The following is a 288358-nucleotide window of genomic DNA, read 5'->3' as shown; positions in this document are numbered from 1 at the left end:
TTCTGCCCAGCAGTGTTCCTGGTGGCATCACCGGCTCTGATGGGCAGGCTTTATTGCTGCCCTAGCTGTTTTATTTCCTGCAGCTGCCACGAGGGGGAGGTCACTATATAAAGATTTTTACATCTCCTATTGAGTGCTAGTCTAGTTGTATACATTCACATGTACTGAGTTCCCCCTAGTGGTGGGTGCAGGAGGACAGAGTTTTATCATTTACAGTGGGACATGGAGCTCTCTGGGGGAGATTTATCAGTGTATTTATGGCAGTTTGTAGCATACATCCATTAAAAACATTTGGGATGAACATCACCCTTTTTCTGACATGCAACTGTGTCGCACAGTGTTAATAGTATCTGTCTCTATAACAGTGATTTAACACATAACTGACAGCAAATCACATAGGCAGGGACACAGCAGTGATGGGGCACATACAGTGAGGGAGGGGCTGGGGCAGTGAGATAAGAGGCAGGCTGGAAGCCTTTGTATGTATACAGTTGTCAGAAAACAGCTATCTTTAGCAATGTTCATTTAGAGTGTTGATAAGGAGACTCCACATCCTTTATAGCAGTCAATACTAATAATAAGACCTCCGATATAGATAGGTAATCCATTTCCAGTTGCTATCTAAAGAGTAATCATGGAGATATAATAGTAGGTGTGCACTTGGCATAACAGTACGACAGCTCTATGGCACTCTTGATAAGCATAGATAAAGATGGCCACAGAAGAGCATTGCATTGATTAGTGTAATGTGTGATGCTTTAATTGGGTCACTCATCCCCCTTCCCTTCGACTGGACCGATCTTCACCAAATTTGGCACACAGGTACGTCATGTGTCCGGGAAAGTTTTAGACCGGGTCTCAGCTCTGTAGTTCTTAGTTCCTGAGATATTCCCAAAAATGACCTGCATTAGCCCAATACAAGCCTGCAAGTCTTTCTCTTTAAATCCCAACTGCCAAACACACGGTCACATGTCCCTTATCAGCCAATAGAAGCTCGCAGACTCCTAGCCTCCACATACACACACTTTTACTCCATAACAATTTTTCTTCACTGCTGTAAGTCAGCTTTAGGCTAGGGCTACAGGACGACAGTAAGTCGCACGACACATACGGCACAACTACGCTGCTACATGCATCCATCTTGGATGGATTTTTTGCGACTGTCATGTCGCAGTCGCAGCATGTCTCATATCGCAGTGCGACACCATAGCCTATCATTATAAAAATTGTTGAGGCAAAATGTTGCACGACACATATCGTCATGTAGCCCTAGCATTAAAGGAGCAGGGTGCTGTGGAGGTCACTGATAAAGAGGCGGGCACTGTGGAGGTCACTGTCAAAGGGGTGGGCACTGTAGAGGTCACTGTTAAAGGGGCAGGAACTGTGGAGGTCACGGTTAAAGGGGTGGGCGCTGTGGAGGTCACTGTTAAAGGGTCGAGCACTGTGGAGGTCACTGTTAAAGGGATGGGCGCTGTGGAGGTCACTGTTAGTTTCAAAGTGTTTTATTTATTTATAATGATAGAGATCATATACATGGTACAAAAGTATTATGCTTCATACAAATCAGTTCGTACATGTAGGATGAGTATCATTATATGCATAAGAAATACAATAGAACATAAATAACGAATAAAGCAAAAAATAAAGTAAAATAAAATAAAATTAACATGCGGAGATCTTGTCAAAAAGTAAAGGTTAGTAAGTTTAGTACCTACGTGGAGGTCACTGTTAAAGGGGCAGGCACTGTGGAGGTCACTGTTAAGGGGCAGGGGCCACTATTAAAGGGGCAGCTGCTGTGGCGGTCACTTAAGTCAGCAGGGTACTGTGAGGTCACTGTTAAGGGAACGGGGTACTGTGGAGGACACTGTTAAGGGAACAGGGTACTGTTGCAGTCACTGTTAAAGGGACGGGTGCTGTGGAGGTCTCTGTTAAGGTGGCAGGGAACAGTGGAGGACACAGATAAGGGGACGGTCCCCTATGGAGGTCAGTGTTAAGGGGTGGGGTGCTGTATCGGTCACTGTTAAGGGGACAGGGGCCACTATTAAAGGGGCAACTGCTGTGGTAGTCACTGTTAAGGCAGCAGCATACTGTGAGGTCACTGTTAAGGGAGCGGGGTATTGTGGAGGGCACTGTTAAGAGAACGGGGTACTGTGGAGGGCACCGTTAAGAGAACGGGGTACTTTGGCGGTCACTGTTAAAGGGACGGATGTTGTGGAGGTCTCTGTTAAGGGGGCAGGGAACAGTGGAGGTCACAGATAAGGGGACGGTCCCCTATGGAGGTCAGTGTTAAGGGGCGGGGTGCTGTAGAGGTCACTGTTAAGCAATTTGCGGATCCGCAATACACCACGGACGTGTGAAAGGAGCCTATGGGTACTTTCACACTAGCATTTTTCTTTTCAGGTATTGAGTTATGTCACAGGGGCTCAATACTGGAAAAAAATCCTCTGCCGCAAGTGTGAAAGTACCCTAAGAATATCTGGTTATACAGGTCTTCTCAAACACTGCAGTAGGATAATACTTCCCTCTAGTGGGTACTAAAGGAAGTGCTATGTCCATATTCAAATAGCTATCTGAACCTAAGGCCTCTTGCAGACAAACGTAAGGGCTCCATGCCCGTGCTGCGGTCCGCAATGCACAGGCACAGACCCTGGGCCAGCCGCATGCGGATCGCGACCCCATTCACTTCAATGGGGTCCGCGATCCGTTGTTCCGCAAAAAGATAGGACAAGTTCTATCTTTTTGCGGAACGGAAGCACGGAATGGTACACCACAGAAGCACTTCGTAGTGCTTCTGAGGGGTTTCGTTCCTTTCTTCCGTTCCTCATCTCCGGGATTGCGGACTCATTCAAGTCAATGGGTCCACATCCGTGATGTGGAATACACACGGAACGGTGCCCGTGTATTGCGGATCTGCATATGCGGTCCGCAATACGGCAACGGAGCCCCTACGTTTGTCTGCAAGAGGCCTAAGGGTGTCTTCACGTGCTACAGATTTTGTTGCAGAATTTTTAACAGCGTAAAATCAGTTTCATTCATTTGAATGGGGCAGCAAGCACATGGATTTCTGCAAGCCGCATTTAAGTGACTGGAACTGATTCCACTGTCGTGGAAAATTCTGCAACAAAATCCGCAGCGTGTGAAGGCGTCCTAAGAGTATGTTTATTTATTATACTCGCTTATATAGCAGCACTTTACAGACATTAGCATCACTCGCTTTTCCCCCCAATCTAAGTTCCCTATCAGTATGTCTGATGTGGGTGGAAACCGTAGGCGTAACTAGAGTTCTATGGGCCCCAGGGCAAACTTTGGATCGGGGCTCCCCCTCCCCATAATATGTTTGAATACGTTGTAGTACACGGTCTATTGTAAACGCTGCCGCTGATCACTACACTAACCCGCAGCATCTACACCATGGGTGGACTCCCCCACCCCTACTGTAATAATGCCTATCTTTGTCCGCAAACTAGAAAAAAATAGGACATGCACTATTTTTTTTGCAGGGCAATGGAACGGACATACTGATGCGGACAGCACAGTAGGGGTGCTGTCCACGTTTTTTTGCGGACCCATTGAAATAAATGGGTCCGCATCGCATCCTACAACGTCCGTGAGCATGTAGCTTAAGGGAGATGTGTCATCAGAAAATGATCTATTCTTTAAATCATGTTTGTATCATTAACATATTTTAAAGAATTATTGATGGTGTTATTTTTAATTTTCCATGTCACCGTCTATAGTTGAACAAAAAACATAAAATCCTGCCACTAAGCGTATGTATTCTTTCCTTGTACAATGACCTCTGCACAGGGCACAGAGCATGCCTAGAAAACTCTCCCATAGACGTCAATGAGGTCCCCTCCTGACCATTGTGTCTATGGCCGATGTGGCTGCCGTGAAGCAATTGTCTTAATTTAAATAGGACCTTTCACTAGAATAAAAAATGTAAACTAAGCATACAGACATGGAGAGCGGCGCCCAGGGATCTCCCTGCACTTACTATTATCCCTGGGCGCCGCTCCGTTCTCCCGGTATAGGCTCCGGAATCTTCAAATGTTCGGCTCCACCCAGTGGAACCTGCCGGCGTCTCCTTCTCCCATGCTGTAGCGCTGGCCAATCGCAGCGCTCAGCTCATATCCTGAGAGAAAAAAAAACCTCTCGGGCTATGAGCTGAGCGCTGTGATTGGCCAGCGCTACAGCCTGGGAGAAGGAGACGCCTGGAGGTTCCCCTGGGTGGAGCCGAACATATGAAGATACCGGAGCCTATACCGGGAGAACGGAGCGGAGCCCAGGGATAATAGTAAGTGCAGGGAGATCCCCGGGCGCCGCTCTCCATGTCTGTATGCTTAGTTTACATTTTTTATGGTGCCATATTCAACAATAACCTTTTAAATAATGAATAATACAACACAAACTTTAAATGGATGAAAAGGCTGCGGTCTTTATTAAATTCTTGGGGGTTACATAACTCAACCACTTTAAACCAATATAAAACCATATTTAATAATATTAAAGTCCATTTACTGAAATAATTTATGTCCACCCAGAATTCTGAGTGACTAACCCCCCCTAAAATGAAACAAAGACCGTGACAATATTCAGGGAGGGCAGGCGGGACAAGCCTCTTCTCTGTTCTTGACACGGCGACTGATCTCCACAGGTACGATGCCTTCTTAACCACCTCCGGACCGCTGTACGCACAGACGCGTCCTGGAGGTGGTTGTTTCATTCCGAGTGGACGCGCCGGCGCGTCCTCTCGCGAGACGCGAGATTTCGGTCTCAGCCGGCCCGCGCATGCGCATCGCGGGCCGGCAAAAGTTCGAGGAGAATTGCATCAGCAACCTGCCAGCCAATGATCGTCGCTGGCAGGTTGCTGATTTTTAAAAAATCGAATCACAAGCCAGATAACAGATCATATTAGTAAATATGATCTGTTATATGGCTTCTCTGCTCCTGTGCTGGTCCTTTTCGTCGGTTGGATCCAGCACAGGAGCAGACTGAACTGTGAGTACACCAAACACTACACCTTAGCCCCAGATCACCCCCCTGCTCCCCAATTAACCCTTTGATCACCCCTTTGATCGCCTCTGTCAATCACTAGTGAAAGGAAAAAAAGTGATCAGTGTAAACTGTCACTTTTTTTTTTTCACTGGTATTGACTGATAGGTTTTAGGGATAGTTTAGGCCCCTTGGTTAGGTAGTTAGCGTCAGTTAGCGCCCACCCCACCGCACCGCAGTCACTTTTATTCGCTGATTAGCGTATCGCTAATCAGCATTTGTACTTTTATAGTATCTGTAAGTGATCAAAACTGATCACGGTCAGATCTATAATAGTATTAGTGTCACTTTAGTTCGCCCTCCACCCAAAACGCAGTGTTTGCCCGATCAGGCCTGATCGGTCGCCCACACGTGCGTTCACCCACACCCGCCCCACCGCAGTGACAAAAAATTATTATTTTTTGATCACTGCACATTCACTTTACACGCACTGCGGCGATAAAAAAATCAGTTTTGATATTTTTTATCAACCGCAGCGGCCTCCGGTACTTCGCTAGCCTCCCCTTTGTAAGACAGGTTTGCTTTTTTTCTTGGGTAGTCTCAGGGAATACCCCTAAATTTAGTAGTCCAAAATGTCAAACAGGGGGTATTCTTCTGAAGAGGCCTACAGGATTCTGACCCAGTCGGATGAGGAGTGGGAACCCTCATCTGACGAATCTAGCGGGTCAGAATATGAACCTGTGGAAAGCAGTGGCTCTCTGACCCAAAGTTCGGACGAGGAGGTGGAGGTCCCTGGCAGCACCAGGCGTACCCGGCCCCGTGTCGCTAGACCACAGGTTACGCAGGATCCGCTTCAAGAGCAGCAGAGTGGGGCTGTCGCTGCCGGATCACGTGGTGAGGCATACACCAGCAGCGCAGCCCTTCCTGGACCTAGTACCAGCACTGCCGTACAACATGGTGAAGTAGCGAGCACCAGAAGGGCAGTTGAAGCTGGTACGGTGGCACGTGCAGTAGTTACCCCGTCGCAGCCACCGCGCAGACAGGCCCGTAGACCCCCTAGAGTCCCTGAGGTGCTGGCAAACCCTGATTGGCAGTCACCAACTTCAGCCGCACCTGTAGTTCCCCCTTTCACCGCCCAGTCTGGAGTTCGGGTTGAGACGGCTCAAATCGGTCCGGCCCTGGGATTTTTTGAGCTGTTCTTGACTGCGGAGCTCTTGGACTTAGTCGTGGCAGAGACCAACCAGTATGCCACACAATTTATAACCGCAAACCCGGAAAGCTATTATGCCCAGCCTTTCCGGTGGAAACCAGTCCAAGTTTCCGAACTTAAAATTTTTCTGGGCCTTCTCCTCAACATGGGCCTGACAAAAAAACATGAATTGCGGTCATATTGGTCCACGAACCCAATTCATCACATGCCCATGTTCTCTGCTGCTATGTCCAGGACACGATTTGAGACCATCCTGCGTTTTCTGCATTTTAGCGACAACACCACCTCCCGTCCCAGAGGCCACCCAGCTTTTGACCGGCTCCACAAAATTCGGCCCCTCATAGACCATTTCAACCAGAAATTTGCAGATTTGTATACCCCTGAACAAAACATCTGCGTAGACGAGTCCCTAATACATTTTACCGGGCGCCTTGGCTTCAAACAATACATCCCAAGCAAGCGTGCCCGGTATGGGGTCAAATTGTATAAGCTCTGTGAAAGGGCCACAGGCTATACCCACAAATTTCGGATCTATGAGGGAAAAGATCAGACCCTGGAGCCGGTCGGTTGCCCTGACTACCTGGGGAGCAGTGGGACTTGGTGTCACCCTTATTCGGCAAGGGGTACCATCTTTATGTGGACAATTTTTACACAAGTGTGGCCCTCTTTAGGCATTTGTTTCTAGAACGGATTTGCGCCTGTGGCACCGCGCGAACTAGTCGCGTGGGCTTCCCCCAACGGCTTGTAACCACCCGTCTTGCAAGGGGGGAGAGGGCTGCCTTGTGTAACGAAGAACTGCTCGCGGTGAAATGGAGAGACAAGCGTGACGTTTACATGCTCTCCTCCATTCACGCAGACACGACAATCCAAATTGAAAGGGCAACCCGTGTCATTGAAAAGCCCCTCTCAGTCCACGACTATAATGCGCTCATGGGAGGGGTGGACTTCAATGACCAGATGTTGGCTCCCTATTTAGTTTCCCGCAGAACCAGACGCTGGTATAAGAAGGTGTCTGTATATTTAATTCAATTGGCGCTGTACAATAGTTTTGTTCTCTACAGTAAGGCTGGGAGAACAGGATCCTTCCTCAAATTCCAGGAAGAGATCATCGCGAACCTCCTTTACCCAGGAGGTTCCGTGGCCCCATCCACCAGTGTAGTTAGCCGTCTACACGAGCGACATTTCCCCAGTGTCGTTGCTGGTACCTCAACCCAACCGCCACCCCGAAAAAAATGTTGTGTCTGTAGCAGGAGTGGAATAAGGCGTGACACCCGCTATTTCTGTCCTGACTGCCCTGACCACCCTGCCCTATGCTTAGGTGAGTGTTTCCAGAAGTACCACACACAGGTACACCTAGCATAGGGATTGCATCTCACAGGACAGGCACACAGGGCTATTAGGGCCCTTTTACTCACAGCTGCTGCAAACCTCTCCTTTCACCTGGGATAAAGTGCATAACGTACTTCGCCACATCTTTGGGCGATTTGCGCTTTGCACATTGTCCCATGGGGAAGGAGAGGTTTGTTCTATAAAGGTAAAAAAAACTAAACAAAAAAAAAATTACCGGTAAGTAAAAAAGTTTAAAAAGTTTAAAAAAAGTTAATATGTTCTGTTCTAAAGTTAATAAAGTTATTGCTTTGCGGCCTGGTTTTTTCTTTTTTGTTTTTTTTACCTTCCAGGTGGACCAACCGATCGACTAGCTGCAGCACTGATGTGCATTCGGACAGAAGCATTGCGCTGCTGTCAGATTACACGCAAGTCGGTGTATGCGGCGCTGCAAGACGAGATTTCTCCTCTGCAGTAAAAGATATGTTTGCCGAGGCATATGAGCTGAGGAGGTGGCGGTGTTCATATACTTTGGCAAACACTTTGTATATATAAAAAAAAAAATCCCGGCAATGATTTATTCATCCACATCGATTGATGTGAATGGAGAAATCGGGTTTGCCAGGGCATACGAGCTGAAGTGGGTATGGATGTTGGGCGGAGCTCCTATGTCCTGGCAGACGCCTTTCCCCTCCTTTTTCTTTTTTTGGCAGAGATTTTTTCATCCACATTGATCGATGCGAATGAAGAAATCTGTGCCGTTCATTTTTTTCTTTCAGCCCAGAGGCTGAACGGAAAAAAAAAATCTCATTACCTGTATGCTCAATATAAGGAGAATAGCAGAAACTCCTAATGCTGGGCATACATGTAATGATTGCGGAGACCCTCAAATGCCAGGGCAGTACAAACACCCCACAAATGACCCCATTTTGGAAAGAAGACACCCCAAGGTATTCGCTGAGGGGCATATTGAGTCCATGAAAGATTGAAATTTTTGTCCCAAGTTAGCGGAAAGGGAGACTTTGTGAGAACAAAATCAAAAAAATCAATTTCCGCTAACTTGTGCCAAAATTTTTTTTTTTATATGAACTCGCCATGCCCCTCATTGAATACCTTGGGGTGTCTTCTTGCCAAAATGGGGTCACATGTGGGGTATTTATACTGCCCTGGCATTTTAGGGGCCCCAAAGTGTGAGAAGAAGTCTGGTATCCAAATGTCTAAAAATGCCCTCCTAAAAGGAATTTGGGCACCTTTGCCCACCTAGGCTGCAAAAAAGTGTCACACATCTGGTATCTCTGTATTCAGGAGAAGTTGAGGAATGTGTTTTGGGGTGTATTTTTACATATACCCATGCTGGGTGAGATAAATATCTTGGTCAAATGCCAACTTTGTATAAAAAAATGGGAAAAGTTGTCTTTTGCCAAGATATTTCTCTCACCCAGCATGGGTATATGTAAAATGACACCACAAAACACATTTCTAACCTTCTCCCGAGTACGGAGATACCAGATGTGTGACACTTTTTTGCAGCCTAGGTGGGCAAAGGGGCCCACATTCCAAAGAGCACCTTTCGGATTTCACAGGTCATTTACCTACTTACCACACATTAGGGCCCCTGGAAAATGCCAGGGCAGTATAACTACCCCACAAGTGACCCCATTTTGGAAAGAAGACACCCCAAGGTATTCCGTGAGGGGCATGGCAAGTTCCTAGAATTTTTTATTTTTTGTCACAAGTTAGTGGAAAATGATGATTTTTTATTTTTTTATTTTTTTCATACAAAGTCTCATATTCCACTAACTTGTGACAAAAAATAAAAACTTCCATGAACTCACTATGCCCATCAGCGAATACCTTGGGGTCTCTTCTTTCCAAAATGGGGTCACTTGTGGGGTAGTTATACTGCCCTGGCATTCTAGGGGCCCAAATGTGTGGTAAGGAGTTTGAAATCAAATTCTGTAAAAAATGACCTGTGAAATCCGAAAGGTGCTCTTTGGAATATGGGCCCCTTTGCCCACCTAGGCTGCAAAAAAGTGTCACACATCTGGTATCTCCGTACTCAGGAGAAGGTGGGGAATGTGTTTTGGGGTGTCATTTTACATATACCCATGCTGGGTGAGAGAAATATCTTGGCAAAAGACAACTTTTCCCAATTTTTTATACAAAGTTGGCATTTGACCAAGATATTTATCTCACCCAGCATGGGTATATGTAAAAAGACACCCCAAAACACATTCCTCAACTTCTCCTGAATACAGAGATACCAGATGTGTGACACTTTTTTGCAGCCTAGGTGGGCAAAGGGGCCCATATTCCAAAGAGCACCTTTCGGATTTCACAGGTCATTTTTTACAGAATTTGATTTCAAACTCCTTACCACACATTTGGGCCCCTAGAATGCCAGGGCAGTATAACTACCCCACAAGTGACCCCATTTTGGAAAGAAGAGACCCCAAGGTATTCGCTGATGGGCATAGTGAGTTCATGGAAGTTTTTATTTTTTGTCACAAGTTAGTGGAATATGAGACTTTGTAAGAAAAAAAAAAAAATCATCATTTTCCGCTAACTTGTGACAAAAAATAAAAAGTTCTATGAACTCACTATGCCCATCAGCGAATACCTTAGGGTGTGTACTTTCCGAAATGGGGTCATTTGTGGGGTGTTTGTACTGTCTGGGCATTGTAGAACCTCAGGAAACATGACAGGTGCTCAGAAAGTCAGAGCTGCTTCAAAAAGCGGAAATTCACATTTTTGTACCATAGTTTGTAAACGCTATAACTTTTACCCAAACCATTTTTTTTTTACCCAAACATTTTTTTTTTATCAAAGACATGTAGAACAATAAATTTAGAGCAAAATTTATATATGGATGTCGTTTTTTTTTGCAAAATTTTACAACTGAAAGTGAAAAATGTCATTTTTTTGCAAAAAAATCGTTAAATTTCGATTAATAACAAAAAAAGTTAAAATGTCAGCAGCAATGAAATACCACCAAATGAAAGCTCTATTAGTGAGAAGAAAAGGAGGTAAAATTCATTTGGGTGGTAAGTTGCATGACCGAGCAATAAACGGTGAAAGTAGTGTAGGTCAGAAGTGTAAAAAGTGGCCTGGTCTTTCAGGGTGTTTAAGCACTGGGGGCTGAGGTGGTTAAATAGGTAGCTTTCCCGCCGCACCGCACCGCTAACCAATCCAGGTCCTAGATAAAAATAGAACAAGGCCCAGCAACCGGACAGCAACAGATTTAACCAATAATAATCACTGACCCTTCAGCCAAACTGACCAATCCTGAAGCTGCCCGGTATCCAACTGGCTTACTTCACCTGAGGAGAAATAATCAGAAACACAAAGGGAAGAGAGAAATGGGAGGGGGGGGGGGGGGAGAAAACCCAAAACCAATAGTACCATATGTCTCAATGGCACCATGAGGTGCAAAGCCTATTCAGGCCATGCCCCTATCATGGTGCCATATTCAACAATAACCTTTTAAATAATTAATAATACAACACAAACTTCAAATGGATGAAAAGGCCGCAGTCTTTATTAAATTCTTGGGGGTTACATAACTCAACCACTTTAAACCAATATAAAACCATATTTAATAATATTAAAGTCCATTTACTGAAATAATTTAAGTCCACCCAGAATTCTGAGCGACTAACCCCAACAGGCAAGTGAGGATTCATCCGAACTTGCCCCCCCCCCAACAAAACCGCAGCCCTTTCAATCATTACTTGTAAACCATTAATAAAAATATCGAGCCCGATATCCGAGAGATGAACCAAATCCTCTCTATATAACCCCCGAATTGACCCCTCCAACTCTAAATGACGATGAGACCAGCCATTTACAACTGGCATAAATTTCTCCAAGCCCCGATTTATCCTCCTACGAATCTTATCCAAAAATCTTAACTGAGGATTATTCCACAAAAAACGAGGGATAATTTCTGAAAAAATCAATACCACCCCCGGGATGAGCTCACTAATATAAACAAAATCTTTTTTTATTTCTGCTAATAAATCTAACGTTTTACTTCTACCTAAATCATTCCCACCTACATGGAAAATAATCACCTGCGGAGGAAGATGTGAATGTAACTCCCCTTTTAAAATAGGAACTACCTGCCTCCATTTCATTCCTCTAAAACCAAACCAATATAAATAAACAGACGGGATATTAAAAAAGACTTGTTGGCAATAATTACGAACCGAGGATCTCCTTTCAGCCCAGAAAATGAACGAATGTCCCATAATCCATACTCTAATCTCCTCAGAATCTGAAAAAGAATTATAATCATCACACTAAATTAGGTCTAACATATAATCTATAACAATCCGAATCCCACCTACCAATTCTTTTTATCAGAGCTTTATCCAAACCCATTCGAGAAGCTTCCGTAGCTGCTCCAATACGAAAAGAATGGGATGAATAGCGCTCTGAACCTAAACCCAGCAGACATAAACATTTCTTAAAAACTGCATTAAACAGAAATTTGGATAAAGAAGAACCATCCTCATGAACCAAAAAAGAATTACTGCCTACTGGGCGAACCATTAAAAATTCTTTAACCGCCTGGACGGGACAAACTTCCGGATTCCCCAACCTATTCAAAGAAATAACCGAACCCTTCCCCAACTGATCCGTTTTGGACTTAAAAACTGAAATTAAAACTGAATCAACACCTAGCTTAACGTCAGACAAACGCAACTGAGAAACTGACCGCGTATTTGCTGCTACTAACTCACTCAACCTGAAAGCACCAAAGAATGCTAAAACAAATGCCAATTTAAACAGCCGAAACTCAAAAAACGAAGACGCTACCTGATTTAACACCGACACCAACCTCCCTAACAGCTCAAAAGTAACAGGCCTACGCGTATCAGCTACAAACGTATCCTTCCTCACACCCTTCAACAACTGCTTCACAATAAATTAATTATTAATCGGAGCAAGACCTGCCAACTTAAAAAAGAAAGATATACCAGCCAATGTCTTCTGAATAGCGGAATACCCCAAACCCATCCTAACTAAACTACAGCTAAAATCTAACACTGATCCTATATCTCCCTCAAAAACCCTTAAATTCCTATCAATACAAAAAACCAACCATTTATTCCAAGCTAAATCATACCCACTCCACGTATTGGGTGCCAACGAATTCCGAATGAGTTCACTCATCAATGCCAAATTATTTCCCACAAGTAGGCCGGACAAGGGATGCCTTCTTTCTTCGCGTCTGGAACCAGCACTTGAAACTCCTTCCACTGTGCACGAGAAAGAGAATCAGCTATAACATTTTCTTTACTTGGTATATACTTAGCCTTCAACCAAATATTTCTAGCAAGGCAACATCTAACCAAAACCTGTAATAACTTAACTACTAATTTATTATTAGATGACAAGCAATTTACCGCAAACAACACACCTTTATTATCAGTATGTAATAAAACCCTCTTGTTAGCCAGCCCGCAACCCCAAATTACTAAAGACACTACAACTGGAAATAACTCCAATAAAACCAAATTTTTTGTGAGCCCAGCTGTTCTCCAGGACTCTGGCCACGACCCCGCTGACCACTGTCCGTTCAGAAACGCCCCATATCCCCATGAACCTGATGCGTCCGTAAACAGACCCAACTCCGCTGCCACCACAAAATCACCCTGCCAAATACTAGCTCCATTAAAATTAACCAAAAATTCCTCCCAAACTCTAAGGTCATCTTTTAGTTCTTTATTCAAACGAACATGAGCTCCCGGAAACTTCAAACCACTCGTAGCCATATATAACCTCCTAGAAAAAATCCTACCCACAGGAATTACTCTAGACGCAAAAGCAAACAACCCCAGCAAACTTTGTAATTCCCTTAACGTCATCTTTTTAGCAATCAACATCCTTTTTTATTAATGACAGTAACCTATCAATTTTCTCCCCTGGCAACCTAAACTCCATTTCAACAGTGTCAATAGTTATGCCTAAAAACTCTATAGAACAACAGGGTAAAACAGTCTTCTCCTCAGCCAACGGAACACCGAAACACTTACAAACTTCATAAAAACGACTTAACAAACTAGAACAAACCTCAGAACCTGCTGGACCGATAAACAAAAAAATCATCTAAATAGTGCAGCAAACCACCAACTTTAACATCATACATGCACACCCAATGAATAAATGAAGAAAATGATTCAAAATAAGAACATGACAACGAGAAACCCATGGGCAAACACATATCATAGTAAAATCTCTCCTCAAACTTAAAACCTAAAGAATTAAAACCCTCAGGACATACTGGTAATAAACGAAAAGCAGATTTAATATCTGCTTTCGACACTAAACAATTTCTACCAAACAAATTCAATAATTTTATAGCATCGTCAAAAGAACTGTAAGAAACTGAACATAGCTGATCATCAATTTCATCATTCAATGATAATTTCTCCGGAAAAGATAAATGATGAATGATCCTAAACTCGTTACTAGCTTTCTTAGGCACTAAACCTAGCGGGGAAACACGAAAATCTTCAAAAGGAGGATCAATAAAGGGGCCTGCCACTCTACCTGCTAGCACTTCTTTATCAATTTTCTCTCTAACAATCCCCATATTCACTGAAACTGAATTTAAATTTTCGCTCAAAAGACAACCTGGCCCTTTAAATTTCGGAACGAAAAAACCAACAGAAAAACCTTTAATTAACAGCTCGGCTTACTCCCTGTTTGGGTACATTTGTAGCCATGGCCGCATGTTTTGCAAGATCTCCGGAGTCCGTGCCCTTTGAATACTCCCGGTTAATGCCAACCTGCTGAGATCCAAAGGGCCTTTTAAAACATCTAAACATTGGATGCCGGCCCGCACAAATGGAACATTCATGCCTATACCTGCACGAACTTAACCACTTGCACGCTGACTCGTTAAAAGAAAAACACAAGCCCTTCTTAATTAAATTCTCTGTACCCACAACCTGCTGCCTATTAATTGCAACCGTCCTTTGAGGTAGCATCAAGCTTAACCATAACCCCACGTCCTTGTTGCCCTATTTCAAACCAGGATGGACCGCTAGCTTTTGCCTAAAAGTTTCATCATACTGAAACCATGAAAGCCCACCGAAATTACGATAGGCTTCCAAAATGGTATCAATATGCTGAAATAGACCCACTCCCAGCTGCGGATATTTAGTAACTAAAATAGAAGCATAAATTGAAAAAGCCTGCAACCAATTGTTAAAGGATTTAACAATACCTCTTCGCCTTTCCTCATCTGACTTTTCATCCTTCTTTTTATCTACTTTAAAAACCTCTTTGGCCGACGGTAGTAAGGACAGAATATCCACATACTCACGTCGCCAAATTTTTTCCTTTACTACATTAGACAGATGAAAACCCAGAGGGGAAGCCTCACACGACAGTGCTTCTTTTAAGCAAACTTCGTTAACCCCCACTGCGTTTTCAAAAACCGGACCCCCTCCACCAGTAGCCAAACTAGCCACTGGCAAAGGGGGATCTGTCCACGCCACAGATGGCGACTCCACTGACTGCTCAGCTCTCACTCTACTTCCTTTAGCTAATTCAGTAAACAACACTGCTAAATCCTGTAAAAAAGAAATGTTAGGGTTAACAGACAGCAAATATTGCCTGTCTGAATTCTCACCCCTGGGAGGCTGGATAGGGTCTTCTGGCGGCAACACAGCTATCCCCTCTAAACCAGGCTGCGCGACCGCCGGCCTGGGAGGAGACTGCCGGTGCCTGCCCAGATTAGAGCTCCTCTGCGGTGAATAAGCACTCCTGGGTCTTTTCTTCCTGCTTGACATCCTTGTCGTGGTGGCCGCCGGCAGCGCTCCAGCAGAAATCTCGACTTCCTGGTTCGCCACTGGTGATGACGAACTTCCGGCCGCTGCGTCATGATGAAAACTTAGTCCCGCCTCTTCTGGCACATGCGCCGTCCCGATTTCTTCTTCCCGTGGCGCACCGGAACCCTGAGACATCAGCACCTCCCGGGCCAGCAACCTGCCCAGCCACTCGTCGCCGCCACAGGTAAAATTATTGCGAATGTGGCTGAGGAAAGCCTCAGTGCTGCTAGGGTCCATCTTCAGCCGCCGATCTTTTCTTCAGCCGCTGGTCTTCTTTACTTCAGACGCCGCTGCCACAAATTCTCCAACTCCGAACCACTGCTCCGCTTCAGGCGTCTCTTCAAACACCGCCGCTTCCTTTTCCAGATGCCGACCCCTCCGGAGCTCCTTGTTCACCGCCGACGCCGAACACTGCTGCCGCCAGACCTCTCTTCAACCGTCGTGGACAAGCCTCTTCTCTGTTCTTGACACAGTGACTGATCTCCACAGGTACGATGCCTTCTTAAATAGGGAGCTTTCCCGCCGCACCGCACCGCTAACCAATCCAGGTCCTAGATAAAAATAGAACAAGGCCCAGCAACCGGACAGCAACAGATTTAACCAATAATAATCACTGACCCTTCAGCCAAACTGACCAATCCTGAAGCTGCCCGGTATCCAACTGGCTTACTTCACCTGAGGAGAAATAATCAGAAACACAAAGGGAAGAGAGAAAGGGGAGGGGGGATGGGGGCAGAAAACCCAAAACCAATAGTACCATACGTCTCAATGGAACCATGAGGTGCAAAGCCTATTCAGGCCATGCCCCTATCATTCTAGTGAAAGGTCCTCTTTAATCTTTGTAAATGCTGTTAAGAACAGCTCAGGTAAGATGGCCGCCCCCATAATAATGTTCTGGAAATAGAGAATAAATATTCTGCAATCAGAAAATAAAAACAGCTTAGGCTACTTTCACATCTGCGCTTTCCCTTTCCGCTATGGAGTTCCGTCATAGGATCTCAATAGTGGGGGAAAACGCTTCCGTTTTGTCCCCATTCATTGTCAATGGGGACAAAACTGGACTGAACGCGGACAGAATAATGCTGCAAGCAGCGATTGTGAGTCATGACGGATCCTTTTTCTCTGACACAATAGAAAATGGATCCGTCCCCCATTGACTTTCAATGGAGTTCATGACGGATCCGTCTTGGCAATGTTAAAGATAATACAACCGGATCCGTTCATAACAGATGCAGGCGGTTGTATTATCAGTAACGGAAGAGTTTTTGCTGATCTTTGACGGATCCAGCAAAAACGCTGGTGTGAAAGTAGTCTTAGAAAAAAAGAGATTTGTTGTCATCTCATTTTAACTGTCAGAAAACCTTTTTGGTGACACATTTCCTTTAACTGCCTTTTTGGGAGAGAGCAATATGCAGCAGGCATGACCTCCTAGTGCGTACACAAACCTGAGGTAACAAGATACTTTCAATAATTAACGAATGCCTAAAGGACAATCCCACAGTGCAAATATTTACAGCGTACTGGCTTGTGAATGCCACCGGTGAATGGCTGGTGACCTGGTGGAGAGGGCGGCCTCCGTACAATGTGAGTATAATCCACAGCATTGCATCGCCAGGGTTTTCTGAAGCCTTTGTGTGCAGCGTGTTTGGTGCAGCAACTGTTGCTACAACACTGAAGCTGCTGCAGACGGTGAGGACTGAGTCCAGTATGAGAACAGGCGGCCAGCAAGATGGTGAGTGATCAGGGCTGGGGGCTTGTCACCAGAAACCTCAGGTTACTATTAGGAATTTGGTGGTGCGTCCATAGTAGTGATGGATCACAGTGCTTCCCAGCTGATAGGTAAAGTTATTTTCTAGATTAAGGTAACTGTAGCACGCAGTACAGATAGTGGCGTCTGTTAGAAATCTACTGTGACATGTTGCAGACTTTCAGTGTCCAAGAGTAGGGCAAAACAGGTCAGCACTGGCACATGGACGATGCAGTGCGCCACAGGGGTTTTCAAACAAAATGTTACGGGCATCTGTCAGCAGATTTGTACCTATGACACTGGCTGACCTGTTACATGTGCGTTTAGCAGCTGAAGGCATCTGTGTTGGTCCCATATTCATATGTGCCTGCATTGTTGACAAAAATGAAGTTTTAATATATGCAAATGAGCCTCTAGGAGCAATGGGGGAGTTGCCGTTACACCTAGAAGCTCTGCTTTCTCTGCAGCTGTCACACCCTCTGCGCTTTGATTAACAGGTCCAGGCAGTGTAAACGTCATCATGCCTGGCCCTGTCAAAGTGCAGAGGGAGCAGCAGTCACAGAGAGAGCAGAGCCTCTAGGTGTAATGGCAACACCCCCATTGCTCCTCAAGGCTCATTTGCATATATTAAAATACAATTTTTCTCAGTAATGCGGGCACATATGAACATGGGACCAACACAGATGCCTTCAGCTGCCAAGTGCACATACAACAGGTCAGCCAGTTTCATAGGTACAAAGCTGCTGACAGATGCCCTTTAACCACTTCAGCCCCCTTAGCTTAAACCCCCTTAATGACCAGACCACTTTTTACAATTCTGCACTACACTATTTTCACGGTTTATTGCTCGGTCACACAACTTACCACCCAAATGAATTTTACCTCCTTTTCTTCTCACAAATACAGCTTTCTTTTGGTGGTATTTGATTGCTGCTAAGATTTTTAGTTTTTCCGATATTAATCAAAATAGGCCGCAATTTTCAAAAAAAAAGTGTATTTTTAACTATCTCTGGTTAAATTGTTCAAATATAATTACATTTCTATACAAGTTTGTGTCAGAATTTATTGTGCTGCATATCTTTGATAAAAAAATCCAATAAGTGTATATTTATTGGTTTGCGCAAAAGTTATAGCATTTACAAACTATGGTGCAAAAATGTGAATTTCCGCATTTTGAAGCAGCTCTGACTTTCTGAGCACCTGTCATGTTTCTTGAGGTGCTAGAATGCCAGGATAGTATAAATACCCCCCCAAATTACCCCATTTTAGAAAGAAGACACCCCAAAGTATTCGCGGAGGGGCATGGTGAGTTCATGTATGATTTAATTTTTTTTCACAAGTTAGTGGAAAATGACACTTTCTGAGAAAAAAATAAAAAATAAATAAAGTTTCCATTTCTGCTAACTTCTGGCAAAAAAATCTCCCACGGACTCACTATGCCCCTCAGTGAATATCTTGGGGTGTCTACTTTCCGAAATGGGGTCATTTGTGGGGTGTGTTTACTGTTCTGGCATTTTGGGCGGGGCTAAATTGTGAGCAACCCTGTAAAGCATAAAGATACTCGTTGGACTTTCGGCCCCTTTACGCACCTAGGCTGCAAAAAAGTGTCACACATGTGGTATTGCCGTACTCAGGAGAAGTAGGGCAATGTGTTTTAGGGTGTATTTTTACATATACCCATGCTGGATGAGAGAAATATCTCTGTAAATTGACAACTTTGTATAATTTTTTTTAAAAAGTTGTCATTTACAGAGATATTTCTCACACACAGTATGGGTATGTGACAAACTCCCCTCTTTTGAGGTTGCCACAAGTGCTTGGAGAGGACTACTTGCCAGCCTCTTACCCTGTGATTATGGTCCCATGTTGAATGCACCGGTTTTGTGCAGAAAAGCCATGAGTACAGCCAGGCCAAAGAGACTTGTACTAACTTTTGAATTCCTGGTCTAATTTGTGCCATTTTGGGATGTGTTAAATGTCTATGTGTATTGTAAAGGGTGGGACATTGTATGTTTGAGTAAGTGATGTCTGTTCCATTGTCTCTCTGTGTGTATTGGCGATTGTCCTCTGTCCTGGAGACAACCGAGTTGTAATTCGATTGTCTCTCAGGACAGAGGGCAATGTGTATTCTCCTGCCTGTGTTGATTATGTTAACCATGGTGTATCATGATTATATCACAGGCAGAGGGGAGGAGTCTATGTGGGTTGTAACCTTTGTGTTATGGGTTAATGTATGTTTGTTGTGGGTGTCTCCCTTGCATGGGAGCAGGGGAAAAAAGCATTTGTATTTTTTCAATGTGAGGCCTTCTAGTAAAATATTTCCAGCATTCAGCTTGGGCTAATGTATAGTCTTATTTGGCGATACCGGCGATACCAGCGATTTATTGCTCTGTGGATTATTTGGCTGTGCTATTTCAAGGGGAGAAGGGAATACTAGACGGTGACACGGATGATACCGTCACAACTGGTGGCAAGCAGCGGGATTTTCCCTTCTTTTTCCCTGCACAGAGGATTCAAGGAAGGCACTAGTGTATGGTGCATGGAAGGCAACGCTGGCACTCGTGCAGCGACCCTGGCTTTGAAGGAGCTCAAGGGACAGAGCTAGCTACCGGGCAGCGTTCCTATCCACAGCAACATGGAAGAGGAGTTTCACTGGAGGTTGCAGCAGTACTTGGCCCAACAGGATGGGCCTTTATCAGAGGAGGGCATACTGGAATACAGAGATGCCACTCGAAAGGGGCTGTGGTATGACGCCTTAGAGGAGGTACAGCGGCAGCGGAGAGAGAGCCTTCCAGGTGAGGAACAGAGGTTCCAGGTACTCGTAGCCCTGCGGTCACCCTTCCTAGGAGAGCAACCTTTGGCTGAGTGGGTGACAGAACTGTTGACCCTGCTTTGGAGGGAGTTGTGGCTGGACAAAGCGTATCGGGCACTAAAGTGGTATGCCACCCAGCGCAACCCATAGATGACTAACCACTATCTGCCAGAGGGAGAGGATTATAATGGTCCGGGCTTACTGTGGGAAGCCTTTGATGAGGGCGATGACTTTGGATGCCCCACAGAATGTCGGTTCTGGGACATCCACGACATCAGGGAAACCGAGCTGGACCTTCCCTGAGCGGACGACCTTGGGACAGACCTGATGCATCTAGTCACCATGGAGTGGGAGCTGGAGCAGAGCTACCGTCAACTGTTCAACCTAGCTCAACCACCATCCCTCAGCCCAGAGGATTGGCTGGAAATTATACCCTCTTTTGCCCAACCAACCTCAGAGGTGAGCAACCTCATAGACTTGTCCTGGGAGGACCCACAGATGGCAGGTGGAGATGGGACCGAGGTCTCTCTACCAGCCCTACAGGGATGCTGGGCCACCTGCCCAGATCTCCAGCGGCATTGCATATCACAGGGAGAGGAGACAACCGGTCTTTCTCCCCAGCGGCAACCTGAGTTCCAGGGGGAGGAGATGCTGGGTCCCTCTGCCCTACAGCAACCAGAGTCCTGGGGAGGAGAGGCAACACTGCCTGACCTTCCACCAGCAGCCGGAGATACCGGGAAAAGGGGAACACAAACCCCTCTACACCGGCGCAGATGAGACCGCGGGCTCTGTGCCAGTCCTACAGGGATGCTGGACGGTCGGTCCAGATCCCCAGCCATCTCCGCAGGGATACCAGGAGGAGGAGGTAAGTGAGCCCTCCCCTTCCCAGCTACTTCCCAACCGAGTTCTGGGGGCAGGGGATGAGCCTGCGATACCCACTGATCCCTCCAACCGAGTTCTGGGTGCGGGGGATGAGCCTGCGATACCCACTGATCCCTTCCCAGCAGAAGAGCTGGCATCCGGGCAGAGCGCCGCTAGCCTCTGCTCCACCGACCCCCTTGTTACAGGGCTGGCTTGCACCCCCCTCACCCCAGCAGAAGAGCTGGCAGCAGGGCAGAGCGCCGCTAGCCTCTGCTCCACCGACCCCCTTGTTACAGGGCTGGCTTGCACCCCCCTCACCCCAGCAGAAGAGCTGGCATCCGGGCAGAGCGCCGCTAGCCTCTGCTCCACCGACCCCCTTGTTACAGGACTGGCTTGCACCCCCCTCGCCCCAGCAGAAGTGCTGGCACAAGTGACCCCATTTTGGAAAGAAGACACCCCAAGGTATTCCGTGAGGGGCATGGCGAGTTCCTAGAATATTTTTTTTGGCACAAGTTAGCGGAAAATGATATATATATATTTTTTTCTCTTACAAAGTCTCATATTCCACTAACTTGTGACAAAAAATAAAATTTTACATAAACTCGCCATGCCCCTCACGAAATACCTTGGGGTGTCTTCTTTCCAAAATGGGGTCACTTGTGGGGTATTTATACTGCCCTGGAATTTTAGGGGCCCTAAAGCGTGAGAAGTAGTTTGGAATCCAAATGCGTAAAAAATGCCCTGTGAAATCCTTAAAGTACTCATTGGAATTTGGGCCCCTTTGCGCACCTAGGCTGCAAAAAAGTGTCACACATGTGGTATCGCCGTACTCAGAAGAAGTAGGGCAATGTGCTTTGGGGTGTATTTTTACATATACCCATGCTGGGTGAGAGAAATATCTCTGTAAATGACAACTTTTCCCATTTTTTTATACAAAGTTGTCAATTTACAGAGATATTTCTCTCACCCAGCATGGGTATATGTAAAAAGACACCCCAAAACACATTTCCCTACTTCTCCTGAGTACGGCGATACCACATGTGTGACACTTTGTTGCAGTAAAGATGCGCAAAGGGGCTGAAAGTCCAACGAGTATCTTTTAGCAGGGCATTTCTAGGCATTTGGATTCCAGACTTCTTCTCACGCTTTAGGGCCCCTAAAATGCCAGGGCAGTAGAAATACCCCACAAGTGACCCCATTTTGGAAAAAAGACACCCCAAGGTATTCCGTGAGGGGCATGGCGAGTTCCTAGAAAAAAAAATTTTTGGCACAAGTTAGCGGAAATTGATTTTTTATTTTTTTTCTCACAAAGTCTCCCTTTCCGCTAACTTGTGACAAAAAGTTCAATCTTTCATGGACTCAATATGCCCCTCAGCGAATACCTTGGGGTGTCTTCTTTCCAAAATGGGGTCATTTGAGGGGTGTTTGTACTGCCTTGGTATTTTAGGGTCTCCGCAATAATTACATGTATGGCCAGCATTAGGAGTTTCTGCTATTTTCCTTAGGCCTCATGCACACGACCGTTGTTTGGGTCCGCATCCGAGCCGCCGTTTTGGCCCCGCTAAAAAAATCTAACATGTCCTATTCTTGTCCGCGCTTTGCAGACAAGAATAGGCATTTATATTGCCGGCGCCCATTCCGTTCCGCAAATTGCGGAAGTCAACACGGGCGCCTTCCGTTTTTTGCGCATCCGCGGTTTGTGGACCACAAAAAACGGCACGGTCGTGTGCATGAGGCCTTATATTGAGCATACGGGTAATGAGATTTTTTTTTTTTTCGTTCAGCCTCTGGGCTGAAAGAAAAAATGAACGGCACAGATTTCTTCATTCGCATCGATCAATGTGGATGAAAAAATCTCAGCAAAAAAATGTGCAAAAAAAAAATAAAGCTGCGATCGCTAATAAAGATCCAAAAAGCTCAAAAGTGATCTTTATAGCGCCGTAGCGATTTTACTGTGTTTTTGCAGTGATCCCAAAAAAAAACCCATTTCTGTTACTGCGGTGGGGACTGAACGCAAGTGTGCGCACAAGATCAGGCCTGATCGGGCAAACACTGCGTTTTTTGTAGAGCCTAAGGTGACCCTAATGTACTGATATAGATCTGATTGCGATCAGTCTTGATCACTTACAGATACTATATAGTACTAGTGCTGATTAGCGACAGCGATGACGCTAATCAGCGACTAATCAGTGACTGCTTTGCGGTGGGCGTTAACTACCTAACAAGTGGCTAACTAACTGGAGGTGATAAGGGACCCTTAGGCCCCATTCACACGTCCGCACTTCTGTTCTGCATTTTGCGGAACGGAATTGCGGACCCATTCATTTCTATGGGGACAGACTTTGTCCCGCTCGGATCCGGAATTGCGGATCTGCACTTCCGGGTCCACACTTCCGTTCCGCAAAAATATAGAACATGTCCTATTCTTGTCCGCAATTGCGGACAAGAAAAGGCATTTTCTATATAGTTCTGGCAATGTGCGGATCCGCAAAATGCGGAAAGCACATTGCCGGTGTCCGTGTTTTGCGGATCCGTGGATCCGCAAAACACATACGGACGTCTGAATGGAGCCTTACAGGGGGGGTGATCAATGACAGGGGGGTGACCAGGGAGTCTATATGGGGTAATCAGGGGTTAATAAGTGACAGGGGGGGGGTGTAGTGTAGTGTGGTGCTACTGCTTGGTGCTACTTACAGAGCTGCCTGTGTCCTCTGGTGGTCGATCCAAGCAAAAGGGACCACCAGAGGACCAGGTAGCAGGTATATCAGACGCTGTTAACAAAACAGCATCTAATATACCTTTCTAATGTTAAAAAAATCGCATCTACAGCCTGCCAGTGAATGATCGCCGCTGGCAGGCTGTAGATCAACTTGTTTACCTCGCGATCCTGTGAACGCGCGTTCACAGGAAATCTCGGCTCACGCGAGATGACGCGTATATGCGTCTAGGAGGAATAACCCGGCCGCCCGCAGGACGCATCCCTGCGTTAGGCGGTCGGGAGGTGGTTAAAGGGGTTGTCTCACTTCAGTAAGTTGCATTTATCATGTAGAGAAATTTAATACAAGCCACTTACTAATACATTGTAATTATCCATGTTGCTTTCTTTGCTGGCTGGATTCATTTTTCCATCACATTATGCACTGCTTGTTTCCACGGTTATGACCACCCTGAAATCCATCAACTGTGGCCGTGCTTGCACAGTATAGGAAAAACTGCCGCCTTCTCTCTGGTAGCCAGCATCCTGGGAACACACATAGGCTGGTGCTTTTTTCTATAGTGTGAAAGCACAGCGACCGCTGCTGGATTTCAGGGTGGTCATAACCATGGAAACGAGCAGTGTATAATGTGATGGAAAAATTTATCCAGCCAGCAAAGGAGACAATATGGACAATCACAATACATTAGTAAGTGCCTTGTATTAACTTTCTCTACATAATAAATGCCATTTGCTGAAGTGACACAACCCCTTTAAGTGGATGCTTCAGTATATCAGGGAACAGTTGTTTCACCCGCTAAACTGTGCGACCGATTTTAATGGTGGGTCCCCACCAGTCAATGTTTACCTGTCCTGCAGTGATGATATCATGTACATCCATGTGACCACCACAGCCAATCACTGGCCTCAGTAGTCTTGTGCCGTACAGCAAGCATCACCACTGAGGCCAGTAATTGGCACTTTATTTCTGCAGCAAAGAAAACAGACAGGCAGAGACCACCAGATCATCATGTCGGAATGCTAGGGGATTCAACAGGTAAGCAATGGTATTTTTTGTTTTCACATTTTATCATTGCTGTTAGCCTGGGTTATAGACTGTGAACGACCACTTTAATGAGGAAGCATTTTGAACATAGATGACATTTAGGGTATACGCACAGGGGGGGGGGGGGTTGGAGTAAAAATTTGGTCAGAAATTCAGAGTAGATTAATTTTGTGAAACATTTATAAAGTGAGACTTTTGAAAAAGTCACAACTCCACAGCAGGAATCCACCAGGCATATTATTACTGAAATATGCGCAACCGTATTGCACTTGGACCAAATTTATTATTGTGCTCAATTCTCATAAATTTGGCGCAGGTGTGTATAGTAACTACAGTCTAAAAACAAACCTCAAATACACCTACAATGATAAATTCCCCCCACAATGCGTATTACGCACGGATTTCTGTACTGAAAATGCACAGCATAATAAAGTACCAGCTACGTAGATAATTGCTCTGAAATTGACCTGCGGTGCAAATTTTGAAATCTGCAGCACGTCAATTGTTTGTGTGGATTTTTAGTGCAGAGTTCACCCTTTGCAAAGGATGGGATATGGGGCAAATTCTTGTAAAAATCTGCAAGTAACGTGGATTTTGGTGCAAAAATGCACCGTAAACTGTACAAAAATCTGCATGAAAAGTACTCAAACTACTCTGCTGTGTGCATGTACCCTTATGGCAGGTTCACATCTCCACTAAGGAAATCTGGTCGTCTGTTTGGGAAATATGATTTTGCCAGTATAAAATGTATATAGTTTATTTTTTTTTGACTTAAGGACCAGCGCCGTAAATGTACGGTGGGCTGTTAAGGCTGGTGCAGGAGCTGCGCCCGCCCGATCAGCAGCACGGACCCGGCAGTCACTGACAGCCGGCCCCTGCTGCATACGCCGGCACCCCTTGTATGCTGCGGTCAAAGCTGACCGCGGCATGCAGAGGGTTTGCGGAGGGTACGGGTGCCTCCCGTATTTCCATCGAGTCCCTGCGTTGCAGTGGCGGGGACCCGATGGCAGAGAAGGCTGTGAGATCTAGCCCTTAGGCTGGGTCTCACAGGCAGGCTGTCAGCATACAAGCTGACATGCAATGTATTACAAACCGGATTCCAAAAAAGTTGGGACACTAAACAAATTGTGAATAAAAACTGAATGCAATGATGTGGAGATGGCAAATGTCAATATTTTATTTGTAATAGAACGTAGATGACAGATCAAACGTTTAATCCGAGTAAATGTATCATTTTAAAGGAAAAATACGTTGATTCAAAATTTCACGGTGTCAACAAATCCCCAAAAAGTTGGGAAAAGTAGCAATAAGAGGCTGGAAAAAGTAAATGTGAGCATAACGAAGAGCTGGAAGACCAATTAACACTAATTAGGTCAATTGGCAACATGATTGGGTATAAAAAGAGCTTCTCAGAGTGGCAGTGTCTCTCAGAAGCCAAGATGGGTAGAGGATCACCAATTCCCAAAATGTTGCGCAGAAAGATAGTGGAGCAATATCAGAAAGGCGTTACCCAGCGAAAAATTGCAAAGACTTTGCATCTATGATCATCAACTGTGCATAACATCATCTGAAGATGAACAATCTCTGTGCGTAAGGGTCAAGGCCGTAAAACCATACTGGATGGCCGTGATCTCCGGGCCCTTAAACGACACTGCACCACAAACAGGAATGCTACTGTAAAGGAAATCACAGAATGGGCTCAGGAATACTTCCAGAAACCATTGTCAGTGAACACAATCCACCGTGCCATCCGCCGTTGCCAGCTGAAACTCTACAGTGCAAAGAAGAAGCCATTTCTAAGCAAGATCCACAAGCTCAGACGTTTTCACTGGGCCAGGGATCATTTAAAATGGAGTTTGGCAAAATGGAAGACTGTTCTGTGGTCAGACGAGTCACGATTCGAAGTTCTTTTTGGAAATCTGGGACGCCATGTCATCCGGACCAAAGAGGACAAGGACAACCCAAGTTGTTATCAACGCTCAGTTCAGAAGCCTGCATCTCTGATGGTATGGGGTTGCATGAGTGCGTGTGGCATGGGCAGCTTGCATGTCTGGAAAGGCACCATCAATGCAGAAAAATATATTCAGGTTCTAGAACAACATATGCTCTCATCCAGACATCATCTCTTTCAGGGAAGACCCTGCATTTTTCAACAAGATAATGCCAGACCACATTCTGCATCAATCACATCATGGCTGCGTAGGAGAAGAATCTGGGTACTGAAATGGCCAGTCTGCAGTCCAGATCTTTCACCTATAGAGAACATTTGGCGCATCATAAAGAGGAAGGTGCAACAAAGAAGGCCCAAGACGATTGAACAGTTAGAGGCCTGTATTAGACAAGAATGGGAGAGCATTCCTATTTCTAAACTTGAGAAACTGGTCTCCTCGGTCCCCAGACGTCTGTTGAGTGTTGTAAGAAGAAGGGGAGATGCCACACAGTGGTGAAAATGGCCTTGTCCCAACTTTTTGGGGATTTGTTGACACCATGAAATTCTGATTCAACATATTTTTCCCTTAAAATGGTACATTTATGTTCTATTCTGAATAAAATATTAGAAGTTGGCACCTCCACATCATTGCATTCAGTTTTTATTCACGATTTGTATAGTGTCCCAACTTTTTGGGAATCCGGTTTGTACAATACAGGATGTATTGTAATACATTGCAGAGGGGATCAGACCCGAAAAGTTTAAGTCCCAGAGTGGGACAAAAATAAAAAGTAAAAGAATAAAATAAAATGTTTTTCATAATAATAAAAAAAAGTTTCAAGTAAAAATAAATAAATTACATTAATCAAGACATATTGGGTATTTCCATGTCGGTAACGACCGGCTCTATAAAAATATCACATGATCCACCCCCTCACCTGAACTCCATAGAAAAAATTAAATAAAAACTGTGCTAAAATGATTATTTTTTGTCACCTTACATCACAAAAAGTGCAACACCAAGCGATCAAAAAGGCTTATGTCCCCCAAAATAGTACTAATCAAATAAAAAAAAAACTATGGCTCTCAGAATATGGAGACAATAAAACATGATTTATTTTGTTTCAAAATGCTATCATTGTGTTAAAAGTGATTTTTTTTTTTTAAAAGTAGACATATTCGGTATCGCTGTGTCCGTAACAACCAGGTCTATTAAAATATCACAAAAGTCTCCCTCAAACCCCTGGAACTTTTATATATTTTAATGCTGAAACTGCGTTATAATTCTATATGCTGAACAATTGTTCGTTGCCAGACAGTGAGCGAATTTGGGTGAGGTGTATATAAGTTACCCAATAGCGAATTTTAAACATGGTGGGTTATGGCTGGTTTGAACTGCTCAGATCTGAGAGCGCCACACTGATAATAGCAATACCAGAACCAGACAACTAAGAGTGTGACAATCTGTGGGATACTGGGCGGACAACTCAGCTATAATAAACCACAGATTGTTAAATGTTTTTAAGGTCATCTTTGAAGGTCACCTTAAATCACAAAAAGTGTAATACCAAGCAATCAAAAAGTCATATGCACCCTAAAATAGTACCAATCAAACCGTCCTCTCATACCGAAAAAAAATTAGCCCCTACATAAGACAGTCGCCCCAAAAAAAAAAAATGGCTTTCAGAATATGGAGACACTAAAAAATATTTTTTTTCAAAAATGCTTTATGTAAAACTGAAACAAACAACTAAAAAAAGTAGTCATATTTGGTATTGTCGTGTCCGTAACAACCTGCTCTATAAAAATATCACATGATCTATCCTGTCAGATGAACACTGTAAAAAATTTAAACGGTGCCAAAGCATCCATTCTTTGGTTACCTTGCCTCACAGAAAAGTGTAATATAGAGCAACCAAAAATCATATGTACCCTAAAATAGTAGCAACAAGACTGCCACCTTATCCTATAGTTTCCAAAATGGGGTCACTTTTTTGGAGTCTCTACTCCAGATCAGGGGATTTTCAAATGTGACATAGAAACTTAAAATTATCCCAGTGCAATCTTCCCTCCAAAAACCACATGGCGCTCCTTTCCTTCTGCGCCCTGCTGTGTGCCCGTACAGCAGTTTACGATCACAAATGGGGTGTTTCTGTAAACTACAGAATCAGGGTAATAAATATTGAGTTTTGTTTGGCTGTTAACTCTTGCTTTGTTAGCGGTAAAGAAATGGATTAAAATGGAAAATCTGCCAAAAAAGTGAAATTCAGAAATTTTATCTACATTTTCCTTTAATTCTTGTGGAACACCTAAAGGGTTAACAAAGTTTGTAAAATCTGTTTTGAATACCCTGAGGGGTGTAGTTTCTAAAACAGGGCACTTTATGGGTGGTTTCTATTATGTAAGCCTCACAAAGTGACTCCAGACCTGAACTGGTCATTAAAAGTTGGGTTTTGGAAATTTTCTTAGAAATTTTAAGATTTGCTTCTAAACTTCTAAGCCTTCTGAAGTCCCAAAAAAAGAAAATGTCATTTACAAAATGATCCAAACATGAAGTAGACATATGGGAAATGTAAAGTAATAACTATTTTAGGAGGTACTGTATCACTGTATGTTTTAAAAGCAGAGAAATTGAAATTTTCTAATTTTTGGGTAAATTTAGTATTTTTTTATAAATAAAAATGAAATATTTTGACTCAAATTTAATACTGTCATGAAGTATAATATGTGACGAGAAAACAATCTCAGAATGACTTGGATAAGTAAAAGTGTTTTAAAGTTATCACCACATAAAGTGACATATCAGATTTGAAAAAAATGGCCTGGTCCTTAAAGGGGTTGTCTCATCATGGACAATGGGGGCATATCGCTAGGATATGCCCCCATTGTCTTATAGGTGCGGGTCCCACCGCTGGGACCTGCACGAATATTGTGAACGGAGCCCCGCAATGTGGTGGCTGGAGGACTCCACCAAGCCAGCTCCCCATAGAATTGTATGGGAGCATACCGCGCATGCGCGACCCCTGGTCCCTTATATTTCTATGTGGCCGACAGAAATAGCCGAGCCAGCTCTCTCTCCGATTTTCGCTGGCCCCATAGAAAATTAATGGAGGGCAACTGCGCATGCGCAGGGGCGCCCTCCTTCACTTGCGGGACTCTGTTTTTATATAGGTGTGGGTCCCAGCGGTGGGACCCACACCTATAAGTCAATGGGGGCATATCCTTGCGATATGCCCCCATTGTCCATGATGAGACAACCCCTTTAAGGTAAAAAATAGCAGGGTCCTGAAGGGGTTAAAAGATCCATAAAAAAAATTATGTCACTGGGAATGTATAAGGGCTTGGTAGGATGCACTGTAGTTTTCATTCGTGTCATTTTAGGGTATATACGGCTTTTTGATCACTTTTTATTGTATGTGATCATTATATTGTATCAGTTATTACGGCAATACCAATGTTATATAGTGTTATTTTTTGGGGGTTCTTTTAGCGCTGAGGAAAGTGATTGGCTGCAGTGGGTCAGGTGCCACATCTCTGCACGTCACGTGATTTTTTTGATCATCTCAGATAACCCTTTTAACATATCATGATGTTTGAGGAAGGATGTGAAAAAATGCATTTGCTGTTGGTTCAGATGCAACAATAGCAGAAGCATCATGGCTGCTGCCCACGGATTCAGACCAAACAACCAAATGTTTTTCTATAAACGTTTAACAGCATCTGTCACCATGATCAACCCTATTAAACCAGACATACTGCCTGGTAGGGTTGTTCATGGTTAGCGCAACTCTACTTTAGTAATTATGCTATTTAGGTGCTTGAGCAGGCTTTGCACCTTGTACTTGACTTCATCTACTCAACCCGCCCGGCACTGATTGACAAGGCCCGGCATCCTCACTGTTCTGATGCTTGGCCCTAAAATATCAAGCATGCACTGTAAAGACTACAATTGTTTGCGATTGTAATCTCACCAGCACAAGATTTTAGGTCCTGGTCCTGTCAATCAGTTCAGGAGGGAGAGTGGTGACGGAGGGAAGGAGGTGGTGAAGTGGTCCTTCGAGGGATAGGCCTGCCCCTTGGTGCTCTGAGCACCCGAGTCGCATATTAATAAAAATTTATTATTTCTCTGCAACAGAATGTCAGATTCCAAAAAGGTAGCACTGAGCTCATCATGATCAACCCTACCAATAAATCTTTTTTTTTTTTGTTTAATAGGGTTGATCATGGTGACAGATGCTGTTTGAGATGCATATTAATGCCTTATTTATGAACATATAGTAAAGGGGCCTTTACACGGGCCGAGAATCCCACAGATAATCGCTAACAAGCGTTCATAGGAATGCTTGTTAGCGATCTGGCGGTGCAAATGTGCCGCTGATTACTCGAACGAGCGATAATCACTTAATTCAAGCGGTCACAAATATCATCGCTTTCCGGCAGCAGATCGCGCTATGTAAACAGCATCTGCTGCCAGCAAACGAGTCAGTATGGGGAAGAGCAATGGCATTAGTGATCACTCCTCCCATACTTTGGAGGACATCGCTGTATGTAAATGCAGAGATCTCCTCCACCAGCGATCAGCAGATTGTCAGGAAGGAACACCTAATTCCTGACAATCTAATGCTGTGCCGTCCTTTATAAATGGACCTTAAAAGTTGCTCAAATCACTGAACTAATAGTTGTCAGCTCTCTGACTCAAGTTCCCCTCAGTAAAAAATTTAAAATCACTTGTCTTCCAGTTTCTTTGCAGCTCTTATATGAAATTATCTGCCCCTTCCATGAAACCTAAAATTACTATCAACTATTAGCAGCCAGTCACTCATACTCTGGAGAAGTGTTCGACTGAAACACAAATTACAGTGAAACCCATCCCCCATGACTACAATCTTCAAAAATCCCACATCCAGCCAGGCATCACCTCTAGCCCTTTTATCTGGTGGATTAGACAAAATGTAATTATACTTTGTAAAAACTCATTAAAGAAAAAATAATAATTTCAAGAAAAAAAATAACCCTCCTCCGACGCAGCTCAAATTTTCTACTTTCTATCTTCAACCTCCCCAGGGGGCAGGGGTGCTTAACCACTTACAGTCTTGGCCATTTGCCCCCTTCCTGACCAGGTGTCACTTTATGTGGTAATAACTTTGGAATGCTTTTACTTATCCAAGCCATTCTGAGATTGTTTTCTTGTGACACATTGTACATCATGTTAATGGTAAATTTGAGTCAATATATTTCACCTTTATTTATACAAAAAATCCAAAATTTAACGAAAATTTAAAAATAATCACTGTTTTCTAAATTTGAATCCCTCTTCTTTAAGACAGATAGTGTCTTATAATACATACATATATATATATATATATATATATATACACACACACACATACATACACACACACAGTGGATATAAAAAGTCTACACACCCCCGTTATGGGGAATTTTAATTAATGAGTTTTTTATGAGGATATATATATATATATATATATATATATACACTCACCTAAAGAATTATTAGGAACACCTGTTCTATTTCTCATTAATGCAATTATCTAGTCAACCAATCACATGGCAGTTGCTTCAATGCATTTAGGGGTGTGGTCCTGGTCAAGACAATCTCCTAAACTCCAAACTGAATGTCAGAATGGGAAAGAAAGGTGATTTAAGCAATTTTGAGCGTGGCATGGTTGTTGGTGCCAGACGGGCCGGTCTGAGTATTTCACAATCTGCTCAGTTAATGGGATTTTCACGCACAACCATTTCTAGGGTTTACAAAGAATGGTGTGAGAAGGGAAAAACATCCAGTATGCCGCAGGCCTGTGGGCAAAAATGCCTTGTGGATGCTAGAGGTCAGAGGAGAATGGGCCGACTGATTCAAGCTGATAGAAGAGCAACGTTGACTGAAATAACCACTCGTTACAACCGAGGTATGCAGCAAAGAATTTGTGAAACCACAACACGCACAACCTTGAGGCGGATGGGCTACAACAGCAGAAGACCCCACTGGGTACCACTCATCTCCACTACAAATAGGAAAAAGAGGCTACAATTTGCACGAGCTCACCAAAATTGGACTGTTGAAGACTGGAAAAATGTTGCCTGGTCTCATGAGTCTCGATTTCTGTTGAGACATTCAAATGGTAGAGTCTGAATTTGGCGTAAACAGAATGAGAACATGTATCCATCCTCTGATGGCTACTTCCAGCAGGATAATGCACCAATTCACAAAGCTCGAATCATTTCAAATTGGTTTCTTGAACATGACAATGAGTTCACTGTACTAAAATGGCCCCCACAGTCACCAGATCTCAACCCAATAGAGCATCTTTGGGATGTGGTGGAACGGGAGCTTTGTGCCCTGGATGTGCATCCCTCAAATCTCCATCAACTGCAAGATGCTATCCTATCAATATGGGCCAACATTTCTAAAGAATGCTATCAGCACCTTGTTGAATCAATGCCACGTAGAATTAAAGCAGTTCTGAAGGTAAAAAGGGGTCCAACACCGTATTAGTATGGTGTTCCTAATAATTCTTTAGGTGAGTGTATATATATATATATATATATATATATATATACACTGCTCAAAAAAATAAAGGGAACACAAAAATAACACATCCTAGATCTGACTTAATTAAATATTCTTCTGAAATACTTTGTTCTTTACATAGTTGAATGTGCTGACAACAAAATCACCCAAAAATAAAAAAATGGAAATCAAATTTTTCCCATTGAGGTCTGGATTTGGAGTCACACTCAAAATAAAAGTGGAAAAACACACTACAGGCTGATCTAACTTTGATGTAATGTCCTTAAAACAAGTCAAAATGAGGCTCAGTAGTGTGTGTGGCCTCCACGTTGTCACGTGCCTGTATGACCTTCCTACAACGCCTGTGCATGCTCCTGATGAGGTAGCGGACGGTCTCCTGAGGGATCTCCTCCCAGACCTGGACTAAAGCATCTGCCAACTCCTGGACAGTCTGTGTTGCAACGTGACATTGGTGGATAGAGCGAGACATGATGTCCCAGATGTGCTCAATTGGATTCGGGTCTGGGCAACAGGCGGACCAGTCTATAGCATCAATGCCTTTGTCTTGCAGGAACTGCTGACACACTCCAGCCACATGAGGTCTAGCATTGTCTTGCATTAGGAGGAACCCAGGGCCAACCACACCAGCATATGGTCTCACAAGGGGTCTGAGGATCTCATCTCGGTACCTAATGGCAGTCAGGCTACCTCTGGCGAGCACATGGAGGGCTGTGCGGCCCTCCAAAGAAATGCCACCCCACACCATTACTGACCCAATGCCAAACCGGTCATGCTGGAGGATGTTGCAGGCAGCAGAACGTTCTCCACTGCGTCTCCAGACTCTGTCACGTCTGTCACATGTGCTCAGTGTGAACCTGCTTTCATCTGTGAAGAGCACAGGGCGCAAGTGGCGAATTTGCCAATCTTGGTGTTCATTGGCAAATGCCAAACGTCCTGCACGGTGTTGGGCTGTAAGCACAACCCCCACCTGTGGACGTCGGGCCCTCATATCACCCTCATGGAGTCTGTTTTTGACCATTTGAGCAGACACATGCACATTTGTGGCCTGCTGGAGGTCATTTTGCAGGGCTCTGGCAGTGCTCCTCCTGTTCCTCCTTGCACAAAGGCGAAGGTAGCGGTCCTGCTGCTGGGTTGTTGCCCTCCTACGGCCTCCTCCACGTCTCCTGATGTACTGGCCTGTCTCCTGGTAGCGCCTCCATGCTCTGGACACTACGCTGACAGACACAGCAAACCTTCTTGCCACAGCTCGCATTGATGTGCCATCCTGGATAAGCTGCACTACCTGAGCCACTTGTGTGGGTTGTAGACTCCGTCTCATGCTACCACTAGAGTGAAAGCACCGCCAGCATTCAAAAGTGACCAAAACATCAGCCAGGAAGCATAGGAACTGACAAGTGGTCTGTGGTTACCACCTGCAGAACCACTCCTTTATTGGGGGTGTCTTGCTAATTGCCTATAATTTCCACCTGTTGTCTATCCCATTTGCACAACAGCATGTGAAATTGATTGTCGCTCAGTGTTGCTTCCTAAGTGGACAGTTTGATTTCACAGAAGTGTGATTGACTTGGAGTTACATTGTGTTGTTTAAGTGTTCCCTTTATTTTTTTGAGCTGTGTAAATATATATATATATATATATATATATATATATATATATACACACACACACACAGTGGATATAAAAAGTCTACACACCCCTGTTAAAATGTCAGGTTTCTGTGATGTAAAAAAATGAGGCAAAGATAAATCATTTCAGAACTTTTTCCACCTTTAATGTGACCTATAAACTGTACAACTCAATTGAAAAACAAACTGAAATCTTTTAGGTAGAGGGAAGAAAAAATATAAAAATAAAATAATATGGTTGCATAAGTGTGCACACCCTTAAACTAATACTGTATTTTTCGCCCCATAAGACGCACTCCCCCCCCCCAAAAGTGGGGGGAAAGTGCCCCTGAGTTTTATGGGGCGAATGCTGGCAATTTACATCGCAGTCTGCGATGTATTAGTGAGGAGGGACAGTAGTAGGCGGGGAGAGTGGCGGGGCCGTGCAGGCGCTGTACTCTGGCCCCGCAGCTCAGTATGTACTGTATCATACGTAGTGTTAATCATCAGATCTAAACTAAATAATAATGATGCGCTCCCGTGCGCTTACCGGTACACACATGTCATGCTCCTGTAGTAAGCACTAGCAGCTAGCAGGCAGGTCGGGCGCCGTAACTCACGGATGTCACGTGCCTGCTCCGCCTACTTTATGAATGAAGTAGGCGGAGCAGGCACTTGACCACCATGAGTTACGGCCACCTGTAGCCCTGCCTGCTAGCTGCTAGTGCTTACTACAGGAGCGTGACATGTGTGTATCGGTAAGCACATGGGGAGCAGGGGGAGCGCATCATTATTATTTAGTTTAGATCTGATGATTACCGGTAACACTACGTATAATACAGTACATACTGAGCTGCGAGGCCAGAGTACAGCGCCTGCACTGCCCCGCCGCTCTCCCCGCCTGCTACAGTCCCTCCCTAGGAATCTGTGAATGGGAGGATCTGTGGATGGGACTGTTATGGGGGGGATCTGTGGATGACACATATAGCAGTGTCATCCACAGATCCACCACCCCATAACAGTGCCATCCACAGATCCCCCCCATCATAATGCCATCCACAGATCCCCCCCACCATCATGCCATCCACAGACCCCCATCATAATGCCATCCACAGCTCCCCCCATAACAGTGCCATCCACAAATCCCCCACCCCATAACCGTGCATCATCCACAGATCCCCCATATTAGTGTCCTGCACAGACCGCCATTAGTTCAAACCCACCAAAAGCACACCTTTTGGTTAAAAATATTTTTTTTCTTATTTTCCTAGGTGCGTCTTATGGGCCGGTGCGTCTTATAGGGCGAAAAATACGGTACTTTGTTGAAGCACCTTTTGATTTTATTACAGCACTCACTCTTTTTGGGTATGAGTCTATCAGCATGGCACATTTTGACTTGGCAAAATTTTCCCACTCTTCTTTGCAAAAACACTCCAAATCTGTCAGATTTTGAGGGCATCTCCTGTGCACAGCCCTCTTCAGATCACCCCACAGATTTTCAATCGGATTCAGGTCTGGGCTCTGGCTGTGCCATTCCAAAGCTTTAATCTTCTTCTGGTGAAGCCATTCCTTTGTTGATTTGGATGTATGCTTTGGGTCGTTGTCATGCTGAAAGATCAAGTTCCTTTTCATGTTCAGCTTTCTAGCAAAAGCCTGAAGGTTTTGTGCCAATATTGACTGGTATTTGGAGCTGTTCATAATTCCCTCTAGCTTAACTAAGGCCCCAGTTCCAGCTGAAGAAAAACAGCCCTAAAGCATGATGCTGCCACCACCATGCTTCACTGTGGGTGTGGTGTTGTTTTTGCACCAAACATATATTTTGGAATTATGGCCAAAAAGTTCAACCTTGGTTTCATCAGACCATAACACCTTTTCCCACATGCCTTTGGGAGACTTCAGATGTTTTTTTTTTCAAAATGTAGCCTGGCTTGGATGTTTTTCTTCGTAAGAAAAGGCTTTCGTCTTGCCACTCTTTTTTTTTTTTTTTTTTGAACAATAATTTTTATTAAGATTTTCATAAAAATAGGTTACATTTGCTTGAATACAATCACATGTATAAAATTGTAACAGAGATAATTTTAGGCACTTGTGAAACTTCTTTAGAGAAAGGAAATTACACTTCATAAAACAGATAAACTAATACCAGTAATAAGAAATGACATTACAGGTACTTCACATAGCAAAATATTAGTGTACAGGTAACGAGGTAGAGAGCTATAGTATTATAATCTAATAGAAGCATTAGGAGGGATTTTGCAATTATTGTCGTTCAACCACATATCCCAGTTTTTTAGGAAGGTAATTTTCGAGTTCCTAGCCGAGGCCCAAAGTCCCTCATATAAACAACAATTATCTAGCGTTCTAAGAATTCTTTTGATGTTAGGAAGATCACCGGATTTCCAACAGGCAGCAATTTTCAGACGGGTAGCAAATATTAAATGACTGACAATGGATCTATAATGTTGAGGAAGTTCAATAAGGCCTACAGATAAAAGAGCCAACTTAGGTGAGGGGTTGATATGAGAGCCTGCCAAGTGAGATATAAACTCAAAAATTGAGTTCCATAAACATTTAACTGATAGGCAGTCCCACCACATGTGCATATATGTACCAGAGGCATTACCACATCTCCAACATGCTGGAGATATTTCAGGAAATATTTTGTTCAAATACATAGGGGTTCTATACCATCTATATAGTATTTTTCTTGCTCCTTCTAAATGGTTTTGGAAAGTTTAGATACAGAGGTGAAAACTTCCGCCCATTCCGTTTCTGTGAGATCAGAGCCCAACTCAGAGTTCCACATGTCCATGATATGTTGTAGAGGATTTGTGATAGATTCTTTTAGTAGTTGATAACCTTTAGTGATACCTTTATCTAGTCTATGTGTCATATGGATCCAATCCAATAGCGAATGTTTTTGTGAGATGAAGTGAAAATTCCTTGGGGATTGAAGTAAGTGTCTTATTCTTAGGTATTTATAGAAGTCTGAGTTGGGGATGTTGAATTCTTTATGTAGGTAAGCAAACTCGACAAAAACGTCATTAATTCTCAATTGACCAATATCTGTAATACCCGAGGAAATCCAGTTGCTAATCTGTAGGTCTGGTATGGCTAATTCGCATATTTCTAGAGGTAGGGAGGAGATTGAGGTGGTAACTAATTTATCTGTTCTAGCAATGACATACCAGATGCTATATGTTTAATACCAAAGACCGCTGTGGCAGAGAGCCGTAAGTTTAAATCATGGGCTCCCATTATATTTTTCTCCAATACAACCCATTTTTTAGAAGTATCATTTTTAATCAAGTATCTCATTTGATCCAGTATAGAAGAGGCATAGTAGTGCTTAATAGAAGGGATATTGAGTCCGCCTGTTTTAAGTGATTTTTGAAGAATGAGACCTTTCACTCTGGGTTTAAATTTCCCCCAGATGTGTCGGTTGATTAAGGTTTGTAGTTTTGATATATATCCTTTGGGAATGGCAATTGGAATATTACGGAACATATAAATGATTTTGGGTAATATCATCATTTTAATTGCTGCTATTCTCCCTAACCATGAAAGTGAGTCCATTCTTAGGTTGTTTAAGGAATCATTAATTTTGTTATATAGTGGCCAAAAATTAACTTTGAATAATTTGCTAGTAGGAAATGCAAGCTGGATGCCTAAATATGTCAATGACTCTTCAGCCCAGGGGTATTTGTACGAGTTGGAGATTAAGTGTTTGGTAGTTCTGGATAATCCCAGGTCAAGAATTTGAGACTTGTTGATATTAACTTTATAAAAGGAGGCTTTGCCAAATTTAGAAATTATATTGTTAATAGCATTTAATGCAGTAGCAGGGTTTGATGTTAAAATTAGCACATCATCTGCAAAAAGACCTATGCGGTGATCTGTGTTTCCCACCGTTATCCCTTTAATGAGAGGGGAGGTTCTGATATGCTCCGCAAAGGGTTCCATTGCCAGGGCAAATATTAAAGGGGACATGGGGCATCCTTGTCTGGTTCCATTCTTAATATTGAATGGAGCAGACAAAAAACTAGATGAGTAAATAGAGGCGCTGGGGTTGGAATATAAAGACATTACCGCAGATAGGAAAAAATCACCAAATCCAAATTTTTTCAAGGTTGCATGAATGTATTTCCAATGTATCCTATCAAACGCCTTCTCCGCATCCAAAGAGAGGAGCAGAGAAGGCGTTCGGGTGGAATATGCTACATCTAAAAGGTCTATGAATCTCCTAGTACCATCTGATGATTGCCTGTTGGGGACAAAACCAATTTGATCATTAGCTATTAATGTGGGAAGAATGCCAGATAATCTCTTTGACAAAATTTTCGCAAATATCTTTATATCTGAGTTTAGTAGTGATATAGGCCTGAAGTTAGCCGGTTTGTCTGCAGATTTACCAGGTTTTGGGAGCGTAATTATCAGTGCGTTTAACATATCTTTGGGGATCGACTCTTGTTCTGCTATTAAATTGAAGGATCTATTCAAAAAAGGGTTTAAAATGTGCGAGAAATTTTTATAATATTCATTTGTAAGCCCGTCTGGACCAGGAGATTTATTGTTTTTGAGGGAATGTATTGCTTCAGATATTTCCTGATGTGTGATTTTAGAGTTAAGGGTTTGACTTTGGGCTGGTGTTATGGAAGGAAGGGATATACCATTAAGGAAGTCATTGATATATTCAGTAGTTGGTTGGACAATGTCAGATGCTTTTTCCAGATTATATAAATTTTCATAATATTTGGCAAATTCCTCTGCTATATGCTTGGGATTATATAATTTTTGGTCCTGATTGTCGTATAAGAAAGGGATTCTTGATTTGATTTCTCTTTTTTTAATTCTATTAGCTAAAATTTTTGATGCTTTATTACCTTGGGAGTAGTGGTCTGATTTGACTTTACGCAGGTGGAATTCATGTTTTTCGTGTAGATGGAGGTATAAATGGTGTCTGGCTGTTTTTAATTTGCAGAGAATTTTTGGATCTAAAGAAATCTTAGAAGAATCCTCCAGGTTTTTGATATCAGCTAATAATTTATCTAGAGTTTTCCTTCTATTTTTCTTTTGGATAGCTGCATGTTTTAACAGAACACCCCTTATAAATGCCTTGTGCGCACTCCATAGTGTAATATCTGAAACCAACTTATTGTCATTGGATTTAAAATATTCTTTTAGTGAATTTTCTACTTCTGTACGTATAGAGGAATTTTGGAGTAAGGAGTTATTGAGTCTCCATGGGGAATATATTCTATTACTATACATGTCATCCAGAGTAAGAGTGATAAACGCATGGTCAGACCACGTTATATTAGAAATTGATACTTCTAACACTTTTTGAAGGAGCCATTTATCTGATACAAAGAGGTCAATTCTAGAGTAAGTATTGTGTGGGTGTGAAAAGAAAGTAAAATCTTTTTCATTGGCATGGTGAACCCTCCATATATCTAGAAGACCCTCTTGAAATAAGAAATCTCTGAGGTGTGAGTTTTTTTGAGAGGGAAGAGGAGAGGGCAGCCTATCAATTGAGGAGTCAGGACACATATTGAAGTCGCCACAAATCAATAGAGAACCTTGTTTAGAATCCTGAGCTAATTTGACTGTACGTTTGATAAAATTGATCTGATCAGCATTAGGGGCATATAGATTAACTATTGTGTATCTAGAGTTATTTATGTCGCATATAATAATAATATATCTACCCTCTTCATCAATTATTGTATTATGACACTGGAAAGCAACAGAATTTTTGAAACCTATAATCACACCTTTTCTTTTATTTGAAGCCGGTGAGAAAAAAGTGTGTGGAAAGGAGGGATGAGAAAATCTGTAGGAGTCTTCCTTATTAAGGTGGGACTCTTGAATACAGATGATATCAGCTCCTTGTTTCCTCACCTCATTCCAACATGCTGAGCGCTTAAATGGGCTATTAAGACCTTTTACATTTGCAGAGAAGACTTTTATACCTTTACTAGCCATACTGAGTTCTAATACAATATGCTAAGGTTTCTAATCTGAGTTGATTAACTAGTAGTGTGTGAATGAAATAGTGAAGTACACATATGTTACCGTATAGTAATTTTGGGGAACGTAGATTTGAATCTTTGGTTTCAGTTGTTTGAGGTAGACCTTTTTTGTGTAACCTTGCAAAACAATAAGATAAAACATAGGAAAAAAAAAGATTAATAAATAACAGAAACATAACAATGGTCTAACAGTGACCACAAGTAGTGATGTATCTCACTTAGTATGGAAGGCGTTAGGGAAACAGTGGATTAGGGAATGTGAACACAGAGATGTAATATGTGTTCTGAGAGGTAGAGCATCAGGGTGTGGAATCCCATAAGAATAGGATAATAGTAATATAACTATATAAGTATAACATGGAAGAATACTTATAGTAACAAAGAGACTGTCCAGAATAAATTTCACGGAGGATTTCTTCCCACTTTGGTCCATTCTGGAGTTAGGTTAAGGTGGCTTCTGTCAGAGGAAGGTCTATTAGAAGGAGAGTTCATTGCTTTGTCTCTTTCTTTGTCTTTGGCGCCCTCCGGTGGCACAGAGATGTTCCATTTGGCAAAAGCTACTGACGCTTCCTGTGGAGAAACTAGAACATTTGATGAATTTTGGTATCTCACAATCAGCTTAACAGGGAAGCCCCATTTGTAAGGAATATTGTTATCCCTTAATGCTTTGGTGTATATTTGGAACTCGCGCCTCCTGCTCAGTGTCGCTGGCGATAAGTCGGTGAATAGGAGGACATTACAAAATCTTTCAGGGATATCCGTCCTCTTTTTTTGAGCTTCTCTCATTAGGGAGTCTTTTAGGTGATAAAAGTGTATTCTGGCAAGAACATCTCTGGGAATAGAGGCTGGAAGAGCTTTGGGTTTGGGAACCCGGTCTATGATCAACTCTGACCCTGGGGTATCTGGCAAATATGACACTATAAGGTCCGCAATAAAGTCCTGCAGCTGAGAGTCCAGAACACTTTCAGGAATGTTTCTGAATCTAATGTTATTTCTTCTGGAGCGATCCTCCAGATCAGCGATTTTAAGTTTCATGGTGGCTATGTCATCTTCAACCGCATTATGATTATCAACTAGTGAGTTATGCGCTGTGACAAATTCCTCCATTTTTTCTTCCAAATGTGCGGTTCTTTCTCCTATAGCGACTATGTCTGCATGAATAACAGAGATTGTCTCTTTAAAGTCGCCATGAATAGATCTTTTTAGATCTGCCAGCATGTCCTGCATTGTGGTAACTGTTAATCCAGGATCTATACCTGGTGAAGCAGGGTAAGTATCAAGGGGAGGACTGTATGGCTGTTGTTCACTCACCCTCTTTTGTTTTTTAGGTTCCTGTGAAGAAGGAGAATCGGATCCTGCTGAAGAGGGAGACCCAGGTGATCGCTGGATGGGTGCCGCTGCAGAGGACGGACAGGGCACTCCCTCTGTGTGGCGGGAACCGGCGCCATCTTGTGAAGACCCAGGAGCTGGATGGAAGAATGCCGTCATTTTCTGAGGCTGCGATCCCTTCTTCCTTCCTCTGGTCATCATCGGTAGGAGTACTGAAGCAAGGTCCGTTCTGGGGTAGGTAAGTATCTCCAATATCTCTGTAATATATTCGCTTTGTGCCGCTGTCGGAGTTCCACAGCCGGAGCTCTGGCACAATGCGACCTCTCCTCCCGGCATCCGGCCACGCCCCCTTGCCACTCTTACCCCATAGCCCAGACATATGAAGAATGTGGGAGATTGTTGTCACATGTACCACACAGTCAGTACTTGCCAGATATTCCTGCAGCTCCTTTAATGTTGCTGTAGGCCACTTGGTAGCCTCTCAGACCAGTTTTCTTCTTGTCTTTTCATAAATTTTGGAGGGACGTCCAGTTCTTGGTAATGTCACTGTTGTGCCATATTTTCTCAACTTCATGACTGTCTTCACTGTGTTCCATGGTATATCTAATGCCTTGGAAATTCTTTTGTACGCTTCTCCTAACTGATACCTTTTAACAATGAGATCCCTCTGATACTTTGGAAGCTCTCTGTTGACCATGGTTTTTGCTGTGGGATGAGACTAAGAAAATTTCAGGAAAGACCAACTAGAGCAGCTGAACTTTATTTGGGGTTAATCAGAGGCACTTTAAATGATGGCAGGTGTATGCTGACTCCTATTTAACATGATTTTGAATGTGATTGCTTAATTCTGAACACAGCTTCATCCCCAGTTATAAGAGGGTGTGCACACTTATGCAACCACATTATTTTATTTTTTGTTTTCTTCCCTCCACCTAAAAGATTTCAGTTTGTTTTTCAATTAAGTGGTACAGTTTATAGGTCACATTAAGGCCTCATGCACACGACCGTTGTTTTATTCCGTGTCCGTTGTTCAGTTTTTCATGATTTTCTGCGGACCCATTGACTTTCAATGGGTCCGTTAAAAACTCGGCTAATGCACAGTTTGTCATCCGTGTCCGTGTTCCAGTCCGTCCAAAAAATATAACCTGTCCTATTTTTTTCACGGAAAACGGTTTGCAGACCAATTCAAGTCAATGGGACCGTGAAAAAACGCTGAGGCACACAAGATTGTCATCCGCGTCCATTTTTTTCCTATCATTTGCATGGCAAACTTGACTTAGACTTTATTTTACTTTCCTTCATGTCTGGTGATCCTCCAAAAATAAAGGAAGACACACGGAAACAAAAACGGAAACGGAACCCCATTTTGCGGAACGGAACACAACAACGGTCGTGTGCATGAGGCCTAAAGGTGGAAAAAGTTCTGAAATGATTTATCTTTGTCTCATTTTTTTACAGCACAGAAACCTGACATTTTAACAGGGGTGTGTAGACTTTTTATATCCACTGTATATATATTTATTACCTCATAAAAAACTCATTAATTACAATTCCCCATATGTCAACTTTATGTTGGCATCATTTAAGTAATGTAATTTTATTGGAGAGTTAAAAGGTTTAGAATTTTAGAAGCAATTTTTGAAATTGGAATTTCCAAAATCTATTTTTTTAAGGACCAGTTTAGTTCTGAAGTAATTTTGAGAAGCTCACATAATAGAAACCACCCATAAATACCCCATTTTAGAAACTATACCCCTCATAAAACTGGTTTTAAAAATGTTGTTAACCCTTTAAGTATTCCACAGGAATTAAAGCAAAGAGGTGAAATTTTAAAATTTAACTTTTTTGGAGATTTTCCATTTTAATAAATTTTTTCCTGTAACACATCAAGGTTTAACAAAAAAACAAACCTCAATATTTATTACCCCATATATGGTCGTATACCGCTGTATAGACACACGGCAGGGCTCAGAAGGCAAGGAGCGCCATATGGTTTTTAGAGGGCAGATTTTGCTGGAATGGTCCTAGGGCGCTATGTTGCATTTGAAGAGACCCTGAGGTTCCCTCACAGTGAAAACCACCAAAAAGTGACCACATTTTCTAAACTTACACCACCCAAGGAATTTTTAAGAGGCACTTTGACCCAACAGGCGTTTCCTAGAATTTATAACCCTTTGGGCTCATGTACACAAACGTATTTTCTTTCTGCTTCCATTCCGTTTTTTTGTGGACCGTATGCGGAACCATTCATTTCAATGGGACCGCAAAAACAATGGAAGGTACTCCGTGTGCATTAATTTTCCGTATTTCCGTTCCGCAAAAAAGTAGTGCGTGTCCTATTACTGTCTGCAAATCACGGTCCGCGGCCCCATTCAAGTCATTGGGTCTGCAAAAAATACGGAACGCACACGAAACTCATCTGTATGTCATCCGTATTTTGTGGATCCATAGTGTAGAAATGCTATACCCAGCCTATATTGCTCATGTGTTTGGTGATGAATAAGTTACTGTTTCAGTTTCCAATCCACAAAAAAATGGATAGAATACGGAAACTATATGGATATGTTTTGTGGAATAACGGAATGGAAGAGGACTTAAATCAGAGAAAAAAAAACTCAGATACGGAACAACGGATCCATGAAAAACGGACCGCAAAACAACAACGGTCGTGTGCATGAGCCTTTTGGCTGTGAAAATGAAGAATTACTTTATTTATTTTTTTCTACAAGAAAATGGTGCTTTAGGCCCAAACTTTCATTTTCACAAAAGATAACCGGACAATATCCCCCCACAATTTGCTACCCATTTTCCCCTGAATACAGTAACACACCACTTGTGGTCGTAAACTGTTATTTGGGGATATGCCAGGGCTCAGAAGGGAAGGAGCAGCATCTGGATTTTCACACATGGAATTTTCTGTCATGGTTAAGCTATAATTTTTTTTTAGCTTTTTGTTGACTGAGCTGCGTTGAGGGCTTATTTTTTGCGGGACAAGCTGTAGTTTTGTATTGGCACCATTTTGGGGTACATTTGGCAGCTTTTTATCTAATTTTTTTTGGAGATCAGGTGATATTTTTGTAGATCCGATCATTACAGACGCAACAATACCAATTATGTCTTTTTTTTTTCCCTTTTTTACATTTTACACAGAACATTTTTAGAAACAAAAATCATGTTTTTGTGTTGCCATTTTCTTAGAGCCATATTTCTTTTAAAATTTTCAGACTATAGTCTTGTGTAAGGGGTTGCTTTTTGCAGGAAGAGTTGATGTTTTTATTGCTACCATTTTGGGCTACATACGACTTTTTGTTTGACCGATATGTTTTTTGGTAGGTGCGGTGACAAAAAAAAAAAAAAAAAAAAGCTGTTCTGGCGTAATTATTATATATTTTTTTTTACACCGTTCACTTGATGGGGTAGATCATGTGATATTTTTCTAGAGCCTGACGTCATGGATGTGGCAATACCAAATATATATTTTTATTTTATTTTTTACACTTTGTGTCCCCCATAAGGTCATACAAGACCTCTAGGGGACATTTAACTTCCCTTTTTTTCCCCACTATTGATTTCTCCTGTAACTGGGGGTGACATAGCCCCATTTACAGGGGAACTGCACCCCCAGAGAGGCTGATCGTGGTCTATGGAAGACCCGGCAGCTCTTGCACTCCCCCGACCGTCACATGACCACCGGGCCAGGACAGGAAGCGGCACATTGCTTCCTGATCTGTATATACAGCGCTTATTCACTGCTGTGTATACAGCGATCTAAAAGGCAGGGACACCCAGGTACGGTCCCTGCCTTCTCTCTGGGGTGTCCTGCTGTCACTGACAGCGGGCCCCCCGCTCAGCAGCTGCACGATTAGTGTGCATCTGCCATCTCTGAAAGGATGTTCCAGAACGTCCAATCAGGACGTTTATAGTCGATGGACGGTCAGGAAGTACTCCCACAAAACATTTTATTCCCTGACCTGTTATAAAAGGTACATAATGTAATCTGTAGTGAATGTAATCTTGTGCTGTTTTTGTGATCTATCCCCTCCCTTCAGATTTTTAGCTGTCATGTGACCAACTCTCTGCTCTCCAATTAAGACAGGACAGGAAGTCAGTTACTTCTCTATTCATTCCTATGAGACCGATTGAGGCTTCCAGAGGAATACATAGAGAAACTGACTTCCTGTCCACACACAAGATGCTGTGTCATTTGGAAAGTCTTATTGCTGCTCACATGACACAGATGAGAAGCATTAGGGAGGTATAACTCACAAATACAGCCACTGGTAAGAAGATTACCTTCACTACAGATTACATCAAGCACCTTTCTAACAGGTCAGAGAATATTTTTTTTTGCAGTTCTTCTTTAATTACACAACCTTCAAATGAATATGCTGATGTGCCCATTTCAACCATATACTCCCTACGATTTACTTTTTATACGCCTCCCCAGGTTACTAAACTTAACCCGAAGCGATGTGTAAACATGGCGCCCGCTCAGACGTGCAGCGGGCACCATGGCAGGCAGATCTTTGCCGTTTCAAACAGCAGAGACCTGCGGCTAATTACCGTGACCAGCAATAATGCCGATCGAGGTAATTAAATGCTTTAGATCCCGTGACCAAGTGAATACACAACCTTGTTAGCACCCTAAACATTCCCAGTTTATTTGCATGGCTGCTAGAACACAAATTGCGGCAAGTTGGAAAACCCAACATTTATCCTTCCAAGTAGTGAACAACAGAATCAATATGATTGTTAAAAATATAGAACCATATATCGAATATAGACCAGAATGCATGTGGTCCGAACAGGACATTCCTCTCTTATGTATAGATTACATACCTGGACTTTTTCTTTGGTAATAGTCTATATATGGATGTACGGCATGTGTATGGTCAACCATTACCTTAACTATTTTCTACTACCTTGGAAAACCCAACATTTAGGGTATGGCTACACAGCGACACTGAGGTCATTAGATGGAGAGAAGACTGCGGCACTCAACGTCTTCACAATATGCAGAGTTTTATTCACCAACCGTGCGGCAATTAAACTTCAAAGAGTCTTTCTCAAGCTTGAGAAAGACTCTTTGGAGTCGAAACGTCACATGGTTGGTGAATAAAACTCTGCATATTGTGAAGACATTGAGTGCCGCGGTCTTCTCTCCATCTTATGATTTCTTGGAACTCGATGGGCTAGGGTTCAACACTGCGGGCACCGCCACAGATTGGATCTAGTAAAGGTGAATTTGTAAGTGGTGCTGTCTCTCCCTCAAACTACACAGCGACACTGCTCACGGCCAGGATTGCAGAGAAGCAGTGATCCCATAGAAATGAATGAACCGCAAAAAATCCAGCAGTGTTCCCATTCATTAGTATGGGATTACCACTAGTCTTCCATCCTGGCCGCAATCAGTGTAGCCATGCCGTTATTCTTCCAAGTAGTGAAGGACAGAATCAGTATGATGATGATTTATAACTCAGCAACCAAGTACAATATAGACCACAATATTCTGCTTTCTTTTATGTATACCAGTCTTTCTTTGATAATGGTCTATATATATGGATGTATGTATGGCATGCGGATGATTACCATTGCCTTAATTTATTATGGTGAATTATTTTATACTACTTTGGTCCTCAAGGCTTGAGGACATAACTAATGTCACCACTGCACTCCTCCAGTCCAGTGTTATTGACATAGTGGATTATGCCCCCTTATTGGTGTTCCAAAAGTTCTAATAATGTTCTAATGAAAAAAAATAAATAAATAAAAGCTGGCCATGCACATCTGGTATTTAAATGCTGATCCCGCTGAGATTTACCAGCAATCTGATGTCTGTAAGGACATCTTGAGTGGGCTATGACACGATATACAGCATCCGAGAAAAAAAAAAAGGAGTTGATTTATTTATATTTTTCTTTTGTTTTAAAAACAATAATTAACACTGCACCGGAGTCTAATACAGCAAGCGATGAAAGAAATTGACGTCTTCCAGTATCTGTCATTTTTAAAAGCATTTAATGACATAAGCATATATTTAACAGATAGGGCAAAATCCTAGAGCAAGGGATCAGCAACCCTCAGCAATCCGACTGTCGTTCAACTGCACCTCCAAACGTCACAGGCAGGCGGAGTGCATAATGGAGGTTGGAGTTAAGCAATGGTCAAAAAGTGCACCGGGGGGGATACCCGGACTCTAACAGTACAGTTCCATTCAACTGAAAGCCAGTTCCAGGAATACAGGCCCCAGTCATTGAGGGAGAAAAGGGGGAATCATTCCTAATAAACGTCATTCTGATTGTGCAGTAAAATGTAAATTTTCATTACAATAGTTACAGTGACAGAGAAATGCACACTATGTATCAAATAGCAAAATAATGTAGCAAAATTATAACACAGTGCTGTAGCTGACAAGCAAGTAATTGAGTAACATTACTTTTTTGTTCCAGTAAATGCTTCATTTCACTTGTACATTTAACATCAATGGTTCCTTTAAAGGGTTTATTATACATCTAGTTATAGGTTGTACTAGAATTAAATCAGAAACATACAATATAGTGTATTTCAGCAAAAAAAGAAGAAGGGGAAATATATAAACAAAAACGGAAAAAGTTGTAAAATGACAGGAGTATTTAAAACTGCTAATCCTCTCCTTAAACACCAACATTCGGAGAATACACACGTGACGCTTGAAAGCCGTGCCGTGTTAATAAGTAGGTTCCCAATCAATCTACTGGCAAAAAAAATACAAAACAAAAAAAAAGTGTCTGCACTCTGCTACCACATCGAAGGATCTCAAAAACTCCATGCTAGCTCTCTCTCGTGGGAATGGTAGTGAACGATGGGTCTGAGCTTTATACATCTGTCGGTGATGTGAACAATCACACTTTTAATCAAGAATTAAAGCACCGCTGCCTTGCATATCTTATCAATATTCGTAAGGTCGGGTCGTTGTCAAGACAGCCTCACAAAATTGAGGGCGTGTTTAAATATTTAGGGTTATTCTACAATGCCTTGGGGGGGGGGGGGGGGAATAAAATGAAAAAATGGTCCTCTCTCTCATCCAGATGCCCAATGTCCCTCAAACTTGTGTGTGTGTCTCCATAACCACTTTAGCATACTATAAATATTCTTTTTTTATTTTTTTTATTTATTTATTAATCATGTCGGGGGAACATTAGGCACGGAGTAATGTATTGGTTCTGAGCTTTGCATGCTGACATTTCACTGAAAGAAAATAATAATGTAATAGAAGTGCAGTGGTTTAGGATTTTTGTTTATTTTAGGCTGTGGTTCACTTCTTTTTCCCAAAGAGACTAAATCTCTTCTCCTTGTCCTTCTCTTTGTCCTTCTCCCTCTTGCCAGGGCTGGACTCTGTGGTGACCGTTACGCTGGCTGGCAGAGTTTGGGCTCGGCTGGACGCTGGCGTGCTCTGCGTGCTCAGAGACACCTCTGTTTTATCTACTGTGATTGCGTTTGTGATCGCCTGGATCCATGTGTTCATTTCCTCCTGCAAAAGAAATGACAGGTCACACGTCACTAATCAATTTCATCCAAGCATAGTCATTGCGGGTAATACACTCCGTGTGACAGCAATATTTCCCAGACAGAACCGAACTCACAGTGTTATACTGATTTATAATGCTGCGTGTTCCTGCACGACCTTGGCTGTACTGAATTCTAAAGCTATGCTCTACGCTATTACAAATGGCCGAGGTCTATATAAGATATTAGCTGGAAGATGAAGCCAATTTTGTTGAGTTTCTGGAGCGTACAGATATTGTGTAACAGACAGCTCACCTGCCAAAATGAAGTTAGTCTACGTGAATGTACAAGGGTCAGTGACGTAATGGAAGCCAGATATAAATTTAAGTTTGCATTTACGTTCATGCCCACACACATTTGAAGTTTTTTTTAAATCTGTTCAGGGGGAAGGTATTGATGAAAAATTGCTAAGCAGCCTCAGGCATCGTGTCCGTAATATCATATGATCTCAGATCATTTTCAGGGGCTAAAAGCCTCTTTACATGAACTGTCTTGTCTGCAAGTGCCGCCAATCATCAGCTGGCATCTAAAATCATTATTTCTGTGCAGCAAATTGGCCTGTGCAAACAGGGATCTGCTGCCCAGAAACTATGAATGTGTATGGGGACAAGCAACCACTCAAGTGATGGCCTGTCTCCATACAGAGGAGGTGACTGCTGTAGATAAAGCTTTCATCTCCAGTTCCTTTCCAATAACTGCCTGCTCTTATAGTTGCAATGGAAGCAAGCTTTTTAGGGATAAATATCTCCGTATAACGCTTGTTGAAGCATGTTACAATTGTTTTCCCCACAAATTCCCTATAAATCAGTGACAAAAAGCTCTAGGTGAATACTGAGGCATATGGAGGTAAAGCATGGGCCTACAGATATCTATGCGTTCTACATTATAGATCCACTTACAATACGGTTTGGGTGCATTAACTGCTCATTAATAAGCGAATATAACTTACATCATCTTTGGCTTGGAAGAGGTATTCATTACCATCATTCAGTCTGTAGGAAAAAAACAGAAGATGAATAAATGATGCACATTCAATTTTAAATTCACAAATCAATAGGTAAGCTGCCGAGAGGCCACACCGCTTACCAGAGCTCCAGTGAGCTTCGTGCCCTGAAACAGTTGATCCCGTTTATCATTTCACGGATAACCCCTTTAAAGGGATTCTGTCATCAAGTTTTGGGCTACAGAGCTGCGGACATGCACGGCTAGATCGCCGCTAGCATGTCCGCAATATATCTGTCCTATAGGGATGTGTGCTTTTAATTTCTTTAAAAAAGGATTTTATTGATATGTAAATGAGTCTTGTATGTGTCCAAGGGGCTGTACTAACCTTATTGGAGCCCAGCCGTGCCCGCCTGTGAAGGAGCCCAGCACCGCCTATGTCCTCCGAATCTCCTCCTTTCATCAACTATAGAATGGCGTAATCTCGCGATGCGCGGGCTCGCGCAGTGCCGGTATAGTGTTCTTTCCCTGTGCTGGCATCAGCCTCAGGGAAAGAACTGCGCATGCGCGAGCTCGCGCATCGCGAGATTACGGCAATCTATCGTTGATGAAAGGAGGAGATTCGGAGGACATAGGCGGTGCTGGGCTCCTTCACAGGCGGGCACGGCTGGGCTCCAGGAAGGTTAGTACAGCCCCTTGGACACATACAAGACTCATTTACATATCTATAAAATCCTTTTTTAAAGAAATTAAAAGCACACAGCCCTATAGGACAGATATATTGCGGACATGCTAGCGGCGATCTAGCCGTGCATGTCCGCAGCTCTATAGCCCAAAACCTGGTGACAGAATCCCTTTAAGGACTCCAATTTAAATCTCAATACAATACTGTGACATGCTAGAAAAACCCCTCACAAGCTGCAATTTGCAACACAACCACTGGATGGGATAGACCACATATGGGATAGACATCTCATGACACAGTATTGTAAAATAACAAAAAAAAAAGTAAAACAGCTGGTCATCCAACGTCGCACATCTTCGGATACTGTGATCCAGGAGAGATAGGACCCATCTGTATGTCGCAGCATAACTTGGAAGAATGGAACCCACAATCTAATTGGAGGAACCCGTCCTTATCGGTTCTCTTTAAGATAAAATAAGAACGTTCCCTACAAGGAGGGAAGGCCACAATCAACTTACTTCAGTTTGAACACATGTTTTTTCTTCTTGTAGTCGGTGGCTACTTCACAGGCGGCTTCCTTCAGATTCACCGGGATCTCGTTGTGATAGGTAATTCCGGATGCAGCGGTTTTGGAGTCTTTATAAAATCCAATTTCTTGGTTACTTATCACACAATATACATTGTGCCAAGACCTGAAAAAATAAAAAAAATAAAATCTTGGTCATCAGGTGTTGCAAAGCTTTGTGACCATGTCATAGATTAGTAAATAAAGCTGACCATACACCTTCAACAGCTATCATCTAAATGCTGGTACAGCTGACAGCTACTCCTAAAAATTGACTCATCATACAAATGCATGTTCAGTTTGGCCGGGTGTGCATGTGGTTATAAGTGCAACATGTCCGTAAGTGTTTTGCGATCTGCAAATTGCACGGCCGCGTGTGTTCTGCATTTCGTAGACCCCACATGGCTGGCCTGATGATAGAAATGCCTATTCTTGTAGGACATGCTCTATCTTTTTTTTTTGCGGGGTCCCGGAATAGACCTATGCATGCGGACAGCACACTGTGTGCTCCATGCATCGTTAGCGCTCCCATCGAAATGAATTGGTCCGCACCCGTTCCACAATTTTGCGGAACGGCTGTGGACCAAGAAATACGGTCGTGTGAATGGACCCTTAGATCGCTGGTGGGTTTGGATGACATTCTGCAGTTGTAAGCTGCACGATTCACAAGCTCCTCTGATTATTTTGTTGTTGCCTTTTTCTTAAGAAAGTGAAGCCACAAGCACACACAACTGTCTACAGAATGCAACAGCAGATTGTAGTCCTGTGAGTGGACAGAAGCTACACTCACTATTCACAGAAAGCATCTCTATTCATCTCTCTATTCACAGAAAGCAAGCTCCATCAACAACATCAGTATTCTGCTGGGAGAGCAGCTGTAGAGAAGTACTGGCTGAGGGCTTGTATCAAAACCACCTTCAAGTAAATCTCTACCTTTTATCAACAAGTCATTTGAGGTCCAGAATTCTTTAGACATAGATTAAAAGAAGGCGTTCTGTCACCACTAGAGGGAGCTTACTGCATACTGTGTTATTTCAGTGTAGTACAGTATGCAGTAGGTTTTCCCTAGTGGCGCGCTGCAGACAGCCAGAATGGTATGTATTAAAAAGAACAGGATGAATCCTATTAAGCCAGACATACTGCCTGGTAGAGTTGATCCTGCTGAATAAACTGATGCCTGTCTTGTGAAAATCGTATGCATCGTTCCCACAAAAAAAAAAAAAAAAAAAAAATGATTCTATATGTAAATGAGGGCTTCAGTGCTCCAAGGGGTATGGCCAGCGCTGGAAAGCAGAGGAGCACCAAGAGCTTAGGCCCTGCCCCTTGGTGCACTAAAGATCTAATTTTTATAAAGAATATCAGTCTTTTTCCAATTTTCACAAGACAGGTGTCATTTTAATCAGAAGGAACAACCCTACTAAGTAGTATGTCTGGTTTAATAGGCTTGATCCAGCTGACAGATGCTCTTTAAGTCTAGGTCTATGCAGAGGATCTGGATCTCTGTCAGAAAAAGAAAAAGTCAACCACTTTTGTCCATGCCATTATATGTATAATACTGCAATTTTCACACAGGCCACGCAGTCTAATAGGTCCTAACTTCCTCTTCTCTACAGGTGACTTTTCAGTAGCCATTATTGTTATTACTAGAGGCAGAATTACAATAAGTAACACCTCCATATAGATAACATAGGGTCCACTATTCACATTAGGTAGTATCATAGCTCATCAGCTCCCTCCTGACCTCTGCACAGGGCACAGAGCATGCCTAGAAAACTCTCCTATAGCAGTTAATAAGGTCCCCTCCAGTCCATTGTGTCATTGGCCCAAGTTTCTGCTCTCAAAAGACAGGAAGTTTTAACATATTTTAGGCCTAGTGGCCAGTGTGAAATTGCAGAATTATATACGATTTTTTTTTTTAGATAGCGACATAAAAAAAAAAAAATTCTAACAAAAAATATGTTGAACATAAAAAACACGTTATTTAAACATTAGGTCATTTTATGATTACACATTCCCTTTGAATGATTTAAACAGGATTAAGTTGCAGTTAGACGGCCTGAGAATTAGGCAGATTATTGGGAACGTTCCTGCAAACAGTCGTTCCCGACAATCTGGCCATGTAAACGTGCCGTCGATCACCTGATGAACGAGCGAAACGCTTGTTCATCGTGTCATCCTGTCGTTCATGCAGGCACCACCGATCATAGTTTCTGGGCAGCAGATCATGTGGTCTAAACAGTGATCTGCTGCTCAGAAGCCATGATTCTGTACGAGGACGAAGGATCGCATACAGATCCTCATACTGTGAAGGAGATGACTACATGAAAATAAATGTGTGGTCTCCTTCACTGAACGAACAGCCGACTGTCGGGAAGGAATACTTCCTTCCCAACAATCGGCGGCAGAATCGTCCTGTCTGTCATCAGTGGGGGAAGAGACTGGAGCAGTTGCCATTTCCTGCCCTAGAGGCTACAACATTATTGTATAGGAGTCAATTTAGAGTGTCAATTTTTTTAAAATTATTTTTCTTCCCGAGAAGGCCACATTGTAACATACCTGCTGGAGGCCTTCTTATTATGGGCCTCCCATTCATGTTTGCGATGCAAGAGACCTTCAAACTGAGCAGAAGGAATGTCCTGCGTCTTGGCTGGTAGAGTGGAGGCGGTCTGCGGCTGCATGCCCGATTTCAATTTGCGGTCAGCAGTTGGTGAAGGGATTGGACTGGATTCTTTTGAACTTGACCTCTGCTCTGTGGATCCATTAACCATTTCATTGGTTTCAGCATTTTCTGCCATCTGAAAACATAAAGGAACCGTAAACACAGGAACGTTAAAACATCTATAACCGCACAATGGTTCCCTATAGACTATCCAACACTGCAGCGCAGAAACCATTTATAGTGTCTGCTTGCAGTTCACCTACATAAAGGACTGAAGTACAGCAAATCTGCTCTGACCCCAGTATAAATAAGCAGGAGATCAATTAGATGTATCAATATGATTAGTAATCATTTATAGACGTGGAAAAACAGGGAGTGCGGACTGTGCATAACTGTACCTCAGTCCTTTTCCCAGAATATAGAGTAAAGCCACCAACAAGAATGACAGAACAGGGTGCCGTACGACAGCCCCTGTCCGTCCTGTCACCACACGATAGAATTCAGAACAGGTCGGTTCTCATAAGCATTGTCAGAAACGTACTCGTCAATGGCCATGGTTTCTGAAAATGCTCCTATTTTACCGGAGGTAAAACGATCAGAGGACATGCAAAGATTAAAATAAAATAACACCATGCACATCTACTTCCGTCATCCTGGTTAGGTTGGATTTTTCAGGAGAACAGATGGGAAATTAGGAGGAGGTGTGAGATACCAGTGGTTTGGCAACCAGAGTTATTGTATTGCTCATCATTAAAGTACATTGGATTGGAGTTAAGAGGGAACGAGAGAAACCACCACAGTCACTCAACACCACACGGCTATTTACCCACAAAACAAAGACAGAACCAAGGCCTTGCCATCGCTTGCTTTGCTGTTCAGTTGTTCGCGGCCCGCTGTGACCGGGATGGCTTCGAGAGCCAAGTTATCCAGCTGAAGTCGTCTCCAGGAGCCGTTCAATTATAATGGATTCCTAGTATCTTTTATCTAAGGATAGGACTTCACACCCTGACATCCATTCCTGCTATTATGTTGCTATTTAGTATCACTGAAGCAGCTTGAAGGGTGAGATTAGCAAGTTACGGAAGCTCGGTGCTACTTACTATTTAGTACACACAACGCCAGTTCCTTTTTTTTTTTTTGCCAAGGATAAAATAAAGCAAGGTGCCACGGGTTTATTGTGAGTAATGGCAGGGGCTCCATGTGGAGGGTTGTCTTTAATAAAGTGTTTGCCAGTATTTCATACCAAATACACTTGTCTATGTTCACGAGAGTTTGGGATTTAGAAAATTCCACATGGAAAGGGTTGATTGAGTGTCTGTAGCTTCCTACACCTGATCTGCCGACATAAAGCTTAATAACAAATCATTAAAATGTTTCTAAAGGGGTCGGCTCATCAGAAATAATCCCTTTAAGGGCTCATTCAGACGGCCGTATGCTGTCCGCAAAAATACTGAATGCTGTCCGTTTTTTTGCGGATCCGCAAAAAAACGGATAGCATTCAGTATTTTTGCGGACCCATAGACTTCAATGGGGCCATGTCCTGATTTTCACAGACAAGTATAGGACATGTTTCATTTTTTTTGCGGATCCGCAAAAAAACAGATAGCATTCAGTATTTTTGCGGACAGCATACGGCCGTCTGAATGAGCCCTAAATCAGACGTGGGCATCTGCCGATTTTGTCCAGGAAAGTTATGGCCAGTCAAGCACTGGAAGAGTAGGGACAAGGGGCAGCCATTCAGATGATTGGGCATCCATGTAATACATGGATGGCTTCATCTGCCAGAGCTCCTACATTCTAGATCTTTTCAGAGTTAGATTTTAGGACTATGTTAGATGGTCACCAGAAATCTGCCTCCATAGCACACATTAACATCTACTGTATTAAAGTAAAATAATTGGTGAAAATTGGGGCATTTTTTACCCATCCAACTAGGACTGCTTTTATAACACTTCTTCCTTGATCAAATATTTTTCCATTTACAAAAATATTTCTGACATAGTTTCCACTCAATGTATAAATACATTACGCAATGAGAAAACAGGTTTGAATTTTTGTCAAATATGAGATTCAAATTATTTAGTTAAAGGGAACCTGTCACCTAAAAAACGCCTCCCAAACCGCCAGCATTACCTTAAAGTAGCCAGCAGTATGTTCCTAAAGATCCTTTTCTTCCTCCAGGCAGATGCACCAAAATCTTGAAAAACAAACTTTAATCCCCTGCACGCGCTATGTAACAGCAGAGTTTGAAGTCAAGGGGGCAGCGGCCTCCTCGCTTCGTCAAGATAACCACGCCCCTTTCCCTGCCCCGTCGCTTTTGATCGACAGCCGATAGCTTTCGGCTGTTCAGCAAAGCTGGGCGAGTGTGCGTCGAACGCTCACGTGCGCGGCTGTCAGAGGAAAAGGGGGCGTGGTTATCCTGACGAAGCGAGGAGGTCGCTGCCCCCTAGACTTCAAACTCTGCTGTTACATAGCGCGTGCAGGGGATTAAAGTTCGTTTTTCAAGATTTTGGTGCATCTGGGCGGCGAAAGAAAAGGATCTTTAGGAACATACTGCTGGCTACTTTAAGGTAATGCTGGCGGTTTGGGAGGCATTTTTTAGGTGACAAATTCCCTTTAAAAGAAAAAAATCGTGTATTCTGAGCAACACCTGTAAATTACTTCTAATGATGCGATCATCATGGGGCTCCCTCTGTAGGGACATTGAAGAATTGCAGGTGCCCCCAGAAATCATTGTATATTCTGTGTATTGCACAGATGCATCAAGTCCTCCAGCCCAGAACAAGAGCTGCTCCTTGTAGTGGCGCTCTGCTCTGGATAATAGTGGGAACCTCCATGGGTTCTAATAGGACATATGCAAGTCGTTGCCTAAAGAAGACAACCCTTAGCCAGTAATATATGGAACATTCAGATTACATGAGGCTATTGTGGGTCAACTTAAAAGAAAAAAAAATCACCTATCATAAGAGACAGGCTTCTCTCACTATAGGAATCTACATACTAAATTTGGCACTGCTTTGGAGAAATACTCTCTATGCAAAAAGCTAATCTGATGCACTAAAAGTGAAAACTAATACACACAGAAGCTAGAAATGATATTTAAAGGGAATTTGCACTGATGTATGCGCTCCCCATCGTAGGCAGCTTTGCAGCTTCTCAACTTCCTGGAACGGGGCGTTTTAGTAATTGCAGCGATAGGCTGAAGCACAAATACTATGATGCCACAAGCTCATCAGCTAAGATTAATAGCCCAGCGTACGGCACCTGACTGATCACATGCCACAGACTGGGGGAGTTAGAGTGTATTTCCTGGGATGCCAAGAGTAGTCAAAATATTGCACCATTAAAGAGGTGGGGGGGGGGGGGGGATTTGTTTTATAGTATAACATTTGTACTCATTTTTTCTTTTTCTCAGTAACCATATAATCCCTTTAACACTGGGAGACTGGTGGCTAATTCCCCCCCCCCCCCCCCCCAAAAAAAGCATGATAAATGCTAAAAATGCTAGACAGTTTTAGCACTAACAGTAATGAGGCAGCTGAACAGGTGACTACCAACTGGACGCTACACATAGTCGGCTAGACCTCCAAAAAACTAAAGAGCTGAGACTCATGTTATTGGTGGTTTCATATTGGATTACACAATATGATTTGCTGCCCCCCCCCCCCCCAACAATGCCACTCTTAAGGCCCTATTACACAGGACAATATTTGGGAACAAGCCTCGACAGGAAAGCTGCTTCCCAATTGCTGCAGAGCTGAAGACTAATGAGTGAATGTTTAAATGTCGGCTGACTGCTACATACATGTATCATAGAAAACGCTCAGTTATCGGCAGCACATCTCCTTGTGTAATCAGTGATGTGCTGCCGATTATCAACAGAACTGGACGGAAGCAATCATTCCTTCCCTGTATACTTTACATCGGCCAGTGTAATAGGCTGATGCTAATGAAGGCCGAATGATGCCGTTGATCGGCACTTATCCAGCCTGGTCACTGGGCAGTGTAAGGCCCCTTTCAGACAGCATTATGTCAGTGTTACACAATACATTTCAGAACTGTAAGGACTACATAGCATCATAAATCAATATAATGCTATGCGACCCCGGCAGTGCTGGGAGGTCAGGACGGGAGCTGCCGCATACTCAAGTCCAATGCATGAAACTCGATTGTCTGAAAGGGGCCTAATAGTACCCTTATACACGGTCTACACTACGTATTGCAGTACAGCCCTGCAACCAAGTAAATTGAGCTGAGATGCAATACCAGACAACGCCCATATACAAGGGAGGCAGCATTTTTTGGAGGTAGGCCTTCTTTTCTAATCTAATACATCTACATGTAGATGGATGGAGACGTTTCTTCATTACGACAGTTTTAAAGGGCCCGTGGCAGTATAGATATCCTCTCCCCTGAGGCCGACACTAAAAGCACACAGTAACAGCAGACAGCGCGTTCTCGTATCAGTGTTCTCGTCAGGAATGAAATAACTGCAAGGACTGGCGGACAAGGCGGCATTAAACTCGTGTTGCGACGTGTATGTGAGCTGCAGTAATAATTCACAAGCTATGAAAGCCGGCACGCTCACAACATTACTCCTATGCACTTAACATATACATAAAGAGCGTATGTAAAAATGTAGCAGAAATTAACACACAAACGTGCTGGACGTGTAGAAATGAACAAGCAAATAAACTTTAATGGACACATGCTATATGCATGCAGACAAGCCACAAAACATAGCGGTTATGATGACATTCGTGTGACGTGGTTGTTAGTCATGTGATCTGGTCAGTGATGGATGAAAATCATTAGGGACGGGCATGGCATGGGTTCACTGTATCCAGATGCACAAAGCTATGCTCCATTTGATTGACAAGTTGGAGTCTCTGCACCATTTTATTGACTTTCTGGTAAAATATAGCTCAAAAATATAGTTAAATGTACTTAAATAATCATATATATATATTCAGATAAGAAAAGACACGTATATAAGCTTAGCATTAGCATCGCGAATTCTGAACTGCTGCCTACAGCACACCGGGGCGGCCATATGTGAATTCAGAACCATCGTCAATGAGGAAAGAGCATATGAGTATATACAAGACGACTTGGAAGAACACTGAGCTTTGGTCGTGTCAGTAGGTCTGACGAGTAAACAACATGGCTGCCTCCAATGTGTGCAGGTAACAGTGCAACTTAAAGGGGGTGTCTAGGATTAGAAATGGGGTATGCTCCCCCTTCCACCAAACAGTGTCACTCTTGTCCATAGGCTGTGTTTGGTACTGCATCTCAGCCTCATTCAAGTGAACATTGTTGAGCTGCAATACCAGGTGCAACCCATGGACAAGAGGGCTGCAGGGTCTTGGGGAAATGTAGACCCATTTCTCTAAACCTAGACAACCCCTTTAACATACATTCATATAGTTATTTAAAAAGGATTCATCTCATATTAAGATATTCAATCAGCAATAATTAATGAAAATATCTGATTTTCACAAAAGGTAGGGAGACTGTTCTTCTAGGAGGAATAATGTAGAGAATGACATAACAAAATAAAGAAGCGATGTGTTGTTTTCCTGACAAAAGCAATAATAATAATAATAATAATAATAATAATAAAAAAAAGACATGCATGGCGAGAAAAAGAAATGATGGATGAAATGCATTGGTTATGTTATTGTCATCCTGATGTTGCTGATTAGAAACCGCAAGAAGAGGAGAATTAGCAGCTGCATTTTGCATCTGAAGAGTAAACCGTTCTTGCAAACATGGAGGCTGCAGATCACACGTCAACATGAGTAACGGGTTTGCTCCCTTGATCGTAACAGATTTAATACATCTCAATTGCAGTTTTGGTGCACTACAGTGAACTGGAATAAAATGCATACTGCAGATAAGGGTCCATTCACACATCCGCAAAACACGGATACCGGCCGTGTGCGTTCCGCATTTTGCGGACCGCACAAGGCCAGCCCTACGGATTGCGGACAAGAATGGGATATGCTCCTTTTTTGCGGGCAGTAGAATGGAAATACAGATGTGGACAGCACACGGTGTGCTGTCCGCATCTTCTGTGGGCCCATTGAAATGAATGGGTCCGCACCCGTTCCGCAAAATTGCAGAACGGATGCGGACCCAAAACTACGAACGTGTGAATGGACCCTAATGAATATATCTAGCACGGCTTCTTATGATAACATGGTTGGAAATGGTATGCACTAAAGTGCAATGATTACCGCTCTTTATTCAGTAGTACGTACACACATAACAGTACAAAGGAACACAGAGTCCCTGCCGCTCGGTACTGTGGAGCCACACATACTACATGTACCGTCACATGGTGCCTCTGTACAGCATTGCATTTGGCTATGTTCACATGGCAGATTTTTGCCACAGATGTCAGTCCGGAAAACCGTGCTGGATCTGCATCCTACTGTTTTCAATGGTGGTCCGCGCCGTTGTTCATGCACCTGGGGATTATTTCTATGTGGTTTTCCAGACTGCACAAAGAATGGATATGTTCGTTCTTGGAACAGATTCCACGTGGACAACACAGGAAACCACGGTGGGAGTGTGGTCACAGTTTAGCACCATTCAATTGGGCCAAACCACAAGCAGGTTCACAGCACGGAAACTGAAAAACTCAGGCAGAACCCTTGGCAGTTTCTGCTGCGGAATATGAGGCAGATTCGGACTTTGTCAGGATCCACCGTGTGAACATGGCTTTAAAGGATTATTCTCATCTCAGACAATGAGGGAATACCGCAAGAATATGCCCCCATTGTCTGATGGGTGCAGGTCCCACTGCTGGCACCTGTACCTATATTGAGCCCCGAAAGTGGTGGAGGGCACACTGCACATTTTCTATGGGGCTGCCAAAAATAGCCAAGCACTGGCTTAGCTATTTTCATCGGGCCCATAGAAGTGAATGGGAGCGGTGGCCGGTCATGCGCGGTGCGCTGCCATTAACTTCTATGGGGAGCGTGCTTGGTGGTGGCCGGACCGGAGTCATCCAGCCACCACTTTGTGGGACTCCGTTCCCGATATAGGTTCGGGTCTCAGCAGTGGAACTCACACCTATAAGACAATGGGGGCATATCCTAGCAATATGCCCCCACTGTCTGAGATGACAACCCCTTTAAGGAAATACTCTCCCCTAGAAGCACTAATGCAGCATTCAATGGAGCATCATTTTTTTCCTAACAAAAAACAAAAAACAAACCTTATCGTTCAATATGACACACAGTACTGTATTATGCCTCTTTACAAAGCTGTACAGAGTCGTCATACAGACATGTGCATAACGCCTGCATGGGAATCTTGTCTCTACCGCCATCTACTGAACACCAGCAACATTACACCTCCTGCTGCAGCACTTTCTACATCAGTGAGGACTGTATGTGAATAGTCAATGAAAGCTATAAATATTAAATTCTAAATGTGATCTTTCTAGTTTTACATAAATATTAATATAGTAACATAAGGCATTTTAAGTGCAAATACATAGAAATACTATAAGGCCTGTAACAAGTCAAAGTTTAAAGACCACTCTTGGAGCTACTCTCATTAATGTATTACACCACAGTTAAATATCAATGAAATATTAGCGGAGGTGGTGGTGAAACATTCCTAATCTGATCACAGGCACTTCTACGTGGTTACATCCAACCTCTGACTGAACCTCTACCTCCCTATATTCAAGGGACTATCTGGTCAGTTGGAAGAAGAGTGAAACTGAGAGGTAGTCACCCCACAATCAGGTGAACAGTTGAGGATCTCTCTAGCTTCTCCAACACAAAGATACCAACAATGACCGATATGGATGTTTGTTGAGAGGTTTACAAAGTAAGAGGTGAAATCTGCTGCACTAAATTCTGCTCAAGCGCGTTTATCTCACAATATAGAATCTAGCAAAAAAACCAAGCAAACAGTACAGTACCAGATGTCACCGAAGAAAATAAGCATCAATAGATACCGCCATATACAGACATGGTATACAATCCCTCTATAATTCCCTATGCATAGATTGAGAGACATCTCTCTCAGTGTGAGAAAATCCCAAAGCCCAAGCCTAAAAGGAGTGATGAGACGACTAGATCATCTTCTGCAGCTTCCCTGTCTAGTCAATAGGAATACGAGACAAATACATACAAAATAGATATTTCTCCTAGGACCTGCTATTAGTCAAATAAACAAGAACACTATGTTAAATGTATTAGCAGTACATGTCGATGGATTTGGGGTGAAAAATACCAGCGTTACTAGAGACTTTTTTTTTGGGACGGAGGATTTACAGTCCAGACCACTGCCTGTCATTGGCTGTTCTTCGGCTAATCAAGTTTTTGTAGTTTTGGTAGTTTTGGGAGCGGTAACTAACCCGTGGTGAATCTTGGTCAGATGGCAATCCATTTTGGGAAATTTGTTCTCCTTCTTTTGTTCCATCCCTGCAAACAAACAGATGGTGGTCAGAGGACAGCAGAGGGACAAGAACAAGACATTTTTACAGTGATCTGGGAAGGGGGTAGAAAGTGTACCAGACAATTACCATTGTTGTGGTGAATCCCCTTCATCTGAAACCTTAGGACTCAGCTCAGGAGTTGGAGGCTTCCTCTTCCTCTCCTCTTCTTCCTGCATTCGACGTACTTCCAACAATTCCAACTAAAAGATAATCGGGGGAGAATTAGAACTAACTTACACAGTGCCTTTATCCCTGCTCGTAACCAAGAGTCAACAGGTGTGATGAACCAAGGATTAGCAAATAGGCCGCCATTTTTATGCCGTATTTTACATTAACGAACAGTCAGTCACATATACACTGCTCAAAAAAATAAAGGGAACACAAAAATAACATCCTAGATCTGAATTAATTAAATATTCTTCTGAAATACTTTGTTCTTTACATAGTTGAATGTGCTGACAACAAAATCACACAAAAATTAAAATCAAATTTTTCAACCCATGGAGGTCTGGATTTGGAGTCACACTCAAAATTAAAGTGGAAAAACACACTACAGGCTGATCCAACTTTGATGTAATGTCCTTAAAACAAGTCAAAATGAGGCTCAGTAGTGTGTGTGGCCTCCATGTGCCTGTATGACCTCCCTACAATGCCTGTGCATGCTCCTGATGAGGTGGCGGACGGTCTCCTGAGGGATCTCCTCCCAGAACTGGACTAAAGCATCTGCCAACTCCTGGACAGTCTGTGGTGCAACATGACGTTGGTGGATAGAGCGAGACATGATGTCCCAGATGTGCTCAACTGGATTCAGGTCTGGGGAACGGGCGGGCCAGTCCATAGCATCAATGCCTTAGTCTTGCAGGAACTGCTGACACACTTCAGCCACATGAGGTCTAGCATTGTCTTGCATTAGGAGGAACCCAGGGCCAACCGCACCAGCATATGGTCTCACAGGGGGTCTGAGGATGTCATCTCGGTACCTAATGGCAGTCAGGCTACCTCTGGCGAGCACATGGAGGGCTGTGCGGCCCTCCAAAAAAATGCCACCCCACACCATTACTGACCCAATGCCAAACCGGTCATGCTGGAGGATGTTGTAGGCAGCAGAAGGTTCTCCACGGCGTCTCCAGACTCTGTCACGTCTGTCACATGTGCTCAGTGTGAACCTGCTTTCATCTGTGAAGAGCACAGGGCGCCAGTGGCAAATTTGCCAATCTTGGTGTTCTCTGGCAAATGCCAAACGTCCTTCACGGTGTTGGGCTGTAAGCACAACCCCCACCTGTGGACGTCGGGCCATCATATCACCCTCATGGAGTCTGTTTCTGACCGTTTGAGCAGACACATGCACATTTGTTGCCTGCTGGAGGTCATTTTGCAGGGCTCTGGCAGTGCTCCTCCTGTTCCTCCTTGCACAAATGCGGAGGTAGCGGTCCTGCTGCTGGGTTGTTGCCCTCCTACGGCCTCCTCCACGTCTCCTGATGTACTGGCCTGTCTCCTGGTAGCGCCTCCATGCTCTGGACACTACACTGACAGACACAGCAAACCTTCTTGCCACAGCTCGCATTGATGTGCCATCCTGGATAAGCTGCACTACCTGAGCCACTTGTGTGGGTTGTAGACTCAGTCTCATGCTACCACTAGAGTGAAAGCACCGCCAGCATTCAAAAGTGACCAAAACATCAGCCAGGAAGCATAGGAACTGAGAAGTGGTCTGTGTTCACCCCCTGCAGAACCACTCCTTTATTGGGGGTGTCTTGCTAATTGCCTATAATTTCCACCTGTTGTCTATCCCATTTGCACAACAGCATGTGAAATTGATTGTCACTCAGTGTTGCTTCCTAAGTGGACAGTTTGATTTCACAGATGTGTGATTGACTCGGAGTTACATTGTGTTGTTTTAAGTGTTCCCTTTATTTTTTTGAGCAGTGTACTTATGCGGCAGTAAGAGATAGAGAAAGATGCCGGTTTACCAAACCTCCTCATCCTCTCTCTTCCTTTAATATAGTGACAATTCTGCCTTGAGCTGCAAGCTGGAGCAATGTCTGGCAGACTGGTAGCTGGAGATGTGCTGTCTGACAGTCCCATAGAAAGGACTGGTTGTTAAGCAGAAAGTAGCTTGGTGGTCAACAAAGTCCAGACTCCATATAAGGTTTTTTTTAAATAATATTTAAAATTTCTCTTTAAGAACTATTTTCTATGTCCGAATATAGATTTATAATCATATCCTGGACTATGTGCCCTCAGAAAACAAGAGATGTCTATTAATTTCTGTGACTTTTTTGTAAAAAGTTACTTGAATCTATAAATGAGACTGAAGAGGTGCCAAATTTCATTTTAATTAGGAAGGGACTAATTTTTTTTGCTTTCAGGACAGTTTCACAAGAGCGAGCGAGCCCGGGAAATACGTGCAGGCTGCACTTCTCAGACTGATCTGAACTCACTGCACCATAGTGATGATGCATTGAGTACGGGACAGTAGACTCATGGTCGGCCTGGTACTCATGATACAGAGAGTTTGGTTCAGCCACGGTCAGTCTGGGAAATGTGTCCTTCACATAGACTGTATTTCGCGGAGCGAAACTGGTTAAACTGGTCTAAGTTCAGTGTTAATTTAGCCCTGAGCTGAAGTTTTCTATCATCTGATGGACCATAAAACTTGATCAATAACCAGCTCACCTATTAGACTAGAATAAGGTGGCATTAAACCATAAAATATAAAAAAATAAAAATAAAAATGTAAAACTATAAAATCCAAGATGCATCAAAATGAACAAACAAAAAGGTGCATACCGTAGTAAGTCTTTCCAAGGCTGAAAACCTCTCGTCCCAAGTGGCTGCAGATTTCTCGAATGCTTCATGCCTTTTGATAAGTTTTTCCACTTCATCTACGCTCTGGCCTATTTCACGACTTGACAGATATGGCTCCTGTCCCAATAACCAGGCCTCTGCAACACTGGCATCTCGGGAAAACTGGTGTACCTCCAGAACTAAGAGTGAATTATAGGAGACAGACACGATGAACATCTAACATGCTAAATAAAAGTTCAAAAAAACAAAATTAAAGGGATTTCTTCTAAATGAAAAACATGTGGAAGAAGTAGAAACTTCCAGTGAACTTTTAATGAGCAACTGCCAAAAGGATTAAACGTGGACTTACTCAGTCTTAGCCATTCCCACCGGTCCTCCCACTTGTCAATCATCTCTTTCCTCTTCTCAGTCAGTTGCAGTAACTTTTCTTTTATCTGGAGTTAAAATGAAATTTTACGTAACAAATCATTCAAATTATAGGAACCACATCCAAGTAACCACGGATGATCAGTGTGACTGTACAGAGGGGGCACACAGAAATACACGGCATGGAATTGCATACCAATCTACAAATACAAAGCCTCGGATCAATTTATTTTCTTTTAAATCAGATCCAATTAGCATGCTCTGTTAAAGCAGATTTGTCATCGGACTATGCTGCTCCTTGTATGTGCAGCATAAAGCCTCATCCAGACGTCCGTGGAACACGGTCCGCGAGATACCGGACTGGCATCCTGCTTAGTGCAGGAGCGCTCGGTGTCATTGGTTGCTATGACGCTGTGCGCTTTGTGCACATAGCAACCAATGTGCACATAGCAACCAATGACGCCGTACGCTCCTGCACTAAGCAGGATGCCAGTCCGGTATCTCACGGACCGTGTACCACGGACGTCTGCATGAGGCTTAATATGGGGACAGGAACATTCTCCTATTAGCCAAAATGGCAAGAAAACAGTGGACATAGTTTATGAGTCTGGTGAACTTTTAATTGCATTGGTTGTATTATTGGACATAGAACATATCTGCAACTGGTTTTCATTAAACACTAGCAGATTGGTTAAAAGATAACCAGAATGTCCCCCTTAACAGTGACCTCCACATCACCCTATCCCCTTAAGTGACCTCCACATGACCCCACCCCACTCCCTTAGCAGTGTCTTCCATAGCAGCGCGCCCCGTTAATAGTGACCGCCACAGCGCCCCGCTCCCTTAAAATATGACTTTCACAGCACCATGCCCGCACCCTTAACACTGACCTCCACAGTGGCTTGCCCTCTTAACAGTAAACTACACAGTGCCTCGTTCCCTTAAAATGTGACCTTCACAGCAGCCCTCTCCCTTAACAGTGACCCTGCACAGTGCTCCACCCCCTTAACAGTGACTCCTAGGGTTGAGCAAATAGAGGTTCTGATCACAAATCCGAAGTCGATTAGGTAAAAAAAAAACTGTTTGTAATGCTGCTTCCGTACAGCATTTGCAATGTATTTGCCCTGTGTAGGAAAACTTTGTCTCGTTCGAAGTTGCACGAGACTTTGATAAATTACTTCTGTATTCCTATCTGAAGATTTGAAAACATTTTAAAATAGGAATCTGAATTCGGCTTCGGTACCGAGGTACCCGCCAGTACGGAAGCCGGCTTCAGATTCCTATATTAAAATATGTTTTCAAATCAGCAGACAGGAATACTGGAGTCATTTACCGAAGTCTCGTGCAACTTCGTAATTGGTCCAGTTTTTTGGCCGTTCGTAAAGAATAGACACACAACAGAAATTCATTTTTAGATATACGATATATTGCTCTGCTTATCTTCTGCAGTCTCCATGTATTCTTATACACTGCAGGCTGCTCAATCCCATTCTCTATTCTCCTAAATGCAAATCTAAACTGACACCATTGCAATCACATAAACTACACTAATACCAAAAAGGCTGTCAATTGTACGAGCATTCAGGAAAGCACAAGAGAGGAGCTGCATACTAAGCCATCAGGGTGCCTTTCTGATGGATTTCACATTGAGCGGGACTGAGCAGACTTCAATGCACGAGAATATATGCAGAAGACAAAATGTTTGATAAAAAACAATTGCAAATAATTTTTTTCCTATAATACAACCAATGCAATAAAAACATTTTTACCCTAAAGGGTCTATACCTTGGAGATCATTCTCATGGAAGATATTGAAGGAAGGGGTCTTTGGACAGTAAAGATATTCTATTTACATACGTACTGTATGTATATATGTACACAGGTATGTGTGTATTATATCTTATGTTAAATTCTGCCCCTTTTTCCTTCCATGACTACTTATCTGCTTTGCCCTGGAACACAACACAGCGTCATAGCTTAAACGACACAGAGTTAGCAGTTTTATCACTCGGAAGTCACATTACACTTGGAAGTGCTTAGCACAGAGACAACCGCAGCCAAGACCTTGCTCTTGTAGGAGAGTGTGTCTTTGCTGCAACCAAGTACATGCAGGTCTGCAATGCAGCTGAGCTATAAATTGTCCTGGCGCCTTACCTCTTCTGATGCATAGTGCTTTCTTGCCAAAAGGGACTTGCCAAGCTCAATACATGTCGTAAAGCTGTCGTTTCTGGCATCAATCTCTGCTTTAATGCCTTGGTGATTATTCATTAGTAATTCTACTGAAGAAACATCCCTGTAATGATAGTCAGACAACACCATTAATCATTCTGCCGCAGAATAGTGGATGCTGGATCTGAATGCGCAACTTAAATGGTGATACAGACAAAGAGCCTAGCTTTCAAAGGGAACCACTCATTATGAAAATCCAGTACAACCTGCAGTCAGCATGCTATAGAGCAGGAGGAGCTGAGCAGATTGATTTATAGTTTTATGGGAAAAGATTTAGCAAAACCTGTATTTTATCCATTTAAATGTCTGGTCTTTCTGAGTTCAGGAGTCATTTGGGCAGGATTAGGACCATCCACATGACCCTTAAGTTCAAAATTAGCAAAAATGTGAAAAAATAATTTTCCCCTATTTATATATATATATACATATATATAGAGAAGAAAAAGTCCAGTGGGAGCACCAGCCAGCATGTGGGTGCAAGGTCCAACGTAGGGTAACGGCAATCCCCAATGGTATAGAGAACAAAGAAGTAGGACTGCACTCCAAGATAGTGATAAAATCAGCAAGTGGTTTATTCACCCATAATATGGCAAGTCTTGCGACGTTTCGGCTCACAAGAGCCTTCCTCAAGCATGGTAACAGTGAAAGTGAGAGCATTATAAAGGCATTTACAAAGTGTCCAACCCATAAGGGTGTGGTTACAATCAATTACAATTGCAAACATACGATGCATAGCAATACAAATAAAGTGCATGTGCATAAAGTGAGCAGTGGTATACAATTCATGACTAAGGGATGCCATCCCTACAAAGTGTATTAAAATGTATGTGATACTTCATCTAAGCTAAAATCACAATTATATAGGTGATAATATGATGAAGGTGGATCACAGAAGTCAAACCGTAGGAAGCAATGGGGCCCGCACATACCATGGCGTTCTTTGTGCGTCTCCAGGTCCTCATTGCGCATGACCACACTGACATCATCCGATGCATCACAGTGTAAAGGTCAAGCGCTCGCGCTCTGCCTGGGTCGACATGAGAGCGCGAGCGCTTGACCTTTACACTGTGATGCATCGGATGATGTCAGTGTGGTCATGCGCAATGAGGACCTGGAGACGCACAAAGAACGCCATGGTATGTGCGGGCCCCATTGCTTCCTACGGTTTGACTTCTGTGATCCACCTTCATCATATTATCACCTATATAATTGTGATTTTAGCTTAGATGAAGTATCACATACATTTTAATACACTTTGTAGGGATGGCATCCCTTAGTCATGAATTGTATACCACTGCTCACTTTATGCACATGCACTTTATTTGTATTGCTATGCATCGTATGTTTGCAATTGTAATTGATTGTAACCACACCCTTATGGGTTGGACACTTTGTAAATGCCTTTATAATGCTCTCACTTTCACTGTTACCATGCTTGAGGAAGGCTCTTGTGAGCCGAAACGTCGCAAGACTTGCCATATTATGGGTGAATAAACCACTTGCTGATTTTATCACTATCTTGGAGTGCAGTCCTACTTCTTTGTTCTCTACATATATATATATATATATATATATATATATATATATATATATATATATATATCTCCATAAGAAAACTGTGGCAGCACTCCCTTGGAAGCTGTATAAGATGTAGGGTGCTGCGAACTTTCTTTGTTTATATATATATACACACACACACACACACACACACACACAAACTATATATATATATATATATATATATACACATACATATACACACACACACATACATACACACACACACACACACACACACACATACAGTGGATATAAAAAGTCTACACACCCCTGTTAAAATGTCAGGTTTCTGTGATGAGATAAAGATAAATCATTTCAGAACTTTTTCCACCTTTAATGTGACCTATAAACTGTACAACTCAATTGAAAAACAAACTAAAATCTTTTAGGTGGGGGGAAGAAAAAAGATAAAAATAAAATAATATGGTTGCATATATTTAACCACTAATGGTAGAACAATAGTACCTTGGCTTCTCTTGAGCTTCAATCTGGCGAATGACATCTTCCATCCAGAGCATGAGGTCACGAACCATGCTAAAGAACCGGAATTTATCTCCTGTGTCCACCAGCCTGAGCCGCCGTCCCTCACATGCATCCAGCAATGCCTTCCAGGCCTCCAGAACTTCACTCTCCCTTTTCTGGATATCATCAGCTTTATCTCCTGCATAAGCGGCCTGCAGTCGTGTTGCATCTTCTTGCAGTTGTCTCACCTGAAAGTCAAAGGAACAACCTTAATATGGGCTGGAGTTAAGAAATGTACTGTCTCTATGAAAGCAAATATTGTAATAGCATATGGACTTCTGTTTTAAAGGGGTTTTTGGTAGTTAAAGGGGCTGTCCAGGTTCAGAGCTAAACCTGGACATATCCCCATTTTCATCCAGGCAGCCCCAATGATATGAGTATCGGAGTATTTCAAGCTCCAATGCTCTCATTTGCCCTGAATCGCGCAGGGAAAAGACTTTTTCTGGAGATCCGGTGACATACCGGGCTCTCCATGGGTAAGCTAGGCGGAGGCTTTCTGTAAAACGGCTAGGGAAGTGCTAAAGCCCGCCCATCAGTGCTGGTGACGTCACCGGCAACAATGCTAGGCGGAAGCTTCCACCTAGCAGTATAAAAATATAAACAAATAAGCCCTTGGCCTGAGTGCAGAGCAAAGGAGAGCATCGGAGCATGAAATGCTCCGATGCTCAAATCAGGGTGGCTTTAAATCAGGGTGGCTTTAAATACTGATCATTTATCCTCAGAATAGGTCTTCAATGTCTGATGGGTAAGATTCCAACCTCCACCAATCAGATGTTGGAACGGGCAGAGGCGCTTGGTAGGGTGTTGCAGCTTCTTGCTCGGCATGTGACATCATGTCCATCGGTCACACAATCTTTTTGCAACTCTGTTTCATTCAGGTGAGTGGCACTGATCTGTGATACTAATCACAGTCACTATACAATGTACATCTCACTGCTTGACTATCTAAGAAGAGGCTGCAGCTCTACTCCAAGTACTGCAGCATCTTAAAATAGTTTACCGGCAGCAATGACGGCAGTCGAAACCCGACAGATCATCAATATTTCATTTCCAGAAAACCATTTCCAGTAACGTACATCCTGTAGTCCATTAGTTTTGGAAGTGTACTGAGAAGATGGATCCCACTAATACAATCTTTTATTTTTGCCTGGATTTGCTTCTGCTCAGGACCTTCATTTATTCGCCACAGCTGGGAGCGACTAAAACAGCGGTTCTGTGTACTCAGCCAGTCTACTACAACCCCCAGCGTGCAATACTATACTAGAATAATGAATGACCAGTCACAGCTTCAGAAGCAAAACCAGTGGTGATCTTCGGATTGCTAGGCAGAGTTTTGGAAAATCCACAGGCTCGGACCTTAAAATGCTATGAAATCAACAAAAAATTCTCAGTACCAACGTCAGACATGTGATCTAACATGTGAGTGCCACAATGCACTGCACTCAGTAACAGGAAGTCTTCTGAGGTCTGGATTTAGCTTTAGACATGAATGGAGAAGAAATAATCATGATGGGTTATTATTATTAAATATACACATATAAAGTCTAAGTAATCATAATATGTCTGAGCTGACTATTCAAATCGCAGCCAATTGAAATCACGCAAAAATATCGGAGAATGGTGCTCCAGGTCATACCTGTGTGCCCAAGGCCTGGATGTCATGTTCGAAGGTTGTGTGCATCCTCTGTAGTGTTTCTACTGTGTTCTGATCCCTCCCGAGCTCCTCCGGAAGCTTCTTATGCTTATCCTGTATTCGACCGAAGATCTCTTTAGCATCGTGATAGAATTTATGCAGTTCATATGAGGCAGCCAGTATCTGTGTTCTGGTATCAATGAGTTCAAGCAGGTCTGCCCAGGCCTCATTGAGACCATCCTTCCATTCTGCTATAGTGGCAGCATCGGAATGTCCTGAATTTATAAGGTCGTCGGCCATGTGATTGACAGTATCCACCCTTTCCTGCCCAATGTGGCCAGTATCACGTGCAAACTCCCTGAACCTTTCCTGTAACATCTGCAAAAAACAAAAACAAAATAAAGTTCACTTGTTATAGTTCGAGATGAGCAAATTTCATATTCTGAAACTCGTTTACGCTTCGTTTGGTGGTAAAAGCAGAATTGTGTTATGGATTCCGTTACCACGGACCATAACCAATTCTATGAAGGCCCTTAGAGGCGTTCCATTATTCATTAAGTCATAATAGAAGTCTACGTGCTGCAAAACAGATCCGTTCCATTTCCGTTATGCAGGACATAAACTTCAATTATGACGCATTCCATTATGCATTCAGTCATAGAATTGTGTTATGGTCCACGGTAATGGAATCCATAACGCAAGAGAATGGACCTCTTTTATCAAAACGGTCTAATCGTAAGACTGTCTGTTGCCCACTGCAACCAATCAGCTCTCAACTTTCATTTCTTAAACAGCTCTGGAAAAATGAAAGCTAAGATCTGACTGGTTCCTGAGGGCAACAAAGCTCATATTTGCTGCTGTATTAGCACTAATATGAAAAATAACAAAATGGTCTGTTCAGTTTATACATTTAAAGGATGTGGTCACCTTTAGTTCAAATGATTATTGTGACAGGTTCTTAGTAAAAACTTCTGACAGTCTGTATTCTGCAGCCTGCATCTATCCCAATAATTAGCAAGCTGCAGAAGGCTGTTCTGTCAGACTGCCTCAGTCTCCAGCCCCTCTCTCTGCTCTCCTGAACAATCTTCTAAACTAATGGATGACCACATCGTGGCCACAAATCAGCCAAGTTGCATTTCTGGAAGAAGTCAGCCATGTTTTTGCAGCTCTAGGCAACCCCTTTAATCCACAACAATCTATTCTGTTTTGTGTAAAAACGTAATGTTCGCGAAACTTCTAATATAAGATAAGACCTCATCAAGGTGCCAAAGGTTACATAAAGGAAGGTTATATGAATTTATGCAGATTACTTACTGTAACATGTTCGTAGTCTTGACCCAATTCATGGGAACCTGCAACAACTTCCCTCTCCGCAATCCATTGCTCCAGATCATCCACCTCGCGGTTGAGCTGGAACAGCCTGTGTCGCTCATCCAGTTTTCCTCTCCTCTCTTCAGACAAGTCTTTCAGACCTGCATAAAGTTTATCCACTTGCGACTGACGCATGCTGATGCGCTCACTGCACCCCAAATATATTGGGTGGGAAGATATGGACAGAAGATAAGGTTAACCACGGTGAAGTAATTGATCCTGCAGTCACATATACAACACCACCCAGACAAGAATGACCGCTAACCTTTCCGGATGTCCATCTGCCACCAAAGCCCTGCTCGTTTTGGAAAGCTGGTGCACGGTCTCTGCATAATCCTCCACCGCCTGCTCCAGTATTTGGTGCTTCTTCAGCATCGACACAGCACTCTGTTCATCCTGCAAGTAAATACCTGGGGTCAGCAGGAACTTGATATGTGTGGGGATGGAAAGTTCGTTTTTGAACAACCTTCAGCTCTGAAGTGAAGATCATAAACATAGCAGAGCCTTCATTTTTGGAATTGATGCCCACTGCATGTCTCTGAGATGTATAATTTTTTTTCCTTCTAAAATGCATGTTGCATATAAGAGAACAGCAAGTATAGAGAGAAACAGATGTTTTCTTAAAGAGAGTCTGTAACAAACCTTTAAACTACCAGCAATGGCTATCAGCATGTGATAAAAGAAATCTAAACATACCTGTATGACATTTTGGTGGTCACTGAAAGCCCAGGAAAATTATTTTCAAACCCACTATGCAAATCAGCTCCCAAGTGCCCAGCTAAACAGACTTTTTTTTCTTAAAGTGCCCACGCCTGTCGTCATTCTCCAATATCTGCTCCTCCTCTAATATCCCAAGGTTTCCTCCGCTGATGTATCTCCAAATCTCTTCTGGCACCACCACACTGCATTTTCTTTTGTGGGCTACTGCCTCAGGGATATGTTCTGCACAGCCGGTGAGGCAATAGCTCACAAAAAGGAATGTAGTGAGCAGGCGCTGGAGGCGCAGCAGAGGGCGCCTGCATGAGATTTGGAGCAGCATCTCTGATGTCAGGAGAGGAAGCCTTGGGAGGTTAGGGGAGGAGCAGGTATCTGAGAAAGGCAGAGGCTTGTAAATTTTGAAAAGAAAAGCCTGCACATCTGGGCACTTGGGAGCTGATTTGCACAGGAATAACAGCTTCCCGTTCACTGCAAAGACCATAGACCGCAGCAGCGGACAGGAAGAGATTAAAAAAAATTTTTTACCAATATTTCCCTCTTTCACCCTAAAAATTAAGCCATAATCTTAGTCACCTTTGCTTTCTCTTCAGACATCATATAAAGCTCTTGCTCGCTCATCCAGGCCTCTGCCTCAGCAGCATCGAAGTAGTATTGCTGAGCCCTGTGCGACTCTTCCAGCCGCCTATGTCTCTTCTCGGTTTCTTCAATCAGCTGGTTCCATAGAGCCTGAAGATCCGCAAGCCGCTGCTGGATTGGCTCTGCATTAAGGGTATAGTCTTCCAAGATATTCTCGCTCCTTTCAAAGATATCTTCATAGCGATGCTGGTGCCCTTGGATCTCCTTCTGAAGAGTCTGTTTAAAACACACATTCCCAATAGGTTAAACCCCACTATAAAATCCCCAAATAAGCGCATCACTAATTCTACTACAGGCTTATAGCATGACACAAAATGAGCAATTAATAGGTCCCTGCTAAGAGGTCCCTACTAGAGATACGAAAGGTAATATTCTTTCAAATGTTTGCTATTGCTCAGAAAATATAATAATGCATAATAGACCAATCTATGATTTTTTAGGGCCATTAACAGAAGAGGCACAATAAGACTATGCTCACATGGAGGTTCCATTCTGTCCTGTCCATTTCAGTGTATTATTTCCTGCCTCTTATATAGTGTCAGCATAGTCCACAGCACTATACAAAGACTGTCACCATTTCCCACAGTCCGTGTCCCCAGTAGGGCTTACAATTTCAGACACACTGTTAGAAATATGGTGGAGAATTTATGCGATTTGCACCTCAAATAAATCTGGATCTGTTACAAAACAAGTACGTCATATCAGTCACCATAAATATAAAAAAAGGTAAGCGTGCATAGGGCCTGAGATCAGGCAAAATTGTGTTTTCACCATATTTAATTCATTATTAAAAGTGTTGTCTGGGCTACAGATATTGACTTATGTACAAAAACTGCACAGTGTATAGAGTGGAAGCAGAAGGCTCTGTCCACTGTGTAGTTTCCGTGGCCAGCGTACTGCAACTAGGGAGCTGAGCTGAGCTTCAGGGCCTACGACACTGTATAGGGAGCTTTCCGCTTCCAGCTCTGTACACTGTATAGTTTCAGAGCCTGCCTGAATCAGCTGACTGGTGGAGGAGCTACAGTAGGTATCGGACTCTTCACCAATCTGATAATGATTACCTATACTGAGGTTAGGTTATCAATATCTAAAGTCCTGGTATATCCCTTTAATCTGACCCCTAAAAGAAGAAAATCTACTTTGGATTCTGTCTGTTCATAACAACTAGCAGATCTATATGAAAGGAAACGGGACTAGGAAGCAGCAAGATACTGAGAACAGCTCCTCATCTAGGACCCTCTTACTGCTGTTTACATCAGAGTGTAGTCACTATTTTAGTGAGGAAGGAAATGACGCAAATCACATTCCACAGCAGGAACGCTGCAAGAAGAGGAGATGCATTTTTCGTGGATTGTGATTTATCCATTTCAATGGGCTAGGCTGCATCAAGAGAGGAGGAAGAAATGTACTCTAGACAATTTTACTAGCTTCCGCTATCCTGGAGCTGTGTGATATTACAGAGTTAGTATAGTTGGAAAAAAGACATAAATCCATTCGACTGAACTGGGGAGAGGATGTGGATGAAAGGAAGAGGAAGGGGTACATTTCAGAATTGTTTCCCCCTATTGATCCAGAGTAAAGAAAGATATCCATAAGGCATAAGACCAATCATGCTTTTTAGTTAAACATTCTTAAAGCTTTAAAAAAAAAAAAAAAAGTCCAGCAAGATCTTCACTCCAAGGGATTATTCTCTTTCCTACTATTATACATTTCTGCCTATCTGATGCCACACAAGTAGAGAGAGCTTTTCAGAGCTGACCATACAAACCTGATTCTTCTTCATTAGCAGCTGCACAGTCTGGAGGTTGTGTCCGTGGTCAGTGGATGTTGCAATAGGCATTCTCTCCTCAACCCATAGCTGAAAATAGACAAAACCACATTATTTCTCTAAAGAAAGGAACAGATACTCCATGACAGAAAACAGAGCACCAGAAGTGTAGCTGTCATTTACGAAGACGTAGAAGCCTTCAGCTGAGCTCTGTGAACCTTCAGTTTTTATCAAGCTCTACACCCTCGGAGAGCTGGTGCACGGACGTAAAGTATTTCCATGACCCCAACTTGCTCTGGCCTCTGAAGAAAGTTGACCAGAGGAAGTTGGGCTTCACTTTTGCAATTAGCCGGAGTCTCAGAAACTGGGGCCTCCCAATGAAAACTTTAAAAGTTTTCCAAAACGATAAGTACCGAGAACACAAATTATCTACACGTCCTTGAGTGAGACTTGAGGAAAGCAGCATCAGCAAAGGTTTCCATTCACTTACAATTTCATCCTCCACATCTCGATTAAACTGATGGATCTCTTTAGAAGCCAAGAGGTACTTTTTCCTTTCATTTAAGGGTGCAAGCAGCTCTACAAATCTATGCTCCACTACCACACGCTGGCCGTCCACTTCATCAGGGCTTTTTCCCTCCTGGCTGAGGGCTTGCGCTTGGCTCCGAAGTTCTTCTACCTCCTTCTTACGGACATCCATCTGATTTTCTAGCATCTACAAAAACAAAATGTATAAAAATCATTTAGTCATTACACTGTCTCATTGCACTTGTAATATTCCTATTTCTCGGTTTTTAAATTTGTACCACTCTTTAACTTGGGACCACCCACTGACAGCAAGAAATCTCTGCTTCAGACACCATGCTTGCCTAGAGCTTAAAGGTCTTGATTATATTCTTATCCACTTAGTGCTAAATTATCAAACATGGCGCTGTTGAATTTAAATTATTCATATTTCCATAAATAGACTAAAGTTCAAACCGTTTCCCCTCTGCAAAGAAAGAGGGTCTCCCCATCATACACAATTCGCAACAATGGCCATCTTAGGCTGAGTTCACACGGGCGAGTATTCCACGCGGATGCCATGCGTGAGTTGAACGCATTGCACCCGCACTGAATACCGACCCATTCATTTCTATGGGGCTGTTCACATGAGCGGTGATTTTCACGCATCACTTGTGCGTTGCGTGAAAAATCGCAGCATGCTCTATATTCTGCGTTTTTCACGCAACGCAGGCCCCATAGAAGTGAATGGGGTTGCGCGAAAATCGCAAGCATCCGCAAGCAAGTGCGGATGCGGTGCGATTTTCACGCACTGTTGCTAGGAGACGATCGGGATGGAGACCCGATCATTATTATTTTCCCTTATAGCATGGTTATAAGGGAAAATAATAGCATTCTGAATACAGAATGCATAGTAAAATAGCGCTGGAGGGGTTAAAAAAAAGAAAAAAATTATTTAACTCACCTTAATCCACTTGATCGCGGAGTCGCCATCTCCTTCTGTCTTCATCTTAGCTGTGTGGAGCAACAGGATCTGTGGTGACTTTACTCCGGTCATCACATGATCTTTTACCATGGTGATGGATCGTGTGACCAGAGTGACGTCACCACAGGTCCTGTTGCTCCACACAGCTAAGATGAAGACAGAAGGAGATGCCGGCTCCGCGATCAAGTGGATTAAGGTGAGTTAAATTTGTTTTTTTTTAACCCCTCCAGCGCTATTTTACTATGCATTCTGTATTCAGAATGCTATTATTTTCCCTTATAACCATGTTATAAGGGAAAATAATACAATCTACAGAACACCGATCCCAAGCCCGGACTTCTGTGAAGAAGTTCGGGTTTGGGTACCAAACATGCGCGATTTTTCTCACGCGAGTGCAAAACGCATTACAATGTTTTGCACTCGTGCGGAAAAATCGTGCGTGTTCCCGCAACGCACCCGCACATTTTCCCGCAACGCCCGTGGGAACTCAGCCTTAAAAGGGGTTGCTGAACAATTGATATCATTTATCTTATGTGCCTGATCGCTAGCAGCCACTTTACAGAGACCCTGATCAATCACTGTAGAAGGGGTACCCTAGGGTGTTTCATTTTGTAATGAAAAAAAAAATAAAAAAAATTTAAATTTTTGCAGACTTTGCTTACGCCCCGAGTCTCAGTGATGTCAAAGATATATATGGAAATTTTTTGAGAAGATTGGATAATATTTAGAGGTTGCACACTTTGATCAGTTTTGTAAAAGTAGGCAAAAAATATGATTTTTCAATGTTAATTACTTTTATTGGGAAAACTACAAATCACAAACTTAAAATAATATTAAAACTAGACACTAAGATTAATAGGTAGTATGATAGGCAAAACGTGTTATATTATTCAACTTTGAACGATGCAATCCCTTCTTTTGTTAGCTTGGTGACGACTTTTCTGTGACGCTCGACTACCCTCAACAAGAATTGTTTTTGTTGTTCGTCCCTGACCGATTCGTTAAACTTTTTATCAGAGCAATTCCTCTTTCTGCGGTAACATTGACCACCTTACACTGACCATCTTAAGAGGCCACATGGCTTCTTAGAGAATCACTGCAGTATTCTGTCACGTCGTGGATCCCAAACAATTCAAAGAACGTCTTTGTTTTATTAGTAATGAAATGGCTCAGGTCTTTTCATTCAAAAACTAGGTTTTTACCCTCTAAGTATTTCATTTCCTTTTTCTTTGCAGGTTTGGTTTCTAAATTTTTAGTCATATTTTCCTTAACAGCCTGAGTAATACGGTCGTCCAAAAAAAGTCAATCCTACGTTTGTTTCTGACAGATACCAAAAGTGTCTCTTAGCAACTGTGAGAGCACTTATTTTACGTCTGCATCTGGGTAAGTGCTCAGAAGCTGTAGCATATCCAAATCATTCTTTGGAGCCCATCGACTATTGCCTCGTGCCAAAAGCGAACATATATGAGTCTGACAAAATGTGCAACCCGTTTCATTCCTTTCAATTCTCGTTGAGGAATATTCAACTGTTTAGTGAAGAGGACAATTTTAAGTGCATATATTGCCTCTGCCATCCACCTTGCTTGATGCAGAGCCCCAGGGATCCTGAAACTGAAGTTGTTTTTAGACCAACCTCCTAGGTACATGAGTGAGAGTAGTAATAAAAGTGATCAATGTGAGCAACCCCTAAATATTATCCAATCTTCTTGAAATTTGGCATATATATCTTTTACATCACTGAGTCTCGCGGCGTAAGCAAAGTCATATGAAAATCACATCTTTGGAAAAAGAAACACCCTAGGGTACCCCTTCCTCCTTACTGCACAACCACAATGAGAAGTTTGAATGAAATAGCGGTGTGTTTTAAAAAGGGTCGGGCACAGGAAGAAGCGTTTGTGTATAGGGAGAAACCTGTCAATCAAGCTGAGCTGGGCAGGGAGAAACTGGAGGGGAGCCACCGAATGGACACTTCTCCCCATGCCTGTCCTTTTAATCTGCTTTCTATGCCACAGTGTTATGGAATAATCATACTTCATTATAAGTATTTTATGGTAAAATTATTAGGACTGCATACATCTACTGATAGGTTCCCTTTAAAGCTGGCAGTTCAGGGATGTCTCCTTTCTCAGAGGAGCGTGTCCATTCTGCTGCAGCTCTCTTCCGGTAACTGTCACAGCCTCTAACAGTAGATATGGATGGTGGCAGTTGAAGGATGGAACTGAGCATGTGCGACCACCTCAGTAGATGGACATGGACGTCACTATACAGACTGAACACCAGGGGGTGCCATTATAATGAAGTAAAGAGAAGATCTCACAACTGGAGCAGTTTTTCGCGCTAATTTGTATTAAAATAGCATTTACGGTAATGTTGGCACAACCCCTTTAATACACATTTTTGTTTGGAGCTACTATGAAATGACCTACCATTTATTTCTGATTATACTGCGATATATAACAGTCCATGAGAATTATAAGGGCAGAGTACTTTTACCTGAGCACATACAAAATCAAAAAGCTTCCTGTGAATATAGTTTTATTTCATGAAAGGTATATAAAGAATGCATCAGTGAATATAGATACACATTGGATATCTGTATGTACTGTATTCAGTAAACCAGCCTAATGCCTTGTACACACAATTTCAATGTAACATTGAGCCTTTGTCCCAGAGGGGCTGAAGCCTTTATGGGTCGGATCCATGCAGGACGGATCTGTCTCCAGCTAAATATAACACTGTGCCCAGGGAAACAGAGCCATAAAGAGCGAGAGGGGAAAATCAAATCTGTTAATTCCTTATTTCCAGCATACAGTAGTCGCTCAGTGTCTCAAATCCTTTTAATATCTGACATTTCAAAGATCACATTCCGCCATAACAATAAATGTGCACACAGAAGCGGCTGCGAGTCTGCGGCCGGCAGGGGCTGTGTAGGAGCTCCGAGCTGTTGACACATTCCCTCCTTTGTTCTGGGCTTTCTGGCTCTTATAAATGGCTTATAAACTAATGGATAAAGTCACTTTACTCACTCTTGGGGCTTTGTACAGAGTTACCATTGAGCCTCAAAAAAGGATTTCGAAAAGCGTGTAAAAAATAAAAGCTAGCATGGTATCTGAGCAGTGTGTTACAGCCGGCACCAGCGGCCTGCAGGACGTGTCATATTAGGGTGTTCAGAAGGATTTCGGCATTGCAAATTATAAGCAATGGAATCACCTCCCAAAAAAAAAAAGACTATAAACAATATAGTGCCACCGATCAGCCGCCAGGGCCAGAAACTAGAAAGTGGATGGAAACGGATGCAGAAAGCTCCGTCCAGTATGTAGTGGCCGTTCCAGTGTACTTCAGCTCAGCTCTGGAAACTACATGGTGGACTGAGCTTTCTGCTTCCAGCTCTATTCACTCTATAGTTCCTGGCACCAGTGACTGCCAGTTGGGGCCTAGGGTGTTGGTCTACTACAGATCTGACATTGTAACTTAACCGTAGGGCAAGTCATCAATATCCAAATCTTGGAAAACCCCTTTAAAACCCAACTAGTTTATCCACAAGAGAAAGCCGAGGCTGCATGTACTCTTGCCTTTTTGTTGTGGATGTGCCACTGTGCATGCAGCAGATCCACGGTCACTCAATAGGGCTAAACCTATAGATTTCCCATCTGAAATAGGCGACAAGCAACTTATTTCTACAGCTGATATTTTTCTGCCGCAAAGCAGGAAGTAGTTATGGAGATTTTCTGGAAATCCACATTCACGGGTTGCAGATTTCACTAAGATTTAGGAGCGGAATCGGTGCTGAAATTTGACACGTGAACATACTCAAAGTGAGTATTCAGTTATCCCCTATCCTGTGGGTTCCTACCGCTGGGACCCCCACCGATCACAAGAACGCGGGCCCCATACCCCTGTAATGAACGGAGCGGCTGGTCGCACATGCTATGGGAGTTCTGGCTGAGGACAGCGCTCCTCTATCTCAATTCAGTGGGGCTGCAGGGGGTACGAGCCCCTGTTCTTGTGAGGGTCCCAGTGTTAGGACCCCAACTGATCTAATAGTTATCGCTCCTATCCTGTAGATAGGGGATAACGTCTAACAACCGGAGTACCCCTTTAAGCATTGTTCACACTAGCTTTATGGCTTCTATTCAGAGCAGAAACAAAAATGCGGTGATGGATATGTTCTCATACAGATCCAAAGAGACTCTGGTCGACCCCATGGACTTTAAATGCGGATGTCAAGGCTTCCATATTTGCTGAGGTCATTAAACACCAGTGTGAACAAAGCCTTGCAGACAAAAAACTGACCCAAAAAAAAAAAAAAAAAAAGGGAGAAAACAAACCCCCTCCCATCTTCCTTCCATTAAAAGAGCACAGAGGATGTTCTGTGCTAGATGAAGAAAAGGTCACCCAACCAGACACAATAACTGCATTCAATTACAGCCCCGACTCCTGCATGGTTCGGTAATGTGAACTGGTCTCCTCAGGCTGGAAATGGATTAAATATATTGCACACCCCAGTTACTTACCTTGCTCATTATTTTGTGCTGCATTTCACTAAAGCCCCCTGCTGCCAAAATGAGTGCTCTGCTAATCCAAGCCCATACACTTTCTTGTTCAGATTCCATACAAGCGCCTACAGCCATCCTGATATTCTAAGGCATTCTAATATTCTTTCTTAAGGTTATTTTGAATACATAATGCTTCACGATATATAATTACTGAAGGTATGAAACGTTTAGCATGAACAGATTTCTCACGACACAGCGGTCTCCTATTGGAGCTAACAAAGATCCAACAATAAATAAGGGGCTGACACGTTGCGGCCTCCATGAATATCGCAGCCACCTCATGCTTTATCTGGGCTGGCAGCAATAAACATGGGGTTCCTTCCTTCAGATAACGGGGTCAGATCTCTCTGATATCAGTCCTTAAGACTTGGTTTATTGCCCAATAATTCATTTTCTCATTTTTTCCATAATAATAAAGAATTTTCTCCATAATCATTTTTTACTCTTGGGATTATTTTACCAATGAAGCTGGCTTTTCATATTTATGGGCACACCACTCGAGTTATAGATTGGTAAGATATATTTCTCATGGTTTGTTTTTGCATGAATTTACACCTGACTTACGGTGTAAATATCTCCTGGGTCTAACTGAGGTATACAGGACCCCTTTTCTGGCTCCTGGTACTCTGGTGTGTGTTTTCAAATGTTTTTTTAAACTTAACCCTGTGTTTTTATGATTTTTTTGTCTAATAAAGTTTGAGTATTTTTGATACATTTTGGCTGTGCACAATTTATTTTATTTCTTCGTAACAGTATACTATGTATGGTATATTAAACTTGATGGCATGCCAACCCCATTTACCGATGCCAATCTCCTTTCTCTTTGTCCATATGCCCCTCTGCATAAGAAGTCTAGCAGCGAAAAAAATACGATGCTGAAGCATACCCGCACCTTGCATATGCCAAAAGGACACTCTTCAGGTATATGCTGAATGTCTGCCAAAAAGGTTGACAAATCAAGATCTCTAAAAACAAGGTAGGTTTTTCCCAATGTCTTATTGAGCTTTTTGGTCCAGGTCATTAAAAATCACCATCAATCAGGCCCTCACTCACCTGCTGTTTCTTCAACAGGATATTGACGCTGGTAAGATCCTTTCCATAATCATCAGAATGAATCTGACTCTCCAAGCCGTGGAGCCACTTGTCCAAATCTGCACAGCTCTGGGTAAAAAGTTCAGCTTTGTTGGCATCAAAAAGTGTCTGGGCCTTTGTCTGGGTGGTGGACTCCAGTTCTTGCCACATTGTTTTTAGGGTTGTCATCTTCTCCCTCACTATGGCTTCAGTTTCTGGCTTCTCTGAAATAAGCTGATTTCCGTCCTAAGAAACAGCAAGAAATTCACAGAAAAGCGTTCAGTGGAATTCTCTGATATTTAAAAAGAGCATAGATATGGTGGTCATCCACATCTACAAAAACCTACCATGAACATAGACAAGCCTGTAACAATGATGTATCAGAAGTAAATTCTGCCTGTGCATATATTACTCTGATCATGACACTGGGAGCGCTGGGACGCTGAGAGAGTAGTGGATGCATGGAAAAGCCTTCCTGCAGAAGTGGTAGCTGCAAATACAGTGAAGGGGTTTAAGCATGCATGGGATAGGCATAAGGCCATCCTTCATATAAGATAGGGCCAGGGGCTATCCATAGTATTTAGTATATTGGCCAGACTAGATGGGCCAAATGGTTCTTATCTGCCGACACATTCTATGTTTCTATGGTCCCAGTAGCCTCCCCAGCAAGATAACGGTCACTACTGGGCTTGAAAAACATAGCGTAAAAATATACAATTTTTTTTGTTTTGTTTTGTTTGGCCTCATGATGACATTTCCTTAGTTGTGCCCACACATGCTTGTATGTGCCTTATAATAGAAACCTATATAGCACAAATGCTAACATAATTTTAGACTATTACAGTCAATTCACACTGTGAAGATGAGAGTTTTAAAATCTCATCCACTTTGCTAGTACCATAAATTATTTTCCACACATAATTACGCTGTTGAGAATCCGCAATATTCACACCATGTGAGGTCGTACACTAAGGCATCAAGAGAGACACAAAACTGTCTGTTAAATGCAAAAGATTACAGATGTATTGAAAATGTATGGAGGAGGAGGTTTGGTGGCTGTGACGTCACAGCAGGGAGCCATCTGATCTCTGCTGATAAGATCTTCTGAAGATCAATGTGAAGTAATGTACAGAGTTCTCTTACAGATGGAAGCGTATGTGAAAGACAGCTAATACACAGACCAGATGCCCCTGGTTTAGGCCTCTTTCACACGGCCGTTTTTTTTTCCCGTTTACTGGCCGTTTTTTGCGGTCCGTATACGGTCCGTATACGGAACCATTGATTTCAATGGGTCCGCAAAAAAAACGGAATGTACTCCGTATGCATTCCGTTTCCGTTTTTCCGTTCCGTTTTAACATAGAACATGTCCTATATTTGGCCGCAAATCACGTTCCGTGGCTCCATTAAAGTCTATGGGTCCGCAAAAAACGGAATGCATACGGAAGTGCATCCGTATGTCTTCCGTATCCGTTCCGTTTTTTGCGGATCCATCTATTGAAAATGTTATGCCCAGCCCATTTTTTTCTATGAAATTACTGTATACTGTATTTGCCATACGGAAAAACGGAACGGAAAAACGGAACGGAAACGGAAACACAACGGAAACAAAAAACGGAACAACGGATCCGTTTAAAACGGACCGCAAAACACTGAAAAAGACATACGGTCGTGTGCAATAGGCCTTAAACTGAACTTGTTTAAACCAGCATTTGAAGTGCGTTACCTTTTCTATTTTGTCAAGCCATTCTTTGTTGGAAGCCAGTTCTGCCATAAAAGCTTGATGCTTCAGCCATTTACTATGCAAGTTTCTGGCCTCGTCGTAAGACATATCTCGAGCAGTGAGCATTTTCTCATTAATCCATAGGGACAGCTGAAAGACAGGGAAAACGTAATTTTTCATAAAGTACACGCAATGCTAGTAAGTAAATAAAGACCCTGGTCTACTGCCTCCACATCTGGAACACATCAAAATGGCAAGTAAATGAAAACATATGGAACACTTGATATGTGCAAAGACTAATCTTGGATCCAATAGATGACACATCCAGCTCTTTCTGGAGAAACGCCCGTTTCTTTTAGGAGCTGCTGATTATCATTCTTATGCTACATTATAACTCTAGGTTAACAATATAAAAAGTAATACAAAAAGTTATTAAAAAGAGCCCATAACTAAATGCAAGGAGTTGGCTCCTAGTTATCTGCACCTCCATGAGTTAGAGGCGCTTGATCTCCCCCTCCTCCCCAATTCTACAGCAGAGCTCATAAATAAATAGAAAGCTTCTCGTAGCCTCCATACATCATTGATGCACAGATATCACGGGATACCCGAGAAGGAAAACACGCAGACAGAGGCAGCCACTCATGGAAGGAGCTGAACGTCAGCCAAGCAGAAGGAAACACACTAAGCTATCACACTGGAACTGGACAAAATCAGCTTGAGTAGGTTTTCTGAAAATTCAATGCTGGTGGCCTATCTTTAAGAGAGTTCTTCAACATCACAACAGTGGGGGTCTGACTTCCAGCACTCTGTCCGATGAAGGACCCGGGGAGCGTGGATGATTGCTGTGGCCTCTTTATAGAAAACCAAGCACCGCACTGTATGTTGTATAGTGGCTGTGCTTGGTACTGCAACTCAATCCCATTCACTTGAATAGGACTGACTTGCAGAAAGACCATGTGACGTCACAGGCCAAGAAACAGGACGCAGCGCTCCCCTGAGCCCCACAGGACCCTGCAAACAGCTGCTAGGAGTGTCTGATACTGCTGACTTAGGCTGTGTTCACTCCACTGTTTTGTTTTCCATTCTTCTGATCTGTCAGAACAGAAAATAAAGTTTGATGGGAGAAAAGTCCTGCAAGGGGGACGACTTCTCTTCTTAAAAATAACTAACTGCTCTCTGACAGAACTGACACAAACGGATGCTCAAAACAACATATTTTTTGTTCTTCTGACAGATCAGAAGAACGGAAAAAATGGTGATGTGAACGCAGCATTATCCTGAAAATAGGTCATTAATATATAAAGGGGTTATCCAAAAATTATATAAACAGGAATGCTTACATCCAGAAAAAGTGCCACATCTGTCCACAGGTGCAGCTCAGCCACATTCAGATCAATGGAATGGGGCTGCAGTACCAGATACAACCCTTGGACAGGTGCGGAGCTGGTTCTGGAAGAAAATATCCATGTTTTCCTTATCTTGGACAACCCATTATGTCGCCAAAAGATCCTGCATATTCAGTATCAACATGCAAGGAGCCGTGCTCTTTGGTATGGTCACCAGTGACGTAAATTCTTCCTTGGTATGGTCACCATTGAAGAATTAAGCTAACTTTCCAGTGACATGGACCTAATAATTAATCATAAATGCTTTCCATAAGCTAACAACAGCACCACTGGCAAATGTGGACCAGTGCAGTACCTCCACTGACCAGCTGTTCCCTGCAGCCTCTGGCGCTGGACCTAGCACTTTGAATGGAGCTGGAAGCACAGGTCCATTCAAAGTGCAGGGGCTGTGCCTGTTTACTGCACCTCAGTCCCATTCTAGTGACTGGAATCAGATATCAATGACCTACAGTATCCTGAGGATCATCAAAATCGGGAGTCTGGAAAACTACTTTAAGTAAAGGATGTGTACGAGATACCTCTTGGCAATCCTGCAAAAACTTCTGCATGTCCAGGTTGTCCTTCAGACGTGTCAACAGGTCGTTTGCTGCTTCTCGATTTCTCTTATGCCTTGAAAACCCCAAAACATACATTAAAACACAACAGGGCAGGACTGCTACAGACTTCTATATGTTCAATGACAGATAGCTAAATCCTCAGTATAATATTCTGCAACATATTTGCATAACTCCTAAATGACCAGACACTTTTAGTGATGTTGTACACATGGTTTAATGGCCAGAACTTTTATTTTCTGGACTAGCATTATCATTTTTGTGATATACGGCTACTTTAATATCTTTTTACAGAAATGCTTTTTCCCATTGTATTAGGGATAATATGCACAAGAATTTACAGTTTTGTTCTTTATATGTGTAAATTCACACTAAAATAAATTATTAGCATGGGTTCCCTATTTAGTTGTGGCCATTTTGAGACAAGTGAATAAAACGGCTATGATGGCAGCTTGTTTTGGCATGGGCAGTGTTTTTTTTTTCTTTATTAAATATAATTTTCACTTATGTATTTTTACATAAGCCTCTATGAGCTCATTAGAACCCCAGTAACAGGGCAAAACACCCCTTGTAGTTATATTAATCACTGACGGAGCGATCGCTGGATTCAATAGAAGCGGCAGCATAGCCACTACGTCTATTCACCACATAGTGCTCATTGAACTCTATGTAGGCTGCAAATGCGAAGACAGAAGGAGTTATAAAACGCTTCTATGGTCTCGTTACAGTCCACGGCTGTCTCTGACAGCTGAGCACCCAATGTGCTCCTGCTGGACTGTAGAAGCAGGAGCTTTAATCCCACATCGAACATTTATGGCGCATGGTATAATGCATGTTTGCATCGGTGACTACTGATTTTATTGAAAATACTAGTTCTTAGCCCTTTAACAGGGCTATGCACAGGCTAGCAATCATGAACCACATGACAAAAGTATTTTGTGAAGACTTCTATCTTCCATAAAGGACACCAGCTAAAATGCCAGGAATGCCGATTAGAGCCACCGTCTGGGATTTTAAGAACGTAACAGAGCAGCAGGCATTATCATTGAGGCACCAAAGGAAATACACACCTGCTGTCAATTGAATCGACCTTTTCTTCAATCTTATCAGAATTTATGTTTTCATCGTTGACCAGTCTCCTTCCAGTCTCTACAACGGCATTGATTTTCTCCTCGCTGACATCCATGGTGGTCATAAAGTCTTCCTGTTTCTTGATGGCAGCTTCAGCAGCTTCCAAGTTATTTGGCATCTCGGTGTGGGCCAAGACATATTCCTTGGGTAAAAATAACACATAAAATGAACATAGGTGGCCTTATAGGGAGACATCCTACACTTTGATATGCCCTTGCTCCATTGATGAGAAGAGCCCTGGTATAAAGTTAAGTGTGCCGATGCTGCTTGGATTCCAACTAATCAACTAAGTAGGAAGACCTAGCCCTGCATAACAGAAATGACCTTGCCTGGTCATAAAAATACATGCAGAAATCAGCTATGGGGCAGATGTATCCGATAAATACGCCACTTTTGTGGTGTGAAAAAGTTGCAAACTGCACATTAGCAACTTTTTAAATGCCACTTGTGCAAAAATGTGGACCTGCCTGGTTATCATAGACCAGCGTACACTGCCAGTTTATGATAAATATGGCTCAATTTTTAAAAGGTTTCAAAATTGCTTGTCTGGGAGTAGAAATTCTATTCTGGTAACTACACCCTTCCATGCTGTGTCTGGTATTTCATTCACTTGAATGTGGTTGAGATGAAATAATGCGGTACAAGCTTCCAAAAAGTAAAGAAGTCATTTTTGTCTAATCTCAAACAACTCCTTAAAATGGCATGTTAAATGAAAAAATGCAAAGGACTAGAAAAGTCAACCTAAGGACCAGCAAATTAAATTATAACTAGCTATATCCCACCATGACATATGGGCATAGACACCAAGGTCCTAAAGCTTGCAAAAGAGCTACTTTATGACAGGCTATTTCTATACATCTAAGGCCCTATTCACATTTAAGTCAGAGCCTCTATTTGTAACCTCTGTTGTCTATTTTTCTGTAAAAAGTGAAGCCTCGTGTAACCCAACAGTCCTTATTATAAGTCATTGGGTGCCACTGGTGTCCATCCGGCACAGCATTGTGGTATCTGTAATAAATGGAAGCTACCAAGCTGATTGGAAGAGAGTCCTATGGATTAAGTTCTTATAGTGCCTGTACCCCGGGGGTGAAATATCATGGTTTTTTTTTTTCCCGTGTGTTTTATTTTTTTTTCGAGGTATGTGTTCACTTGTCAGAGCCACACAGTCAAAAAAACATTGAATTTATAGTAAAGAAAACTGCTGTTAGGTGTAGAAGAAACCTTAAAGGCATCATTAAAACTGAAAGAGAATATCCCTTTACAATAAACCAGTCAATACAAAAAACGCATACATATACAAAGTCTTAACACACCTGGTTATTAAGGAAAGCTTCTGCCTGCTTGGTATCTCGTAAGAAGAGTTGGTAGGCATGGGACTGGCTTAAGAGGTTTTGTCTGTTCTCCCACATTTTGTGAAGCTCATTCCATCCAGTATCAAGAGCCTGGAGACGCTGGCGCAAGAACATGTACTGTGCATCTGTCTGTCCTTGTGTCACCATTTCGCCCATGTCTCTCATCTTCTGGTAGTCCTCCTCATAGTTGTCAATTTCATTCTTGATGTTTTCATGCTGTGTGAGTAACTTTTCAGCCTCGGCTAAAGTGTTTGGCATATCTTCTGAGGCAATAGCTGTCTGGGTCCTTGATAACCATGACTGGAAGTCATCTAAGTCACGCAGGAATTGTTGGAGCTTGCTGGCTTCACCAAGGGACTCTTCTCTGTTTTTCAAGGTGGTTTTCATTTCTTCCCAAACTTCATTGATCTCTGCAAGTCTATTCATAATGGCATGAGCTTGATCTGGGTGCTCAGCCTCCAGTTTCTCTGCTTCCTTCTGGAGATCAGTCAATTTGGCCTCAATAGCAGCTAAGTCACGTTCCATGCCTGTTAATTTCCTCTGAAGAGCCATAACTCCAGCCAGGTCATTACCCAGCTCTTGAGTGGACTCAATGACTTTGGTCTTTTCCCTAATCCAGGACTTTGTCTCATTGCACTCAAGGTGGTAATTTTGAATACTAAGGGCTGAACTGAGGGCATCTTTTGTTCGATCCACCAGTTCTCTGAACTGACTCCATCTAATAAAAAAAAAATTAAGAAAACGTGAACACACCATAAAAGAACACTAAAAATGCAGGTATTTGTAGCCTGTTCACATACTCACCTGGTGTTCAACTTGTCTTGCTGGGCTTTGATTTCTCTCTCACTTGGATGGCCACTGTGAATCAACTGACGGGCAATCTGGTTGACAACAGCTACCCGTGAAGCCTGATTGTTCATTTCTGGTTCCAAGCTCTCAAATCTAAAATGACAACCAACTGCTATTAGATATCAGACACCTTAAAATCTCATGCAGAATATATATACTGAAAGCAAGGAGATTATAGCTACCTGTGCTGAATGACCTCCAGATCTTCCAGCTTCTCTGGTATTTGCATATTGTTCAGCCACTGCTCCTTTTCAACAATCCAAAGCTCACAAGCATCAGCTTCACTAAACATCTTATACAGAGTAAGGGCATCCTGAAGAGCCTGTTTTCGAAGTTTTGTCAGCTCAGCCAGTTCCTTGTATCTCTCTTCTATTCCAGACAACCTGCTCTGAACTTCTGCAGACTCAAACTGCTCCTCGGGTAGGGCAGCCGCTTGCTCATGAAGAGCATCAATAGTTGATCTGTAACTTCCAATTTCCTCTGCTACATCTTTGTGTTTCTTTACTAGAGACTGTGTAGAGTATTCATCGTGTCCAACATCACTACTAGAAACGATCTTTAAGATGTCCAGCATCCATGCATCAATGTCATCTGCATCTGCTTGGAACTGATGGAAACTTGATGTTTCTTCTAGACGTTTCTTCCTAATAGCAGACAACTGCTCAAGGTTAGCCCACTGCTCCTGAATATCCTTTATTCTCTCTCTTATCTTCTCAGATCCAAAGTGCTCCTCAGCAATCATCTCCTCACCTTCCTTGATTGTCTGCAGCAAGTGACCACTTCGTCCACTCATTTCATCTTCAAATGCTTTATGCTTGCAAAGCAAACGAATAACACTGGTCAAATCCTTTCCATAGTCATCAGAAGATATGATCTGCTCCTTTTCTCTTATCCATCCCTCCTCCTCTGCCATTTCCCAGAAAAACTTCCAAAGACGCCTTGATTCTTCCAAACGTGCTCGTCTTTCAGCTGCCAGTTGACACAGTTCTTGGTAGCAAAACCCCATGTGAGCTACACGATCCCGGATGACTTGTGGGTCACAGGGCTTATAGCCTACAAAAGAAGATCAAACCTCATATTACTACATTTTCTACAAGGATAGCTTACAAATATGAACCTGACTGGATCTGTAGTCTCATACACTCTCTCATAATGATCTCTCATCCAGCAGCTAGTTATATGCCAATGAATTCATGGACCGTGCCACTCAACTCAATAATAGGCTTATTGAAATTATCTAAATAAAGGCCATTCAGATGGCAACAATTTAAATTAAAAAGGGTGTCATGAATACAATTTTAGCTTTAATAAATTTACAGGGGCTGTCCCTTAATGACAACTTGAAATAAGTGTCTGATCGGTGGGGGTTCAACCACAGAGGCCCCCGCGATCACAAGACTGGGGTCTAATGTTTCCCATTTGAATGGAGCAGTGCCGCTCAATTCTATGTCTATGGGACTGCCAAAAAGCTAAGTACAGTGCCCTATCTCCAGCAGTACAATACATCAGCGGCTGATTGTGAAACAGCAGAGGATTTGGTGCTTGTGCTCAGTCAGCCACTGATGCTATAGCAGCGGTCTGGCCTCCAAATGGCTGAGCAGAACGCCCATGCTCTGATTTGGACCCAGTCAGTCTGAATAGAAACTTCAATTCCCTCCCACAGGTCTCATCCTGTCCCAGTATATATAAGCAAAGCTGACTGCATGATTGCTTTAGATAAAGGCCAGTGTAAAAACAGCACTTTCATATTATTTTTTTTATGTGGATAGACACCTAAGGCTACTTTCACACTGGCGTTTCTGGGTCCGCTTGTGAGATCCGTTTGAGGGCTCTCACAAGCGGCCCAAAACAGATCAGTTCAGCCCCAATGCATTCTGAATGGATAAGGATCCGTTCAGAATGCATCAATTTGGCTGCCTTTGGTCTCCATTGCGTTTTTTAGACGGTCACTAAAATGCAGCTTGCAGCGTTTTGGTGTCTGTCTGACGATGCGGAGCCAAACAGATCCGTCCTGACTTACAATGTAAGTCAATGGGGACGGATCAGTTTTTCACTGACACAATATGGTGCAATTGAAAACGGATCTGTCCCCCATTGACTTTCAATGTAAGTCAAGACGGATCCGTTTTGACTTGGACTTTTTTTTGGAATAATTAATGCAAATGGATCCGTTATGAACGGATACAAGCGTTTGCATTATCTGTGCGGATCCGTCTGTGTAGATACAAGACGGATCTGCAACAAACGCGAGTGTGAAAGTAGCCTAAGAGAAAGTAAATAAAAATACCAAAAAATGCAGGTGCATAATAAAAACCTGATTTAAATTTATTGCCGTTTAAATAAGTTGCTTCAAAGAATATCCACAGCTACACCAGACAACTGAAACAGCTTTAATGGGATTGTGCAGCCAGTACATATTGATGACCTACCCTCAGGATAAGTCATTCATTTCTGATCTGTGGAGGGGTCTGACTCCTGGCACCCTCACCAATAAGCAGTTTGAAGGCTTCCTCTTCAAGATTACACTGCTTGTCATCTTGGAAGTCTCGGCGGCACAGTGTAATTACAAGTGCTTGAGCTTTTCACTTGTACTTGCACTGTGCTGCCGCTGCAAGCAAGACAATGCACAGTGTAATCTTGATGAGGAAGCCGCTTCCTCTTCAAACAGATGATCGGTGGGGGTGTCAGAAGTTGTACCCCACCCCCACGATCAGATATTGATGACCTATTCTCAGTTATTGGCTGCACAACCCCCGTAAATTTTATGGGGTTGCTAAGACTTTGTTTCTTACCGTCTCCTTCAGTTGCAAATCTTTGGGCAGAGGCATTAACACCTCGCACTCTTTCTGCTTGAATGGCAATGTCCGCTTCTACCAAAGCATGTTTCTGTAACAGGTCCTCAACCCCCAACAAATGCTTTCCATAATCCTGAGACAATAGTAACACCTGCAAGAGAGCACATTTTCATAACGAACTGAACCAGTTTAGAGATTTTTTTTATTTGAGTATATCCAGCATTAAGAAAGCGCCGTGGCGCAAAGGAGAACATTTTTATGAAATGAAAGCGGCGCCTTGTCCTTTACACAAATGGTTACAATAAGAAATGCACAGTTTTTCATACTTGCTAAAAAAAATTATCAAATGGGAGCGGCTCATTAATATTTGATGGAGAAGCCCCAATGTTATTATTGACTTGTGCCATGTTTTAGAGGAATATAAGTACTTTATGTTTTAAATTATAGAATCCAGATATTTACTGCTACTATCTGATAAAATATCTAATAAATATCTAATAACGTTGCTAAGAAAGCAAATTTAGTCTAACAAAGTGCATATTATATACTAAGTGCTGAAGAAACACAGCCAACCTTCATCTCGTCCATCCAGTCCATGATGTAGAGCATCTCTTGGAAAACCTTCTGCAACCCAAGGTTCATTTCCAGGCGCTGTCTTCTTGCACGCAGTAGCTCCAAGAGATACTCCCAAAGTCGGATGACATTATCTTTACGAGCAGTGATGCGTTTTATGTCGTGGTAGTTTTCGGCTTCCAGTTCTCGCGCCACTGCCACCACAGCCTGCACACGCTCTTCATAGGCTGCAATGTCAGTCTCAATGGCTTCATGTTTCTTGGTGGCGGCTTCCACAGCAGGGAGATCAAAACCAAAGTTATCCTGTTAACATTTGGAAATACAATAGAGATTATTATTAATACATTTATTATTAATGTAAGGAAGCAAACTGTGAAATAAGAATATTTCCTGCAGCTTCTATTTAAAGAAAAATAAAAAATAACAGTTGTATCTGTCATTAAGAAGATGACACAAAAGTACAAATTTCTTCAGATTAGGAACAATTGGACAGAAAAATAAAAGTATCAGGAGTCTAAAGAAAAAAGGCTAACCACTTATTTATAACGAAGTACTTTGCATCAATGAAACTGGAGGACAGTTGGTGAGAATCCCTCTTGTAAATTAACCATGGGAATGGTCTTGAATTTCTTTTCACATCAACGAGCAACCTCATACTTGGAGTGTATACAAAATGAAGGGGCACTCACATATGGGAAACACTGGACGATTAAATAAATGTAATTTAATATTCTAAAAACAAACCCCTAAAATATACTAAAAACATATAATGTAACAACCTATAAATTACATATATGTGAATCCTAATAGCACTTTGGTAAGCGTGCTGGCGTAAAATGCTGTTAATGCGTGGTATCACATACAGTCCATGTAGACAATCTCTTAATGTAGATATAAACTCGCCAGTCTATAAATTCATAGATACACAGGCATATAATTGTGGGTATAGTGAAACAATGTCTCAATTGGTATAGAAAAATGACCGCACAATGTGTTCCAGTGGTAACAGTGGTGTGAAATATCCGGAATATCACACCAGTGATTTATAACACTATGTCCAATTGCGATAGAACATGGGAGTCCAATATTCAGTTAAGCACGTTGGGATGAACTTCCCAGTTACTTACAGTGTCCAGCCGCTTATGGTAACCCGGTCTCTCCCCTCCTCACTGCTAGACCGCAGTGTATAGTTACCCAGGTGGCCGTGCCTGGCCGGCCGTGGCGTCCCACGTGACCTGGTGATCTGGGGTTCCGGGCGGACGCTTTAGTGACGTCACTGCTGTGCGGCGGCAATTTCAAATTCAGAAGTCAATCTTTAGCGATTACAGCTAGATATCCAATTTCTTTGGTCTTTTGCTTGAATCCACGCTCACTCTGTAATGCCAGACGCGTTTCAGGGTCTTACACCCCTTCCTCAGTGGCCACCGAGGGAGTGGATTCTCACTCCTTATAAATGATACTGACCCACCCACAATTGTGCTTTTTTTCAGCTTATTGCAATACATGGAATGGATTTGGTTGTTCTTATTTTGCTGTTACAATTTATACATAAATGTGATTAAAAACATAAATATTACTCCCCATATAATGGCTACAATGTTAAAATGTTAAGATAATAGTCCTAGGGAAGAATTGCAAGGTCGGTGATACATTTTGAAATAAAAACGCATCAAAACCGCAGCCATGTGAACTGCGTTTTGTATGCGATTTCTATAATTTAATGTTCTGAAGGGCAAGATGATCCCTACCAAGGGACTTGGACCTAAACCGCATCAATATATTTGAATCTTGTCTGCGGTTATGTGGTTTGTTGATTTGTTCCTCAGATTTCATATATTGCTGGGATAATTGATATGCTGCTCCCCACATATATTACTATCAATTATCCCAGCAATATATGAAATCTGAGGAACAAATCAACAAACCACATAACCGCAGACAAGATTCAAATATATTGATGCGGTTTAGGTCCAAGTCCCTTGGTAGGGATCATCTTGCCCTTCAGAACATTAAATTATAGAAATCGCATACAAAACGCAGTTCACATGGCTGCGGTTTTGATGCGTTTTTATTTCAAAATGTATCACCGACCTTGCAATTCTTCCCTAGGACTATTATCTTAACATTTTAACATTGTAGCCATTATATGGGGAGTAATATTTATGTTTTTAATCACATTTATGTATAAATTGTAACAGCAAAATAAGAACAACCAAATCCATTCCATGTATTGCAATAAGCTGAAAAAAAGCACAATTGTGGGTGGGTCAGTATCATTTATAAGGAGTGAGAATCCACTCACTCGGTGGCCACTGAGGAAGGGGTGTAAGACCCTGAAACGCGTCTGGCATTACAGAGTGAGCGTGGATTCAAGCAAAAGACCAAAGAAATTGGATATCTAGCTGTAATCGCTAAAGATTGACTTCTGAATTTGAAATTGCCGCCGCACAGCAGTGACGTCACTAAAGCGTCCGCCCGGAACCCCAGGTCACGTGGGACGCCACGGCCGGCCAGGCACGGCCACCTGGGTAACTATACACTGCGGTCTAGCAGTGAGGAGGGGAGAGACCGGGTTACCATAAGCGGCTGGACACTGTAAGTAACTGGGAAGTTCATCCCAACGTGCTTAACTGAATATTGGACTCCCATGTTCTATCGCAATTGGACATAGTGTTATAAATCACTGGTGTGATATTCCGGATATTTCACACCACTGTTACCACTGGAACACATTGTGCGGTCATTTTTCTATACCAATTGAGACATTGTTTCACTATACCCACAATTATATGCCTGTGTATCTATGAATTTATAGACTGGCGAGTTTATATCTACATTAAGAGATTGTCTACATGGACTGTATGTGATACCACGCATTAACAGCATTTTACGCCAGCACGCTTACCAAAGTGCTATTAGGATTCACATATATGTAATTTATAGGTTGTTACATTATATGTTTTTAGTATATTTTAGGGGTTTGTTTTTAGAATATTAAATTACATTTATTTAATCGTCCAGTGTTTCCCATATGTGAGTGCCCCTTCATTTTGTATACACTCCATTTTTCCTTCTAGGTCCTGAGGGTAGGACCGGAGGGTGAGCACCTATCCATACGTGATAGGGGTGAGCCGCTGTATTTTATATACAACCTCATACTTGTGCCACTAATTCCTTTGCCTTGGATACAGGAGTCAAAGTATATAGTTTGACCATGCTCCCTTTTCAAGACTGCTATCTTTTCGGAGTAAGCAAACATCAAAAATTCTGCAGCAATACTGACTGACCTGCTCTATACAGGTGAGGTGGGTAAGAGTCTTAAGATGGCCTTACACATTAGTCTAAAGTTGATCAAAATGGACGATATCAACCAAAACAATTGGCTGTCATGTGAAATTTAACAACGTTCGTTATAGAGACCGATGAGAGAGCATCATCATCTGAAAAGAAGTCTGTGACATTTAATATTTTAGTCCAAGGGCTGTTCCCTTTAGAGACAACACCTTAGAAAATGATGATTACTTACCGGTAATTTGATTTTCTAGAGCCCATGACAGCACCACGAGAGAGAGGATCCGCCCCCACAGACAGGAAACTTGTAGAATAAAAGGCTGGACACTCTCCTCCCAATTAAGTGTGATATCCAAGCATCGGAGGAAGTACGCCAACATAAACGAAAATTATGGATTATATAATGTTAACAAGTTTTTTTTCTACACCCGCGTGAATATAAGAGAACCAGAAAAAAAATCCAGCAGGGTGCTGTCATGGGCTCTGGAAAAATCAAAGTACCGGTAAGTAATCATCATTTTTCCCTTCATCCATGACAGCACCACAAGAGATTTACCAGAGGAAATTTCAGGATGGGAGAGTAGAAAGAAGCACCTTTTCCCCAAAGGAAGACCTTAAAGGGGAGGAGTTCAAATCAAGCAGATAGTGCTTAAAAAAGATTGAAGGAGAAGACCAGGTAGCTGCTCTGCAAATATCCTCTATAGGAACAGAGGATCTTTCCGCCCAGGAGGTAGCAACTGCCCTGGTAGAATGTTCCTTAAGACCCACCAGAGGAGATAACCCGGATGCAAGATAAGATAAGAATATAGCCGAAACAATCCACCTAGCAATAGAACTAATGGAGGCCGCATTACCCTTATTCACTCCTTATAAGAGAATAAAGAGTGAAGAAGATTTGCACCAATCTTTAGTGCGAGATAGATAATCAAAGCCCTTCTGACATCTAGGCAGTGAAGGGATCTTTCTTAGTCTGACCCAGGGTTTTTAAATAGGGTAGGAAGAACAATTTCTTGGGACCTATGAAATTTGGAAACTACTTTTGGAAGAAAAGCTGGGTCTGGACGTATCAGAACTTTATCTTTTAAAATTGTGGTATAAGGAGGATTGATGGAAATGGACTGAATCTCATTAATCCTGCGAGCAGATGTTAAAGCTATTAGAAGACATAACTTCAAGGCGAGACATTTAATGGAGCTGGTCTCCAGAGGCTCAAATGGAGGTTAGGGCCTTTAAAACTAGGCTTAAATCCCAAGGAGGTCTAGCTGAAGTTGCCGGAGTATATCTGGCTACTGCTCTAAAGAACCTCGATACCCATGTGCAACCTGCAATTTCTTGATTAAATAGGGCCGACAGGGCCGAGACGTGTACTTTTAAGGTACTACCCGCTAGTCCCTTCTGAAGAAACTAATATTAGATGAATGGAAGCAGAAAAGGGAAAGTCATTAATTTGGATACGAGCAAAATCCAAACATCTCTGCCATACCCTAGCATAGATGGCTACTGTTACCTTTTTCCTACTCTTAAAAAGAGTAGCGATCAAGGCATCAGAGAATCCTTTCCTCCCTAGCAAGTACCTTTTAAGTTCCAGGCAGTTAGGTGGAGATTCTTTATGCCTGGATGAAAAACTGGACCCTGGCTCAACAGACTCCGGATCTCTGGAAGAACCCATGGATCAGAGATCAACATGATCCAGAGCCACGTGAACCAAGACTATCTCGGCCAAAATGGAGCAATGAGGATAACCCTCGCCCCATCTTCCCTGATATTCCGTAGTACACGAGGAATCAAGGGAAGAGGAGGAAAGGCGTAGGCCAGGGGAAATTTCCAATTCTATAGGAAGGCATCTATTCCATAAGGGGATTCTGTTGGATCCAGGGAGAAGAATTTCTGAACTTTCTTGTTTTGGTAGGTAGCAAATAGGTCTATATCTGGCTGTCCCCAGAGGGCCGTTATTTTCTTGAAAATGGATTGGTCTAGAGTCCATTCGACCTGAGAGAGAAGATGATGGCTGAGGAAGTCTACCTGTCTGTTTTCCACGCCCCTGATATGTACTGCCGATATCGATGCACACTCTTTCTACTAGTAAGAGGATTTTCTGGGCTTCCTGCATTAGAATTTTGCACCTTGTGCACCCCTGTTTGTTCAGGTACGAGACTACTGTTTTGTTGTCCGTCATAATTCTGAGATTTTTTCCTCTTATTCTTGGAAGAACAGAACTCATTGCTAGACGTACAGCAGCTAGCTCTTTTAGGCTGGAGGCCCCCTTTTTTGCATATCCCCCCAACGATCCTGAAAGGAGGTCTCCTGAACGTGAGCACCCCCTCCCCCCCAGGGACTTGTGTCCGTAGTTAGACAAATCAAGTCTTCCAGCTTCCATGGGACTCCCTGAATCAGATTTTCTCTCTCCAACCACCACGTCAAGTTCTAGAGAGAGTCTGGTCCGATATTCTTATTTTCGCATCTAGGGAGTTCTTTTACTCCCAGCAAGACAGGACCTCCCACTGGAGAGCCCTTGAGTGGAGTTGCGCCCATTGTACTGCTGGAATACATGATGTGAGGGACCCCAGGATAGACATTGCTTTTCTCATTGTGATCACCAGGTTTCTGATCAGATGTCTGAACATTTCCTGGATAAGAAACACTTTTTTCTGTGGTAAAAAACAACTCTGGCAAGATAAATCTAATATCAATCCCAAAAAGGACTGTCTTCTGGTGGGATGTGGTCTTGATTTTTCCAGATTTAATCTCTTCAAGTTTATTATTGTCCTGAAAGAACCATCAGGTTTTTTTTCACTAGAAACAGGGGAGAGTAAAACCCCTAGCCTTCTTCCACCTTTGCTACTGGGACTAAAACAAATTTTTCGACTAGTTTTAGTACCTCGCTTTCCATGGAAGAATTTCCTAGAGCCTGATCTTTTGTAGTTAACAATCTTACTGGAGGGGCCAGACGAATTCTAATTTTAACCCGTTGAGAATGGTGTCTAGTATCCATGAACTTGAAGAAATCTGGGACCAGGCCGGGAAATTATTATTTTTATAATCTGCCCCCCCACCTGACTTCGGGCGTCATTGCTGATCCTGTTTCTTTTGGTCTCCAAAGGACTGACTGAAAAAGTTATTTCTACCTCTCCTTTGGTTCAGAAACCTATCTTCTCTGGATTTCTTGATTACTTCTAAAGGGGCGAAAGGAACTGTTAAACCTATTTTTAGAGGAGAATGAACTCTGAAACCCCGGAAAGTTTCTCTTTTTATCCGCAGCCTTATCTAACAAGTCATCCAATGTTGGCCCAAAAAGGTACTCTCCTCACCGCATAGTTTGTTTTTTGACGGGAAATCTCCAACCCAATTCTTTAGCCACAGGGCTCTCCGTGCAGAATTTGAAAAAGCGACGGATCTGGCCGCCAGTCTGACAGAATCAGCTGAGGCATCCGTCAGGAAGTCAGCTGCTTTATTTATCGTTGGCAAGGATGCTCAAATCTCTTCCCTTGGAGAGCCAGACTATAAGAGATCGGGCCGTACATGTAGAAGCTATACATGGTCTGAAGGAAGAAGTAGATGCCTCCTATGCTCCCTTTAAAAAAGTATCGGCTTTTTTATCTAATGGGTCTTTCAATATACCCATATCGTCAAAGGGAAGAGCCATCTTTCTGGATACTTTAGAGATGGCTACATCTATCCTGGGTGCTTTATCCCATGTAGCACAATCTTCCTCTTTAAAGGGATATTTACGTTTGAGATATTTTGAGATGTAAACCTTCCTGTTAGTTTTTTTCCATACCCCTTTAATTAAGGCTGAAACATTTTTATGGACCAGGAAGGTGCTGTGGTGTCTGGATTCTAGCCCCCCAAACATAATATCCTCTATAGACCGGGGCTCTTCTGTCTCCTCAATGCCCATTGTTAAACGTACGACTTTCAGGAGTTTTTCTGTGTCTTCTATGGGGAAACATGGTCTACCACTAATTTCACCTTCTTCAGAGGAAGATATGGATGAATCGTCAGAATGCCCATATAATGAGGGGTGTATCTCCTCTTCATCAGAATCAGATGAAAAATGTTCCTGTGGAGTCTCATGGCGCCTTACTTTAGGATCTTTTTCACCCAAGACTTTTTTAGACGATAGGGTAGAATTAACTTCCGATCTGACTAGTGCCTGAAGACATTTATAAAATTATGGCGATCCCTCAGCCACCGTTTTATCAATACAGGACTGACACATTTTATTTTCCCATTCAGAAGACAACCCAGCTTTACAAAGAGCACATTCCTTATTCTTTCTCTTAGTCACCACCTTCTTAGGTTTTGTCTGTAACACATTAGTATAAGTGCATCAGCAGAGAGAAGCATAACATCACCCAGAACACTCACCCCCTTAGAGGTAACAAGGTTGGAGGGACTGCAGACTCCTCAGTGTGTTTGTCCTCTTCCATGCTTCTGTTGCTGGCCACCAGAGCGCTGCTTAGGTCACAGACATGCAGCCCATTGCGCACCCTACTCATAGGTGCTCTGTGATGACATCATGCCTGATGCTGCGCGCCAAACCACGTGACTCCTCATGCTTTCCCGGCCTCACTCTCTGCCGGAAGCTCCTCCTCCCCCTGGGGTCCGGACGACCGTGCCTCTAGAGCATCAGCGATGCCGCCAGGCACTCCATGCTCCAGCACACAAAGCACTCTCTCAGGAGTTTTGCTGTGCCTCTGCCCATCCCTACTAGCGCACCAACTGATGCCGCATTACATTCCCAGGGACAGCAGGTATGTCTGAGGACAAGATCGAGCGCACCATTGGATCGACATAGGAGCACCACCAGAGGGAAGGTATCTGAAAGAAAAACTGCAGGCTTCCCCAGAGACAGGAAACCACACTGAATTGGGAGGAGAGTGTCCGCCCTTTTATTCTGCAGGTTTCCTGTCTGTGGGGATGGATTCTCTCTCTCGTGGTGCCGTCATGGGTGAAGGGAAAAATGCAGGTGCTGCACTGATCAGCACAGGTCCTACTCACAGCTGCTCTATGTCCGTGGAAGCTGCAGCCAGACAGGAACTTCTGCTGAAGGAGGAATGCAGCATTACCTGGCAGCCATTCAGATGAACGACTGTCCATATAACACAAGGGCGGCTTGTCCACCAAAATGGATTGTGGATCACAAAAGGGGACTCCAAGTGAGAGACCCTCCTTTATGACATTCATGTGCCGTAAGAGAGAATATGTACAAGCAAACACAATGCTACAGCACTCTGCAAACATGGAATATATGAACTAATGCTATAGTCCCTAAAGAAAAAGAATGAGATGTACTTAAATAGATTGTCAGCAAAATTATTTGTGCCCATCCACCACAACAAGGTGACCTCTTTCCAGATGGGAAACTGCTCTATATGATACCTCTCTCTGTGCTTACTGGCCTCTAATTCAGGGAGAGCAGGCTACACATGTATACGGTGTCTGCTCTAAGAGAGCATACGGACAGAAAAAGCTTTCATGAAACAACCACTTTAAGCCACCCCTTCCCTATTGTTACCTAATTGTAAACTACAGTTATGCATTTATTTTATGTTTAAAGGGACACTTGCAAATATGCCCTATTAAAGGGGTTTTCCAGCCCCATGAAATGTTTTACAGCTGGTAACGGTATAACATAACACAAGGAGTAATGCTCACATTACCAATGTCCTGTTGCTCCTGTGTCATTGCTTCCCTTGTCCCCCATCAGTCTGTTTACCTGGCTCCGGTGATGTCTAGTTGTCGTGATATGGCTCTGCAGTGATATCGGTGGTGTTGACATGTCTGCAGCATTCTCATGTTGACATGCCACATCATTGCTAGCTGGCTAGAGACCACGGAAGCATTGACATCTCTTTTTTTTATTTTATTTTATTTTATACCATTATCAATTGGGTGTAAAAAAAAATCCTGGTGCTTCATAAGCCCTTTAAGTTATATTAAAGAAAGAGGAGGTAAATCACGTTCTAAAAGACTTGGCTGGCTGAATGGATTGGGAATTTTGGCAGGGCAGAAAAGGACATGGCAGCAGATCCTCAACGAGCTGATCAATGGGAACTTGTACTTTAATTACTAAGTAGCTCAAAAAAGTTCAATTCTGCCCGTTACATTTCTAATGATAACATATATTTCTGTTTTAGTAGTAGAAGACAGGTTTTATATCCCACCATGAGATCATACCTGAGACACTAAGCGTTGGTTTTCACTCAGCCAGGTCTCCCTCATAGCTGCCTTGCGATCAAATCTTCGTGCAAGTTGTTCCAGTTTCTCCTGTCGGATCAGCTCATTTCGCAGTGCCAGTTCTCTCTCGTGTTCAGCTTTTTCCAGTCTTTCCCAGGCCTGGACAAATTAAATGAAAAAAACTTTTTACTGAGAGCTTAGGAAACGTAATGTAGTAAGTGCCAATTCTGAAAGACAGAGGGCCATTCTCTCAAACTCGGCACATAATTTGACAAGACCAGGAATGAGGGATGTGTCATTTATATATATATAAAGCAATAGGGCAGCACAGGACTCAGTAGCAAGCAGTGTCAATCTGATATATGTAAAAAAAACAAATATGCTCTCAGAGGCCTAATCCCGGACAAGAAGTTCTTATTCTTCTCCACCCAAACCCCAAAGTGTAAGATGGTCCTCAAGTTTAACATGAAAAAATATTAAATGTAAAAGCACTTGAAGCAGCAAGAGCTGGTAGAGGGGCATGAAGTTATCATTTTAAACAGCTGATCGGCGGGGAAGGGGTGGGGGTCGGACCCTCAACGATCAGCTATTGATGAGCTATCCTGAGGATAGGTCATTAATATATAAATCCTCAAAAATGTTCTTATTTTTTCCACTTATTTACACTGCTCACTTGTCTGTCTTTTGGGTATTAAACGGACTGGATAGGGTGACAGGACAGCATTGCAACTATGCCCCCTTTTACTTTTGTTTGGAAATAGAAGTTTTAAGAGGTTATCCCATGAAAATTATTGATCCCTTATCTACAGGATAGGTGATAACTATTGGGTCACAGGGGTCCAATCGGAGGGATGCCCTACATTCCCAAGATCAAAAGATCTCCAAGACCCTTTTCTGAATGGAGCTCAAGTGTGCACGCCGGTCCACCGCTCCATTGACCTCTATAGTGCTAACATGCACAATGCTCCGTCAGTCCCATAGTGAATCGGGTGGAAGACAAACATGCACACTGCTGCTCCACTCACAGGTGGGACTGAAAAACCTGATGATAGGTTTCCTTTAAAGGGAACCTGTAACCGGGATTTTGGGTATAGAGCTGAGGACATGGGTTGCTAGATGGCCGCTAGCACATCCGTAATACCCAGTCCCCATAGCTCTGTGTGCTTTTATTGTGTAAAAAAACAGATTTGATACATATGCAAATTAAGCTGAGAAGAGTCAGAGCTTGAAAATATGACTATTTTCTGGTCACACAAGTAAGATATGACTCTTATGTTAATTTGCATATGTATCAAATGGGTTTTTTTACACAATAAAAGCACACAGAGCTATGGGGACTGGGTATTGCGGATGTGCTAGCGGCCACCTAGCAACCCATGTCCTCAGCTCTATACATAAAATCCCGGTGACAGGTTCCTTTTAATGATTCTTGTGAAAGATGAAAGACAGTTCCACAAATGTCTGGAGTACAACGCTGATTACTACATTGCTACAGTGCTCACCTTGTTAATATCGGAGATGAGCTTGCCCTCTCTTGGCATGTACACTTTCTGGTTGTTGGCCCTCATCTTACTCTGAATGGTAAAGAGCAGCACTTCCAGGTTGCCTTTCTCTGTAAATCTATACACACACGGGAGAAAGAAAAAAATATATATGTTAGAAAAGATAAAACTGATTTACAAAGTCTGTTCCTTAAAGTGAATCTCCACCTTTTATCAACTGTTATGGTTAAAGGGGTTGTTTCGAAGTTATCCCCTGTCTACAGCCACCACCGATCCAGAGAAGAGGGATCTGGTTGTCCCGATCTGATCAAGTGGAAATTCGGGCAGGCACCCTGCCTCTCCTTTCATTCTCATGGGACTGGCAGAGATAGCTTAGTACAGCGCGCGTCTATTTCCGGGGGTCCCAAACAGAATGAATAGAGCAGTAGGGCGCATGCACAACTTGCTGCTCCATCAGATCAGGTGAATTTTACCCCTCTTCTCAGGATTGGTGGGGGTTCCAGTGGTTGGACCTTCACCCATCAGTTTGTTATCCCCTATTCTGTGAAGCAATGGTATTATCTTATCCATATGCCACTACTTTATTAGATGCAAATAGATTGGGGCTGCATTTCAGCAAGTGGAGTGGGGGATTTAGTCAAGATGAATGGTGTCCTCAATGCTGAGAAATACAGGCACTTATCCATAATGCAATGTTATCAGGGAGGCGTCTGATTGGCTCCAAATGTATTCTGCATTAGGGAAAGGACCCTGAACATATGGAAAATGTCATTAAGAAGTATCTTCAGTGTAAAGAAGAACAAGGAGTCCTGAAATTGATGATGATTTGGCCCTCACAGAGCCCAGACTTGAACATGTATGTGTCTTCTGATTTATATCTAACATGTAAGTCTCTTCTGGTTTATACCCAACATGTCTTTTTATTCTCATTTATACATAAAATGTATGCTTTTTCTGACCTTCTTATAATTTATACATAACATTTACATTTCTTCTGATTTAGGCTGAAATTTTTTAGCAACGGAAAAGTTGACAATTCTCTGCTCTCAAACAATTGTTTTTGATGAAATGCAGAGTAAATGTCAGGACAGGCAATTATTACCTTCTCCGATAATGGTTACATTTGCTTGCCTTACAAACAGACACAGTATGTACAAGACTGCCTTCTTACTTTGGCGGTTTTTCCACTGTACGGTAGGTGTTGAATGCTTGAAGCTGCTGTTGCACACCAACCAGTGAGTTAGCAAATTTCCGGTTGTTGAGGATGATTATGGTTTGCTCAATCCATTCAAGGAGGTCTGAGGCCAGGGACTCATATTTTTCGATCATCTTCTCGGTCTCAATTGCATTATCAAGCACCTGAAAACACATAGAACATTGTTACTCAGAACAATCACACATTGAAAGCTACTCTTAAATCCATAGTGGACATAAGAATGCCTTCCATCAAATTCTGCTTACATGTAATGCTAGGTCAAACCGTTCAAGGCTAAAAGCCTGACGTATGCTGAAGACATAAATGTAAAAGCATAACGTATAAGCATAACATTAAAACTCATCTACCCTGCAACTATTATTGCTAGGGACCTCTACTGGAGTGATAAGGGCACTTATAATAAACTTACTACAGTGACAACCACTTTATAGGGAACCTGTCACATTGAGTATGGTGTCTGAGCTGCAGGCAGCAGGTTATAGAGCAGGAGGAGCTGAGCAGATTAATATATAGATTTATGGGAAACATGCAGTATAGCTTGCAATTTAGATCTTGGCTCTTTCTACACTTTGGAGTCCAGTGGTCGGTCCTATCAGTGCCCAACAGCCTTTCCAGTGTGTGCATACAGAGATAGCTGTCAATCACTGAGTAGGACCGCCCACTGGCACAGGGATTTAACTACAGAAACTAGTTTTACTGAATCATTTCCCACAAAACTATATATTAATCTGAACTTGCTTGCATTCAAAACCATGCCACCGACAGACAAAACTGCATGTACAATGTGACAGGATCCCTTTAAAGGGGTAGCCATGATTTATTTCACCCAGTAAGCGGGACCTGCGAAGAAAACTAAAGTAACCTACTGCTCAGTTTTGGCTTCCTGGGACCTGAGTTGTCCTCACTGCAGTTTCAGGCCCTACATGGACAGGGTCACATGCGCCACTGCAACCAATGACTGGCCTCAGCGGTGACGTGTCCCCAAGCAACACATCACTGGTGGGTCAAATCCTGCTTGGGGAAAAGTCACCACTGAGGCCAGTCATCGGGTGTAGCGGTGCATGTGACCCTGTCCATACAGGAAGTTTACATATAGGGACCGGAAGAGCAGTGAAGTCAAGGTAAGTATAGTTTCATTCACAGGTCATGCTGTGTATAGAATAAATGAACTGTGGCTGTTGCCACTACGTCCAGGAGAAGTGCTAGATTCTTCCCCAGAGGAACCCCAAAGAAATCAAAGTGATTAAGAGAAACTATTCTTCTGACATAAAAATATCAGAAAGGAAAACGAAACTGGAATTTCCAGTTTGGCCAACGGAGCACAAAAATCAACAATATGGAGCTGGCAGCTATAACAACAAACACCAAAGGTTAGAATAACAGGAAGAAGTCCGTGACAAACACTTTGGCCATAAACTACAATGTGTGTCTTTTAAAGATTTGTCATATCTCCTGCCACGGCCAATTTAGTAAATAATTGTATTCCCCATAATTTACGTCTGGGGCATCTTCTCTTAAGGCTTTATTAGGGTCCATTCACACGTCCGTAGTGCATTGCGGATCCGCAATACACCCAGCCGGCACCCCCATAGAAATGCCTATTCTTGTCCGTAATTGCGGACAAGAATAGGACATGCTGTATTTTTTTCCGGAGCTGCGGACCGGAAGATCAGGGCCGCGCCCCGGAAATTCATAGAGAATGAATGGGTCCGCACAATTGCGGAACGGGTGCGGACAACACTTGCGGACGTGTGAATGGAGCCTTATACTGTAACAGCAGTGGTCTAATTGACTAACTAGCAAAAGATTGCCGTGAGGAAACTGTTCCCTCCCAACAATTGCTTGCTCAGCCGGCCTTTAGATATATACGTGTTGTGCCGTTTTATTGTTAATCCTCCTGGAAATCTATTTATTAATAGACAACTGCTACTTCCTCTTGTCAAACGAGTGCGTCTCTACACAAACGGACACGACCAGCACTGATCGGATAATCTCAGAATGTAAATGGCCACACTCCCCAAATGGTAACAACCATTTGTCAAATCAACCACAAATTTCTCGTATGAATAACAGAGGAACAGCACAACACAAAGATCATCAAGCATTGTTATATTATAGGAAAGGTAAGTATATACTAAAAACAGACACATCGGAGAGGTGACAGGTCCCAGGTTCAAGAAAGGGGCTTCATGCAAACTGCGGATCCATAAAAACACGGATATCGGTGATGAGCGTCCCACACACTTTTTTTGTTCCACACTATTGTAAAAATGCCAATTCTTGCCCGCAAAACAACAATGGCAGAACGGACACAGGAATGGTCAGAACATGGTGTGCTGTGTAAATTTTTTTTGTGGTGCCACTGAAATGAAAGGGTCTGCGGATCGGATGCGGACCAAAAATAGGGTTGTGTGCATGAGGCCTAACTAATACATACAACAGATCTGATTGATTAAAGTCTCCCCAAAAAGAAACAGTGGCGATTAGAAATGTATTTACTGCTCATGTCCTCATGATGGGGGATATGTTAACCCAATAATAATTCAAATTGGAAAATTAAAAACGAATGAGTGACATTATCCCAGGGGTTATGCAGGCCACATAAGCAATGCAGGAGTGGCATCTTCCTCGTAGGACTCGTGTATTTGGGGAACGATACCACTGCACTAAAAATTAAACTTACTTTTCCAATACGCTTTCCTTCCACAGCCAGAGCCTTCATTTTTGAGAAGTAATGATAGTATGTGACAACATAAGTGATGATTGACTTTTCATCAGGATGATCAACGCTAATATCTGGAAATATAAAAAAAAACAAAAAAAAACACAACATAAAACAATTTTAAACGGCCTCAGCTAACGCAATTATCTCATTTTGATTACCATTGATAACGGGTTTTGCATTAGAAGGAATGGGATTTGTATAAAGTCTGCGTCATCTCATCCTATGTAACACGCATAGGCTTCTCTTACTGAGGATCAAGTCTGAGGGAGAGTAAGGCTACTGTAGTATACGGTGGTTCTTCCGCACAAAACAGAGTGTAATCCGAAACATGTTTTACGACTATGGCTCCTATGCAGACCAATCAGTCTCCAGGGTTACAGACTACCCCGTTTTTATTTTCTGGCGGCATAATTTTTTTAAAGCTATTTTCTATGCAAGATTGCGGGGGCAGCCATCTTGTCAGAGCTGTTCTTTACTGCATTTAGAGATATGCTTTACAGCAGCCACATGGGCAATAGATACAACAGTCTGGAGGGGACTCAATGACCTGTAGGGGTGAGTGTTGTAGACATGCTCTAACACCTGTGCAGAGGTCATTGGACAGGGAGGGAGTAGATTAGCTGAGACTATTATCTATAGTAGATGGTGGACTCTGTAATATCCATCCATCTGTTACCTGTCATTGCAATCCTGCCTGTGATGATGAAATGACTGCTAAAAAGTAATCTCTACAGGACAGGACATATTATTAGGCTTAATGGCCAATGCAAAAAACTGCAGTATTGGAAAATACTCAAAATTCTAAAATATGTTTAACATTAAAACTTGTTTTAAAGGGACACTGACAGGCCCTATAAACATTTAGTTATTCCTATGCAGTCATAGATCTATTAAAGATTATTCCAATGATATAAGAGTACCCCCTGTCCGCATTGTAAACCATGTAAAAACAACTTTATATTGATCTGTCAATCACATTTCTTTATGCCCAAGGGGCGTTTTTTCTCCTACCTTCGTGCCCAGCCGCGCCTCAACTGTCACTTCCTAGCACCGCCCAGCTCATTATTATTCACTGCGCTGGGCGGCTCTTACATTCCCCGATCCGGTCACTTGCCGCGCATACCCGATAGATACTTATGGGCATCGGCCTCAATCGCACCATCTGCGCATGCGCCGACACCCTCCCAAGCCTCTAATTGAATCCAGCGCCGGAGAGAAGAGCGCTGGATTTAATTACAGGCTTGGGAGGGTGCCAGCGCATGCGCAGATGGTCCGATTGAGGCCGATGCCCATAAGTATCTATCGGGCATGCGCGGCAACTGACAGGGGAATGTAAGAGCCGCCCAGCGCAGTGAATAATAATGAGCTGGGCGGCGTTAGGAAGCGACAGTTGAGGCGCGGCTGGGCATAAAGAAATGTGATTGACAGATCAATATAAAGTTGTTTTTACATGGTTTACAATGCGGACAGGGGGTACTCTTATATCATTGGAATACACTGCATAGGAATAACTAAATATGTTTATAGGGCCTGTCAGTGTCCCTTTAAGCAATAGGTCATTTGCTGATGGCATAGTCCCAGCTTGTATTCATCACTGTGCTCACCTTCTGGGTCCAGAAGCTTTGTGAGCCCAAGGTGCTGCTCGGCAAGATTGAAGGCATTCTGGAGATTGTAGTGTGCGTTTGACTTCTTCAACTTGTCAAAATCAATCAGATCCGGCCTGTGTGGAGAACAGGTTATCACATAAGTGAAGGCAAATCACAACTAAATATACTGAAAGAAAACAAAAAGCACCATGACACCTTTCACATGGTCAAGCCTGGCTGCTCAGATCTGACCCAGACACCATCAATCTGTATATTATCTTCTTCCAAAGCCATCATGGTGGGCTTACTAGGAAAGTGCACTTTCTTATTAAGGAAATGAAACAACCAAGCTAGAGCAGAATGCAAAAAATACACAAAATGCATGTACAATAAAAAATAAAAAAAATACAAGAAAAATAAGGCAAAAGCCACATTTTCCAGAGTATAAAATTCATTACAAGCTGATTTCCTGAAAATCAGCTTCTCCTCGAGACTGTTTTCCTAGGACCCTCAACAAGTGGTTTAAATTATAAAGACCATGGTGGTAAAATGACGTCCTACTGGAGATAAATAACAAGAATGAATAGCATACAGAATAGTGGGATAACGGATATTTCCTGGCACATAATGAATGTCTGTCTCTAAAGGCCTTTAACCCTGACAAAAAGCTCAATTGCCTACAGATATACTGACTGGAGGAACCAATTAGGAAAATTCCTCTTTGGTTTCAGTGTAAAGACCAGAACTCCCAGCGTACCGCACTTATGAACTTAGCACTTCCCTGATCCATTTAAAATTACTGCTAACTATTCCACAAATGTGAATCATTTATTTTGGCATAATTTCCATAATTTCTCCAGAAACTTTTTTTTATTTTTTATTTTTTTTTAAATACGGGGCACACCTCGCCAGTATATGCATTCCTGCATGTGATTTAGCACTGTTTAGCTCTCCGATGCTGCATTTTTCCATGTAATTAGAATAATACTTCATCTAATTTTACGTAAATGATAGTCCTGTCTGGACAACCTCTTTTCAGATTTTGCTGCCGAGGCAGAACTTTATTTTATCGTAGTGGCATTTTCAATGCTCAACAGTGGCCCTTTAGGGTCTAGTTTCTCGGCCTTGGCTATAGGGGCATCGGGGTGGCACAGTGAATAAAACTGCTGCCTTGCTTGTTAAGGAGCTTTACAGAATAACTAATTTTTTATTATATAAAAGCGGACTATAACGAAAATTTTAGTAAAGGGCATCAACAACCCATGTAAGCATACGTGCAAGACTATATCATCTATGGTAAAAGTTGAAGATCACTCCACAAACAGTCAGACATGACTGTCACACACAGGTCTGGCGTCTAGACCACAGTAGGTTCCATAAATAGGTGTAGATGTGGCAGACCAAGACCACGGTGTATAATTTATATCTTGTCTAGATTTCCGTGAGGGAATCTTGATAGACCGTAAAGCTAAGTGCAACCATATAGAAAGACATTTGGATACCGGGCAGATTTTTGTCACTACGATACAAGATAATGGTATGGTCTAGTAGAACAACACGTGGATATAACCACAAAGAAGAATATAAACTAATAAGATATATATATATAAAAAATAAAAAAAAGAAGGCTCCACAACAACAGTGAAGAAAATATTCTTGGAATTGGGTGCATGTTGTGTAGATTAAGGTTTAAAGAGGTTGGCCCATCTGGGACATTCATGGCATATTGATGCAATATGCCATCAATATCAAATAGGTGCAGATCCAAATTCTGGACTCGATCCTATTGTCAGAACAGGGCCCCAAAGCGGCTGTTTTCGAAAGTCTCATGGCAGTGAATGGCGAGCGCACAGGTGCTCAGCTATTTTCGGAACTCCTACACAGTGGTGAATGGAGGGTGGCCAGACGTGTTGTCTGTTCACTTTGGGGGCCCCATTGTGGAGATAGGAGCAGGTCCCAGAGATGGCATGTCCTAGCGATATGCCTTTAATGTCCCAGATAGGCCAACTCTTTTAGCTAAAACTTATGTGCATAACTTAACAGGGGTCAGAAGAATGAGCCGTTTCCTTCTCTTTAGAACTGTCAAATACCTTTGGTGCTCTTACCTGTGTTTATGAATGAGTGCATTGAACGCCATCCCATCTCTCCAGCTGGTTGTAAAGTTATGTATGTTCACATTCGGATATCTGAAACACAAGCATATCGATAGGATTAAGATTCCAAATATAATGATATCATATAATCTACAGTAAAGATAGTGTCACTGCTCCATTCACGAGGTGCTAAAAAAGGGGCCGTCTAGAGATTTCCCCTATCCATTGGTCAGACCAGAAGGGATAACACCACTGGGACCCTCACTAGAATAGGGGTCCCGAGTCGCCTGTAGTCGCAGATCAGCAGTCGAGCATGTGCACTGCTGCTCCATTTATCTCCAAGGACCTGTTCCAAAGACGTCAAGTACAGCACTCTGCAATGTACAACCCCCTCGATCAGACATTTATCTTCTGTGCTGCGGACGGGGTACGTTTAATACCTGGCACAAACCCTTTTAGACACTGGGGTCTTCTGTATGTGTAGCGCTCCATATGCATGTTTGGCCAACAGCTATTCTACCTATCTCCCCCATACACACGTTTTTAAAGGGGTTATCCCATGACTAATGTAAAAAATTTATATCAACCTTCATATAGTACGTGACAATCTCTTTCTAACAAAGCCAGAACCAGCCCTGTACCTCACATGGATCCAGAGATCTCCCCATTCATTGATCTGCTAGAATTATATGAAACTAAAAGGTTAAGGGGAGTGTCTTTTCTGCTGCAGCTAAGGGGGCGTGTCCATGCTCACCCTATCACAGCTCAGGAGGCAGTTTAAGGATGAAACTGAGCACGTGCGGCCATCTCAATGAGCCGGACAAAGAAATAAGAGGAAAATAAAAAACTACAGGTGGCGTTATACACATACATTTTATTGAATAACTCAGTGGCTATGCAAAAATTTTAATTACATGCAATTAAGTATTTAGATGCAGGTGCTGGGTTGAAAACTGTAGAATATTTTTAAGATGGAGAGAAAAGTAAGGCCGCATTCACTTCTCCATTTAGAAGATCCAGCTGCCTTATTCAGCACAAATTACGGCTGTCGGACAGACAAAATTTATGCCGGAAATTGGCAGGATCACTGCCGGACCTCATTGCAGTCAATGGGGATCCGGCAACGCCTAAATGGAGATGTGAACGTGACCTAAGCTGCCACAAGATACCTCTCCATCCAAGATGCCATATCCTTCCTTCCCCTGACATCTGCCGGGGGACAGCCTGTCCTGCAGATATTCTGCATATTAGAGTATAGGCATCCCTGTCATCACTGCTTGTACAGGGGGCGATGCCAGGGCATAACTGATATGTAAACCAACTGCAGTGTCAATCAAATATAGGGTCTCAGAATACAACATTTTCTTATTTAATGATGGTAGCAGACAAAGAGATTGTCTCGACTATGTGAACAGACATTGCAAAATGTTCTGCTAAGGCCCAGCAATAGGAATTTCTATAGAAATCAATGAAAAACAGTCCAAAAAGAGATTAGTCAATTTCTAGGCCAGGTTACCTGGCCTGCTACCAAGGCAATGCAGTGCTACTCCTCATATGCCATATGAATATCTAAATCTCTCCGTAAGACAGGATGCATGTGAAAGCGATAGGCCTAACGCGTCCTCGCACACTGGATTAGTAAGTAAACCCGTTTAATGTATGCATATTTCCTCACACATCCCCGCAATCCCGATCCTTCTGACACAGAATACCGTCATTTATGTGCACGGCGGTAATCCAGTTAGACAGGACATGTTTCTAGCCAGCGCAATTGTTTTTGTGAAAACGTTAAACTGTAAGAAGATCTTTTGAGGTAATCTTTTAATCTCCACTCACCCAGCTGTCTTCATCTGGCACCATAAAAGCAGCGCATCCTTAGCAGATTTCTTCTCCTTATTGTCCTCTGTTTCTACACTGATATCTTGGATCTAGCAGAGACAAAGGGCATTCAGTAAGAAGAGGTGGGTACATGGCCGTCAGGTGGCACGCTTCTAACCAGATGTGTGATCTAGAAATTCCAGGCTGGCAAATAACACACAATTCACCACGGTAACATCTGGCCCAGGGGTAATAAGTACAGATATCACATAGTATAATATTAACGGATCACCAGTAATTAGCAGATACTTATTTAAAGGCTTATTCCCATTTTATAAAGTGATAGGACATTGCTAGGACACTCCATCACTTTAACCACCTCAGCCCCCAGTGCTTAAACACCCTGAAAGACCAGGCCACTTTTTACACTTCTGACCTACACTACTTTCACCATTTATTGCTCGGTCATGCAACTTACCACCCAAATGAATTTTACCTCCTTTTCTTCTCACTGATAGAGCTTTCATTTGGTGGTATTTCATTGCTGCTGACATTTTTACTTTTTTTGTTATTAATCGAAATTTAACGATTTTTTTGCAAAAAAATGACATTTTTCACTTTCAGTTGTAAAATTTTGCAAAAAAAAACGACATCCATATAGAAATTTTGCTCTAAATTTATAGTTCTACATGTCTTTGATAAAAAAAAAATGTTTGGGTAAAAAAAAAATGGTTTGGGTAAAAGTTATAGCGTTTACAAACTATGGTACAAAAATGTGAATTTCCGCTTTTTGAAGCAGCTCTGACTTTCTGAGCACCTGTCATGTTTCCTGAGGTTCTACAATGCCCAGACAGTACAAACACCCCACAAATGACCCCATTTCTGAAAGTACACACCCTAAGGTATTCGCTGATGGGCATAGTGAGTTCATAGAACTTTTTATTTTTTGTCACAAGTTAGCGGAAAATGATGATTTTTTTTTTTTTTTTTTTTTTTCTTACAAAGTCTCATATTCCACTAACTTGTGACAAAAAATAAAAAGTTCTATGAACTCACTATGCCCATCAGCGAATACCTTGGGGTCTCTTCTTTCCAAAATGGGGTCACTTGTGGGGTAGTTATACTGCCCTGGCATTCTAGGGGCCCAAATGTGTGGTAAAGAGTTTGAAATCAAATTCAGTAAAAAATGACGAGTGAAATCCGAAAGGTGCTCTTTGGAATATGGGCCCCTTTGCCCACCTAGGCTGCAAAAAAGTGTCACACATCTGGTATCCCCGTACTCAGGAGAAGTTGAGGAATGTGTTTTGGGGTGTCTTTTTACATATACCCATGCTGGGTGAGATAAATATCTTGGTCAAATGACAACTTTGTATAAAAAAATGGGAAAAGTTGTCTTTTGCCAAGATATTTCTCTCACCCAGCATGGGTATATATAAAATGACACCCCAAAACACATTCCCCACCTTCTCCTGAGTACGGAGATACCAGATGTGTGACACTTTTTTGCAGCCTAGGTGGGCAAAGGGGCCCATATTCCAAAGAGCACCTTTCGGATTTCACTCATCATTTTTTACAGAATTTGATTTCTAACTCCTTACCACACATTTGGGCCCCTAGAATGCCAGGGCAGTATAACTACCCCACAAGTGACCCCATTTTGGAAAGAAGACACCCCAAGCTATTCCGTGAGGGGCATGGCGAGTTCCTAGAATTTTTTATTTTTTGTCACAAGTTAGTGGAAAATGATGATTTTTTTTTTTTTTTTTTTTTTCATACAAAGTCTCATATTCCACTAACTTGTGACAAAAAATAAAAACTTCCATGAACTCACTATGCCCATCAGCGAATACCTTGGGGTCTCTTCTTTCCAAAATGGGGTCACTTGTGGGGTAGTTATACTGCCCTGGCATTCTAGGGGCCCAAATGTGTGGTAAGGAGTTTGAAATCAAATTCTGTAAAAAATGACGAGTGAAATCCGAAAGGTGCTCTTTGGAATATGGGCCCCTTTGCCCACCTAGGCTGCAAAAAAGTGTCACACATCTGGTATCCCCGTACTCAGGAGAAGTTGAGGAATGTGTTTTGGGGTGTCTTTTTACATATACCCATGCTGGGTGAGATAAATATCTTGGTCAAATGACAACTTTGTATAAAAAAATGGGAAAAGTTGTCTTTTGCCAAGATATTTCTCTCACCCAGCATGGGTATATGTAAAATGACACCCCAAAACACATTCCCCACCTTCTCCTGAGTACGGAGATACCAGATGTGTGACACTTTTTTGCAGCCTAGGTGGGCAAAGGGGCCCATATTCCAAAGAGCACCTTTCGGATTTCACTCGTCATTTTTAACAGAATTTGATTTCAAACTCCTTACCACACATTTGGGCCCCTAGAATGCCAGGGCAGTATAACTACCCCACAAGTGACCCCATTTTGGAAAGAAGAGACCCCAAGGTATTCGCTGATGGGCATAGTGAGTTCATGGAAATTTTTTTTTTTTGTCACAAGTTAGTGGAATAGGAGACTTTGTATGAAAAAAAAAAAAAAAAAAAAAAAAAATCATCATTTTCCACTAACTTGTGACAAAAAATAAAAAATTCTAGGAACTTGCCATGCCCCTCACGGAATACCTTGGGGTGTCTTCTTTCCAAAATGGGGTCACTTGTGGGGCAGTTATACTGCCCTGGCATTTTCCAGGGGCCCTAATGTCTGGTAAGTAGGTAAATGACCTGTGAAATCTGAAAGGTGCTCTTTGGAATGTGGGCCCCTTTGCCCAGCTAGGCTGCAAAAAAGTGTCACACATCTGGTATCTCCGTACTCAGGAGAAGGTAAGGAATGTGTTTTGGGGTGTCATTTTACATATACCCATGCTGGGTGAGAGAAATATCTTGGCAAAAGACAACTTTTCCCATTTTTTTTATACAAAGTTGGCATTTGACCAAGATATTTATCTCACCCAGCATGGGTATATGTAAAATGACACCCCAAAACATATTCCCCAACTTCTGCTGAATACGGAGATACCACATGTGTGACACTTTTTTGCAGCCTAGGTGGGCAAAGGGGCCCAAATTCCTTTTAGGAGGGCATTTTTAGACATTTGGATACCAGACTTCTTCTCACGCTTTGGGGCCCCTAAAATGCCAGGGCAGTATAAATACCCCACATGTGACCCCATTTTGGAAAGAAGACACCCCAAGGTATTCAATGAGGGGCATGGCGAGTTCATTGAAAAAAAAAAATTTTGGCACAAGTTAGCGGAAATTGATTTTTTGGATTTTGTTCTCACAAAGTCTCCCTTTCCGCTAACTTGGGACAAAAATTTCAATCTTTCATGGACTCAATATGCCCCTCAGCAAATACCTTGGGGTGTCTTCTTTCCAAAATGGTGTTATTTGTGGGGTGTTTGTACTGCCCTGGCATTTGAGGGTCTCCGCAATCATTACATGTATGCCCAGCATTAGGAGTTTCTGCTATTCTCCTTATATTGAGCATACGGGTAATGAGATTTTTTTTTTCCGTTCAGCCTCTGGGCTGAAAGAAAAAAATGAACGGCACAGATTTCTTCATTCGCATCGATCAATGTGGATGAAAAAATCTCTGCCAAAAAAAGAAAAAGGAGGGGAAAGGCGTCTGCCAGGACATAGGAGCTCCGCCCAACATCCATACCCACTTCAGCTCGTATGCCCTGGCAAACCAGATTTCTCCATTCACATCAATCGATGTGGATGAATAAATCATTGCCGGGATTTTTTTTTTTATATATACAAAGTGTTTGCCAAAGTATATGAACACCGCCACCTCCTCAGCTCATATGCCTCGGCAAACATATCTTTTACTGCAGAGGAGAAATCTCGTCTTGCAGCGCCGCATACACCGACTTGCGTGTAATCTGACAGCAGCACAATGCTTCTGTCCGAATGCACATCAGTGCTGCAGCTGGTCGATCGGTTGGTCCACCTGGAAGGTAAAAAAAACAAAACAAAAAAGAAAAAACCAGGCCGCAAAGCAATAACTTTATTAACTTTAGAACAGAACATATTAACTTTTTTAAACTTTTTTAACTTTTTTACTTACCGGTAATTTTTTTTTTGTTTAGTTTTTTTTACCTTTATAGAACAAACCTCTCCTTCCCCATGGGACAATGTGCAAAGCGCAAATCGCCCAAAGATGTGGCGAAGTACGTTATGCACTTTATCCCAGGTGAAAGGAGAGGTTTGCAGCAGCTGAGAGTAAAAGGGCCCTAATAGCCCTGTGTGCCTGTCCTGTGAGATGCAATCCCTATGCTAGGTGTACCTGTGTGTGGTACTTCCGGAAACACTCTCCATAGCATAGGGCAGGGTGGTCAGCACAGTCAGGACAGAAATAGCGGGTGTCACGCCTTATTCCACTCCTGCTACAGACACGACATCTTTTTCGGGGTGACGGTTGGGTTGAGGTACCAGGAACGACACTGGGGAAATGTCGCTCGTGTAGACGGCTAACTACACTGGGGGATGGGGCCACGGAACCTCCTGGGTAAAGGAGGTTCTCGATGATCTCTTCCTGGAATTTGAGGAAAGATCGTGTTCTCCCAGCCTTACTGTAGAGAACAAAACTATTGTACAGCGCCAATTGAATTAAATATACAGACACCTTCTTATACCAGCGTCTGGTTCTGCGGGAAACTAAATACGGAGACAACATCTGGTCATTGAAGTCCACCCCTCCCATGAGCGCATTATAGTCGTGGACACAGAGGGGCTTTTCAATGACACGGGTTGCTCGCTCAATTTGGATTGTCGTGTCTGCGTGAATGGAGGAGAGCATGTAAACGTCACGCTTGTCTCTCCATTTCACCGCGAGCAGTTCTTCGTTACACAAGGCAGCCCTCTGCCCCCTTGCAAGACGGGTGGTTACAAGCCGTTGGGGGAAGCCCACGCGACTAGTTCGCGCGGTGCCACAGGCGCAAATCCGTTCTAGAAACAAATGCCTAAAGAGGGCCACACTTGTGTAGAAATTGTCCACATAAAGATGGTACCCCTTGCCGAATAAGGGTGACACCAAGTCCCAGACTGTCTTCCCACTGCTCCCCAGGTAGTCAGGGCAACCGACCGGCTCCAGGGTCTGATCTTTTCCCTCATAGACACGAAATTTGTGGGTATAGCCTGTGGCCCTTTCACAGAGCTTATACAATTTGACCCCATACCGGGCACGCTTGCTTGGGATGTACTGTTTGAAGCCAAGGCGCCCGGTAAAATGTATTAGGGACTCGTCTACGCAGATGTTTTGCTCGGGGGTATACAAATCTGCAAATTTCTGGTTGAAATGGTCTATGAGGGGCCGAATTTTGTGGAGCCGGTCAAAAGCTGGGTGGCCTCTGGGACGGGAGGTGGTGTTGTCGCTAAAATGCAGGAAACGGAGGATGGCCTCAAATCGTGCCCTGGACATAGCAGCAGAGAACATGGGCATGTGATGAATCGGGTGCGTTGACCAATATGACCGCAATTCATGCTTTTTTGTCAGGCCCATGTTTAGGCTGGGCATAAAAGCTTCCCGGGTTGGCGGATATAAATTGTGTGGCATACTGGTTGGTCTCTGCCACGACTAAGTCCAAGAGCTCCGCAGTCAAGAACAGCTCAAAAAATCCCAGGGCCGAACCGATTTGAGCCGTCTCAACCCGAACTCCAGACTGGGCGGTGAAAGGGGGAACTACAGGTGCGGCTGAAGTTGGTGACTGCCAATCAGGGTTTGCCAGCACCTCAGGGATTCTAGGGGCTCTACGGGCCTGTCTTTGCGGTGGCTGCGACGGGGTAACTAGTGCACGTGCCACCGTACCAGCTTCAACTGCCCTTCTGGTGCTCGCCACGTCACCATGTTGTACGGCAGTGCTGGTACTAGGTCCAGGGAGGGCTGCGCTGCTGGTGTATGCCTCACCACGTGATCCGGCAGCGACAGCCCCACTCTGCTGCTCTTGAAGCGGATCCTGCATAACCTGTGGTCTAGCGACATGGGGCCGGGTACGCCTGGTGCTGCCAGGGACCTCCACCTCCTCGTCCGAACTTTGGGTCAGAGAGCCACTGCTTTCCACAGGTTCATATTCTGACCCGCTAGATTCATCAGATGAGGGTTCCCACTCCTCATCCGACTGGGTCAGAATCCTGTAGGCCTCTTCAGAAGAATACCCCCTGTTTGACATTTTGGACTACTAAATTTAGGGGTATTCCCTGAGACTACCCAAGAAAAAAAGCAAACCTGTCTTACAAAGGGGAGGCTAGCGAAGTACCGGAGGCCGCTGCGGTTGATAAAAAATATCAAAACTGATTTTTTTATCGCCGCAGTGCGTGTAAAATGAATGTGCAGTGATCAAAAAATATATATTTTTTGTCACTGCGGTGGGGCGGGCGTGGGTGAACGCACGTGTGGGCGACCGATCAGGCCTGATCGGGCAAACACTGCGTTTTGGGTGGAGGGCGAACTAAAGTGACACTAATACTATTATAGATCTGACCGTGATCAGTTTTGATCACTTACAGATACTATAAAAGTACAAATGCTGATTAGCGATACGCTATTCAGCGAATAAAAGTGACTGCGGTGCGGTGGGGTGGGCGCTAACTGACGCTAACTACCTAACCAAGGGGCCTAAACTATCCCTAAAACCTAACAGCCAATACTAGTGAAAAAAAAAAAGTGACAGTTTACACTGATCACTTTTTTTCCTTTCACTGGTGATTGACAGGGGCGATCAAAGGGGTGATCAAAGGGTTAATTGGGGTGCAGGGGGGTGATCAGGGGCTACAGTGAAGTGTTGGTGCTACTCACAGTTCAGTCTGCTCCTGTGCTGGATCCAACCGACGAAAAGGACCAGCACAGGAGCAGAGAAGCCATATAACAGATCATATTTACTAATATGATCTGTTATATGGCTTGTGATTGGATTTTTTAAAAATCGCCAGCCTGCCAGCCAATGATCGTTGCTGGCAGGCTGGTGACTAACTTGTTCTTTAACTTTTGCCGGCCCGCGATGCGCATGCGCGGGCCGGCTTGGAGCGAAATCTCGCGTCTCGCGAGATGACGCGTATATGCGTGACTGTGCGCAGCGCTGCCACCTCCGGAACGCGAATCTGCGTTAGGCGGTCCGGAGGTGGTTAATATCTGTGTGGGACCACACCAGGGTTGCCAACCAGATTATTTTCTTTCTTTATTTTGAAAAGTTATCCAAAAATCACGGACAGCCAACACATTTTACAGATAAAGTGGAGAACCATAATGAATGATAAAGACCAAGGGTTTGTCCAAGACTGCAAGAACATGGCAACATGCTTTTAAAAACGGCGCCACGCCTGTCCACAGACTGTTTGTGGTATTACAGCTGAGCCCCCCAATTAAATGGAGCTGAGCTGCAATACCAGACAACCCATGGACAGGTATGGTGCTGTTTTTGGAAGAAAGCTTCCATGTTTTTTTCTAATCCTGGACAACCCCTTTATAATAGAGGCCTATCGCTCAATATAGTAAAAACTCATTACCAGGATTTTACTGGGAACTGCAAACATAGATTTCCACCAAAATAGTTTGCTCAGGTGCTAGTGGCTTAAAAAATAATAATAGACAAAATAGTTTCTTATTTTTACAGTTTTCAAGAATTTTGGCCCAACCTCTGGGACCCCACTAACACAGAGAATGAAGAGGACAGTGAATAGGATCAAGGACACAAGTGGATGGGATCGGCTGCTGATTCTTCCACAGCCAGGTGGCCGGGAGCCTCACTCTGCAGATAAAAAGGCTATACTAGCTTTGCATATCCTTCATTCATAGGATTGGTTGGGGTTCTAGAGGCTGGACTTCCATTGATCATAAAGTGATGGCATGGCATATCCTACTGGTATGTTATCACTTTAAAAGAACGGGGAAATGCTTCTGATTCGGTCCTGGTCATCACTATTAAGCAATATATAACCTAACAGTATTATAGTATGTGTATGAAGATGATGTACCATGGTCTACTGCTCTGACTAAGGGTGGTTGTCCACCAGAAAAACGTAAACAAAATTGTTTCACATTTTTTCTATAAGTTTTAATACTAAATATAGTAAGATGGATTTTATCTGAGTGCTGAGAAAACTTATATTTTCCATGGTCTACTGTACCTGGAATCTGAGGATGATGGTCCATATGAGGCCAAGGGTCAGTCTGTGGTTTCCATCGACAATATCATGAGATCCCATGTTCTCTAGATGGACCCTTTGTTCTTTCAAGAACTGCAGAGCTTTATCAACATTCTCCAGACAATGGATGCGCATTCTTCCCTTGGTGGGCTTGGGCTGTGAAAAAAAATGCCAGGGACATTGCAATATAAGAAGTGGGCATGAGATCAACAAATTTCCATAAGGAAAAATACAAAACGATGAATCAGTCAAGTGTAAAAGCTATAGGATACGTGTAGCTGTGTTATGAAACTGATCTGTAAGCCACCTTGGAAACCTTCCAGTTATGAGTGGATTTTCAGGTGTACGATAATTATCCCCCAGCCAAGACTAATACCAGGAGATGAGCAGACCTGGCTTTCCCACTTATTGCAGGTCACGGCACAACACTGATAATTGCACAAAATAGAAAAAAAAAGAAAGATTTTTTTTTGTTAAACACTAGTCACAAACTATAGGACTTATTAAAAAGTGACTCTAGGAAGAGCGGAAGCCAACTGTGCATTCTTGGACAACCATTCTTTGCCAGCCACAGCTTAAGCTGGCCATAAATGACAATTGATAAAGGGGGAAAAAAAGCTGAAGGCCCCTGAGACCCCTGCAATAAGCAGTACAAAAGACATGCCATTGTATTTGGGTGAACACCAGAAAGCACAGTGGTCCCTTTATTAAAGAGGACCTTTCACCACTTCTGACATGCCTTTTTTATTAGCTTCATTCTGGAGCATCTATTCTTATGGCTCTATGTTATACCATTCCTTTATTATTTCTACTAGAAGTCATGAATTAATTTTTTTTTTTTGCAGGGCTACGGAACGGGCATACTGATGCAGACAGCACACAGTGAAATGAATGGGTCCGCATCCTATACGCAAAAAAATAAAAAAAATAATAATAATAAAATGGAACGGACACTGAAACAAACAACGTTTGTGTGCATGTAGCCTAAGACTCTATGTTGTGCCCTTCCTTATTTCTACTAGAAGTTATGAATGAATTGCTAGCAGTCTGCAGTAAGGGTACAGAGGGGAGGTATCCAGTTTGGGGAGGGGGGGGGGTGTACCTGCACAGTCTGAATATGGCAGCACTGATTGGATAGAGTGAGTCTGTGCAAGTACACCCCCCAACTGGTTACCACCCATCTGTACCCTTACTGCAGACTGCTAGCAATTCATTCATAACTTCTAGTAGAAATAATAAAGGAAGGGCACAACATAGAGTCTTAGGCTACATGCACACGAACGTTGTTTGTTTCCGTGTCCGTTCTGTTTTTTTGCGGATAGGATGCGGACCCATTCATTTCACTGTGTGCTGTCTGCATCAGTATGCCCGTTCCGTAGCCCCGCAAAAAAAAAAATAGAACATGTCCTATTCTTGTCTGTTTTAGGCATTGTTATCATGGATGGCATGGATCCGCAAAAAAAAACCACGCAAAACACATACGGTCATGTGCATGTAGCCTTAAGAATAGATGCTCCAGAATTGTTATAACATGGGGAATGTTAAAACATACATGTCAGGAGTAGTGAAAGGTCCTCTTTAAGCTGAACGGCGGGGATCTCAAAGATCCCAAATCCCGAACAGCTATCATTCTACGATCTGTGAAGGTTCAAAGTGTTTGACCCCCCCCCCCCCCCCCATGAATTTGAATGAAGATGCTGCAGTGCTGATTCAGCACTATGGCCCCCATACTGTTTTTCAACTCAGAATAGAGCTCCCGGGTCACTTGAATAGCCCAGCTGCAGTTCCCTGCACAGCGAGTGGACCATCATGGTGGCCACTTCATTTTGATATCCAAGTCAAATTCCCTCACTTCACAAGATGAGAATACCCCTTTAAAAACTAGTAAAACAGATTTCTCTGATAATATGGCTTTAGAATCAATGTTTGTGCCGCACTCCCCCTTTCCTGGAATGTTTAATAAAAAGCGCTCCTTCTAATTTTTTAGCATCCACTGACCATTTAGCCAATTTTTTTTTCTAGAGTTAGTCAGAAACCTCTTGCAGTAACGGCTTCCATAGTGCGCTTTACAAACATGTTGAGATGATGAATAGTGTAGGCATTGTGTAGACATGTTCCATATCCACTGATAATAGGGCTATCTTTCACAATGCTTTCATGTTGCACAGTGATTCAGACAAATCTCACAAAATTACTGGGTGTAGGAGCTAACCCTATCTTTTAGGAGGACATGAACCTTTTCTACTGCTGAGCTAATGAGCAATGTCTTAGTGAGTAAATTTGTAGAAACTGAGGTTCTGTGTAAAGATGATCATGTGTCTCTAGAGCTGCACATTATCTAGAAATACCAGGGCCATAATGGTTGTTTGTTAGTACAGTGGACAATGCTGCTTTTATCCAAGGCTCGTAATGACCATTCAAACCATATATTACAGAATGAGGCTTATTTTAGATCTGCAGACCTCAATTATGCCAGACTACTGAAATATTGCTGTAACATGAATAAACTGAAATGAATGGTAAGGATCTACTATGGTGATGATACTTGGTAATGAGTAGTAAGGATCTACTATGGTGATAATACTTGGTAATGAGTAGTAAGGATCTACTATGGTGAGGATACTTGGTAATTAATGGTAAGGATCTACAATGGTGATAATACTTGGAAATGAATGGTAGGGATCTACTATGGCGAGAATACTTGGTAATGAATGGTAAGGATCTACAGTCGTGGCCAAAAGTTTTGAGAATGACAAAAATATTAGTTTGCTACTAAACTGCTTTTAGATCTTTGTTTCAGTTGTTTCTGTGATGTAGTGAAATATAATTACACGCACTTCATACGTTTCAAAGGCTTTTATCGACAATTACATGACATTTATGCAGAGAGTCAGTATTTGCAGTGTTGGCCCTTCTTTTTCAGGACCTCTGCAATTCGACTGGGCATGCTCTCAATCAACTTCTGGGCCAATTCCTGACTGATAGCAACCCATTCTTTCATAATCCATTCTTGGAGTTTGTCAGAATTAGTGGGTTTTTGTTTGTCCACTCGCCTCTTGAGGATTGTCCACAAGTTCTCAATGGGATTAAGATCTGGGGAGTTTCCAGGCCATGGACCCAAAATGTCAATGTTTTGGTCCCCGAGCCACTTAGTTATCACTTTTGCCTTATGGCACGGTGCTCCATCGTGCTGGAAAATGCATTGTTCTTCACCAAACTGTTGTTGGAAGAAGTTGCTGTTGGAGGGTGTTTTGGTACCATTCTTTATTCATGGCTGTGTTTTGGGGCAAAATTGTGAGTGAGCCCACTCCCTTGGATGAGAAGCAACCCCACACATGAATGGTCTCAGGATGCTTTACTGTTGGCATGACACAGGACTGATGGTAGCGCTCACCTTTTCTTCTCCAGACAAGCCTTTTTCCAGATGCCCCAAACAATCGGAAAGAGGCTTCATCGGAGAATATGACTTTGCCCCAGTCCTCAGCAGTCCATTCACCATACTTTCTGCAGAAGATCAATCTGTCCCTGATGGGGTTTTTTTGAGAGAAGTGGCTTCTTTGCTGCCCTTTTTGACACCAGGCCATCTTCCAAAAGTCTGCCTCACTGTGCGTGCAGATGCGCTCACACCTGCCTGCTGCCATTCCTGAGCAAGCTCTGCACTGGTGGCACTCCGATCCCGCAGCTGAATCCTCTTTAGGAGACGATCATGGCGCTTGCTGGACTTTCTTGGACGCCCTGAAGCCTTCTTAACAAGAATTGAACCTCTTTCCTTGAAGTTCTTGAGGATCCTATAAATTGTTGATTGAGGTGCAATCTTAGTAGCCACAATATCCTTGCCTGTGAAGCCATTTTTATGCAACGCAATGATGGCTGCACGCGTTTCTTTGCAGGTCACCATGGTTAACAATGGAAGAACAATGATTTCAAGCATCACCCTCCTTTTAACATGTCAAGTCTGCCATTTTAACCCAATCAGCCTGACATAATGATCTCCAGCCTTGTGCTCGTCAACATTCTCACCTGAGTTAACAAGACGATTACTGAAATGATCTCAGCAGGTCCTTTAATGACAGCAATGAAATGCAGTGGAAAGTTTTTTTGGGGATTAGGTAAATTTTCATGGCAAAGAAGGACTATGCAATTCATCTGATCACTCTTCATAACATTCTGGGGTATATGCAAATTGCTATTATAAAAACTTAAGCAGCAACTTTTCCAATTTCCAATATTTATGTAATTCTCAAAACTTTTGGCCACGACTGTACTATGGTGATAATACTTGGTAATGAATGATAAGGACCTACAATGGTGATAATACTTGGTAATGAATGGTGGGGATCTACTATGGTGATGATACTTGGTAATGAATGGTAAGGATCTACAATGGTGATACTTGGTAATGAATGGTAGGGATTTACTATGGTGATGATACTTGGTAATGAATGGTAAGGATCTACTATGGTGATGATACTTGGTAAGGGATTTTTGACATGGCCCAATGATTGTCCAGTGAAAATATGGTATTGATCAGCCGACAAATGAGCAAACCTTAAAAATGCTGGCTTGCTGGCCACATTTAAACATGGGGTGTGCAGCCAACATAATGTATAGAGGATGAACAAGCACATAAACTAATCATTCATCCCCCAATAGTTCCTATCGGCCTGTACAAAAGCGGTTTAAATGACTGTTTTGTTCAAGGGGGGCCTGGATGTATCTCTGGAGTGTAATAGAAGGGGTGATAACAGACCCCGAAACACGTTTGGTGCTAGGATCCCCCCTGATGGACATTGATTTTCCGTGCTAAAGTATCACAGATACCCGGATTAACTGTCTCACTGCAGACCTTATGCGCACTCCAAAAGGACTTTTCTGAGGAGTATCATACCCTCATCCACAAATCAAATCCAGCGCAGAAAAAGGAGCCTGCAATATCCATCGAGCGCCGGCTCTTCTACTGATAGAGCGGCGCCTACGAGACAGAGAGGGGAACGAAACTCATATGTGATATCCCTGAACTCAAAGTACCGGCAAAGCAGCGGAATAAAGCATTTCAACTGAACAGTGAGTAATAGCGGGACGCCGCACAACTAAATCACTGTATTGAAAAACTGAGATTTCATTTCATTTGTGGAGGATAAGTTATATTTGGGCTATCAATACCCTAAAGAATATTTCTACAGTATATCCAAACTCAAAGTTGGAGGAACATTTATTTACAAAGACTTTTTATCCCCGAACAATCAGAGGCGATCTTATTCCTATATATATTTTTAGACTATTAGGAATCTAGTTTTATATCCATATTTTAGTATATTTATATGGATTTTATGTTATGGTGTTTTAATGGTATTAAATGAACTGTCTATATGTTTATATGTCTTATTGATAATAAATTGTGAGGTTCCTTGTATTCTAGAGAGTGCCCAGTATCTTTTTTCATTTTAATATTATTACAGGTTATAGTTTTTAGATATCTGGAGAAGTCGTTGATCCAGGGAGTTATTGTGATTGGGAGTTGGGACAATTGGCTTCCACCTCATGTTTTTTTTTTGCCTTCCTCTAGATAAACTTGCAGGATAACAGGCTGAACTGGATGGACAAATGTCTTTTTTCAGCCCTACAAACTATTATGTTATATTGTTGCTTGGTGCTCATTACAGCTTCAAATCTGGCTGTGTAAATGGACCCCATGATTTAAACTGAAAATAATAGGGTATCGGAGATTCCAGGAATTCAGATTATCTGCAAATGTCCTTCTGGAACTGCAGCAGAATACAGGGGTTCACTTAAATCTTCCCCCTCTTCCCCCAGCAAATCCTAAAAATTGTTCTAGGAGAAAGTTGGCAAATAGAAAATATTAGTAACTTTGGCTGTGTCAACCTTCTCGCTGCCAGTTTCTCCCAAAGATTACAGATGACTACTGTGGTCCCAGCAGCAGAACATTGTATTTTATTTGCTGTGCAATGATGTCATCCACAACGACACATGACCCCAGAAGACAGAGATATTAGGGCAGTATGGACATTATTGTCATGTCACTGGTTGGGGGATAGACATAGTAGTGGTGGCTGAGGGACTAGAGCAGAGAATACGAGAAACTGGAATTACTTCTATTACAAAGTTTGTGATGTGTCACTGAAAAATAGTTTGTCAGAGTGACGCATATCCTTTTTTTTACCAATCAGTTTTTTTTCTAATTGTAGATTATTTTTTGATATTCTACTTCCTGAACATGATCATGGGGGCAGTCATCTTTCTGTTCTCTCTAAATGTAGTTATGCTTTCCAGCAGCCAAATGAACCACAGACACAATGGTCGGGAGGGGACCTCAGTGACTTCTATGGGAGAGTTTTCTGGGCATGATCTGTGACCTGTTCAGAGGGAAGAATAGAGAAGCTGTGACAATCAACTATTGTGAATGGTGGATCCTGTGTTATCTATATATAGGTGATATCAGTCATTCTACTCCTACCTGTAAGAATAAGTGGATAACTACAGAAAAGTAATCTGAACAGACTAAGCGGTGCCTATTATTAGGCTTAGTGGTCAGTGCAAATACTGCAGAATAATGTGTTTAACGTGATTTAAACCATAGGTCATTTCTGATCACATGTCCCCTTTATTATTTTAGCCCCTTTGCTTGAAAACCCTTTTATCCCGCTGCATAGGAACACAGTATTACGTGAATAGAGCGATTTTTAGTCCAGTAGAAGAACATTTGCTTTTACATGTTACATGGCAAGTTTCTAGATGACAGATTGTAAATTGTGGCCTACTCATGTTTTACACATGGAGGGAAGACAGGAGGGCAGATATTTTAAGAACTGCCTCTAGTAGAAAACATGTAGTAAAATGGGTAGTGAGAAACCTCCACACCTCAGATTCTTGAGTGCTAAGTAAGGGAAGGAAATGCATCTACAGATAGCCTCATGTGAACAGTGAAATACTGTGTAGAAACCTGCCATCTACAGTCATCTCTGGGTGAGGAGACCACTTACAAGTCTTTCTCCGGAGAGAACCTCCAGTAGTTTGATAAGCATCCGCCCATCTCGAAGGTCTGCGTACAGATCAGTAATTCTGCAGGAAACACGGGCCAGGTGGGAATTAACCCATTTTGTGAAGGTCTTCTTCTGGACAGCCTCACGTTCATCTAAAATACAGAAAATACAAAATGGAGGTCAATGGCTATTAAGGCTGAGCAAAGCTATATTCCTTGCAACTTCCAGACATCAATAACCCCATATGTGCAATATACATAAAGGTGTCCATTGGGTTCAGCCGAGCGTGTATGCTCATCTCCCGGGAGAACAAAAGCATCAGGCAAAAATATTCACTTTGCCTGATCCTTCTCTCATCTTTTGTCGGGGGAGAGCTGGGAACTCCCCAAAGACAATAGATTGTGGGTCGAACCCACTGTTCTCGTGTATGGGGGCCTTAAATTACATATATAATGAAAATAATGCATTTTTGACAAACAATTGAATTAACAACACATTTGAATCTAATTTTAACTTTAGAACTGCCTTAGATTGACCTTGGCTCTCTAATCAGTAAATTAAGATTTATGCATATTTGTGACATCCTCATTACCCTTTTTGTGTTTTTTTTTATTTAGCTTAAGCTCTTTGCAAAAAAACTAACAAACATTAAACTGGAAACCATTAAAGTGCTGTTGACAGATCTCAATATGTGCACAATCATCTGCTCTCATACTGTGGCAAAAATAGGTGAACATAAAGCAGCCTGGGAAGGTTGGGTGAAGACCTCACCCTGGCAGCCATGTTTGTGGTCACTGAAAGACTTGTTATAGGATAGGTTTAATAAGCTTACAGCTGTAGCAACAAGTAAGGCAAAGTATATGTGAAGCTGAACCCACGGTGCTAAATTTTAGCAAACTAAAATTTCTTCAGTAAGGGATATACATTATTGCACCTTTAGAAAAAAAAACTGTATAAACTTGATTGGAATCCAATGTACCTCATATACAGGCACATCTTAAACACACACAGTTCTTAAATATCTCAGATCTGCTGCTCATCAAGAAAAGTTGATGCTCGGTTGCCTTCAAGTAATGTGTTGGCATTAAGAAACAGAAATCTACCCAATGAACTATAGTACAGTAACTCCATTGTGTTGACCGAGCAAGAAAACAAATGCCATAGCAAAGGAAATTCCTTCACTTCCTCCTCTGCTCAGAGTCCAAGGGGGAAGAGCACACGCTCCTTCCATGGGTGAGGTATTTGATGTGGAGGAAGGCAGAATGTCAACCATTCTCCAATAAATATCACAGCAATAACTCCAGATTCCTGCCCAGTTATAGGATTTCCATCTCCAGGCATCTCGGCTTTATGAAATGACTAATAAAAATTTGAATAATCATGACTGGGATCAGGAGATGGCCTTGTCTCATCTCACAGCCAACATAGGCACTACTATAAACATCTTAACTATAAAGCTGGCCAGACAAAAGGAGAAAACTGTGGGCAGAAGAAGCTGGTCTGGCCAACTGCTATGTCTCCTGATGCCCCCATACACATGCATGTTCAACAGAGCATGCATGGTTAGAAAACCATTGCCAGACACTTCTGACAAGCAGCTCATCATCCCAAGGACAAAAAGATTGGGCACATTGAAATCCAACATGTACGACCGTTCTTTCCTCTCCCGACATCTACTGTTGGAAGGCCCCCATACACATTAGATGCTAGCCTGGGCCCATCCCACCAAAATCAGTGGGCTTTAATGACATGCGTCTAATGTGCATAGTCAGATACTGTCTTTGAATGGTCCTCTACTCTAACATTTTTAATTAGTTCTACCTTTATCTTGAAGGCTTGGCGACTCTGTCCCGAAGTCCTCCTTACCCTAGGATAGCGCTGGCGGCTGTTAGCAACCCTGGTGGTAGTCACAACAGCGCATTACAGACTACCGTTTTCTTCTACGGGCAATATGGGTGGAAGTAGTAATTTAAGAGATGACATAAATCTTGGATAGCTGTTGGCGCAACTATCCCCCCCCCCCCCCCCCCCCCCCGACTCCCCCAACACATAGCTTGGCAAGGCATGGAGTTGGTTTCAAGGTGGAGAGAGGAAAATGGTCACATCTCCCATGGCAACAAATGATAAGCCGCACTGAAATCCAACAGGTCCAATCCAGCAAATTTTGGGGGACCTCACAACATATTAGTCAGCCAGTCCTGGAAAAAGTAGTGAGTACAACCAACTTGCTATAATTGTAATTTGTATGAGCACCTATAGGGGTCCTCCAATATCAGATTGGGCTGGATTTGACCTCAGCGAACTGTTTGGAAGTAGCTCCAGCACTAGAACTACACAGCTCTGTCCACTGTTTATTGCTTTATAGCAATAGGTCGTCAATTGTTAAGTCATGGAGAACCACCCTTTAAAAAAACAATAGGCATCACCACAGTCAAACTATAAGAAGACATTCACTAATGTTTGAAACATGTTTTCCCCTAAAGGTAAAAATGGAAATGAACATGCAAAGTAGAGCAGGAAACCGAAGAACATGTAACGGTTGGACTGAAACTGCAGCATATGACGGTTATCTTGCAGTAACATGAGGAAGGAAGCTGCCTGTAAGGAAGGCAATAAGGTCACACAACAACTCCGCCAAGGTCTGATTCCCCATTACTGATTTTGAAAATGCACAAGACCTACAAGAACAGCCAAGATCTAGACATCGTATAACTAGACTACTAATGAGTAACCGCGGAGCATGCTCCTCAGCTTAGAGCAGAGAAATGTTACCCGTGTCAAAGGTCCTCACATCTGATTCTATACAATCCTGCACCGATGACTGCGAAAAACTCTGAAAAGTCTTATGTTTTATCTGAAACATAAAAGCGTCTAATTTTACACTGCATTTGTACAGTATGTGAGCAGTCCTGGATACATGGTTCAACCACTGTAATTCTATTACAACACATGAGAATATGTTTTTTTTCACCTTTTGCATCGCAGAAGGCAAATTCTGCATAAAAATCCACAGCAGTATATTTGTGAACTTGTGAGTCTTTCAAATCTCCAGGAGGGAGATCTGGCAGGTTATTCTGGCACAGAGCAGCCTACTGGATCTCACAGGATCTGGCGTTGCCAGATTTTCTCTACTACATCATCGGATCCACACCAACTATAATGAGGTCTGGATGTGATCCGACCGCTTGCCGGGTTTCGGCCGGACAAAAACCATTGCATGAAAGAGCTGGCATTTGCTCCGGATAATGCTGCTGGATGTCCTTAGTGGAGATGCGAAGCCTTAGAACAGCAATCCCTCCTTTGGTCTCGTTCATGTCGTCGTTAAGGAGATCCAGCTGCCTGATCCAGCGTAAAATGCTGGCTGTTGGCCGGACAAAACAACTTTATGTCGGAAAGTGGCCGGATTACCACTGGACCTTATTACAGTCAATGGGGATCCAGCAACGGTGAATCCTGCGAGAGATCCTTGACAGAGATGTGAACGAAGCCTTAAGCCTGTATTACACTGGCAGATTTTCAGCCAGGTGATCGCCATCCTCTGGCAGTCTAATACTGCCGCCAATTACCTGATGAACGAGCATCAGGCAATCGTGATCTTTCAGCATGTTGAAAGATCAGGATTTTCTAGTGGCAGATCCTGCTGTCTAGTCATGATCTGCTTTCGGCAAATAACTAGTCAGTATGGGGACGAGCGATGGTATAGCAATCGCTCCTCTACATGCTGTGGAGGAGATCGCTGCATGTAATAGCAGCAGTCTCCTCCGCTAGCGAGGAAAGCTTCCTTCCCGACAATCGCCTGAAGAATCGGCTGGTGTAATACAGCCTTAAGAGACATATGGCATACCCACAGGATAGAAGTGAATGGAGAGAGTTGTGGACATGGGCAGCCATCTCTCAATTCACTCTCCGCCTGAATGCACCAACGACTGGCTGCCTCACAGGGTGGGATGATGGTCAGGTGACCCATGTTTTGGAGATAGGAGTGGGACTCATATCTATCAGATGGAAAATAACAAAAAAATAAGACCCTTCTGCCAAACACCTGCCCCCTCTCCCCCTCCCACAGCTAGCATCTACAATCGGATGCCTGTCTACATGCACTGCCAGCTCTTCTGCAGAGCACGGAGATCAAACAGTGTCACCCGCTGCGTGCGGAGTCCATCGCCTAGCAACAGCACGATCAGTCTGATGTTTCTTTTATTTCTCGGTGCAAAGACAATTCTTACAGGAACCTGATGGACTCCATCATTAAAAAAAAAGTTACCATGTTTCTAGATGACAGTTGCAAAGCAGATCTGTCCATTGAGAATACGTGCACAAATATTCAGAAATTTTACATATGTGACCACACGACATAGGAAATATACGGCATTTCTGAGGGATTATAACACTTGACAGGACCCTCATGTTAGAGGAACATCATCCCCAACATGTTGTGCGCATTCCTAGGATTATGTACAAGCTGCGTATCTTGACCTCCGGGTCTGCTCAGAATGAAGTCACTTTTTTTTGGTCAGAAACCAGAAATTTACTGGTTACCGTGGAAACTATGTGAAACGGCAAAACAAGAAAAGCACATGGGTGATATCTGCTGTCAGGAAGTCTATAACATGTGCTGCATCTCCATTCACATGGGGTCAGGAAATGTTCGGCATGTCACCCGAATGTCAGAATACTTTCACAGAGGAGTAGCCACGTATGACGGTTAGTGTTACTACCACTTATACCAGTCACATGCAATTTCCTGTGCCAGAAACTATCTAGATAAAATGATGAAACCCAGGCCCGTTGACATTGAAGTATCGTACAGATATCCATTTGCATCTGATAACCAGCCAGTAGAAGTCTGGACCTAATAAATAGCCTATAAGACGGGTGGTCTCGTTACTTTTGGTCACAGAAACATAGGCCCTGATTTATCATACCTTCACTCCAGAATTCTGGAATCAAAAAGTCGCAAAATACGGCTTTTGCAACTTTTTTTTGCGCTCGCTTTTGCAAAATGTATGCGATTGCGCAAAATTTTAAGACTCTTTGCATGTGTACACCACTCACACCAGTTTTGTAATATGGGTGGAAAAGTGGGTGCAGTTAGCTGTGTTAATGAGTTTCACTCCATATTTATCATTGAGACGCTTTTAAAAAGACGCAATCTCACTCCAGGAGGAGGGTGGAGTAGGAAAACTGGAGGAGCTTCTCTAGACAGATAAATTTGGCTTGTCCTTAAACCTATCAAACATGCAACATTTGATAAATGTGGCACAAAGTACTCCAACACAGACTGAAGAAAACTGACTTCAAATATTCTCCTAAGGGTCCATTCACATGTCTGTGGTGTGTTGCGGACCCACAAATTGCGGACCCGCAACACACCCGGCCAGCACCCGCTATAGAAATGCCTATTCTTGTCCACAGCTATTCTATCTTTTGCGGAGCTGCGGACTGGAAGTTCGAGGCCGAAACCCGGAAGTTCGGGGCCGCGCTCCGCAAATGTGGAAGCAGAGAGCACATAGTGTGCTCTCCGCTTCACGTCCGGGCCCATAGAGAATCAATGGGCCCGCACCTGTTCCGCAAAATTGCGGAACAGGTGCGGACCCTTTTGCGGACGTGTGAATGGACCCTAAAGATACATTCCCCTCCATAGGGCTGAAAAAGGTCCATATGGACCGAAACGTGGCTACTACTGTAGAAATTCCATGTCTTGCCTGGAACTCGCTTGGATATTTGTTGAATGCGAGTAAAGATTCAATATCATTGAAACTCTAAAACTGTGTGCCATGGAACTTTCCTCTGTGGTCCTCCAGATAGCACCTCCAGTCCAGGCGCATAGGGGACATTTCTACATAACCTCTCCTGATATGTTTGTTGTGGTAACTAATTCCATTCCCCATGTAATAATAATTATTAAAGGGGTTGTCCGGATTCAGAGCTGAACCCAGACATATCCCGATTTTCACCCTGGCAGCCCCCCTTAGCATTGGAGCATTTCATGTATCGCACAGGGGGGCCATAAGGCCCACACTGGTTCTTGTAATATTTAGGGTACATGCACACGTTCAGGATTCATGAGCGGAGCATCCGCACTTAAATCCGCATTTTTTCGCAGGCAAATCTGTGCAATCAATCCACATCAATTAGTGCAGATTTGCATGCGGATTTGGTGCGGATTTTACTAAGTGAATGAAGAAAATCCGGTCAGGTCAAAATGGAAAAAAAATCTGCATTGTGTGCACTGAGAATTTCAAATTCTCGTAGAATAAAATGTACATGACCTACAGTGCGGATTTTCCGCACGCAATCCTGATCGTGTGCATTTAGCCTTAAAGTACAACTGAAGGTTATAAAAATCAATTATGCACAGCACAAACTACCATCTAATCCAATAAAAGAAGGCATGGTGAGGTCTTCGAAAACAGTCATCTCTTCTAGAAGAAGAAATCAAATAAATATCCCAATATCATAAATCCAGGGAACAACGTGCCGAGGAAGTGAACGTGTGGTGAAAGGCAGCAGCTGCGGGGAGCGTTTCCTGTGAGTCTTGGCAGCCGCGGACAAACCAGAAATTGGAAGTTTATTTTTAAATTAACACAGAAATGAATCATAATCCAAAAATGGCTGGCTACGAGAAAGTGTGACAGAGGCCGGGCAGCAAGGAGTAAAACTCTCCCCACAAAATTTGCACAACTGCCCATGTCTGGGGCTGGGCACCCGAGTCTCTTCTCCTGTAAGGCTACTTTCACACCTGCGTTAGGTGCGGATCAGTCTTGTATCTGCACAGACGGATCCGCACCGATAATGCAAACGCTTGTATCTGTTCAGAACGGATCTGTTTGCATTACCATGAACAAAAAAAACTTTTTTTTCTTTTGTTCATGATAATGCAAACGGATCCGTTTTGACTTACACTGAAAGTCAATGGGGGACGGATCCGTTTTCAATTGCACCATATTGTGTCAGTGAAAACGGATCCGTCCCCAGCGTTTTGGTGTCCACCTCCAGCGCGGAATGGAGGCGGAACGGAGCCAAACTGATGCATTCTGAACGGATCCTTATCCATTCAGAATGCATTGGGGCTGAACTGATCCGTTTTGGGCCGCTTCTGAGAGCCCTGAACGGATCTCACAAGCGGACCCAGAAACGCCAGTGTGAAAGTAGCCCAACATATAACCAAAAACTCTTTTGGGGCGACTGAGTAAATTTCTACCTTTACCTCCCCATTCCAGAAAATTCTCCATATTAGGCCTCATGCACACGACCGTGTTTTGTTTCTGTGTCCGATCCGTTTTTTTTTGCGGATAGGATGCGGACCCATTCATTTCAATGGGTCCGCAAAAAACGCGGACAGCACACCATGTGCTGTCCGCATCAGTATGTCCGTTCCGTTGCTCCGCAAAAAAAAAAAATAGTGCATGTCCTATTTTTTTCTAGTTTGCGGACAAGGATAGGCATTATTACAATGGATCCGCAAAAAAAAAAAAAACGGATGCCATACGGAATGTCATCCGTTTTTTTTGCGGACTGCAAAACACATACGGTCGTGTGCATGTAGCCTAATTACGAGGGAGAAGGAAAATGACGTGTGCAATGTAGCACACCCACGTACAAGCTACTGCTGATAACCCAGCCATACAGAGCGCGTGTGCGCCAGAGAACATCACTTCCACAGAAGATCTGCCTCTACTACATGTCAATGATACACTGATAAAGGAGGTAACTGATTCACCTGCTGGATAGATAGCGGCATATCACACAAGGATCCTTCCAGCTCATTCACATCTGTGTATTGCAATGTACTGACACAAGTGTGCTCATGTGTCGCGTGTCAGTATTGTGATGTTTCAGTCTTTTTTATATTATTATTATTATATTATTTTTTCACTTGCATCAGTAGGGGCGGATTGGCAATGTATCTCACCGGGATAATTCCCAGTGGGCCAATTGCATTTTATATGCAGTGAGCCGCCAGTGATGTGTTACACTCGCACTTTAACACACATCGCAGGGCTCCACACAATAAATTTAAGGGCTACAATATTAAATCATTGCAGTCTATAGGAGAAGCGATCAAATGATCGCAGATTAAAGTCCCCTAGGGGGACTTAAAAATAATAATAATAAGAAAAAATAAGTTTGTAAAGCAATAAAAAAAAAAAAATACTAAAAATTCACAACAGCCGCTTTTCCCACTTTAAAAATAAAAGTAAAGATCATTATTGTTGTGCGCAAAAAATAAATAAATAATATATATATAATATATATATATATATATATATATATATATATATATATATATATATATATTCCAAAATGGTATTGATAAAAAAACAAAAAAAAAAAAAAACACTTCTACCAGTTTTGCTTTGGCTTCAACATGGGGCCACTTCTAGTTCCCCTGTGTATCAGTATTTTCTCGCATACTGCAGACCTAAATACTGATCCATTTTTAAAAGATCCAAGCGGAAAGGGAACAATACACCAGACATATAGCATGCTACATAGTGAAAAATAGGATATACCTGTAGAGCTATGGCTGTATAGAAATATGCATGGATGATGTTGAATCTGTATTCAGAATGTAATCTATACAGAAATAAAATGGATCCCAAAAATGCAAATAGGCAGCTAATTTCATCTGCGGCTCATATATTATAGTGGATGACAGAGGAATGACATAAGGATTCTTCCCTCTGGCTATTAAGACAGCAAATATATTGAAAGAGATCTGCAACAACTCCAGATGAGGAGCGGCCTCCAGCTGGGCGGCGGGGCATGCAGACCGGGAAGTCCAATTAAAATGGGGTGTTTTATAGCTTAGTACATGCTGTTATAAACAAACTGCTGACTGAATGATCGGACAGATGCTAATCCGCACTGACTGCTGAGCAACGCTCCTACTCTGTGTGGACTCTTCGTCCTTCAATGCTAGATAGATGTAATAGATGCCAATTAGGAAACCATACAGTATGAGGTCGGTGTAAACCAGGTGTCATTACAAGTTGTACCCTTCCTTACTGCAATCCCCTGGTGACCAACGGCTCACAAGTGGGGAAAACCCTGTTGCAGAACAAGTACGTCCCCCCTTCCAGCTCAGGATGCCCTGACACAGCATAGGCGAAGGGGCAGGCTAAAGTTACAATGTGCTAGTGATTTAGGATCCTCCATGATGATACATTGACGATGACCATGATGAGTCATGTACATATCTGGTAAATTCAGAGCAGCCTGCAGAACGGGCTTGGACATATCCCAGGAGGCAAGGTGTATAGAAAATTGCTTTTTGGGCTGTTCTTTATTAACATCTAAGGGTACTTTCACACTAGCGTTTTTCTTTTCCGGCACAGAGTTCCGTCACAGGGGCTCAATACCAGAAAAAAACTGATCAGTTTTATCCCCATGCATTCTGAATGGAGAGCATTCCGTTCAGGATGCATCAGGATGTCTTCAGTTCAGTCATTGAACGGCATTTTGGACGGAGAAAATACCGCAGCATGCTGCGGTATTATCTCCAATCAAAATTCCGGATCAGTTGCCAGAATGCCGAATCCGGCCTTAATCTACATTGAAATGTATTCGTGCCGGATCTGGCATTAAAAATACTGCTATGTGAAAAAAATATATAAACAGATCCGTTTCTCAGGACGGCATCCAGAGAGACAAATCCGCTCTTGCAATGCATTTGTAAGATGGATCCGCATCCGGATCAGTCTACAAATGCTGTCCGTTTGCATGCAGATTGCGGGATCCGGCAGTCGGTTCCGGCGACGGAACTGCTTGCCGGATCACTCTGCTGCAAGTGTAAAAGTAGCCTTTTATAGTAGTATTAGTATTTTATAGCTTGGCTAAACTTCAAAATCTAAAACCTGTTCCTGGAGTGATCCACTGTATTTCCTAACAGCTGTACAACAATGTATCCACCCCTGAGGTGAAAAAGCAAAGGAAGAATACAGCCCAAGAGGTGCCATATACAGCTGTAAATGGACTGGAGTCCAGGGGCTAAAGGGGATTGGTGCTCCGTACCAAACAAATTGAGCAATGGGCCAAAATGGACTACAACAAGAATCAATTTACTAGGAGACACTTAACTGTTATGAACAACCTTTGGGGGTAATTTTTTTGTATGATTGCTTTTTATTATATGCTTTTTTTGGGCTAAAAATAATTTTTTTGAATTGGTCTTTATTGAAAGTTTTCAGCAGTTTTTGTCCCACAGGGTGAGGTTTCAGCCTAGCTGCAGAGTTTCTTGGTTTCAGGTTACTATGTTGCTGTCCTGATGGAGAAGTATAAGGCTCCATTCACACGTCCGCAATGTGTTTTGCGGATACACGGAGACACGGATCCGCAAAACACGGAAAGCGGCAATGTGCATTCCGCATTTTGCGGACCGCACATTGCCGACATAATAGAATATGCCTGTTCTTGTCCGCAATTGCGGACAAGAATAGGACATGTTCTATTTTTTGCGGAAACGGAAGCACGGATGCGGAAGTGCGGATCCGCAAATGTGGATGCGGACAGCACATTCCGTCTCCATAGAGAATGAATGGGTCCGCACCCTTTCCGCAAAATTGCGGAAAGGATGCGGACACATTTTGCGGACGTGTGAATGGAGCCTAACCCTTACTTCTGAACTCCTGACAACTCAAACACTCAGTTAAGCCATATTGTTATCAGTTTGATAAGAGTTTAGCTGTAATGAGTGTTTATGAGCTGTCAGGAATTCAGAGATAAGGGCTACAGAGCTGTCAGAACATCAACATAAGATGCTCTTCAGCTAGGCTGATATGTAACCCTGTAAGATGAAAGCTGCTGAAATTTTTTAATAAAGACCAATTGAAAAAAATTATTTTTAGACCAAAATTTATATACGGTAACTCAATTAAGAAAAATTGCCCCCGAAGGAGTTTATAGCCTTTATTATTATTAAAGCTTGTGTCCACCACATGTAACCAGGACTAGCCACACCTCACACTAAACATCACAGATTTCCTGGCCTGACTCCACAGCAAGCACTGACTCTTGATAGTAAATGTAATGAGTCACAGTCTTGGACTGCCGAGCAGACTTTTCTAATCTTAGGGCAGTTCTTATTTAACAACTCTATTATAGCCGCCACATGCGAAGAAACGGATCTGCTTGCCAAACTACTTACAGTACCAATGTCCACCCATATACGACTACACCCTGAGCTTTGGGCGCACGCATAAAAATGGTGCTCTTGGCAACAAATCATACCCCTCTCCATTCTACTTTACAAAACTGAGAGGTGTAATCTGATTGGTTGATATAGGCAAAAATGATGCTACGCGAGGGCCTAGGACAACCTTTCCGCTCCTAACAAAACTAAATTCACTATAAAGCTATCTGGGGTTTTAATGGCTACATAGAGTGTGTACATGTAATATATACTCCGAATGTCCATTCATAAATGCGTGATTATTATTTTTTTTGAAATAGTGCCCCCGAGACTTAGAAGTTGCCTCTTTTTGTGCTTTTTTTCTTGTGGTAGAAAATAGATTACTGTACAATAAACACAATCTTCAATGTGACAGAGACCCAGCCCAGCTCACTGCAAAGTCTGACGAGCAAAGGTCAGTGGAGGAAAGTTAATGCAGTTTGCTTTCTGTGTTTGCTCACAATGTGGCTCACACCGACCATGATCAGCTCCATGTAACCTTACAGCCCCCAGCAATGCAGCTGATGGGGCTGTTCTATGAAGTTCACGGCTTGCTTCCACCTATGCCCATGTTCTCTCTCTTCACTGCTTTGGTGCTATGCTTGTTCTGATGAGTCAGACATTTAAGTTGACGTCTAGACATGTACCCAGTAAAAGGACAGGAGCCTCTTGAGTGGCGTCCGCTGGTACAATACTGGCAGTGCCATACAAGAGTATCGGACCACCTATCACTGTGTAGTGTACTGGCGTACCTCATACATCTCTAGGAAGTTATCCACTGATAACGTCTAATTTAGTGCTGGGCAGAATTCCAGAAAGGTCAATGTAAAAAAAAAATTATAATTATAAAAACACAGAAAATTGTTGGCCCAGTTTCCAGTTCATGGCTCCGTCAAACAAGTATCTCACCTCAATGTTCCTGTAAAAACAGGTTATACATCAAAAAGTCCCCGTCTATTTAGCCAAGAAGGAGGTGAAGCCACTGTTTAGCTGAATGTCTATATAACAGGGGTCCCCATTAGGCCTCTTTTACATGAGCGATACGGATCTGTTTAGAGAAAAACTGATAGTTTTGCGCACAAGTGCAATCAGTTTGGTCTACGATTGTGTTCAGGGTTTCTATTTTTTTCTAACCAGATTGCATCCGTTTTTCAAGTGTGTGAAGAAAAACTGAAAAATAAAGCTCAAAATTTCCTAGCAACCATCAGTGAAAAAATGCATCGCATCTGGATGCCTTCCGTTTTCACACAGGCCCATACATTTCTATGGGGCCAGGGTTGTGTGAAAAACGGACAATACAGAACACGCTGTGATTTTTCCTGAAGATGAGTGAATAATGATGCTCATGTGGACAGACCCAATGAAAACAAATGGGTCAGGATTCTGTCTGGATGCTGTCTGTTCACAAAACGGATCACATCCAGACGGAGAAAAAACTCACTTTTACAGAAAACCAACTAACATGTCAAAGTCAACAGGAGTTAAAGGGAATCAGGAAGCGACATTGCTTTGTAGGGTTAACTCCGCTAAATGCTTTGACATCACCTAGCATTCAGGTGTCAAACAGGGTCAGGCGAGATGACAGAAGCACCACTGCCTTCTCAAACAGCTGATTGGCTGGGGGGGGGGGGGGGTCCGACCACCACCGATCAGATACTGATGTCAGGTCCTCAGTATAAAACTCCCGGAAATCCCCTTTAAAGCACTCCAAAAGCAATACCATGAAATCTCTTACACAAGTGCTTACAGACCGTCTACACCAGGGGTGCACAATGTTTTCTGGGAGGGGGCCACATTGTCAGACTGAAGGAATAACAAGGGCCGAAAATAAAAGTTAAAGGGGTATTAACAAGTGAAATACTGTATTTATTGCATATTGTACACACAGTTATATATCATAAATGTCTAGTTATACCTCCAGGACTCCCATCTAATGGGAGAATACATGGAAAATGCATGTGAGCAGCCACAAGACATAGGCATACGTGTCTGTTACCAGATGGTTGGGGGCCGCACAGAATGGTATCAAGGGCCGCATGTGGCCCCCGGGCCGCAGGTTGTGCACCCCTGGTCTACACAAAGAACTGCTGCTGCCGCCAAAACCGTCCAGTAGTCCACATCTCTATCTGGTCCTTGAGAAGTGGAAACACGATATTGTAATACTGAGATACCTTTTCTAGAGTACTGCACCTGTACTAAAGGTACTGCGCTGAGGGTACAAATGCTGCCCCCTTTTACTTCTACCAAAATTGCAAAAGGAGGGACAGGCATAAACAAAAGTTTTCTACCTTTTCCAATTGGATGCGTTCCCAGTTTTGGAGAAAAAATAAAATAAAAATAAGACGTGGGCGGCAATCACTACGTGGGAATCAGGCCCAGGGGCTTGTTTACTCTGCTGTAACTGAGCTCCGTAAGCCCCATTGGATTTACTTTTATACCAAAACTCAAAGCAGGTACTGGGAGCGAGAAAGAAGGAGAACCGATTAAAAAGAAGACACTTCCCTCTATTTGTAGGCAGCATTCTTCTGCAATGGTGGATAATGTGTCTACCAAAAAGGTGATCGTCGATATTGCATTGTCAGGTAGTCACCAGATCAAACCCACTGACCTCAATGCTGGTCCCCATCTTCTTCTGCCTGCCCTGTGTGTCAGACGTTATAGACAGTATAAATTGCAACATCTATCAAAGATGGTTGAACTGTTAAAGGGGTATTCCGGTTAGGGAAAGTTAGGGTGCATTGACATCATGTTTTGCCTTTTGTTGAACATTTAACATTGTTAAAAAATACACATACATACATACATACATATACACACACACACTTTTTTTTACAATGGAACTCTATGGTGACCAGATGCCACTGTATGGCTTTCATCTGAAGCATCCGTTAAAGGAAAAAGAGAGTCAGCCTCCCTGGTGGCCGGGACCATGGGAGCGCTTACAGACTAGTGCTTTTTCCTACAGTGTGCAAGCTTGACCACCACTGATGGATTGCAGGGTGGTCTGTAACCATGGAGATGAACAGTGTATATTGTGATAGAAAAATGAATCCAGCCAGCAAAGGAAACAATATGGATAACAACAATATATTAGGAAGTGGCTTGTATTAACTTTCTCTACATGATAAATGCCACTTACTGAAGTGAGACAACCCCTTTAATGTATAGGTTAAACAATTACCAAAAAGTGATGTGAACCCTCCCTTATTCCCAGGGTAGGAGATAAATACTAGATACACTGGGACCCCCAACAATTTACGAGAACCACCCCGATGAAATTAATGGAGTGGCTGCTCGGGCATGTGTGCAGTCGCTCCATTTATTTTTTATGGGAGTTCCAGAGAAAATGTATGGTTGTAGTCAGCTACATTGGCCATGTGCATGCCTGACCAGCCACTCCATTCATTTAGTGGGGGGGATGGGGTGCCTCCACAGGGTATGGGGTCCACGTTCTCGTGACCAGAGGGGGTGCCAGCAGTAAGACCCCCATTGATCTAATACCCCTTTAAAGGTAACCTGTCAACGGGATTTTGGATATAGAGCTGAGGACATGGGTTGCTAGATGGCCACTAGCACATCCACAATACCCAGTCCCCATAGCTCTGTGTGCTTTTATTGTGGGGAAAAAAAGATTTGATACATATGCAAATTAACCTGAGATGAGTCAGAGCTTGAAAATATGACTTCTCTGGTCACACAAGATATGACTCTTTGATGTCAATTTGCATATGTATCAAATATGTTTTTTTTTACACAATAAAAGCACACAAAGCTATGGGGACTGGGTATTGCGGATGTGCTAGCGGCCATCTAGCAGCCCATGTCCTCAGCTCTATACCCAAAATCCTGTGACAGCTTCCCTTTAAGGCCACGTTAAAGCATTAAAGGGGTTATCCAGCCATTAATATTGATGACCTATCTTCAAGATAGGTCATCAATATCAGATCGACGGGGATCCAACACCCAGCACCCCCGCCAATCAGCTATTTAAAGAGGAGGACGCGCTCCATGCGAGTGCCGCTTCCTCTTCATTACATTGCACTTAGTCTTGGTAGTGCAGTGTTATACAAGTATTAGCTCCATCTAAGTGAATGGAGCGAGTACTTGTAATTACACTACACCATCATCACTCCACAGGAGATGAGGCATAGGGTAAAGACCAGGAAGCAGTACTCGCATGGAGCCAGACTCCCGCCGATCTGATATTGATGACTTATCCCGGCGATAGGTCTTCAATATTAATGGCTGGACATAATAACAGAGAAGCTCCTGACGTACACACCCCATGCATGTTCATAGGGTTCCATTAACCTAATGGAGGCTAAAACCATGCCTTTTTGATCTTCGGCGGGTCTGTATATGGCAAAATAAAAAGGTATGGAATTGCAAAGAAGAATATAAATGTGGGGCAGCTATCTAAAAGTAGAGAGTAGGATCCACTTTTAAGTATTCGATGCACGCAATGGGACCCTATGCCAGGTAGGAAGTCACATTAAGATGAAAACTAGTACAAAGATCCACTCAACTAAAAATTATCCATAAGAAATGTGATTCAGTACTGTTGCCTACAAGGCACCATGACTGAACATGTGCTTGTCTAGTGATCTGCAGGAATGTATGAAAGTGGATTTCCAGGGAACTTTGAAGCCTGTACAAGAAATTTAAACTGCAATGTTCTACTTTCACTGTAATTTTTCATCATTACGAGAACAGAGAGGCATTGAGAGGAACTGTGAGAACAACGATGTGAATTACAGAGGACCAAGCAGACAACAGCCTCTGTGTGCCACCAGACTCAAATAGAAACACGGCCAAGAATGGAATGAGGTGCCCAAGACATTGTGATCATCACAACTCCACTGTCCTGCTGGGCTTTCTTCATCAGGTTGTCACAAAAAAAATATATAACCAAACTCATCAGCTTGTACATACTATTAACGACATCACAATAAAGCACAATCCCATCATACAAGACAGACAACATAGAATATAAATTGAGGCATAAACCATCCAGGACCCTTCATAACTGGGTCATCTTCTGCCACATCAACACTCTAAACCACGGAAAACCCAACCAAGAGTGAAGAACTGCTAAAGCGAACACATAATACCAACCAATGAGCCGTACAGTGTGTCTGAGCAGAGGAACATGGCGTCTCCATTGCCAAGTATAAGCCATAGGCAGTTGATAGCAGCCATATGGTATTTCCGTACTCAAATTGTAGGGGGAGAATACCTCCATATCTGAGGGAGCATTTTAATTTTTTTATCTTGCAGAATAATACACACTTCAATATGCCAATATATGAAATTGGACGCACTATGTAGGAACACAGGGTGACATGGGGATCTTGGTACACCTCTGCAATATGAGTATATGTACAGACACATGGATGGTCATGGTGATATGTAACATCCAGCACTGATGACTCACACCATGCTAGGTATAGAAGAAGAAAAAAACTATTTAAAAAAGTTTTGTCCCCCTAGATTTAAACATCTATGAACGAAGAAGCTGAAGAGTTTAAAACACTGCTCGTGAACATTCTCCATCCGGAAGTTACACATGCTATTTCACACAGCCAAGATGAAACTGATAAAACCCACATTCATGGTCACAGAGTAAAAAAAAAAAAAAAAAAAAAAAGAATCTACAGATATGTTAAGCTGCTGATACACAATGAAATTTTTAAGCCCTGCACGCCAGAATTCTGGCTTCAAAAGATCTCAAGTACGGTTTTTTGTGGGCTAATTTTGCAACTTTTTGAACACAACGCCTTCCAGCACCACCTACACATTTGGAGTGAAAATCTGACTCTTCCCTGACAACAGGTATCAGGGGAAGAAAGAATGGGGCTGTTGGATTTAAACCCTTTTGTTGTAAGGGGAGAGAAACCACCACCAGAGCCCAATCCTTCCATTTCCCAACATCTACCACTGGGAGAAGATCCGGACCTGGCTATACAAATTAATTGGCCGCCACCTTTACTGTACAATACATACTGATGATGACCGATGTTATATATTAGAGATGCAAGTTACCAGAACGGATATTCGCAGCAGCGTTGACTAATTCAAGGCATCCCTGTCTGAACTTTTTGCCTTACCGGGAAAGACAACACACCCCGCCGCTACATGGCGTGTACATTTGTCTTCTGGAAACCTACTGACCTTGCATTTTTGGAGCATAATGCAATCTAGTTACTTAACTTGCAGATGCCCTGTGTTAGACGTATCTACAGAAGCCTCTGGAGATCATGTAAAACAGTCCATTCTTCTATGCCACAGCTGTTTTACACTGTACAGGTAAAAGCACCCGAGGAGGACGAATATTCTTGTTCTGACATCCTAACCAGCCTTCTGCCCAGATTACATGCCGGGTCTCATAACGTTCCCCAGATGTCAGTCAGGAGGAAAGGTGAAGTAGGTTACAAGGAGAATTCCTTTTATTGGAGAAACTCATTCCAAATGTCTGGCAGCTACCTAGACGAGGAGAGTCGACTCAACTTTTATGTTCTTGATCACCATATATATATATATTGTAGGATACTAATATGAAGCTAATGTAGGCTTCTATTCACACACGACGCCAATTAGAAAGAGAAGGCATCAACTACTCATAATTCAAGAGCAGAATAAGATCCATAAAATGGTTTCGATTTTATAACACATACTAAGGGGCCTGTATTTAATAAAAGTCTTTCGGCAGTTTTTATTGAAGCTGGTCATGATGGTTGGTGAGATAATGGTCAGTCCCTCAAAACACCCTCTTTTACAGCATTATTAAAGGAACATTACTAGTGCAGGGTCTGCATTGTGTGATGCACCGACCCTGAGCCCCCGGACTGGGTATAAAATAGTATTCGTTTTTTCTGGAGTGTTACATAAAGTAGCTGTCCAGGTATGCTCTTCCACCATTGGGTGTGGAGAAACACAACTGTTTGCTGGGCTGTCAGGTTTACTAAGGCATAATAACCTGCATAGGGCCCGTGTACTATACTCGCTGGATGTCAGGCAGTTGCACTTGCATCCTGACCACCCAATATGCAGTTAGTTCCCTCCAGGCTTAATGTCAGATCTGGCAGAAGGGTATACCCTTAAAAAAAAAAAAAAAAAAAAAATTGACCTCTAGACGTACACAATACCTGCCCACCCCCCATAATTATTAGAGAAATTTGTAAAGAAAGAAAAAACTGAGTATGGCGCTAAAGACGTTGTTAGAGTTTAAAAAAAATAAAATAATGAGCACCACCTGTAAATGTGGCAAAATAACAAAAAAAAGATACTCATCCTTTTTCTTGCCTGTAGCTTCCAAAGTCGGTCTCTGCTCCTCCCCGTCACTGTATGTGCTCTCGGCTGTAGCAGTGACATCCTGTGCACAAAGGTCAGCCTTGCAGGCAATCACTAGCCTCAGTAATGATGTCCAGTGTACTGCTGAGGCTAGTGACTGGCTGCACAGTGACCTACATGCACGGAATATCACCGCTACAGCCAGGAAGAAGATGATAGTGGCAAGGAAGAGCGGAGCACAGCGATGGAAGCGACAGTGGAGAAGAGAGGTAAGTATTGCTACTTTTTTTAAATTTATTTTAGCGCATTTACAAGGGAGCTTTTATTAAACTTAAACAACCCCATAAATAAAGTAAAAAGTTACCAGCTCTCTGGACACCACTCCCCAAAACTATATTGAATTCTTCGATTTTCCCAAGAAAGTTATTTTTTTCCAGGTTCTAAACATATCCAGAGGCCTATATGATCAGTGGGTCTGATCAGACTCTTGACGCTCCCATCAATCAGCTATATTTGAACAGAACAAGCACTGTGGCCTCTTCATACTAAACCAAGCACAGCGTCGTACATGGCACTTGAATGGGACTGAGATGCATAAAGGCTATGTGAAGGACGGATGTGACAACCCAGATTTAGGAAGAGGCTGATTGGCAGGGGCGCTTAGAACTACATCCCCGAAAGTCCTCAGAAGCCCTTTAAATTCCAGAAAACACAGGAAGATCGTTATTGTCCAGAATACCAACTTGAATTTTTGTTAAGATCTGTGTTTCGGGGTTGGTAACTTTTTACTGTTTTGAGTTTGGTTCTTTTGGCGTTCTTTAGGAAATAAGACACATACCAGAGCCCTCAACACCGATAACCTCTTGGTGAGCTGCCCATCAATGGCCATCTTTACGCTTCTAAATTGCCAAACACAGGAAATAAACCTGGGGAACAGGTGAAGACGTATTTCGTGAGATATTGAGACTTGCTCTAACTGCCCCACCTATCTTCTTCAGGGAGGAAAGATAAGAAGGAACCCTGCGCTGACAGGCTTGGGGCCACCCACTCCTGTACATCTGATTTAGTGCCTTGAATACTATCAGTCATAGTCTGGCATGGTTTCAAAGCCGTCCAACAGGGAATATATTGTTTTCTTTGCTGTAGAATGACCCATATTTGTAGCCGTCCAGACGAAAGTTGTTGATACATAATTCCCGTATGACCGCGCACACAGTCAGGCAGAGTTCATTTATGGTGGACATGTCATCCCTGTGGAGACACTCGATCAGAAGGTGAGGAAATATTTGCACAGACATAATGATGGCTTCCCATTTAAAAGATATTGCTATCGCATCAATCTAGAATTTCATACAACACCTAAAAAATGATGCTCAGGACCCCAAGAAGGGCCATTTGCATTTCTAAAGATGGGGCCTAACTGGCTAGAAATATTTTTGGCAAGTAAGATATTTGTAGGAGATCTTAAGAGCCTGTATCTGCAATTGCGTGTGCAATCGACTGTAGGCGTAATTGACTCTCAATCTTCGGTGTCCTGCCAGGCCCCATATGCAGCTCTTGACACAGGTCCCCAGTGGGTTTCTATAATTTGTTGGGGGTGAAAAAAAAAAGGGTAAATGGTCGCCTCAGGCATTGATACTGTGCATTCATAACCGGGGCAGAGTCTAGCGTCTGATCTTTTGTCTGGTGCTTGCTAGATGCACACAGAATCTGAAAGCATCAATTTGGCTATTGAATGTTTGAGCTCAAAATTATAGCGCAAATTATAGCAAAGAAGAAACGTAATATCCGATACATAAAGGTTACAAAACTGTCAATTTGTGGAGGAAGTAGATGGGAATGCACTAAATGATAATTCTGGGATCTATAGGACACACCCCAGAGGCTAATGCTTTTAAATTGGTAGGTCTATTACGTTCTTAAAGATGAAAGACTGCAAAGCAATATATGAAAGTGTTAATTATGGCCGCTGTTGCTAAAACAAAAATCGAAATGGGTCTCATGTAGTGCAGACAAAACCTGTGGAGAATCCAAATCAGACTTTAGCCTTAATATTTCCTTCACAAAGCATTGATCTGATAGGTTGCCATGGGCAACTGCAGCAAAGCATTGATCTGATAGGTTGCCATGGGCAACTGCAGCAAAGCATTGATCTGATAGGTTGCCATGGGCAACTGCAGCAAAGCATTGATCTGATAGGTTGCTACGGGTGACTGCATCAAAGCAATAGCTATAAAAGAAACATTACACACCCCTCACTCACCATCATTTGGCTCATAGATGAACACTGGGCCTCACGTACTGCGTATGTCCCATCTCTCCCCCAATAGCAGATGTCGGGGGGAAAAAAATTTGGGCATGTTGGACATCAAGCGCTAGCGCGGGGGGGGGGGGTAGCTGGTGGGACATGTGGTACATAACGGACCCTGGCCATAGGATAAAGACACGAGGCAAATAATGACGACTATAGTTGTATTCAATGCATTTCTCCTACGTGATGCTATGAAATACCATCTAGTGTAGAACTGCAATACATCCTGGCAGCTGCTACTATAAATATGGGCTGGTACAGATCTTTTGGAAATCTGGGGTAATTATTTTGAGGCTGTACTGTACAGCCGGCCACTCGGTGAGCGCTAGGACAGGCTGGGCAAGGATGCGGCTGCCATTGGCCCAGGTGAAAGAAGAGCAGGCTAGGAAGCAATTTGCTCAACCGAAGGCCTATGACAGAAATGCCTATTATTGTCCGCAAGAATCTTTTTTTTGCAGGGCCACGGAACAGTGTAACTAAAGGATGCGGACAGCACACGGAGCGCTGTCTGCATCTTTTGCAGCCCCACTGGTTCGACTCTGAGGCGGACCCAGACAACGGTCGGGTGCATGAACCCCTAGCCTGTGAATACTTTGGGCATAGTGATATTTCTTTAACCGTCTGCCCGCCTCACACTACAAAAGGGCATTACTTCACGAGAGGTTAGGGATGAGTTCCCCACCTCTGACGGCTGACATGTAGCATAGCAGGACTGTGACATCGGCACAGTGAAGTGGAAACGTGATGCCGTCCATATGCAGGGAATGAATTCCACTACACCCTGGGTGCATTACTAGACGCACCATCCTTCCGACTGATGTCAGACAAGAGGCCTTGGGCTTCCTCTGGTAATTTAAAGGATTTCCTGTATGCAGACCCCACCCTTGACAAGATCAGTTGCTCCCATTCCCTCCCCCCCCCCCCCCCCCCATAGTGCTGAGAATAAGCAGCCTTTTGTTAAGGAGACCCATCTCTTATAATCCCCCTCCTGCATTTTATTAGGCTCTCTTCTGAGCCCATTGCTGGAACGAGCGCAGGACACACGGATGATTTATCTCACAGGCTTTGGAGCAGATTGGTCATAAAATGCTCAGCAGCGGATTTATATTGAATTCTGACAAGACGCTCGCATGCCCTGTCCCACCTGCTCAGTGTACAATGCCATGCCCAGCGAGGCGGGCAAAACGTGATCAGCAGCTCAGGCCAATCCAATCCACTTCCTGCCAGTCCCTGGCATACACGGCAGCACCACCCGAACAGTGCAGAAGCTTGTCACCACCAACCCCAGGGCTGAGCTGTCACCAACACATAGTAATCAGTGCAAATCAATCAAATAAACTATAGACGCCAACCCTCAAAAGCCGGCAGCGTCAGGCACGTGTATGCATGGACCTTTACTCTGCTCTATAGTCAGAAGCCACTCAGTCGAAAATGGCTGATAACAGAGGACAACAGATTGCTTTCAAATACAAAGGAGGTGTCATTTCAGTGTAGCGTCTCTTTAGGGAGGGCCTGACCCGTATTCTGGTAAATACGAATATTCCCCATATTTTCAGAACTGTGTTGTGCTGTTCCTCTGCTATTCCTCTTAGAAATGTGTGATGTGTCCCTACAGGGATTGACAGCATGTGTGGGGACACACGCCCATCTGGTATCACCCAGTTGTCAATATATTTCTAGGAGGAGTAACAGGAGAATGGCACAACATAACAGATATCCAAGACAAGATGCTTCAGGATTGTTATTTTGTGACGAATGCAAGTATTTATTAAAATGTGCCAGGAGAATTGATGGGTCCTCTGTCGGTAGGGTCTCATACAACACATACCGTCTCACAATCTAAGCGTTAAAGGGGCTTTCCGGTATTTTTATATTGATGGCTTGTCCTCAGGATAGGTCATCGATATGAGATCTGCGGGGGTCCTACACCCGGGACAGCACGCTCGTCCAGCGGTTTGATGAAGCGACAGTGCCCGCCGGACCTCCAGTTAGCACCATGGCCTCCTCGCAGCTTACCAAGCACAGCACACTGAAACATGATTGGTGCTAGGAAAGGACTACATCAGCAGTGCTGGGGTTGTCCTCTTCTGTCAGACTGGTATTCTGTTCACCCAATTCTTCTGGAACAAGGAAGGTTGGGTAGTCCGGGTACGGCGGAATGTTTTCGTGGGTTACCGCTTGACCATTAACAATGAGCACTGAATAGACAATTTGGTTCTAATCAGTTATTATGATCGTGCTTGCGGCTTGCGCAGACGTACAGTATTCACCCCTACGTCTGCGTGTCCTTACATAGTGGTGCGCCACAGAACTCTCATCCACGCGCTACGTAATAAAATCTGCAGCCGCGGTGCGGATTTGTAATCTGCAGAATGTCAATTTATGCTGTTTTCTGCAAATCTCCATCACGGGTTTTACCCTCTACAATGACTAAGGTGAAATCTACAGCCACATCCTCGACAAAAAAAAACCGGAGGCAATCCACGTGAGGGTCCTGCCTCTATAGTTTCTGATGCGGATCTGGGGCAAAATTTGTAGCAGACTTCTGTATTTTGTTTCTGATGTGGACACACCCCAATAGCGGACATACTGGTTGATTTTTATGTAGCTTTAGGCTACTTTCACACTAGCGTTCGGGGCTCCGCTTGTGAGCTCCGTTTGAAGGCTCTCACAAGCGGCCCCGAACGGATCCGTCCAGCCCTAATGCATTCTGAGTGGAGGCGGATCCGCTCAGAACGCATCAGTCTGGCACCGTTTGTCCTCCGCTCCGCTCAGCAAGCGGACACCTGAACGCTGCTTGCAGCGTTCGGGTGTCCGCCTGGCAGTGCGGAGGCAAACGGATCCATCCAGACTTACAATGTAAGTCAAAGGGGACGGATCCGTTTGAAGTTGACACAATATGGCTCAATTTTCAAATGGATCCGTCCCCCATTGACTTTCAATGTAAAGTCAAAACGGATGCGTTTGCATTATCATGAACAAAAAAAAAACAAAACAAAAAAAATGTTTTTGTCTTTTGTTCATGGTAATGCGAACGGATCTAAGTGTTTTCATTATAGGAGCGGATCCGTCTGTGCAGATACCAGACGGACCCGCTCTGAACGCAAGTGTGAAAGTAGCCTTATCTGTATTTATTAAATCAAATGAACTGACATTAGCGCAGGATGACTGCAGGGAGTACCAACGTGTAGGGTAGAGAGGAGCAAACTTCCGCTTATGAAATTCGTTCACACTTTCTTTGGTGGTAAAAGCAGAATTGCGTTATGGATTCAGTTACCACAGACCATAACGCAATTCTATGATGGAATGCATAACGGAACGCCTTTAGAGGCATTCAGTTATTCATTCCGGCATAATAGAAGTCTATGGGAAGCAAAACTGATCAGTCCCGTTTCCGTTATGCAGGGGAAGACTCACAGCACTCCCTGCATAACGGAAACGGGACGGATCCTTTTTTGCCGCCCATAGACTTCTATTATGACGTTATGCATTCCGTTATGGTCCGTGGTAACGGAGTCCATAAGGCAATTCACCTTTTACCACCAAATGTAGTGTGAACGAATTTCATAAGCGGAAATTCGCTCATCTCTAGTGTAGGGCACTGTTTAATGTACTCAATGTCAGTCGCCTGAGACTGGAAAGGAGGGAATTTTAATAAATACATAGTTCTTTTACTCCCATTTTGTGCTGGCTTTGCTGGCGGGAGATGTGCAGTCGTGCATCTGACTGGCTGCAGTTGTTTTATTTTGCCAAATGTACGACGGTTTGTAAATTTATCTGGGCCGAAGTCCCGGCTTCCAGCACACCCTAAACACTACTATGTGTGGAACGAGATGCCGAAACACCCGTGCGACAAAATATTGTCACACAGGAGTTCAAGAAGTTGCAAAAAGGGAGTCGTGTGCCATTTTTAAGAAAAAAAAACTGCCATAAAAAAAATGTTCGGAAATGGCCCCCATACTCTATGCACAAAAATTTTCACAAGTGTCACAGCTCAAACTTTTCACACTGATATCCAGAGCAGAGAGGGGCCTGGAACGTGCGTTCCCATAGGTAAATACTACCACCGACTACTGGGTGTGTGCGCGACACAAAAAGCTGGATGGGGGAATCAGCCGAGAGCTGGGGGGGTTCAGTTATTAATGGTGGATCTATAATCACAGACAACCAGCACTGACATTCTCCGTCATGACCACATACATACACAGCCCAGAGCATGCTGTACTGACAGCTGTCAGCGCTGGCTGTTGGCACGGTTCCTCTAATGTTCCTCCATGCAATTTCATTTATTCACATGAAAAGTGAATGAAATTAGATTGAAAACAGCAAGAAGCAATCATGAGCGGTAACTTATGTCCACCTAAAGTTCAGAGAGGAGCCATATGTGATGTCCTCTCGGACTCGACCAGAGAAGACACAGATGGTAGAAACTGTCAAAGTGTAAAATAAGTTTGGCCGGTGATCGATGGCGGCCAGCAAGCTGCCCAGACATGGGCGCCTGGGTAGCCACCATCAGGTGCCAAATTCCACACAAAAGACCACTCTTTCTCCCCCATTGTTCCCTGATGTCCAGCCATTACACAACATGGGGTGTGAAGCCCTGTCACCGGCCATAGTACAGTGGACGACGGGACTAATCCTGATTTCTCCTGCACAGGCGTGTGCGTGTGGTTACTATTACAGCTCACCTGCATTATTTACACTGTAGACCGGCATCAGCTTTCCAGCCAGATCTCATAGCAACCCTGCTAACAAGAAGCCATGACAAGCCCTGAGCTTACCTTGTAACTGTTTGAATCTCCCCTCTAGCTGGTTGTAGTTGAAGGGCACCTGCCCTGTATATCCAGGGGACAGGGGACCCGATAGGCTAGAGGTCCTTTGCAGTTCCATTTGGAAAGAAAACGCCGTGCTATTAGATGCATAAACCGCAGTGTGCTGCCACCATAGATCCAAAGAGCTCCAACCTGCCAAAGCGCTGGGTCTGAGTCAGTACAAAATCCACGTAAGTGTCAGACGGTGTGCACTAGGGGGTTCAGTGCTGATGGAAGGTAGCCCCCAGCATGCTGGAGAGCTCAGCCTCACAGGCAGCACACCTCCTCACTGCTCGCTGGCATGTCATTTAAGCAGTAGCCACACTGTGTATTTAGTGGTGATGTCACTTGATTAGCATAAGACATTGTAAAGGAAGCGGAGGCCGTACCACAGCTCAGGAGAGGGCAGGAGCAGCAAACAGGAGGACGTGTCTGTGGAATGAAGCTCCCAGCACTCAGCCTGCAGCCCGGGAGGCTCGGCCGCATTGTCTGGCGTGGCGGCACAGGGCGGCAGACAATGGAACGCCCCTGAACAAAGCTGCAGGAATGACAAGCTTTTGTTTAAGAGCCTCATGTAACGGAAAAGTCTCTGATGACCATCAGATGGCAGGGAGCGCAGACTCCTCCTCGCCCCTTCACCCCAAATAATAGCGGTCACATATCTATGCGGAGCAATGTATTAATGTCTGACTGCAGCCTCAATAAAGAGGGCGGCCATTGTAGTCCGGGGATTCTCTCAGATTAGCAGGGGGCGTACACAGGAATCTCCAAATGTATTCACTGAGATACAGAACAGAGACTTTACCTCAGAGAACATCTGAGACTGCTCTAACTGCTAGTAAACCAGTCACTACAAGGGGTTCACAGCTCAACAACGTATTTTCTTTCTGTTCCGTGTAAGTTCCGTTTTTTTATTGCAGACCGTATACAGAACCATTAATTTCAATGGGTCCGCAAAAAAAAAAAAAAAAAAAGAATTTACTCTGTGTGCATTCCGTTTCCGTATGTCCGTATTTCCGTTCCGAAAAAAAAATAGAACATGTCCTATTATTGTCCGCATGACGGACAAGCATAGTACTGTTCTATTAGGGGCAGGCTGTTCCGTTCCGCAAAATCCGTAATGCACACGGACGTCATCTGTATTTTTTGCGGATCCATTTTTTGCGAACTGCAAAATACACACGGTCGTGTGCATGAGGCCTAAGGCTACTTTCACACCAGCGTTTCTTGCGGATCCATCATGGATCAGCAAAAACGCTTCCGTTACAATCATACAACCGCATGCATCCGTCATGAACGGAGCCGGCTGCATTATGTCTTATATAGCCATGACGGATCAGTCTTGAACACCATTGAAAGTCAATGGGGGACGGATTTGTTTTCTATTGTGGCAGAGAAAACGTTTGGCTCCGCTTCGTCAGGCGGACAGCAAAACGCTGCAGGCAGCCTCCAGAGCGGAATGGAGACTGAACGGAGGCAAACTGATGCATTCTGAGCGGATCCTTTTCCATTCAGAATGCATTAGGGGCAAAACTGATCCGTTTTGGACCGCTTGTGAGAGCCCAAGACAGATCTCACAAACTGAAAGCCAAAACGAGACAGTAAAAGTAGTCTAAGGCCTGTTGCACACGAACGTTGTGCACCTGTTCCGTGCCTTGGCGGACCATTCAACTTGAATTGGTCCGTGATCCGTCCGCACAGCAAAAAAATTGAACAAGTTCTATTTTTTTGCGGTGCAGAGGCAGGGACAGAAACACTGTGGAAGAACTCTGTAGTGCTTCCATGGTGTTCCGATCCGTGCTTCCGTTCCGCATCTCCGTGAAAGGGTCCGCATCCTTAATGCGAAGTGCACATGGGCCGGTGCCCATGTATTGCGGACCCGCCGTATACGGGCTGCAATACGGCCACGGGCACAAAACATTCGTGTGCAAGAAGCCTAACGTATATGTTAAACGGATGCCATACAGTTCTATTGAAAAAAAAATATTTGAAATTTATATATATTATACATACACACACTTTTTTAACCGGAATGTGCAGGATACGCGGTATGCTGCGTTTTTGTATCCTTTTTCTTCTAACGTATACGTCAAACGGAGCCATAAAATGTCACGTGAACCCACCCTAAGGGGTCATGTACACGAACATGTGCCAGCCCATCCCGCAAATTGCGGTCCGCAATGCACGGGCACCGACCGTGTGCAGACGTGGACCCATCTGTATCAGACAGTCCCAACGCAAAAAAGTAGTAGTACTTTTTTGTGGTGTGGAGGCACGGACAGAAAATCCACAACTTTTTTGTGATGCAGACCGGCACGGATCATATACACCGGTTTCAGAACAATGACAAGTCTATAGGCCTCACTGCCTAACAGTAAAACTGTCTTAGTTGCCCTTGGCAACCAACCAGAGTTTGGCTTTTATTTTTTCAGAGCCCTTCCGGAAATGAAAGCCGAGCTCTGATTGGTTGCTGTGGGCAACCAAAACAGTGTTACTGTTAGGCCCCTTTCACACGGGCGTTGCGGATTGGGGCCGGATGCGTTCAGTGAAACTCGCACCACTTTGCAAGTAAGTTTTGTCTGCGATTACATAAAGTTGTTCAGTTTTTTCCGCGCGGGTGCAATGCGTTTTGATGCGTTTTTCAGGCGCGTGATAAAAAACGGAAGGTTTACAAACAACATCTCTTAGCAACCATCAGTGAAAAACGCATCACACCCGCACTTGCTTGCGGATGCAATGAGTTTTTCACTGAAGCCTCATTCACTTCTATGGGGCCAGGGCTGCGTGAAAAACGCAGAATATAGAACATGTTGCGTTTTTCACGCAACACAGAACTGATGCGTGAAAAAAAAAAAACGCTCATGTACACAGACTCATTGAAATGAATAGGTCAGGATTCAGTGCAGGTGCTATGCGTTCACGTCACGCATTGCACCCGCGCGGAAATCCTGCCCGTGTGAAAGGGGCCTTAGAGAGAATTGATAAATGAGGCCCTATGGGTGTATTCACACATACATTTTAACATAGTACTAACTGTTAAAATATAGAATGTGTCTTATTTTGTCCATTTTCACGGCCCACCGGCCCTCGTTCAAGTCAAGGGGCCATTTTTAATGGCCGCTTTCAACAAAGGCATCTGTGAAAAAAATGACAAGGGGGAAATAGGACCGATTAACCATTTTGTTGACCATTTTTCTTCACATGTGAATAAGGCCTAAGGCTCTCTCTCTCTACACACAAATTTTACTTGGTGCATTTTTAAAAACATATAACTGCATGCAGCTTTTTTTGGGCCTACTGTGATTTTTGCTTCATTTTTGAGCATTTATCGGATGTGGACAAAAAACACGGTCATGTGCATGAGCCCTCATGCATGTGGCAATTCTGTATACTAGGGGATTGCTCACGATGCAATAAAATAAATTAAAGCCGTTTTCCAGGGGGCATAAAAAAATAAATTACTCAACTTACTGTCCCCCCCCCCCCCCAACCCCCCCCCCCCGCATTCTGATGCTGCTCCAATCCTCTCTGCTCTCCACTTCCTATCTCCTGCTTGATTCCAGCCAGTTCCTTGTCAAGTTGGAACCAGGAAATGGAGGGTGACAGGGACCAAAGTTGAGTTGGAAAAGTAGCGGTGGAGGAACCGGGGAGGATTTTCAGGTACTTCGATATGGATGGCCTACCCTCATGATAGGTCATCAATATCAGATCAGTGTGGTGCACCTATACATTGGATAGAGCCAGAAGCAGAAGGTTCCGTCCACTGTGTACTGTGCCAAGATACTGCAGCTCAGCTCCTGTTCAAAAACTGAGCTGCAGTATAGTTTCCGGCACCAGCAGCTAACTACAACAGTTGATCGGTGGAGGTGCCACGTGTCAAGACACCTACCTTTCTCATGTGGATGACATCCTGAGGATACGTCATTAATATCCAAGTACTGGAAAACCCCTTTCATGTCATCTTACGCTTTAGTTTGTTTGCATTAGGGTACTTTCACACTTGCGTTAAAGTTTTCCGGTATTGAGTTCCGTCCTCGGAGCTCAATACCAGAAAAAAACTGATCAGATTTATCCTAATGCATTAGGAATTGAGAACATTCCGTTCAGGATGCATCAGTTCAGTTCCTCTTACGTTTTTTGGCTGGAGAAAATACAGCAGCATGGTGCAGTTTTCTCTCCGGCCAAAAATCCTGAACACTTGTCGGAATGCGGGGTTCGGCATTATTTTCAATTGAAATGCATTAATGCTGGATCCAGTCCCAAGTGTTCCAGCAAAACGGATGCGCAGATCTTTAAAAAAAATAAAAATACCGGATAAGTTTTTGTCCAGATGACAACCGGAAAGACGGATCCGATGTTGCAATGCATTTGTGAGACGGATCCGCATTCTCAACTGATTCATCCCAAGATCATCTTGAGGTTGAAGTCACACAAAGCAGATTTGCTGTGGAAATATCCGTGGCTCTAAATCAGTTCCATTCATCTGAAAGGCATGTCCACAGATTCTGCAAACCCCTTTCAGACGAATGGGACAGTCAGAGAAATTTCTGCAAGAAATCTGCTGTATGTGAATATACACCCTAAAACATACACCCATTATATCTGCATTTTTCCAACCTTTAAGCAAACTTACAGGTGGTTTGATTCTCCGACATGAACACATCGCTCCACCCTCTGCAAACAGCAGTTTCTATAGCACCATCAAATTACTCGAGACCAGTTCTAGATAAGGAAGACAAAGCTTGAGGGAGACATTTTTGGTCTGAATGCAGCCATGGGCTTGGCATTAAGGAGTTGCAGGTTATTGGAATTGACAGGCAAACAAGGCAATGATATGACTGATGCATTATCCTTGTAGTGATATTTGCCCTTTAAATGTACCCACAACTAACAGATGGGATCACTACGATAAGGAGAAGCATTTACCAATAATAGGCACACGCCAGTCTTTGTAAAAGAGTAAGATGTGACCAATTAGGAGACCAGGCTCTGCGATGTCCGTGCGCCACAAACTGAAGTCTATGCCAGCAAGGAGCTGGCATAGATTTTTAATTATAATTTATATTAGTTTTCTGTCTGGTTTTATAGTAAATGTGTCAACCGTGGTGGCCCCACACCATTCTGCTAGGCACATTCTTTATAAAAAAAAATAAAAAAATAAAAAAAAGTGGTGAAAAGCAGCGGAGAAAGACAAAAAGTTGAACACTTTTGCATAAAATTTGATGCCAGAAAATGTAAATGACTCCTATTATATATGCTAATAATACAGCCAGCTTTTAAAGGGCACAGCTATGGAACTGTGCACAACAGGCTATCCTAGGAGGACGAAGTAATAACTGGCACCAGAGTAAAATGTATCTGGCACTTGCTGCCCATCATTGCATGACCTGTAACCACTCTTAACATGTCCGTTTTACTAAGTACTTGCATTACCTGCTAGAAATTGTGAATTGAGGGTACAGCTACACGGCGAAGGGAGAGGCGATCCCATTAATTATAATGGGATAACCATTACTCGGTGAACTTGGCTGTGACGCCTGCCGGTGACCAGCGTCACCATACACTAATTACTAGCAGTTTACAATGAAAGTCTGAAGGTCTGACAACGGCAGCACTGATTAGATAGCGTCAGACTGTGCAGGATCACACCCCCAACTGGTAACACCCCTCTGGACCTCCACTGCAAACTGCTAGCAATTAATTTATAACTTCTAGCAGGAATAATAAAGGAATGGTACAAAGCAGAGTCATAACAAAAAATAAAAATAAAATGATACTCCAGATTTGTTATTCCAAAAGAGGTGCAGGTAGTTTATAAAACTGAAATGTATGAGGTGACAGGTCCTCTTTAAGGAAAAACCAGGTATGAGAAAGAACAGATGTAAAAGTTAAATGGACCTCAGCACATAGGCAGTGCAACATAATGGTCTATAGAAAAGGAGGTCAGAGCGCTCATTCCACAATCCGTTCATCTAACACACATACAGAGGCAGGGCCGTAATGATCACTGATCGACAAAAAAACTAGTCAACAGGAGCTAGTTTTAAAAAAAAAAAAAATGTAACATTTTTATTTATACATTTTCAAATACATCAGAAAAACAGGAAAAACAACATGACACTATATCCCCATTTTTTCCCCAAAAAAACAACTTTACAATTAATCCCATTTTTCCTTAAACTTATATTTTGATAAGCCAGTGGTTCCATATTTGACCGAAATGGTCCTTCATCCCTCTATTGTCATATATTATCCTTTCCATTTTTATCATGTTATTCACAGATTTCTTCCATTCATTCACAGAAGGCTGGTCTTTTTCCATCCATTTTCTCAAAATAAGCAATCTTGCCTGAAACCGCTGCTTACAGAGTACTTGTTTCACGACCTTCCGCAAGCCCAAATGTATTGTACCCCCCCCCCCCCCCAGTATACAGGCCACAGGGTCAGCATGTATTTGTACTCCTAAAGCTTTATCAACAGCAGCAGCAATTTCAGACCAATATCTAAAAAACTTGGGACATCTCCAAATTAGATGGACCAGACCTGCCTGTTCTTCACCACATCTTGGACACTCATCTGTGGCTCTTAAGCCCATTGTTTTTAATAGTGTAGGTGGGCGATGTAACCCATGTATAAGAAAGAACTGAGAAACCCAGTGTGAGGCTCTTAATGACACCAAAGGCCTATTACCTAATACATCTTTCCATTTATCATCTTTTTTCCATTTTTCTTTGGCTACTATTTTTATATTTGTTTGTAATTCCCTCATTAGTATTTTATATCTCCTTGAAATACTACCTTTAACCTTTCTATTCCCAAGCAGGGCCGTCTTTAATATTGATTGGACCCTGGGCAAGAATTTACTTGGGTCCCCTGGATCCCGCCTTCCCACACCCTAGCATGCAATCACGCCCTCCACCGTGAATTACTGTAAATACTTAGGCCTCTTTCACACGGGCGTCGCAGGTGAGGGCTGGATGCGATGCGGGTGCATTGAGGGAAACCCGCGCGAGTGCGCACGCAATTTTTAGTCAGTTTTGTCTGCGATTGTGTTGTTCATTGGTGAGTGCAATGACGTCAGTGCAGGTCCTGCAAGAAGAAGAAAGAAGAGGATCCCGGCTGCGCGATCAAGTGGATGAGGGGAGTAATTTTTTTAATTATTTTTTAACCCTCAATGGACTTTTACTTAGCATTCTGTATTATAGAATGCTATTACTTTCCATTATAACCATGTTATAATGGAAAATAATAAAGTAAATGGCTCATCCCTATTTATTAACAGTCTCCTTCAAAACCATCCATGAAACTAACATTGCATCCGCATTTGCTTGCGGATGCGATTTTCACGCAGCCCCATTCACTTTTTTGGGGAATGCATTGCGTGAAAAACATAGCTCATGTACACAGCCCCATTGAAATGAATGGGTCTGGATTCAGTGTGGGTGCAATGCGTTCACGTCATGCAATGCACCCGCACGGAATACTCACCCGTGTGAAAAGGGGCCTTACAGTTCTGAACATTCCAGGCAAAGTAGGGAAGAAAGGTAATAGTAGATAGATGACTATTATATACTATGCTATAGTATAGGGGAATACCTGGTATGGGTGAAATGAACCGTAAGTGGTAGGCAGGTGACACATATATATATATATATATATATATTGAACTGTTGGTAGTAGTGAGGTGACATTATAAAAAGCATACTAAGTGTCTATTGATTCAACTGGATGCCAAGTTCAGCGTACATGTGACAACATAATGAGGCAGGAAGGAGAATAAGAAAAGAAAAGAATATGCAGAAATACGGTGGTGTGGTGTAGGGAGATACCCAATGCCGCTTGTTGCAGGTAAGATGGTAGGTTGTGGACGACAAAGTGCTCCTAAATTGAAAGCGTGCGTCCGCACTGCTGCTGCTGTACTGAGAAGGAGCGGCGTGCATTTAAAGAGCGCGGTGCGTGTCAAGCCTCCGAGCGGGGCTATGCGTGATGGAACGCACCAGCGCTGGACAGTGTAGTGCTGGTGTAGGGGGATGGTATAGCGCTAAAAGAGAGTAGAGCGCTATTATAGAATGTGTGGAGACACATTAAAATTGTAGGCAGTGGCCAGCGGGGCTCAAGAGGCAGCTGCTTTGGACCCCCCAGGAGCAACTGGGCCCAGGGCAGCTGCCCCTTTTGCCCCGCGTTAAAGACGGCCCTGTTCCCGAGAAAGTGATTAATATTCTCTGAAGCGGCTTTTTTTTATACTTCACAAGGTCAGCTGATAAATTAATTGCATCCCTAATTTGTAAATACTTAAAATCTTTTTTTGGGATCCCAAACGCCTTTATCAAGGTTTTAAAATCCTTCAATATATCCCCTTCAAAAATGTGACTCAACAAACCTATTCCTCTATTTTCCCAATTTACATACTGCCTAATTTTCTGAAATTAAACTCAAATTAATATTATTCCATATTGGTGTATATTCTAAATAACCTTTTATACCCATTATTTTTTAATTTCTCCCCAAGTGTAGTCCATTAAATTAAATATTTGATCATCAGTGCGCCCGACTGCTCGAAAACTGGATGGGGGGGGGGGGGGGGGGGGGGGCGAATGATCGTTCATCTACACGATTACTTGTTGCCAATCGGGAACGAGTGGTCTTACGAACGCTCCCCCACCGATCAGTGACCTCTGTCAAAGGGTATTTAAGTTAAAGAGCATTTCCACCTCAAGCTATAAAATCACCCGCAAATACTTGGCCCTTCAGTTGTCAAGTTGTTAAGCATTTTATTTGTTTTTAAGTGTTTCTCAGGTGAGGAGCCCTCTGGGGGCTATAAATGTCAGTCGTACTGGTTGTCACCCAGTCTTCCCAGACAATGTGGCCCATAAAGGCACTAGAGACGGTCTGTCAGTTCACTTCTGGTTCAGCGCTGCCGTGGTAAGTGTCCTTGAATACTTTCTCCACCTCCACAATGACGCCGCACACGTCAAGCAATGTCCACTCTTATGGTATTGTGTCTTGTTAAGGTAAATGTCAGGCCATCCTGTGGTCAGTGACTCATGTGAAGCTGTAACGGCCACTTCACAACATGCTGAAATCATCAAGTTACAAGAAGTCAAGGCTACAGGGGAACCGCTGCCTGCCATATCTGAGGAGGGAAGGGTTATTTCATGGATGCAAAGCCTCAGATCTGATCCAACAATCTTAATATAAGAGGTGAGGATGTGATTGGACAAGGAAGACAAAATTATGTTGATGAAGGGTTAGACAGGCAGGGACACTGAGCATGTAGTTGAGGGAACGCATGTAGAATACACAGGGAGCAGCACTACGCCCCCCAGTGGCCGCTTATATATTTATTATGGATGAACATATTTTCTGTCCGTTCAGTTTTTTTATGCGGAACCATTAATTTCAAAGGGTCTGGCAAAAAAAAAAAAAAAACACACAGAAGTTACTCCGTGTGCATTCCATTTCCATTCCGCAAAAAATAGCCAATCATCTGTTTCTGCCCAGCAGCCTCGTCCAAGGCCAGCAACGTCGTACTCATCGGTCACGTGGCCTAGGCGCAGCTGAGTTCCATTCAAGTGAATGGGGCAGAGCTGCAATACCAAGTACAGCCACTATCAAATGGACAGCGCTATGCCTGCTAAGCTGCGGATCAGCAGGGGACCCAGGTGTCGGGCCCCGACTGATCTGATATTAATGACCTATCCGGAGGTTATCAACATCTAAATCTCTGAAAACCTCTGAAAGTCTGTGGAGGGGCCCAAAACATCACACCAGTCGAGTATACACCTCCATGGTTGTCCAGCATCATCACTGCATGAGAGAAGGTTAAAACCCCTACAAGAAGTAGTATATCACTTGATAAATCCAGAAGTTGTAGAACTTGAGACATTACACATCATTTACATTTTTCTTCACTTTTTCATAGTTACTTTTCTTCCTAAATTAGAGATGCTAAACCAGATCCAAGGCGAATCCCATATTCTGGATCTAGTAAATCCAAAGAGAGAAAGAGAGAGGGAAGGATAGCCTATGACATCGGTAGAGAGCAAGGCCAAGGGACAAGACAGAAGAGGACAACAGAGGTAGCTGCGCATCGTTCTGTAGTGCCACCACTGCAAAATGGCAGGGAACAATGGAGTCAAACCGATTTTCGATCCACAAAAAAAAATTTAAAAAATTTCCACTCTAATCAATAAGAAAATCTATTTTCTTATCCACAAAAACGGGCAAGAATTGGACATGGGATAAGATTCTAGGACCTAGCATATGGATCCAAACGGATGTGTGAATAGGTCCACTGACTTGAAAGGTTGTGTGTGCTATACGTATCAGAAATGGATAGCACACTAAAGAAAAGTAAGGTGCTGTGAATAACATCTTAGTGGGGCATATCTACTGCTAAAGGGTCAACACTATTCATTTTTTAGGCAGCGAGCGCCGCATTCGTCCATATGGCGCACACCATGTTCATGAACACAACGCCACTATCTGCAGCAGGTTCCTTCCCACCTGTCTGTACATCATGACGGTTCTAATACGCAAATGGTTACAAGCCATCGAGAAAAAGCCCCAATGAGCTTTATATGGCTGTTTTAACATTCCAGTCTCTGCTGTTTTTATCCCATACGAATCACAAGGGTTTCATGTGCACACATCCCTACAGCTATTTCTCTCATGCCCTCAATTGCTGAATACATTGTCTGTTAAAGCGAATGGCCTCAGATAATTTAGAAATGATGATCTAAGGAATGCAAAACCTCCCATCACAAGTCCAAAGGCTCATTGTCATATAGTCTTTGACCAGTAGAGAAATATCTGTGTGTGCATGTGTTGGAATCACTGAATATCAGGATATTACAGAGGACAGTTGCTATAACACATAAATCACTGGAGGGCAACTTCCTAAAACTTAACCTTTAATCTACATACAATTAAAATACAAAAGATAAATGGGGTCCAAACTGGACCGTGATAACTACAGTACTGGATTTATTCCTATATCTACCTGAATCCGCTAAGTTGTTATCTTTTTTAACACCTTAAGGACCCAGCCATTTTTCACCTTAAAGGGATATTCCCATCACTATGATCACTGTTAAATCTGTTAATGATTTGACAGTGATCATTTTTGTAAATATATTTTATTAGCCAATTTCCACCCTTCTTGAGAATATTTATCCCCTCCTACCTCATTGTTGTCATTTCGTCTCCCGTAGTTACGGCCACTGCTCTTTTTCCGAATCCCGTGGCCGCGCTTGAGCAGAAGACACCTTATTTTCTCACGGCCGGACCGAGCGCTGTCCTGAACGCGCACGCACCATGGTGACTTCTTCCTGGCCAGTATAGTATAGACCCGCGGATGCCAGCTCTGAACTATACTGGCCAGGAAGAAGTCACCATGTCGCGTGCGCGTTCAAGTGCGCGTTCTGGCCGGGACAAGCCTTCGATCAAGCTGACTAAGCCCGCCCAGCCTCACAAGCCGAAAACCAGGAAGTGAACGGCGCAGCTTGCAGCAGGTAAGTATGAAAACTTGAATGGAGCTTAGCCCGCCGAGGCAAGTTGATACTAGTCGTGACGTCACTGGGCCAGCGGTAAACAGTGAGAAGGCCGCGTCGCTGCCTTCTCAAACAGCTGATCGGCGGGGGTCCCGGGTGTCGGACCCCCGCCGATCAGATGCGGATAATCTATCCAGAGGATAATATGGGGTGCATATGACTTTTTGATTGCTTGCTATTACACTTTTTGTGATGTAAGGTGACCAAAAAAAGGCTTTTTTTGACACCGTTTATTTTTATTTAATCTGTATTGTGGTATTTTTATAGAGCAGGTTGTTACGGACGCGACGATACCCAATATGTCTAAAATATTTTTTTTTACACTTAACAGAATAAAAGCATTTTTGAAAAATAAATAAATAAAATCAATAAATATTTATTTTTATTTTTTGGGCAATTGTCTTAGGTAGGGGCTCATTTTTTGCGGCATGAGGCGATACTTAATATGTCTACTTTTCTTTTTTTCACCATTTTTTTACATTTATTTTGGGAAAAGGACGCTTTAATGCAAGTCAATGGGAAAAATGCCAGCATTCAGTCAAAGTGTTCCGGATTTTTGACCGGAGGTAAAAATACAACATGCTACGGTTTTCTGAAAAGCCTGATCAGTAAAAAAGACTGAACTGGATGCATTCTGAACGGATTGCTCTCCATTCAGAATGCATGGGGATAAAACTGATCAGTTCTTCTTTTCTGGATTTGAGCCCCTACGATGGAACTCGGCGCCGGAAAAGAAAAACACTAGTGTGAAAGTACCCTTACACAGTAAGATGCTGACAGTTGCCTAGGAGACCCAGCCCTCAGGCTGGATCTCCTGGGCTTCTGTAGCTGGCAGGCCCCGATGCCTGTGTAAGGCATCGGGGCTGCCATGGCAACCATCGGGTCCCTGCCACCACAGTGCAGGGACCCGATGGCTAATTAGAGGGAGCGCAAACCTCCCATATGCCGCGGTCAGTGCTGACCGCGGTATATGAGGGGTTAATCCACCGGCATCGGCGTTATCACCGATGCTGGTGGATGCAGCACGGATCTGGCTGTCAGTAACAGCAGCGCACATGGGGGGGGGGGGGGGGGACACAGGACAAGAAGGCTCGTCCTGGTGCGGAAAGTACCAGTCATTTAGGACGAGCATTCTGGTCCTGGGTCGTTAAGGAGTTAATACAGTGATACTATACCATTTAATCTGTATTGGATTCATATCAAGTATATTTTAGTGATTATACACTGTTAAAAGTGCTCCATCACAGAGGCTTATATCCTTCACCTCGTCACAGATGTATGCTGATCTGGGGCGCTGCAGTAATTTAGGATTTATTTATCTCTATATATGGCATCCTATTACCATACTGATACCGTTGGTCCCCTGATGAACCTTTGATTACCTAGAAGGGGAAATGCGTTGGGACATTGCATGTTGTGTCAGAAAGTGTTAGCGCTGTATAAGGACAGGTGAGCCCAGGTACGTGGACAGAGTGCACCTACCTTTAGGCTAGGTCTACACGATGACATTTTGTTGCGCGACAATTGTTATAATGGTAGTCTATGGTGTCGCACTGCGACATGCTGCGACTGAGACGAGTGTCGCAAAAAAAAATATTCAAGATGGATTTTTTTGCGACTGTCGCAGTGCGACACCATAGACTACCATTATAAAAATTGTCTTGCGACATTAATGTTGCACGGCACATGTTGCAGTGTAGTTGTGCCCTATGTGTCGTGCGACATGTCGTCGTGTAGACCTAGCCTTAAGGTGCATCTCGGGCAGAGGAGAATTTGTAAGGCATGAACAGGGACAGACATATTATATCTTGATTCTCTGTCCCAGATGTATTTTATTGTCCTCATTTTTTTGCTAACCGTCCTTTGTTTTCGACAGCTTTTTGTACTATAGTTATCATGGTCCAGTTTGGACCACATTTATCTTTTGTATTTTAATTGTATGTAGATTAAAGGTTAAGTTTTAGGAAGTTGCCCTCAGTGATTTATGTATGCATGTGTTGCTTTACATTACTGCAAGCCAAGGAGTGACAGCATGGAGGGAAAAGGCTGGCAGACAAATGGGAAACTTATATACAAAAGTGCCACGTTTTATTATTGACCTTCTCAGGACTCTGCTTAGTACAGTAGCATTAAAGGGCTTGTCCTGGTCCAGGAGGAAACCGGGCAATACATGCAATCCGCATGCAGTAAAGAATAGATGGTTACTTATCCAACAGATCCTGCACCGTCACTCCAGTTCTGTTTACCTGGCTGCAGCACCGATATCATGTGACCACTGCAGCCAATCACTGGCCTCTTCAGTCCACTGCTGAAGCCAGTAATTGTCTGCAGCGGTTACATGTTGTCGACATGATTTTACCACTGCAGCCGGGTAAACAGAGCCCAACTGGGAGAACTGGAGTAAATACTGATCTATTCTTCATTGCTGGTGGATCACATGTATTGAACCTTGACAACTCCTAAGAAGTTTGGACCATACTAATTTGATGCAGACACAATTAGTAAGCAAAACAGGAGCAGTTTTGCCCACATCAGTCAATTAAGTTCTAGCTGAAGTTCAATGGAGCTTATCTGTGGTTTTTTAGTGTAGAATATGGAGCATGTGCATAGGGCTATAAGTACCCTATTCACCATATGTAATCCATTCCAATGCATTACCAGAAGCACCGTGGTGGGTTCTCTACATATTCTGGGGCCAAATCTGTAACACAAGAACACACCTAGGGCCTTGTTCACATTTCCATTTTTCACAGATGTGGGCTGGCCACATTTTCCATGGACAGCATGTATAACCATAGATTTTAGGGTCCATTCACACGTCCGTTGTTTCTTTCCTGATCTGTTCCGTTTTTGCGGAACAGATCTGGACCCATTCATTTTCAATGGGTCCTGAAAAAAAATCAGACATTGAGCTGTCCGATTTTTTTCAGGACCTATTGAAAATGAATAGGTCCAGATCTGTTCCGCAAAAAACGGAACAGATCAGGAAAGAAACAACGGACGTGTGAATGGAATGTGTTTGTTTACAGATCAGTGGTTTTTCACTGACCGGGGGTCAGCGTAAAAATCATGGAGACATGTACTACTCTGTGATGCAGACCAAAATCGCATATTATAGTCTACGAGTCTGTGAAAAACCACTGACATGACACAGACGGCATCTGTGTTCTGCAAGTGTTTCACAGACCATTGGTAGGAGATGCTCTGGATTTTCCACAGGCATCAAATAGACACGGAAATGTAGACAATCTACATGCAATTAGTTGGTACTCCCTACAGGATTTTATTATTAGTCTGACTCTATAAATTTTACCAGCGGTGATGTGAAGTCACTCTTCGTCAATGTCTGGTGGGAGCAGATCTTACATTCCAAGACACAGAAGAATTGGGTTTCCACAAGGTAATATCACCTGAGCGCGCTGTATAGCATTTCAACCTTTGGGTGCGTGCAGCTCCACAGTCAGGTAATATAATAGGTGGTCTGTGGAAGGGTCATGTGTATAATCTTTAGAATGGAGTCAATGTATTCTCAATGACAGTCCTTTACCATGAGGGACCAAGATGATTTATGGTGGATTTCAAATGATACCACTGTATTTACTCAAAGTTATAAAAGCAAATTAAAAAGACATACACTAATATAATCCATGGATTCAGCTCCTAAAGCCTCCAACATGAGAACAAAAGAACAGGCAAAATGAAATCCAAAAACCCAACATTTGCTGCCAGAGGATAGACAGGACACCACAATATATATTAGATGGTATGCAGCATCAGCCAACGTTCATCTAATGTGTATGGGCAACCATACTGGTGTCTCAAGATTCAAGGAGCCACCAGGCATGACCAAGGCCATGACTTACTTAACACAAGGAGGAAACAGACAAAATGGGAATATGTAAAATATCTGTAAAGGTGATCCATTATCAGAATTACATAGAAATGAAATCCAAGAATTTCTGTCACAGAGCAAGAAGCCATGAAGTTATATATTTTGACTGGCTACAAAGAGCTTCCTTTCATCTGTTTCCCGTCTCTACTTCAACAAGGAAATGGCTTTCGATAAAACGTTCTCCAGACTGAAATCTGCATCCATCTCCCATTACTCTCAACCAAGTTAATAAAAAAAAAAAAACGAAAGCTGGCCATACACATTAGATAGAAGTCGGTTGATGGTTGAACATCAGTTGAACAAACATCTGGTGAACGTTCGTTTCACAGAGACGACCATACGCATTTTAGTCCGTATTGGCCATTACAATTGTTGAAACTGCCCATACACGTTTAATGAAAGGAGACGATAGACGAAAGAGCTTTCCGGGGCCGTTCTTTCACGAAGAATCAAGCATTAAAGAGGTTATTCAACCCCTATAATGACCTGCCTAATGACCAGGCCCTTCATATAGGTCATACTTACCCCGCTCCCGGCACCCGCGTTGCTTCTGATCCCCACACGGTCGCCACTACATCTTTCAGTCACACGGATCAAAACATCCGGCGATGGGGCAGCAACCAAAGCAGGTGGCGACGGGACGAGCCTCCTTAGCATCCCGGATGATGCTAGGTAGGCTCGTCCCTGTTGCGGCCTCCTATTGGCTGCTCCCGCCGTCGCCGGATGTTTTGATCCTCGCGATGGGGAGATGCAGTGGTGGCCATGTAGGGATCAGAAGCGACGCGGGTGCTGGGGAGTGGGGTAAGTATGACCTATATGAGGGGCCAAGGCATTAGAGGGGGTCATTATATGGGTTGGATAACCCCTTTAATTACCTGACAGATCCCACACTGCCACTGTTTACTTGACCACTGCAGCCAATCAATGGCTTTAGTGGTGTACCGAAGAGGCCAGCAATTGGCTGCAGTGGTCACGTGTTGTCAACATGAAGTCCCTGCTGCGGCCAGGTAAAAAGAGCCTGGCTAGGAAAACCAGAGCAGCGGCGTGGGATCTGTCAGGTAAGGAACCCTTGTTTCTTTGTAGTAGGAGCATCCAGTGTGTTGTCTGGTTTCTTCCTGAAACCTCTTTAAGGCTGGATTCCGATTTCTGCCCCAAACCATGAATCTGGACATCTGTACGGCATCCAGGTGTGTACGTATTTTACCCAGATATGTCCACTTCCTCAACCTTCACAAAAGTTACGTTTGAGAAGATAACTGCACTCGTCTGAAATGCCATGTTTAGCTGGCACTGGGCTTTTATTACACCACAAATACCCTCTTGCGGATTATCACTATTATTTCATTAGGTTTAGGTAGGGACACGTCCCATATGATAAAACAGCTGGACCTCCAATGCCATGGATAAATATAAAATATAAATGAGTGGTCTCCATCCCAGACACCACTGTGAGGCTCCAGCTTTTTTCCATGTCTATGATCAAGCTGATCAAAACAGCAGGGGTGACGCGAGCGGCCGTCCCCACATGCTCCAAGCGCCAACCAGGGGCCTGCAAATCGCACTTCTAATTCAGACTCCGTGCTCCAAGCTCCAGATGAGATAGCCCCAAGGATTGTAAAGTGATTAAATGTACAGTGAGACAGACATCTGCTAATGTGGTTATGGAGGTTTAATGTTCCTCTCCTGTATCAAGTGAATCCTTCAGTCGTCCTTCTCATCTGACCTTGTTCTCTCATGCACTCAGTGCCGCAGCACACTCTTTCATTATTCAGCAGCATCCCCCTGGCCTTGTATCCCCAGCTAAGATGATTTTCTCTTAAATCAATGTGTTGTCATATAGCACTAAGACCCAGCTAAGCCGCTGCGCCACATCACATATTTAGTTCTAAAATACATGTCCATAGGCACACAAGTTTTCTGACTATAAAAGAAAAAAAAAATTTTTTTTGAAGACACCGGGGCACATTTACAGAAGAGGACATCAAGTGAGTCTTTTTGAAAAAAAAAAAAAAAAAGTCTGCGAGAGTTCGATATACCAAATGTATTAAGCCTCCTGTGCAGTCCACTCTGTACAAATTGAAATCTACGTAGCTATGCTTAGTGTAGAGTCCAGCATTATTTTCCGCCAGTTTTCTGATGTAAAATATTGTAAATGTGCCAGGTCGAGGAAGGGAGGCATCCCTTCTGCTCAGCCTCGCCCACTTTATAAAAAAAAAAAAAAAGGCGAGGTTGGCACAGCATCGTAAAGTCAATACAGCGTTCACCTATCTCCAGGACTCCCATAGAAATGAATAGAGCGGCCGCGTGCATGTGCGATAGGCCGCTGAGGTCATTTCAGGGGTGCAGCAGGGGGTACAGGGCCCCTGTTCTCTTGATCAGGACCCACACCAATCTGATAGTTATAACTTTACATACCGGATAACTTTTACCTACCGGAATACCCCTTTAACTTTTGCACAAAATGCTGGCTGTGCTAAGATTTGCGGCTTTTGATCCTAATGAGTAAAAGCAAACCGCTGTTAGGCAACTCTGTCAAATTCATGAGGAATTCGACTTTCATTGATTATGCAAACCAGGTGTTTAGTACACCAAAGGGTGGGCCCAAGACCCTCAGTGCACCTTAGCTCCTCCGCTATGTATTAATCACTGGCACATGCGCCAATAAAGTAATCCACCACCGGGAAGAGGAGACACCCGGCAGAAGTCACAATCCTTCCTGTCGCAGTGGACATCTTCGCCAAACAATATCAAGTGTCTCCTCTTCCAGGTAGAGGATGAGGTCACTGGTGCAAGGGCGGGAGTAATCTGCACTGCTGGAGAAGTAGATGGACTGCGCATGTGCCAGTATATCTACAGCATAGGCTCAGGACTACTAGGCCAGGCTTGGTCTATCAACCAGAAGTTGTGCAACAAGTTACATAGTTAATACGGTTGAAAAAAGACATAAGTCCATCAAGTGATACACAGTGGAGGAGCTAAGGTGCACCAACAATCTCAGGCTCATCCCTTGCATAATCATTAAGGCTAGGGCTACACAACGACAGGTGTGGCGTTGTTCCAGGAACTAGACACCAAAAGGGCATGGGGCAGAGAAGGAATAGGGAGTATCTATGCCAGTGATGCTCAACCTGCGGCCCTCCAGCTGTAGCAAAACTACAACTCCCAGCATGCCCAGACAGCCTACAGTGATCAGGTCATGTTGGGAGTTCTAGTTTTGAAACAGCTGGAGGGCCACAAGTTGGGGATCCCTGATCAACGCCATTCTGGCCCTTTAAAAATGAAGTTGGTATCGGTCAAAATCCTTTTAAATTATAGTGAGCGGGGAAGGGGGAGTTCTAGTATGCCTATGTAAGGGTACTTTCACACTAGCGCAAAAGTTTTCTGGTATTGAGTTCCGTCACAGGGGCTCAATACCGGAAAAAAATGCTTCCGTTTTATCCTAATGCATTCTGAATGGAAAGCATTCTGTTCAGTATGCATCAGGATGTCTTCAGTTCAGTCCCTCTTACGGCATTTGGCCGGATAAAATACTGCAGCATGCTGCGGTATTTTCTCCGGCCAAACTTCCGGAACACTTGCCAGAATGCCGGATCCAGCATTAATTTCCATTGAAATGTATTAATGACAGATGCAGTACCAAGTGTTCTGGAAAACCGGATCCGGTTTCTCAGTCTGCGCATGCGCAGACCTTTAAATCTGTGAAGAAAATAAATACTAAATACGTTTTTCCGGGTGACACCAGAGAGATGGATCCGGTATTTCAATGCATTTGTCAGACGGATCCGCATCCGGAAACAAATGCTATCCGTTTCCGGATACGGCAAAAACTGCCTGCCGGAATCCTCTAACGCAAGTGTGAAAGTAACCTAAGGCTATGTTCACATGACGTTCTATGTTTATGTTTGGCTAATTATCAGGAAGGTTCCAAGCGAATATGCTAATCAAGCCGCCATTCACCCTTTTAGCCTCTGTCAGGCTGGTATACGGTAGATTAATACCAATGGCATATAACGGACCTTTCCTTAAGTTTTGAGTACGTCAGGGAATACTTCCGACACATCTAGTAAAAAGATTGAAATGTGAAGTGATCACTCTTAAAGAGCACCACAACTGTCCACAGGTTGTGTGTGGTACTGTAGCTTAGCCCCGTTCACTTCAATGGAGCTGAACTGCAACGCCACACTTAACCCATAGACAGGTGTGGCGCTGTTCCAGGAAGAAATCAGCCATTTTTTCTAGTCCCGCACAACCTCTTTAATCGTGGAATGTACTGTACAGAAGTGTGGATACACCTGTACCCAATGACTGATAGCTGGGAAAAATTCTGTACATTTTTTTTCCTGTCTGAATCTACTGTTTCAACCAAGAGCAAATATTAGATTTTCCATTAGCAATTAAAAACCTGAATGAAATCTAAGCGCTGCCCTCGTGAACCTGGGAAAGATCCATGTATTACAGCCCGCTTCCTTACTATAGATTGATCCATACTAATGACTTCCTTTCCGTTATGCGCTCATTCATGCCTCTAATGTACAATCCGCTGCACTAGATGCACTCAAAGGGGTCATCTGGTACTTAGATATTGATCCCCTATCCTTGGTATAGGACATCAATATCAGATTGGTGGAGGTACAACAACCCGCACCCCAACTGATGAGCTGTGTCGGGCAGAGACTGGTGCTGGAAACTATACAGTGGACGTCCCAGAAGCAATAAGCTTCCCTACACTGTGTAGTGGTCGTGCAGGGGTACTGCAGCTCAGCTCCTATTCAAGTGAAAGGGAGCTGAGCTGTAGTAGGGAGGTACCGGGAACTACACAGTGGACAGAGCGTCCGTCCATTGTATAGTTTATGGAGCTAGTTGCCCAAAAAAGATGATCTGTGGATGTGCCACGTGTCGGACCCTATGCTGAGGATATCCATGTACATGAAAACCCCTTTTATAGTCACTAAAACATTGATGGCCTGTCTTTAAAGCTGTCAATGTCTGACTGGAAGGGGTCCGACACCCAAGACCACTAGCAATTACCTGCACGAAAAAACTGCATTAATAGAGGAGCCACTGTGAGGTGTAGTTCATCTCCATTCCAGTGTAAGACCCCAACTGATCAAATGCAGACGGCCTGTCCTAAAGATGGGCAATCAATGTTTTAAAACCCCTTTAAAATGGGTGAGCCAATTTTGCTGAGATTTGTCACATGCAATTTACAACCCTGTCAGTGGCTCCTGCAACATTTCACTTGGTTAGTAAATGCTTATAATGGCATATACCGTATTTTTCACTTTATAAGACGGGGGGGAAATGTCCGTGCGTCTTATAAAAGGAATACTAGTGAGCGCTTCCATTATGGAAGCGCTCACTAGTATGTATTAGGAGTGGGGAGCGAAGCGCCGCAAGCGCAGGTAATACTTACCCTCCCTGGTCTGCGCCGTGGCTCCTCTTCAGCTGTCGTGCTCCCATCTTCCCAGCCTGTGCAGCACTGACCTGACCCCTTACAGCGTCAGGACGTAGTGCGCGCACTATGACCCGACGCTGCATGCAGTCATGTGACAGTGCAGCGCAGGCCGGGAAGATGGGAGCGCGACAGCTGAAGAGGAGCCGCGGCGCAAGACAGGAGAGATTTTTATTTTTATTTTAGTCTGATGGGGGTACTGATGGGCTATTCTGAGGTCTGGGGGTACTGATGGGCTAATCTGAGGCCTGATGGGGGTACTGATGGGCTAATCTGAGGCCTGATGGGGGTACTGATGGGCTAATCTGAAGTCTGATAAGGTTCTGAGTGGGCTGATATGAGGTCTAATGAAAAATATAATTTTTCTTATTTTCCTACTCTAAAATCTCGGGTGCGTCTTATAAAGCGAAAAATACGGTAATTAAAAGGAATCTCAGCCGAGACCAAGTTCACATTTGAAGAGTTCACCACAGGTACTTTCGTCTGTTGCTAAGGAGCAGCCGAGAGAATTATAATCTATTGCCTTATTAGTAGCTAGTCTGCTGAGGAGCAACTGACTAAGTGCTTCGTGCATTTTAAAGAATATGTTTACCCACACATAATTTGCTATAGGCAAGTCAGACATGCGTTTACCAGAGGATCTACTGTAGACACTCTTATTTCTGCTGCGGATATGCAGTTTGATACGTCATGGATCAGCATGAGGATTAGCCCCATTCAATGAGGCTAAGCCGTCATTTCTTTCTGTGTAGAATTGGCAAAACTAGGTAGGCATGATAACTGATATAGTAGTTTTTTTTATGGGCGTGAATAAAAATCTGAAATCTGTACCGTTTTTTGTTTTCTGGTGCTTGTGGATGGGATTACAAAATCCCATCACACACAATGTGGCAGATTCACTACTGATTTACACACTTTTTTAGGCATTTTCCGCCTATTTCGAGATGGCGGGGGTCAATTCGCAGGAAAGTTCTGTGGTTTCACAGGGAAAGGAGTGTGGCTTTAATGCACCTCCGTGTGCCAAAATTGGCGCACCTTTCCTAAACACAATTTTTGGCGCCAGACAGAATTGCAAGGTAAATTTGGAGCCGTATTTACGATACTCCAAATTTATAAAGGTCCACACGCCAGAATAGTAAATGTGTCTAACCACCATTAGTAAATCTGCCCCACTGAACGTGGATTCTCCCTGGATTGGACACCGATTAAAAACCTGCAGCAACGTTTACGTCAAATCCTTACCCTGAACAAGGCCTGGGAGGCTACTCTTCAAATTTAATTTTTAAAGCCATTTTCGAATAGATTCGTTAGTGATGCCCATTTTTAACCAATCAAAGACTACAACGTCAAAAGGAGCTAAGAATAGAGAAAATCTATATAACAGACACTCTTGAAATATCAGCGTCTTCCCTGAAGACAATGAGCATTACTACGCTCAGGGAGCGGCCGGGAAGACATCCTGTTTATCTCTGGGGGCTTCTGACAACCATGGGAATGACGACTGGAGGAAACACTCCAATAATAAGATGGGCCACATTGCGGAAACTGGCCCCTCCAACTTATGAACAGGGAATATGTGAAACAAGACTTCAGAAGCCACCCACTCACATTTCCTCCACCTAAGGGAGTGCAAAAAAAGTACCGGATTCTGCCCCAGAGAGCGGTCGCTGAGATAAGACATTTGTCTTTCTTTTGTTAAAATGAAATCTGTAGATAAAAATATTTGAACGGGATGTGCGCGGGGACAGCTGATAATCCATACAACATATGTACTTCGAAATGTATTTAAGCTGTAGTTGATTTTCTGCCAAAAAATAACATAATTGCCCAGTCCCATATAATTTCTCTTAGTAATGACAGCAGGCAAAATGGCAATAATTCCATCTAAGCGTCGACTTCGGGTGAGGTTTCACATCAAAGGAGCAGATATAATGAGCATTTTTTATTTTATTTTTATTTAATCCGATTTTTAACTTTTATTTTTGTGTATGCATCTCTGTAAAAACCCAAGTCGTTCCTGAGACCTAGAAGTCTATGGAGCGGCAAGTAAAATAAGGGCTCACCCATAAATCTAAGGCTGCATTCACATCTCCAGTGTTCACCGGATCCTGTATTGCCAGATTCAACAGGTCACCTCCGGACGCTTTCTGGCATAAATGCCGGGTTTCAGCTGGTATTTATGCTGGATCATCTCTAATGGGCATGTGAACGCAGACTAAGCTGTGCTTCCAAGATTTTGCCAAGGGGCAACAAAAATTAGGATAACGGATCTGCTTGGTGAACTGAACAGAATGGAGTGCACCAGAATGCATTCCGTTCCGTTTGGTTGCGTTCCCATACCGGAGAGCAAACCGCAGCAAGCTGCAGTTTTCTGACTAGCATGGGATGTGGAGCAAAACGGATCCGGCATGACACACAATGCAAGTCAATGGAGATGGATCAGTTTTCTCTGACAATAGAAAACGGGTCCGTCCCCCATTGACTGTCAGTGGTGTTCCGACAGATCTGTCTTGGCTATGTTAAAGATAATACAACCGGATCTATTTATAACGGATGCAACCGGTTGTATTATCAAAAACAGAAGCGTTTTTGCAGATCCCTGTCGGATTAGGCAAAAACGCAAGTGTGAAAGAAGCCTTAATGGACCAAAGTATGACCTATTGTTCTTATTCTTTGTGTAGGTTGTAAAGATGTAAAACCCTAATAAAGATGTAAAAAAAAAAAAAGCCTTAAAAGGGGTTTTGCCATCTCAGACAATGGGGGCATATCGCTAGGATATGCCCCCCATTGTCCGATAGGTGCGGGTCCCACCTCTGGCACAAACAATGAGAACAGACCGGGGAAATGAACGGAGGGCGCAATGCGCATGCACAGCCACCCTCCATTAATTTCTATGGGGCCGCCGAATAAAGCCGAGAGCTGGCTCTGCTATTTCCATCTGCCCCATAGAAATGAATGGGAGCAGGGGCCACGCGTGCGCAGTGCGCTCCCATTTACTTCTATGGGAGCAGCACTTGGTGGTGGATGGAACACAGGAAATCCGGAGTCCTCCAGCCACAACTCTCCCCACTCCGTTCTTGTTGTAGGTGGGACCCGCACTTATCAGACAATGGGGGCATATCCTAGCGATATGCCCCATTGTCTGAGATGGGAATACCCCTTCAATATAGAGGTTGACATGGAAAATTAAAAATATAATTTTTATTTATTTTTTAAATATGTTAAACATAAAAACAGGATTTAAACAGGTCGTTTTCTGATAACACATTCACTTTGAGTCTAAACAGGGGATGTGTACAGTCATGCAGATGTAGCGTAGATGTCTATGTGCACATAAATCACTATGGCAAGGACAGTCACAAACATGAAAACATTTTCCTGTCTTCACACAATTCAAGGCTGGAACCAGTTTTCAATTCAATGTGAAATAATTGCTGAACAAACATTTGCTAATGTACTCAATTCAGAGTGAACATGTGTGACATAGGTAGTAAGAGAAAACTAGAACCTTAGTAAAAAGTATTTAAAGTGGTTTTCTGGTTCTTTAGGATAGTAGACCATCACAGACTGGCGGACTCTCAGCAGCCATAGAGGCTCCATAGATAGAGCCATGTATTACAGTTCACACTTTTCAAGTCAATGGAACCGAGCTCTAACACCAGACGCATTATAACACTGAAGGTATGGAGCCGTGATGTGCACAGCAATGGAAACAATGACAGATGGTTATGAAGAGTTGGCCTTTTGAAAACCAGAAAACCCCTTTAAGTGGGCAGTCCAGTTTCAGGAGAAGACCTGACAACCCCTGGAATCTGCCTGGAATAAAGAACAGGTAGATTCCACACCTCCACTCCGGTCCTTCTGGCCAGGCTCTATTCACTTGGCTGTAGCGGTGACGTCCTGCAGACAACATGTGACCGATGCAGCCAATCACTGGTCTAAGCAGTGCATCTGACAAAGCCAGTGATTGGCTGCAATGGTCATCTGTTGTCAACGTGACTTAAGCCTTTGTTTAGCCGACTGCAGTGGTCAGGAGAACTAGAGCGGTGGCCCAGGGTCTGTCACGTAAGAAATGCTCAGTTCTTTATTTCAGGCAGATCCCAGGGTTGTCTGGTTTTCTCCTGAAACTCGGCAACCTAAAATCAAACACAAAATTCACCCAAAAATTAAAAGAAAAAAAAACTCATTGAAAAATTTGCAATCACATTCTAATTTTATTATTATATTTTTTTTTTTTTATGGCAATACACAATAAGTTCACTAGCAGGTAGGTCGTGTTCCTACCTGGTACCTAACGTTCTGGGTTCTATTGACTATGAAGGTTCTTATTGCTGGGAGAATAGATGTCAAAATGGTTCTTCGACCAAGAGCTACATCATTTTATCCATCGGGGCTTTAGTCTAATCCATGGCTACTTCCAACATAAACAAGCGAGCTGGTTTGTAACAGAATGCCAGAACTGCAATGGTCTAAATTACAATTAACGAGCAGTCCGACAACATTAATCTAAATGCCAGACCTAAAGAATGGACGGTCTCTCACAAAACGACAGAATTCCTCAGAGGAGAGGTGATTCAACGCCTCAATCCCCACCAGCAACAGCTGCTAATGGAGAGGAAACATGAATGACATCATGCAGCAATAATGGTGAAGATCAGGCTGCACAGAAATACACCCCCACACCCGCAATTAAACATACTGTAATTAAAGCAGCTAGAGCCTTTATAAACTGTCAGCACATGGGAACCTCAATGCAACTTCCTACACGACTGCATAAAGGGTACAAAAATGTTTGGAAAATTTCAGATAATATATCAGATAGGGCTGACATGATAAAGTCATGAGACTTGGTACCAACCATCAGCTATGCCAGGTGGTGTGCCATATGCTCCTGCTGCACACACCCTTGCTGAGGCATATTATACACGTCCAGTGATACATCCTAGGGTGCACCGCCTGGCATGGTTTACCTCCACACTTCTGCTAATTTTCTGTTTAGACCATGCCAGCTTTACCAATATTTACTGGAAATAGGGGAAGCAGTCCTTCATAAAGAAGTCATTCAGTTCAAACACCATTTTTAAAGCTATTTGGCTTTAAAGGGATAATCCAATTCAAAAAATGCCCAGGCCCCCTCCCATAGATCATACTTACCCTGGTGTGTGTGTGTGTGGGCATTTTTTGTGTGTGTGGGCATTTTTTTTTAGTAGGGATCGACCAATTATCACATTTACTGATATTATCGGACGATATTCAAGATTTTCAAAGTTATCGGTATTGGCATCTAACCTTGCCGATAATGCTTCCATCGCTGCTCGCTCATGAGAAAACGCAGCCGTGTTCAGTGGCCAGAGTCAGTGGAGAAGGAGGGAGGGAATCCCTCCCTCCTATGGTGCGGCCGCCGCAGAGCCCAATAAAATGAGCGAGCTCTGAAGCTGCCAGCACCACGGCCACCAATTAATGTCTGGCTAATAACAAAGGAGGAGGAACAGGGGAGCGTTTACCGCTGCGCCATCTCAGCTAGTGTGCTCGGCGAACGGCAGCAGCAGCCTCCTCCTCCTGAGTGTCCTCCCCAGAGTCAAGCAGCCAGCATAGCAGTTGCCTGGCTACTGTGCCACCAATGATAATTTTAATACAAATACAGGAGGCGGGTGCCGGCTGTACCTGCCTCCTGTATCTGTATTAAAGGTTAATTATCATTGGTGGCGCAGTGCACCGCACCCCCCCCCCCCCCCCCCATCCCCCACACAGTATTAAGTTATCGGCTATTGGCCTGAAAGTTCACAGGTTATTGGTATCGGCTCTAAAAAAATAAATAAAAAAATATCGGTCGATCACAAATTTTTAATAACCCCTCTAACTCACATATAAATTATACCATATTAAAGGGATTCTGCCAGTAGTTTTGACAATGCTAAACTGCTGACAGCATTAGGTAGGGGCAAACATACATTTTGTGAAGCTTCTATTATAAAGGAGCAGCACAAATATAAAGTTTTATCCTACCAGATTCTGCTCCTGCAAGTGCACAGGGCGGGGCTTCACAGTGTTGTCTGCTCTCTGCAATGAGCTGCTTCACATCCCCTCCCCTATGCGGGACAGCTGTAGTGATCTGGTTGGATGCTGCAGCTGTCACTTAGAGCAGAGGGGAGGGGCTATAAAGATGCTCATTACAGAGTGTACTTCACAAAGAATATCTGCCTCCTGGGCACTTGCGGGAGCAGAACCTGGCAGAAATAAGGGTAAGTTCACAAGTCAGGGGGGAAATCTGCTGCGCTTTTTGCTGCATTTCAGCCACACAAAAAACTGCATGTATTACATGCAGTTTTTGCTAAGGGGAAAAACTGCAGAGTTCACCCTCTCCATTGGAAAGGGTGAAATCCGCAAGAGAAATCTTCTGTATAAATTAACATGTTGCGGATCTTAAATCCACAATACTGGGGCATTTTTTGAGTGCAGTGTGTGGATGAGAATGCAGAAATCGATGGAACTATACAACACTGCGGATTTGCAGCAAGTAAATCCGCAAAAGCAAATCTGCAGCTAATCAGTCACATGTGACCCCACTCTAAAAGTTCAGATTCACTCTAATCTTCATGATAAAAGATCCACAAAGTGTAAGTTTGTCTTCAGCCCCTACCTAGTGGTCAAAACAGCATGGCTAACAGCCACAGTGTAGCGATGCGCTCTCTGCTAATTTTCCCTGTACAGTGGTCCTCCTGGCCGCTAAGCTGCGCATGGAAGGGCAGAAGGCCTATTCACATAAATTCCCAGGTGCATGGGGTGAAGGAACTAAACCAGTGCTGGATCCCCTTCTTTCTAGTGAATGGTGGCAGACCCAGAAGTCAGCCCCCCCCCCGATCATAAAGTGACTCTTTAAACTCATGATCATAGTATTACATCTAAGACTGCTTATCCCTTAAAGGAGTTCTTCTTCTATATCGACAAGGTATGCCAAAAATGTCTGATAAGAGCGGGTCCCAGAAGTGGGACCCACACCTATCTCAAGAAGCGCCCTGATGTGAATGGACAGCAAGACGCACATACGTGGCTTTCTACATTCACTGCTACAGGACTCCAGAAAAGAGCCAAACTGGCTCTGCTATTTTTTGAAGTCCCATACAGTGGCAGTGAACGGCAGGGTTCCGCTCATGCGCAGCACGTTCTCTGTTCAGAGCAGGGCCCGTTCTTCAGATAGGAGTGGATCCCAGAGATAGGACCTCAGACATTTATGGCATATCCTATCGATATGTTATAAATTTCCAGATAGGACGGCTTATAGCTCCATAGACTTGGGGTCTATAGTTCACCAAGTCTTAAAAAAATAAAATAAAAAAAACACACTTCTTGAAAAAACTATTTACATCAAAACAAAAAAGTCAGGATTACCGTGCAGCTTTATTAGACATGTCATGAACATTATATAGAAATTCAAGTGAGATCTTTAAACTTTCACTTCATCATGACTGAGTCACATGAAGATCCTCGAAGAGTCACTGCCTCCCACAAGATCAGCACATGCTAATGTAAGTACAGACGTGTTCTGTGCTATCCTTACTTAAAGGGGTACTCCGGTTTCATGATAGCAATGACTTTTCCTCAGGATATCAGATCGGTGGGGGGCCTGACTCATGGCATCCATGCTGACCAGCTGTTTGGAGGGGCTCCAGGGCTTGTGCAAGCTCTGCTCCCTCTTCGTTTACCTGCCTACTATACATTGTAGCAGTGGTGCAGCCTCATTACAGCTTTTTGTCCCATTCACTTGAATGAGAGAGGAAGCTGTGATTACCCTGCACCTAGATTTCAACTGCCCGATCCTTTTGGTCTGGAAGGGTCATCACTACATGTGCATGCTCAGTCGAGCCCGGTATGCATACATACGGGAGGATCGGCAGATAGCTTTTGGCTATCTCATGTGCAATGTATGCTGGAAGCTTGTAATGTAGGTGTCGTTCTCGTAAGTGCAATATATCCCACAGCACCGAGAAATTCTGCTTCAAGGTCAGAAATGCAGCAAGTTAGCCTGGGATGTGGAGAATCATTTACAGATTGTGCCATTAGGGCGTGAGGCTGGGAGTGTGACATAATCTCATACTTCCTCACATATGACTAATGATGCAGCCTGCGCCTCCAGCCTCCATGTAACAGACAGAGAAGTCTACTTCTTTATAAACTTCTCTCCAAATTATTTCTAACATGTGTTCCGCCCAAGGGAGGTGGGTGGAAAACCCCTACGTATCAAATATCTATCAGGGATATTGAATTTTACAGGGAGTTGTCCATGTCACTATGTGGGGACACCTGGTGTTATAGAGGTAGCCACACCAGAAACGTCTTACTGCTGTATCTATATATTTAGGGGTTAATGGGTATTTCCATCTGGGCACTGATGGCATATGCCAAAAAAGATCGGTGTGGGTCCTATCTCCAGAACAGGGTGATGCTTACTTGTCTTCGAGAACACATGCATGCTCGGCGTGTGAGAATGTAGCATTTGGGAAAAATACATTTTGGCTAAATGAGCCCTGGGCTGGCAGCTAGGACCGTTTGTAACCGTTTGGATGGCAGTGCAGCTCTCCTATTGTCATTTACAGGTATACCTTTATGTGCTAATCAATCTTTTCCAGTCTCTGAAAAACACATTTTATAATTATGCTAACGAGCAGAAAAGAGCTCAAGGGACTGTACTCATGGTTGCTGGTGCCGGGTCCATCAGGGAACCCCACTGCTCCCCTCCTCTTCTTCTCTCCACCTCCTGGCCTCGGTGACGTCAGCACGAGGACGGTGGAAATCTCACACAGACGCACATCTCCTGCGCAGTCTGTTACCTGCTGTGGGCAGTGGCTTTAATAACTGAACTGTGCATGCTGTTTCTCCCAACTGCCCCATACACACTGAGCCGAGCATGCAGGTGTTCACAATAGGAAAAGAGGAGGAAGCTGCTGCCAGACACGTCTGGTGGAAATTTACCTGCCTTGAGAACAAAAGGATTGGGCCTGGTGAAATCCAACTGCCTGACCCTTCTTACCCTCAACATATGCCGTCAAGGGATAGTTAAAGGGAACCTGTCACCGGGATTTTGTGCATAGAGCTGAGGACATGGGTTGCTAGATGGCCGCTAGCACATCCACAATACCCAGTCCCCATAGCTCTGGGTATTTGATACATATGCAAATTAACCTGAGATGAGTCCTGTATGTGAGATGAGTCAGGGACAGGACTCATCTCAGGTTAATTTGCATATGTATCAAATTAGGTTTTTTTACACAATAAAAGCACACAGAGCTATGGGGACTGGGTATTGCGGATGTGCTAGCGGCCATCTAGCAACACATGTCCTCAGCTCTATACACAAAATCCCGGTGACAGGTTACCTTTCAGGGGAACCCATTTGTCATCATTGCTTCATGCCTAAAAGGGTTGTGCAGTGCTACAATACTGATGACCTATCAGCATAGGTCATCAATATCAGATCAGATCGGGGGTTCCTACTCCTAGCACCCCCGCTGATCAGCTGTTTGAAAGGGTAGCAGATCTTGTGCAAGCGCTGCATCTACTTCAAAATTACCAGCGCGCCATCTCCTTTGCAGTGGTGGCACAGTGTAATTACAGCTGCTTGCCCCAATCGCTTGAATAGGATAAGCAGTTGTAATTACACTGTCGCCATGCACGAGCACCGTTACCCCTTCAAACAGCTGATCAGTGGGGGTGCTGAGAGTAGGACCCCCGCTGATCTGATGACCTATCCTGGGGATTGGTCATCAATATCTTACCACTGCACAACCTTTTCAAAGGGTTGCCCTGCCTACAGATATTGATGACCTATCCCTAAGGATAGGCTTCCAATATCAGATTGGTGGGGTCCATATCCCGCGGCACTGAAAACTGTACTGTGTACGGAGTGGACGCAGAAGGCTCCGCCCACTGTGCAGTTTCTGGCACTGGCGTACTGCAGTTGTCTCGAATACTTGCTGAGCTGCAGTACCCCGCCATGCCAGCTCCATATACAGTACAGTTTCTGGTGCCGCGGCTGCCTGAAACCGCTAAATGGTGGGAGTGTTCGATGTCATTGCCCCTCTGATATTGATATCCATCAAGATCTGTAGCCAGGACAACCCCTTTAACCCAGTATTCTGTGTTCTCTTACACTTTGCCTTATGAATTTTAATATTAAAACTGCTTTACACGTGTAACATCACATATATTCAGCGACATCTATACCTAGAGATTAGCACAGCGCTTCTTCCAGCCTTGAAACCCTCTATTCCAAAGTCCAAACCTTTAATAGCGGAGGGTGGAGAATTATGTAAAGTACTGCTAGATTCGGCACATCCAGTCAAACCACTCGGCTCTCCGGGGGTTAACTACAGATGGCCGCCTCTGACCTTGACAAACAACTGCGTGTAACATGGGTTTCAATCATGTGAACTTGTGGTTAGAGATATGTGGCTGTATATCTGCTAAAGCAAAGATCCAGTGAATGGTAAACTGTGCTCATTTTAGAAATGCAGAAAAACAGCCGCATTTCAGGTTTTTTTTTTCTGTTCATTTATTTACTTTGATGGAAAATTTGCAGGCGAAGAACAGTGGGCGGCAAACCATGCCAGACAAATCACAGGCCTGCAGCCTGTAGGTCGGGTACTGCAATGATAACCTGTTTTCTGGAGGTGGCATACCCATAAGGTACGCCATAACTAAGACGTCCATCGCTTGCGGTACTAGAAGGTCTGGACTATTCCATGATCCTAGGCTGAGTAACTAAATAGGAAAATTCTGCAGATCTGGTCTGGACCTGACGTCTGGTTGTTGTACCTCTATCAAGCATGGGAATTCACAGAGTGGACCTCAAAATAGGACAACAACCAAATCAACTTTAATTTTCACAACAAAAGGATCGACTTTGTTTTAATACCCACTTACATCCCCTGTGTAATAATTCTGGAGCATCTACTCTATGTTGTGCCATTCTTTTATTATTCCTACTAGAAGTTGAATGAATTAATTAATTGCTAGCAGTTTGCAATGAAGGTCCAGCTGGGTGTTACCAGTTGGGGTTGTGTCCCTGCACAGTCTGACATTGGCAGAACTGATTGGATAGCATCAGACTGTGTAGGGACACACACACACACACACACACACACCCCCAACTGGTAACACCCATATGGACCTTCATTGCAAAATGCTAGCAATTCATTCATAACTTCTAGCAGGAACAACAAGGGAATGACACCACAGATAGTCATAAGAAAAGTTGCTCCTGAATTGTTATTACATGGAGGATGCAAGTAGTTACTAAGACAGACGTGTCAGGAGAGGTGACAGGTCCTCTGTGGGCAACAAAGACAGTTTTCACACGAAGTCGTGTGCGAGGACAACTGATGATGTGTTGTGTTAGACTCAGATACAGAAGCCATACATGTACTACCAAGGATGAGAGGGCATCCTGTCCTGTGAGATTCATGAAAGTCTTTGCCAAGGGAGTCTTAAAGGGAACTTGTCACATTGAATACGCCATCCAGCCTGGGAGCAGAATGTAATAGCGCAGGAGGAGCTGAGCAGATTAACATATGGCTTTACGAGAAAATATTCAGTACAACTTGTATGAAATTCATTCTGCTCGTTCTGAGCTTAGGAGTCCAGTGGGCGGTCTATCAATGATTGACAGCTATCTATATGTACACAGAAGGCTGTCACTCAGCTCCTGCTGGCCAGAGATGGAATTGCATGTTCAATAAGACCAAGTCCCTTTAAGTAAAGGCGTTCCAAAGGATAGGCTTTGATCCATTCCTTGGCGTTCGGCTTCCACATGAAAGAAATGAAGACTTGACATAGGAATAAGTAGATCTGATAGCCCAACCAACACAGACCTGACCACAAACTTATGGACACGTGTAAAATCTGCCATCTGAACCTACCTGCTAATGCCTTGATGCGGGATCGCTCGAAGAGTCTAGCCGAGCTGTTCTCGTTGTCCCATTCGTCGTCCCAGCGATTGTTGACATCGCTGTACTGTTGTTGTATCTCAATGTGGTCATAGTCAGTCTGGACAGCCGTCATTCTGGACCTCCTTAACCTATCATCAGCTACAGCTCACTCAGATCTGAAAGGCAAGCAAAAGCGACAAACTTACAGGATGTGACAACTCACAAATAATCCCCGACATCTGAAGCATTTCAGTTCCACTACATGTAAAGGCGGTGGACGCCCAATAATAACGAAAAATACCCAATTATCCAAGCATGCCTACAATGAGAGGCTGTAACAGGAGGAACAATGCAAATCTACGTTCACCTGAGGACTTCAAAGACATCCAGATTCAATTTTTCTGGTAGTGATTGAATTATACCCACAAGTTATGTCCGAAAAGTGCAAATTTTACCACTACTAAGGACACGGTTAGGACACAACCTAACGAGACCCCCAGCAGAGGCACAGATATCAGGGTATCTGCCGCTGTAATTAGGTCTCAAAGGTGACACCTAGATGCCTTCATCAGCTTTGATGCTTTGCATTGGACTAAAAGTAACAAGCCCTGCTTGGGAGAAAAAAAAAAAAAGACAGACACTTTCCTAAAGGGGTTGTCACACTGCAGCAAATGGCATTTATCATGTAGACGAGGTTACTACAAGGCACTTACTAATGTATTGTGATGGTCTATGTTGCCTCCTTTGCTGGTTGATTCATTTTTTCATCACATTATACACTGCTCGTTTCCATGGCTATGACCACCCTGCAATCCTCCAGCGGTGGTCATGCTCGCACAATACAGTAAAAAAAAGTGCTGGCCTCTCTGGTGGGCTGGACTGCGGGAGCACACATAGGACGGCACTTTTTCCTATAGTTTGCAAGCACCGGCACCAGTGCTGGATTGCAGGGTGGTCATGACTAGAGATGAGTGAATCGAAGTTGACGAAGTGAAATTCGATCTGAATTTTAGGAAAAATTCAATTCACACCGAATTCGAATTATCCTGACACATCATGGTAACTAATCAAATTTTTTCCTAAAATGGCTACTGCACGTGTTTGGACATGGAGCAAGGAACTCTGGGAATGAGGGATCACCCACAATGCCATGCATGCAGCCAATCAGCAGCCAGCCCTGTGATGTCACAGCCCTATAAATAGCCTCAGCTATCTTGGATTCGGCCGATTTCCAGTGTGCTTAGCGCAGGGAGAGACGTCAGCAGGCGCTAGGGACAGTGGCAGAAAAGACTTTAAAACTTTTATTTTGCTGTATAGAAGTTCAGGGAAAGGATAGGGAGCAGTATTGAAGCAGAACAGGATTCAGTAGGGGAGTTTACAGCCTGGGTAATAGGAACAATCCTATTACATTTCGCTGCACTGACTGCGGATCCAAATTGCCATTATACAGCTCTGTAATGCCAGCAAACCGTTCTAGTTATTGGGGTGCAAGTGCTGTTTGATACAGCCTTAACAGGGTTTATTACAAGGAAATATTTCTATGTCTTATTTGCTTTTGTTCGGTGCAGTTACAGTTATATGTTCTAAAGCATTTTTTTGGCTTGTATTAGTAGGGAAAAAAGGGCTTATTAGCCGTTGTGTGGTGAAGTGAGAAAATTACAGCCCTTTTTGGCGTGTATTAGTGGCAAAAAAATATATATTTGCGGTTCAGCGGTGTAGTTATATGTTCTAAAGCCTTTTGTGGAGTGAATAAGTCGAAAAAAGTAATGGCCCATTTGCCGTTCAGCGTTGCAGTTATATGTTCTAAGGCCCTTTTTGGCGTGTATTAGTGGCACAAAAAAAGTATTTGCCGTTGTGTGGTGAAGTGAGAAAATTACAGCCCTTTTTGGCGTGTATTAGTGGGAAAAAATATATATATTTGCCGTTCAGCAGTCCAGTTATGTTCTAAAGCCCTTTTTGGTGTGTATTAGTGGCAAAAAAATTATTATTATTTGCCGTTCAGCAGTGCAGTTATATCCTCTAAAGCCTTTTGTGGAGTGTATAAGTAGAAAAAAGTAAGGGCCTATTTGCCGTTCAGCGGTGCAGTTATATGTTCTAAAGCCCTTTTTGGTGTGTATTAGTGGCAAAAAAAATAAACTCTTACACCGCAAAGCACACCCTCCTTGAGCTGCAGAACAGCTTCCCCCAACATAGGCTGATATGTGACGTTTCCACCCATTGGAATTCCACTCTCCATCAGTTGGACAGACTATACGAACAGAGAAAGGCCATAAACGATTTCTTGATGATCCAAGCGGACAGGAGACACACCATGGCAGTATGCAGTGGAGATGGAGGCAGGGAGTCCCTCCGAGTTACTTGCACAAATGGCCTGATGCATGCTCACTTGCTTGCATAGTGACAGCCGAATTGTTAGCATTCGGCAGAGAGATGACTTATGGCTCTCCACCTTGTTGGACCCTCACTACCGGTCCAAAATGGTAGCCTTTTTTTTTTACACCTGCTGAGAGGGAGGACAAACTGAACTACCCTTCTGGCCAGTAGTGTGTCATCAGAGCGGGTGTTTAGTGCGGCGGGGGCCATAGTTACCCCAAGAAGAACTCACCTGTCCACCCAAAATGTGGAGAGACTGACCTTTGTCAAGATGAATCAGGCGTGGATCAGCCAGGATTCCCACCAACCAATTCCTGATGCATCAGACTAGATCGTCCATGGTGCCACACCAACACTGACAAAAGAGACTGTTTTCTTTTGGCTACCTGCCTCAGCTACTATTCTGATGCTGCCACACATCTGATGCCAACTGCTCCTTCCTTCACCTACCATCTTCAGCTGGTACTGGCATTGCCACCCACCTCCACACTGTCACCTTGCCACTCTGTGGTCCCCTGATGCTGCTGCCACCTCCACACTATGTCACCTTGCCACTCTGTGGTCTCCTGATGCTGTTGCCACCTCCACACTATGTCGTCACCTTGCCACTCTGTGGTCTCCTGATGCTGCTGCCACCTTCACTGTGTCATTGGGCCACTCTGTGGTCGCCTCATGCTGCTTCCACCTCACCACTATGTCATAGACCCACTCTGGACTTCTCATGCTGTTCCCGCCCTCCCCACTTCATGACTGGGCCACTATTTTGCCTTTCGGCCTGGCTGACAATCATTTATTTGACCCTTCTGATCTGTCAGAAGGAAGGAAAAATGAGACACACAACGGATCCTGTCTGTGTAACAGCTGTAAAGCCTGTATGACATGGTCCCTATTTTGCATTAGAATTGGCTTATGATTTGGTAGCCAAAAGCAGGAGTGGGTACAAAACAAAGAAGACATGCAAATATTCCATTCACGTGTCATCTCCGTTTTAGATCCACTCCTGTTTTTTTGGGCTTTAGCAATATTGATGGATTACTGACCAAATGCTGATCGAGTGAAGGCGGATGCTCCACAGACAGGATCCGTTTTTTGGGGGTTATTGTTCTGATGGATCAGAGGAAGCGCAAAATAATCAGTGACGTCAACCCAAACTAACTGCTGACACAATCTCCATTCTGTCGGGGGCATCTACTTGTATAAGCGTTTAATAGAACAGGTGCTGTAGACATCTATGTGGAATCAGCTGCCGACGGTGTAAAAGGAGTGCGCTTCATCTTGACGCTAACATCGACCTGTAAGGCTGAGTTCATACTTGAGTTATTTTAGTCAGTTTTGGCCCCGTGACTGCCCAAATAAGTGAAGTGTGCAGTGATTCTTGTCAGCTGCATGTCATACGGACTCACAGTATTGTTTCACTACCACAGCAGACTCCCTATGTGTGTTACTGCAAGGCACAGTGTTCTACACCACTATAAAGGCTCTCTGCAGCTAGGAAATAGCAGTTTTTTAACGCGATTCGTAACGTATAAATTTGTATCTAATCAAATTTTTTCGTGAAATTCAGTGAACCGGCCTAATCAAATTTTTTTGAAATTCACTCATCTCTAGTCGTGACCCCTGGAAACGAGCAGTGTATAATGTGATGTAAAAACTAGTCCAGCCAGCAAAGTAGGCAATATGGATAATAACATTAGTGGCTTGTATTAACTTTCTCTACATGATAAATGCCACTTGCTGAAGTGAGACAACCCCTTTAAATCTTTTCACTCCCATGAATGGTCAGGTGCTTACATCTGTGTCCCACAATTCACGAGATGCGACCCCCCCCCCCCATATGTAAAATAGGGAAGTCTTTGGGAGGCAGCCATCTTTTGCATGAGCTAATGTAAACAGCATTTAGGAATATGCTTTACTGCAGCTGCATGGCCCATAGGTACCTGTCGCCTGGAGATGACTCATTGCCTTCTATGGTAGAGTGTTCTAGGCGTGCTCATTGTGCAGGGAGGAGGGTAGATAAGCTAGGACCATTATCTATTATGAAAGGTGCAATCCTGCCGAGGATGATAATGAGATGACTGCTGAAAAATGATCTATACAGAAGAGGCAGTCGAAGCTGCAACTAAATATCCTGCAACACCACTAGGCCTGGCGAAAAACTGATTATCATCACAGAGGGACGTCTATGGCAAGTATTTTTCTACCTCATTAAGGACGCAGCAGCACAACTATCATTTGAATTCCAATTTGCGGGACTGCATTGAGATTTTTAAGACCTGCACCAAATCCTCCCAGACACAATCGCTTCAGGATATACTTGCATAACTATAGTTATTAAAACATTTGTAATACGTAAAATGGCCTGACCATTTCTTGACTTTTCCATAAAATATCAGCTAATTGTATTCCTGTATCAGACGTCTGACATTAATCCCATCCATTTTATGTACAGAAATGCAGAACTAAACTATGAAATGAAGAGTACTAGAGCCCTCTCCTGTTATTATGCCGGTGCCAACGCAACCCCAAAGGCTTCTGGGAAAGCACATTAGTCTCTCTGCCAAGCCCCTCACAAGAAAGCAGCAATTGTAGCCCCTCTTATTTACAGCCACAGGAGTCACAGATTTACAGCTCGCACAATGTCACATCTTATTGTAAGTCTTCGGAAATGGCTTTTCATGAATGTGACAGCTCTTAGGAAATTTAAATGCCTGTTTACGGACTTGTCACAGACCTCCGTCCTCCCCTTCTACATATACACATTCACATGGAGACAATGCCATGCACAGGATCTCCATTATTCCCAATGTCAAGAGCCGACTTCCCGGGTACATCACTGCCATGGGGATGCCTGCTCGCTAAAAAAAGCATCCTCTTCCCTAAAACCAACTTTCCGAAACCTCCCTGCATTCCCACTACATAATGGCTAACATCAGCTACATATTTTTTGTACAATACCATGGGAACAGGCCATTTCTCAAAAATGTACAGGAAACAATTAGGGTGTATTCAGACGGTACAATTTGAATTGCATTAGAAACACGCATGCAGTTTTCGGTACAGCTGCAATTTTTACAGTTAAAGTGTAATTGTCATTCTTTTATTATTACATAACACAGTCAGTTATGTAAACAGAAGACAGAGGAGCGTTGCCAAGGCTCAAAATGGGCCACTTTAGAGCTATTTTTCTAATCGAAATGTGCGATTTCAGTAAATAAAGTATATTACAAACATGGTCAGTATCACTGCCCCTACACATTACACACAAAAAAAAGAATGACAGTTACACTTCAAAACTCATATTAAATACCGTATTTTCCTGACTATAAGACGCACTTTTTAGTCCAAAAAAATTGAGCCTAAATTTTGGAGATAGATAGCTTGCTAAGAAGTTTTTCTTTATTGGAACAGCGCATTTTAGGAGCAGACCGCTCCCTTTGTCAGGTCAATTCGCAAAGGTTAATTACAGCGGCCTGCAATGCATACACAGAGTAGGTAGATACTGTAGGGGGAGTGTTCATGACAGACAGTTTTACCTTACAGGACAGTGATGCCGGTCGCCCTGAAGATGCCCCTCCTTAACCCCCCCCCCCCCCCGTGTGTGCACCATACCGGGCAGGTGTTGGGAGAGTGTGTAGGCTTTCCTCAGCTGTCCCGCCAGGACGCGCCTGTGAGCGACTTCAAATGCTCAAGAGGTAGCAGCTACCGTATAATTCAACTGCATGTAGAAATGAGGGGCACCGTATAGCAGCTGATCATAAGGGTGTCCTCTATGAACTGAACTCATAAGAGTTCATCATCCATAGATCCCCTATAGCATTGTGTCTTCCATAAATCTTCCATAACATTGCGTCCTCCGTGGATTTCCCCATAGCAGTGCGTCCTCTACAGATCCCCCATAATAGTATATCCTGCACAGATCCCTCAAAAAGGTGCATCCTGCACATATCTCCCCATAATAGCGCATTCTCCACAGATCCCCCTATTGCAGTTTGTCACCCACTAATGTTTTCAGCTACTGTGCCCCCATAACTGTGTTATCCGATTAAATATTTTAGCACATTATTTGTTTGAAAATATAAATTTTTATATTTTCCGCCATCTAAAACTAAGGTGCATCTTATTGTCAAGCGAGTCTTATAGTCCACAAAATACAGTAAGTGTGCTCCTCTGTAAAAACTCAATTCGCGTTAAAAACCGCAGCAAAACCACGTGCAGATTTTCCATGTGGTTTAACTTTTTTTTTGTACACTTTTGCAGTTTTATTGGTGCACCTGCAGATTTTGCATGAATAAATTGACAAATGACCACTGGGTGTGTCCCACAGCGTGACGCTCTCCAATCAATACTGCCAGTGCTGGACTACAAAAGGCCACACTCATTCTGATAAGGGGAATGGAAACACCCAGCTGACAAATTTCTTAGAGGAATAAAAGTGGAACTTCACAACACAAATCTAAGAAAAGATGTTCCAGAATTGTTGTTTTATGGGGAATACAAGGACATAGTAAAACGGGCATGTCAGGAGAGGGGACAAATCACCTTTATTACGAAGCCTGTAGTGGTCTGTGTCACACCGAGTGAAAGTCAAATTTTATAGCTTGTATAAAAAGGCACAAATCTTTATTTTATGGCTCCCTGGCATCTGTATAATGCAGACACACAGCCACAGACGCTTATGCTGCATTCTGAAATCTGAAAAGATATTAGATGGATGTCCAGGGTTCACCGATGGATAAAGCAGAAGGAAAAAGTTGCAAGAGACTCGATTACCACGGCTTGCAGATTTTGGGAATAATGGTAGCAATACAAATCACATGCAGCCGCACACCTCGCCACACACTGCAGTCTCCTGTCATAAAGGGGACTGATCGGAGCTGCTGAACGTCAATAGGGTAAAGGAAACTATCTTCTTCCATTCTGCGCTGTAGCTGAAACCAATTATGGAAACATTTACAGGTCAGGTTTGGAAAAAGAAAAAAAAAAAGAAAAAATGAACATTTCAGTGATATTTCCACTAAAGCAGCTTTCAGCAGACCATGCAAAATGCTGGACAGCATCCATTATCATCTACTCCACCCAGGATGAAAGAAATGGTTATTGATCCAGGCTACAGGAAAAGATGCGCACAAGGCACCGGGCCCAGGGGAACAGAGGGCGTGAGCTCACTCCAAAACTGATCGATTCAACGGCTGGAAAAAAGTGTCCAAAAAATGACAAATGCTTGATACCCAGCAAAAAGTCAGCCTGCTCTATATTGCAAATTTCATCCAAATAAAGGCAGGGGTGTGGAAATAAAAAAAATATAAATACTTGTCAAAGGACTTAAGCGGGGGCTCGATCTACTTGTCCTGATACAAAAAATAAATTTTAAATCAAAACCATATTTCAATGCACCGCCACGCTTCCTTATGCAGGGAGGTGGCTGGCTTGCGTTCCAGTCTTTGTGGTGTGAAATGACTCTAAGTTTAGTCCTCGTTCACACCAGATGATTCTGTCCAGAATGCACTACATGGCGGTCGGCTCACTATGTTGTGGGGCAGGAGGGGGTGTGACGATCCATTGAAGTGAATGGCACCGTTGCCGCAGGCAATCGGATGCACGGGATCGCAAGGCACAATTATGCCTGAGGTCCGGTCACAAGGCTGCTTGCAGCATTTTGTTTGGACTGGACCGCAGGCATAATGTGTCTTGCGATCCTGTGCAGCCGATCGCATTGCAGCCGTTGGGCATGGTTATGGTGCCAATCACTTCAACAGACCACTACGCCCCCTCCTGCCCCACAATGCGGTGCAGTGCATTCTGGACAGAATCAGGTGGGAACGCACTGCCTGGTGTGAACGAGGCCTTAATGTGATCACAGCCATTAGTTTAGTGCACACTCTTGCTCTTAGCACATTACTACCTGTACCTCTAGGTGGTTTAGGCAAATTAGCTGCTGATGTGGCATGGAAAGGACCCCCCTAACCTTCCCAGTTTGACAACACCTGCAGAAAGGGGGTCCTCTGAGGGGTGCTGGCAGAGTTGAGACTTCTATCAATGCCCCTGGCTCTGTCACTGCTCCTCCCCCAGAACCTTTCATTGCTCCACGCTGTCACTACACCACGCCCCCCCCCCCCTCTGTCACCGCGGCTGCGTCACTGCTCTACGCCCACTGCTCGGTCACCTCCGCTCTACGCCCATCCACCTCGCCCACTGCTCCGGTAAACAAAGCCATCTCAGCCCTGCTACTTGCCCGCAGCAGGGATAAGCTACTGAACAAACTACCTGCCCGGAACTGCATGTCCCGGGCGTCGGGCGATATGATTTCCATACCTCTGAAAGGGTACAGCTACTCGGCGACATGTGTCACCTAACATTGCATGTAACGTATGTCAATAGTGTCGCTGCAACAGTTTCAAAATTTTTTTAAAAAAAATACGATATTTCTGAAACTGTTGCGTTGCAGTCGTAGCATGTCTCATGGTGACATCATAGAAATACAGTACATTATATGAAATGTCGCCATGTAGCCACGCCCTTTTGTGTCACGCGATTGTTCTGCAACTTGCTGTCGCACGACGCATGTTGTCGTGTAGCCGTACCCTAAAATGAAGTACAACGTATACATTTAAAGGGAGTCTGTCAGCAGTTTTGACCATGCTCTCCCCGGAGTCTGGGGAGAGCAGGACTAACATAGCTTTTGTGGAGCTTTTATCACCAGGAATATCGAGAATATGAACTTTTAGTCTGCTAGATTCTGCTCCTGCAAGTGCCCAGGAGGCGGAGCTTCACAGTGAAATGCTTTGAGCCACTTCACAGCCCCTCCCCTCTGCCCCTAGTGACAACTGTGGCATCCAACCAGCATCCACTAAGAGTCGAGGGGAGGAGCAGGGAAGCAGTACAATGCAGAGAGCATTTCACAGCGAAGGTCCGCCTCCTGGACACTTAAGAAGTAGAGTGCCGAAAAATAAAACACTCATTTTCATTTCTCTGGGTAATAATGCCACAAAAGTTTGGTCTTGTCTACCCAGCCCTTACCAAGTGCTGTCAGCAGTTTAGCTTGGTCGAAACTGCTGACAGATGACCTTTACCATATACAAAAGTAAAATATTTGCATATGTAGATAAATTTTAAAAAAAAAATAATAATGTAATGTCACTAGGAGGTCAAGCAGAGTCTAAGGTCTTTTGGACCATGTTTGGCCCATTAAAGTCCATGGATATTATGAGAAATACAATGGAATTTCTTTCATACAATGAACTATACAGACTCTGTGTAGAGCAGAAAGGTGATGTGAACAGGTCCCAAAAGAACTGTAAGGCGTATATGCAGCACGAAGCGCTATATCCAAGACCTCAGTAATGTCCAAGACAGCAGAGCTGTAGGATGCCGCTTTTCCAACAAGTCATTTCACTACGGTCCAGTGTAAGTGCTCAGTCACACCATCTCACAGAATGGGGGTGCTGAAGAGGTGCACCAGGTGCAAAAGCATGCCCTCCACTGCACTGATCAGATTCCAAATCAACTCAAGAATATTTATTGGGAGCCTCACATATCTGGGCCAGAGCTGGCCGGACCAGAGTACCAAATGGACCTCAAAAGTGAGGCAGAAGCGGCAATGTTCTGGTGGTTCAACAGCCCCTTTGTTCAGGGGATCGCATGAGGGAGACCACCACAGATTAGTAAAATTACAAGGTCGAATTACTGTATGCTTTTAGGTCACTTTTCGGACCAGCCGGCAACCAAACAACATGTATTCCCAGCTATACCTGTTTGAGTATGCAATTGTATATCTGTACGTGTATACCTCAGCATTTAACTTACCGCTATCTAGAGTGTTTGGCCATAATCTTCTACTGCATGTTGTAAAGAATAAATCATGTTGGGTATGGAAATATGAATGCTGAACCCATTATTTAGAGGGGGTACAAAAAACTGACAAGTATTACAGGGGTGCTACTGAGAAGTCAGCACTGCCTCTATACCATGCATAAGATGAATGAAAATGCCAATATGGACGCATTTCCGTGTAACAAGACACCTGAGGTTATCATGGCCGTCATCTATCATGTTCATCCTCTATGGTAAGCCACATCCTATAATGCACTGAGATACTTAGGAGGACAAATCGATTTCTCAGAAATCTAGATCCGCTATTAGACGGCAGTAATTTTTTTTCTTCTAGAATACTCCAAAAGTAATGTGATAATGTGTCTAGGAGCTCGGAAGAAGGTGAAATACCCACCAGGGTCGGATATGGAAGGGACATTGATCATCTTGGATTGACCAGGAGGCTTCCTAAAAATGTGATGCAGTGACTCTCCAGTAAAAGGCTGCTGACAGCCACCACTATGAAAGGGGGGGTTGCATAAATATTGTTTCTTATGACTTTAACCCCTTCTGGACAATGCTTTTTCAGGGAGGATTTTTATCTTGCCATTGCAGAACTTTTCTATTAACGCAACAATCTGCAGTACAAGTTGTACGTTCTACATGTTTTTGAGTACATATAGGCTAGAATCGAATTTTGGTTAATTTAATTTTTTTCAAAATTTTAAAATCTAATTTTTTATTTTTAGGAAAACAAATATTTTATTTCAACCAACTGATTGTACCGAAAGGACGCATTTTGTGTAGGTCCTATATTCATTACAATGTAGGTTTCAAGAGGACGAATAAAGTTCAGGATTAGTTGGTCAGGTTACCACATAGAAAAATATAAAACAAAAAATAGAACACAAGCTATAAAAATATTATAATTTGCAAAAAATGACAAACATTTCACTATTCCAGATAACAGTACACCACCACTGGAAACCACAAGCCCAGAAATGTGTTCTCACTGGTTCCCATTTTGGCTGCAGATTTACAGACCTACCACAACTGCAAGTAATTTTAAACAGTAACTTTCTAGGGAAATAACTATAGCACGCTCATAGTAAACCGCAGACTGTCCGGTTTTACAGCTATCTGCTGCCACCTACTGGCAAATGTTCCATATAGGCTGCGAAACGCATGAGACACTTTACTGTGGGTTTACCTGATAAATTCCTAGTAGAAGTTTTGCTGCCAAAAATGACAGATCCCCTGACAGCGTGAAATTCATTTGTCCCCCAGTGACTCCGGGCACCCCTCAATATGCTTTACAGTACAGGTGAATTGGTCTCTGCAGAGCCTGGCTTACATATGACAGCCGCTCCCCTCAACGCTTTAGGCTAGGGCTACATGACGACATGTGTTGCGTGACATTTTGTAATGCTAGTCTATGGTGTCGCATTGCGATACGACAGATGCAAAAAATCTATCCAATGAATTTTTGTGAGACTGTCACGTCGCAGTGCGACACCATAGACTAGCATTACAAAACATGTCGTGGGACACATGTTGCAGTGTAGTTGTACCCTATATGTCGCACGACATGTCGTCAGGTAGCCCTAGCCTTACAGTAGAGGTAAATTGTTGGCATTAAAGGGGTTATCCCATAACTAATGTAAAAAGTTAAAATACAGACATCATATAGTCCATGACCATCTCTTTCTAACAAATCTAGAACCAGCCCTGTACCTCACATGGATCCAGAGATCTCCCCATTCATTGCTCTGCAAGATTTATATCAAGCTGACAGTGCAAGGGGAGTGTCCTTTCTTCAGCAGCTCAGGGGGCGTGTCTTTTCTGTTGCCGCTCTCTTCCTATCACAGCTCAGGTGGCAGTAGAAGGATGAAACTGAGCATGTGCGGCCATCTCAGTGAGCCGAACAAAGAAAAAAGAAAAGCTAAACAGCGGGTGGCGATATACAGATACAGTTTATAGAATAGCTCAGTGGCTATGCAAAATTTTTAATTACATGCAAATAAAGAAGTAATCAGATCCAGGTGCTGGTTTGAAAACTGTAGAATATTTTTTGTGGGACAACCCCTTTTAAGCTACAGTTTCCCCGTTTCCTCAGACCCAAGGCTCCTGGTCACAATTTGGGTGTGCTATAGTTATGTGTGTCAGCATCCTTAAAGGGGTTGTCTCATCTCAGACAATTGGGGCATATCGCTAGGATATGCCCCCATTGTTTTATATGTGCGGGTCCCACACCTATATCAGGAACGGAGTCCCGCAAAGTGGTGGCTGGAGGACTCTGGTCCGGACACTATCAAGCGCGCTCCCAATAGAAGTGAATGGGAACGCACCGTGCATGACCTGCCACTGCTACCATTCACTTCTATGGGCCAGACGGAAATAGCCAGCACTCTGCTATTTTTCGGCAACCCCATAGAAAATGAATGGAGGGTGCATTGTGCCCTCCACAACTTTCAGGGCTCCGTTCTTGGTATAGGTGCAGGTCTCAGCGGTGGGACCCACACCTATCAGACAATTGGGGCATATCCTAGTGATATGCCCCCATTGTCTCAGATGAGACAACCCCTTTAAGGAAAGGATTCAGCAAAACCTGAAATGTATAAATTTACAAGTCTGCTTTTCCGGACATTATTTGTACCCAGGGGGTCTTATTGTGTGTGTACGGATATAGCTGTCAGTCAACGATAGGACCGCACACTTGGCTACTTAGCTCAGAAAAAGCTCAGATTTAATGAATTACATGCTTTACTTAATCTTTTCACATAAAACTACAGCTCAATCTGCTCGGCTCCTCCTGCATTATAAGACGTTGCCTGCAGATTGCACTGCGTTTCATGGTGACCAGTTTCCTTTAATTAATGGGACCTGTGAAAGGGTGAGAAATTCAGCAGAAAGTTTAGAATCCATTCTGCAAGCCGATGTGTTGAAAAAAGGAAAAATGTGTAGGGGTATGTTCACACAATCTGCCTCCAAAATTCAGCGCCGAATCTGATTTTGAAACATTTTTTTAAAAAAATTGCGCATATTTCTGTGCCGTTTTTAAATGTTTTTGATGAGTTTTATTTGTGGTGTATTTTATTTCACAACTGCATTTTCTGCTTGTAGTTTCTGGCAAGTCTATACAAGAAAAAATACAAGACACAAACGCACGGTACGTATTGCACTTTTTTTTTTGCCATTTCCCATTAAAGCGGTTGCTCGAGTTATGAAAAAAAAAAATATATAGCACTGTAAATCTGATGGGCAGCAATATATAACTGAGCTAAACATGTTTTAGGTAAAAAAAAATATAGATATATATATATATATTTTTTTTATTTTTTTTTTCCCCTCATTTCCCTGGTTCTCTTCTGACCCTTTGTTTACCTGCAACAACAACAATCTCTGAACCTCCCCCTGCTCTGCAAAGGGAGTGAATAAGTCTGCCCTGAGTGACATTCAGAAGCATGTTGTATGTGTAGGACTACAAATCCCAGCTGTACAATGACACTGCTGATACAAACCCAGGATCTTCTCCCTACCTGTTCTTGTGCAGAACTCCTCTAGTCTGTGAGCTCCTGTGCCCAGCATTTGTCTCCTCACTGCGTGCAGCTACTCAGTAAAGACTTCAGCCCTGAGTCTGTGCTCCTGAATGGGTTAATCTTTCCTGAAGTATCCAGTGGGAGGTAGACACAGGGCAGACAGCAGGGAGGTGTGGCCAGCACAGTGATGTCTGGTGTACAGACACAGATCTGCTCTCTCAGGCTTGTGCACAAACATCATCAGAGCAGGGAGAGAAGCTGACATCACAGGTCATGTGACCTTCAGTGAAATCTGAGAAAGGAGCAACTGCAGATGCAGTAAGTGCATGGTAAATAAAGCTGTTACATTTGATTAGTTAAAAACATACAAAGAACAAAAAAATAACTCGGACAACCCCTTTAATTTGGGAGATTCAGCATTGATTTTGTGCCAAGACAGGGCATGTGGCTTATTTTTTTTCCAGAAAAAAACAAGTTCTGTTTCTCATTGAAATGAATGGCATGTTGCTTAGAGGTTTTTTTTTGGGCCCTGATGCTGACATTGAAAACACACCAAAAGCAGAGCCAAAAAACGCCATGTAAACAGGCCTTAAACATAAGGATCTGAATTACTTTGACAAGAACCAAACTGCAAGGGCTAGATGACTGGGTCAGAGGACTACAAAACTTTTTCAGGAATGGTTTGAGGAACATGACAGAGCTCATGGTGGTGACTTCAAATTCCATAAATCTCAATCTGATAGGGCATCTGTGAAGGTCCCACATGGCAACCAGATCCTTTAAGACCTGTAAGTTGCTAATTGCCACAGGACACCTTCTGGGGTCCTGTTGAGTCCATGCCTCAACAGGTCAGAGTTGTTTGGAGGCACAACGAGGGTCTACATAATTTTAGGGAATTTTTTTTTTTTTTAACGTTAGGACTATTCGAGGTATATTTCAAAGATATTATGCTGGAGGCCTATAAATCACCACTAGAGGGAGCCTTCTGCATACTGTTTTGTTATGGAGTTCAATGCATAAACAGTATACAGTAAAATCTTATATGGGGTTGCCTGACTTCACAAAAAAATTACTACTCCTCTTTGAAGGCCCATGTGGTTTGTGCGTCACGGCCCATGTGGTTTGTGCGTCACGGCCCATGTGGTTTGTGCGTCACGGCCCATGTGGTTTGTGCGTCACGGCCCATGTGGTTTGTGCGTCACGGCCCATGTGGTTTGTGCGTCACGGCCCATGTGGTTTGTGCGTCACGGCCCATGTGGTTTGTGCGCCACGGCCCATGTGGTTTGTGCGTCACGGCCCATGTGGTTTGTGCGTCACGGCCCATGTGGTTTGTGCGTCACGGCCCATGTGGTTTGTGCGTCACGGCCCATGTGGTTTGTGCGTCACGGTGATCGCATCCCATTCATGCGACAGCTGCAGCCGAGGCGTTTTTTCCCCACTTTTTTTGACACCTTTTCCTGCTTGTCACAAATTTTTAGGCCTCATGCACACGACCGTTGTTCCGTTTTCCGTGGACTCATTGACTTTCAATGGGTCCGTTGAAAACTCGGAAAATGCACAGTTGTTCATCCGCGTGATCCGTGTTTCCTGTCCGTCAAAAAAATATGACCTGTCCTATTTTTTTTGACGGACAACGGTTCACGAACCCATTAAAGTCAATGGGTCCGTGAAAAAACACGAATGCACACAAGATTGGCATCCGCGTCCGTTATCCGTGGCCGTAGGCTACTTTCACACAGACGGATCACAGATCCGTCTGCATAAAAGCTTTTTCAGAGCCGAGTTTTCACTTCGTGAAAACTCAGATCCGACAGTATATTTTAACAGAGGCGTTCCCATAGTGATAGGGACGCTTCAAGTTAGAATATACTTTGAACTGTGTACATGACTGCCCCCTGCTGCCTGGCAGCACCTGATCTCTTACAGGGGGCTGTGATCCGCACAACTAACCCCTCAGGTGCCACACCTGAGGGGTTAATTGTGCGTATCATAGCCCCCTGTAAGAGATCATGTGCTGCCAGGCAGGAGGGGGCACACCACCCTCCCTCCCCAGTTTTAAATTCATTGGTGGCCAGTGCGGCCCCCCCTCCCTCCCCTGTATTACTGTACATTCATTGGTGGCCAGTGCGGCCCCCCTCCCTCCCCTGTATTACTGTACATTCATTGGTGGCCAGTGCGGCCTCCCCTGTATTACTGTACATTCATTGGTGGCCAGTGCGGCCCCCCTCCCTGCCCCTCAATTAAAATCCCCCCCCCCCCTATCATTGGTGGCAGCGAAGAGTTCCGATCGGAGTCCCAGTTTAATAGCTGGGGCTCCGATCGGTAACCATGGCAACCAGGACGCTACTGTAGTCCTGGTTGCCATGGTTACTTAGCAATTTTTAGAAGCATTATACTTACCTGCGATGTCTGTGACCGGCCGGGCGCTCCTCCTACTGGTAAGTGACAGGTCTGTATATAAGCAATGCGCCGCACAGACCTTTCACTTACCAGTAGGAGGAGTGCCCGGCCGGTCAGACATCGAAGGTAAGTATAATGCTTCTAAAATTGCTAAGTAACCAAGGCAACCAGGACTGCAGTAGCGTCCTGGTTGCCATGGTTACCGATCGGAGTCCCAGCGATTAAACTGGGACTCCGATCAGAACTCTCCGCTGCCACCAATGATGGGGGGGGGGGGGGGGGCCCCCACTGGCCACCAATGAATGTACAGTAATACAGGGGAGGGAGGAGTGGCCGCACTGGCCACCAATGAATTTAAAACTGGGGAGGGAGGAGGGTGTGCCCCCTCCTGCCTGGCAGCACCTGATCTCTTACAGGGGGCTATGATCCGCACAATTAACCCCTCAGGTGCGGCTGTAAGAGATCGGGTGCTGCCAGGCAGCAGGGGGCAGTCATGTACACAGTTCGTAGTATATTCTAACTTGAAGCGTCCCCATCACTATGGGAACGCCTCTGTGTTAGAATATACTGTCGGATATGAGTTTTCATGATCTAACTCAAATCCGATGGTATATTCTAACAGAGGTGTTCCCATGGTGATGGGGACGCTTCAAGATAAAATATACCATCGGATTGGAGAAAACTCTGATCCGATGGTATAATAGGGACTCCTGACTTTACATTGAAAGTCAATGGGAGACGGAACAGTTTGCAATTGCACCATATTGTGTCAACGTCAAACGGATCCGTCCCCATTGACTTGCATTGTAAGTCAGGACGGATCCGTTTGGCTCCGCACGGCCAGGCGGACACCAAAACTACTTTTTTTTCATGTCCGTGGATCCTCCAAAAATCAAGGAAGACCCACGGACGAAAAAACGGTCACTGATCACGGAACAACGGAAATCCGTTTTGCAGACGGCAAAAAAAAAAAAACGCCCGAGTGCATGAGGCCTTACTTAGACAAAAAGCACAGCCATATCTTGGAGTCATTCTGGCTACAAGTGGTATGGACAGTGGACCCGTAATATTCTGCCATCATATAGATAGGGCAGAATAAAACAGAGTGACCTGTACCCTCTCCTGACAGGTCTATTACTTTTTTAATTTCCATGTAACAGCCATTCTGGAGCGTCTATTCTTATGACTGTATGATGTGCCATTCCTCTATTACTCCTGCTAGAAGGTATGAATGACTTACTAGCAGTTTGCAATGAAGGATGAAGGTCCAGAAGGGTGTTACCAGTTGTGGGTTTGTGCCTGCACAGTCCGTCACTATGCAATCAGTGCTGCCAGTGTCAGACTGTGCAAGGACACACCCTAACTGGTAACACCCATCTGGGCCTTCATTGCAAACTGCTAGTAATTCATTCATAACTTCTAGCAGGAATAATAAAGGAATGGCACAACACAGTGTCATAAGAATAGAGACCCCAGAATGGCTATTACATGGGGAATGCAAGTAGTTACGAAAACAGACATGTCTTTAAGAGGACTGATCTGGGATAAATGTCTACACAGGAAATTCGAAGAACGGGATAAGAATACAAATGAGTATTTCAACAATTACATTAAAAAAACAATGTTGAAGGGGAGACTTTCACTTTAATGTCCAATTTTTGTCTAAATATACAGAATCCAAGTGTACAAAAGCCCTTTGTGTTCCAAGTCCTTGGGATCGCTGTGACGTCATAGCATTAGATGAAAGATACTGGCGGGAAATGATCACATACAAACTAAGCCATGGCTTCTCCTCCTACAATGGAGTACACAGGCTCTAACAAGACGACTCAACACCAGTACAATTAGTACAATGACCTCACCGCCCGAATACACAATGCCCAGAGGACTCCATTGTAATCCACAAAGCTGTCTCAGGAACATACAGGAGAGCGAAACCAGTGCAAAGCAAAGGATGTCATCATCACACGTTATATAACAGGATGCTGAGACACGAGGGGAGATCTCGGTGGAGATTTGTGGACTATGTCCCGGCACCAAACACCACAAAATAGGGACCAGAGGTGGCGCTCCATTTTTTCTAGAAGAGTAAAAATACTCCTCTTGCCATTTTTGAGGTGTATTTTTAGCCGATGAGGAGTACGAAAGTTACAGTAATTCAAATAGTTAATACGAAGGCCTACATAACATTAAGGGGTGCTATTTATGCGGGGAAAACCATTATTAGTACTCTAGAACTGTCTTCCATGAATAAATAGCAAAATTTTAAATTTAGCCAACATCATATACTAAACATAAGACTACTGCCACATGACTGTGTACATTACCCTGCATTATGACATCACTGGGTGTACTATCCCTGCACTGTGACATCACTATGCACATAACCCTGCCATTATTATTACATCACTTGTGCCCTGTTCTGTACATTACCCTGCATTATGACATCACTGGGTGTACTATCCCTGCACTGTGACATCACTGTGCACATAACCCTGCCATTATTATTACATCACTTGTGCCCTGTTCTGTGACTTCGCTGTATGCATTAAACCATTGCTTTAGGCCTCATGCACACGGCCGTTGTTTTGGTCCGCATCCGAGCTGCAGTATTTGCGGCTTGGATGCGGACCCATTCACTTCAATATTGCCGCAAAAGATGCAGAAAGCACTCCGTGTGCTTTCCGCGTCCGTTGCTCCGCTCCGTAAAAAAAATATATATAACCTGTCCTATTCTTGTCTGTTTTGCGGACAAGAATAGGCAGTTATATCAATGGCTGTCCGTGCCGTTACGTATAGAAAGTATGGCTCGAAGTATTCATAGACTATAAGTGGGAAAACTTAGTACAAAAGTGCATACTTTTGACACGGTAATGTGCTGCCCCATGGTTACTTGATACGCCCTGACTTTACTGGTAGCAGTGGTGGAGAGGTCATTGCTGTGGCTGGCACTATTCTGGGGGTAATGTGGCTGACAGGGTTAGGACTTATGAACAGACTGTGGCTGCTTCCTCTAATTACAGAACAGGCCGTCTCCGGTTGCTATGGGTAACAGCGGTACTCCTCACACTGCTTGCACTTTAGGACCTGTACTACAGATAATCGCGGGAAACTGAACCGTTTACACGTGACACGACACCCACCGTGCTGCCGGCCGTCACTTATGGGTAACCTGTGGAGTTACTTAACAGTTACTAGTAACAGGGCTGGTCACTAACAGGGCGCACACCACTATAGCTCACATGTGTGTTCATAGTGATCAGGCTCATACAGCATGTGAGGATGGACAAGGAAAAACAAGGCGCTCAGATCTAGGACCCTCACTACACAGCAAGGCCACTTACCCTGCCAGTGACGACCGCGCGCCTCCTTCCTCACTTCAGAGCGGGGTGCCATAAGCTCTGGCAGCCGGCTCAAACTGACCAATAAGAAAGCTCCTTACTGTAAGCAGCTTTGTGATTGGTTGTTTCAGGCAGCAGCATCGCTGCGCTGCCCGTGCCGTTCACAGCGTTCACTGCACTGATGAATGGCAGGGAAAAGGCTACTTTCACACTGGCGTTTCTGGGTCCGCTTGTGAGATCCGTTTCAGGGCTCTCACAAGCGGCCCAAAACGGATCAGTTCAGCCCCAATGCATTCTGAATGGATAAGGATTATCTTTGCGGATCCGTCTGTGCAGATACAGGACGGATCTGCACAAAACGCGAGTGTGAAAGTAGCCTCAGGCGTTTTGGTACGCCTTAGACTTTTTCCAGGAAGTTTAACGGCCTGAACAGGCGTCTATGACGCTTGTACAGGCGTTATTGCGACCTCTGATAGGGACCCATGACCTGTGGATTTAAAAGGGTCACTGAGTTTTATAAAACTTGATATGTTATTGAAATATATGAAAGGTTTTGATCGTGGGGGTCTGAGTGCTGAGACCCCCATGGATGGCTAGAGCGAGGAAAGATAAGGGCTCAGACAGCAGTCTCTCTCCTCACTGCAGGAGACAGAGTTGACATGGTCCCATTCACTTTCTATCGAGTCGGCAGTGAGGAGAGAGCGCACAATATGCAAGAGTTTCTCTCCTCATTCTAGCGATCAGTGGGGGTCTCAGCACTACGATCACCACTGATCAAGATCTTTGATATGTCTCTATGAAAACTCAGTGACCCTTTAAGGGTATGTTCACACGGCTAAAATCCATGGGTACAGCCACACAGATTTTTGGACAAGTTTTTTTTTTTTTATAGTCAGAAGTGGATTCGAAAGGAATGGGAAATAGAGGAAGGATTTATACTTCTCCTTACTGGTGGATCCACTTCTGGCTTTGGCAGAAAATCCTGCAGGCAGATCTGCCTCAAAACCTCCTCCAAAAAACTGTGTTGCTGTACCCTTAGGGCTCATGCACACGACCGTATGTATGACATCTGTGTGCATTCCGTATCTTGCGGAATGGAACAGATGGATCCTAATAGAACAGTCCTACCCTTGTCCGTAATGCAAACAATAGTAGGACATGTTCTACTTTTTTGCGGAACGGAAATACGGACATACGGAAATGGAATGCACACGGAGTAACTTTAAAAAAAAAAGAATTTGCAGACCCAATGAAGTGAATGGTTCCGCTTATGGTTTTCTATTTCCCCAATGACTTCTATGAAATACACAATCAAATCTGCTTTTAAGTAAAACCTCACTGTGAAGTGTTTTTCAAATCAGCTACTGAAAAAAGGCCACCATTTTACACTGTGTGCACAAGGTGTTTTTCCAAAAATCCATGCATCTTATTCTGGTACTTTAATAGCAGATGATAATCCTACGCATCCCGCACCTGCCAATCTGCAGCCTCCTCCGGCGACTTCCTGACAGTCTACAAACCAGTTTCCCCAACCAGTCCCATGGTGTCTCAGCTTAGAGGACTACCAGGACCTGCAGCTTCCAGCAAGTGAAAAGATGATCTGGAAATAACCCTATTTGTGGCGCCTGGTCTCAGCAGCATCACTGAAGATTACCTCTGCTGCCAGCTTTGTTCACTACGACACTAAGAAATGAAGGCGAATGTATGAGTCACTGCAGAGATGAGGACAAATTAAAGGCTATGGCGACATGAAAAAGTGGCAGAATGAAGCGCGGTTAATACCGCTTTATTTATAACGTGTGCTGCCATCCAGATGCATTACTGGATTTCACAATTACATCTCTGCAGAAGGATCATTATCTCTGAGTAATATTGATGTATGCGGAGCAGCTGCAGCAAAAAGCACATTTACGAACAGGCTTGAATGAAAAATGGCAATTATTGATTGTCTGCTTCAGGAAAAAATAAAATGACCTTGTGTTACTGGAAATCACGTGACGACGAATGACTTTCGGGTCTTTTAAAAGGACATCTGTCAGCAGATTTGTACCTATGACACTGGCTGACCCGTTACATGTGCGCTTGGCAGCTGAAGGCATCTGTGTTGGTCCTATGTTCATATGTGTCCGCATTGCTGAGAAAAATAAAGTTTTAATATATGCAAATAAGCCTCTAGGAGCAACGGGGGCGTTACCATTACACCTAGAGGCTCTGCTCTCTCTGCAACTGCCGCGCCCTCTCCACTTTGACTGGGCCAGACAGGTGTGATAACGTTTACAATGCCTGGCACTGTAAATTAAAGTGTAGAGGGGGTGCAGAGAGAGCAGAGCCTCTAGGTATATAGCCGTTGCTCCTAGAGCCTAATTTGCATATATTAAAACTTCATTTTCTCAGCAGTGCGGGCACATGTGAACATGGGACCAACACAGATGCCTTCAGATGCCAAGTGCACAGGTCAGCCAGTGTCATAGGAACAAACCTGCTGACAGAAGCCCTTTAAGGATAAAAGGACAAAAAGGGGTTTGAAACATGTAAAAACACAGCAACACTCCCCTCGTCTTCAGCTCTTCTATAGGAGATCATTTCCAAACGTTCCATAGATCCCACCATCTACACCGGACCTGACTAGCAAAAATAATAGCGTTTGATGCATCAATTTAACTGTTTGAATACTTTTTCTATACTGATTCTTGGTTATATCCCTTCCCAGGGAACTAGAAAAATATATAACAAACTGGAAAACAGAAAGGGTAGAAACAGTTACTCAGTACTCTATAGACACTATAATATGAACAGTGCTCTATGGGGCTATTCGCATGAATGCTTTTTTTTTTTAACGGCCAATGAATCCTAAAAACAGGACATGTCCCATTTTTGTCCATTTTGACGGCCAGACGGACCCCATTAAAATCAATAGGCTTGTTCTTAACAGTTGTTTAGACAGGAGTGACCCATCTAACAGGTACATGAGCGGGGTAGAAGGCAGGGAGTTTAAAAAAATATATATATTAATTTTTTTAAAAACTTGCCACTGGCAGTTCTGGGAACACTCATTGGAGATAGCAGGACCTACAGTATTGTAATGTCACATGAACACGCTGGGAGCATCAGGTCCTCATGTCTTCAAGTACTCCCGGGACTGCCGGTGGCGAGGTCAGTTTTTTTTTTTTGCTGCCACTAACGTGGGTAAGGGGGGCAGTCGAGTTGGATCTGGGGTCATTTTATATACAAGGGCACCATGGAGGGGGCATTATATACACAGAGTGCACTGTGGGGGCATTATATATAATAGGGGCCACTATGAGGGGCATTGTCACTGAGGCTAATATGGGGGGCATTATAGACACTGGCAGCATGATAAGAAGGCTATTATAGACACTGGGGTCTACAGAGGGCTATTATAAATATTGGGGGCAATATGGTGGGGGGGCATAATATAAACTAAGGGCATTGCAGGGGTTGGGGGTCTGAAAAAATAAACAAAAATTAAGTGAAATTCATCCATTTTTTTGCAGTAATTTATGAAATAGATAAAAAACCGGCAGTTAAGAACGGAGGCACCAGAAAATGGATGCACACATGGCTGCAAAATGGTCACGAAAAAACTGACCATGTATCAGTTTTTAACGGCCTTTTGTTTCTCCCTGTCCATGTGAATGTAGCCTTAGTCACATCTCTGGGTTAGGAGGTGTCAGAGACTAATCAGAGCAATCAGGTGTCCTGTGTGACACGGCAGCTGAAATAACACTGATTACTATTCTGAATCATTTCTCATTGTCCAAAAAGCTGCTCCAGAGCTTTGTGACCGTCATGTGTCACCATGTAGGCTCTCCATCGATGACATGCAGCTGACGTACAGCAGAGGCAGAGCATTTCCTGGAAGTCTTTAGGAGAGCGATTGAACAGAAAAAAGAAAGAAAATTGGAGCGTTTAATATTAAGTATAGGAAGCGGGTCTGGAATGGCTCAAGCACACGACTGTGGTTCTAGATTTTTACGTTTTGCAAACAAGAAAAGGACAGTTCTACAGAGGGCACTATGTTCCGATCCGCAAAATGTGGAATGCACATGACCGGTATCCGTGTTTTGTGGATCTGCAATTTGCGGACCAAAAAACTGGGAACAGCCGTGTGCATGAGCCCTTACATTGTTAGATTAGGACTCTTCAGCGCAGGGTTGGCATCTATACAAATCTCACATTATTTGACATGTGTGGTTTGTAGGTATATGGCTTGGTCATATGGTCAATCGTGGGAAATGTGTGGCTGAGAGTGACTGGAGCCACAACAATCTACTGCTGGCTTTCTCTCTTTTTTTTTTCAAGTGGTCGCCTTCACTAAATAAGGCCTCTTGCACACGAACATTTTTTTTTTCAGTCTACGTTGTTTTTTGCGTTCCGTATACAGAATCATTCATTTCAATGGATCTGCAAAAAAAAAAAACGGAAGGTACTCAGTATGCCTTCAATTTCCGTATGTCTGTTCAAAGATTGAACATGTCCTATTATTGTCCGCATAACGGACAAGGATAGTACTGTTCTATCAGGGGGCAGCTGTTCCGTTCCGCAAAAAACGAAATGCAAACGGGCGTCATCCGTATTTTTTGCGGACCGCAAAATACTGAAAAAGCCATACGGTCATGTGCAAGAGGCCTAACCCCTTGAGGTAAAATAATCAATAGAAGACTTAGGCCTCATGCACACGGCCGTTGTTTGGGTCCGCATCCGAGCCGCCATTTTTGCGGCTCGGATGCGGAACCATTCACTTCAACGGGGCCGCAAAAGATGCAGACAGCACTCAGTGTGCTGTCCGCTCCCGTTGCTCCGTTCCGTGGCTCCGCAAAAAAAAAATAGAACATGTCCTATTCTTGTCCGTTTTGCGGACAAGAATAGGCATTTCTACAATGGGCCGCCTGTTCCGTTCCGCAAATTGCAGAAGGCACCACAAAAAAACGGAACGGTCGTGTGCATGAGGCCTTAGGCCATTCACACAAGTCTTTTGCTGTCAGAGTTTGCCGAGGATATCATGGCAAAAAAACACTGGCAGCCGCACTGAATCTGCCTCCCATTGTTTTCGATGAGAGGCCTCGTTGCACTTCATGCAGCTGGGATGATGGGAAAGTCCTCAGAGCATAAATCAAACTTATTTGAAGGCCCCTGTTCAGTTACATTCAAGTAAATGCTATTGAGTTGCAATAGCAAGCATGGCCACTATACGGCGCTGTGATTGTTATACCACAGCACATGTCAATGTCAATTGGCAAACAGCTGATGGGCCGGAGTCGGACCCCCACTGTTCTCATAATGATGACCTAACCTGCTTGACAAACACCACTGCAGTGGAAGCAGTGCACTTCAGGATCAGTAACACGTAAATACATTTTTACATTTAGACTTTTTGGGACAACCCCTTCAAAGAGAATTTGCCAGCTACTACCACTATATGTAAGCAACACCAGTGCAATGTACATCCGTCTAACATTATTTTAACCATACCGTTAGCTATACTTTTGAGCTCCAGAAAATGCACTATTCGGTATGGAAATTAGGTCCAAAGTGCCCAACAGGGTGTCACCAACTGTTTCAAGAGCCCAAGGCCCCCCCCCTCTCACAAGAGCCCAAGGCCCCCCCCCCTCTCACAAGAGCCCAAGGCCCCCCCCCTCTCACAAGAGCCCAAGGCCCCCCCCCTCTCACAAGAGCCCAAGGCCCCCCCCCTCTCACAAGAGCCCAAGGCCCCCCCCCCCCCCCAAGAGCCCAAGGCCCCCCCCCTCTCACAAGAGCCCAAGGCCCCCCCCTCTCACAAGAGCCCAAGGCCCCCCCCCCCTCACAAGAGCCCAAGGCCCCCCCCCCTCTCACAAGAGCCCAAGGCCCCCCCCCTCTCACAAGAGCCCAAGGCCCCCCCTCTCACAAGAGCCCAAGGCCCCCCCCCCTCACAAGAGCCCAAGGCCCCCCCCTCTCACAAGAGCCCAAGGCCCCCCCCTCTCACAAGAGCCCAAGGCCCCCCCCTCTCACAAGAGCCCAAGGCCCCCCCCTCTCACAAGAGCCCAAGGCCCCCCCCTCTCACAAGAGCCCAAGGCCCCCCCTCTCACAAGAGCCCAAGGCCCCCCCTCTCACAAGAGCCCAAGGCCCCCCCTCTCACAAGAGCCCAAGGCCCCCCCTCTCACAAGAGCCCAAGGACCCCCCTCTCACAAGAGCCCAAGGCCCCCCCTCTCACAAGAGCCCAAGGCCACTCCACCACTCTTCGTAGACATCACTATTTCTCTTCAGATCCACTCATGACGTCAGCCTGTGTATCTTTGAAAACTCACACAGACGTAGGGCGTGAATGTGCCTGTGCACTGCCTTCCCCGCAGTGGGCATCAGAGTCTCTGCAGGTATACAGCATGCGTTTGTCATCCGAAGTCACGCTCAGAGTTGAAGTGACGTCTAAGAAGAGGGGTGGTGGAAAGTGCAACGGGAAGTAATACTAGAGATGAAGAGGCAGGCTTGGGCACAGAGGAGGTCCTGGGCTCTTGAAACCATTAGTGATGCCCTCAAGGAAACTTTGGACATCATTTGCATACCGAATAAAGAATTTTCTGGAGTTTGAAAGTACAGATAAAGCTAACAAAGGTATGGTTGAAATGATGTTCGATGGATGTGAATTGCACTGGCGTTGATTACATATAGAAGCAGTAGCTGACAGAGTCCCTTTAAACTTTGCTTTCCATAGGCTCCTTACATGAGCCCTTGTATCTCAGAGGACTGCCAAAAATGGGCTTCAATTCCGAAATGCCTGCTAATTTTAGGTGCCAGGTTATCAGGCAATGGGAAGTAAATGACAAGTTTATCTCATCTCATTACAATGCATTTAATCCAGTGCAAAGCGGAATTTAGGTGGACTTTTCCTGGCAAGGAACTGAGGAATTCAACCTCTGTGACGTACCTCATTTCCCAAAGTCAGCTGTGCGGACAGTACAGCGTGCCCTTCAGGTGAGTACTACATGTATCTAGGTTCAGCATGATATTATTACTCCCATTTACAATAAGACAAGTGCCAAGTAGACGTCTCTGTTCCTGCTGTTGAAGCAACCTTAGATTAAAGGTTTTGTATTCTTAGATTTAAAGGGGTTGCCAAGGATTATGAAAACATGGCTGCTTTCTTCCAAAAACAGCACCACTCCTGTCTATGGGTTGTGGTTGGTATTGAAGCGCAGCTCCACAAGCATCAATGGGGCAGAGCTGCAATACTGCACACAACCTGTGGACAAGGCTGGTGCTGTTTTTGGAAGAAATCAGCCATGCTTTTCTAATCCCAGACATCTCCTTTAGGCCCCTTTCACACGGGCGAGTATTCCGCGCGGGTGCAATGCGGGAGGTGAACGCATTGCACCCGCACTGAATCCTGATCCATTCATTTCTATGGGACTGTGCACATGAGCGGTGATTTTCACGCATCACTTGTGCGTTGCATGAAAATCGCAGCATGCTCTATATTCTGCGTTTTTCACGCAACGCAGGCCCCATAGAAGTGAATGGGGCCGCGTGAAAATCGCAAGCATCCGCAAGCAAGTGCGGATGCGGTGCGATTTTCATGCATGGTTGCTAGGCGACGATCGGGCTGGGGACCCGATCTGTATTATTTTCCCTTCTAACATGGTTATAAGGGAAAATGATAGCATTCTGAATACAGAATGCAAAGTAAAATAGTGATTGAGGGGTTAAAAAAATAAAATAATCTACTCACCGAGTCCACTTGATCGCGTAGTTGCGGATCTCTGTCTTCTGTAATGTGGTGAGGTCACATCACATGATCCAATCACATTGTCCCTCACCATGGTGATTGGACGATGTGATGAGCACAGTGACGTCAAAAGGTCCTATTCCTGTGCACAGCAAAGAAGACGACAGAAGAGATGCCGGCTGCGCGATCAAGTGGATTAAGGGGAGTTAAAAATTTTTTTATTTTTTTTTAACCCCTCCAGCCCTATTGTACTATGCATTCTGTATTAAGAATGATATTATTTTCCCTTATAAGGCTACTTTCACACTAGCGTTCGGAGCGGATCCGTCTGATGTTTCATCAGACGGATCCGCTCCTATAATGCAGACGTTCGCAGTAGCCTGAGTAGCCTGAGCGGATCCGTTCAGACTTTACATTGAAAGTCAATGGGGAACGGATCCGCTTGAAGATTGAGCCATATGGTGTCATCTTCAAGCGGATCCGTCCCCATTGACTTCCATTATAAGTCTGGACGGATCCGCTCGCCTCCGCACGGCCAGGCGGACACCCGAACGCTGCAAGCAGCGTTCAGGTGTCCGCTCACTGAGCGGAGCGGAGGCTGAGCGCTGGCAGGCGGATGCATTCTCAGTGGATCCGCCTCCACTGAGAATGCATTGGGGCCAGACGGATGCGTTCGGGGCCGCTCGTGAGCCCCTTCAAACGGAGCTCACGAGCGGACACCTGAACGCAGGTGTGAAAGTAGCCTTACCATGTTATAAGGGAAAATAATACAATCTACAGAATACCTAACCCAAACCCGAACTTCTGTGAAAATTCCCAGAACAAGGGCACTGGCTGGAGTGATAGTTTCAATGCTTCGGACAGCAAAAAAACAACATATGGTGACTTTCAAGGACACAAAGAACATTTTAAAGTGGACCGTCACATGCCAGAGATCTTCCTGGTCACAGAAGGGAACTCAGTTACCGTTGTATGTTCTTTTTTTTTGCGATTTAAAAGGGGTTGTTGGAGATTTTCATATAATGGGTCATCAATATTATCCTAGGTCAGTGATGTCACGTTCATCTATCACATTGCCTAGGGGCAATTAAAACGGGGCTGAGATACAATACCAGGAACAGCTGCAATCCAATCGATGGGGCTGTGCTCAGGCCTCCTCAAACAGTTGACTGGCAGGGTACCAGGGTCAGACCGCGTCCGATCTCATCTTGAGGATAGTTCATCAATATTAACCACCCGGAACAACCCGACCAACCCCTTTAACCGAAGTGCCATATTTTACTGCAGTGTTCAGATGTCACCTTCTAACTGTTTATAGCGTGTCCAAAAATTGTGCTGTTGTGGAGTAGGTAACAACTTTCACACCTGCAGCAGAGGATTCCAGCAGGCAGTTCCGTCAGATCTGAGCAATGGGGGGAGTCAGATCTGAGCAATGGGGGAGATATCTGAGCACTGAGGGTGGTCTGACACTGGAAGTCTGATTTGTGTTGTCTGATCCGAGCATTGGGGGTCTGATTTGGAGGTCTAATGAGGTTTGGGGGATCTTATTTTAGGTCCGATGAGGATTGGGGATCTGATTTAGGAGTCTGATCTCAGATCTGATTAAAAATATACTGTATTTTTTCTTTTTTTCGCTGCTAATGAAAAATAAGAAATATATTTTTATCAGACCTCAGATCAGATGAAAAATATTTTTTTTCTCTTATTTTTCTTTGTTAAAACCTAGATGCATCTTGTAGGGCGAAAAATATGGTGACTCTGTGTGTAAATGTATAGTTTGTAGCTCCTGGTAGTCATATGTTTTTATTTTGTCTCTTTGTGTCTGTAAGGTTGGCCTGGCCACCCCTGCATTAGGATAAGGCTACATGCACACGAACGTAGTTTGTTTCCGTGTCAGTTCCGTTTAGTTTTTTTTTTGCGGATAGGATGCAGACCCATTCCTTTCAACGGGTCCGCAAAAAATGCAGACAGCAACACCATGTGCTATCCGCATCCGTATGTTCGTTCTGTAGCCCCGCAAAAAAAATATAACATGTCCTATTCTTGTCTGTTTTAGGCATTGTTACAATGGATCCACAAAAGAAAAAAAAGAAAATAGATGGCATACAGAGGTCATCCGTTTTTTGTTTTTTTTTGCGGATCCGCAATTTGCTGACAGCAAAACAAATAGTCGTGTGCATGTAGCCTAAAACTGGTTAGTTTTTTTCGGTATTGAGCTCCTGTGACAGAACTCAATACCGGAAGACAAAAACACTAGTGTGAAAGTACCCTAAAAACACAGCAGATTTCTTTTAAGTTTAGTTTTTGAGTCTAGTTTAGTTTTCCGACATGACTTCAGAAAAATACTGCAATTTGATATGCATATAGTATGTTTTAGCCAAAAGCAAACTTTATAAGCAATGTATGAATACAAATCAAAGCCATAAAAACATTCTACAAGACTATAATTTCAATTAAAATTCAAATGACGGCGGCGTTAACAGCTGTGATATTTCACCTCGTGCGGAGGACATTCCTGCCCTGCATGGGAATGCTGCTTTGCAGAGCAGCCTTAAAAGGTCGCTTGAAGGTTACCAGCCTCCATCTAGAAGACCCGGGATGCTGCATCCCATGAAGCCCTGCTGTATTTACAGCAAACCAGCAGCAGCTGAAGAAACATCCCCGGAAAAGCTTGGTATTTACTCAACTATAGTCTTGACCCCCGAGTGCCCCCCACCTGGTAATTCCTGCACTGAAGTAAATCAGAGAACCATAAGGCTTCGCCAAAAGCAATCCTTTTATGAGAAAAAATGTGCAAGTCACACTAGAGGTGAACATGGTCTACTGCTGGCCATAAACATCAGATTATTCTGACTGGCTGAAGATGGAAACATGAAGCTCGAAGCATCAGCTTCTCTCCTGAATCAACATATTTGTAATGGAGTCTGGGCCCAACAACAGGACAGCAGCAATCCTATGGTCATGGGCTTATGGCTAGGTAGACCAAGTCCAGTCAGTCGGGAAAAATTCAAAGATAGACCAAATCCAAGGATGGAAAGTAACCAAATTGCATATTTTCCAAGGCTCAACAAAAAATCTTGACAACTCTATGAAGCTCCTGAGCTCAATTGGTATCTGCTCCAAGAATAAATTTTTACGGTAGTCGTAAGACAAGACAAGACACCTACCATACAACTACCAGAAGTATGCCAATAAGTACCACCAAGAATGTTTACATAGAGGCCGACTGGATGAGACTGAGTAATGTGACTATATAAACTTGTCCTCCAAGTGGAGATATCGAGACGGTAGAGGTGTAAGGGCTCAGGTACATGGTCATTACAGATCAATAATACAACTCCTATAGCCTGGTATATATGAGCCCAAAGTGTACCATGGTGTGTCTCCGAAATTGTAGCAAGTACATGGTCAATAATACAACGATGGCCTAGTACATATAGGAGCATAGAGTACTGTGATGTGCCTCCAAAACTGTGGCATGATCAGTAGATGTATTATGGAGGCATTCTCCCCTAGAATGGAGTTCCTTGGCGAAGCACCAAATAAATGGCACATGTAGTGCATATAGATCATTATTCTGACCTATGGGAAGTCTGTGTGCCGTCATATTATCCACACAGCACTGCCCTATGGTGATGTACTGTATACATACACAGACTCTACGCACACATTTATAAAAGCTCAGTAAAGAAAACAGTAGAATAAATAAACAAGTCATTTGGCTCAAAAATTTTCATCTCCATTTGCAGGACAGTTTATGCTCCACCCCAATCTGACCAAGAACACGCCAACACCACCTATGAAAAACGTTCACACTCTATAGGGGTGATTTTCTTTTAACAATCCCAAGAAAACAAGAGATCCTGGGACATGAGAAGTTAAGAACTATTTTTGAAGGCGTTCTGCAGCTTCATAGCTGTGTGGTTTCATTGCCACAGCAGAACAGCCAATGGGTGGGGTACAGTGTTTTGGAGCACTGCCGATCAGATATTGATGGTCTATACTGAGGATGATTCATCAATATTAAAGTACCGGATACCCCTTTAACTTCTGCAAATTCCCATGTTTCCTTTTTCAGCATTAAACGGACATTTGTCAACCATCCACAGGATAGGTAATAAGTGTCTGATCGTTGGGGGTCTGATTACTAGACCCTAACTGATCAACAGGGGTCCCAGGCATCTTCTGCTCATTTCTTGAATGGAGCGAGCGTTGGATCATTCAATCAATGTGATGCTAAAGGAAAGAGCTGAGCTCTGTGCTCCACAGTCCCATAGACTTTAAACAGAGCTGCACCTCACGTGCTTGACTGGTTCTCTATTCAGACTCCTCATTGTGGTCATCAAATGAGAAATAGGGGCACGGGACCACCAATTCTAGTGACTGTTCTAGGTCCTGGTAATAACTGTTTATTGCGGGAAAACACCTTTAAAACCAATCTCTCAAGCAGTCAGTATAAGGCTACTTTCACACTAGCGTTAATATTTTCCGGTATTGAGATCTGTCATAGGGTCTCAATACCGGAAAAAAAATGCTCTCGTTTTATCCCCATTCATTGTCAATGGGGACAAAAAGTAACGGAACAGAACGGAGTGCTCCAAAATGCATTCCGTTCCGTTCTCATACTGGAGAGCAAACCGCAGCATGCGGCGGTTTGCTTTCCGTCCTTGGATGCGGAGAAAGACGGATCCGTCATGACCCACAATGCAAATCAATGGGGACGGATACGGGTCTTGGGTATGTTAAAGATAATACAACCAGATCCGTTCATAACGGATGCAGATGGCTGTATTATTAGTAACTGAAGCGTTTTTGCTGAAACCTGCCGGATTCAGCAAAAACGCTAGTGTGAAAGTAGCCTAAGGTGACATACGTACACACTTTAGTGTTAATGGTTACGAAAAACACGAGCAGACCTCATCCGAGGATAGTAGGAAACCAAAAACGGGCTCCGCTCCCTTCATATATGGCTTGTGTCTTCTAATTCTCTTCATAAGGCAACTAAAAAGAAATGTTAAATGCATGCAGCTCTGTATGTCTTTTACATTAACACGCGACGGGGGATTTGTAGGAAATTACTCATGCTGTTATTATGTCGTATTTTCTGCTGCAGCCCTTTGGAAAATCACCAGTCCTTTAAATGAGAGCAGTCCAAGTCTTAGGGGACCGGGCCACACCTTACAGCAAGAAGCCAGGGACTACACTGCCACGAGACTGATCGGAGAGCAGAACAGCCTCCATCCCTGCAATTCCTTTAAAGGGTTTCTGTCACCCCACAAAACTCTTTTTTTTTTTTTTGGGATAGTTATATTCCTTATAGCGCGATATAGGAGAATATAATGGTCTTACTTACTTTCATGCGGCCGTTTCTTTAGAAAACGAAGTTTTATAATATGTAAATGAGGGCTCTACCAGCAAGTAGGGCGTCTACTTGCTGGTAGCCGCAGCAGAAAACCGCCCCCTCGCCGTGTTGATTGACAGGGCCAGCCGTGATCTCCTCCTCCGGCCGGCCCTGTCAGTATTTCAAAAATCGCGCGCCTCTGTTCATTCGGCGCAGGCGCTCTGAGATGAGGAGGCTCGTCTCCTCAGCACTCCCTCAGTGCGCCTGCGCCGATGACGTCTTCTCTTTCGGTGATGTCATCGGCGCAGGCGCACTGAGGGAGTTCTTCTGTCAAATGTGCCAGAATCCCTAAAGGAGGTCCATGGTGTAACTTTACCATACTCGCCAATGGCTTGCCCAATAATTCATTTTATTTTGTGTGGGCGTGCCCTTTTCAGGCCTGCCTCTTTGAAGAACACCCTACCCACTCTGTGCACCGGGCTGTATCTAATGCTGCAGAAACCTGGGGCCACATACAGTTAAAGGGAACCTGTCACCGGGATTTTGGGTATAGAGCTGAGGACATGGGTTGCTAGATGGCCGCTAGCACATCCGCAATACGCAGTCCCCATAGCTCTGTGTGCTTTTATTGTGTAAAAAAAATACATATGCAAATTAACATAAAAGAGTAATATCTTACTTGTGCGACCAGAAAAGAGTCATATTTTCAAGACTCATCTCAGGTTAATTTGCATATGTATCAAAATCGGTTTTTATACACAATAAAAGCACACAGAGCTATGGGGACGGAGTATTGCCATCTAGCAACCCATGTCCTCAGCTCTATACCCCAAAATCCTGGTGACAGGTTCCCTTTAAGTAAATGGAGGGCTACTTTCCAGGATAAGGCCGGAGGTATGCCAAATTTTCCGGGAGGTCTCTCCTCTTTCCGGGAACCTCCCAGACTTTCCGGGAGAGCTGGCAAGTATAAACTATGTATATTAGAAAATTGTCAGAGTTCCTATTCTAGAAAATAATAAAATAAAATGGAATAATCACTTCACAGAAAAATATACATTTAGCAAATGAAAGATAGTTCTTTCTTCCTGCTGGGATCCATAACAACAATGGTCACTGCCATGGTAACAAACTGGGAATAATGTATGAAATAAATAAAACCAAAATCCTAAAAAAAATATATAATAAAAAAATAAATAAAGTAGCTGTCCTAAGCAAATAATCAAATTGCTTCTTTAATTTCCTAATCTGCACTACAGAAATGAAAGTTGACATCCGATTGGCTACTATGGGGAACACATCACATTGATTTGTGGAACCCTATTTGTATTTCCCAGCTGTATTACGGCCTTATTTTTTTCACACCTATATGAAGGCCGCCATAGAACTGCATGCTGCATGAGCAATCTACGGTATACTGTTTCTTATCTGCGCCAAAAACCTGAAAAATTTTAAATGCAATTTTCTATTAAAATAAACACTCATTGGTTAAAAAGAAAAAAAAAAAAAGTGTAAAAAAAACAAACCCAAAAATACCATAATGATGAAGGCCCAATATGTATGGGTGCAACGGAGCTAGTATGAAAAAATGACACTGCATGAACACTGCCGATGAGTTAGATTTATAAAAAAATTAAATAAAATCAATAAACCATTCTTGTCATAATTCAATTTATCAACTTTCCATTACACTGTCATCTACACCAAGGCCATACTGGTATCACATGTTCCCAGATGGAATAATCAGCTTCTCACATTTACTAATCCAATATACAATCTCATATTACTAATGTGACCTACCCAACATAAAGGCGGAATGTAAGTACGGCTGGAAACTTCATCTAATACCCTGCACTGGAGAACAGGTCCAGTTATATAACACATGACCCATGCGGTATTTCTGTATACTGATCACCACAAAGCTGATAAACTTATGCTCAATAGACAAGGAGGAACGGTCACTTATTCTCTGCGCGGATTTCATAACGCAGAACCTACACAGAAAACATCTTCGATACAAGGGAAAGTCATTTTCTACACCTTCACCTTACATAGCACTGCGCCCAGAGATGGAATCGGGAGATTTCTCAAAGTCCTTAAAGGATAAATGTCATATTTTTATTTTATTTGCTAGTTTATTAGAGCTGGGTATGTATACCCGAGTTAGTCTGTCAATGATTGTCAAAAGATCTGTAATTACCTTATAATAACAGCTTTCATTAATGTTCTCTGTCCCTTTCCACTGCTCCCTTAAAAGATCGTTGCTATGGCTCATCTGTCTCCCAACTTAATGTAAACAGAAGACAGAGGGGCCTGCATTAGGCTTCAGAGTGAGGAGGCGTGTCTCTCAGTAATCCAATCTGATTGGCTGGCAGGAAGCTGCTGGCTACAGCAAGTGTGTATGGAAGTAAGGGAAGGCAGTTTTGGCCTCAGAGAACTGGCAGAGGAGGCATCTTGAGAAGATCCTCATATTGTAGGATTCAAGACAGCCGTAACTAAGGGGAAAACTCAAGGAAAACAGTGGTAAGTGAAGAAACTAAAGATTGCTTTATGCATAATGCTGCTGCAGCAGTGACATATGCTAAAATTGATTTTTTGATGAAAACATGACAGTTACCCTTTAACCCTTAAGGGACGTTCACACCCCGGCTTTTACAGTGGAATTGTGTCGAGAATGTGTCCCTTCTTGTCGCAGCCGAGCTCTGCGATTGTCAGCGCTGACTCCCATTGAGATGTATGGGAGGTAGAAAGGACACAGACAGTTTTTAGCGGCATTCTGGCGCGGCTGTCCGTGAAAAAATTACTTCGTTAAAATCCGTTCTGCGAATGAAAACTCTGCACCGCTATTTGTGGCAAAACTGGATGTAATCAACAAGCAGGCTTGCCATGGTTTTATGGTTCACTACTGAGGAAATGGATATGATTTTTCCCTACCACAACATTACATGGCGGTCACACACTTTAAAACGTGATCAATTTTGAGGAAAGGCTTTCCAATCTCACAGGACAAAATTCAACCCTGTCCGTGGCACTACAATACAGCTCCCACGTGTCTGGGTAAGGCCTCATGCACATGACCGTTGTTTTATTCCGTGTCCGTTGTTCCGTTTTTCGTGATTTCACCATTGACTTTCAATTGGTCCGTTGAAAACTCGGCTAATGCACCGTTTGTCATCCGCGTCCGTGATCCGTGGTTCCAGTCCATCAAAAAAATATAACCTGTCCTATTTTTTTCATGGAAAACGGTTCGCGGACCCATTTAAGTCAATGGGACCATGAAAAAACGCAGAGGCACACAAGATTGTCACCCGTGTCCGTGTCCATTTTTCTCCTATCATTTGCATGGCAAACTTGACTTAGACTTTTTTTTACTTTTCTTCATGTCTGGTGATCCTCCAAAAATAAAGGAAGACACACGGAAACAAAAACGGATCACGGAACAACGGAACCCCATTTTGCGGAACGGAACACAACAACGGTCGTGTGCATGAGGCCTAAGACCACAGGTAGGGAATTTGTTCTGCTGTGATCTTCTCCTGAAAGCAGGAGGATGCTGGGAGTCGGACCACCGCCGATCTGATACTGAGGACCTATCCTATGGAAGTCCTGGAGAAAACATTTATATGGTCATTTATCAAACTGGTGTAAAGTAGAACTGTCTTAGTTGGCCATAGCAACCAGATTCCCCCTTTCATTTTGGACAATGAAAGGCAGAATCTGATTGTTTGCGATGGGCGAGTAATCAAGTTCTACTTTACGCCATTTTAATAAAATGACCCCATTTGCATACTTTTTCCCATGGTGCATTGCCCATAAAAATGAATGAGAACAGTACCACCTGATATACGTCAATGAAAAACTAACACGCATATCTAAAGTGCTATACGAATCGGCGCTCGTTTGCACTGACCTATTACACAGGTCGTGCACTGTGAAGAGAGGAGGAACAATTGTACCACAGTCGTTCCCCCCCCCCCTCATTCCGCTCTACTGATTATCAACAACATGCCTCCGATTACATCGGGAGATGTGCCGCCGATAATTGGGTATCTTTAATTCGGATGAGGACTATCGGGACCGGTGTTCCTGTGAACGCTTGCTAATGATAATTGTCCTTGAAAATCACCCAGAGAGGGCTCTGACTCCGAGGAAAAGTCAGATCTAAGGATCTAATTGCATACTAGTGTGCAGGGCGGAAGTGCAAGCTGCTGACATCGAGCAGACAGCACTGAGCGGATACAGGGAAAGGAATGCATTAGGAAAGGCAGCAGTAGATGCGTGGCTCTCCTCCGTAATCTCATGCACTTAGCCTGTTTCACATCACTGACAGATACATACAATAATAACCAGGAAATGGATGAGCCGCCCTTCTCCGTCAGGCCGTTCAAGGGGTTTTGTCATAAGATAAGGCCTAATCACACCCCATCTATAGGCCCACTGGTCATCTGCTATGGGGGAAAACTCTGGCCAGAGAATCCTTCTCGCGGCAAAAACAGAGCAGGGGCCGGAAGCCATACTTGTGGCAATCAGATGATCATCATGCTGGATTCAATTTAAAAGAGGTTGTCTCTAGTGTTGAGCGAACTTGTGTTTCAAGTTCGGCATACAAGGTTCGGGTTATCGAAGAATTCAGTTATGGATTTCGCTACCACAGACCGTAACCTATGGTCCGTGGTAGCGGAATCCATAACGGAATTCTTCGATAACCCGAGCCTTGTACGCCGAACTTGAAAACACAAGTTCGCTCAACACTAGAGACAACCTCTTTTAAATTGAATCCAGCATGATGATCATCTGATTGCCACAAGTATGGCTAAACACTAGTTGTCTCTGATGAGAGATTACCAATATGGCCGCCACTGTACCTAGCCCATTAGTTATAGTCTAGGTAGGTTTCTAGTTCCGTATTGTGTGGCTATATGGAAATAGGACATTCATTTTTTGACAGTTACTGCGATTCTCGGAAGTGAATGGAGAGAGAGCTGCACACATCCAGTGTCCCCTCCCCATTCATTCTCTGCCTGGATGTAGAGGCCACCTTACCAGGTGCGTCAGGGACTCCACACATGTGTAGGAGTCGGACCCCCAGCTATCAGACATTTATGGCACATCCTGTGGGAACAACCCCTTTAACAGAAGTTTATATTGAAATAAATTGAAGGCCAGGTCACCACTGCACTCACTGGATAATAGCATTAGTTACTAAGGCTACATTCACATCTCCAGCATGTAACTCTGGTAGTCTGTTCTAGCAGAGGAACAGGTTACTGGAGTTACCGTACCCGACATAGTCAGACACCGCTAAACACCACTGGTATCCCATTGACTATAATGGGATCCGATGGGGACCCAGCATAAATGCTGGCATCCCGAAATCCTATCATAGTCAACAGGGGTCCGGCAGTGTCTGGCTATGCCAGATACAGTAACTCCAGTAGTCTATTCCTCTGCCAGAACAGACTGCTGGAGTTAAGCATCATGCACACGTCCGTGAGATACCGGCCTGGATTCCTGCTGAGTGCAGAAGCGCACGGCATCATTGGTTGCTATGACGCCAGGCGCTTCGTGGCGCCGCTGATGTACAGTAATACACTCGTATGATCTATACGAGTGTATTACTGTACAGCGGCAAGAAGCGCACAGCGTCATAGCAACCAATGACGCCGTGCACTCAGCAGGAATCCAGGCCGGTATCTCACGGTCCGTGTTCCACGGACGTGTGCATGAGGCTTTAGGTGCCGCAAATGTGAACCTATCCTAAGGCTTAAATCATTAGCAACCAGCAATTAAAACCCCAAACCAGCCAAGTTTACAAGTTTACATAAAAATGATGAGGGATAAATATGGTAGTGAAGTCACCATGAGCCAGTTCATAGATGGTCAGCGAACATCTTATTATTGACCTGTGCCTCCAACATGAGAAGGCAAGAGATACAGTTCTCAGGGAGTAAATGCACCTCCAGCATTATAAAAATGGCCTCTAATGGTACGAAACATTAAAACCTTAAAGAGAATGGAATAATTCCAAGACTGCACTGGTCCAGTCCCAAGTGCACCTTCAAGATATTTCAAGTCTCGCACAAACTTGCCATCCTCAATAAATGCAATCAATATGCAGAGCTGAACTTCTGATGTGACCACATCAAACACCACAGATGCCTACAGCTGCTCCTCAAACAAATATTCGCAGGAGTCCTTCAGCCATGGTATGTTCATGACAGCAATGACAAGAACTTAGTGCGGAAGTCCTCCTTCACACATCATTTCAATGAGACAATCAGCTTTATCTGTAAAATCAATGCATAACATTGCCAAGGATACAAAGAAATCATTTTCTGGAAACCTGTGACAACAATATAAAACCAATGCATCAGAATTGTATCCCCAAGGCTCTGACCTCATGCACACGACCGTATTTTGTTTCCGTGTCCGATCCGTTTTTTTTGCGGACAGGATGCGGACCCATTCATTTCAATGGGTCCGCAAAAAACTTGGACAGCACACCGTGTGCTGTCCGCATCAGTATGTCCGTTCCGTTGCTCCGCAAAAAAAATAGTGCATGTCCTATTTTTTTCTAGTTTGCGGACAAGTATAGGCATTATTACAATGGATTCCCAAAAAAAAAACGGATGCCATACGGAACGTCAGCTGTTTTTTTTGCGGATCCGCAATTTGCGGACCGCAAAACACATACGGTCGTGTGCATGTAGCCTAAAATAAGGCCTCATTCACACGTCAGTGTTTTGGTCATTGATTTCAATCAGTGATTTTGAGCCCAAACCAGATGTGGCTCTAACACAGAACAGGAGCAGATCTTTCCCTTATACCTTATGTCTGTGGAGGCTCCATTCCTGGTTTTGGCTCACAATCACTGATGGTAATCACTGACCAAAACACTGATGTGTGAATAAAGCCTTAGAATGAGCCACCACAACCTGTTGTTCAGCCCTTCACAAGTGATGACCCATCCTCAGGATAGGCCACCATTATCAGTGGGGGTCAACACTACACACCCCCACCGATCAGTTGTTCTATAGTAGCTCCAACGCTGGAACTACATGTCTGTCCATTGTGCCATGGACATTACTGGTTACTGCAGTGCTGCTGTCACTGAAGTAACTAATAACCAGTGGACAGAGCTAGGTAGTTCTGGTGTCACAGCTACTATTGGTGGTGGTGAGGGGTGTCAGACCTTATATGATCAGATAGTAATAACCCTTCCTGAGGCCTCATGCACACAAACGTATTTTCTTTCCGTGTCCGTTCCGTTATTTTTGCGGCCCGTGTGCGGAACCATTCATTTCAATGGGTCTGCAAAAAAAAACAAAAAAAAACGGAAGGTACTCCATGTGCATTCTGTTTCCGTATGTCCGCAGTGCAAAAAAATAGAACATGTCCTATTATTGTCCGTGTTACGGACAAGAATAGGACTGTTCTATTAGGGGCCAGCTGGTCCGTTTTTGCGGACCGCAAAATACATACGGTTGTGTGCATGAGGCCTGAGGCTAGGCCATCATTTGTAAAGGGTTGGACAATCCCTTTAAGGGGGAATTGCAGATTCAGGGGCAAGCTAACAATCCACCGGATCCACCTGAAAGAACTTACTTCCCAGATCCCGCGCCGCCGCTACAGTTCTCTCTGTAAGGCTCTGATTATCCGGTTGCAGCAGTGACCTCATGTCAACAACAGTTGACAGCTGCAGCCAGGTAAATAGAGCTGTTATGGGAGAAGCAGAGGGGAGTAGTGGGATCTGTGAGGTAAGAACTTTCCTGTATGTTTTCTCCTGAAACTGAAAAACCCCTTTAAGCTTTAGGCCCATTTAACGCAGTCAGTATTTTGCATCTGTATTTATAAGCCAAAACCAGGAGTGGAACATACAGAGAAGATTATAACAGCAAAATGCACACCTCTACCATGGTTTGGACCCAATCCTAGTTTTGGCTTACATATATTGATAGTGTCAGTGTAAAAGTGACCTAATCTAACATCTTATTTAGTTTATATATGGCAGGCCAGATTTAGAGGCGGCCCAAATATTGCTCAATATATCACTCTCATAGTTTACACAGGGCACCCATGGGCTTCTCTGGGGTCTGACTACTCCGCCATATAAAAGGACTTCATACAACTAGGACCTTTAGGGGAACTAACCTGTCCCACAAGTCCATTACCAATATAGATAAATGGATCATGCACTGGAGCCCTGGGCATGAACTGTACACCGTCTATAGTGCTAGGGACAGGAGCAGCTTTTCCTGACCTTCCAAGGTAGAGATTGATTCCTTCTCCAAGTCAGTTTTTAAAGTCTGAAATAATTTCTAAATGGCAGACAGCTAATGAATAATATATAGGAGTAACATCATTTCCAATATCCTGTCTAGAAACCTGATGTCTAAGCAAGAGATGCACATGATATTTGATTGTCTTAGAAGGTCAAAACCAGGAGCGTTTTCTCCAGCCATTAGGGTCCATATGCATGTGTGCGCAACCACCGCTACACAAAGATCATACATAATGCCCTGTTTGCGGACCTACATACATAGTAGCATCCATTATATACCGGATAGTCCGAACATAAGTCTACAGGACAAAAGCAAAAGTTGGACAAAGATCTCAAAGAGTGCAGTAAAATCCTAAGATTTCAACAAATATCATTATCCGGAACACGTCCCGTCTCCAGCGCCCAATACAAAATGCGGCTGTACACATCAGATAGAAGTTGGACATCAACATCTGGTGAACGATCATTGCGCCTACGCGCCCATACTCGTTCTAGTCATTCAAACTGACCATACATGTTTAATAGAAGCGGGCGATGTACAAAAGATCTTCCCAGGAACGTTCTTTCCAAAAAAAGATCTTTCTTCTATGAACAATCTTTCTTTAAACAAAAAATCTTTTGCCGGACTATTGGATGAAAATTTCAAACACAGTCAACTTCTTTCAGATGATGGCGGTCTGTCATCAATAGGCTAGAATGATCGTTCGCTGTTAAATTTTACCCGATAAATGATGGTTTTGGTTGAAATCACTTGTTTCAATCAACTTTAGGCTAATGTCTATGGGCACCTCAACACCGAGTATTCTCAATTTGTTTGGTGCAGGTACATTGAATACACTGGTGTTCGTTTATCTCAAGATAATTACCTATAAAAAATCATTTGTAGTCAAAATGCAGTTTTACAAAACCACTGCAAAAATGTGAAGCCGCAACGTGTGAATATATTCTTGTGACAGGGGTTGGTGCAGATGCACGTGGACGTTGCAGCTTCTGCCCGCACCCTATGTAGGGAGGGCTTTAAACTTATAGCAGGTGTAACAGAGTTAAGAAAGCTGTAAACATTTCTCTGAACACCACCAGATTCAGCCTGGCACTGTTTTTAGGAGCTCCGTCACACAATGAAGTTATGTTTCATGCCATGCTGCAAACTCCAATGGCATACCTTAGAGCTGGCAGTGAATTTCCACTAGAATCCTCTCATAGGATTGCTTAATACCGTCAGTGGACTGTGGGTGACATAAACAGCACGGGTGGCCCATAGCGCGGCAACCGCCCAGCTGGGTGGCCCATAGCGCGGCACCCGCCCAGCTGGGTGGCCCATAGCGCGGCACCCGCCCAGCTGGGTGGCCCATAGAGCGGCACCCGCCCAGCTGGGTGGCCCATAGAGCGGCACCCGCCCAGCTGGGTGGCCCATAGAGCGGCACCCGCCCAGCTGGGTGGCCCATAGAGCGGCACCCGCCCAGCTGGGTGGCCCATAGAGCGGCACCCGCCCCGCTGGGTGGCCCATAGCGCGGCAACCGCCCCGCTGGGTGGCCCATAGCGCGGCAACCGCCCCGCTGGGTGGCCCATAGCGCGGCAACCGCCCCGCTGGGTGGCCCATAGCGCGGCAACCGCCCCGCTGGGTGGCCCATAGCGCGGCAACCGCCCAGCTGGGTGGCCCATAGCGCGGCAACCGCCCAGCTGGGTGGCCCATAGCGCATATTAGCTGATCAGCCAATTCAACGTGCCTTGGCCAAGATTATAGTCTAAATACAAAGCCAAAGAGAATTATCTATAAATAGTATAGATATACAATATACCGCTATATGGCGGTCTATATCTTCCTAAATGCAACGCTTATGCATGTCATCCTTGCTCTTCATACCGACGCAATGAAAGTTGTGCCAGGAATTCCATACATCCTGACACGCCTGGGAACTACGCCGTGCATCCACCGCCTCGACATATGCATGCCCCTCACATTCCTACAATACAATTAAACAGGTGCAGAATTCCCAAGTTTCCAAGCGGCCGGTCAAATCCAAAGGCTCTCCACAGTCTTGAGCGGAGACCTTGGTGCAATCAGCTCTTACTTGGCACCTTGTCAACAACAACAACTTCACGCAATTATGCCAAGACCTTTAGATGTAGGATGGAATACGTGCCTGTTAATTATGGATGCGGACAATAAGCCTATAGAAAACGTTAGCGTCAAACGAACAATAATAAGTTACTTTTGACGCAAACTCTTCCGGAAGTAAAGGGGTTAATGTCCCAGACCTCGGGTCTGAACGCATCTCCATCTGACCGCATTAAATCTGCAGAACTGTAATTAACCACCCCCGGTGTCTTCATCACAGGGCACCATGACAAGTGCACCCAGCTCCAAATATTACAGCCGTAAATCAAGTGGAGGGCTGCAATAAACATCCTCCCGTCCTGGGGTGGGGTTGGACTGGGCACAATGGCATATGCCCATGTAACAGTGGGTTTGTCCGTTTGCTGCATAGTGCTGCATCATCCTCAGCCTCCGCGCATGTAAAACTCTCACACTGCACTGAATGTCAGACGCTCAGGTGGCTCCTTCCCAGACAAATACTTTGCGGAGGATTTTCATCTCTCACAATCGGCGCCCGCCTTGCCAGGGAAGGTGCCAACCCCAGCGCCTGCGGGGCACCTTGCAGAGGCTCCAGCGCATGTTGTACCTTGCACATTATACCAGGGGAGATGTCACCCTGAGCATGGGGGGGGGGGGGCGTATAGATGTGGACCTCCACAGGGCACTACTGGCCACCTGTTCAGACGTAAAGCTGACGACATGGTGGCACAAATAATAAGGAATACGACCTGGGCAATAAACGGTGACACCAAGGCATTGTAAAAATAAAAATAATAATCATGAACTCAACAAAAATATATATATATATATATATATATATATATATATATATATATATATATATAATAAAATCACCTCTTTGCTTTGCCCTATTATATAAGCGGTGAGGTGTGTGGGCACCCCATGGGCACCAGCCTCCTCCATGCACCAGGACCACGCCTGTCCCGTTATCCCTGGCTCTCCTTGAGATTCTCATTATTACACCCACCAGCAGACCAAAGCCCCTTCCCCAGGGGGCACCTACGAGCGGTCGGGGGCCCCACAAGCCCCTCCTTGCCATCTTCTTCCCTTGTCATGGATGGGGAGCAGAGGAGGGAGACTGTTCTGCTGCAATGCAATGATGCAGAGCGCCCAGCCCTCCCCTGCCCATCATTCCCAATGCAAAACGAAGCCCAAACCCAGCTCCAGCATCTGCACAGGTCTGTCTATGGCGTGCTGCTGCCCCCCTCTACCAGCAGCTTCCCCGCCATCCTCCCCTCCCCCCTCTGCCAGCAGCTCCCCCGCCATGGTAAGGCAGAATAACGGGGCTCTGTCTGGAGCTATTACCTGGAATGCCCGGGAGTGTGGAGCCTGCAGGACGGCAGCCGCCTGAGCACCGAGCAGGGATGAAATGAAGGGAGTGGACTGGAGGAATCCGCAGCCTCAGACACAGCAACAGCTGCACTGATTCTTCCCGGAGAGGGGCGGGGAAGAGCCAGCGCCACAGCGACCTCAGCAGGAGACTGAGAGGCACAGCAGCCACCCTGCCCTGCGCTGAGGAGAAAGCCCCGCCCCCTCTCCAAGTCCATCATCGTCTCCATCAGCAGCGGCGGCTCCACCCATCCCCCCACTGCCCGGGCACTGCATCCTCATTTCTAGGCTGCTGCACCACCTCTTGTACATTTAGCACGTCGTTCTAATGCGAGCCTTTCAAGTCTCCTTGTAGTAGTATACCCCGCCTGTATTTGACTAGATTGTGTTTTATATTATATTTGTCTTCTATATTCTACTTTCACACTTGCGTTAACGTTTTCCAGTATTGAGTCCAGTCCTCGGGGCTCAATGCCGGAAAAAAAACGCATCAGTTTTGTCCTAATGCATTCTGAATGGAAAGCAATCCGTTCAATATGTATCAGGATGTCTTCCAGTTCCATTGAAATGTATTAATGCCGGATCCTGTATCAAGTGTTCATGAAATTACCGCACTGACGGATCCGGTTTTCTGATCTGCGCATGCGCAGACCTTTAAAAATGGGGGGAAAATACTGGATCCGGTTTTCCAGATAACACTGGAGAGACGGATCCGGTATTTCAATGCATTTGTCAGACGGATCCGGAAACAAATGATATCCGTTTGCATACTGATTTTTCGGATCTGGCAGGCAGTTCCGGCAACGGAATTGCCTGCCGGATTCTTCTAACGCTAGTGTGAAAGTACCCTTACTTTGTTATATCAGATTCTGGGAAAGCTGGGTGTTGGAATGGCACGCTCCTGTTGTAGGAGGACTGTAGGCGAGCTGGGTGATAAGTTCACATGGCGTAGCGGAAACGTGACAGATTTTACATCCAGATTTGCACAGGTAAAAGCCCATTATACAGCACCAGGTATGTGGATGACATATCGCCACACGCCACATGCATTCATTTTTCCGCACAGAAAATGATCCGCAATGTGTATTTTTTTTAATATCTGCAGCGTGCCAATTTCATTTGCAGATTTTTCCTATTGACTTCTATGGGGAATTAAAAATCCCCAATAAAATATACAAGCGGCCATATTGCTGTGGAGTACCCACGGATCAGGATCCATGTGGAATTATCTTCCTGTCAAAATGGCAGACACAGTGGTGGAACCCCACAGGCCCCGTTGTAAATCAGCGGGGCCCATCATACGTTGGTTCCTATGACAGAAGAGTAAAAAAATCTCAGCAGAAGTGTGAACAGAGCCTTAGGCTAGTTGCACACTAGCGTTTAGGTCCCGGCAGTGGTTTTCTTCCATCCGATTCTTGGCATATTTTCAGGGTTGCGGCCAGATTTCTTATAGTTAATGGGGATGGTCAAGCTTCCGGCAATGCCCGAATGCAGAGAGATCCGACCGGCTGTTCCCTGCCCGAACCTAAACACTAGTGTCCAACTGGCCTTAAAGGGGTTGTCCAGGTTCAGGGACCTTTTGGCCACGGTCTCCACTCATAACCCTCCGGTTTAATGGGGGACGTGAAGCATGGAGGACAAGTCACCGCTGCAGCCAATCATTGGCTGCAGTGGCAACATGACCCCCCCACGCCTTTTAACCAGATATTTATGAGTGGGGACTGGATGAGCCAGAACACAGCGGCAGGAAGCATGTAAGTATGCCTTTCTCCGCATCCCCAGCATCATGGGGAGGTTAGGGAACCTGAACCTGAACAACCCCTTTGAAGGGTATCTGTCAGCAGATTTGCACCTATGATACTGGCTGACCTGTTACATGTGCGCTTGGCAGCCGAAGGCATCTGTGTTGGTCCCATGTTCATATGTGCCCGCATTGCTGAGAAAATGATGTTTTACTATATACAAATGAGCCTCTAGGAGCAACGGGGGCATTGCCATTACACCTAGAGGCTCTGCTCTCTCTGCAACTGCAGCGCCCTCTGCACTTTGATTGACAGGGCCAGGGAGTGTAAACGTCATCACACCTGCCTGGCCCTCTCAATCAAAGTGCAGAGGGCGCTGCAGTTGCAGAGAGAGCAGAGCCTCTAGGTGTAATGGCAATGCCCCCGTTGCTCCTAGAGGCTCATTTGTATATATTAAAACATCATTTTTATCAGTAAATGTAGTAGTACATTTCAGCTGTCCAAAGTAATGAAATGGCCTGATGTTTGCCCCCCTCCTGCCTCCAAGTGCCTTTTCCAGTCCCCCATCCTCCTATTTGCTATAATGTAGTTCCTCCTGAGAGGAGTCCTGCACATGTCCTCACCATCCAGTAGGAGACAGCACCCACCAGCACTGAGCCCCTTTAGTCTGTCTCTATGGTAGGTACGCCCATAGCAACCAATCAGATCACTACTTTCACTTCAAAATGAGCTCTGAGAAGATGAAATCTGGAAGTGACTCCGGTTGCTATAGGCAACACTGCCATTTTTGTGGATAACCACCATTGGAAGACAAGTCTCATAGACTTGACCGCTGATCTCCCAATCAGTGAAGGGCCCTAGAGGTGGGGCCACACCTATCAGCCATCTTGTGGATAAGCCATGAATGTCTAAGAACAGTATACCCCATTAAAGTGTACAGTACTTGGTGGCTTCATGTTTCAGTACTGTGGAAAAAGGTACCCGGGTGTAAACCTTACAGACATAGGAGTAAAGGACACGGGGCCCCCATCGATGTCTAAGGCCGGCCATACACAGAAGGTACCTGACAGTCACCTCTACTGCTCCCCCATACACGTGCATGGTGAGCTCAGCTTGTATGCTGAATGGAGAGAAGTCAGCGGCTGCCAGAAATCTCCAGTGGTGGTTTATCTGCCCAGGAGAAAAAGGATCGGACATGTTGGTATAAAACAGCTCTATCCTCGTATCCCTTGATTTCAGTATATTGCGCAGACTAGATGGGCTAAATGGTTCTTATCTGCCGACACATTCTTTGTTTCTGCAATCAGGGGAGAGTTGGGAGCCCAAAATATGTAAGAGGATGGCTGATGCCACTTAAAATTGGCAGGTGCCCTTGATATGCATCTAATGGTGGTCATACACATTAGCTGCCACCCAAACACTGGTTTGGCCAATATCTGTTCTTTCAAACAACCCCATTCACACTTGGCCGAACATGCATGTGTTCTCTCAATAGGGAGGATGGAATAAACCGCTGCCAGGCACATGAGGACAAAAAGGATCGGGCATGTTGATATTCTCCAGTTGGGGAGAGACGAGACACCTCATACATTTGATGATGTGGCTGACATTCATCTGATGGGACTGGACTGATGAGAATGGGACTGAGCTGCTCCTAGGCCATGTCACCGATGAATGTGACATCACTTGCCCAGGAAGAGCCAGTAGTCGGACCCCCACCCATCTGATATTGATGACCTATCCTGATGAATTCCCGGAAAACCCCCTTAAGTGAAGGCCGCTGTACAAGTATTGTACATTATGGGGGACATTTACTAACATGTCTGCTGGCGCGTGATGCGCCTAAGTTATGTAGGGGCGCCAGCTTCCTTGCTGGCGTAGATTTAAGTCATTTTCTACGCCAAAAAACAGGAAAATGGTAAATGAGATCGACCAGCCTTCCCCGCCCACACCATGCCCCCTTTTTCCGCCACCTAGGAAATGTGGCGTAATGAGCAGGGAAAAGTCGCCGATTCGGCTGCAAATCCCCTTTGCGACTGAATCTGTCACAAGACTATGCCAAAAAGTGGCGTCCTTCGCTTCATAAATGACCCCCTGTCAATGTTTTTTTCTATTACAAGCATATACTCCTGATGCGGTGACCAACTGTGGTTGCTTTACTTGTCTCATAAGGCGTTAAACCCTATATGATAGTCCAGAGCTGAATTCACAATTCTCCTATGGGTGTCAAGCTCCGCCCACTTTTCCAGATACATTCAAACACGAGGCACAAAGGTTTCAAGGGGGTTTCGTCAATATGACGTCCCTAACACCATTATGTATGTCATGATAAATCCGCCCCACTGTAGGATTATAAGCAGACAGTAGCGGGTATTTGTTTGATAGTAAGCATGTGGTCCTCAGGTCCTAACATGATGCCCACCACCATGCGGCCGGACCGCCCGCCTGATGGAGAGATGCTGCTGTATAGCGATGACTGTGAGATGGAGTCTGCCACAGCCCTGAGGAGGGATGTGAACACCCTACAAGCAGCGTGCTGCCCCTGACAGGCCACTCAGGTTGTGTTTATCCAGAGCCATTTCTTGCCTTGTTGTAATTACAGCCCCATTACTGGCCCTTGACCAGCAGCGGCACAATAGTACCATTCAGCTCAGGTTGCATTACACTTTTTTAGGGCTTTCTAGGAGTTTGATATTGATGACCTATCCTCAGGATTGGTGGGGGTCTAACTCCCGGCAACTCCGCCGATCAGCTGTTTGAAGTGGCGCGGTCCTACTCACATTCTAGGACAGGTCGCTGGCTGCCATTTTAAATAATTCCTAGAGAACCCTTTTAAGTGAAGGCCCCTAGCGTGCATCAGCTATTGATAGATTCATACTTACCTGCTCCCCACCGCCTCTGTCCTTCTCACTGGATCCCGTTCCTTCATCTTCTGGTCCCTAACTTGTTTTCTTCCATGGACATGGTCACTTAGATGCAGATAATAGCTGGCTTCAGGGGTGAGGTGTCCCCAAGCAAAAAGCTCACCACTGAAGCCAGTCATTGGCTGCAGCGGCACAGAGGATCATGTCTAAACTCCAGGCAGAAGGAAACAAGCTGAGGACCAGAAGATGGAGCAATGGGAGCCAGCTCTCAGTACCAGAGCAGTGGGGAGCAGGCAATATGAATCTGTCAGTATGTGATGCTCGCTAGGGGCCTTCACTTAATAGTTAATTGTTTCAGAAAAAAAGCCCTTTAAGGGTAAGTTCACGCCCGTTTATTTTTAATTTTTAGGCGGACATTTTCTTATTTTTTTTGACATGTCAATTAATGCAGATTTCACATAGAAATTAGATTATGGGGGGGGGTTCAACTGCTAGGACCCACCAAGATCTCAAGAACCATGGGTCCTCAAGTCCCCTCTCTGAATGGAGCAGTACTATGCATGACAGCCCACCACTCCATTCACATACACAGCGCTCCATCAGTCCCATCGAGACGGATGGACCAGTGGACCGACATGTGCACTACTGCGCGCATCATTCAGAGAGGGGACTGAAGGACCCATCGTTCTCAGGATCCTGGGGGAGGGTCCCACTGGTCAGAGCCCACCCAATCTGGTATTTATCACCTATCCTGCAGAAAGCTAATGAATAACTTTTGTGCGATGACCCCTTGAACATGATGCCACATCCTTAGTACATTTCTCCCATTCCATTCTTCCGCTCCTTGCCCATGGCTTGCAGTGTAAATCCACTCGGCTGAGCTGCACATTTGCTGGTGGAATAAGAATTACGTCATTTTGGAATGACAAGGCACTGACTGTGCTTCTGCATTAGGAAAAACTTACACTATGAAGTAAGAGGCCGGTGCCAGAACTGACTGGTGGGGCCAGCCTTATTCTCACTTCATTACATAGTCCTTCCAATTAGCAGTCATAAATTCTGATTTACTAGAAGGTCTCGGCTCACTCACGCATTGCATTAAAGAACCTCTTTAAAGGGACTTTCTCATGAAAAGTGTTTTACAAAATGTCCATAATACTTGTTATAAGACACTGATCGGAGAGGGTCCAGCATCATGGACTCTGATCCTGAGAAAGGGTTGGCTGTAGTTACTGGCTGTACATACGTGGCAATTATGGAAGTGCCTTACGGTGGGTTTTAGGATCCGCTCACAATGCAGTTTTATACAGGACGTAGTGTACGTGCAGTCGGGGAGTATACATGGCACATAAGGAGTTCAGATCACTATTTTTTATTTTCCCACTTTCCCCCATTCCCGCTGTCAGCACTGAAATATGCAGTCTGGACTAACTTAATGGAGAGGACTCCTGTGCGCATGCACATCAGTCCTGACCATGTATTTCAGTGCAGCTCTGAGTGCTGACAGCAGGGGAAAAATAATAGTGATCTGGACTACTCATGTATTACTGTACATAGTCCAAAATTGGTGTTACCTTTAAAGAACTCTCGTCCACATGCAATCTGCAACTTTTCCCCACTCACTCCAGGTCTAAAAAAGGTGGCGTTGGAGGGGTGGGCCGGCTGGCCCATCTCATTTATCATTTTCTACGCCTGTTTTAGGGTACTTTCACACTAGTGTTTTTGTTTTCCGGTATTGAGTTCCGTCACAGGGGCTCAATACCGGAAAAAAACTGATCAGTTTTATCCTAATGCATTCTGAATGGAGAGCAATCCGTTCAGGATGCATCAGTTAAGTCCCTTTTAAGTTTTTTGGCCGGAGAAAATACCGCAGCATGGTGCAGTTTTCTCTCCGGCCAAAAATCCTGAACACTTGCCGGAATGCCGGATCCGGCATTATTTTCCATTGAAATGCATTAATGCCGGATCTGGCCCCAAGTGTTTCGGAAAAACGAATCCGGTTTTGCGGTCTGCGCATGCGCAGACCTTTAAAAATGTGAAAAAGATAAATAGCGGATCCGTTTTTCCGGATGAAAACTGTAAAGACGGATCCGGTATTGCAATGCATTTGTCAGACGGATCCGGATGCAGATCCGGCGATGGAACTGCCTGCCGGAATCCTCTGCCGCAAGGGTGAAAGTACCCTTAGGTGTAGAAAATGGCCTAAACCTGCGCCAGCAAGGGAGTTGTCGTAGATTTAGCCAGGCTTTGGATACGCAGAAGTTATGTAGAGACTGGCGCCTCTACATAATTTCAGCGCATCCACCGCCATTTAAAGGGGTATTAAGACCAGCGTCTAAAACGCTGATCTTAATTGATGACCCCCTAAGTATCCCAAGTCAAAAGCAAGAGTGGCCAGAGTTGCATACAATCTATGACTATTGCCTGTCGGTCAGTAATACGTTTAGTATCAGGTTATATTGATGTATACAGTAACCAATTCTTACTAGTTAGGTGATATATTCTATATAGTATATGATGCGTAGACTTTGATCTCAGAGTTGACTTGAACGATAGACATCCCTACGTAGTGACATCACTGCTCAGGTTTTGTGATATGCCAACCAGAAGAGGTCACCTGCCACCAGCCTGGATCTCAGCCGATGGGGTATGGATGGATCCTGGGTCGGACTTCATGGAGCGATTTCTCCGCAGTTGCTTCTCCATATAAATTAATGGGAGTTCCTGAAACTTCTCAAACTGTTCCGATTCTTTGGTGCTCCTCCATATTAGGCACACAACCGTATTTTGCTTGCATATTTATTGTGGATAACACACTGACCCCCCTTCATTTCTATGGGGCCATGCACACATCTGTATTTTTTTGCTGATCCATGTGGCAAGGGGAATGTTGCCATATGCTGCGGATCCATGGTCGGCGGACCAAAGTACAGGTATGATTGTGTACATGAAGCCATAGTCTCAAATCATCTCCATCCTTATCTAACAAAAATGTATCCGGGTAGTTCCATAAAAATTCTATATAGTTCCATAGGTACTGAAATAAAACTGCCACAAAGGTCTCATGGGTCATTACCTTGATGTGGCCTTCTTGGCCTTGCCCAAGACCTGCCTCTTACTGTCCTGTCTAACTGACCAGTCATTATGCATAGGGAACAGTATAGGGACACAATCATGAAAATAAAGGTCACGTAACCCATAAAATATCCACAAAGTCACAGCAGAAAGTTCCTAACGTTACTGCATAGAAATAAGGCAACATGTGCTTAACAAACAAGGTCATTGAAGTTAATGATCATTGTATCCCTAAGGCTTTCTCAATGGCCATCAGCATTGGAATTACATGGGAAGGAGGACAAGCCGCTACTTTACATTCCTCCCTCCCCCGACTGCTTCCTGATAGGCACTGTTCCCAACAAATGTTCCTTGCCTGGTCAGTTTTCCTTCTTGAAGTTAAAAATATACACATACTTCAGTAAATTCTTCTCTTCCTCCTGGGACTCAATGAAAGTAATCCTACCCCTTCCTTGTAGCCCCCATGGCAGACAAAGCCCTTATCTAGGCCCCCATGCCTGCTAGTTGTCTGCTTGACTTAGGGACCTGATAACATACATGCTGCTGCCTTAAATGTATGGCTGCAATTTGCTAGTCTGCAGAAAAAACACATCCGTAGGCACCTAGCTGGATGTATAATGAGGCCTACAGGCGGCAGGACTGGGACGTGTCCTGTAAAGTAGAAGAATCTGACTTTTCATTCATTCTTTTACTGTACTGGCCTTAAACGTACATGATAGCAATCATTCCGATTTTTATTTATTTTTTCACATTCTTAATTGTGGTGTGACTTAAAGGCTATGTGTACTTTCTAGTGCATTTTTTTATGATTGTAGTTTACTCATTTTGGGCTAAAAAATTTTTTTTCAATTGGTCTTTATTAAACATGTTCAGCTGTTTCTGAGGAACTGGGTTAAAAATGAGTCTGTTTGCAGGCTGTCAGTTTCTGTGTTCTTTGAATCCTGTCATCTGATGTCTCATGTGTAGCTGTTATCTCTAATCTCCTGACCTCATAACACAATTATTTAATGGGGTTTTCTCACTTCAACAAATGGCATTTATCATGTAGAGAAAGTTAACACAAGGCACTTACTAATGTATTGTGATTGTCCATATTGCCTAGTTTCCAGCGGCCACGACCACCCTGCAATCCATCAGTGGTGGCCGGTCTTGCATGCTATAGGAAAAAGCATTGTCCTATGTGCACTCTCACGGTCCTGGGAACCAGAGAGGCCGGCACTTTTTTTTGTATCGTGTGCAAGCACGACCACCACTGTTGGATTGCAGGGTGGTCATAACCATGGAAACGAGCAGTGTATAATGTGATGGAAAAATGAATCAAGCCTTGTATTAACTTTGTCTACATGATAAATGCCATCTGCTGAAGTGAGACAACCCCTTCTTATCAGTTTGATAAGAACTGAAATATTATGCATGTTTATGAGTAAAACACAATCATAAAAAATGCCCTAAAGGATTCTCAAGGATTTTTATACTGATGAATTGTCTATAGGGTAGGTCATCAATAGCAAATTGGTGGAGGTCTCACTTCTGCCACCACTGACGACCAGCTCTTCTTTGGTGCTGGGAAATAGGCACTGGCATTACACAGCTCCATTCACTGTATAGTGGACAGAACTGGTTACTGCAGTGCTACTACCATTCTAGTGGGAGTGCGGTGTGTTGGTTTGGCTGTGAATGAGGGTACCTTGCTGAGGTTTGTGCAGGCCACCGCTGAAGTCAACTTGAGTGCTGATAGCCCAGGGTGAGGTTAGCTTTGGGAGAATCAGCCTAGAGGAGGTTAGAGAGGGATGAGTGCTGGTAATTTCATATTTGGGGCAGAGTGCAGCAGGATCCACTGAGGACTATGATAGATACACGCTCAGGAGGGACAAGTGAGGAACTGGAGAGGACCTGGAAGCCTACAGTGGCCTGGATAGTGCAGTCTCTAGGTATGGCAGGCTAAAGGGATTTGTTGGTGAAAAGGTAGTCTGGTGAGTGCCCTTGAGAGCAGGACGTGGGTTAGTGGAGACCACATTCATACCTGGTGGAAAGTGGAGGCCTGTGTGACCTACCATAGACCAGGGGTGGGGTTTCTGAGAAGTTAGCTGGGAGTAAGAGAGGGACACACTCAGTTCTAACAGTTCATCTATATGTCTTCACATACAGTGTTACAACAGCTTGATGGTTACAGTTCTAAGATGAGGCACAAAATCTTAGTGTCATGGATTCACCTGGCAGAGTGGCAGTGTTCTCGTGACAGGCGCCACCTCTGCAGAGCAGCGGCGCCAGCGTTGATCCATTGCAATGGCAGCAAGTCCCGCTGTCATGAGTTCTACTCGGCCTATCAGGGAACAGAAGCGTCAGGCCAATTAGACGCGGCTCCAATGCCACATGCTCTCTGGCAGAGGGAGATTTAAACAGGAAGCTGCTGGCAACAAGTGCCTGTGATTGGTTTTCGGAGCCTCACTGGGCTGTATTGTACCTCTGGATCTCTGGTCTCCTGACTTTCGGATTGTCCCTGACCTCGCTCCTGACTGCCATTTATTTCCTGACGTGATCTTCTGGTACTGACCCCATCTGGTATTTGACTCTGTGTTTGTAGTTTGTCTTGGTTCTGACATATCTCTCTGGTTTGGACTCTGGCCTGATTTTGACTTTGCTTGTGGATTCTGATCCCATCCTGGTTTGCCTGTCTGATTCTGACTTCTATATATTTGCACTCCTCTTACCCCTTTAGGTTTGCCCCTCCACTTAGTTAAGTAGGGATTGTCGTCCAGTTGTGGGCCGTCCCCTAGGACGGATTGTGCAAGTTGACAGGGACAGTTTTGCAGGTGGAGTTCAGGGCTTCACTGTAATCCCTACCATAACACTTAGCAGTTACATTACACAAAAGATGGTGCTGTTGCTTAACGTTGTAGGACACAAACTGAACAGAATATAACACTTAAATAGCACCTGTCAGCAGGACCAACCCTGGTCCTGCTGATTAAAATTATACTTTTATTATTTATGCAAACGAGGGCTTCAGTGCAGTAGGGGGCAGGGCTTTGCCACTCGCTACACCAGGAATGGGCAAACTGCGGCTCTCCAGCTGTTGTAAAACTACAAATCCCATCATGCCCTGCTGTAGGCTGATAGCTGTAGGCATACTGGGAGTTGTAGTTTTTTTTTTTTTTAACAGCACTTTATTGTTTTTCAAATGCTTTTCCACAACAAAAGGGTGCGCAGACCCCAATTATAAAATAAATGTATATAACAGAAAAAATAAATAAAAGAATAATGAGTACAACATAATGAGTTTCCAGGGTATCTCACAATACTTTGAAGCGAGTATCTATTTGATAGCTGATAATACCAAGTTTTTTTGTAATTCATTCATTACATCCTAGCACACACTGTAATGCCAATATATCATCGATCAATAATACCTATAGCAGTAATCTGCCTAAGGTGCCTTTCAGCTGTTCAGTTAGGTACCACTCTGTTAATGAGAAGGGACCTATGGCCAATCGGATTTCGGTATCCGACATATAAGTGACAATGAATTTTTTCCATTTTTGAACAGATTCCATGTTTTTTTCTCTTTGACTCTCATTGTATCTAGACGTTCTAGGTAGAAGAGTCGTTTCAGTTCCTCTATAATAGTGGTTATCGTGGGCACTACTGGTTGCAACCATCTTTGCAAGATGCTCCTTTTCACTACCATACATATCGAATGAAATAAGACAGGGAGAGGTCGCTGACTTGGATTTTCATCTTCATAATGAAATAAAAATAGTTGCGGCTTGACCAACACTTCCTGTCCCCAAATGTCTTTAATCATCCCACCCACCTCGTTCCATAAGTTTACACTCATTGGGCACGACCATAGACCGTGGTATAAGTCAGTGTAACCCTGACCGCATTTCGGGCAATTTATTATTCTATCGGGTTTATTAGGGTGCGGGGGTACATTAAAACCATAAATTGCCCTATGAATTATTCTAATTTGGTTATCCCTCCATACTTCATTGATGATATGCTTTCTAACTCTGATCCATCCCTGGCACATCATTTGAGTGCAATTATCAAGTCCCAAAATTTCTTCCCATTTTTTATAGGGGCTAGTTTTGTCGGTCTGTGATTCAGCCTCTCTGAGTCCAGAGTATAATGAAGAAACAGAAATCCTTCCCCCTCCCCCAGATCCAATAGCTTATCTAGTGTGTTTCGGCTAATTTATTTATGAACCATCACGAGATTTGACATGACCGCTATCCTAACTTGTGCATACTGTATGGTTTGAAAGGGGCGTAGGGAGAATTTTTCAATTAATTCCACCTCCTTGAGCCACCTAGGTTCCTGGTCATGTAACAGATGTTTAACCAACGTTATTCCCTTCAATCTCCATTCTACAAAAAGGCTATTAGTTTGACCCGATTTAAACTCCGGATTATTCCAGAGCGGTAAGTGTTTTGAGATTCTGAAAGGCAGCCAAAATCGTTTCCGTAAGATTCTCCATGTTGCTATGGTGTCCTTCATGAGTATGGATTGTTTTATCCAGAGTGGGATGGAGGTAAACCTTGAGTGTAATAACGCCACCAGAGACCAAGGGGCACAAAACTCTTTTTCCAGTGGCAAGGCCGAGTAGTGACTCGTTCCATTTATCCAATCGGCTATGTGCCGTGCCATACAAGCTAGATGTCCGGGAAGGAGATGCCACATCTTTCTTTGGTGGCCATTAAGGTACGTATTCGGATTCTGGGACGTTTGCCATGCCACAGAAATGTAGTGAAGGCTGTATTCAATTTGTGTTTAAGCAGAAGGGGGATTGTTTGTAAGGGATAGAGCAATTTGGACATGGACATCATTTTGAGTAAATGATTTCTACCCAGCAAAGAGAGTGGCAAATTGTGCCACTGCTTTAATTCCTTCATTATTTCAGCTATTAAAGGGGCATAGTTCAATCTATAAATAGACTCCAATGTTCTCCCTATATGTATCCCAAGGTACTTTACCGAAGACCTGGCTACTGGTATACCCTCTAGTAGCGAAGATTGACTGCTGACATTGTCCCTTCCTTTATCTGTCAAGAAGAGTATTTCACTTTTAAAGCGATTTATTTTTAATCTCGAGAAGGACCCAAACTCCGTTAGTGTTTGTGTTACCCTTTGCAATTCTTTCCGAGGATTTGCCATAAATAATATGATATCATCTGCCAAGAGTGCCGTTCGCAGGGTCTTGTGCCCAATCTCCAAGCCTTCAAATACCGCATGTGAATCCAGGTGTTTAGCCAGTGGTTCGATTGCCAAATCAAACAGCAGGGAAGACAGCGGGCATCCCTGTCTCGTGCCTCTCTGCAGAGTAAAGGGAGTTGTAGTTTTACACAGTTTGCCCATCCCTGCGCTACACCTCAGCTTTCCGGTGCTGGCCACGCCTATCAGTGCACTGAAGCACTCATTTGCATAAAGAATAAATCTATTTTTAATTTTTTTTTACGCACTTATATAGCGCTACTATATTCCATAGCGCTTTACAGATATTAGCATCACACTACAATCTAAGTTCCCTATCAGTATGTCTTTGAAGTGTGGGAGGAAACCCGCGCAAACACGGGGAGAACATACAAATTCCAGGCAGATTACATAATTGGTCAGATTCATTACCATAATAAAATACCATAATAAATAATTAGCATAAATTAATCAATTAAAATTCATCCCATATAAAATCACCAATTAAACTTCCAGCAAACCATAACTATCAGTCCACCCAGCATTAGCTGGGCGACAAACTCCCACTAATAAACATCGCGACAAACAAAATTAGGGGACGGGGGGGTGTTGCGCTGATCCAGGTCTTCTTCTCTTCTTCACAGGCACGGACCCCAGCGGAGCACTCCAATATAAAGGAGAATCTTCCCGCCGTTTACCTCCTGCACCAATCAGGAACACAGAATCTTCCCGCCGTTTACCTCCTGCACCAATCAGGAACACAGAATCTTCCCGCCGTTTACCTCCTGCACCAATCAGGAACACAGAATCTTCCCGCCTCAGAACTGGACAGGACCAGAATTAACCACTCATGCCAAGCACAGTTGACCTCCAGATGACCAGGCCGGTAAGTACCACTGAAACACAAGAGGGGGGGGAACACACAAAAAGGGGAGAGACACCAAACCGGCCATATAGAATACATAGCCATATGGACCAAACCATTATACCTTCAATTTATCATGACAGTGACTAGGCCACCATGTGTCCCCCAAGCTATTTGCTCTGGGGAGCCCCTGACATTCCCCGCATTTGTGTTGCAGAAGTACGGTCTTTGAAGATGGCACCCACTCCGGAGCTGTGCAGGGCCATAGCCGCTGGGTACCTGCTGTTTTACACAGTAGACACCCAGTGTCAGAGTCTGTGATCGGCAATAAATGCTGAGCCAAGACTTTTAACCCCTCAGCTACTGTGGTCAGTTGTGACCATGGCATCTGAATGGTCAATAGCCTACCCATTACAAGACAGCTAGCTATATCTCTCTAGACAGTGGAAAAGGAAACCATACTAGAGGATAGTACAATATGTCATCTGTGACGTTTTGAATCTGCTTTACTGCCTTCGTAATGTCCTCCTGGGGTTGGTGAGGGAATTACCAGCCCGTCTGCTCCTATATCTGCCCATGGCTGCAAAATGCCTTATTGCTCTGCACTGGAAACAAACGTGTCCACCACCCTGACTTCATCCTAGAATTAAGGATATTCGTAATATGGAATACATGACATCAAGCCTTAATAATACCTTGGACTGATTCTGTTCGGCTCCGTGGGATGATTACTGGTCCACCCATCCTTAAAGGGGTTGTCTCACTTCAGCAAGTGGCGTTTATCTTGTAGAGAAAGTTAATACAAGGCACTTACTAATGTATTGCGATTGTCCATATTGTCTCCTTTGCTGGCTGGATTCATTTTTCTATCGCATTATACACTGCTTGTATCCAGGGGTTATGGCCACCACTGCAGTCATAAAACTCACAGAATTGTATTTTGTGACACAACATTCATTTTGTCACACAGAATGTTATTTTGTGACAGAGAATTCATCTTTTCATACAGAATGTCATTTTGTTGTACAAAATGTAATTTGCAGAATTCAATTTGTCGCACAAAATGTCATTTTGTGACAGAGTTCTAAAAAATGAATTTTGTCTATACAAAATGCATTTTGTGTCCCAAAATGCACTGTGAACAAATGGCGCCCCATAAGATAGTAATATCTATCACATTAGTGCTTTGTGGGCTAAAACCAGATTCGACAATCTACTGTGTATGGGGAGCTTCAGACTTTCCACTGGATGTCAGAGGAGAGAAGGTGTTGGGAGAACTGAATTTTTTTTTATTTTTCCCAATCCTTTTGTTTTCCTTGGAGATAAGCCACCAGCAGAGGTCTCCTGCAGCGGCTCACTCCCACCCCCCCCACTGACAACACATACGTCCCCAGCCAAACTGAACATGTATGTGTATGGGGGAGTTAAGAGAGAGAGTTATTTGGCTGACAGCTATCGAGATTGCCAACACATCATAATAAATGTAGAAAATATAAATGATAAAGGGGCCCCCCAGAGGGGACACATGGTGACCCAGCCCCCCCCTTTTTCTCCATTGATTTCAGCGATAGGTAGTTAGGTAAGGTTATATTGCTACTGTGCTATTCTTCCTCCCCACACACACACTTTTCTCTCTGGTGTCTTTAATATTAGGTTTAGTGGCCTTAAAGGGCTTCTGTCACCCCATTAAACCGTTTTTTTTCTTTTCTTTATTAATAATCCCTACACTGCGATCTCAGCATACATAAGCTAATTAATGATTTTCGTTCAGTAGAATTTGCTAAAAATCGATTTTTATAATATGTAAATTACCTTGCTACCAGCAAGTAGGGCGGCTACTTGCTGGTAGCAGCCGCATCCTCCGATCCTAATGACGCCCCCTCCGCTTGTTGATTGACAGGGCCAGCGGACGGGATCTTTCTCTGCTGGCCCTGCCTGTTTTCATTCAATATCTGGCGCCTGCGCAGCGGCCGTAGCTATCTTCAATCTGTGCAGGCGCACTCACTCGGCCGCTCGCTCCTCAATGCGCCTGCGCCGATGACGTCACATCTACACCCGGCGCAGGCGCATTGAGGATGGAGCGGCCGAGTGAGTGGCCGCCTCTCAGTGCGCCTGCGCAGATTGAAGATAACTACGGCCGCTGCGCAGGCGCCAGATATTGAATGAAAACAGGCAGGGCCAGCAGAGAAAGATCCCGTCCGCTGGCCCTGTCAATCAACAAGTCAATTAATTAGCTTATGTATGCTGAGATCGCAGTGTAAGGATTATTAGTAAAGAAAGAAAAAAAAACGGTTTAATGGGGCGACAGAAGCCCTTTAACTACTGATGGACACCTTGGGTCAGCTGTCCAGATTGGCTTTCAAGATCAGTGGTGGGAAGAATTCATCACAGTGATTGGAGCAAGAGGTTAATGGCGGCAGGAATATACAGTGGCGTAGCTACACGGGGTGCAGAGGCAGCAGCCGCTACCGGGCCCAGGAGCCTGAGGGGGCCCAAAGACCCTTGTGCCGTATAAGAAGACATCGGTATTATAGCAAGTGCATGCTGGGAAGGCTCTGTTATAGATTTTGATTTTGGGGCCCAGAATGTTCAAATTAGTCCTCTGGCTGTAGGGAAGGGTTAGGTCAAGAATTTGGCATTCGGGGGGGAAGGGGGGTTCAATTTTTGTCTCAGGCAGCATGAAGGCTATGTGCTCCCCTGCCCCTGGCCACAAAGCTCTGAGGGAAAAGGGGCCCAAGCTGAACTCTTGCACCAGGGCCCATGAGCCTTTAGCTACGCCCCTGACTTTATAAGCTCATGTATAGAGATGAGCGAATCAAAGTTTACGAAGTGGAATTCAATGCGAATTTCAGGAAAAATTCTATTCGCACTGAATCAGAATTTCCTCACGCTTCGTGGAAACGAATCACATTTTTTCCTAAAATGACTGCTGCACATGTTAGGACATGGAGCAAAGAATTCTGGGAACGAGGGATCACCCACAATCCCATGCATGCAGCCAATCAGCAGCCAGCCAACCCCTGTGATGTCACAGCCCTATATATAGCCTCAGCCATTTTGGATTCTGCCATTTTCCAGTGTACTTAGTGCAGGGAGAGACGTCAGCAGGCGCTAGGGACAGTGGTAGAAAACACTTCATTGTGCTGAAAAAAAGATTTACAAGTTCAGGCAAAGATGAGTCAAGGTGTAGGGAAAGGATAGGGAGGCATCATCTACACTATAAAAGGAGAAGAGTGTGCATTAGGAGCAATTCTATTACACCTTGCTGCACTTATTGGGGATCCAAATTGCTTTTAGGTTGTTTGCACTATATGATACATCACTAATTCCAGCAAACCTTTCATGTGATTGGGGTGCAAGTTCTGTGATACAGCCATTTACAGGGTGTATTAATGGGAAAGATACGTACGTCCTATTAGCCTTTCTGCGTTGATTTTACATTGTTTTACTTTTTTTTGGGGGGGGGGGGGGTTATTATTAGGAAAAAAAAGGGAAAAATATATGTCATAATTGCCGTTCAGCGGTGAAGTTACATTGTGCTACAGCCATTTACGGGGCATATTAATAGGATAGATACTTACGTCCTCATAGTCGATCTGCGTTAATTTTACATTGTTTAACTTTTTTGGGGGGTGTATTAATAGAAAAAAAAATAATAATAAAATATATGTCATAAGTGCCATTCGGCAGTGAAGTTACATTGTACTACAGCCATTTATGTGGTGTAGAAAAAGAAAAGATACGTATGTCCCATCACCAGGGCCGGCCTTAAGTGTTCAGGCGCCCTGTGCGAGCTAATCCTATGTAAAACCACAGATAACACTAGTGCTGATAATGTGGTAGTGTTACCTGCAGTCCTATGTAAAACCACAGATAACACTAGTGCTGATAATGTGGTAGTGTTACCTGCAGTCCTATGTAAAACCACAGATAACACTAGTGTAGATCATGTGGTAGTGTTACCTTAGTCCTTAGTGTGCCTTCCTGTGTCTATCGCACGGACTCCATGCTGGCGGTGCTGCCTCCTCTTCCTTCTTCTTCCTCCACACAGAACGTCCTGATGCAGCTGCGTCAAGACATAGGAACAATGGGCATGGTGATGGTGACAGACAGGAAGAGACACACACACACACAGGGACGGACACACACACACACACATACATATGATAAATATGATCACATCACAGTTCCTGCCTGTCTGCTTTGGTAAAGCTGGGCATAGCTGGGCTATGCCAGGCTTTAGCAGAGTGGGCACAGGACAGTGGACACAGGGCACAATATGTATGCAAGCACAGCTGAGCGAGTGCAGGGCAAGGGCCCGCATACACATTACTCCTCCTGCCTGTCATACCCCCCCCCCCCCCCACACCGGGCATTTTTGGGGGCATTAGGGGTTGGATGATGCGGATTGTGCACATAGCCACCAATCATATCCCCCCCCCCCCTCCTAAAGGTAACTTATGTGCTGGGGGAGAGGAATATGATTGGTGGCTATGTGCACACTCAACATCAGCAGAAAGGAGTTAAAGTCCAACCCTTAATGTCCCCCAAAGTCCCTGGACACGGGACAGAGATGTGCTGATGCTGCCCATCTGGAGGGGACAGGGAGAAATGTGCCAATGCCATGGTGACTGGGGGGGACAGAGATGTGCTGATGTTGCTGCCCATCTTGAGGGGCAGGGAGAAATGTACCTACTAATGATTGGTACATTTCTCCCTGTCCCCTCCAGATGGGCAGCATCAGCACATCTCTGTCCCGTCCCCCCATGGCACACTGTTGGCACATTTCTCCCTGTCCCCTCCAGATGCTGCATCTCTGTCCCGTCCCCCCATCCCCCATGGCACTGTTGGCACACACATTTCTCATTTTCCAAATAAATACATACTTGTTCTTGTAGATAGACCATAGACGACTAGCTCTAGCCTCCTCTAGCTGTAGTGCTGCCGCCGCCTGCCTTGCTGTGTCTGCTGGGCGCGCTCCGTCTTCTCTCTGGGGGCGGAGCTCAGTGGCACTGGCAACGTCAAAAAAGACGTGCCTGTGCAGTGCGGGCCGCGGCAGCTACGCTCCGTCTCCAGCAGCCACTGGTCTGCCGTCTGCTCTCTTAAAGAGACAGGCAGGCGCAGGCCAGCCAGGCAGCAGAGAGAGCGGAGCTCAGAGCGGCCGCGAGCCCCGCCCCCTCCTCACTCCTTCAGTCCGGACCGGAGCGCTACCTGTATCACACTGTGACTGTGTATGTCCGCCGCCCGCCCGCAGGCCCTGCAGAATAAAGATTCGCGTCATGGCAGGCTGTCGGCCGCCCGGCGCCCCTGTTGCTATGGCGCCCTGTTCGGCCGCACAGCCCGCACACCCCAAAGGCCGGCCCTGCCCATCACTTGTTCTGCGGTGAATAGTGATTGTTATTTTTATTTTTTTGTGGTGTAGATATAGGGAAAAAAAATATATGTCATAATTGGCATTCAGCGGTGAAGTTACATTGTACTACAGCCATTTACGTGGTGTCTTAATAGGAAAGATACGTACATCCCATTAGCCGTTCTGAGGTGAATTGTGATTGTCATATTTCTTATTTTGTGGTGTAGAAATAGGAAAAAGAATATGTCTTAATTGCCGTTCTGCAGTGAATTGTGTAGGTTTTTTTTTGGGGGGGGGGGGGGGGGTTTCTTAATCAGAAAAAATATATATATATATGTCTTAGGCTACTTTCACACTAGCGTTTTTCTTTTCCGGCGCTGAGTTCCATCCTAGGGGCTCAAATCCGGAAAAGAACTGATCAGTTTTATCCCCATGCATTCTGAATGGAGAGTCAGTCCTTCAGGATGCATCAGGATGTCTTCAGTTCAGTCTTTTTGACTGATCAGGCTTTTCAGAAAAACGTAGCATGCAGTATTTTTACCTCCGGCCAAAAAGCCTGAACACTTTGACTGAACGCCGGATCAGGCCTTTTTCCCATTGACTTGCATTAACGCCGGATCTGGCGCTGTGTGTTCAGTCAAAACGGATCCGGCTTTTGCATGTTAACCCGAAAAATGTGAAAAAAAAGTTAAAGTCCATAAATGGCGGATCCGTTTTTTCCAATGCATTTTTTCATTGTGATCAAAATCCTGATCAGGATTCAAATGTAATCCGTTTTCACACGTTTTTCCGGATCCGGCGGGCAGTTCCGGTGTCGGAATTGAACGCCGGATTAAAACAACGCTAGTGTGAAAGTAGCCTTAATATCCGTTCAGCGGTAAAGTAACATTGTACTACAGCCTTTTTTGGGGGGTCTTACTTTAATTTTTATTTAATTCTATTATCATACAGTATGTCAGACAGACAGATGACAGGCCCTTCAAAGGGAACAGGCAGTGGCCAAAATGTTTCTGTCGCAGGCAGCAGAACAAGGGTGGGTGGCAGCAGGAGTCGCAGCGAGAGGCCTGAGCTCCCGGTGTCATCTAGCGGTCGGGTCTTGACCAGCAACCCAGCGGTGCTTGAATAGTTGACTCGGTCTTCGAGTTTGTTGCAAGTGACATCAGACACCCCCAGCCAAGAGTTGGTGGGTTCCTCTGACACAACGCTAAGTTGGCATGGCCTGAGAGCAGGCCCTGTGCCCCCCCCCCCCACCTTTCCTGAACCTTCCTGTCATTTTCTGTTTCCTCATGGAGTGAATAAATTACATGACGTAGCGGAGGGGGCAGCGCCGTTCGCCTCCGATGTGGGAGTAAATAAATTTATGAGAAGGCGTGCTGGGCTTAAAATAAAGGCCGGCTGGGCACTGCAGGGGGGGCGTTACTGGGCACTTGAGGAGAGGAATAACGCCCCTCTGGGCACCTTGAAGCTTAATTAGCATATTTGAAAAATCTGCCTACCTTTAAGTCTTCTGAAATAATGACCCCTAGATCCCTTTCCTCAGATACTGAGGTTAGGACTGTATCACTGATTTTATATTCTGCTCTTGGGTTTTTACGCCCCAGGTGCATTATCTTGCACTTATCAACATTACATTTTAGTTGCCAGATTTTTGACCATTCCTCTAGTTTTCCTAAATCCTTTTCCATTTGGTGTATCCCTCCAGGAACATCAACCCTGTTACAAATCTTTGTGTTATCAGCAAAAAGACACACCTTACAATCGAGGCCTTCTGCAATTTCGCTGATAAAGATATTAAACAATATGGGTCCCAGAACAGATCCCTGAGGTACCCCACTGGTAACAAGACCATGGTCTGAATATTCTCCATTGACTACAACCCTCTGTTGCCCGTCCCTCAGCCACTGCCTAATCCATTTAACAATATGGGAGTCCAAGCACAAAGACTGCAATTTATTGATAAGCCTTCTATGTGGGACAGTATCAAAAGCCTTACTAAAGTCTAGATAAGCGATGTCTACTGCACCTCCGCCATCTGTTATTTTAGTTACCCAATCCAAAAAATCTATAAGATTAGTTTGACATGATCTCCCTAAAGTAAACCCATGCTGTTTTTCATCTTTCAATCCATGGGATTTTAGATGTTCCACAATTCTCTCCTTAAGTATGGTTTCCTTTAATTTCCCCACTATTGATGTCAGGCTTACTGGCCTTTAGTTGCCCGATTCCTCCCTACTACCTTTCTTGTGAATGGGCACAACATTTGCTAATTTCCAATCTTTTGGGACGACTCATGTTACCAGTGATTGGTTAAATAAATCTGTTAAAGGGGTATTCTCATCTTCCTTTTTCATACTTACCATCCTTGAGCGCGACGTTCACCTCCTGGATTCTTCTCCCGGCCGGGCTGCGCTTGCGCAGAAGACTGAAGATTTTCTCCCGGCCGGGCCGCGCAATGTCCTGAACACGCACGCCGCCACGCATGCGCCATGGTGACTTATTCCTGGCCTGTATAGTACAGAGCCTGCGTGCACGTTCGCGACTCTGTACTATACTGGCCAGGAAGAAGTCATCATGGCGTATGCGCGGCGGCGTGCGCGTTCAGGACATTACACGGTCCGGCCGAGAGAGAATCTTCTGCGCAAGCGCGGCCCGGCGGTATTCGACAGGAGAGGTGGCCGTAACCAGGGGAGACCAAAGACAACATCAGGTAAGAGGGGACTTATTTTCTAAAAAAGGGTGGGAATTGGGTAATAACATGTATTTAGAAAAATGATCACTGTCAAATCATTAACAGATTTAACAGTGATCATTAAGATGAGAATACCCCTTTAATGGTTTTGCTAGTTCACCGCTGAGCTCTTTTAATAGCTTTGGGTGTATCCCATCAGGCCCCTGTGACTTATTTGTATTAATTTTAGAAAGCTGACTTAGAACCTCTTCCTCTGTAAAGACACATGCATCTAAAGATTCATTAGTCTGTCCTTCTTACTGAGGTCCTTTTCCTTCATTTTACTTTGTAAAAACTGAACAGAAGTATTCATTGAGGCAGTCAAGTTAGTAGCGGTACAGGGGTTCACGGAGGCAGCAGTAGCAGGCAGTCAGCGCAGAGTGTTGGTGGGAAAATGTGTAGTGTCCCACTAGGTAGGGGTGGGCACTACACAAGGGTCAATTGGGTCACGTGTTACTCCTACTCCTAAGGGACAGTGATATTATATTTAACTATATACTTTAATGTATTTTCTATGTGCTTTTACATGTGTTGTTTCCCCTGTGACATGCATAGCAGGCCTATTAGGGTGTAGTGTAGCATCCTAGACACTAGAGGGAGATAGGGAGCCCCTAGTATAAATGTTCAGGCCCAGACAGGGAGGGGTTAGTCTCAGTCTGTAGTCAGGAGTCTGTGGACACAGAAGTGAGAGGGCATCTTAGCCAGAGATATGCTGAGGGCCTCCTCTTGACATGCAGCTAGATAGTCCAGGCTTTTAGTTGCCACCAGGAGGCTAGTGGAGAAGTACAGCCTGCCTAGAGACCCTGAATCCAGCTAGCACAGATGAAGTAACCCCAGTAGTAGAGATGGACCTTCTGGGAGAAACTTGCAGCCACCTACATACCAAGCAAGGACAGTACAACCAGCTCAGATAAGTAAGCTGATGGGCAGAGGTACTATAAAATAGAAGCAAGGGTCAATACGGGAGGAAAATTTATTTACCAAGGATTAAAGCCAGCATTTAGGCATCCGGGCCTTGGGATACAGCCAGCCAGAATTGCTGTGGAGATAGTGCAGCCCGGGGCTTGTGAAGCATTAATTGTATACCCTCCAAGTATCTTGCAAGATTATACCTGCCATTATTGAATGTAAGCTGCTTGTGGAACATATGCTAAAAGGGACTGCCATCATTACCAACTGTATGTACAAAGTTTGGACTGTTTTAAGTAAAGCAACGTTTGGTTCATCATACCATCTGTGTACCTCAATTACTGCTCCTATAAATCGGTGTGCCACCGTTACAGGCACTGGTGTCACGATCCTTAAAGGGACCTTGCCACAGGCACTCAAAATACCTGTAACATCAAGGGCACCTCATCCACCATCAGGCCTGGTCCCTACATACAGAGTGTGCCCCAGAGGAACTTTGTGTCAGCCTCTCCTTCACTGTCGCATGCCTGCCCAGGGTTCTCCTATGAACAGTGAGTAACCCTCGATTGCCCATAACCGTAGCCTCACTATCGCAATACCCTGCAGGTCTGGCGTGCTGCAAATGCCATATTCGTCGGTGTGGCAATTTTTTGTTAGGCCGCCAGAGGAGGTGAACATGGCCATTTGCTTTATTTGTGGGCTGAAGGTGAAGCGTGGCCAGGGTGATGTTGGCACCATAGCCCTGCATCAACACATGCAGCATCACCATTAAGTGGCCTGGGAGAACCGTGGCTCTGATGTGGTGGTCCAGCCTGCTACAGCAACCGCTGCATCACCCAGTGGCACGCACCCAATTTCATGCAGTCAAGGCTCCACCACCTCAGCTGAAGAGAACTGTCTGTTCTTCCCATCATCTGCTGGTCCTGATGCTCCTGCTCCTCCTACTCCTCAACAGTCATTCTTCCAGAAATCGATCACCGAAGCGATTGCCAATAGACAACAGTATGCGTGCACTCATCCAACGGCGCAGAAGCTGAATGTGCTCCTGGCCAAGTTGCTGGTGCAGCAGTCCCTCCCTTTCCAAATGGTGGACTCTGCACCTTCCATATGTTGGACTAACTATATGAACATAGAAAGGCCACAAACAATTTCTTGATGATACAGGCTGACAGAGGTACTCCCCTGTGTAACTTTGATGTTAGCCAGTGGCAGCTCTTGCATGACACCAGCCTTTTGGCCCAATGCATGCTCACTTGCTTGTGTAGTGACAGCCGAATTGTCACCATTCGACAGAGGGATGACTACTGGCTCTCCACCATGTTAAACCCTCGCTACCGGTCCAAAATGGGGACCTTTTTAACACCCGCGGAGAGGGAGGACAAACTGAACTACTATCGACACATCCTATGTAGTCAGTTGGCCGCTGCCTATGTGCGCCATCGCCCATCATCACGCAGGTCTGACCGGGGGAGTCTCTGTTCTCACATTCCACTGCCATAGCTGCTGGGGGGGGAAGGCAGTAGCAGTACATGCTCCATCAGCAGCAACTTAAGTCTAGAGCCGCTTATGAGCAGTTTTCTTCACCCGCCTACTGAAGAAACTGCTCACCAGCAGCAGCAGGTAGACCCAGAGCAGAACCTGAACCAGCAGGTTGTGGCATACTTGGAGTGCACCCTGCCACCCCACATCGAAGATCCCCTAGACTCCTGGGCAGCCAAACTCGATTTGTGGCCGCAACTGGCCGAGTTTGCCCTGGACAAGTTTTCCTGCCCGGCCAGCAGTGTGGCATCAGAGGGGGTGTTTAGTGCGGCGGGGGCCATAGTTACCCCAAGGAGAACTCGCTTTGTCCACCCAAAATGGAGAGAAACTGACCTTGTGAAAAATGAATCAGGCGTGGATCAGCTAGGATTTTCAAACACCAATGCCTGATGCATCAGACTAGATCATTTATGTGAAAAAATAAATGGGGTTCCAGCACCGGTGCTGGAACCCCATTTATTTTTTCATATGTGAGAAGAGCCAACCTTGACTCATTCAGTGCGCGTACATTGGTGGGTGAGCTGGACTTATTCTATTTTGTTTAGATCATCCATGGTGCCACACGAACACTTTGACAAAAGAGACCTGTTTCTTCTGGCTACCTGCTTCAGCTACTATTCTGATGCTGCAACCTGCCTGATGCCACACCTGCTGTCAGATGCTCCTACTGTCAGCCACCATCTTCTGCTGGTACTGGTATTGCACCCCACCTACCTACTCTGTCACTGGGCCACTCTGTGGTCTCCTCATACTGCTGCCATCTCACCACTCTGTGGTCTCCTCATGCTGCTGCCACTTCACCATTCTGTTGTCTCCTCATGCTGCTGCCACATCACCACTATGTCACTGGGCCACTCTGTGGTCTCCTCATGCTGCTGGCACTTCACCACTCTGTGGTCTCCTCATGCTTCTGCCACCTCACCACTATGTCACTGGGTCACTCTGTGGTCTTTTCATGCTGCTGCCACTTCACCACTCTGTAGTCTCCTCACGCTGCTGCCACCTCAACACTATGTCTCTGGGCCACTTTGTGGTCTCCTCATGCTGCTGGCACATCACCACTCTGTGGTCTCCTCATGCTGCTGCCACATCACCACTCTGTCGTTTCCTCATGCTGCTGCCACTTCACCACTCTGTTGTCTCCTCATGCTGCTGCCACATCACCACTCTGTGGTCTCCTCATACTGCTGCCACATCACCACTCTGTGGTTTCCTCATGCTGCTGCCACTTCACCACTCTGTGGTCTCCTCATGCTGCTGCCACATCACTACTCTGTGGTCTTACCATGCTGCTGCCACCTCAACACTATGGGCCAGATTTATCATTAGCTCAAGTTAAAATAATGGAGTGAAAAAGTCAAAAAATTTTGCACAATCGCTAAAACTGCGCAACAATTTGCAACTTTTATTGGCTCTGCGCTATGCTCGCCAGTTTTCTGAAAGTGGGCGTGTTTTCTTATGTAAATTCGTCTCTAGACTGATTTACTATTGCGACAATTTAAAAAGTCGCAAAAAATTGCGCAAAGAATTGTGGTCTCCTCATGCTGCTGCCACATCACCACTATTTCACTGGGCCACTCTGTGGTCTCCTCATGCTGCTGCCACCTAACCACTATGTCGTTGGGCCACTCTGTGGACTTCACATTCTGTTCCCACCCTTCCCACTTCATGACTGGGCTACTATTTTGCCTTTTTGGCCTGGTTGACATCATCATTTATTTGACCCTTCTTCTGATCTGTCAGAAGGAAGGTAAAATAAGAGGCACAATGGATCCTGTCTATGTAGCAGCTGTAAGGCCTGTATGGTCCCATCAGAATTGGGTTATGATTTGGTAGCCAAAAGCAGGAGTGGGTACAAAACCCAGAAGACATGCAAATATTCTATTCACGTGTCATCTCTGCTTTGCATCCACTGCTGTTTTTTTTTGGCATTACTGATAGATTACTGACAAAATACTGACCGAGTGAAGGTGGATGCTCAACCGACAGGATCCGTTTTTTGGGGGTTAATGTTCTGACGGATCAGAGGAAGGGCAAAATAATCAGTGACGTCAGCACAAACTTACTGCTAACACAATAAAGAAGGTCAAGCAGGATAGGCAGTTTAAGCCCATCCTGAACACTGCTCCAAGGCTGAAAAAGAAACTATTAAAGGGGGGCGGTAACTAAGTAAAACATCACTTTTAATCGATATAAGGGTAAAAAGGCCCCTACAGACAAAACAAACATGTTAGAAATGGTGATATAGAACCCGTGTGGTCATGGATTTTATAGACCATATAAGGCTTCAATAGGACCATTCAGGTGGGGGAAGTACCCACACAGTGCATAATGGTCCTATTGAAGCCCTATATGGTCTTTAAATCCATGACCACACAGGTTTCTATATCACCATTTCTTACATGTTTGTTTTGTCTGTAGGGGCCTTTTACCCTTATATCGATTAAAAGTGATGTTTTACTTAGTTACTGCCCCCCTTTAATAGTTACAAACTTACTGCTGACACTCGCTCACTAGGGGGGGCTCTATTTGTATAAGCGTTTAATAGAACAGGTTCTGTAGACATCTATGTGGAATCAGTTTTGGCCCCGTGACTGCCCAAATAAGTGTGCAGTGATTCTAAGGCTCCATTCACACGTCCGTAGCGTGTTTTGCGGATCCGCGGATCCGCAAAACACGGACACCGGCAATGTGCCTTCCGCATTCTGCGGACCACACATGTCACAACCAGACAGCTGAGAAGCTCTGACAGAAACTGTTCAGAACCTCCTCCTTGAGTTTTCTTTGTTTTGGTTTCAGTTCCTCATCTCGTTAGCCTATCTCAGCTGTCATGCAGTTGGACTGATTGCTTCCCTTTAAATTCCTCCCCATAATGCAGTAGTGTGCGGCTTATACAACTTCCTGGAGTGTGTGTGCTTGCTGTTCCTAGTTCCCAGTCGTCTGCAAGATAAGTGCTGTATATGTATTTGTGATTTTCTGTCTGCTGGATCCAGGTGACCCTGACTCCCTCCGTGTCTGTGTAGGGAGCCGGTGGTCGTGTCCCCTCACTATTGTAGGGTCTTCAGGTGTTAGATAGTCGAGGTACGTGGATATGCGACCATTCACCTTTGGGGTGTTCGCATAGGCTGAGCAGTCAGGGAGAGTCTGCCAGGTCCATGCAGGGCTCTCCCTTTTGTTCCTTAGTTGTGGATCCAGTGAGTCATTGATTATATTGCATTGTCTTGTTTCCTGTACACCATCCGTGACATTATAAGCCGCCAAAACCGTCTCAAGCATGGATTCGGTTTCACTTTTGGCTGAACGCTTCCAGGGTCTTTCATTCGAGGTAGCTGATCTCCGTAAGACTTTTTCTCAGTTTCAAGTGACCGGTTCAGCTTGCGTTCATGGAGTTTGTTCTGAGCCTAAGATCTCGCTCCCGGATACGTTCTCCGGGGGTAGTGAGTATTTTGTGCGTTTTAGAGAGGCTTGCAAACTCCATTTTCGCCCTTCTTCCCCATTCTCTGGTGATGAGGAACGGAGGGTGGGGATCATTATATCGCTGCTCAGGGGTAACGCTCAGTCCTGGGCCTTTTCGCTGCCGGAGGGGGCACGGCCCCCTCCGTTCAGTGGATGAATTCTTTTTAGCCCTGGGTCAGATATATGATGATCCGGATCGTATTGCTCTGGCTGAGTCTAGACTACGTCTGTTATGCCAGGGTAAACAATCCGCAGAGATATACTGCTCAGAATTTCGGAGATGGGCAGCTGATACTGGTTGGAATGATGCTGCACTCCGAAGTCAATTTTGCCATGGTCTTTCAGAGGGATTGAAAGATGCATTTGCCTTTCATGAGAGACCTACCTCCTTGGATTCTGCTATGTCTCAGGCCGTTCGTATTGACAGGCGTCTTAGAGAGAGAGGAGATATCTCTCCTTCCTGTCATACTCAGTCCCGGGACAGTGCAGCTGTCTCATTCTGTGCGCAGGGGTCTCAGTCGCTGTCAGCCCCTTCTGAGCAGGAGCCCATGCAGCTGGGGTTGATTGCCTCTGACAATAGAAGAGTCAGTCCGCATGGGAGGGTTTGTTTTTATTGTGGAGGTATAAATCATTTGGCAAATGTTTGTCCCTCTAGGAGATACAGGCAGTTTTCTGGGAGTAATAAAGAAACAAAAAGGAAAAAATCTTTTAAAAATGTTCCGTCTGTTACTATTGGCAGGGTCGAGGCGGAAATTGAAGGTTTTCCGTTTGCTTGTAGTTCTCGTTTTGTCCTGCCTGCTAGGGTGGCGCTAGAGAGCAAGAACATTTTTTGTGAGATTTTTGTGGATAGTGGAGCAGCTGTCAATCTCATTGATATTCAATTTGCAATAACTCATGGTTTCCAGGTATGCACTTTGGGAAAGGATATTCCTGTTTTTGCTATTGATTCCGCTCCACTTTCTCAGAAATCATTAAAGGGCATAGTTCACAATATCCATTTAATTGTGAGTGATGCTCATGTTGAGGATGTGTCATGTTTCGTCCTTAGCGGTTTGCCTACTCCTCTAGTGTTGGGGCTACCCTGGCTCACTAAACATAACCCCACCATTGATTGGCAAGCGAGGCAAATAAATGGTTGGAGTGACTTTTGCAGAGAGAATTGCCTCACGACATCTGTTTCAGAGGTTTCTACTAAGACTGTACCACCTTTCCTCTCTGAATTTTCGGATGTCTTCTCTGACAGTGGAGTTCAGGATTTGCCCCCGCACAGGGAGTACGATTGCCCTATTAATCTCATCCCAGGTGCCAAGCTGCCTAAATCTCGTTTATACAATCTTTCCCAACCTGAGAGGGTCGCTATGCGTGCTTATATCTCTGAGAGTCTGAGAAAAGGACACATACGACCCTCGAAGTCACCTGTTGCCGCTGGTTTTTTCTTTGTTAAGAAAAAAGATGGTTCTTTAAGACCTTGTCTGGATTTCAGGGAGCTGAACAGTATCACTATTCGTGACCCTTATCCGCTTCCTCTGATCCCGGACCTGTTTAACTAGGTTGTTGGGGCTAAAGTCTTTTCCAAATTAGATCTAAGAGGGGCATACAACCTGGTCAGGGTCAGAGAAGGAGACGAATGGAAGACGGCCTTTAATACCCCTGAGGGCCATTTTGAGAATTTGGTTATGCCTTTTGGTTTGATGAATGCCCCAGCCGTTTTTCAGCATTTCGTGAACAGCATTTTTTATCATTTAATGGGAAAATTTGTATTAGTGTATTTGGATGACATTTTGATTTTTTCTCCTGATTTCAAAACTCATAAGGAACACCTACGTCAGGTCTTGCTCATCCTGCGGGAGAATAAATTATACGCAAAACTAGAAAAATGTGTGTTTGCGGTTCCAGAAATTCAATTTCTGGGGTTTCTTCTCTCCGCTTCTGGTTTTCGCATGGACCCCGAGAAGGTCCGCGCTGTGCTTGAGTGGGAGCTTCCTGAGAATCAGAAGGCGCTGATGCGTTTTTTGGGCTTTGCCAATTATTACAGGAAGTTTATTTTGAATTATTCCTCTGTTGTTAAACCACTCACTGATATGACCAGAATGGGGGTAGATTTTTCTTCCTGGTCGGTAGAGGCGCGTAAGGCCTTTTCTAATATCAAGGAGTGTTTTGCTTCCGCTCCCATCCTGGTACAACCTGATATTTCTTTACCCTTCATAGTTGAGGTTGATGCTTCTGAGGTAGGGGTGGGTGCGGTCTTGTCTCCTGCCAAATGGCAACTGTGTGCCTTTTTCTCGAAGAAACTCTCCTCCGCAGAGAGAAATTATGATGTGGGAGATAGGGAATTGTTGGCCATCAAGTTGGCTTTTGAGGAATGGCGCTATTGGCTAGAGGGAGCCAGACACCCTATTACCGTGTTTACTGACCATAAAAATCTGGCCTACTTGGAGTCAGCCAAGCGTCTGAACCCGAGACAGGCCAGATGGTCTTTGTTCTTTTCAAGGTTTAATTTTGTTGTCACGTTCCGCCCTGGGGTTAAGAATGTGAAGGCAGATGCCCTGTCACGTTGTTTTCCGGGAGGTGGGAATTTTGAAGACCCGGGTCCCATTTTGGCTGAAGGTGTGGTAGTCTCTGCTCTTTTTCCTGAATTGGAGGCAGAGGTGCAGGCAGCCCAGTCAGAGGCTCCTGATCTTTGTCCTCCTGGGAGGTTGTTTGTGCCTCTCGCTTTGAGACACAAGATTTTAAGGAACACCACGATACGGTCCTTGCTGGGCACCCTGGGGGGCAAGAGCCACACTGGATCTCATCGCTCGGAGATTCTGGTGGCCTGCACTTCGTAAGTCGGTTGAGGGTTTTGTGGCAGCCTGCGAGACTTGCGCTCGTGCCCAAAGTCCCTCATTCACGGCCCATCGGTCCTCTCCTTCCCTTACTCATTCCATTCCCCGTCCTTGGACACATCTGTCCATGGACTTCATAACGGAACTGCCTCGTTCCTCGGGGAAGACTGTGATTCTGGTGGTGGTGGACCGTTTTAGCAAAATGGTGCATTTCATCCCTTTTCCTGGTTTGCCCAATGCTAAGACGCTGGCGCAGGCATTTATTGATCTCATTGTCAAATTGCATGGTATTCCTTCAGACATAGTCTCTGATAGGGGCACGCAGTTTGTTTCCAGATTCTGGAAGGCTTTCTGTTCTCGCTTGGGGGGTTCGGTTGTCATTCTCTTCTGCTTCTTCCTCCCGCAGTCGAATGGCCAGGACAGAGAGCGTCAATCAGAATCTGGAGACATATCTGCGCTGTTTTTGGGGCGGAGAATCAGGAGGATTGGTGTTCTTTTTTGTCCTTGCTGTGTTTGCTTTAAATAACCGTCGTCAGGAGTCCTCTGATAAGTCACCATTTTTTGGTGCATATGGGTTTCATCCGCAGTTGGGACTTTCTCGGGAGAGGGGTCTTCTGGTTTACCTGATGAGGGACAGATTCTCCTCGTCTTTGTCATCTATTTGGCAAAAGATTCAGGATAATCTAAAGAGCATGAGTGAGAGATATAAGCGTGTGGCAGATAAGAGACGTGTGCCTGGTCCGGACCTGAATGTTGGTGATCTGGTGTGGTTGTCTACCAAGAATATCAAATTGAAGGTTCCCTCCTGGAAGTTGGGTCCTAGGTTTATTGGGCCTTACAAGATCCTGTCTGTCATTAATCCTGTTGCCTACCGTCTTGATCTTCCTCAGACTTGGAAGATCCATAATGTTTTTTCATAAGTCCTTATTGAAACCTTATGTTCAACCCATTGTACCCTCGCCTTTGCCTCCTCCTCCGATTATGGTTGATGGGAATCTTGAATTTCAAGTCTCTAGGATTGTGGATTCCCATCTTGTCCGCGGTTCTCTCCAGTACCTCGTTCATTGGGAAGGTTATGGTCCTGAGGAGAGGATGTGGGTCCCAGTGACGGACATTAAGGCAACTCGTCTCATCAGGGCTTTCCATAGGTCCCATCCTGAGAAGGTGGGCTCTGAGTGTCCGGAGTCCACTCGTAGAGGGAGGGTACTGTCACAACCAGACAGCTGAGAAGCTCTGACAGAAAACCGTTCAGAACCTCCTCCTTGAGTTTTCTTTGTTTTGGTTTCAGTTCCTCATCTTGTAAGCCTATCTCAGCTGTCATGCAGTTGGACTGATTGCTTCCCTTAAAATTCCTCCCCATAATGCAGTAGTGTGCGGCTTATACAACTTCCTGGAGTGTGTGTGCTTGCTGTTCCTAGTTCCCTGTCGTCTGCAAGATAAGTGCTGTATATGTATTTGTGATTTTCTGTCTGCTGGATCCTGGTGACCCTGACTCCCTCCGTGTCTGTTGTAGGGAGCCGGTGGTCGTGTCCCCTCACTATTGTAGGGTCTTCAGGTGTTAGATAGTCGAGGTAATTGGATATGCGACCATTCACCTTTGGGTGTGTTCGCATAGCCTGAGCAGTCAGGGAGAGTCTGCCAGGTCCATGCAGGGCTCTCCCTTTTGTTCCTTAGTTGTGGATCCGGTGAGTCATTGATTATATTGCATTGTCTTGTTTCCTGTACACCATCCGTGACAACACATCGCCGGCACTAATAGAATATGCCTATTCTTGTCCGCAATTGCGGACAAGAATAGGACATGTTCTATTTTTTTCGGGAACGGAAATGCGGACCCGGAAGTGAGGGGAGAAATGAGGGATGAAATGAATGGGTCCGCAATTCCATTCCGCAAAATGCGGAACGAAATTGCGGACGTGTGAATGGGGCCTAAGAGCGACGCCTGTCATGTGAGTGTCATACTGACTCACAGTATTGTTTCACTACCACAGCAGACTCCCTATGCGTGTTACTGCAAGGCACAGTGTTCTACACCACTATACAGGCTCTCTGCAGCCAGGAAATAGATGTTTTTTAACACGATTCGCCACAAATAAATTCGTATCGAATCAAATCCTTTCGGAAAATTCAGTGAACCGACCGAATCGAAATTTTGAGAAATTCACTCATCTCTACTCATGTGCGGTCTCGCTCTTGGTCAGTCTGTGAAGGAGCTATAATATCTGAAGCCCCACCCAACCCATCCAGTTTTTCGTTGTGATGTTTATTTGTTGGGGTGTAGTCGCCCAGCTTGGACTGGGTAGATCTGGTCTCTGAGTTTTTCAGTAACTATTTTTGTGTTATGATTTTAATATATTATTGATTATTTTATTGCTTGGTATTTATCATTTATTGGTTACCCCAAATAATTATTTTACCAAATTCGGTGTCTGGTTTTTAATTATTTATGAATAATTGTACTTAGTTAAAGAGCACCCTTTATCTGCCAAAAAATTGTGAACTACGTATCATGATCTGTACAGCGGCGCCCAGGGATCTCACTGCACTTACTATTATCCCTGGGCGCCGCTCCGTTCTCCCGCTATGCCCTCCGGTATGTTGGGTCACATTGGTGTATAGTAGGAGGAGACTGCCCTCGTTTCGCCTGGGAGTCTCCTTCTCCTAGGCTGTAGCTCTGCGCTGCGATTGGCCAGAGCTACAGCCTAGGAGAAGGAGACGCCCAGGAAAACAAGGGCAGTCTCCTCCTACTATAACCAAGTCCCCTAAGTCTCCGCCTACTATAACCCAGTGACCGAACATACCGGAGGACATAGCGGGAGAACGGAGCGGCACCCAGGGATAATATTAAGTGCAGTGAGATCCCTGGGCGCCGCTGTACAGATCATGACACTTAGTTCAGAATTTTTTGCAGGATCAAAGGTCCTCTTTAAGGGGTTTTGGAGGGACTTGTGTCACCATGTTGTGATTTTGCCATTTGTTTTACATGCTGCATTCAATTCCTGTAGTACATACACCTTACTCAAAATCTAATAATGATGAACACTGATGTCTTATCACTGCTCCACGACTCCCTGAGGTGCTACCACTTTGACTTGAAAGTCTTATATTGGTGGCATGTTGCTTAGCAACCTCTTGCCGCCACAATTCCTAGCAACAGAGAGAAATAAAAGACGACCACAGAGGTCTTCTGCTGGGAGATAATAAAATCCTTTATAACCAGCCGTGGCTCCAAACAGCAGTTTACTTCTTTAAATAGAATGATCGCTTCCCATCCTCGTATGTTTATTTTACTCTTCGAACAGCAAATAGAATCTGTCGACGTGTCTACACGTCTGACCGTCTACAGGGACAAAAGATGAGACGTGTTCATGAGTGGTCTCTGGAGATTTCCTCCAGCTGTTACCTATTATGTTACAATAGTATTGTTGACATTGATTTTAAATGTAATTTACTCATCTATGTGTTGTATCGTTTCCCTTATGATAATAAATCATTGTGTATGATTTATTGTAATTTTTTAAATTTATTACTAGAAAGAGCCCCTGTTTTCAGGGTGTCTACGAGACTGTGAATTCCGTTGGTGCATCCAGCAAATGGCACACACTCATTTGGTTACTGTTATTTTTTTTTTAACTTTTTGCTTAAAGGGCATCTGTCAGCAGACTTGTATCTATGACACTGGCTGACCTGTTACATGTGCGCTTGGCAGCTGAAGGCATCTGTGTTGGTCCCATGTTCATATGTGCCCGCATTGCTGAGAAAAATGATCTATTAATATATGCAAATTAGCCTCTAGGAGCAACAGGGACTTTGTCGTTACACCTAGAGCCTCTTCTCTCTCTGCAACTGCTGTGCCCTCTGCACTTTGATTGACAGGGCCAGGCAGTGTAAACATCATCACACCTGCCTGACCTCTCCTAACATTAATCAAAGTGCAGAGGGTGCAGCAGGTGAAGAGAGAGCAGAGCCTCTAGGTGTAATGGTAACGCCCCTGTTGCTCTTAGAGGCTCATTTGCATAGATTAAAACATAGTTTTATAGGTGTCTGGTCAGGTTAAGGTCTTCACGGGGGTTGTCCGGTGGATCAGTTTTGCTCAGAATTGAATAAGAAAATAAAAAAGGGTACTCACCTCACCAATTCCCCGCCGATCCCGTTCTGCAGCAGCATCTTGCCTCAGCCAGTGACTGGCTAAGCGAGCATTTCCTGCCTGTAGAGAGGGACATGGAAGCAGGTAAGGATTGTAAAGGAGTCTCCGAAAATTTTGGAGGTGAGTACCCCTCTCTTTCATTTTGTAAAAACAAAAATTATCCACTGCAGAACATGATCAAATACAGTATAACAGAAATTACCTCTAATTTTTCAACAGTTTTTCAGCGGTCAGCATGAAGCCATGAATTTCCCTCTTTGTATCATTGATATCAGCTTCATGGTTTAGTAATGTATAGGGCATGATGTGGACTTCAAATTCAGTGACCTAACTTTCAATGTGCGTAGAATTTTGTTTCCTTCACATATGACTGTCAACAGGACTTTGTTCCCCGTCATGTATAACGGAACAAAACGGAACCGTTATTTGTGGCAATAGACATATAATAGGACGGAGCAAAACGGAATGCCTCTTAAAAGCTTCCGTTTTGCATTCCGTCCTAAAATTCTGTTATATTCTGTTATAACTCTGATATAACGGAAACCTATAACGGAATTTATAACGCGAATGCAAACCCACCCTTATGGTGTCTAACTTTCTTACTGAACAAGATTATAACAGCAAAATGAAATCCTAGCAAACTCTGACGTGTGCCCACACTCTGACCTATACACAGAAAACGTCTGGCATAAATGGCCTGCAGTGCTGCCAGTTAAGGCTACTTTCACACTAGCGTTTTTCTTTTCCGGCATAGAGTTCCGTCCTAGGGGCTCTATACCGGAAAAGAACTGATCAGGCATATCCCCATGCATTCTGAATGGAGAGTAATCCGTTCAGGATGTCTTCAGTTCAGTCTTTTTGACTGATCAGGACAGAGATAAAACCGCAGCATGCTACGGTTTTATCTCCGGCCAAATAAAATGAATACTTGGCTGAATGCCGGATCCGGCATTTTTTTCCATAGGAATGTATTAGTGCCGGATCCGTCATTCAAAATACCGGAATGCCGGTGAAAAAAATAAATGCCGGATCCGTTTTTTCCGGATGACACCGGAAAGACGGATCCGGTATTGCAATGCATTTTTCTGACTGATCAGACATTTTTCAGACTGATCAGGATCCTGATCAGTCTTACAAATGCCATCAGTTGGTATACGTTTTTCCGGATCCGGCAGGCAGTTCCGGCAACAGAACTGCTTGCCGGATCACTCTGCCGCAAGTGTGAAAGTAGCCTAAGACCTGAAGATTAGCAAACCCTTATATGCTCATTTTCTCCTTTTCCAATTCCCTGGAATATTGCGTTTAGTCTTTTTTCTCACCTAGTTGACGAATGTGAACACGTAATAGGTCTAAAATAACAGCACTAACTAAAAATTGCTATTTTTTATTACTACTACTATTATTTTAAAGGGAATCTGTCTCAGCAGGCAGAAGTCTGGGTGCTCTAAGTGTTAGCTTGTGACAATGGTACTATCATTTATCCAGACATAGGATAACCTGCAGATTGTTTGATGCTTTGATTTAAATGATTTTTTTTAATTGCCGTGAAAGTGCGCATAAAGTAGTGCAACTGTGGAGTACCCAACCAAAAGCGGACAGAGGGCCATACTAAAAGCTAAGTCTTTTAGTAACAACCATAAATTGCACAAGTGATAATAAAGTCTTGTAATTCTACCATACAACATCCAAATAGTGCCTGGAAAACAGAGGGCTTCTGTTACAGGTGCTACACAGCACCCAGATACCAATACTCATGTCCTAGATTTTTAAGACAATTTTTAGAGACTGGTAGTCGACCATACTTGTATTTTGTCTGAGGGACACCAGTAAGTGCAGCATGTGCAATGCGCTGCCACAATTTTTCAGGGCAAAAATACGCCCTCTTTTTCCCTAGATCTGCCGCCTTTCCAGGAAATTTTCTCCCCATATCAGGGTTGCGCCATGCCCCTTCAGAGCAATTAGAGCTCATGGAGGGCACCTTTCTGGGAGGTATTGCCAGCTTTTCCAGGAGTCCAGTAGGTCTACTCTTTTGTGCCTTCTTCTGGATCTAAATTCTTAGAAGTTCCTTAGTGAACAGAGGGTGACCATGCAAGCGTTCCGTGTTCACTTTGGGTGTCCCGTTCTGGATATAGGAGGGGGACATGCAACTATCTGCCATTGATGGCATGCCCTAAAAGTACTTTTCAACAACAGAGGAACAACGAGCTGGAACCTTCGCTGCAGAAAACTACAATATTGCTCAGGCATCACAGGAAGGGGGAAGCACCCTTATAAAGATGGTGCCTGGCCGGCCTGAGAGATAGAGTCCTTAGTCTGTCTCCAGATGCTGAGGAAGTCTCTGAAGAAAGAATTAACAGCTGGTACCTCAGAAGATGCAGACAGGGGTAAAGGAGCACGGGGATGAAGTCCATACACTATATAGAAGATAAAAGAGCCCGTAGATTCTCCGGAATGGCTGTTGTAAGAGAATTCTGCCCAAGGCAGGAGCCGAACCCAGTCATCATGCTGAGAAGAAACAAAATGACGTAGGTAGTTCTCCAAGATCTGGTTAATTTGTTCAACTTGCCCATTAGACTGAGGATGGTACCCAGAAGAGAAATCCAACTTGACCTCAAGTAGCCCACAGAGCGCTCGGCAGAATTTGGAAGTGAATTGTACCCCGCGATTAGACACAATGTGCAGAGGTAGACCATGAAGGTGGAAGATGTGTTCTATAAACAGACAGGCCAATCAATTAGCAGAATGCAATCCAGGAAGCGGAATAAAATGTACCATCTTGGAAAATCTGTCTACTACTACCAAGATTACGGAACAGCCAGCAGAGGACGGGAGATCTGTGATAAAGTCCATAGCGATGGGCTGCCAGGGGACTTCAGGAATGGGTAACGGTAGTAGCAAGCCCGTGGGTTTGGTTCGGGAAGCCTTGTTGCGGGCACAGGAGGTACAGGCAGACACAAACTCCCGGACATCTTTGGGTAGGGTCGGCAACCAATAGAGACGGGACAGCAAATCAAGGGTCTTACGCACCCCAGGGTGACCAGCATATGTCCCCAAGAAAGAATTTTCCTCCTCTTGGCCTGCTGAACGAAGATCTTCCCCAGAGAAATATCTCTCACACGGACTGGCGCCACAGAAACCAAACAAGACGGTTAGAATGGGAAAGGGCATCAGCCTTTACATTTTTATCAGCCGGTCGGATATGCAGAAGAAAAATGAATCTGGGAAAGAAAAGTGCCCATCGAGCCTGACGTGGATTTAGACGCTGTGCAGACTGTAGATATGTCAGATTCTTGTGGTCAGTGTATATCACTACAGAATGCAGAGCCCCCTCCAGAAGGTATCTCCATTCTTCCAAGGCCATCTTGATAGCCAGCAGCTCTCTATTGCCGATGGAATAGTTTCTTTCCGCGGAAGAGAAGAGCTTGGAGAAGAAACTACACAAGACAAATCTCCCTTTGGACGGCACCTGCTCCAATAGAGGAAGCATCCACTTTAAGGAAGAACTGTTTGGAGGTATCCGGGTGACGGAGAACAGGAGAAGTGGCAAAGCAGTCTTTGAGATGCAGGAAAGCAGACTCAGCTTAAGGGGTCCACTTCTTTGCATTTACCCCTTTCTTTGTCAGAGCAGAAACAGGAGCTGTGAGGGAAGAGAAGTTTGGGATAAACTGTCTATAGAAGTTGGCAAACCCCAGGAACCTTTGAATGACACGGAGACCTTGAGGACGAGGCCAGTTCAGGATGGCTGAGACCTTGTCGGGGTCCATTTGCAGACCAGAGCAGGAAAGAATGTATCCCAGGAAGGGTTGGTGGACTGCTCAAAGACACACTTTTTGAGCTTAGCGTACAGACCATTCTCCCTTAATCGCTGCAAAACCAGGCGCACTTGCTTCCGGTGAGTGGTCAAGTCGGGGTAATAGATGAGAATATCATCGAGATACACCACCACACAGTTGTACAACAGGTCCTGGAAGATATTGTTCACAAATTCTTGAAAAACTGCAGGAGCATTGCATAGGCCGAACGGTGGCCATCACAGGTATTGAACGCCGTCTTCCACTCGTCGCCTTCACGGATTCGGATCAGGTTATACGCACCACCAAGATCCAACTTACAAAATATCTGGGCGCCTCGGATACAGTCGAACAGTTCAGAAATCAGAGGTAGAGGATACTTGTTCTTGACCGTGATCTTGTTCAGCCCACGATAATCTATGCACGGACGGAGTGACCCATCTTTCTTGGCCACAAAGAAGAAACCGGCTCCCGCCGGAGAGGTGGACTTTCGGATAAATCCCCTCTTGAGGTTTTACTTAACATACTCGGCCATAGCCTGAGTCTCGGGCAGATATAATGGATAAACCCTTCTGCGAGGTGGGGAAGTCCCAGGTAGAAGATCGATCGGGCAGTCATAAGACAAATGAGGTGGTAAAGTTTCAGCCCTCTTCTTACAGAAAATGTCCTCATATTCCACATATTGCGGAGGCAGACCTGACAGTTTCATAGGGACCGGACAATGAGACGTTGGGCGAAGCACAGACAGACAGGAAGTATGGCACTGAGGACACCAGCGGAGAATATCCCCCGTACGCCAGTCTAAGACGGGAGAATGCTGCTGTAGCCAGGGCAATCCCAGAAGCACTGGGTCCGTGGAATCCGGCAGGACATAGAAAGATATATTTTCAGAATGTAGCACTCCGACTTGGAGTTTAACAGGAGCAGTGATGAACTGAATAGGTCTGGGCAAGGGTTGTCCATTTACAATAGTTGCCACCAGAGGCTTCACCAGATGAGTAGTGGATAACTGGCACTAGGTCACCAGGGCCGGAATCCAGGAAGTCAGGTACAGATATACTGGTTTTCCCAGAAGACAAGTCTACAGGAACAACAAGTTTGGGAGAATTGTCCCATTTACCTAGGGTCACTTCTCCCATAGAGCCTAGGCGCAGAAGTTTTTCCGACTTCTGGGGACAGGTATGAACAATGTGACCCTTTTCGCCACAGTAGAGGCACAGGTTTTCTGCTCGCCGCCGCTGGCGCTCCTGGTCAGAGAGCTTCAGGCGTTCCACCTGCATAGGCTCTTCAGGCGTAACCGCAGCAGGAGTCTGAACCGTCCTCTGGAAGACAGGTGTGAGTCTAGATGTCCGCCTCACCCTTGAGGCTTGAGAGAAATGTTCTCAAAATCGCACGTCAATACGTGTGGCCAATGTGACCAAAGCGTCCAGAGAGACAGGAAGGTCCCTTCCCGCAAGTTCATCTTTAATACGGTCACTAAGACCCTCCCAGAATACGGCTTGTTGGGCTTCATCATTTCAGGACAGTTCTGCGGACAGAGTACGGAACTGGATTTCGTATTGTCCCACTGTCATTGCGCCTTGATGCAGACGAAGGAGCGCAGAGGCTGCAGACGAGGTACGACCTGGTTCCTCAAACAACATACGGAAGACAGTTAGGAAGGTCTGGAGGTTTGCAGTCTCAGGTCCACTTCACTCCCATATAGGATTAGCCCAGGCTAGAGCTTCTCCAGAGAGCGGAGAGACTATGAAAGCTACTTTCGCTCGGTCAGACTGGAACTTGTCTCCATGTAGCTCAAAGTGGATCAGGCACTGTCTCAGGAACCCTCTGCAGGCTTTCGGATTGCCACTGTAGCGTGGAGGCAAAAGCAGCTAGACAGCAGTTATGCCATGGTGTGAATACGATGCAACAGGATTTGCAGGAGTTGCTGGTACTTGTGGTACGGCAGAAGCAGATGTAGATAGCGTGTCCAGATGGGTGGATATCGTGTTCAGACACTGCAGCAGAACATCTTGGCATTCACTCTGGCGTCGTAGCTCTTGATATAAATCTTGCACCACAGGCTTGGACTTGCCAGCGGGGTCCATGGCCTGAGCAAACTGTAACACTCCAACGGGTGTGGACCCGCTGTGCCACTTACCGGTTTGGCTTTGGGCCAAACTTTGGAGCGGAATCTAAGTAATCCCCTGGTCTTCACCCTTTATCCCGCTCCAGGATGCGGAAGCTGGTCTTAGCTGCAGGGGAGACACCAGGTCGTTACCGCAAGAATAGTCCTGGCTAAGTGGCAGGCCAGAACACCCCGGTGCAAGTACTGGGGATACAGGCAGGTGGAGCGAGCTGTTGCTGGATGGAAGAAGCGCAGCAGCAGAGTCAGATGATGCAAAGTTGAGTTTGTGGTTAAACAGAGCTGGAGCTGTTAGAACAGCAGAGCTGAATAGCTCAGGTGCAGCAGGTGTAACAAGCTGAACAGCAGACAGAGGCGTTGTCGACAATCCGAATCATACACTTTTTTTTTTTTAATCAGATCTTTTTTATTAAACATTTTACAGTGTAAATACACATTTTAACACATTTTAAACAAGGATGACATAGAAATATACTGTCCATAAGGCTAATAACAAAAAGGATATCAGCCTATGTGTAGTAATTAAGTACCCAACCGACCCCCCCCTCCCTCTCTTCCTAACCTGCAAAGTACAAAGGCACATTTTTAAACATTCCCATTCAGACGTCGAAACGACAGCCATAAATCCCATAATTTTCCAAATTTTGCTGGGCATCCACGCTTCTGATATACCATCCGTTCATAACTCAGCATCGTGTCAACCGCACTTAGGAATTCGCCTAGGATTGGCGGCGCTGTCTGTATCCAATGCAGAGCGATTAACTTTCTAGCAACATATAACATTCTACCTATAGCTATTTTATGTACCTGACCTGTGGCCAGTTCAGAGACATATCCTAACACACACACTTTAGGGTCAGAGGGTATTCGTACCTTGTAAATGTCCTGTATTGTCTGAGATACCATCTCCCAGTATCTCCCTAGCCTCTCGCACGTCCACATCATATGCAACAAATCTGCAGAAACCACAGAGCATCTTGGACATTCATCCGTGGGCCTGAACCCTATACGGAACAAAAAAAACGGAGTTTTGTAGACTCTATGGACAATAAACAGCTGCGAGAGTTTACGTCCTTCACTCAGGGAAGAGAGAGGCATCGCCTCCAGTATATCAGACCATTGGTCATCAGTTAATTTGCCAACATCTTTTTCCCATTTACTTTTAGCCACCAGTGGATGGGACATTAGAAACTTATCAAGCAATAGCTTATATATACAGGATATCATACCTCTCCTCGCCCCTCTAGACAAAATCTGGTGCAGTGCAGCATCTCTCCCTGCCACCTCATTCGTACCTTTAAATGTGGCGTTGTATGCGTGTCTCACCTGAAGGTACTTATAAAAGTGAGTTCTAGGCAGTTCATACTTCTCCTGAAATCTGATAAATGACATGAACTTCCTTTCCTCCAAAAGGTGGCTCAACCTCAGAATACCCTTTCTTTTCCATGCCCCAAACTCAGACAGGGAGAGGAATTCCGGCAGCACGGGGTTGTCCCACAGTGGAGTGTATTCTGTATTGCCGATAACCCCCCTCAGGAGCTCGACCTTATTCCATACGGACTGCATCAAGTGTCCCAAATCGCCCATCGCAAATCATACACTTTAGAGCAGCGAGGTACAGGAGGATCAGGCAGAGACGAGGTCAGGATACAGGCTAAGGTCGAAAGCAGGAACAACAACACAGGAACAACGAGCTGGAACCTTCACTGCAGAAAACTACAATATTGCTCAGGCATCACAGGAAGGGTGAAGCACCCTTATAAAGGTGGTGCCTGGCCGGGATTGGAGAGAAGGTGGAATCAGGGGCGTGCATGAACCCTTAAAGAAACAGGACGCATGCGGCTCCTACAAGGTGCAACTGAAGCTGTCGCCGACAGTGCAGGAAAGCGGGTCCGGAGCCTGCAGCGGAGAGGAGGAGCCTTGTGTGCAGTTCGACTGAGGTACATAGCTGGATGCGCTGCACGCTGGCGGCTGCCAACTGCCATTGTTACATTAGCTTTCTGAGCATATCTCAATGTGGTGAAGGTATAGTACATAGAGTATATGATATATACAGTCAGGTCCATAAATATTGGGACATCAACACAAGGCTAACATTTTTGGCTCTATACACCATCACAATGGATTTGAAATAAAACGAACAAGATGTGCTTTAACTGCAGACTGTCAGCTTTAATTTGAGGGTATTTACATCCAAATCAGGTGAACGGTGTAGGAATTACAACAGTTTGCATATATGCCTCCCACTTCTTAAGGGACCAAATGTAATGGGACAATTGGCTTCTCAGCTGTTCCATGGCCAGGTGTGTGTTATTCCCTCATTATCCCAATTTCAATGAGCAGATAAAAGGTCCAGAGTTCATTTCAAGTGTGCTATTTTCATTTGCAATCTGTTGCTGTCAACTCTCAAGATGAGATCCAAAGAGCTGTCACTATCAGTAAAGCAAGGCATCATTAGGCTGAAAAAAACTAAACAAACCCATCAGAGAGATAGCAAAAACATTAGGCTTAGCCAAAACAACTGTTTCGAACATTCTTAAAAAGAAGGAACGCACCGATGAGGTCAGCAACACCAAAAGACCCGAAAGACCACAGAAAACAACTCTGGTGGATGACCGAAGAATTCTTTCCCTGGTGAAGAAAACACCCTTCACAACAGTTGGCCAGATCAAGAACACTCTCCAGGAGGTAGGTGTATGTGTTGCAAAGTCAACAATCAAGAGAAGACTTCACCAGAGTGAATACACTCAAGACACCACAAGATGGAAACCATTGGTGATCCTCAAAAACATGAACAGATTAGAGTTTGCCAAACGACATCTAAAAAAGCTTTCACAGTTCTGGAACAACATCCTATGGACAGATGAGACCAAGATCAACTTGTACCAGAGTGATGGGAAGAGAAGAGTATGGAGAAGGAAAGGAACTGGTCATGATCCTAAGCATACCACCTAATCAGTGAAGCATGGTGGTGGGCATGTATGGCTGCCAATGGAACTGGTTCTCTTGTATTTATTGATGATGTGACTGCTGACAAAAGCAGCAGGATAAATTCTGAAGGGTTTCAGGCAACATTATCTACTCATATTCAGCCAAATGCTTCAGAAGTCATTGGACGGCGCTTCACAGTGCAGATGGACAATAACCTAAAGCATACTGCAAAAGCAACCAAAGAGTTTTTTAAGGGAAAGAAGTGGAATGTTATGCAATGGCCAAGTCAATCACCTGACCTGAATCCGATTGAGCATGCATTTCACTTGCTGAAGACCAAACTGAAGGGAAAATGCCCGAAGAACAAGCAGGAACTGAAGACAGTTACAGTAGAGGCCTGGCAGAGCATGACCAAGGAGGAAACCCAGCGTCTGGTGATGTCTATGTGTTCCAGACTTCAGGCTGTAATTGACTGCAAAGAATTTGCAACCAAGTATTAAAAAGTGAAAGTTTGATTTATGATTATTATTCTGTCCCATTACTTTTGGTCCCTTAACAAGTGGGAGGCACATATGCAAACTGTTGTAATTCCTACACCGTTCACCTGATTTGGATGTAAATACCCTCAAATTAAAGCTGACAGTCTGCAGTTAAAGCACATCTTGTTTGTTTCATTTCAAATCCATTGTGGTGGTGTATAGAGCCAAAAATGTTAGAATTGTGTCGCTGTCCCAATATATATGGACCTGACTGTAGATGCTACGGCACAGCTCTGCCCTCTGCATGTCTAGCTGAGGTGGGGGAGTATGCAGAGCACAGGGGGTGTTACAAAGCAGTGCTACAAGTTAGCAGTGCTTACTGAAAGCTAAAAGTCAAACTTCTTTAATAATAATCAGAGATAATTGCAGTGAGTCAGAATGGAAGCAGATGGAGGTACTTATATTCATAATTTTCTTTGCAAACAAAATTATATAATGAAATAAAAGGTCAGAGAACAGGAGAAAGAACACAGATGAAAAAAATACAAATGCTCTATCTTTTTGTGGAACGGAGGGATCGCGGACCCATTCAAGTGAATGGGTCCACGATCCCCATGCGGCTGCCCCACGGACGGTGCCCGTGCATTGTGGACCGCAATTTGCGGTCCACAGCACGGGCACAGACTTCACACGTTTGTGTAAACGACCCCTTATGGGGAAATTTTTAGGTGGGCCGATGCCCTAGAGGGCCACCAAAGTCCTCTTCTCTGCCGCTGATCAGGTACATAATTAGCTCTCAACAGTAATTATTAACGCTGTGAGGATCAGGTGCTTATGTACCCAGCCAGTGACCGCACATGCCCTCATGAATCGACTGTTATTTCCCACACCTCCTTAGCCTCCTGCTCCATAGACAACTGGAGGAGGACAGAAGATGGTAGCTTTTGATGGCCACCACGGAGGGACAGCTTTTGGGGCAGCATACTGTGTTATTTGATTCTGCTGGGATAGTATTTTGCACTATGGTATTGTTGAGCGTGCCTACTTATGTTGCCCCACCTTCTGTTAATTTGGACCTGATGCATTGTGTGTACAGAACACCCCAAATGCTCTATAAGATGGGGATCCGATCGGACTCCCTTTGTCCTCGTTGTACAGAATCGCAGGCAAGCTTTATTAATATGATGTGGACTTGTGGAGGTGTTGATATGTTAGATGCCATGTATAATACTGCAGTTTCTAGGACCCCAATGGTTGGTGTGCTAGGTCACACGCAAGATCTCACAGCGACGAAGGGGGAAAGTTTGGCAAAAATTCTGTACTCTAGGAAACTGATTGCAAAGTACCGGATTCAATCTGTCAGTCCAAACAAGCAGAAACTGGTAGGGGCTGTAAATCAAATGGTATGGTTAGAAAGGGGGATTTATTTGAAAAGGGGAGCACTTACCAAATTTTTGAAACAATGGGAGACCTGCATTCTACATTCTGGAATAGCCTCCCAGGATCTGATGAGAACATGGCGGGTAGATATTATGGGAATATCTAGTTCTGCTCGGAGAGGTAGGAACACCAATAGACGATCATTGGAGGTAGTAGGTGAGAGTAGAGTGGTTACCTTCTGTAGGGATTGAAGTATAGACATTTGCTGAAGGAGGGGAGGACGGTGTACGGAGGAGGGAAGGAAGGGGAGGGAGGTTTGTGGGGATCAATGTACTGTATGTTTTGGACTGTTGTTTTAAATGTAAACTGACAATAAAAATGGTCTGGTTTAAAAAAAAAAAAGATTTCCATTCAATGGAATTAAGTCGTCTACCCCTGAAAAACAGCCCCATAACATTATCCCTTCTCCACCAAACTTTACAATTGGCACAATGCTGTCAGTCAGGTAACGTTCTCCAGATAAAGAAATATGGTTCTGCACAGAACACGTTTCCACTACTCCAGAGTTCAGTGGTGGTGAGCTTTACACGACTCCATCTGATGCTTGGCATTGTGCTTGGTGATGTAAGGCTGACATGCAGCTGCTCGGCTATGGAAACCCATGCCATAAAGATCCTGGCACAGCACAGTTTTGTGCTGATATTAATGCCAGAGGAGGTTTGAGCTCTGTAGTTATTGAGTCACCAGAGCATTTGCCACTTTAGGCACTATGCACCTCAGCACTCGGTGACCACGCTGTGTGCTTTACGTGATCTGCCATTCTGTGGTTGAGTCGATGTGGTTTACGGAAATTCACCAAAAACTGTTCAAAATGCAGCTTTGCTGCAGGAGTCACAGCAGGTCTTTCAATGCCTTCAAACTTTGCATTGCAACTAAATAAACTAAAAAAGAAACTAAATGCAGTACATTAAGCATTGATAACCTTTCTTAAGATGTTCCATATTCATTTGGTTGCCCTTCTCTTCAATATAATTTTTATGGACTGGTGCCCATAACTGGGCTGCAGACCCCAAATATAGTTGCACCAATGCTCTATAGAGGAGTAAGACAATACTTTCTTCTCTAGAAGCCGTTCCTTTCCTAATACAGAATGCAGCAGTCTGGCATTGCATGCTTCAACTTAGTGTATTATTAACAATTAACCCCAAATTTATTTTGATTGAAGTCCCAATTGCGAACCATTCAGGGTATAAATAACATTTATTCTTTGCTCCAACATCTTACACTTATCAAACAGAAATTTGTCATTTTGCTGCCCCATTGACCACTTTATCTAGGTCACTCTATAAGGCCTCTTTCACACTGGCGTTGCGGGAAAATGTGCAGGTGCGTTGCGGGAACATGCGCGATTTTTCAGCGCAAGTGCAAAACATTGTAATGCGTTTTGCACTCGCGTGAGAAAAATCGCGCATGTTTGGTATCCAAACCCGAACTTCTTCACAGAAGTTCGGGCTTGGGATCGGTGTTCTGTTGATTGTATAATTTTCCCTTATAACATGGTTAACTCACCTTAATCCACTTGATCGCGCAGCCCGGCATCTTCTTCTGTCTTCATCTTAGCTGTGTGCAGGAACAGGACCTGTGGTGACGTCACTCCGGTCATCACATGATCCATCACATGATCTTTTACCATGGTGATGGATCATGTGATGGACCATGTGATGACCGGAGTGATGTCACCACAGGTCCTGTTCCTGCTCCTGCACACAGCTAAGATGAAGACAGAAGGAGATGCAACCGCACTTGCAACCGCACTTGCTTTCGGATGCTTGCGATTTTCACGCAACCCCATTCACTTCTATGGGGCCTGCGTTGCGTGAAAAACGCAGAATATAGAGCATGCTGCGATTTTCACGCAACGCACAAGTGATGCGTGAAAATCACCGCTCATGTGAACAGCTCCATAGAAATGAATGGGTCGGGATTCAGTGCGGGTGCAAAACTCGCGCATCGCATCCGCGCGGAATACTCGCCCGTGTGAAAGGGGCCTAAGACTTGGAGTTTCTGTGCTGCTGTTTTTTGTGTCATCTAGGAATACAGAGAAAGTGCTGCTGGTCCAACTTCTACATCATTTATAAACAGGTTAAACAGTAATGGGGCCAGTGCAGACTCCTGGTGAACTCCATATGTAACACCATACAGTCCACAGCACACTCCAAACATTCATATCCCTTACCAGGAGTAAATGTGCATGCACGCCGCACAGTCAAAGAATCTAAAAAAGATTCTACGACGGCTTCCATCCAGTTGTCAAAATGTCCAATGAGCTTTGTCAATACACCATAACACATCCCCAGCTGAGATCTTTCTCAAGTATATTTGCATATTCCTTTATGCTGGATTAATAAAGCCGATTGGAAAGTTTAACACCCAGATGGATCCTCTTACATTCTATTTCCACTTATACCATTAAGGTTCTATCCACCCATCCACTAACCTGCCTCTGGCTGTAAGACAACTGGCTGGACCAGCAGCCTCCCTCATTTGCCCTGTCTGCAGTAGGACAAGAAGATTGTTAAAGAGAATATGTCACCCCGATTATCTACAGTAATTCATGAATAGTAACGCAGATATGGAGTCCAGATAACAATTTTTTATTTTCTTCCTGCACCCAGAGCACTCAGAGCTCTATAGAAACACATTGTCAGGACTGCCATGCATACGCACAAGTCCTCTCCATTATGTTAGAACAGCACAGCAGTCCCAACTATGTATTTCAGTGCAGCTTTGATTGCTGACAATGGACGCTGTAGGAAAATAAAAAATAGTGATCTGCACTCCATATCTGTATTACTGCTCATGTATTACTGTAGATAATGGTCCAAAATCAGGGTAACTAATTCCCTTTAAAGGGGTATTCCCATCTTAGACAATGGGGTCATATCGCTAGGATATGCCCCGATTGTCTGATAGGTGCGGGTCCCACCGCTGGGACCCGCACCTATATCGAGAACGGAGCGGTGAGCGCTGTGGCTGGAGGACCCCAGATTTCTTGGGGTCCGTCCACAACCAAGCGCTAATCCTCGCCTCTACCATAGAAGTGAATAGGAGCGTGCCGCGCTTGCGCAGCCCATGCTCCCATTCATTTCTATGGGGCAGCTGGCTCGGCTATTTTCGGCGGCCCCATAGAAATGAATGGATGGTGGCTGCGCATGCGCAGTGCGCTCTCCTTCACTTTCGGGGCTCCGTTCTCGATATAGGTGCGGGTCCCAGCGGTAGGACCCGCACCTTTAAGACAATGTCGGCATATCCTAGCGATATGCCCCTATTGTCTGAGATGGGAAAACCCCTTTAATGCTCATCCCCTTTACATTACTCAGTTGACCACCAACCAAAGTTGGAAAAAATCATTAGGAAATGAACCCCATGATTTCTAGAAGCCTGCTTGTATCAGGATTGTGCAGAAAACGCTGCAGTATGACATACATTTGAGCCAACTGTATTTCTTGCTCATCTCTATCATTAATTTCTAGGTTTAATATGTCTCAGCAGAAATCTTCTCTGTAATAAAGACCAGGCTATTTATTTCACTAGGTCCATGAACCTCCTAAAACATTTACACAAATGTATGAATGTGTACTCACCATGGAGGCAGACCACCAATGTTATGCTACCTGTGCAGAGAGGGGGCTCAGCACTGGACACTTTTTGTTTCTTGATGTAGAGATAGAGATAGCATTTTCCTGCAACTGCCACTAGCAGGAGTTCCATGCATAGAGATTTTACAGCATCCATTGGGTTCAATGTTAGCTGTATAAATTCATATACACACTAGAATCCCTCAGTGGCAGGCAGGAAGAGAAGTAGGTATGGGGGAGATTTATTAGTGATTTATTCCAGTTGTCTGGTGTAAATACATTGAAACATATGGTGTTCAAACTGAGTTACTGTGGGAGAGGATTCAGTTTGGTACAGAGTACTACTTGGTTATTAAAAAAATCATTTTAGAAAAGTGTTGGAAAAGGTCCAACCTGAAGGTTGTAGTCTAAGCCAGATTCAGAAACAGGGTGTGCACCCGGATGATAAATCTGCTACACACTTGGAGAGATCCTGGCACACCACTCTATAGGGAGCTAAGATTTCTGTCTAAACCCATGTAGAAATTCTAAAGGAGTTTTTAGTAGGTTGTCTAGAAGAATTTATAATTTTTATTTTTATTTTTTATAAACTTAACTTTAGTGTTTAAACATTTGGAATAGCATGTGTTTTAAAAATCCTCCCCGTCATTGTCCCCCACATGTAAACCTTGCAGCGGTGGCCCACCCCATTCGCTTCCTTCGCCCCTGTCTATTTGTACAGTGTCAGACCATGTGACAAGGTGATTTGTATGCAAATAAGTACAACTCATGGGTAGGAGGGATGAATATATGGGCGGAGCCACAATGTTTACGTCTGTCAGCAGCCTGGGAAGGTGGGGGTAGGTCAGAGAAGAAAGAGTTAAAATCATGTGTAAAGTCAAATAAAAACCCATCCCCTAAGCAGAGAGGTCTGTGTAAGCATGGATGGAGACACTGATTTATACCGTTATAATTAGTTTCATGTATCAGGCGAAACACTACCACATACTCCGTCTGAGACATTTCCATCTGAGATCAGTTGTTTTTTTTAAGACAGAAAAAAAGTACTGCATGTATTTTCATGCATCAAATAATGTAATGTGAATGCAGTCTTAGTGCTCATGCACACGACCGTATGTATTTTGCGGTCCCCAAAAAACTGATCTGCAAAAAATACGGATGACATCCGTGTGCATTCCATATTTTGAAGAACGGAACAGCTGGCCCTTCATAGAACTGTACTATCCTTGTCCATAATGCGGACAATAATAGGACATGCACACAGAGTAACTTCCGTTTTTTTGAGGACCCATTGAAGTGAATAGTTCTGCATACGGTCCGAAAAACCTCCGGAATGGACCGCAAAGAAAATACATTCGTGAGCATGAGCTCTTATTCTACATTGTACCTTGGCTCCAAAGTATAGAATGCAGAACAAACATCATGTATAGAGGATTTCATACGGGTCTTGGCAGTTTTCTTCCATAGTTCTTTTATGTCCCAGGACACTACAAGCTTCCCTTTATGCAGGATCAAAACCAAGGGCGTGGGCCATGAATACACATGCGTGTGCTGTCTGCATCCGTCTGTTCCGCAGCTGCGCAAAAAAAAATAGAACACGCCCTATCTTTGTCTGTTTTACGAACAAGGATAGGACATTTCTATAGAGGACACGACGTTCTGTTCTGCGAAAATCGGCAATAGAACATGTCCTATTCTTGTCCGTTTTAGGAATTGCTACAATGGATCCGCAAAAAAAACTGATGCAATTTGCGGGCCTCAAAACACATACGGTCATGTGCATGTAGCCTTATCAAGAATATCAGTATACAAGTATACTTGCGATTTTGCAAGTTCTCCCACTTAGAAATCATGGAGGGGTCTGAAATTCACATTGTAGGTGCATTCCCACTCTGAGAGACAGAATGAAAAAAATATAAAAAATCAGGAAATCACATTGATGATTTTTAAAGAATTTATTTGTCTTGCACTGCTGAACATAGGTATTTGAACACCTGAGAAAATCAGTGTTAATATTTGGTACAGAAGCTTTTGTTTGCAATTACAGAGGTCAAACGTTTCCTGTAGTTCTTGACCAGGTTTGCACACACTGCAACAGGGATTTTGGCCCACTCCTCCACACAGATCTCCTCTAGATCTGCCAGGTTTCGTGGCTGTCGCTGTCGTTTCAGCTCCCTCCAAAGATGTTCTATTGGATTTAGGTCTGGAGACTGGCTAGGCCACTCCAGAACCTTGATATGCTTCTTACGGAGCCACTCCTTGGTTATCCTGGCTGTGTGCTTCGGGTCGTTGTCATGTTGGAAGACCCAGCCACGACTCATCTTCAATGCTCTGACTGAGGGAAGGAGGTTGTTGCTCAAAATCTCACAATAAATGGCCCCATTCATCCTCTCCTTAATACAGTGCAGTCGTCCTGTCCCCTTCGCAGAAAAGCACCCGCAAAGCATGGTGTTACCACCCCCATGCTTCACAGTAGGGATGGTGTTCTTGGGATGCAACTCATCCTTCTTTTTCCTCCAAACACGACGAGTGAAGTTTAGACCAAAAAGTTCTACTTTGGTTTCATCTGACCACATGACTTTCTCTCATGCCTCCTCTGGATCATCCAGATGGTCATTGGCAAACTTCAGACGGGCCTGGACATGTGATGACTTGAGCAGGGGAACCTTCCGTGCAATGCATGATTTGAAACCGTGACGGCGTAGTGTTCTACCAACAGTGACCTTTGAAACTGTGGTCCCAGCTCTCTTCATATCATTGACCAGCTCTCCTCCCTTGTAGTTCTGGGCTGATTCCTCACCTTTCTTATCATCAGTGATACCCCACGAGGTGAGATCTTGCAAGGAGCCCCAGTCCGAGGGAGGCTGACAGTCGTCTTTAGCCTCTTCCATTTTCTAACAATTGCTCCAACAGTTGACCTATTTTCACCAAGCTGCTTGGCAATTGCCCAGTAGCCCTTTCCAGCCTTGTGGAGGTCCACAATTTTGTCTTTGGTGTCTTTTGACAGCTCTTTGGTCTTGCCCATGGTAGTAGTTGGCCTCTGACTGTGGGGTGGACAGGGGTCTTTAAAAGTTCAGACAGGTGCTACTAAGTTAGATTAATGAGTGGAGTAGAGGTGGACTTTTTAAAGGCACAGTAACAAGTTGTTATGCAAGCGGGTGTGGACCCACTGCGCCACTGACTGGGTATACTCCGGAGGGGAGTAACTAAACAGCTACCTGGTATTCACTAGAGCCCCTGATGGTGGGGATAGGCTTGGGCCATGGGGTAACTGCCAGGTGCCACTCCAGAGTAGTCCCCAAGTCAGTGGCAGCTGACGAGGGGGTCAGAGTGCTCGGTGCAAGCACCAAGGGGACGTACGAGGCCTGGAGGTATGGGTCAGGACAGGCGGCAATCAAGCGAAGTCAGCAAACAAGATCCGAGGTCAGGGGGCAAACAGGCAAAGTCCATAAACGAAGTCCGAGGTCAGAGGCAGGCGGCAGAAAGCAAAGTCCAGGAGTACAATAGCAGGATTCGGTACACAGGAAGGCAGACAAGATAAACACCTTTGCACAGGGACTAGACAAGCTAGACACTGAGGTTGCTCAGGCAACTTCCTGTAGTAGGAAGTGCCTTTAAATACCTGCTGCAATCCAGCCATAGGCTGCTGAGACAGAGGGGGTGTGTGTGTTGCCTCTTAGGTGAAGAGAGACACACCCATGCAAGGTTCCACACTAATGCAAGTCTCCAGCAGGAAGGAAACTCTGGCATGGAAAGCCAGAGTTTCCTTTCTGAAAGGGTAATGGGAACAGGTAAGTCAGAACAATGACAACAATGTATACAATTAAAAACAAATAAACATCAAAGTAAAATGCCAGTTAAAAAGACGCTAACGAGGTAGCGTTACCAGCCAGAGGAGCAACAACAGGGAGCTATAAAAAGGAAACAAAGCAATTGCCTTCATACGGCCCTCATGGTGTGATGGTATCCAGTAGGAATATCCATCGTGTTTCTTTTTGGCAGAGAAGTTTTTTCCAATTTCCTCCTCTAGGGGAAATAATCACCCGATCAATGCCTTCAAGTGAAGAAGGGAGCTAGCTGAATTATGTTTTTCTTTAAAGTGTCTGGGGATAGTTTGCAAGTTCTCCATCTCTTGCGACTCCTTGGCTGCTTGTATCACCAATACATGTTCTCTGATCCGTCTTTTAAATGGGTGCAACGTCATCCCTATATAGATCAAATCACATGGGCATGTAGCCCAATATATCACTCCAATAGTTGTACAAGTTATTGGATGTGTCATTCTGTATTGTTATTTGCATGAGGAGTCCCAAAAGTTGTCTGCCCTATCCATGTTAGTGTATGCGACACATTTGCCGCATTCTTTACTTCCCCACGGGGGCCTTTTCTAATTGGTGGGTGGGGTGGTAATATTTTCTCCAATTGTGGATCAACCCTCAATATTTCCAATATTGACGTAATTTCTCTCGGACATTTCTCCATCGTGAATTATATCCAGTGATAAATCGTATCTCATCCATCTAATTTCTCTTCTCCTTCTTATGGAGTAGGTCAGATCTTTTAGATTTGTAAACCCTCTGTTATCCTGCCTCTATGGACTGTGTACTATACCCTCTTTTATAGAATCTATGGCGGAGCTCCTCAGCCTGAAATTCAAAAGTCCGCTCGGTTGAGCATATTCTCCTCAATCGTAAGAACTGCCCAACCAGTTTGCTATTGATAATATTACCTGGATGGGCTGACTTTAAATGTAGTAGAGCATTCACAGAAGTATGTTTCTTATAAAGGTCCATCATGATTCGCAACCTGAAAGCACACATCCAGAAAATCAATGCTAGTCCGACTCGTCTTAAAGGTAAGTTTAATGTTCATGTTATTTATATTAAGCTGTTGTATGAATGATCCAAATTCCTCCTCTGTTCCCTGCCAGATGATCAAAAGATCATCAATGTAACGACCCCAGTATTGAACTTTATGGGCCACTGGCAGGGGATCCGTTTGGAGGATCTCCTTTTCCCACAGCCCTAGGAACAGATTTGCATATGAGGGCGCACAAGACGCCCCCATTGCGGTCCCATGGAGCTATAGGAAGAAAGACCCCCAAACAAGAAGAAATGAAGAAAAAAGTCAGCAGCCTTCAGGCCATCCTGATGTCTATTTGAGGTGTACAGTAATTTGACATCACATGTCGCAATAATCATATCAAGTTCAAGTTGAATCTCCTCCACCTTCTTCAAAATATCCATAGTGTCTTTTAGGTATGATGGAAGACCTTCCAATAGAGGGTGTAAAAAAAATTCAACATAATTGCAAATCGGATGATTCAGACCATTAACCCAACACTATTGGTCTCCCTGGGGGTTGTTCAATGTTTTTATGTACCTTTGGAAGGAAATAAAGGGTGGGGATTACTGGATGTTCTGATGTTCATAAGGTATGAGTATTGCTTTGTGGATAGTAAACCTGCATCAACACCCTGACAAAGGATGACATCTAATTCCTTTCTAAACTTAGCAGTAGGGTTGTAGGTCAATTTCCTATAACAGTTAGAGTCATTCAATTGTCTCCAGGCCTCCTGTTCGTACATTGACCTGGACCATATGACAATATTTCCCCCTTCGTCCGCTGGCTTTATAATGACATCTGTCCACACCTTCATACCCTTCAATGCCTGTCTCTCGGCTCTAGTGCAACTGTCATTTATTATTGTATTGGGGATCTTAGAAAGTTCCCCACATACAAATTGAACAAAAAGTTCAATATCTGGAAATAGAGATAACGCAGGAAACTTAGAGAACTTTGGTATTAAGTTCTTGGGAAACTCACCAGATCCATTAGATTTCTCCTGTTCTTCCAAAGAGTAGTGATGGTAGTTAGGGCTTCTTGTTCCATGGATGTTGGAAAATTGGGATCCATCTTGCGACTAAAAATCTTCTTAAAAACAAGTTTCCTAGCAAAGAGGTGTACATTCTTCACTGTTGAGAAACAGTCAAAGTTACATGCAGGTAAAAATGATAAACCCTTTACCAGGATCGATATTTGATCCTGAGTAAGGTTATAATCTGATAGATTAAATACCTGTAGTAATTTGATAACGTAACGTGATATCTCGCAGGATTTCGCCGCCATGTTAGTAAATGCCTTATAACGCCATGCTCGACTTATAGGACACACCCACGGATCACAGGTGAATGACTTTATTGTTAATAAGGAAGGAGGGAGTGTTTTTATTGAAGGGGGTATATATAGTATGAGGTCAGGGCAGATAGACGCGTCTCCAGAAGAAGCGAGGCGAAACGTACGCTGGGGTTTTTCAGCCCCGTCCAGCTCTTGATCGGTATGTCCCAGTTGTTTCAGTGCCTTTTGTTTGTACTTTCCCCTGTGAGTAGGTGAAGGGGGATTCTTTTAACAATTTGTGGATTGTGGAGGATGATGTCTGGGTCTGATTAGCTCTCCTCTATATACTGACATTCTTGATAAGGTGATTGAATGTAGATGAGTCGACTCATCCTCTACCAGTGATTCTGACACAGGCACTTACCAGGGATTTAGTTCACATATATTATTGATAATTGTATATTTGAAATTAAATGTGATTAGATATGTTGATCTAGAGCTTGGCAGGGGGTATCACTCTCACAGCACCTACCTGCATTGTTGTTTTTATTGATTGTCTTTGATAATTATATCTGTATATCTTTTTGGAGATAACATAATAAAGATGTTTTTTGTCCGGTGCGGAACAGTGCTTCCGTGGGGGTTCTCTCCGTGCCTCCGCACTGCAAAAAAATGGAACTTGTTCTATTTTTTTGCTGTGCGGACGGATCACAAACCCATTCAAGTTGAATAGGTCTGCTGGTGGTCTAATGTGGTTGAAGGGTAAGTGAGAACGCATTTAGTTAGTTGGCTTAGGGGTTAAAGAGGTTAAGGGTCCATTCACACGTCGCAATTTCGATCTTCCGGGTCCACAATTCCGTTTCCGAAAAAAATAGAACATGTCCTATTCTTGTCCGCAATTGCGGACAAGAATAGGCATATTCTATTAGTGCCGGCAATGTGCGGACCAAAAAATGCGGAACGCACATTGCCGCTGTCCGTGTTTTGCGGATCCGCAAAACACACACGGATGTGTGAATGGAC

General features: G+C 44.0%; 1 protein-coding gene across 3 annotated transcripts; it reads right to left on the bottom strand.

Annotated features, from left to right (window-relative positions):
• Positions 1–48000: 48000 nt before the first annotated feature.
• On the bottom strand, positions 48001–232297 carry SPTBN1 (spectrin beta, non-erythrocytic 1). 3 transcript variants are annotated; one of them, XM_040429744.1, is made up of 36 exons: positions 232156–232297; positions 187922–188106; positions 129526–129677; positions 122507–122680; positions 114394–114485; positions 112570–112650; positions 110483–110598; positions 108837–108949; positions 106109–106296; positions 104938–105055; positions 103436–103594; positions 93965–94267; positions 93389–93542; positions 90779–91649; positions 90552–90689; positions 89709–90465; positions 88335–88537; positions 87229–87319; positions 85308–85454; positions 83567–83830; positions 76959–77183; positions 76469–76558; positions 74638–74916; positions 73613–73743; positions 73291–73495; positions 71980–72354; positions 70287–70531; positions 68187–68325; positions 66016–66100; positions 65649–65845; positions 62946–63058; positions 62778–62844; positions 54295–54533; positions 51692–51865; positions 50496–50538; positions 49296–49511 (listed from the first exon to the last, which is right to left on the bottom strand). In XM_040429744.1, exons 2-36 carry the CDS (start codon positions 188061–188063, stop codon positions 49296–49298), a joined length of 7086 nt encoding a protein of 2361 aa, XP_040285678.1. In that variant the 5' UTR covers positions 188064–188106; positions 232156–232297. The 3 variants fall into 3 exon arrangements, with proteins under 3 accessions (XP_040285679.1, XP_040285678.1, XP_040285680.1); XM_040429745.1 differs by lacking the exon at positions 232156–232297 and having other exon boundaries at positions 48001–49511; positions 187922–188063; XM_040429746.1 differs by lacking the exons at positions 187922–188106; positions 232156–232297 and adding an exon at positions 155081–155425.
• Positions 232298–288358: the final 56061 nt, after the last annotated feature.

This window comes from Bufo bufo, chromosome 4 (assembly GCF_905171765.1).
Source record: "Bufo bufo chromosome 4, aBufBuf1.1, whole genome shotgun sequence".
Classification (NCBI taxonomy): domain Eukaryota; kingdom Metazoa; phylum Chordata; class Amphibia; order Anura; family Bufonidae; genus Bufo; species Bufo bufo.
The sequence above is the reverse complement of the archived record's forward strand: the minus strand, read 5'-3'. Positions and strand labels throughout refer to the sequence as shown.

Excerpts from the sequence above, each read along its gene's own strand:
- SPTBN1 (XM_040429744.1), bottom strand. The coding sequence starts at position 188,063 with ATGACGGCTGTCCAGACTGACTATGACCACATTGAGATACAACAACAG. Across the intron at positions 129,678-187,921 it reads CCGCATCAAGGCATTAGCAG|ATGAACGTGAGGCTGTCCAG; the intron begins GTAGGTTCAGAT and ends TCTGTATTTTAG. Across the intron at positions 85,455-87,228 it reads TTTTGCAGGATTGCCAAGAG|CTGTCCCTATGGATTAATGA; the intron begins GTATCTCGTACA and ends CCTGTCTTTCAG.